The sequence below is a fragment of the Cyrtonyx montezumae genome, unplaced genomic scaffold (assembly GCF_038088225.1).
Source record: "Cyrtonyx montezumae isolate F1298 unplaced genomic scaffold, pur_monq_1.0 scaffold_1, whole genome shotgun sequence".
In the NCBI taxonomy this organism is placed as follows: Eukaryota; Metazoa; Chordata; class Aves; order Galliformes; family Odontophoridae; genus Cyrtonyx; species Cyrtonyx montezumae.
This window is the reverse complement of record NW_027071825.1, coordinates 10,176,240-10,451,090: the sequence shown is the minus strand read 5'-3', so window position 1 is coordinate 10,451,090 and position 274,851 is coordinate 10,176,240. Positions and strand designations below refer to the sequence as shown.

The 274,851-nt window shown below is 38.0% G+C and overlaps 1 protein-coding gene across 1 annotated transcript; it reads right to left on the bottom strand.

Annotated features, from left to right (window-relative positions):
• Positions 1–61,574: 61,574 nt before the first annotated feature.
• On the bottom strand, positions 61,575–259,371 carry ST6GALNAC3 (ST6 N-acetylgalactosaminide alpha-2,6-sialyltransferase 3). Its single transcript, XM_065740547.1, has 5 exons — positions 259,084–259,371; positions 170,220–170,414; positions 128,389–128,798; positions 63,983–64,090; positions 61,575–62,410 (listed from the first exon to the last, which is right to left on the bottom strand). The coding sequence occupies exons 1-5, from the start codon at positions 259,099–259,101 to the stop codon at positions 62,224–62,226; spliced, it is 918 nt and encodes a 305-aa protein (XP_065596619.1). The 5' UTR covers positions 259,102–259,371; the 3' UTR covers positions 61,575–62,223.
• Positions 259,372–274,851: the final 15,480 nt, after the last annotated feature.

Here is a 274,851-nt window from a genome sequence, read left to right as displayed (position 1 = left end):
AAAACAAGCTGTTTTAAGGTTGATTTCTTACGAAGTTATTAAAATGACAGCATAGCATTAAAAAAATAATCTATATCCTAATCATGATGATATTTCTCTGGAAATTACTCATGGAAATAATAGTTCCAATATATGCCTTCACATCTAACCTATAGCTGTATAACATTAAAGATTACATTAAGGAGAAAACGATCAGCAGGCTAACTCAACCATGGGCACAATAGCAGCTTTCTCAAGGCTGAAATTGTCACTGAAATCCATTTTTTATCTTCACTAATTCAGTGGGGGACTAACAGAGAAATAAATGCCATCCCGAGCATCGGCACAGAGCGCAGCATTTACCACCTCTTAAGAAAGTAAAAAGAAACAAGAATGTATGGTGCATCAGTGGATAACGCAGTAAACATGCTTTATCATTTCCAGTAAGGATGTCCTCATGGCACACACCCTTGTTATTTATCCAGTTGGTGGGCTTGGTTTCGATGCACCAGTTGTTAAGACAAACGAAGCAATATATAAGAAGAATCTTACCAGGTCTTGGTAATTCTTTATTATGTGGTTGCACTTGACACTCAAATTAGTGAAACAAAGGGCCAACCTGATGAATCATTGAAAGCAAATTATCTGTGGCTCTCCAAGGCTTCCTGCTATAGACTGCAAGAGGCAGCTCATGCATTTTACAGTGCTGTTTCTCAACCATCAGCAAGCAGGTTGCTAGTGACTGACCTTTCCAATATATTTTGCCATGCCAAACTGAAGCACCGTTTTTATGATTTAGGCTCATGGCTCCATGTTAAACATCTGTTACCCAGTATATATCCAACCAAATTCATTAGACTTGAGGGTTTGGGTAGAAGAGACTGATTCAAAAATCTTCTGATAAAGGAGACAAACTAAATTTTCTAATGTAATGCTGAGCTTGGCTTGAATAATGTCCAGCTTTCTGCTTCTCAAATATTTAATTAGATTGCTGTGATGGTCATAGGCAGCATTCTTGGCAGTCAAATGCACGCTGAAACAAATACAGTAGCGTAATGTAAATCCTACGGAGGCATTTATGTGTAAGCATGGGAACTTTAGAAATCATCTGGAAAACAGCCCAGCCATTTAATTTTGAATTCCTATGAATTAATAGTTTTAGCTATTGGGAGGCTTGCTTTTTAATAGTATCTGAATGCACATACGTGTGTAGGTCAGCATCTGAATACCCAATAGTTAGACCTGAAAAGACTAGGAGAGCACAGGCTGAACACATAAGCGTTTAATCAACTTGGAAACAAGTCAATGAAGAAGGTATCTTAAAGTGCATCTGACTTCCTGCTTCAAGCAATTTATTTTCAACGTGCAACTGACACTGTGCTGGATTTCTGACTGGTCAACATTTTGCTGTAGCCCTGTATACCCAAGGCATTGCAGGTGCTCTGTCTCATCCATCAACAGTTTTGTTTGTCACTTTTGGCTGACATGTTTCTCCATGGTTTGACACTCAGTGAGATACAAAGCACAGGCAAAGACTGTGTTCTTCACACAAAGATACTGCTCTTCACAGCCCTAGCTATGTCACTGTCCATGTAATTCTCTTCCTACCTAAGAGCTAGGGGTAAAGACAGAATAAAACACAACAGCCACTCTTCCTAGCCCAGGAGGAAAAAAAGTGACAGGGTCACTTCGTAGCCAGAACTTCCTATCCATGTGGAAGGGACTGGGTTGTCCCCTCCTCAACTGACCCTGCTTGTTGTCACCTGTCTGGTAGCTGAATGCTGACAGAAGAGTCACATGAAATGAAAATCTGCTTGTGGCAGCTTCAGGAGAACCTAAGATACTAACGACAAAATAAAAATCTATGCAGCATGAGAAATCCATGTAAGAAGTAGTGATGCAGATAGAGACAAACTTCTCAAAATTGACAACTTAGTTGGAACAAGAGAGCGCTTTCACCACTCGCTCAATAATACTGCTCAAACAGTAACTTTCCCTGAGCTGCTGGGATGAATGAAATATCTATCCCTTTATCATACATTGTTTAGCTTGTCTTCCAGAGATTTCCCTGTGCAGATACAGTGTATGTCTAGATACTGGACTACATCTGTATAGATATAGTGTATCTATTTTCTCTGTGTAGATTTTTTGTGGAGGCTCAAAACACTCTTTTAAACAAACGATGGCTGATCTCTCATGAAGTTCATAAAAACAACAAATAATCTACAGCTTAATATCACAAAGAATTCTAAGCAAGTTTTCCACATTATAGGTGGCCTGGAATAAAAACTTGATACTCTTCATCCATGTCACAGCTTCTCATCAACTGGTTGCCAAAACATTGAGTGCAAGTGAGTGCAAGTTAGGGTCGTCTGCCAATGACCCCGATGTTGTCTGCCAGGACATCTCTCCTGAGCACCCTGCCTACCATCTGTGTGACTCCAGCAGTCTCCAGCTCTGGACCTTGCTGTCCCTCTCTCCTTCCCACTGTACCTGAAGGCTGTAGGTGGGTATACAGCATGCCTCCAAACGGGAAGCTGCAGCTACTCTTCAGCCCTGCCACTTACTTGGAATGAAAGCCCAGACAGACTTAAATGTTTGATTGTTTTGTGACTCATTAATGGCAGTGTGTCTACTTTGCCGCAAAGAAAAAAGAATACAAAATAATTTAGCTCTGTGCCCAGCTTTAAAGGGAGTAAGAAAATGGTATTTTTGTTTATCTCCCATCCTTCACAAAAGACTGAGAAAAAGCAGGAGATGATGTGATATAAGTAGTTAAACTCTAGGTGAGTTCAGCACATTACTCTGCAGGAGTGCTGAAAGCACTTTAATACATACCCATCATGCAATGGGTATGAAGATGTTTTTCAGAAAGACATTGGTGCTGGAAGTGCTTAAAATAGAATGGGGGGGGGGGTGTTGATTGGATCAGGACCGCTTTGTGCTTCTGAAATTAAGAATCTGAGTTACTAAGATTCTGTATGTGGCTAAGCGCGAGAAAATGTTAAAAATATAAAATTAATCTAAAAGCAACTGCTAAAGTTGTATCACTTTGTCATTTCCACTATACTCTGTGGTCTGTGAAGCCTTGGATCTGCCTCTTCAAGAGGAAAATCCTGGCCCCACTGAAATTAACTCCTATACATCTTTTATCCCTCTGCTTGCTGGGGCAAAGAGCTCACTAGCAAATACAAAGCTCCCACTTCCAGCTCTGCAGACTCATGAGATATGAGCTTAAGCCCTGATCACTAGCGTAGAACAGAATATTGCTTCTCCTGGGCCTCAAGCCAGTGACATTTGGGAAGATGGCTTCGAGTGCCACATTTCAAGGGGGGAGAAGTGAGCACTGTTTGACTGACTAGCTAGAAAAATGAGATTGAAGGTGCTAAGGAGGTTGCAAGATGATGAAAGTTTGTGTGGATTAATGGGCCAAGGGGCAGTGAAAGGTACACAGGAAACGAAATACATCAGATGGATATCACCTCCACATGTTCTTTTATTATTTATGTATATATGAAATTTTAACTTCTTTTTCCTGAGAGGAAAGGCTGCATTTTTGCATCGCAAACACAACCAATGGAAAATATTCAGCAGCCAGGAAAGTAATGAGCTTACAGTATAGATTTTTCAAACTGCCCAGTGATTCATGAAATGCTTTCCAAAACTAGAAATATGCATTGAGGATTGGTCAAAAAAGGTAGAAACAATAATGCAGCTCAGTCAGTACTGTCTTTCCTTTATGAAAGCAGGCTGTCTTTGAACTTCTGACAGAAGCAAACTGTGATAGATGAATAAAAAAAATGAAATATTGCATGGAAATAGAAGTGCAAATGAAAACAGAAAGAGGAAAATAGCTAGATAAGATCTGCTGAATATGCTGTTTTTTTTCTTTTCTATTTCTTAGTTTTATCCTCCATCTTGGAAACATAAATAAAGATATTGAATACTTCAGAAACAATCTGCCTAGCTCAACTGTGAGAGGACCCATCTATTTTAAGAGCAATGGTGCATTGATCTAATCACTTTTTTAGGGGAAAAGTTAAACAAAGCACATCCTGGAATATGCTACACACCAGTTGCTTACATGTGCTTAAAACAGTTTAAAATTCCACATCTCAAGTCAGAAACTTTGGAAGTAAGAAATTAGCATGAGAGTTCACAGATCGAAGCTACCCAGTATGGCACACAGAGGCCAACAGGCACGAATAGTGAGTGTTCTGCCTGGCCTTTTGTGTTAAATGTTCAGTGTAGAACAAAAGAAGGAAAACACACATGAACTCTACGTATACAAAACAGCTTTAACATAAGGACTGAAGCAACTGAGGACATGACTACTACAACTGAGAGACCAGGTACACTGGATACATTCTGGGGTACCTTTGCCGTAGTATAGGAGATCTTAACAGGATCCTGAATGTCTGAGCTTTGTGTGTGTGTGTGTATGCTGATCAGAAGTTGAAGTGTTAAAAACAGAAGAATTTCTAAACTTTAAAAAAAACTTACCAAGCAAATATCAGACATGAAGCGTTACAGCAAAAAAAAGGAAGCAAGGAAGGATAAGAGCTCATTATGGATTGCTTCGCAGTTCTTTATGTGTTATTAGAGAGTCGATAGAAAACTCTCCTGCTATTACTAACACAAACACAAACATCACTTATGATGACAGGCTGAACAACTATGGCAACAAGGGGATCCATTACCATCAAACTGAAAAGGCACAGTCACAGTGTCAAGTAAAGCCCTTCAGTAGTCAAGCTATAAATACCCTAGTTTGGTAATAGCTATTGTATTCATCTAGAGATTTACAGAAACCATCCTTACTACTTCACACAGTATATAAGATTGTAAGCATATATGCAAATTCACATTAATAAATCAGTATATGTTCATCGGGAGAATAGCTTCCCCTGACTCCTGTCACAGCTCTGCAATTTCATGCTTGTGTCCTGGGTACTTCTATTTCAAAAATAGTATTTCTGATGAACCTGTGCTCTGTAATGGCTTTGTTTCCTTACTCAGCTTTGCAAGATAAAGTAGACAATACATTTAATTCAGAGTGGTTAGGTTGAAATTGCACAGTGACCTTCTAAGTTATGTAAGAATTTCTTCTGTTTACCCAGGATACTCAAGTTATCTAAAGGACAAAAGTCTTGGAAAGTTGAACTTACTGCAAAGGGATGCTGAACACTCCATTTCCCAGGGAAGTTGACAAGCATTGGAAGAGGTTCTCTTCATTCAGTTGCCCGTTCAAGATAGTGTTGGTTCCAGCTGCCTGCAGATTCCACTGGTGATATTCCTACCAGAAGAAGGTAGAGAGCATGAATCCAAAGTGCATTCATTTGAATGAATGGACATAGTGTCCTCGTTTATGTAACTTTGTAATTAATTTTTATTGAACACAGAATGTGTACCTACAAGAGTGTACAGAATGGCTATGAAATGATCTCTTATGTCAAGGCCAAATCATCCCAGATAACTTTTCCAGCCAAGATGAATAAGCACTGCAGGAAGTAGTCTGAAACAGTGGGAGAATTTATTCACTGCCATAGGAATCTAACTGAACGTTTCAAACCAGCTGCCAAAACAAATGATTGTCTTGCTTTGTGACGTGCTGCATCCTTGTTTAAACATTTCTGTCACATTATTGGTATTCGTCACAAATACAGAAAACAAGGCTTCTCTCTATTTCATAGAAGACAGATATCTTGGGTGTCTACTGGCATGCTCACATCATGGCTTAGAGCAATCCATGGCCGCATACACTCATTTTTCTCTCACGCTTCAGGGCAGAGGACCAAGTCCAGCTGTAGAGCTGGATCCAGCACTTCCCGCAGCAGCTGTACCTTCCTTCCTTTGAACAGCTATTAATATTTGTTACCTTGTTCCCTAACCTTTATCATCACCACCTGCCTCATGCTTTTCATTCAAGTAACAGAACTTTACGATTTCATGTACTTTTCCTCATCATAGTAAATATTTCATTCAATACGACAGTCACATAGTATGCTCTCCAATAAACTACAGTGCCAGGAACATACTGGCTTGAGCTTTGCCACAGTACTTTTACTGCCTTCTGATTAATTCCTAGGAGGGAATTTGGCCTTTTGTTTTTCTAAATTTCTTCAGAGACCAAAGCATTCTAATTAACATTCCATTTATCTAATTGCTTTGTTTTTCCTTTTAGTTTAGAATTTATTTCAGTTTAGAAGTGATTATTATGATGCCTTCTTTTTATTTCTCTAGAACAGCTTTTGTTTTTATGGTATCTAATTTTAGTCTTTACCAAAAGCCCTCAGATTCTCTAAGGCTTGTTCAGTGTTCCCTATGATCAGTATCTGAAATGGGAAGCTAAGCTCAGTAGGGCAGGTGTTGTTTCTGTTCTGAGTTCAAATAAATGAGGCCTTAGGCCGTTTATGGTTTAGCCCATAAATTCAGATGTCAAAGGAACAGGTGGTAACGTGACACAAGCTGTTCTTGCTCGTTGTATGAGTTTCCTCTGCTTCGTCTCCTACAGCTTCATCTCTGTCAAAGTCCTGAATCACTCTCCAACATGGCTACTCCATTTTGGCAGGTTCTGCTTCTGTCCATTGATAAATGAGAGCTGCTCTGCTTCTAAGCAATATCAGTCTGGAAAAGCGTGGAGCTTGGAATCTGAGAGCAGCTCTATTCTGGCATAGTAACTCAGGCACAGCACTGCATTACTGTGACTAAAGCCTTCTGGGATAAAGTGGCTCACATCTGCCTGGCTTGGAGCTGGTGCAGAGGAGCTTGGGTCCATCTGCGCATCAGCTCTAACTGACTAGCACCCTGCTAGGCTGAACCACTAGGGGCTGTGGTTCAAAGACCTGCACCTAGAGGAGGAAAATCTTGCCAGATAAGTGAGAACAGTAGGCATGATATATTAATAAAAAATAACAGTTGTTCAGTGCTTGTCCAGTCACTCATTTGGGAGACATTTTTTGTTTGTAATTTGATATGCTGCTAATGAACAAGAGTGGATGGTGTAAGACTTTCTAAATGAGGAAAGAAAGAATTACCTGCCAATCTTTTTTGTATAGCTGACTCAATCATTTTAATCAAATAAACTACTAACTTTGTCAATTTCTTTAGGATCCTAAAAAATTTTATACTAAACATTATTCGTCTTTAAACATTGTCCACAGAAAAACTACCCTCACAAAAACCATGTGCAGTCCACTATTACAGAAGATACTTGCATAGTGAAAATAAGAACTGCTGCTGATTAACTCCAGCTGCCATCTTACAGTTATTACCCTGTTCCTCCAGCACTGATTGTCCCAACTCATTTCACCTGCAACCAGCACCTGACACACAAACCTGTCTCACATTCCCCATCATCGCCTTCAACTAGAATCACCCGCACTTTTTTTTTTTCCCTCCCCTTCCTCCAGCTGACCCTTGTTCACTCATGCAGTGGCTGGACTGCCTCCTCCTTGGCTCACAATCTTTCTTGCCATATCCTCAATCCATGCAGAGCTCCATGATATAATTGGCTAAGGATGGTTTTGCTCAGCAAGTTGCTTTTCATCTGAGCAGTGAGTGATTGGTGGCACAGCTACTTATCTGCAGCTGTATTATTACAGCATGTCTTTTTGATTAATTAGAAACACAGTACTGTAAGTTTTAGTTTCACAGTAAGGGTATTATTAGATAACATGCAAAAGAAAGAGTGCCCTGTTTGCAGCTTTCTGTATCTGAAGTGAGGCAGAAAGCATTAGAGTAGGGTGGTAAGAATATAAGCAACAAAGGTAGTTACAGTACAGGATGAAACCATATTAAGGGGGTCATAAGAGGCATATGGGGGGATAAACATGACCCTATGTGTCATTACAGAGGGTCAAGAAGTCAAAAGAGACATTAATAGAAGTGTTAAGTCTGAGCTGCAATTTCACTTGCACCAACACAAATCTGTGAGAGCTGAAGGCTGTCATGCGCTGCTGAAATTTCAAGCCAAGTAATTAGGATTTAGCAAAGCAAGTGGAAGATGGCATGCAGGGTACGCAATGTCGGCTCTCTGACTGTACCAAATGGAAGGGAAGTATCACTACCAAATCTTAACAAAGAGGTGATTTAAAGGGAAACAGCAGCTCTGCTTCACCTTCCATGAAGCTCAAGATCCATAAAGGCAGAGACTGTGTATTCAAACTTTGGTGATTAAAGTATATTCCTAAATCCAAACACATACAAGTGTGTTACTTCTCAGCACATTGTACAGTGCTGAAAAAAACCCAGCTCTAGATCCAAGCTAGATCTTAGTCTTACCTTTCATCTCACCCAAAGCTGCTTAGCCTTTTTGCATATGTGGGCTAACCTTTCCCTTTTCTGGTCTGCTGCTATTGAATTGTTCACAAATCTTGTGATCATTAGGTACAGTTAGCCCTCATGTTTCAAAAAGAGAACATCCCTTTTGCAAGCTGATGCTGGCTGGTGGGATGTCTTTGTAGCACTACATTATGCCACCCAGGTGCTGACCAGCAGATACTTTGTAGATGGCAGTGTGCTGATTCTGGCAGCACTGAACCAGTCAAAAACACACAGCAATGTAGGTTACGTAGATCCATTTTATTCCTAAATGTGGGTATTAACAAATTGGCAAAGTCATTGGCCAATTGACTCAACATATACGCATTAAAATAATTCACCCTGAACAATGTGTGGTTTTATTTTACATTTAGTACAGTAGGCTTACCTGCATGAATTTGCTGTGCTTATTTAATATCCTCTTTAAGATGAAAAATGATGCCAGTCCTGTGGTAATGGCATCTTTTGACGCTGAGAAAGCATTTTCACTGGATTGAATGGCAGTTTCTCTTTACTATGATGGAAATTTAAAAATGTGCTCTAAATGTATTGCATCAGCTACACTGTTCTGAGCAAGGATACATGCTAATGTCACAATACAATTTTGACTTCTGTGGGAGACTAGTCAAGGGTGCCCACTCTCAGTGCTATTTTTGTTAGCAGAAGCAGACCAATCTCTAAAGGACTAAGGAGATTGGGTGGAGACTCTGAAATAGAATGCATTAGAGCTGAGAAGTTGTATTTGCAGAACTGCCTTAATGATTCCCCATTTTGTTACACAATTGTGATTCTTTAGAGACTCTAAAGCAGATTCTGTAGGGTGTTATAGATCCTACACAACTTCCCAGTACACAGTAAATTAGGATTCAGCCAAAGATTTTGGAGCTGAGTAATGGTTGTGGAAGCTCCCAGTCCCCTGCTGCTCACTAAACTGAAAATTCACAGTGATGCCTTAAATGAAAAGAATGCTTTACTCCAAGCTTGGATATCGATATAAGGAAGAATCATCTCTTCCCCTTGTGATCAAGCACATCACCATGAAGAAAAAAAAGAAGATCCTTACAAAATCTCAAGAGGTATACAATTTCAAAATTACTCTTCCTTGGTGTCTTGATAAAGTTAAACAGAAGTGCATCAGCATTATTAAAATGAATAAGTCTCCAGAGAGCAAATAAGTTATGAACATACATTCAGGCAAACCAAGCATTACGTGAGCAACTGAGACACAAGCTCTTTCTCCATTTCTTGGCTTTCTTCTTTCCCTACCTGAAACACACTAAGCATCAGAACCTTCTTCATTAATATTTTGGAGATTTCTGGTACATTAAGTTCACATTAATAATGCAGCGAGAACATCCTCCCATATTGCTGTACCCCAGTATGCACCAACTCTAAGTCTTTCCCAACCCTTGTTTTTGTTGCTGCTCTCTCTAGCACTAGAGAAGCTTGGATCTTCTTGCAGACAGGTGTTAGCCATGTTCCTCCCTCCCTGTGTCAGCCTACTTACAGTGGAACCTGCAACCTCTATACCAGCCTCACTGCCACAGATTGGGGAAACTGGAATTAGTCCCTATGGCAACAGAGAAATCAGCAAAGTACAGGTGAAACATCGTGAGGTACCCAATGAAACTAAGCAAATAGTTGGTTACAATTTATCACCAGCTTCCGTGGTCAAGTGTAATCAGATCGTCATTTCCACTATAAAGATGACTGGAAATAAAACTGCATGGCCAAGGAAATACATTCCTTGGGTGGAGCACTGTTTGTCACAGGGAGCCACAAAAGATGACGGGACATTTAATTGCTCCTATAATCAATAGTGTCCTACAGCTACCAGTTTTTGGCAAGCCTTGTCTTTCAGTAACATGGTAGACAGAGGGAACAGAAATCTATAGACGGAAAAGAAATCCAAAATAGCTAAAACCTGATTTTCCATTCTCACATCACAAAAGGAACTTCTTGCAAATTCATTACTTTTAATCTCTTGTTATTTGCATTTATGGAATTATAACGGTTTTAAATATGTGGTGATGCAAACTGAATATACATTATTTCAAATGTTTAGGGATAAAGTCCTATAGTTAAAGAAATGGAGATTTCACTGAGCACTCAAAGTTAAATACAAAATTAGTAAATAAAGTTTAACAAAGGTAAATTGAAAGGCAAAATGAACTCACTCTGATGAGTTAATGTAATTCCCTTATGTAATGCTAGTTTCCCTACAATAATTAATTTTAAACACTAAACCAGTATGTCGGTTTCTTGATAATTATAAAAATGCATTCATCCATGGCCTTGCAAATTATTAATATTTATCATAAGGAATATCCTGTAGACATTAAGAATCAAGGGAGACAGACTTCAGAAAACTCCTGCACAGTTTTACTAAAACTATAATGGAGTTTTAAATACCTGGGATTGCAAACCAAAGAGAGGGACGGGGCTAAATCCTCGAGTCCTCTTCCCACCATCTTCCTCACAAATCACTCAAGCAAAACTTGCATTGAAACTCAAAATCAAAGATTTCAGGACTGCAATTGTGCAATACAAGTATCCTATGCACTAGATTCATTTTTGTTCCACTCCAAGAGGGCAAGAGCATCAAGGGTTCTAAAGGGATGAGGCCATAATGACATTGTAAAAAGATAATGACAGCCCCTGTAGTTCTCTTCCATTTCAGGGATAACTTCAGTGATAAGGAAACTGCATCATGACACTTTCGAGTTACTTCTCTAACAATTCAGCAACACTGATTATCAGTAGTTTTTTCATGGATATTCTTAAGCCTCTCAGCACATTTGAACACAAAGATTTCACACTTGCACGAACCCAAACTCATCTCCAGTAGCAAGGAGTTCCCCTTAAGTCAGCATGCCTCGGTGGGAGTTTTGCTTGTACAGAATCTGCTGGACAGATGCACATGATCTAGTTATACTTTGGTTTACTGATTATGATAAATGTGAAAAGCAGAAACTGGAGCCAGATTTGAAGCAAAGTATTTTGCAGCTTCAAAAAAATCACATTCTATCTAACTTTCTTCTCTGTAATAACAAGGCAAAACCAAAATTCACAGAACTCACTACTTTCTGAACAAGAATTTGACTAGAATGTGTTTTCTATCATAATATAATCCAATCCAGAAGCAGGAAGCAGAGCATTTTTGAGGAGTATCTGGTTTTATCACACACAGGATCCTAGAATCACAAAATGGCTGATGTTGGAAGGGACCTCTGAGTACATCTGGTCCAACCCCTGCTCAGGCAGGGCCACCTAGAGCAGACTGTCCAGGACTACGCTCAGATTTGAAGATCTCCAAGGGAGACTCCACAACCTCTCTAGGCAACCTGTTCCTGCGCTCAGTCACATACACACTAAAGAAAACAAGCTGATATTTATACATACATGTAGATTTATGTATGAATTTGTGTGTGTGAGTGCAAGATTAAGAGAGCACATACAAATGTATGATGTTCTTGGTTGAGAGGTTATATCTAAAATATTTGGCAATTTTTTTTAACCACACTAGCAGCAAAGACTACAACAGCAATGGTCACTAAAAATTATTGCATCCTTTCAAAATTATAGCCAAAGATCGGTTTATATTTTCATGAATCAGCAGACAGACAGTGTCATCTGCATATTAGGCAAGGGAACTAAACCTTGGTGACAACATCAAGAAATCTTTGTAACCTTTCGGTGGCTACTTCCCAAACAAACCGTAGGAGATGGGTTTTAAGAAGATATCTGGAGTTTTTCATTTTGCTGAAGTAAAGCAGCTCAGCACTGTTTGTGATGAGGACTGTGAAACCACAAAGGAGCAGATGAGACAGAGCTAGATAAGAAGAGACAGAAGTGCAATTCCTTGTCCTATCTCTACTTGATAAGTAGAGAAAGCAGGAGCCAAAGCAATGCCTGCATTGGCAGATACACATTTTCCCTGCACACAGGGATGATGCAGTAACCTGCGTTCCTACAATGCAAATTAACTTCCTGCATTCTCATATACCAACAGTAAGACTAAACCAAAAAGTTAGCTAACATGCTGAGTATAGAAGTAGGCTGAGAAAACTGTTAGATTTGTTTTGACTCATCGGAGTCATGCAAGACAACCAACAACAATGATGTAAAATGAAGTAGCCAATAATGTTCTAAGGATGAATAGTTGTTGGCTCTGAAAGTGAACCAGTTTGCTCTCTCTTGCTGCGATTCCCAACTTTGCTCACCGTGGTGACCACTGAGAGAAGGGAGTGAAAAAGACTTAGTGTGTGTGACTGTAGGGTGCTATTGTTTATGTCAGTGTTCCTCATTACTGAGTTGGCTGTTTATGCTGCTGATGCATAATGTTGTGAAGCAGATGAGCTGATAAAAGTATGAAGGGTATTCTTTAACCTTTGCTGTACTTACAATTACCTTACAGGAACTTCAAATTCAGAAAGGCCCTTTGAACAAAATCAAAATACAAGAAGATAAACTCCATTAGGAACTGAAGTGCTCTGGCTTTTGTTGAAAATGGTCTAATTAATAGCTATTGCATCAAACTCACGCAGCACTTGCAGTAATGACACTGATATTGATGGCATTGAAGATGGGCTTTAATTCAGAATGTAAATGAGCAGAATATTTGTCTGTCAACTGCATATTGCTGCAGGCAGTGGAAGGCCTATGAGCTTCTTTTGTTTTCTTGTTCAGTTGGTTTGCTTTGGTAGCACAGCTCCAGGTGATTAATATATATTTACACAAGACAGAGCATGCTACCTCATCGAGGCCCTATGCCTGACACTCAGCCATACCTGAATAGTAAGCATTTATTGGTTTTTATTCCTGCTGTTTGGTTTTTCAGTGACAGATACATGTAGGTGAACAGTCATGTAAGTGGGTCTCTCAAATTTTTTGTAACTTTTATAAAATATTTCCCTTTCTTCTTTGGTTTGTGAAAGCTGTTGGCAACAGATAATGCCAACTCCTGCACCCTGAGATAAGGTTTCATTCTCATCAGTATTTGGTTTCCATTCAGACTCCTGCTGATACATTTGCTTTCCTTGGTTTTTACTGATGGATCCGTTTGGCTTATGCTATTGTTCAGAAATAAACATGTTACAAAGCCTTCCTGTAACCAAGCTGACTTCTGTAGGTAGATAAGGTCTTCATCAAACGTGGGGATTGGTAAAGCTCTCATACTAAATCCCACTGTCTCACAAACACCATTTATTAATATGAAATGTCAAATTCCTCAACTGGAACAAAAATCATTGTGCAGTACCAAAAGCTAAGGGAATTTAGAGCTTAGAATATACCCAAGGAAATCAGCACAATAACTGGTGCCTTTAACATTAGCACCTCAATCTTGAATGGGTCACACAACAAATTTGAAGATGCCCCTGTGATAAAAAGCATACGTACTCCAGCTCAAATATTTTTTTCCAATCCCATTGTATTAGATGGTAAAATTATACCTGACTTCAGAAGACAAAAAGATTAGTTTCCTTGCCTCTATGCAGACTGGATTCACCTGTCATGTACGTTTCAAGGCTGCAATCCCAGGTGGGAGAAAAGTGCAGCCTGGAATCCTAGGATGTTACTCAGGTAAGCAACTCTCAAATCTCCAGGTGGACAAAAGTTTATCAGGCCAAATAAAAAAAAGGCATCAGCCCTCAAGACACATGTTAGACCACGCTTTCAGAGTGGCATTTAGTATTTTTTAGCCTTTCTCAAGAGCTCCTTCAGCATAAAACAGCTGTAGCACTTGTTCAGCTAGTTACCTGTAGGTTCTGCTAATTCTCTGGTAAAGGTGTGGTATAATGGTTCTGAACTAACTCCTTCAGAAAAACCTGTTAAGAAAACAGGATCCACTGTAAATCTCTCTCTGACTTTAAGAATGCCCACTTGTGCTTATAGGCCAGCTTCTGGCTGTGTTCCTTTCTTTCCGACTCCCCCAGCATCAATAAAATGCTGGGTCACTCAATGTCAGAACTTCCCTAAGTGAATCTTACTTGTTGCCTTAGGAGCAGACTTTACTTGCTTTTTTTATATTTTAATTTACTTTCCTTAAAGATAACACTTCAAACCAGCAACTAATGTTCTGTAACCTTTTTATTGATCCATCTTAACACCTGTTCATCTATTTACAAAAAGAAACTCTCTGTGAAGGAGAAAGAATGAAATCAGAGGAAGTATTGTAGAGGCTTGTACATATTCCCAGGCTTCATTAATATTTGTGTGTTTAGTATTAAGAAAAAAATGAAGGTTTCAGGCATTAAGTGTGCATTAATGTGATACCTTAAACAAATTATGCAACTAGTTCTCCCTGATGCTGCGTTATCATAAAAATATCATCAACCAGAGCTGCTGATGACATGCAGAGCTAACTGTCCTGTTTGACCAGGTGTACGTGCCACAGAGTTTGAAAATTCACCTTTCTATGGACCATCCTCTGCCAGTCCCTGGCTTTCATCATGAAAACTTTTCTATTTATTTGCCAGGTCTGCCCAACTTTTGGAATGGATGGAAAGCAGACAGAGCAGTAGAAGAAAAGACATGGAAAACACTTATTTCCAAGCAGCCATGATAACCATGGTCTGTTTTGTTTCCAACCTACGGTTCAAAATTACTGAGTACAGGAAAATCTCTACTGCTGAGACTCAACAACTGTCAATCAACTTCAGGCCATCAGACTCAGAACTGCTACCCAAGCTAATTGCAAGAGGATTATGCTCTTTCTTTTCCACAGAACAGAGAAGGCTTGTATATCATTAGCACTTCTGTCAATACCTTGCCTCACAGCCCATAGTCTTAAACTATGTCAGTCTGTGGTTGTTTGTTCACCGTTTGGATTAGGAGTGGCTGGCAGGTGTTCAGTTGAGAATCTCTCATTCCCACTGAGAAAAGGTATCAGTTTCATTGTTCTACTAGATTTGGAGGATTACAGCTGAAATCAGACCTGAAATCAGACCTGGGAACAGTGTTTAAACAAGGAGTCCCATAGCTAGTTTATTGGGGAACAGTTACTAAGGGAACAACTGAACAAGGACTCAAGAGATTTCCTTTCAGCACAACCAAACACTTACTATGTAAGTGGAGACAAATCATCTCACCTGCCTTATATAAACAGGAATTATATTTTACTTGGTATGGGATCTTCAGAATAACCACCTAATAAAGGCCAAGACAAAACTGATAAAAGCCCAAGAGGTATCTAACAGATAACGTTAGACCTTTAAAGATCTATATTCTCCCGTAAGACCTGTGCAGAAGAGGTGCTGAAATTTGGCAGTCTGCCCAGACATGCCATGACTGAAGGAAATTTCAAGTTTCATCTTATGTAGAACTCAACTGAAGGGAAATATTCTTCCCTTTTTAACAGAAATCTTTGTAATACCCATTTTGTTGAATGGTTACTAAATTGCTTACTCTAATCCTTCCTCTGAATTCTACATCTGCTCTCAACACCATTATGTAGTATTTTATACACAGACTTTTTGGGGTTTTTTTTAGCAGTTATCCAACCCACCTGAGGCTATTTGCTGTACACACCTCTGCTTCACTGTTTTCTACCTTTCTATGAACCACAGACTGTTTGTTTGCAGAATGAGTTTCACAGGCAAGTTGCTGCATTCAACAATATTTTCCTCTCTTTTCTGCTATCACAAACAGGATGGCCACTCTGCTTGGCCAAAATAAATGCAGCAAAACCAAGGCTGCCAGCTAGCAATCTGTGCTTTGTTTAGCATTGCTGGAACAAGTTATGATGTGGCAGGCAGTGTGCGTTACCTACGTATTAAGAGTATCCTCTACGGTCAAAACCTGGCCATTAAAAAAATCAAGGATGAGTAAGAATGCATGAAAGTTATCTCAAAGTCAAATGCTTCTGAAACTGCAGCAGCTTTAATAAGAAACAGCAGCTCCAGGCACTGCACACGTCTTCTTATATTGTCAAACATAGATGTATGGGAAGGCATAGTGCATGATTAGCAAGAGGAACCACCAGATCTGCCAAGAAATTAGTGCATCTTGCCAAATAAATGCCAGTCAGGTTAGACAGCACAGACACCAACTCTGGCCTTGGCATCTCTGAGCAGTAAACATTAGCCTCTAATAAACAGTAAAGCACAAAGGCATCACACTTTACCAACATATGGTCAGAAGCAGCAATATCTTAGCTCTTGAAAAGGGGATTCACTTTTCTTTCCACTTCTATCCTTTTCTCTGATATTTTCTATGTCTTTTAGAGAAATAATTTTATGTTCTCCTCCCTATCAAGCCAGTAGCATGCTCCTCTGTTACCAGCCATCAGTGATATTCTGTGCACTGGAGTGCATGACCTGTTCTAATGAGCTTTGGCAGAACATCAGCTTCATTTCCCCTCCCCCAGCTAATTACTGTATGGCATTTGTGCCATTCTGGTTCAGGATCTTTTTGTAGATCTGTTAGAAACACCTATACCCAGGGATTTATGTATAAGCAGTACTTAAAAATGACAGAGAATGACAAGCAGATAAATTATTTTTTGATCCTTTTTTATGGTGTTTACCCAGTTGTTTTAAGATGCTTTTCAGGTTTTAAAGCACTGCGTAAAGAACAAATTTTCCTGCAATTAACTTATGTTGTATATTAATTCATTTTTATACTTGAAGGTATTTCATAAACTCTTGTAAAACAATACTGTGACAAAACAACTTGCAAATCATTACCTATGGTTCAAAGCTCTCATCCACTTGACTTTCAGTAATACAGCAGATATGTTTACATCTAAGGGGTAGCTCTCACGCTTGGAGTCAAGCCTGGTATAAGTCTTCAGCAGACTGAGATCCACAGTAACAGGCTGAAGCTGCCTGCATGCCCCATCATTCCTGTGCAGCAGTCTAAGCATCTGAAAGACTCCATGGAAAGTGGCTCTATATTCCCATACCTTTCCAGTACAAGAGCCAGTGCTCTCTGCAATACCTCCCAATGTCACTGTGCATGAAATTTTTGTCACCTTAAAGGAAGTAGCTCAATTAGCTAGTCTAGTTGTCAATGCAATACAAAAACAAACAAACAAACAACAAAAAAAAAAACAACCCAAAACCAACACAATAACTTATTTCCTGCCACATCAAGAGTATGCAATACAGACAGCAGTCTTTTTTTATTTTTATACATGGAATTACCATTATAGAAAAGTGATAATACGAAAAAAGTAGCATTATAGAGGTTGTAAACACAGAAATTCTTGTTACTCTGAGTCTACCTCACTCCATGCAATTATTTAACACAGTATTTGGCTCCTTTTTTTTTTTTCTATATTTTCCATTTTCAGCTGTTTTCTCTGAATACTGAACATTATGGCTTATGAGCAGACTTTGTCAGCTTTTGCCCACTAGCTCCCCTTTTGTTGCTCATAGTTCTCTGGTTGCATTACCTTAATATATTTCTCAAGAGTTACTCTAAAAATGGATGATGGGATATAAAGTCTTTGTCTCTCACCCAATACACATGATATGGCAGCATCTGTCCTGTTTGCCAGCCTTTCTTCATTTCTTTAAATGATGAACATAGTAGAGTTCACTGTTTCCCCTTTTATACCTATTTAAATTTCTACTGCTCTGTAACTTCCTTAAGTCAAAAGGTTTAAGGGGCATTTTCAATGATGACAAATTCAAAATATGACTACTGTCCCCCAGGTGAAAGTTACGATGGTTGTAAAATCACAATTTCCAGAAGTACTGTTTGTACATTCGTAGACAATGGTATAATCCTAAATAGAAATGTGGTAAAAAGTGCATAAAGAGCTCTGATATTGAATTCTTATAAATAAGTAGAGAAGCTCTATTTACCTGCATCTATCCACGACTGCATCAGTTCTTAACGACATACACTTCTGTATATTCCTTTTTTGCTTTTCTAGCTGCCTATTTCCACGGATCCTTAGGGCAAGTAAAAACTTTACTCTCTAAACTGCTCAGTCATGAATTTCTGTATTTACAGTCCCAACAAATTCCAGATTTTATAAGCTAGCACTGCTGTGTCCTGCTTTTTGCAGAACTGACTGACATTGTTTTATTAAAGGGACTGCGGATGCTACAAAAGCTGTATTTCAAAACGAAGTTAGGGATGACATTCAGGATCTGTTGGTTTTGCCAAGCTTCATTTTTCTGTTTCATTACAATTAAGTGTAAAAGCATCTGCTGCTTGTTGTGGGGACAGAGGTAGGATCCGCAGTGGCCACATTCAATTAAAAACTTTTGTTGTATTTAATTTAATCTTCAGGTATTTTAAGACACGATAATTGGAAACAGCATAAGGCATACTGATGTATCACCACTTTGTGACTGTCAATTAGGGCTCCCATAAACCTGGGATTTGCCACAAGCCTTTATGACTTTAAGCATGACATTTACCTGACACTCAATTTGCCTATTTAGGTAGAAATAACAGTGGCTTCATGGGAACAGTGTGTGGGCAGACGTTCAATGGCTGTGAGATGCTCAAGTACTGTTGAGAAGTGGCCACAGAAGAAATCAGGTTAAGTCTGTAATAGAGTTAGTTATCCAGCGAGGGTAACAATAAGCGCACAGATAAATGTTACAAGCTCTCTCAAAACCTTCTCTTTGCACACATAATATTCCTGAGGGTTGGCTGAATACACACATGTATGTTCCTGAATATACATAGAAGGCTACGTTGGGCCTTTCCATTTACAATGTGGCAAAAATAATGTAAGAACTGGCCTTGTGGACTTCAACTCAGTCGGAAAGTTAAATTACAGAAAGGACAACTTCATGAGTCACAAAAGCAAAGATTCTAGACCAAGAATCTTCATCATGGATTTAACTTTCATTACTATGATTTTTCATCTTACAAATTCATTTTAAATAATAAGGGTGCTGCCGAGCGGTGCACATTAGTCCCTTGGTGTGTGCTAGGGAATGGAATCACACAGAAGTAGATTTTAAAGTTCAAGAACGCTTTCTGACACAAAAACACAAGAAGCCCACAGGCTCCTGAAAGGCCTCAGAACACAAGATAATCCTTCTGGTAAAGGACAGAGAATGCCAAGCAGCCTGTGCAGCCTTCCAGATGTCTACTCAAAGGCTGAGGGACAGCAAAAACAGAGAGAATTGCATGCACAGGAGAAGAGCTCACAAAGATAAGAGCAACTAAATGCGCACAGAGGTAACTTTAATCAAAGAAGAAACAGTGAATAAAAGAACATTCACAAAGCCTTTGAGAAGAAAAGCTACGCTATCAGTTAAGTAGCAAGGAAAGCTGCTAGCTCAGGAACCCAGAGCTTTCAACAGCCTTACCTATGGCACACTCCCCTGGAGGCAGGCGTGTTTTCCCCACATCTCTGTCCATGCTTCAGGGAGAGGTTGTGGAAACCAAAAAAGTTTTGATGAACTGTTGTTATCAATGAGATCTGTCCTCACTGCATTTTTACAAAGCCCCACTAAGATTTGCAAGAGAGATCTTGAGCCTGATTGGGGTAAAAAAGGAGTTTGTATCAAGTCAGACCACTCGGACAGTTCATTTAACTCTGGATGACGGAAACAGCACAGCGCATAGAGAGACATGAAGACAGAGAACCGGGCAAGGCCTTAGGAGGAATTCCTGATCTGAGACAGAATTGGGAAGGACCTTTCCCCACACTGGAAAGTGCAAACAGCCACAAGCATAGCAAATGGAAGCTTAGAGTGGAAGGCTGAGGCAGCCAAAACAGCAGCCAGCTCTGGGTTGCAGAAGTACTGTATCACAGCCCAAGGAGGTAATCATCGTCCTCCTTGCAGCTTTGGTGAGACTACACAGAATTCTGTACATAGCTTTGAGAACTCTAATACTGGAAGGATGTCAGTGAACTAAACATAATTCAGAAAAAAAACACCTGCAGGATGATCTGTAGATTAGAGAGAATGCTTTTGAAGAAGGATTAAAATAAGTAAATTAAGATTTGCTAAGAAATGACTATAGGGAACATTATAACATCTACAAGTTTTTGACAAGGAAGAAGTAGAATATTTCAGAGTTACGCAATGGATCATAATAGCGAGTTGTAAAATGAAGGTAAAAAAGGCAGATATACAGAATACTGGGAGAAGCTTCCTCATTCTGTGGCCAAGGTACATTTCTATGGGAATTAAATGAAACTCGTCTGAGAAGCTCCATGAAAACCAGAAAATGGATGAAATCTTAAGGAACTTTCCAAGCAGATGACACAGTGTTACCTAGCTTTTGTCTAAGTTTCTATCTTATTTAACCATATTGGAAACTGTAGTCTAGATTAAATTTGGAGTACGGATTTTGAAAAATAGCATCTCTTAGCAAACCTTTCCAGAAGGCAGTGAAAGATGAACAAGTCAGGCAAAACTGCTATTAAAGATGCCTCTCAGACTTAATGAATAATAATTTCTTGCTTCTGTCAAGGGGAAAATGAGAAATTTAGTTCTACTTTTGCCTGAGCAGCTGACTAGTGGAGGTAGTTACTGGAAGTAAAAAAAGGAGTGTCCTGGTCACAGGGATGACAAGATGAGATTAGACACGGATAGATTACTGGGAACAACAGAAAGATGAGGGCTTTTCTCTTAGACAACTTGCACAGCTCCATGCAGGACTCAGTTGATACAACACAACAGAGCCCTGCTTCTGCCATAGTGATTTTAAGAAGACAAATAAACTCTCCATGCAAATGTTTGGTATTCCTATCATTCTAGTCTGGGTAAGAGTGCCACCCTCACTAAGATTACAAGATCTGCAAGTATTCTGTGCCCTCAGATGTAGGCCTTTTGTGAAATAAGTATGTATATATAAGAATAAGAATGTATATATACTTTTTTTTTTAATTAAATGCACTTGAATCCTTTCTCCTATGAAAAAAAAATCAGTTCCCAGTATTTCCACTGTTTCTACCAAAACAACTTGTTTCAAAAATACTGCCCAAGTCCATTGTAAAAACCTAAACCGAAGTATCAAAATCCGTATGTTTAAATACCTGGATGAACTACACTCCATATGTGTGTATATATGTATATATATATATAATCCCAGAATCATTAAGCGGGGAAGAGCCTCTGTGACCATCAAGTCCAGCCATCAATATATCTACAGATTAAAAAAATAAAATAAAATCCTGAGGCTTACTTTTTTAAATAACCATCTCCAGTCTCAGCCCTCTGGAAATCCACCCAACCTATTGGTGGACACTTCCTTTATAACCTGCAGATAGAGAAAGATTGTGTGCTTCTGTCTCTGGACTTCAACAGCCACAACTGATACAGAAAACAAAATAAAGAATGAAAACTGCATGTTTTGGTATACAGAGATGCATTACTTTTTACATCACTATTATTATTCATCTAGTGCCCTCTGATACTCACACAATGCATTAAAAAAATTAAGGCATAACTTATCAGAGTCTTTTAATCTTTTTAAGAGATTTTATTGAGTTACACTTAAATTGCCAATGTGAAAATGCAGAGACCATTACCTGTATCTAATAAAGTTATCAAAATCATATGAAAGAAAGCTGTGCTACAGTTGTTGAGCAGGAAGCTTGGCCAGGTTTTCTGCCACACTTGCTGATGAAAAAAAAAAGCTACAGCTTGTGGAGAACAATTGAATATTTCCATGCATTATGCCAGTAATGGCTTTCCCTGTGCAGAAATATCTCTCGCTTCCAGCTAACAGCAATGCTATCTACCTCAAATCTGACAAATGGACAGTGTTCAAAGTTGACTAATTGGTATCCCAGTACTGCGGACATGACTTCTGTCACTTAAAGCTATGACATTTCAACTGCTGCCAATGGTAACTTAAATGGAAAGTAGAGATTGTGGTTTGTTATCCACTGCTATATATTCAGAACCACTCACTGTCACAATTATCAAAATATTCAAAACAGAATTATTTTGAAAATAGTCCTAATGCATTCTTGAACAATTTGAACTGATTCATAAAAGCCTCTGAAACACAAAGATCAAACAGTACTCTAATGGAGATTTTACAGTGCAGTTCTCAAAGCTTAAGAAGAAGATAAAATTAGATTTAATTTTGAAATGTTCAGGATTTGAGATTATCAATCATTTGGATTTATTCTGAACACAAAAACAGTACAAACTGTAAGATGCAGAGAATCCACACTTAATTGCTCCATTTAATGGTATGTTTTCTTCTAAAATATGTGATAAAAGCTGTCAATATCTGATTGTTTACATTGATTTTAGTCTAGGCAAAATGTTCACTCCCCTGACTGCTTTCAGATGGGAATGTTTAAAGTGCAAATTAGCAGACAGCACTGGTTTATGCTGGTTGCACATGACAAGGAATCCTTATTAACATTTGGAAAAGGCATATTCCCAGTTTTTACAGCCCAATAAACACAGGAAAAAAAAAGAACAGTAATCTGGATTCAGTTCTCACTATTATTTTAATTACTCTGTGTATTTGGGTAGTAGGTAGTTAAAACTTGTAAGTAAACCATGTCTTTGAATTAAGGGCTCCATCTGAATGTCTGTAGTTTATTTGCTTACCCAGACTTTAGAGCAAGGAGATGTGGGAACCAGATGTAGGAAGTGCACAACATTTGGTCTTCAAACAGTCTGATCAGTAATAAACCAATAATAGGAGACTGTGGGTATGTATGTCGGGGTAAGTATCTTTTCACTGATTAACTCCACTGAAGTCAACAGAGTTAAAGGAACTGGCATTTTCTTCTCATAGCTTAAAGTGGGTTTATTTAGAAGATCCAATACACTGGAAAATGAAAGCAAGAAAGCAAGCAAGCAAAAAAAAAAAAAAAAGTGCTCCACAAGATTTGATCTGATTTTTACGACAATTTTATGAATTCTCTAAATTAGTTATAGAAGACTCTCAAAGTTTTGGAAAGAAAAGCTGGAATAAACATGGCATGGGACTGCACCATGTATTCAAATGGAGCTCCCACTCAAACCTTTCAAATCTTTTTCATAAGCATCATCCAGAGCTATTGCAAACCACTGCAGAATACATTAAAATTCCAGTAACTGCTCAGATTGGCAAGTTCTTTTTCACATGACTCATCATTCTCAATAATTCTCAACAATTAAAAAAAGAATAAAAAGTTGATTTGTGATACACGTCCATCAGAAATAACTTGTTAAAAAAGTCAGCAGAACATCTGAATTTGCCACAGTCTCAAAAAAAAAAAAAAAAAAAACCCCAACAAACAAACCTTCATCTCCTTCTAAAAAGCATAAATCAAGTCAAAATAAATATAAAATATTTTAAAGGAATTTCATGTTGAGCAGTGACTCGATTAAACAACCCTATTTTATTAAGTCTTCAATATTTCCAGGCAGTAATTTCCACGGCATGTTCATCCACTTCTGACTGCAGGGCTACTCAAAAAAAGAAAACAGCATATCAAGCCAGAGATTTTACAAAAAAGGTGTGGCACTATTTTGTCCAGTCCTCTGAGATGCACCACTCAGAACTACTAACAAGTCTGAAAGTGACTTAATACATTACAAAGCAGATCTCTGTATTTACTTACTGTCCTCGCAGTGAGATGAAAGTAAGACTAAGAGACCTGACTTACTTCCAGAGCATTCCAACCTCCACCAGACAAAAAAACACTGGTGGTAAAAAGGTTACATGGGGCAAAGCACTGCATCTAGGCAGATTGCAAATGTCTTTGAGTCACCTGCTTGTTGAGTATTACAAAACTGAACTGGCAAAGCTACCCAGGATTAGCATAACCCTTGTGCATCTTGTTGTTAAGACTCTGAAGGGCAATCATGGTAGGAGAAGGCTCAGACCTGCATGCATGTATGTACATACGTAGGGATTAATTCAGGCAGAGACAAAACAAATTTATACTGTCCACACTCTTAGAAAATGCATCTGTGTTTCCACGTGCAATGCCAAGATCTAAAATTAAGGTGAGTGAACGTTCTGGGTCTCATTCTAATTTTTGTCAAGGTAATTGGAACAGATGTGACCAAATTATGGGGCTGTAATTGGGTAAAATCTCTAATTTTAAAGATTCCTTTTCATTACTTGACAGGTATCCAAGATTTCATATAAAGAAGGGTCAGAACCCATCAAAAACAGCTCAGAAATTAAAAAAATTAAATACAATTGAAATGCAGTTGATTCACAGAGACAGAATAGCGTTATTTTTCTCATCTGGAAGAAAATATTATTTATATATTTGAAGCGTCTACATAAGCATCTCTTCTGCATAGTTCATGAAAATAACAGAAGGCCACTTACTAAAAGGAACCTGACAGCACATACACATGTAGTCTTAATTGCAAAATAATTCAATTTCTGTGGAACTAAAGATATGAGAGACAGATGAAGTTTTTATGATTAACCTGTTCTTGTATGGTCACTGTTAAATTTGGCCTATGTGTGAGTAGTGCGCTGCACAAGTACAAACAAAGGGCTGATCCTCTTTTATCATAATGGATTGTAGTATGTAAAATAATCTTTCATATTTTATAAAAAACAGGTGTGATATCAATAGACATGATATTTTCATTACATTAAAAATCAAACAGAACTAAAATCCATTTTAAAAAGAAGGAAAGGATCAGTACACAAAGGTTGAATGTCACTGCACTGACTTAGTGAGGTAGTACAAAAAGCAGTACTTCCCTTTATAGATGTTACTATTCTTCAAGGTAATTTTTTCTATTTATTCTCTAGAATTTTGATTAGAAAAGCTTGCATCTTTTGTTTTTTTTTTTTTTACATCAAAGAACATCAGACATATGCGTCTCCTGCAATGGAGATGCATATAGTATAATATAGTATACAGGACTCCTGTTTAGGTTCTCTATTATCACGGAAACATTTTAGCTTTGAATAAAGAATGATATCTCAATGACTTTACAGATGTCGAGAACAGTTAATGTAACAAATTTTTAGCTGCTTGCTCTTATCCTCCTGTGTATAGGTTTCACAACCCCTATTTTCCTTCATTTGATCGTAACACTAGTAATAAAGCTTCACCTTAATAAAATGGAGTCACATCATCTTATTTCCTATATTTCCATTTTATTTTTAAAGAGACACTGATTACTGATCTGAAAACATACCATTCTATACCGCTGAACCTTTCTGCCTCATTTTACCATCTTTCAGTTTATATCCACTGTTGACTGTGATGGAATTATTCTAGAAAAACAATATGATCCCAGCCTGAGAAGATGTTTCTCTGCTAGGTCAAACAATTTGCCATAATGAAAATTGCAAAAAGGAAATAAATGCATTCACCAAACAGTCAAGAACACTGGCCTTTCCTCTCCATGCATCATGGTAACGGATTGGCCTTGCCAGCTCTCATCACAAAAACACTTTCATCTCTGGAAGATCTTATAATTCTTGTTTTGAGTGATTGCTTTTAAATGACATGAAGCAATAAATAAGAACTTTATTTTATTTGCTGACCATTGCAAGCCAACGAGAGCAGCAGAATAGTGAATACATAAAACTGCTATTAAAGAAGGTTAAGGCTGTGCCATAAACCATTTAAAATGTTATGATTTCAAGCACAAATTATCTGTTGGGGCACAGTAGGGAGAAGTAAAAAGGACACAACAGCAGGAATGAAACCACTGTCACAGCCAGAAAAATCACTGTCATGACTTTGGGATGACTTCAGTACAAACAAGCAAATCCAGTGTGGGGTTACACAGCCTACACCAATATCACCGTATCAAAGTCAACCCTGAAGTTACTGGAAATTTTTGTCAAATAACAGTCTAGAAAACACAAAGATTGACCTCATTTTCAATCAGTGCAAAGCAAACAAGAGCTGTAATTTCAGAACTGAAAATCACACTACATTTCTTCTGTCTTTTGGGTCTCCATCACTAATCATTCAACAGATGGAATGTAGTGGATGGTGCTCAAACCACACAAAGTCCACAGATAAATAATTCATTTGTACTGAAAAGTAAAATCTGTCACACAGCTTTAGCGCTTAACAAGCGTAACGCCTGCGTACATATGTGCTGCTCTGAAGTCCAAGCTGAGTGACGGTACTGCACTTGGAGTTGGCAGAGGGACTCTGGTGAGGTAGCTACTATTGCACGAAAACTCTCCAGACAACCAAATAGCTGAACTGCTCGGCTTTTGGACTTGGAACACACTCTTCAAGAGCATTTGTAATTTTCTCAAACTTTCGATCTAGAGACCTCCAAGGGAAGATGCCCACGCGGTGAATGTAACTCAAAGATTTCGTAACATACTTCTGAAATCATTGCCTCTTAAGCAGTGTAAGAAACATTTAGAAAGACGTGCTCAAAAGTAACGTTGTATGCAGTGCACTGTCTTCGTTTTCTCACCACTAGCTAGGATAAAAGCCAGTGAAGAAATGCATGGTCCTTCTGCAGATGTGGAATTTTCGCAGCCTACTCTGCTTAGCAGCTTTCTCTGTTACTGCACCTGAATCAGTTCCAGTCACTGTTTCCTGGATCTCCTTCTTATCTAAGTCTCCAAATTAGTATTCTAATCTGCATTTTTGGCAAATTTCCATTGCTCCAAACTCCAAACACTTCCTTGCAATCCATCTCTTTCAAACAAATTTGTCAGCTACCTCACCTCCAATATCTTTCTATTTCAGTAACCTTCTTTTCAAGAGTTAACTAACATTCATAGTCTACGTTTCAGGCAGCAAGTTGGGGTGCTCATTCCTACAGGCAATAAGAAAGTAACACATTTACCTCTGAAAATAAGAGGTGTTTGAAACTAAGCAGTTCTTCAAGTAGCTAGGGACACAAGTTTCTCAGTTAAAGTTGATAGACACTGGCTGCAACGTTGAAAGACCACTGATGGAATTAATCACACCACTGAACAGATGATTTCTGCATTATAGTGCTGTTGCAGTCATAATGGTTTGTGGGTGTAAGAGAGAAGTAGATGACACTTGTAATTACTGTAATGAAAAATGTAAGTACAAAATATTTCTAGCAAGTCCGAAATTCAAACTATATTAATTAAGTTACAGAACGATGTATGATTTATACATCAGCTGTACCCCTAGCTGAAATACCTGACATCCACGTTCTGATGAGCTGCTGCTGACTGTGCGACACTCTCTGTTTTGGCCTGGACTGTGAATAAAGAATATTTATTGCTTTACTTCCATCCTATGCCTCAGAGAGCTGAAGGCAGGACAAAATTCATTTAATAAGAAATTTCTGCTAGCTGTTCGCTTACACTAATACTAATCATATTGTAAAATGGGGTTTTTTTCCCCCCATTTTCCTAGCTGGCACTTTTTTTTTTTTTTTATTTTCCCCCCCTCTTATATTTCCTTGAGTTTTGCTATTTAGGGATCCTGGAAAGCTCTGTAGCTGTAAAATAGACTCTTACATCTCATCTATTTTGCTCAAAGAGAACTCCTCACAAAAGAACAGCACCCTGGCATACCGAGTGTAGCTGTAACCAGGTGCCATACACAGAAGGGACTAATTACCCAGTACCTTAGCACTGAAAGCATGATTATGAAAAGCAGACAAATGTCATGTACAGAGATATGATGTGCTAACAACTTTCTCCTTTGATAATGATGTAGATTTGAACTGCAGTCTAGAAGTAGAGATTGTGAGAGTTTTTCTTTGCATTCCTCTGTGCAACATCTACCTCTAAGCAGGAAAAAAAGCATGATCTCTTCTGCTTTTATCTTTAGTATGTTCTATGATATGTGAAGGAATTTGGATGAAAAAGATGTTTCTCTTCCAAGTTGCTTAAATAAGGAATTCCATTTTACGTAAAGCAAATATCTTTATCGCTTTGCCATATTATTTCTATTATAATGTATGAGGTGGAAGATATGAAATACTGCATATACCAATATGAAATACTGCAATTTTAGGTTAGTCATAGAAAAAAGTTACAGTTTGATAATGAGGTTAAGAATGAAGATGTGGTATATAGAAAACATTATGTGATACATATTTCAAACGCAATTTTAATCAACCCCTTATGGAGCAGTGTGAAATGTCAGTAATAAAAATGACATACTGACTACGAGAGTTCTAAAATGACACGACATGCTCAAAAAAGATCAATGCCTGGATAACCTCCCAAACAGGGCATGGGTTATCAGGAGTGTTAGTACAGATGTCTCAAAACTATTTTTCACTGTCATTATAAGAAGACTAATTGAGACCAGACAGTACACACAAACTATATACATCTTGAGTGTCTTATGAAAGAAAGAGGATTAATGATGGTTATGGGCAGAGTGATAATTGAAAGAGCTTTTAGTCATTGTCAATAAATCTTACACATCAAGTCCAAATGTAACGTTTTAAATCAACAAGCTCCTCTCACACAAGAATAAGTAAACCCTGGCACACTTAGTAACTTATCTGGAAATGTCAAGTAACAAGGGAAGGGGAATTAGGTAGATCATTTTATTATCACAAGAGTAGCTAGCTCCAGGAGCTAGGCTTCTTTTACAACAAAGAAAAAGCCCAACAAATTTAACATGACAAAAGATAAAGATAAATCATTGCTCTCAAAAAGCTATTAAGCCATAAGTGTTAATTTCCCTTAGTTAAATCTTTGCTCCATCACCTTGTTATATATGAATCATTTCATAGAAGTGAAAAAACGGTGCTTTAGAAATAAAGTCACCGTTTTATGTCTTCCTGAGTAGGTCAGGTTCTCAAACTTTCAGTAAAGGGTACCTAAATGCATCTATCTTTGAAAAAACTGGGGAAAAAATGATGACATACACAGTGCAGTGGAGAGAATCTGTGAAAAATCAAGAATACAGATTTATCTCAAATAGATCTCATTGACTTTTAGAAACACTTTGAAAAACAGCTGTAGCCACTGGGGTGCTGTAATGACATACCCCATTATAAAATGTAACACTAAGTAAATGTAGGAGTGGAAATTTAACAATTGGACGTTTAATGGCTGCAATTATGGCAAAAGAATAATGAACCTATTAGGCAGAAGAACTGGCAATTACTCTAAGGCTTATTGCAATACAGCTGTGAAAAAAGTAATACAGAAGCATGCTTAAAAATGGTTATTAAAGGGGGATAATGCATTCTGTTTACCTTGACAGAAGCAATTTTTCTTCTGAAATGAAATGGAGCTTTTTCCACTATCAGACATGGGAGCTCAGATGTGATGGATCCCGCTATTTAAAGGTAATGTATTTTCAGATATGCTTTTCTAGGTATAAATGATGTCTACACTAAGCCTATAACAGTTAGATTTATCAGCTAACAAACAGAGGAAGATGTTTAAGAACAGACATAAATGAAAAATAAATAGAATGCAAAAATTTAAGAACCCCCATAAGCAGACTAAGAAGCAATTTTTTCTGATGGGAAATATTAAATATTAGTTGTCTCCTATCAACACAGATAAGATGTCAGACTCATTAGGTAAGATTCCCACACTGGGATTCACATATAATTTATTTGGTTTACTTAATTTTCAACTGTACATATCCCAGTGAGGGCAGAAATGAAGAAATAAAACGTGATATAGATGCAAAAGTAAGACTGCAGAAGGAAGCCTCAGTATTGTCATGGGAAAGCATGACAATTTATTAAAATTGTTACTCCTTTACTAGAGGAAAAGGAAAATTTTTGTTTCCTCTTGACAGCCAGAGCATATAAATAAAATAAAAGCATTAGTAAATGACAGAGGACACGCTTTTTGTCCACACAAAGTCAATATTATTAACAGTGTAATGGAAGTTCAGATGACAGCCATGTCAACCCCTCCAAGTCCAGTGATCTAAATGGTGACCATAAGACAAACACTGTGGGACGTTAGATGTTCCACACCAAGTGATGGCAGTATTCCTAAAACATGCAAGTCCTAATCTTGCCTATTAATTGATCTGTATTCATCAGCCTTCCACCCCCTTCAGTGTTTCATAAGGGACTCCTGCAGAAGTATCGTAATTGAGATCAAAACTAAAATATGGTTCTGAATTCGGGTAGCAATGAACTCAAGTGAAGAAAGGGCCTTGAGCCCATATTTCATCATTTGGTGCACAATGTCAGAAGGAAATTAGGACTTGTATTTAAAAAGCAATGAAAACAGCACCAACAAACTGAAAGTCTTAGAAGACACAAAGCACAGTGCCTAATGAGTGGCATCATGAGGCCAGGAACTGAAATAATCAACAAGTTCTGCATTAGCAAAACTATCATCATGAGAATTATCCTAATCTTGCTTTCACCACAGAAATAAACCTGCGCAAAACCAGGTTTACTCCTGGCTTAAACAGGAGCTGGTGAGCTGTGTGTATTTGGTACAGGTTCTGGGCCTAGCTTTGGGCAGCTGTAGCTACTCGAAACAGCAGGAAAACTGCTATAAGGCACAATAAAAATGCTCCAGTTTGCTCTAAATTATTCAATAGGTCATTTAGTCAAAGGCTGTTACATGAACACAGATATGGAAAAGTGGCTTTGAGCTACGCCTCTCAGCTGTTCTCTGCTTCCTGGTACGGGAATTCATTCTCAGAATAAAATGGACAATGCTGAAATTTGACCTACTGAATTTAAAGGATTTCTGTTTAAGAGCAATATTAAATGAAAATCCAACTCTTCATCATGTGCACTTTGCACTACAGTACTTTTCTGTTACACACTCTGTTTACTCTATCTAACTAACTCATTAGTATACTCATTCCCTGTATCCTCTCCAAGCATCAGTTTTTGAAAGTAAGTCCCCAGCTCCCTGGGAGTGCAGGAAGGCTATCAGCCTAGAAGAAACAGATGCTTGAAGCTTAGGAGTGGGAATTGTCTAGGCTACAGACAATCACATTACAGAGGCAGAAGCAGAAAAGACCACTAAGGAATTCTGAGGCAAACCTAACCTTGTATTATCTGCCCACAGTCGTAACGCCACTACTGCTGAAATGCAGGTTGTTTATTCATTCTTAAAAATATATAAATATACATGTATTTACAGATGACTTGTGGGCGCTGTAGTGTGGAAATGCAGTATAATAATTCTCCTGAAAAAGACATTCTTTTTACTTTAAAAGCATACCCTGAAGTTAGTGACACTTCTGCCACCACTCCTTGAACGTGCCTGCCAGACAAAATGTCACGATTCTATAAATGATGTCTCTTTTCCCACGTGTACTTCTTCCTAGTTTCCCTTATCTTTGCCCAAAACGCTGCTGAAGGGACTTTAGACCATTACATACATTAGCAGTGTATCGCATCCGCATGCAAATTTCACCTACATCTTTCAGTGTGCAAGAGGCTGTTTTACCAGTGTCCAAACCGTTAAGACTTCTCTTCAGACTGCAACGAATCACTGGCATCTCTGGCTGGGAAGAAAGCATTTTCACACGTTCAAATCAAGTGTGGTTAAGAATGTAGCTTTAAAAACATAACTTGCTTGGTTAGCATCAATGCATGCACCAGAGAGCAGTCACAAACAACAACAACAACAAAAAAAAAGAATCAATGAAGGTGAATATAAAGAAGAAATAAACTACACTATGAAAAATACCCATTCAAGCTGTGTATTATCCTCAACTGTCGTCTGCTGAGAATACATTTGTTCGCCAAGTAATAAACAAACATCTCCTCAGATTCTCAGCATTGGAAGGATATTAGAGAAAAGCACACTGCTACTGTAATCAAATTTAGGCTACCAGTTGGGTCACAGCAACTAGACAGTATAGCTATCACCCAAATAAAGTGACCCCTTACAGGAGAAGCAGTACTTCATAAACCTCCCTTCAAACTTCTCAGATCTCCAGCAAAAAGCACATTACATGGGAGTGGGGAAGAACAGTTTCTCTGTGAATAAGTATTAACAAGCATTGGCATCTTTTGAATGATCTAATTGCTGGTATTCAGCATTTCTATGAGTAAGACAGTCTGTTTATATCCAATTTCTTCCTTATTAACTTCCTTGTTCTTCAGAAATCGCTGAGAGGATTTCGTGCTTTTTCTTTACAAGCTGAGCACATTCATCTGTGTGCCCCTGTCCTGTCTCTTTCACACAGGAAGCCCTTGCTTTCTTCTGAAAGTTCGAGAATATATCTTTGTGACTATATTAAAAAAATACATATGTACTACATAAAGGATGCTGGACCGGTTAATTCTGAATCTTCTTGAATGTGGTAAAAGAGCCAATAGCTTGAATTGTAAAAATTGCCATTCAGAGGGGCAATACACCAGGGACACACGCGCAGAATAATGATTACCTTATTAAAAAAAAATGAAAGGGAGGGTTTATTTTATTTTATTCTTGCGCAACATCAGACCTTTAAAAATGAGTTCTAGGTCGTCCTGGTTTGTTTAGCTTCATCTGTCTGCTTCAAATATGGTTTTATTATGTGGTAGACTGCCTATAAGTGCCTTCTTTTTACAGTAACCTTTCATATAAATTATGTTAGCAGACTATGAGAACTGGCTAACCCTGTTCTCCCTAGACTTTCTTCTCAAGGAAAAATGGTCTTTCCACAAAAGAAAAGAACCCTAACAGAAACTTAGCTTACCACCTTGGGGGGTGCAATAGCTTGGATGTAAAAGCAGGGTACACTTGCTCATTTGGCCCTGAGACCACGCTAAGAATCCCTGTTGCAATACCAAGACCATCAGATGCCTCAGATCCAAAGCACTTTGCATACATTTACGTTCCTGTGCTGTCTCATCTCTATGCTGTAAGATACTTGGCTAACAACACATCCTAATGAGCATCTGTGAAGGCCACAGTGCATCATGGAAGAAATGCTTTAATGGGCTACATGGAATACTCAAGCATTCTCAGCATCAGCTACTCAATATGATGGGTGGGAAGCATCACCTCAAATGTACTGTGCAACCAGCACTCATGTTTGGCCTGTAAGAGGTCAACTATTCCCTGACACCTGGCATCAAATACCCAATTACAATAACTTGGAATCTGAACTCTGAATAGCAGGGAGGAAATAAATGTGAAAGATTACCTTTCATATTCTAATGATTGTCTGCTTTTTGCAGACGGTAAAAGGCAACTCTTTATTCTTATTTTATTATACTTGAGAGTGCAACTAGGCTATATTATGTAAAAGGCAAGGACATCACTTGCTCAGCTTTTGGAAATCAGTTCTTTAGAACTGGACTGGAATAGTTAGCACAGACATGATGCTTAAATGGCAAAAAACACTCTCCCAAAGACTCAAACTGAAGCTACATCTGCAAACATCAGAAAATGTTTAGAAAGTTTGGGTAAACTCAAATTTCAAGAGAATTATTCATCTCTAATTTGCATGAATGAGTCATATAATTGTCAGTGAGTGATGAAACAAGGAAGCAGGTGGTAATGTCTGCACACAGGATTATGAGCAGAGCATTTCTGAGGAAGGATGTATTTTAGTCTAGAGTTAAGTGGGAAATGTGACAGACCTAGTTCTTTTGGTTGCTGGACAAACAGAATAGATCAGAAAGAGCACTTTAACAGGCCAGGAAGATAAATGCTCCAGCAGTGTTAGAAAGGCTGTTATAAGAAAGATGATTTCTGGGATGACAGATGTGAAAATATTGCGGGCTCACGAATACAAAGCACTCGGAGGGCTCTCATTATAACTAGCTCACACAAAGAAAAGAGAATAAAGAAGATCAGAGAAATGTATTTGCATTGAGGAAAAAGCCCTCACAAAGTCACACCCTTTGTATTCTGCCCAACGGCCTCATTAACAACAAAAACAAACCAACCGACCCTGCTCATTGTCAAATGGAGATCTGCTGTCCATGGCACTCCAGCACAGCCTGCTTTATTTACTGACATTTGCATATTCCCATCAAATTTATGCTGCTTGCATTTCTTTCTAACCAGCGCTGTGCCACAAAAAGTCAGACACTAAGTATACAGTACTGCAATATCCTTTGGAATAAAGACAAAAAGAAAACAGTAATGAAAAACAGGCACATATTCTTCCCAAATACTTTTTGGAAACTGTTACGTTGTAATTCTGGAAGGTTTCTAACCACTTATTTTTATACACTTCACTCTGGCTGCTAAAAGAACAAACAAACAAAAAACAAAGAAAACCTCAGTTCGGAAATCCTCAGCAGCACAATGAGTGGACATGGATATACATACAGTGTTACTGCAAGTCCTGGAAAGCACTGCAGAGTGTTTACAGTGTAAAATTCTCCACCTGCCCTAAACTAAGTAATCGTGCTGGCTTGTTGACAGCTATGCCCCATTTCAGATTACAGTGGACAGCATCAAAGTAGTCCTCATTGCTGGGACATCAGTACAGACTGATGAAGTTTAGTGGAATTGTTACTAACTGCAAAAAAAAAAACAAACAAAAACCCACAAAAACCAACAAAGCAAAACAAACAAAAAACATTCAGGAGTGCTCCAACACTGAGATGAGCGTTTCTCACTTGTCCATTTTGAAAGATGACAGCCCTGTACTGAAAGCTGAAGGCAAATGTTTTGTCATTGGCTTGTTGCATTACAAGCTCCATTTAGGACTAAACCATCCGTACTGTGCCAGGAGATAGAAACCATGTAAACCACTACAAACTTTAGAGTCATTGTGGGATCTCTACTGCATATGTCTCTTCCACACTGAAACAGAATATATTTTCCTAGAAGGAACACTTTTGGATGGATTCCGCAAGGTAACCTGCATGGGAAAGAAGTGAAAAGATGCAGTTTGTCTCCCTGAACTCTTGGCTGGAGGAGCTGACCGAGAAGCAAAAGTCATTTGACTGTAACCAGAAAGCTGAACTGGGTGGAAGAAGAAAAGGTGGGAGGGATCTGTTTTGAGCAAGGGTGCTAAGCAGAATGAGAATCAAAGGTAAAGCAACTTCCGCCAAAGGGAATTTTCTCACTTTCAGATTTTCAGTGCTCTAAGTTTTTTGAGAGGAAATGGCTCTGGGATAAGAAATGCTTTGCCAAACATGTTTTTGTTGTAACACCTGTAGCCTCAGAACCCATAAACATAGAGAAGTCAACAGGTTTTCTGGTCCTGCCATGTCTTCCACCACATTAGCAGATCAGTGCAAAGCAAACTAATTGTTCTATTTCTTACTATACATATTCTTCCTATGTCTCTTAGTGAGTAGGTTAAGAGCAAACTCATATCCAACAAAGAACAGTGTAAAAAACACAAGCATTTGAAATGTCAAGAAAACATGTGTGCTCAAAGAATCCAGAGGGTTCTTCCAGACAATGCAATGCCTCCAGGCCTGGAAGAGATGCAGGATCACAACAGGCAGAGGCTTTAGGAAAACAGACAGAAAACCCACGCTCCCATGATGGTTATAAATTGCTAGTACTATAACTGCCAACCTAAGGAGCGCTCTTCTGCCATCATTTGCTTAATTTATGCACATATTCATCTAGGAAATCCAATCCTGATCTACGGCATAATCTAGACAGAATGTCAACTCCTTTAAACATCACATTACTCATTGATGTTCAATCGTATGCTTTGATTCTTTATTTCTGACTCTGTAGATAGACTTCTGCAACCAATATGCTTCAGTAGAAGCTACTGCAACCACACATCTGCAGGTAGAGCAACACTTGGCAAATAAAGCATTCCTTGAGACAAGGTGGCTGCAAAGTTTCAGGCATTTCTATAGTACTTCTCTGCTGCTTAGAAATAGTTCTCTTTGGCTAGTAATTTCTTAATGACAATCAATTATGACACTTGTTGCTGGCTGATATTACATTTTGTAGATTTCCAGTTTGGTGCCAACGAGATATAAACTTCCTGACCTTCAATACATTAAGCTAATGTACTAGCACATTAATGTAATCAGATGATCACAGCACTTTCCCACATCTGCAATTTACTTTTCCAGTGATTAGTACAGAAGCCATCGTGTTTCAGCTGCCTTATCTGCTATGATAACAATCTTTGTGCTATTTAGTTTTTACTTTGTTATTATGGCTCATCCACACGTTCTACAATGACTAGGGATGATACAAAAACGTAACTTGCTGAATATAAACAAAAGTTCAGCTCAGATGAAAGATGTAGATTTGAGAAATTAGGGAAAGGCCATAACTGTCACATTTCAATAGATAAAGCTCTGGGTGCACAAGGCCTTCTTCAGGTGAGGATGTTTTTTCTCCCATAATTATTGCAGCTGTTGAAACAGAGATGACCTCTTCCTGCAAACCTTGCCTTCTCTGCGTTATTAGACACCACAGAAACAACAATTTTTCTCTATACTTTCCTATGTACACAAAAGTAAAAGCCAAGAGATCTCAAAGCAATTTGCATCTTTTCTGCATATTAGTGTTCATGCACCTTTGATACATAAACATTTCTGGAATGGAGACATACGCATGCAGCACTGGAAATGCATCATAGGTATTTGGTGCAAGAAATTAAGAATTTTCCCTTGCTAGAACTTATAGAGGGAATTAGAATAAAATGCAATGACACAAACCAGAAAATTTCACATTTTTCCAAAACCACGCGTCACGTTGGGCATTTAGGAGATGAAACCCTACAGAGCTGCAGTGAGCAGCTTGTCCAGTAGTAATGTCGACGTGCTAACACCAACACCCTTAAAGCACCCAGGTTTGGTTTGGAGGAGCGTGCTCCCTCCAGTAACGCAGACGGTAGAGCAATACAAACAAGAAATGCGTAATAAATCTGCATACTTTGTAAAACTCATAAGCTTATCTTACAAGCTGGTGACATGATATATTCTCTTTGAAAATGTTACGGATAAACTTATGCCAGCCACAGTCCATCAATTTTATGAAATGATATTTAATGAATGCAGCAGTTTCACATAGCATAGGAATAACTACAGAACCATCATGAATAATGAACTTAATGCAAGAAATATACCTCCAAGCACAGAACAAACTACCGATGACTGCATCATCAGATTAGGAAAAAAAAGAGTGACTTAAGTAGTTATTTGCAAATATCATTCTGTAAACAAATTTGAATATAAAAGCCACACAGAGTTTGTTGTTCTTCAAATTTGTATAAAGGATTTGTCATCTCTGAAATGACAATCCTTCCGAAGTACAAAGGCAAATGTGCCAAAGGTGCCAGTTTGATATACCAGAAATGCCAGGAAATAGGGCAGAATACAGCTGAATATAAATTGCTACCTAAAGTTATCCTTAAGTGAACAATCACCAGAGAGTGTTTGTGTCTCCATTTCACAGAGATATAATGCAACCACAGTCAGTACTATTGCCACTGCATACTAGATTATATTTGGAGAGGTTTATTGCTTCCTTTATTTTACTGTTTCCAAACAGATCCAGATTGGAATCTAAAATGATCCTTACTTTTCCCCAAACAAAAGTAAACATACACCCCCTGCCCCCCTTCCAAAAAAACCCAAACAAAATAAAACTCCACAACACACTTCCAGATCACTCTCCTCCCCATTCAAAGAGCAGTTTGAAAATGAACACAAATGGATTTTCCTTTTACTTCCTAGTGCACTGAATACCTTTTTCAGGCCAGTATCACACTCTGAAAGATGAGATAGCTGATAGCACGATCACCTGGCAGTGCTGGCTTGAAGGCAGCACTGAAGCCTCTTTTTGTAACCAGCTCAATCTGGCCCCACTTAGCAGTGTTCAACCTGAGCCTAAGAAGATGGTTTGTTACTGAACGTGCAAGAGTTATGCCTTCTTTGCAAAATGTAAATTGCTCCTAGCATCTTACTGCAGTTAGCATCTCTCTGCCTGCCTGTATTCCTTATTAAAGGGGAAAGGCACTCACAACAAACATGAGGAAGAAACAAACAGCCCAAGTGGGATGATAGCTTATAAAATACTTTGCAGATAGGGGAGAGATTCCCACAGCAGAATGTGAGAGTAAGACCTAAACTCCACTCCCAAATCTAGCTGTAGTCCTACCCTACTCTCCACATAAATAAACATCGAGAGAAAATGGGTGAAAAGAATCCAGTTTTATCTCCTTGAGCTTCTAATCTAAGCACCAGCTTTGATTCAGTGGGAATTCAGAATTGGGAAGTTCCTCCCTGCAGCATTATATGACCTTAAATAGCAATTTTCATTACATGAAAAATAATAACCCAAAGTGTAAAGACATCCTTAAAAATGTTTGATTTAAAGATACTTTAGGACCTGATAGAATGGCACGAAGCTGTCTGAGGGGACCAGCACGTTGGGTATCAGGGAAAGGTTCTTCACTGAAGCATGGTCAGGCACTGGAAATGGTGCCCAGAGATGGGGGTATGTTTTCTGTTGGTTACAGACATAGAATTTGGAAGGTATTGTCTCCTATGCACAAGAATTAACAAAGGGAAAGTTTGAATTTATGAGTGACACCAAGATAGAATGGAAAAATTGACAAAATAGTTGAAGGGATGTGAAGAGGGAAAGCAGGAGGCAAAGCAGTACTGAATAACTACTGTGGGTGTTAATTTCACTATAGACACGTTCTCCAAATTTTTGGGTGACTAAGATGCATTTTAATGGATCCCAGAGTTAATCAGAGGCTTACTCATGCAAAGCAGCAACATATGTAGGACATAATATCAATAACTTTGCTTCTCCCTGGCTTTTTGAATGTTTCAGGAAACCAATTAAAAAAGCACAACTATAAGCAATCTGGTTATGCCACTGCAGTTCCTGGATGGTGAATCTGTAAAATGATGCTTGGACTTCGTATAACCGTGCCCTCAGATGCCTCCCAGAGGAACTGAAATGTATGTACAAAAAAAAAAATAAGAGTTTTTGTTTGGGTTCATTTGGAACGAAAAGGCAAAGCCCTACTGCAAAACATATTTGAGAAGCTGGGAAAAAAAATAAACGTGGTTGTTGCCATCTGGCTCTTTCAAAATAATCTCTGTGGAGATCTGTCTCTGTCTATTTATACTGTATCCATTGTCATATCTGACCACCCTGTGCGAGGGGATTCTGGGCAAGGAGCATGCAGCACAATACTCTGAAGATTATGGAGATGATTCTCAGTGAGAAATCAGCATAGCAAGACTAATGAATGAATTACATTATTTATGTCAAGCGAGAATCTGCCCTTAGGAATGAACTGCCCATCGTTAAGGAATTTTAGAAATACACTACATGGTGTGCTCATCCTGCCTCTGAGATAGGAGATAAAGTATTTTCTTGCTTTCCTCTTCTCGTGAGCATCATGAGAAACCTGGGTCTGTTCAGCCTTGGAAAAAAAAGAGGACTCGGAGGGGATCTGATCCACATCTATAAATATCTAAGGAGCAGGAGGATGAGGCTGTACTCTTCTCAGCAGTGTGCGGCAACAGGATGAGGGGAAATGGCCACAAACTGAAGCGTAGGAAGTTCCGCACAAATATGCGTGGAAACTTTTTCACAGTGCAGTGACGGAGCACTGGCTCAGGCTGCAGGGAGGTGGTGGAGTCTCCTTCTCTGGAGATGTTCAAGACCCACCTGGACACCTACCTGTGCAACCTGGGCTAGGGAGCTGCTTTGGCAGAGGGGTTGGACTCGATGATCTCTAGAGGTCCCTTCCAACCCCTACAATTCTGTGATTCTGTACAATGTGTGCTTATTCACATTAGTTCATGGACCCTTTGTAATACCTACCTGTGAGAGAATGCACCTAAGTCATTCTCTGTGAGAAGCAGGGCTAAGAGGAAGTTGGTGGAAACAGAAAAGGGAACAATTAAACATCTAAATTAAACACAGCACTGTAGAGTTAGCAATGGCAGTGGATAGACAGAACGTTTCTATTTCATAACTAATGTTCAGAGATACACAAGAACATTGCACCTTCCAAAGGCTCTTTGTAGCTTTTGTCTGTGCATCTCCAGCTGCCCTTTCCCTTTATGCAGTTGTCACTCCCTTTTGGGAGGCAAAGAAAGCCCTAACAAACTAGCAAGCCTCACTTTCTGATTAAAAGGACAGTGGACATTCACTCAAATAACAGGAACAATACCATGCGTTGTAGCCATCCATTCACACCATTCAAATGTTAATTATACACAGTAGAAAGTCAGTGAAGAAACCACAGAAAAATGTGTTAACAATGCATTACCAACAAGTGTGCTTACTAAAGACCTTTACCTGATTTGGGGAAAGGAGAACCACTTTTCCCAATTTCATATCCCAACCAAATTATAAAACTGTTCAAATCCTTGACCAGCCAATGGGGAAAAAAACACCGTAATCAACTCCATCGAGTTTCTCAGTACACCAGAAGAAATGCTGTATAAATGATAGGCTTTTACAAGTATTGCTTTATCACTTTCTGTAAAATACATTATTAAGACTTACAAAAAAGAACCTAAAGACGACAAAATCCAAAGAACAAACCAAATAACTATATAAATAAAACAAACCCTGACATAATCTTTTAAGATAGCATGCAGTAATATTATTCCCACACAGCTCGAAACCTGCAGATCTCGTGCCCCCAAAAAGGACCTCTAAGATTTTAACTGCATAATAACATCTGGAAGTTTTCAGTATGTTTTTTCTGTCTAATATCACAAATCTAGTTACTGCTGCTGCATATAAAGACAGCCTGAAATTTAGATGCTTAGACGTGAAGGATCCTTTACAATGATAAAACAATGAAGGGCTTAATTCTGTTTCTACTAAATTCACCCGAGAAAACACAGCCTGGCCTTCAGTGCTGGCTTAGCTCTGCATGTGCCTTAACCCCTGCTCACCTCTGGCTCTGCACCACTGAGAGCTGCTCTGCTAAAACTGCAATCAAGTCCCTGCAAGGTACAGGGACACAGTTGGGTGACTGATGGATGCTACTGCACACACCTCAATGTCATGTGGTCAGTGCATGCTTCTTGGGGTCCACCTAACAGCTAAAGGCCTGATTCTGATGCACCCAAAGTATAAAATGGGTATAATGTCTAAATCAAGATTAGTTATAAGATTTTCTCCTTGTGGCAAATCCGCTCAACCACACTTGATGTAGGGAGGTACTCCTAATGCATCCACCAGGATTTTCATCCTAAACACAGCTGCTAATTCTGAAAACCCAATTCGGGAAGTAAGGAGTAAGATCCAGTGGCAGCTGATAAAGGTGAATACAAGGATACTGTTGTCACAGAACTTACTCTTGGAAAGGCTGTGAGAATGTGCATCTTTATCTGAGCCTTAATACCAACTACACGGTGAGGCTCTACTATGTTCACTTCACTTCAGCATTCCATTATAAATAACTCAGCTACAGAAGCATGGTAGCTGATTTCCCTACCTTTCAGTCACTTGAAGTGAGAAGAGCTTCTACTTTCCACTCTTCAGGGATCACTTTTACATCTTTTCTTCTAATCGCATCAAGTTTCTTTGCTGGAGGTTGAATTTCCTTTCACATCTTTGTGAAAGAAAAATGTCATTTTCCAGCTACCGCCTTTTGTTCCTTTCTCTTCAAGTCACACAACCATCATCCTGCAGCTCCCTCTTAATGAGCCCTACATTATACACAACCAGTCATAGAGCAAAACAGCAGAGAATGTCTTTCCTATCGTTGTTTTTGAGAGTTTCTGACCACTGAGTAAGGGGCAAGGGCTCTCCGTTATATCTCTCATTTCCTAGTCTGATATGACTTGAATTTTGGTCTTAACATAGCAAGCACTTGTAATCAATTTTCATGAATGACAGCTGTAAAAAGAAGCAACATGTGCAATGCAGGCAGCAACAGAGACTCAGAAAGAAATTACCTAAGATCCCTGTAGGATGTGTTCAGGGAGAGATCCTCTGTTTGGCTTCGATGGAGCAATGCTGATGTACTCCCACACACAATCTGGCCTTGCTCTCTACAGTACTGATGCACCTAATACTTAAAAAATAAAATAAACCAACCCACACCTCCCAAAAAATATAATATTAAATAAAACACCAAAAAACATAGGTTCAGTTTTGCCCAATTCAAAGATTTTCTTTTAAACATTCAAACAGCTCTCCTTAATTAAGAAAAATCAACTCTGTTTTTCAAAGCTTTTAAAAATGCAACCAAGGAATTCTATGTCAAACTCTTAGCATAACTATTTTCTATTCAGTCTCTGTGTGCAAACTCAAAGACCTTCAATTTCTGGTGCATATCCCACGGATGCAAAGCAATCCTTGGAAACTCTTCCAGAGATGAAGAAGCTGGAACTTCAAAGCATAGGAATAAAATCTCATACTATGTGATATTGAAATTAAGTCTCAGAGATTTTCCTCTGGAAATACTGCAGATTCAAAACATTATCTTCCAACTTTTCTATTTCATTACAAAATGAGGAACTCAAGTGCTATCTGGTGCTCTTCAGACAATTCAGACAAGCTAGACTGCATCTATGTAAAAGCAACAGCCCAAACATCAAACAGCACTTGCAGTCCACAGACCTGGGTGAAACACTGTCGCCCGAGTACTTTCCAAACTTTGGAGAAACAGATAGGAACTGGAAGGCAACATGCAGCATTCAGTAAGGTGCTGTCATGCAGGTGCCTACAGGGAGTCTCCATTAACATTAGAGTTGAACTTCTAAGGAGATGGCAACACATTTTGCACAGCACACTTCCTGGCCCATTACTCACAGTATTTTATTAGCGCCGACACCAAAACATGACTTATGTAGTAGAGTTTATGGCAGCACACTGCTGGTACGAGAGGACTGCTCTTCATAAGAACGTATTTTCTGATGTCGTGTATTCTTCATTAACTTTTAAACATTTTACTAATTAGATTTCACTTTGTGAAACGGACACTACGTAGGATGGCTTTTAATCCTGGCTGCTACTCAGTGAAAAATTATGGGACTGTGGCAGCAAACATTACTTGTAAATAACAGCAGTAGCTCAGTTCTGCCACTGCCCTTCTCTTCCTGCTGCCCTTTTCAAGACTGAAGGCTGCCATTACTGTTTCATTCCTTTGACCTCTTATAAGGGCAGCATAGAAAGGTCAAGCTGCCCTTTTCTTTCCTCTCCTCCAGATCCTGTGAGATTCAGGCAGAGCAGCAAGCAGACCAGATCTCTCCAAATCTTCTTCTCATAGATTTCTATTAGAAAACACCTCCTTGGACACTTGTGTTCTTACCTCCAATTTATTTTTCTCCCAATAATACATCCAAAATAAGGCCTCTCTGAACCTCCAGGCACCGAGACTACCTCTTAATATCAAATGACTAGTAACTTCCATATAATAAGACATCTCATGCAAAACATGATATAACCCCACCACAGTTCACCCAAATCCTCCTTGCTGCCTCCTCTCAGTCACTCATTACACAGAGAGGAAGAGAGGAAACAAGCAGTCAGTACTTCAAGTCAACAAAGAGCTCCACAGGAACTGCCTCCACTTTCCCATTTACTGTTGCTTAAGCCTCATAACCCCAATTAATCAAAGCCTGTGTGACCACTGACACTCTGCTTGCTTGCGTGTCTGCCTCTGCCTAGTAACTTTGGATTTCACTGGGTAATTTAAAACCAATTTCATTGAAAAGACTCAGATGGAGGGATACGTCTCATGAAGCTCAGCAGGTAGCTAATAGGAGAGAGCCCCCGCTGGCACTTGGAGTGTAGGAAGGCAGGCATGGATCAAATTATCTCCCTGTTGTTCAGTTTGCCCAGAATCTGAGAGGAAGTAGCAAACATGAGCCAAGACAGATGTGTTAACTGACCAGAAATCTGCATATAACTTTGGTTAAAAGTACGTTCTCCTTTGACCATCTGGCAGGTCAGAGGCTGGTAGAAAATATGGGAAGGAGCTCTGAATCCAGCTTAAGTTCCAGAGTTACTACAAAAAGTACACCCAGGGACACAAGAAAGGGATACAGATAGTGTAGAAAAAAGTGGGAGAGATATCAGAGCAGCAGGATTTTTAAGGCACATGGCAGAACCTGGAGCTAAAGGAATGGAAAAAATGTAGAGTATTATTGACAAATCCACTGCTAGCCAGACTTCATTACACACAACTAGCAATAGGGCTGTGGCTTATGTCCCTTCACTAGGGATAAATACAGAAATCATATCAGAAAGAGCTTTTATACGGATTCACTCAAATTATTTAGCTTTCAATATCAAAGTCAACAGCTTCAAGTCAACCTGGAAGATGACTGCACAAACGGACTTCAGGGGCAACAAGAAGTTCAGCTTTTACTGACATCAAAGAAATGAAATCAATAAATGTATTCACGTCACTTCCAAATATCCAGCCAAATCTAGCGAATTCATAATAAATGAGTGTATCAACACTTGCTCTGTTCAGGTGTCAAAATTTTTAGGTTGAATTCATACACAGAATTTACTACTAAAATTTTTACTGTGTTACCTTTCATATAGTAACTACAGTATTTGTTTTATTTCCTCCACAAGTAGAACTGCTAGAGCACCCTTGGCTGAGCCTACCCTTGCCTAGGCCTAATAAAGACACTTGTGAAAATATCCATAGAAATCTCTGCATACAGAATCAAGCTGGCCCTCTATAGCAACATCCTTATTAATTCAAACATTTTCTTACTAAGAGATTTAGTACTCTCACTAACGTTAACAGCATGAGAGCAGTACCTTCTTAAGAGGAAACCAAAGAGAATCCAAAGAAAGAATGCTCCAGAGAGAAATATCTCCATGGGGCTTAGAGGTCCCTGGGACAGGATTCCAATGAGAGAGACTTCTGTGTCACAGAAGTTGCCTCTCTTTGCCCACAGAAAAACCATGGCTGACCCTGAGTTCAATTAAATACAGCCCTTAAGCTTAATTTGCATCGGCAATGAGTTTTTATGTTATTTATCCCTCATGCATTACAAGTTAGGAATAGAGGAATCTACCATTTTTGTATAACTTGGGTGTGGGTACCAGTGCTTAAGAAAATCCAAGGCAAACATGCTGTCTGGGTTTCTCAAGTATCTGAATACAACTTGCAAATTTGTTAAGCACAACCAAAAAACTTGGATTAAGATTCTGGAAATGTTACAGATAACTTGTTTGCTCATCTCTGTGTTAAGACATTTTCAGGCAGAATAATATGATACTTAATTATGCAAGTAAATCTGGCTCACTACAGTAAGAAGATAATCTAAGCTGAAACATCTTTTTTGTTCCCATATGGAAACCATACATTCAGCAACAAGTATACTGGGGGCTGGTGCCACCTACCCTAGTGTCTGATGTGCCCCTAGTGAAAACACTCCTATGAAACATGATTTTAGGCACAGTAAAATGTGCAGCACTCAAGGAATTACACTGCTTCTTTCATGTCTTCACAGATAATACTTAATATGTAAACTTATCGCTGATTTTAATAGCTGGTGACTTGTCATGCTGGGGCCTTCAACTGTTGGGAACAGTGGATTATTTTCAGACGCTGCTGTTCAGTTATGCATTTTTATTTTGTGATGCATATAACCTGTCACCATATTAACAAATTCAAGATTTCCCAGTGGGAAAAGTCTTAAAGATAGGACTTCCACTGCTTTCATGCCTCACCAAAATGGAGGCAAGCAGCACACGCATTCAGCAACAAATACCTTGGGAAATATACTGAATTTAAGCCTGCAGTGCTCAGAAATTTTAGTATTTGCTGCTATCAGTACAATAATGGTTTAAGGTCGGTTATGTGTTCCAGACAGAAAATATTTTGGGGGTGAGGGGGCATAGAGGGAGGCTACGAAATTCCAGACTAAAAGGGTAACACACATCAGAAAATTTCCTCAAAAGAATAAACGTTAGTTTTTTTGGCTTACACTTTATCAACCACTTTTGTGAAACCAACCAACCAAAGAAGCCAAAAACCAAACCAGCAGCAAAACCGTGTAACCTAACCACTAAAATAAACCATCCACTTTCAAAACAGAAGCTGTTAGTTTTGCAGCTGTCCCTTACAGCATCTGCCTGCGACACAGTCCATCAGCAGTAACCTGCAGGCACACAAAATTACTACATGCCCTTCTGAAACGCTACTGACCTTGGTGCCTGCCATGCCTTCCTTTGCCTCTGACAAGTCTTTCATACATCACACGAAGTAAAAAGGAGACCACATGCAGGCAGCCCACTTAGCATTGCCCCGTTCCAACAGGAGCTTTGATTCTTTTCATATGTTAAAAATAGAAATGCATTAAATTGCTGACAGGCTGAGTCATAGCTCTTGATATGGAGATGTGCAATAACACATCACCACCAAAGCCCAGCCCACTTTAAAAAGTGGACACAAACCATAGTCACTTAGCTTGCTAGATGACACCAAGATTTTATGTCTAAAAAAATCCAAAGGTAAGGAACTCCAAAATCCAGATCCAAGCTCTGTCTTGCACACTTAATTCTATTAGTATTGCATGGGAGGATGGAGAATGAGGCACACATCAAAGACAGGCCAGCTTTGCTTACGCACTGTTATCCAGAGGAAAAAGACATCAACACGGCATTCATATTTCAAAACTTTCTTTGTTTAACAAAGTTACTTCCAGAAACCCCGGTGAGAATTGAGACATCATTACTCTGACTGCTGAGTAGACAGTTGGTATATAGTCTGATTCTGGCCTGAAGATTTCTCCGTTCCCAGACAAGATATAGATAGTCAGCTTTGACAACAACATTTCATGCACTTCTTTTTGATTAAAAATGTGCTCAGAAAACAGTCCATTAAAACTGAATGAAAGGTCAAGTCTCCATTTGGGTAATTATCTTGTTTTCAAGAGCGATCAGAGAGAACCATGGTAACATATTGTGGATTAGTATCTGCCACCATATGGCACTTCAAAATGACAAATAGAAACAATAGATAGACTTTGTTAAAGAAGCAAATTGTAAGCAATTTAAAAGACTGTTTCACAAAACCAGCCTTAGATATTGAATACAGGAAACCTGTGGGATGTTTTGTTGTGCAGATCACTGTTCAGGTACAGAAAGATCCAAGTCATGGGCTTTTTAAAAATAAAAATAAAAACATCTAACTGTTTTAGACATATCCATTTCTACTGAGAAATATGTAAGATCTCTCTAGCCCTAAAGACTTGATTTGCCTAAATACACGATTAGAAGGCAAAACAAAGTCATTCCAATACACAGACTAAGTACTTAAGACGTGTTAAAATCTAAAGAAAATGAAAAACTCTTCACAAATTAAGGGGACAGAAACATCATGTCAGGACCGCAGGCTGCAAAACCAAACCATTCCTCCACTCCATTTCCCCACATCACAAGATGGCCTTAAAAATCATAAAAACAAGGATAGAAAAGGAGTTATATATACATATTTACCTTTTGCTTGCTTTGAAAGCACTGACACGCACAAGGATCACCTCAGGTTCTTCTGAAGGACGTGCAGCATTTTTTTCCTGTCTTAAAGGGACTTGAAATGTGAGCCAGGCCACTAGGGAAACAGTGAGGAGCAGGGCTGGCAGCACACATGGCACACCAGCCCGAGGAACAAATCTCCCACGTGCTGGGAGGGGCAGAAAACTCCCTAGTGCAATAGGAACAGATGGTAAAGTTCTCTCCAGAACAACTCGTGCTGCCCTGCAAGCCATAAATGCACCTGTAACAAGCCTTGGGCAGCACGCAACCCAAGTCAGATGCCAGAATTCTGCCAGAGCAGGGCTGCAGTGAAGGAACTCTCAACCGCTCCAACCTCCATCTTGCCTAGCCATGCTGCCCCAGTAGGAGGTGCACGGGGGCAGCCAATCCACTGCCTTAGTTGCAGAGTGATACTCCTCTTGCCCAATGAAATCCCAGTTCTCAGTCCGCGCCCCGCCCAAAGGGTGATGGCTAGGCCAATAGGGAGTAGGCGTGGCCCTCGGGGTTGAGGCGGCCATTTTGGCGGTGCCTCGTGCTTCAGCTGCGCTGGGAGAGCTCCTGTGTGCATGGAGGTCCTGAGGCGCAGGCACGGGCCTCCCGCAAACACAACAAGCAGAGGCATTTCAATAAGAATCTCTGGAAACGAGCCCTAAGAACGATCACATGGAAACTGTGCAGTACTACCTTATCATTCCAATTACATTCTCCTAATCTACAAAATTGAAAGGTAATGAGCAGTATTTCCTTAAACCGCATTAAATAACACTGTCAAAATGCAAATTTATTCATTAAGTATAAATGAGGATGTTAAATATTCATGAATTGTTGCTTGCGGTATATAATTAATCCCATGTTCTGTGTGTCCAAAAGCATTTAGGAGATAAAGAGTTGAGAAAACGCTGCTGTAGAATGATAACATTTAAAACATGTTTTTAAAAGCAGAGGTCATCAGCCCTTTGGATCCTGAACTATTACCAGTACTTATAATTCAGTGTAGTACCTCCTTAGCATGTATGGACACCTTCATGATTCAAGGCTTGTATCCTCAACCCTTGCTTTCTAGTAATCTGTGTAAGGGAAGAAATACTTGAGAGCGGAAGGTGCTATTAAATTATCCCATTCAATACCAATGCACTGAAATTAATCTTCTGCTTTCTACATTTTAAGATTTTCAAGAATTGCAAGGCTGCCCTTGAAAAGTGATGCAGTTTGACTTCCTGGCTCTCCTTTTTCTGAAAAACTGCATTCTGACACTTAAGACATCACTAAGTGTGGTTGTCATTTCAAGTGTCATGAAAGAGAAACCGTTTCAGTGCCACAAAAAGACTGCCCTCTATTTTCTGTTCTTTATAGCCACAGATCATAGAATATCCTGAGCTGGAACGGACCCTTAAAAACAATCAAATCCAACTCCTGGCTCCACAGAGGACTACCCAAAAATCAGACCACATGTTTGAAAAAGTCGTTCAGACACTTCTTGAACTTCTGCAAGTTTGGTACCATAACCACTGCCCTGGGGAGCCTGTTCCAGTGCCTGTCCATCCTCTCAGTGAAGAACCTTCTCCTGATATCCAGCCAGAACATCTCCTGTTGCAGCTTCATGTTAAACTCTTGCTTCTGTTAAACTTCATGTGGTTGGTGGTTGGCTAGGTCTTTCCGCAAGGGCTTTCCACCCTTGATAGATTCAACAGCATCATCAGCAAGCTTGCTCAAAAATAACATCTAGTCCAATATCCAAGTCATTTATGAAAACATTAAAGAGAAGTGGCTCTAAAATGAAGCCTTGGGGAACCTCTCTAATGACTGGCCACCAGCCTAACGTAACCCCATGAACTATAATCCTTTGGGCCCAATCCATCACCCAATTACACTTATATCTTTATCTAGCTGTATGCTGGACACTTTGTCCAGAAGGACTGTGGCATGTCATCCAGTAGTTTGTCACCAGTGGGCCTGGTTTCATTTCTTTCACCCTTCAAATATCATTTAAAGCCCTATCAATCAGCACAAAGATTCTTTTTTTCCTCTGTGAAGGGGGTATCCCATCAGGCACCAGTAGATCTGATGTGCTGACCTTCCTGTGATCAAGAAACCCAAAATTATTCGAGCTATTGATGAAAAGAACTGACTTTTTAAGGATAGCGTTAAGAAATAACAAAAAATAAAATCATCATAGCAATTACCATCGTAATTACTTGATCTCAGTGCTTACTACATACAGCTTTCAGCTAGTTATGCAAGATAAATCTGTACTCTCCCATTCCTTCTACTACATTTTCAGGAAAAAAAAACAACCAAACAAACATACATGGCAGCAATGTGATCTATGACCTTTTAGTGCATGAAATTTTTACCATGTCAGAGAGGGAGGGAGAGAGAATTAGTACCAAAAGTGATTCGTAATTCCAGGTAACTTAACCTCCCATCTGCAGCACAGGCCGTAGAAATTAGATAGTTAAGAAGAGGTATGAGGCTATGATCTACCAATTTGCTTTGTGTTTTCCCTTGCAAAAATGTAACAAATGCTGTGTCATTTGTGTACCAGTGTGTTTTGTTAATTCAGAGCCAGCAAGAGTATGTAGCGTAGGCTGTAACGTGAAAACATAGCCTGTAAAGTTAGGTATTAGGGGATTTTCTGTTCTACTATCTTCAGGGGACAAGTTTTTATAGCTGTTTTCCTTGCACCAATACATGGGACAAGGCAGCAGTCAGACTTTGTGCTAGGTGACATCACCATACATCAGTGCCTTCATGCCTTTCTTCAGTCATGTCAGTGAGATGATGAAGGAATGCAACTTGCATAGCATCAGATCTGAGCATGTTCTTTGAAGTGCTGAAAAAATGAAAAAAAGGCAATGTGTTGTGGGGTCAAATGGATTTAATAGCTTTCTTTCAAAGCCTGAGTAGGCCTGTTGAACTGCAGACACTGTAAGAACGAACTGTAAGAAGGAAAAGTTGGTCACAGAATGCTTGGTAGTGTTTTATCACTTCTGTTAAGCAGATAAGTCATCCAACCCCACAGCCAAGCATCTGCAGTCCAAGCACCGTTGATACTGAGTTTACAAGACATTTGTGATAAATGCTTTTGTTGTAATTAAAAAGCTGTGTAAGTCTACCCAGAAGTGTTGTAACCAGTACCTTATCTGCTTTGCCAGGATAGGGACAGACCTCACCTGTCAAAGCCAATTAATTTAGATAGCTCTTCCCTAGACAGGAGAAGAGTTAATCAGCAATTCTCTGGTAGAATGTTTTGCTTTTTCCAGTGAAGAATGCTAGTTGGTTGTCATTTAAATCTCCCATAGAAAGGTGCAGAATTTGATCAATCTTCTGACAAAACAAGCCCATTCTTAATGTTTCATTTTTTGACAGGTCCTCTGCTCACTTTATACACTGGCTGAGAGCCTAGACTCTATAGTTCTCAAATTCTGCCAGAGGAGAGGTGGAAGCTGGTAGCCCTGAGACTGGGATGTCTGTGGAACTCTGATTTCTCTGTGCAACAGCAAAAAGAAGCACTGAGGCAGGTGTGTTAAAACAGCCTACATTTTCATTTGAATACAGGACAGCTCTCCCCTATCTCCCATTCCCCACTCTGAATTTCAGAATCACCCAGAGATTGAAGCTGCTTTTCATTAAAGGGTAGTTAATGATAACATGAAGCCAAACCAATTTGGGGAAAGACTGCTTTGTGAAGGAAAGATAGATAAAAATGCAGCGCTCTTGCAGCCTGGATTCAAGGGAACCCTGCATGTTGCTAAGGAAGAAGAATGTCTGCACAATCCTCTAGGATATTATCCTTGGCTGGCAAATAAAGGAAGACAGGATACAATAAAATAATTCTGAACATGGCACATTCGTCTTTTGATGCAGGAGAAAGGATGGCATAGTTTGGGTTGTCTCCTGTTCAATGAAAAGGCAAACAGCCTGATAGAGAAGAGGCTGAAAATGAGTGCTCACAGGAGAATTGAAGCAAAACAAAAAGTCCTCATTCAGCTTTAAACCAAGATGGTGAAACTAAAATTATTCAAGGATGAGTAGATTTTCTATAAAGCAATACTAAAGAGTCTGGGTGAAAAAGGGAAAGGAATCAGAATTACCTAATTTTTAATTAAGTGTAGCTGGTATTATTGAAAACAGATGGGAAGAACTGCATAACTGGAACTTAGAAATCAATGGTTATAACTTACTTTGGAAAGATCAAGTAGAGAAAAGGTTTCACAGTAAAAAAAGATACAGTCTGTTTTCAGGACACTGACAGCTCAGAAGCAAATGATTTTGCATGCAATGGATCAGTATTCTTAACACATAAAAACCAAAATGAGATAGTAGCTGCTGTCTGCAAATCACCAAATCATAGAAGAGAGTAGGATGACTGGGTGCCTTAGCACCTTCTCTAATGTGTAGGAGCAAAAAGCTGTGCCATCATCTAAGATTTCAGTCTGCCTGACATATGCTTAAAGTTTCATGATGTTGGTACTAGTCTGTAGAATTTCTGAACATTGTATGTGAACGTTTCTTAAACCAAAAGTGAAACTGTCCAAAAAGGGGGGCTTACTGTGACATCTTTTTTCACAGATAATGAATAGAGACCGGAGTGCTTGATAAAAGAACTATTAGCATCCCCCATGAGAGCTTCATTGCTCTTTACAAAGAGGCATATAGAGAATGAAATGCAAACAGTAATATAGATGGTGCAATAGTTTTACCTAACTGAAAATGATTATAAAGAAGAGTCAGCTTGGAGAGAGAAAGAACTGATCGATAATTGGAAAATACAAATATTTTATTAAGTATATGTAAAATTAGGAAAGAAAACTGTATGGAATTAAAAAAAAAGTCTATCTCAAAAGGTTAATGAAAGTCTCTACGTAATTGTAAATCAATGCAATGAAGAAAGAAAGCTGTTAACACTGAACATAGAGTAGAAGTAGGGAATTACATAAATAATTCGTCCGATAAGGATAGACAAGTTGTAAGAAGAAATTTATGGTCAGAGGATTAAGGACAATATTTTTCAAATACCTTAGGAATCCTGACAATGGTACCACATCTTTATCAGATTAACTTGGAAGACTTGTTAAGAATAATGAAGACAAGAAAAAAAGGAGTTCAATAAGTATTTGTGTTTGGTATTTAAGGAAAAGACAGACAATTAGTAATGCTCTATGAGGATGATGATGAATTACCATGCAGTAAAATACATGGTAAAGCAAGGATGGAAGCTACTAAAATGAGATTTGCATAGGAAACTTCTGATTACTTGTATCCAAGAGACTTTTAAGAGCTGACTGAAGAATCTGTGCTGTTTTCTTGGTTTTGTTTCTTTTTTTTTCCTAAGTCTTGGAATAATTGGGAAAGTTCCAGAAAGGTGGAAGAAAACTTGTGTTTAAGAAGGATAAACTTACTGACCTAGATAATTACAGTCCTGTCAGTCTGAAATTGATCTGGAGCAAAGTAATAAAATGGCTGACAGGAGACTGAATTACTAACTAATTAAAGAAGAGAAATATGTTAAATGCCACTCTAGATACAATATGGAAAATAGATACTGTCAAACACATTTGTTGTCTTTTTTTCTCAGTTGTGACTACAAGCAAAACACAACACTGTTGAGATACTTTGATTCTATACAACATTTGATGTACTACTCATGACATTTGAGTTAGGAAACCATGATAATACGAAATTGACATGTCACACATTAAGTGAATTGAAAATTAGTTACCTGACATTTCAAAATGTAAATTTAAAGGGGGAATGATCACAGAATAGGCATCCTGTTTGGATAGCTTTCTAGTTAATATTTTTATCAACAATCTGTAAGAAAATTGAAAGGTTTGCAGAAGACTCAGTCATCAAGGGGATTGGTCAGGAATAAAAAGAACAGATCACTGACTCTAGCTGACAAAAGATTACTGGGATATCCGGCATGAACCAGTAAAGGAAGATCCATGTGTAAAGCCACAGGAACAAAAACTTCAGGGTACAGGCTGGCTATTCCATAAAGATTTGAAAATATCTCTTTACCTGAGTATCTCGTTCAGTGACAAGCAATTGGATAAATTACTATTCTCATCTCATGTATGTACTTCAGGAATAACATACAAAACCAACTGTTCTGCGTAGCAAAGGGTTGGAATAGATCCCTCATACATCATGCTATTAGTACACATCCATAGCTCACACTGAAATGGTTCTGAAGGGACCATTACGGTATATTCAGAGAGTATATCTGGAAGATAACACACAAGTTCTTAATAAGCCCCATGGCAGCATATCAAATTTGAAGGACCCTCAAAGCTGTGCATGTGAATGGCATTTCTTCCCTTTATTTGATTTTAATCTTACCGTAGAAATTCTCTTTCCTTCCTCTCATCATGGTGGCTGATGAAGTAGCACGATTTCTAAAAGAAACAAATCTTTATGCCACACTCTTCTGTTTCAGGATTGAAACTGAGTACCAGAATCTAGCCCCAGATTAGATGGTCACAGTTGCTGCAATACATATGTCAATGCTAATAAACATACCTGCAATCTCCAGTTCTTCCACAAATCCTGTTAGTCTATATATGCTTAATTCAGCACATAAAAATCAAGCTAAAGCCATTGAAGCCAGCTGATTTTACTGATAGCCTTAGCTGGGCAATAATACAGGAGAATTAAAGGCTAATGGGACTTACACTTCCTTTCCTTCCTTAGCAAATGGGGTCTGCTGCATGGTGGAAGAGAGGTTATGTAGGTTGTCCTTGAGTTCATGTCAGTGTTGCAGCTGTAAGTCAAACTTTGCACCATTTCATAAGACACCATATCTCCCATAGCCTTTCAGTCTCACAGAAGTATCTTGAGCACATGGTGATCATCCACCAAGGGTTTGAATGACTTGACTTCTCAAAGTGCTTCAGTCTGAGGAAGTACTTGGAGGATGTACTCTCTTGGAATGGGATCTAATGTACTTCTACACACACAAGTGAAAACACAAGTTCTTGTATTTGTAGGTGCTGTGGGTGTTTCCCAGAATTACTAGATTTTTGGGGAGGTAGATGTCAAAGGTATAATTCATGTTCACATACAGCAGCAGATTATATGGGAACTTCTCTAAAAGTAATGTGGATGTCAGCACAGAGCACAGTGAGGCAGTGGGTGTTGCGTTTCAGCAGTGGCAGCAGGTCACCTCCGTGCAGATTTTTACAAGCACAGCATGCAGGCTCTTGTTCATCACAGACAAAAATACGCAGCTAACGGTGTTCACTATGTTGAAGAATAGTGTTTTGTGGCAGAGAATTTACTCTATCAAATAGTGTTGTTACACTCTTTGTAGATGTTGCAGTTTCCAAGGAAATAAATAGGATGCATTACTTTTGGAGCAACCTACATAATACTTTCTAGAAGATCTTGGTTTCTTTGATTGAGTTCAGTGAACTGTCACATATGATTACAATGGCACACAAAGCAATAAAAGTGCTTAGCGCAAAATTGTACATATATTATATCAGATAAGAGATTCAAATATCCACCACGAGGGACTGGAAAATGGTGTACATTTATTCGTATTTTAAAATATCCCAGGCACAATTTTCAAGTACATAGAAGCACATTCTCCAAATGGGAACAAAAAACTAAGTAGCATATAGCAAGAAAACAAATAGCAAAATATTTAAAATAAGTATAAACAGTATGAAATCTTTCTAAGTTTACAGTGCTACCTGCTATGGATGCACTCTCCAGCACTACAAAAGAACAACCAAAACCCACTTGTAATAAGTAGCATGAAACGAGCTTCCTACATCGGTCTGTTAGGAGCTTGTATACAGTAGCAACTGTGTAAGAACAGAATGCCTGTGTACTGTATACACACACATATACACACATATACATATATAACTGTTAGGCCGCAAGAAGAAAAGTGCCTGGGGAAATTTATGAAGGGAATTTCAGGGGGATCAGTATATTTAAAAAAAAAAAAAAAAAGGATGCTTGCTAATGCATGTTCATGGTAAAACCATATCAGCAAGTGGAATCATGACTGACTCTTCATCAAGCTTTCCCTGCTGCACCTATGCTGGGTTACATAGTCCTGTACCACATTTCTGGCTTGAATGCTACCGTGGGAGCAGTCAGGAGCTCTCATCTTACATGATCTGACAGGGCTGATCACATCTCATATTTCAAAGGAAGACACATGAGTAGAGGGAATCCATGGAAAGCCTGGGGGCTGGCAGGGAAGGGCTTTTATTTGCCAAAAAGACAGACTAATAGGAATTTCACTTTCCTGCGGGGCAGTGCATTGTAGTGGCACCACTTTATGAGGTTTGCTTTACGTCATGGAGTGGTCCTCAAAATGTGGATTTGATTTCCATTAAACAAAAAGATGTGCTCCAGTTGCTAGTTGCATTCAGCCCGTAGGAACAAACTGCACGTGGTGTGGGCATCAAGTACTTAGCAGTTGCAGTTTCAGGCTACAGAGCTTATCCAGCTGAGCTCATTTCTCACTAATGTAGACAGAGGCCTCAAAAATATACAAACATGAAACAAGTACTGTAGCTTATATTTGCCATGTAAGAGATTAGTCGTCTTTGTTCTGTCTCACCACTGTCTGGAAAAAAAGGCTTTCCCTGTAGACACTCTTTGTGTTTGCAGATATGTGAGTGTCTGTATGAGGAGGAAATAGATGAACAGTCAAAAGAACAGTGAGCACATTTTTTTCTCTCTAGCCATCTCCAGAACTACTATTTTCAGCAGCAATATGAAAGAACTACAGGCATCTTAGCTTCTCTTGTACATGTACAGTGCCTATTAGAGAGATGCCACAGATGTCCAAAACTTGTGGTTGCTCCCCTGCCAACGCCTCAGTGATAGCCATGTAAATAGATCCATGTGGTCACACTTGGACGTGAGGTTTTCCTTATAGCAGAACACAAAATTGTGACTGTGAGCCGTGTTGTAGGTTCACAAAAGCAAGTTTAACTATTTCTGATGTTTTAATAGTGAATATTTCCTGACTGGTTTCAACAATTTGTATGCTGCCAGCTGCTAATGGCACTCAGAGCTCCAGCAAAGTGCTCTGGATGACACATGATATGAAAAAAAGAAAAAGCACTACTTCTGCTGCTTAAACTAAGTCTACACACAACTTACATTATTTATTACAGTGCTGGAATAAAATACATAACACGCTGTCATGCATAATACATGGTAAGAACATGCATTAGTTCACATTTACAGTCAGTATAGGGCCAGTAAATCAGGACAGCAGTGGCTGGTGCTGACAGCTGCTTATCTTCCTGAATTCCCAGGAAAAGCAGCAAGCAAAGCAAAGAACAATATTACTACTAATAAAAATTTAAATTAAAATCGGCTCTTTAAGACACCCATGAAATGGTGACTCATTGTGAGTTAACCTTGCAAAAAAAATAAAATAGCAAAACCCAGGGAGCTCTTTCCCACCCCATTTAAAGAAACTGAGTTCAGCACCTGAGTTGAGTGTGCCCTAAGCAAGTGACACTACCAACCTGACAGAGCCTGCTGCTCCTCAGTCCTGGGTCAGCACCAGCACTCTGCCATTCCCACAGAAGGGGAGGACAGAGCAAACTTCATGCTGTGCAGATTAGCTGGAGAATGCAGTAGGGCAGGCTGAGCCTATAAAAGCCAGGTGAGTAGGGCCAGGGATGCCACACAGATTATTATGTTTTCCACAGAAGCCTTGTCTTTCACTGGGGAAAAACAGTCTCTTCTCCTTCAGCCTGTTTCTGGAGGGCTTGCCTAGAGGCTCCAGTGCAGAACAGACACAAGAGACTTCTATGGATTATGCAATACAAAGCTTACAAAAAGCTTGTTTTTCTCTGTGTCATTAGCTATACATCAAAACAATACTCAGGGAAATGTATATGAGCCCAGTGGCTGGCTATTCACCATATCATTATTTACTCCCCCATGGTTAAGTCACATTCCTCTGTACCCTCTCAGGAATAAAGGAGCAGAATGAGACACATCTGCTGAAAATGAAACACTTTCTGCTCAAAAGAGCTAACTCTGCATAGTCAGGAAAAACAGTTCTTTTTTAGGGAGTTCATGGTTTTCTAATGTATGCTGTACATAGCAGTGACCACAGAGAGTTCTGTGAAATCCTTTGGCACTGACACCAGAGTTTCACTCTGCAGGGTCCCCTCAGGTTCATTATAAACAAATCTCAGACTTGCTCAAGCCTCACTAAAGACATATACTCTTTCTGAACTACTTAAAAAAAAATTATCAGCAACATTTAAGCATCAATGTATAAAGTGGTAAAGGCACCATCCAGTTATAAATCAGGAGCGATTACTTCATTAATTTTTACCTACCTGGACACGTCCTCTGGCTGAGCATTTGTGATCTGCTGCTGGCTGTCTTTGTGTATGAGCATACTTCTGTCTAGCCCTCCAAGCATTGGATGGGCTCCTCCTTAACATCATTATCTTCTCAGACAAAACACTGCCTGCCATAGTAGGATTGGTGCTGTACTCACAATCTGAACTTGCCAAAGTGATTTCCATTTGTTTTGAGTTCTGAGAGATGCTTAAATCAGTGAGTCTTCAACTGATAACTGAAATTGTACTAGGCTGCCTTCTTCATCCTCGTATAGAAATCGTTGACAACATAGAACTTTCCTCTGCCTTTTCCTGCAAGGGCATTTTCTCCTTGGTGGTAACTACCTTTGGGGAGAGTGGAACAATTTTAGAGCTAAAGGCATTCAGAGAAAAAGGACATTTTAAAAAATATTCGCAGGAGAGATCAAGGGGTACTCCTCTCTCGAAGAATTTTAGGGACATTTTTTAGAAGTTGGAACACCATCTGCTCCTCGGTGGAGCTCTTCCTCAATCCTTCCTGCTTACTGATGTACCTGATACAAGCAGTCTGCAGATGGAGTCTCCCAGCCCTGATGAGAAGGGAATTTGGCTGGATACAGAAACTGCTATTTTCTTTCTGTTAATAGGCCTTGGTTTAAGCAGGGGGAGGCGATCTGGACATCTTCTGGGGATGAGGAGGTTGAGATCATTTCTGTTATATTGTTTTGTAAAGCAAAATCCAGTTTTTTTTTTTTTTTTTTTTTTCATTATTCAGTTAATTAACTGTGAATTGGTGATTAGCTGGACAAAAAGCTGTACAAAAATTTCTGCTCCTATTTAAAACTTCTTTTTTCTGAAAAATAAAATCAGAAGGTAATGCAAAATGACATGTATTAAAACTTAAACTTTTAGGAAGATGAAGGCTATGGCAAGCTGAAAGAAATTATATATATATATATATACTTAAATTATTTTGAACTGTCAACTAAATACTGAAAGAAACATCTGGTGACTGCTTAGTGGACTAATAGTAAAAAAAAGTGTACCAAATTATTTGTAAGTATTCCTCTATTAGCAGCAGCATGAAGATCTATTTTGAAAACCTAAGGTAAACTCCCTGCTTGTTTCATACTCATAACTAGTTGATTAAAACAGGACTGCTTGAATGAATAAGCAATTAGAATCTGATTATGTTCAGGTAAACTGCAGTAGGCTTTACTTTGAAGAATTAACAAATGATTCTCAGCTGATGTCTTAACTGCTTTCAGAAGGTGAATCGTCAAGATCTCTTATCATACAGACAAGCAATGAAATTTTTTCTTCAGTACCACAATGCTGATTGTTAACAAATTTCTGCAAAGTCATTTCTTTGTAGAATCATCTTCAACACAGTGGTCACAGTTCCTTAATCATATAATAAAAATCATGCAAATATGTATTTAGTTTATGCTAAAGGAAGGCTCATTTAAATAATGGAACCAATGTTTATTTACTGTTAATGAAGCCTGATGCAATGTTTCTAAAAGCAGATCTCTTACAAAAAACCCAAGCCCCTCTACAGAGAGCAATACTTCTACTTTTGATCTGTGACACCCGCACTCTAATGATCTCAATTTTGTTGTACATTTCACTGTTCCTAGAGCTTTATTTTTCTTAGCTAGTTGCAGCATGAGATATTATTTCATACTGCATGCAAGCACTCTACAAAGAGCTGCAGCATGAAACTCAGTTTACAATGCACTGAGAAGCTGTAACTGCCTTAAAAATTTTCTCAGGCTTAAAAACTGCCATGCGTGTGAACGTAACTCAGGCAGAATCCTTACGCTGTGTTTCCTGAGGAGAAAGTCTACCCTTCGTGAGAACACTTCTCATCTAAGTCTGTTCAGCCCTACTGCACTTCCCTGTGCAGTTCTTTGTAACATTCTCTTATCCCAAACACCTTCTAAACCCAAGACCAGATCAACTTTCCAGCTCCTCTTCCCCCAAGGGAGCTTTAGATTGTTCCATGTTTCCCTGTGCAAAATATGTGGGACATTGTTCCTAGTCCTGTGTGCCTTGCCTTCTTCAAATCCTGCATTACTGTATTAGGTTTCCACTTATGCAGACATCCATCTGAACTGGAAAGATGAATGTGTATATAATAATAAATAATAAATCTTGCTCGCTGTCTTTTACTACAACAGCCTTTCATGCATCCATGACCCTTTCACCACTGGATTTTATCCCATGCTATATTAGACTACGATTGGTTTTAAACTCCAGGGACAAGAAGCAGCCACTTTAAAAGTATTATTTTTATATTAGAGCATTGCCTGTAACCTTCAGATATGTTGGGCATCTCTTCTGCAAGGCAGTATACAATACACTGCAAATGTGAATATCTGTCTCAGGAGCTTACAAGGAAGTCAGACAAGATAGGGATTGGTAAAACATCATTGTTCTCCTCTTCCAAGCTGGAAGATGAGACACCAAGTCACAGGGCTGGGACAGAGTCTGTATTTCAATATAGATATTTATCTGCAATCGTAACAATGGCCCCAGCCTTTGGCAACCAGCACAAACACTTATGGCACTAAAGTAAACAGGGAAAGATAAGCTATATTAAAAATAAAATCAGAAAGCTGCATTTACAGGAGAAAATACAAAGGGCAAGAGACGTTATACCCTGGCATCACCTATCAACAGGAAGAAGAAAGCAATGGTGAGAAGGTGGAACACTGGTAATGAGATTTTGCTCCCCTCCTCAGAGAGTTGCAGCTGAAAATGATATGAGAATATATATATGCCATGAACGTATAAAATATAGATTTATATGTACAAATATACAATAGGAAATAGTATACAAATACTTACATGTAAAAATATCTTTTTTACTTTCCTCTTTTCGTGATTTACAAAAGCATACAAAGTTTCCTATTGGTTAATGTTAAAGTAGTGTGATTAAACCCTGTGTGTCATGTTCCACACATAATTCTTTCAAGTGTTCACAGTATTGGTTACTACAGTGTTGAATCTGACATTCCAGATGTTAAAATATTCTTAGGACACATTCTAAACTTAAAGCATTCATTTAAATACATTTAAAATAAAACTCACGGTCATGTTGGAAATTAATCTGCTGCAGTTGAAAACTTTCTGTGAGAGTAAGCTTGGAAATGCATATTTCAACTAGAGATGAGTATATTTGAAAATTCTTGAACTGCTTCTTGATGTGTAGATAATACAAGGTGGTGAGTTGTTTCAGCTCCTTCTGAAGCAATGCAAGCTAAGGGAGCTTAGTGTTACAAATTATCCTCAGTAGGACTAAGGACACACAGAGCAATCTGCCATCAGATCCAGACATGCCATCACTTCCTTCAAATACCCAATGGACAAGAATAAATGACAGGTACCACTGCTTTTGTGGTAAGAATAAATGCACCGTAGCATTCTTTATCAGCAACATGCTTTATGGACTCCTATTAATCCTCACAACTCCCTTGTGAGGTAGATAGGCCCATCTCCCAATTTTTAAAGATGGAGAAGCTGGAAAGATAAATTATGATGACTAGAAGGGAAATACTGTCAATACTGCTTTTGGATGTTGAAGCAGCTCAGAGGCATAACTGGAGAAAATGGAGATGCTCATGTGACAGCCTGAGTCTAAGCAGCTTAGATACTGACAGCAGGCTACTTACACCAGCCAGAGGTTCAGCATGGGCTAGACAAGAGAGCCAGGTCACACACTGCTGGAGCAAAACTGTTGGACAGCAGTTTCAAAAAGCATAAAACATATCATCCAAGGTGGTGCAGCCTGACCAGGATGGAATGCAGCTGCATGTTAGAAGGTATGAATTAATCAGGAACCTTGAGCAAGTAATATTTTCTCATGTGAGAGCTTTGTGCAGTTCAGGAACTGTCTTTAACTCATCTCTAATTTTTGCATACACCCAAGCAACAGCATATATCAAAGTATTTAGGTATTTTTTAACATTTGCCCTCTCACAGAAAATACAACTATACCTTGAAAGTCTGTATATTTCTTCATATTTCCTTTGTGGAAACTTTCTGCTAATACCACAGATGTAACTAGTTCTGCAGTACTTTTGGTACTGCAATTGAGACACAGACACTAATTTTAATTAACTATGGCGATGGACAAGTTTTAAAGGACAACCAATTTCCCTGTGTGCATTTGCATATACAGGAAATCTCATCTGTTCTTAACTACTGAAGTAAAATCCAGTTAAAGCATAAAGTGCATTGGATGGAGTAAAATCCTTAGAAATAACAAGCAATGTGTCTGCCTTCCACAGTTTGATTAACTTTGCTTAACAGCTGAACCATCACCCACTGTGTCTTCTGGTTTAATTTACTGTTATCCAGGCTGAAAAAGACCTGCCAGATGTAAGCAAAATTATTGTAAACTGACACAATTTTGTAATATTACGTTATTAAGGGAGAGTTAAGAAAACCAGTATCAAGATACCGTCCAGTTGGGGTGTGTAAATATTATTGCGTGCTTCTTGGCCCATTTAGCAAATACTTTCTTTTCTGTGATGAACCTATGGCCTCCATATGGAGCATTTTCATGCAGAAAGTATTCTTCGCACTCATCTCTTCCTGGCTCATAATAATGGTAGGGAACTTTGCGAAAGCCTTCTGACCTGGGGAAAGAAAAGACAGACTTAAGAATTATTTAGAAGAACTTTAATATATACTGCACCTGAATTCACTGAAATCCTTTCCATGTATTGGCACTTCATCTCCTTTTCTAATTGCACAAGGGCTTTAATTATGGCATAGTTTGCATGAATTGTGTTTCAGGAAAGAAATCTAAGTGTATCTTTCAGCATATGCTAGTTTTATCAGTCAGCGAGAAGCTGAGGGTTCAGCTCTTCTGGGTGCTGTACATTCAGTTTGACCCTGAGGAACTATTAGTTCATAAAGCTCCATTCCAGAGAAAATATACTCACTGAGTAGTCCAAAATCTTGAAACTGGTCCCTGGAGTGGACAAATAAGGTAGTTAGGGTCACCTACATTCCAAGTAGGTGATGCAGGTAGAATTGCAGCTATAGGGAAACCCATTCTTATCTGCTGTCAGCAAACTTAGGTGTTATCCATGCCATTAACTGGTTTTACATCTTGGCTATGCAGTGACAGCTCAGCTGAACTCTGTGAGGACAACTTTAGTTTTGTCATTCCTCATCTCAGGGCACCTAGTGTGTTTTCATAAACAAAGAACAACATATGTTCATTCCATCTGGATGACTCAATCAGTGGGATCTGCAAATTCTAAAAAGTCTCTCTCTACACTTATGATATCCTAATTAAACAGCTGTGACTCAAATGCCTTTTTTGAGGGCTGGTCTGCTGGAATAATTGCCACACTGGAGTGATGCAGAATATGAAGTGAGGGTCTGTATGACCCTGCTGTAGGAGCTGGGGGCTCTGTGCTGGCTACATGCGGGACGTGAACCAGCCTGGGTACAGAAAAAAGGACTTGGATTAACGTCATTTATTATTTATGGCATTTCCTGCTTTTGTGAATGAGGAATTGTTTCATTTTATGTTTGCTGCCTTATACTGTAGATTCAAGCATTTAACGTGGACTTTTAAAAATAGTGTTTATAGTTATGCTTCTGACAATAGAATTAATCCATTGTCACTGTAAGGTCACTAACAGTAGTTGGTTGGAATTTATGTCAGTTTACTGTGATAAAGCCTGAAGGACTTGTTTTATTATCTAATTAGAAACCCCCTACTACTCCAAACAAGCCATATATAAACTAGAAAGTTCAAGTAGGTTGCTCAGTGGTGGTAAAATGTAATTTCAGGTAACTATCCAGGATAATCAGTTTCTTTCACTTCCAGGTGTAGTTGGCATACAGAGAACTAATATATTAGTATTTCTTCTATAGCAGTAAAGTACATTTTGTCAAAACAGCAACAAACTTTGTTTCCAGCTATTTCAGAAACTGCAAAAATCTTTGATTAAAAATGGTTCCTTATGACATCTGATGTTAGGTTTTGTTAATGTTTTAATTTTATCAACAGCAAATGCCATATCAGTACTAAGTATGCTTACAATATTGTGTCACATCAATGCAAAACATTGGGAAATGGCTGCCTGATCCTTCTTTTTTTTTTATTTTATTTATGATATTAAAATCAATTGTGAAATTTTGACAAGACATCAGCATTGTAGATGCATGAAAATAATTTCCTGTGATCTTACTTGCAGTAGGTGTCATTTATCATCCCATAGACATGAATTCCATAGCAGGCATCCATAGCCAAAATTAAGGTAAACCAACCCGTACTGAGATATGAACCTGACTGGACTCTGTAAAAATACAACATACAGAAAATAAATTGCAATGAGAAATTACCAACACTTTATCAAAGAAATGTAATCTATTACTTGGGACAAAAGACATTAAGCAACTTGACAATCTGTCAAAACTATACAATTATTTTGAATTATTTATAGATACACTCTCATCCTTGCTGGCTTGGGGCCTCAAGCTATTGTCCGCAGAAATAAAAACTACAAAGTTAAAATCTGAAGTCAAACATTTCATCTCCCATATGACAGAAAATTATTTATTTGTATATTCGAAAGATAACAATTACTAGAGTGTGTAAAATAAGATTACGTTCACCAGAAAGCAAATTACTGGCAGAGTTAAGCTGCATGTATGTGGGTATTCACCATCCTCTTCCACAATCAAAATCTTATATCCTCTACCTAAAAATTCGCACAGAGATTAAACCTTTAAGGTCATTTTGGTGGAAAACTATCTAACACAATGCTTTGAAAAACAAAATGTTTTGTCCGTCTCTTTGCACAATCCTGTGCTATCATTCTTTAAGACAACCAAGCAAAGAGAAAAGCACAAGAGTGTGGTGGCCAAATTGATAACCTTTGCTAAAATAACCAGTTTTATTAAATCAGTCTAAAAGTATTACCTGCGTGAGTAAGAAAAAATGTCATTCAAGGATTTAACTCATATATTGGCTTTGTAAGCAAATATACGCATTGGTAATTACAGACCAAATCTTGTTCACTTTACTCACACAAGTGTTATCAGTGGTGGACAGGGAGGTAACAAAACCACACATAAGATCTGAGCAAGCACTACATACTGATTTACCTTGTAAGTGATAATAACTCAATTAGCACTCAATGCTTACAAGCTGGTTGAAATCCTACTTTGTGCATGTATGGTTTTCAGTTTGATTGAAATCAGTGGAAATCGTTATCTTGAAATTATAAATAACATGTCTAATTTCCAAGAAGTCATAGCCCTAGCTTTAGTTCATAAGTTTGAGAGAGCTTGCAATGAGTGGGAGAAGGGGATAATTTAGCTTTATGCCATGTCTTCCAGCTTTTATTCTGGGTACAGCAGGGAGCAGTCTGTTCTCCATCATAAGTTAAAGTAACCTAAGGTTTGTGCTTAATTAAGTTTGTCTGCAAAAGAGCTCTCACGTAGGCCTATGTGCAAATCAGCTTTTCTCATCAATGATATCTTCTGAAAACATTTTCATCCTGGTGTAGGAATAAAGCTTTCATTTGAAAAATAATATTTATTTATATATATATATATATATATATAGCAACTTATCCAGCCTATAAAATCCAGTTTTTATGTGAGACAGAGGAACCAACTTCAGGAGCTTCTTCCCAATCCATAGCATGGACATACCACAGTAACTTCCAGTTATATCTATCAATCAGTGGTTTCTGGCTCAGATTCTCTGTTACTTCCTTGCTCTTTCTCATTGCAGTTTGACAAAATACTAAGAGAATGGGTAGAAGTTTACATGTACAACCTTTATAATGAAATTTACCGGACACACATGAGACTGAGATTTATATTCCTGCTCTGATGAATGCTTAACTATTATGGAAATTAGATAGACTCCAAGAGCTTTACATTCCTCAAGAAACTCTAGCTCTTTAAACAAATGTTATTTTTCAGTGAAAAACAACTATCTTAACTCCTGAAGAGTTCTCCTGTACACAGGAACAGTCAAAAGACTCAAGGCTACATCTTCCATTCCTGTCCCATGTCTGGCATCCCTCACAGCATAGACACAGTGAACTTCTATCCTTACTCTTCCCAGAAAGTCTTTTACTCTAGGGGAGCTCCTTTATTGAGCTGCCATTATTGAGTAAAGGAACATTCTAGAAGAAAGAAGTATAGGTTTTGCTTAGTGCTGAAGAACGACCAGTGGGAATAGAAGGCAGGGTGTTAAATATTCATTTTTCCTTAGGTGGAGACTGATTGTAACTGTATTTCTTTACTTGACATTGTATAGCCACAAAACTGTACATTTGTCTGTTCCTTTAGGATCTCCATTTCTTCAAACAGAACGTTTCTCAAAGCGAATTCCCAACCCATTTCATGTTATTTCAGAGTAGCATTCTGCCATGATAAAAAGCTGCATTGCTTCTAACTTCGTTCCTGCTCTCGCACCAGAACATTATCCTTGAACTTTTAAAGCCATTTAAAATCATAATAACCATTTATAAAACACTGTGAATATCAGGATCCTTCCAATAATGGATGTTTATTGGAAAATACTGTGTTGTCAATATTTTAAAAAAGAATTAATGGATATTTCCTGTCTTGTTTTAATATCATTGAACCTTGGTCCTTTCATCTATATACTACAGTGGCAGAATAAATAAAAACAGCAGAGTGAGTTTCTAGATACCTTTCCTGGGAGATGAAGTACATGACAGAATATAGATTATGTGTTTTAAAACTAAGTACTTATATTCCTCTCATTTTTTTCCTCTGAAGATACACTGGAATACACTTAAGCAGTGGGGACTCTGGATGACTTGGTAACACCTTAGATTTCAATCTAATACTGTAAACATACTTTCAAAATTCCAATGAAAGCAATAGTAGAAGTGTGAAAACAATTTTAGCTGCCCTTAAAAAGTCATAAATCTTGGAATACCTTTAAAAATATCACTCCATAAAACTGTAGTGCAAAGCAATGTCTCAGCCCTTGCTATTATGCTAACAACATGCATGCAATTTTTTTCTCTACAGGAGAGTTTAAAGTTGGTTGGGTTTTTTTTTTTTGGTCAAGTCTTTTTGAGTCCTGAGTGAAAGAGTTCCTCTTGTTACTGTAATTGCATTGAAATTTCAGATTTTACTTTTACACTAGAAGTAAAAGAATCCTGCAGTTATACATAGCACCTATGTTACTGCACAGATCTGAAGGTAAAAGAAAATTAATCTCCAAATAGGAAAAATAGGAGTTTGCTAAGCATCATCTGTAGAAGTACAAAAAATAGTATAGGCACATCTTCTGTGATATATGTGCACATAGCAAATCCAAAGTTCTTCCCTATGGCTCAGAGTGACTTTTTCTTATATGATAAAATTAATGGAGCACCAGATCTAGGCAAGAAATTGTCTCAACATCTGAAGAGAAAATAATGCACTATTTTTCAAAAAAATACATTTGAAAATGGATGATTTTGCTTTCAAGATGTGATTTACAGCTGGGTGCAGTAAGAAACACAATGCTCACAAAAAGTTACTTTGTCTACCTTGAAAAGGAAAGTTTATCTTGCATACTTCCTACATTAGAAGGATTCTTAAAGAAATGTTATTGGGATGTAATTTGTTCTGCTAAATATCATCCAGCATATGCTTAACATTAAACAATTAAAAAGACCAATTAAATCAGTTTAATTAAGATGCTTAAAACAAAGTAAATGCTTGTCTGTAATGCTCTTTGTGAAAGTTTAACAATTTAACATGTGATTATTTTATCTCATAATATAAAAATGCCAAGAGTACTAGTTATTTGCAAATTGCAGAACATATAATTTGCACTTTATTTGTAGATTCTCTCAACATGTTAAGAAGACTTTTCTTCTGTATTTTAGAAGAAAATGGTAAGAATGTATCTACAGTTACTAGATTTGTCATATGTGATACAAAAAAAAATAATAATAATTTTAAATACACGCAATTAAACAGAGTTCCTTTGCCTTAGCTTTCCGATATGCTACAAAAAGCATATGAAAATGGAGTACAGAATGCTTCATAAAAATACTCCAGACTGAAATTCATCTCAACACCTATAACCATGCTTTGATGTAGGATAAACGAAGGAAAATTGTTTCCTTCTTTCATCAGAGGAAAATGAAGGTATACTTTTTAATCATCAAGTGCATGCGAGTTCAAATTGGGTAAAAATTTTTGCTGTCACTTGAGTTCTGATTTTTACCATAAGATTCCAAAAAGCTATTTTCTTTATTTGCTTGTTCCAGGCCCTTTATGTGGACAATCAATTGTCTAGCTCAATGCTTCAGTGGATTGTAATTTCCAGTGAGGAGTTTTGTGTTAAAATTTAAAATTGAAAACAAAAAAAAAAAGTTTGTTAAGGTGGAGACAATCAGTAGACAATTTCAAGTCAGCTTGATTCCAGAAAATTAGTTAGGAGCTTATTTTTTATTCTTTCCTTGGAGAAATCAAAGAGCAAAGAAGGTCAGTTAAGAGTGTTAATTAAAGGGAAAATCTAAGAAATATAGGACTTCAAGAAGCTGTTTAGTAGCGGTCAAAAGTATTAACTAGACAAGTTTTTTGCCTCGTTTCAAAATATTGCAGTAAAATGGAACTCAACAATGACAGATTGAAATGACAAGATTCTCCAGGCCAATTAGTTAATGAAAACACATCTTTCCATAAGTGCTGTTTATAGACTCGGATCCTCAGTTGACCCACCTACCAACACTACTGACTCAGCGGCAGTTTTACTTGTAGTAGCTTGTCAGACCCTGGGTTAGTAGATAAGTACAAGTGTTAGTCTAACCAAAGAGTCCCGTAGTGCAATCAGCAGAGGCTGAATAACTGGAGAGGTCCTTCAGCACCCTAAAAGATTTGTAAAAAATGGTTTAAAACAAATAGAAATATTTTCAATAACAGAGTTGATATTTGTTTAAAAGCTGTTCAGGTAGATATGGCCCCAGTACTTCTGGATTTGTTCCTTCAGGACATCAAGATCTGGTTAAATTCCTGGGAGCAGTGCGCATGCTCTGGCTTTGACTGGCACTGCCACTCAGGGTGAGTGACCCTCAGGAGTGAGAGGAGAGAGTGCATCTCCCCTCTCTCCTCCGCTTTTGAAGACTTCCAGTTCTTCTCAGGGTGACAATGGATTTCTGAATAACAGTATATTTTCTTACAACTAAAAACAATACAAAAGAATTACCTACTAACACAAACTGGTGATCCATTACTCAATTCTGTGCTAACCGAATTAATGCTGCCATTGTACTTAATTTGATTGAGATTTCTGTTTTTATTTGTTTGTTTTCTGAAGAGGGAGCTCTGAAAGTAACTGCTGAACAACTCTTTGGCAGATTAAACATTTATGCTCCCCAAATCACAGATTTGGTCTATGTCTTTCTCTTCATTGCAAGAGTGGATTTGTACATAATTGATTGGAGCTAACAGACAAAATTCTCCCCACCTCTGAGAGAACAGCAAGGCTCATTTTCTATGCACCTCTCCTTTGAGAAGCATATATATCTTCTCATGCCAGAAAGCTGTTAGAAAGCTGGTACAGGAGAAGACTAAGACTCTAAATGCTGAAAAGCATTAGCAATTGCCTAGATTTAATTCTATTTTCTGTATGACTCAGTGCTTTGTTGCTAATAATTTCATTATATACATTCTGCAGAAAAAATAGCACAAGAAGAGCAATGAGCCAGATGCCAGCACAGAGAATTGATTTCACTTGGTAAAATGGTTGCTGTTTCTGCATTACAAAGATACCTGTTAGGCAGTTGTTTATCATAATTATTCATTCTTCTGCATGTGTGTGTGTGCACGCATGTGTTTGCTTTGCATTTCTAACGATGCAGGACATCTAATAATAAACACCCATGCCCCTCAAGCAGTGAGCAGTCTGTCTCACACATTCAAAGGCCCACATGGTGCTTCAGGTCATTCTGAAAAGTGAAACGTTTATATGTGGACAGCTGTTTTATTATCCATTGTGTATGGTTTCATGCAAAGCTTAAACAAGTGGAATGCATTATGAACAGCACAGACCACATTCCAGATTCAGACAGTGACTATGCCCAACATGATGTACCTAGGAGTGAAAACCTGATGCCCACCTGCATGCCCAAAGGCTTGTCAGACCATCCTTACATCCTTACAGAGAATCCGGAAAATAAACTGCAGTCAGGTTGCATACTGTCCATTTGATCTGCAGAAAATATAGATCTTCTATCTATATTTGTATTGCACTAATGGAATATAGAGGAAGAGGGCAATAGTCCATCTCAGTTGAATTTGCTACAAGTACATATGAAATGGCAACTCCCGGGTCACAAACCAGCCTAGGAGAATCAAAAAAGAGATGTATAAATTAAATCCAATGTCAAAATGGCCTTAAAAAAGAGACAGAAGGGATGCTGCTGAATTAGAATTAGAGTTAAGGAGGAATGTGTTACTGCAGTGACTGAAATCCAGACAGCATCTGCTTTGGTAAGTGACTTATGCATATAATTCCCATCTTTGTGGTCTGTGTAATATTTTTTTTCTTTCCTCTCTTCCTCTGCTCTACTCAATATACACATGGAAACCAAAAACAAAGGATGAAAAAAAAAGTCAATGTAAAGAAATTGACTTCTGCTGCTCAGGCTTCTGTATTTTCCTTGTTTCTGATTTCTTGACCTGACTTTAATGCACCTTGTCTCAGTTGTGAACTCAAGCAGCAAAAGAAGGAAGTTATTTCATCCAGGCAGAGAGGGCTCCTTCAGACACCTGTGCTGCAGAGCTCAGAGGAGAAAAGGAGAATTCCTGTTTATCAATAGTAACTATGGAGGTCTATCTAGCTTGCTGCGAAGTGCACAGGAAAGAACCTAGACTAATGAACTAGTCTAGAAGCTAGATTAATGTCTTCCTTCCAATGTATCTGTACTATTTTCAAGCTGATTCTCAAACAGGAAAGCATGTGCTGTTCTTTTCATGTTGAGTGGCATTCCCTTCAGAGAACAAGAATTGATAACTAAATTTTTTTACAGCTGTTGAGCTTCGGCAGTTCATACTTACTCTTCGGATAAAAACTTGGTGCAGATCACTTAGAGAACAGTAAGCCACACTCTTAGACCAAACAAGATACTATTTCTTTTTGTACAGACAGAACTCAGTTTCCTTTTCTTCCCCACTCTCATCTTTCATCCTCCCATTTCCAGAAATACACATTACCTTGATTTCTTTTGAACCCTTTTCTTCATTTCCATTTCATAAGTAGAAACTGTGGTCTGAGGCACAACTGATGCCATTGCATGTGCTCAAGCTATTAGTAAAAGATGTATTTTGAAAGTGCCCTGCTTGCAGCTGCCACCTGGGATCAGAAGTCAAGCCACTTATGCGTGATTACCAGTAACCTAGGCCCAGAGGAAGTGTACAGTGCAGAAAGAGAAATTGAAGTCCATGGCTCTGCATATCTTCATTAGCACTTGGATTTAGTTGACAAGCAAATAGATGTTTAAATCAGAAGATATCCGTGATGTAAGATGTCGCTGAAAAACTTGTTCCATTTTTTTTATGGTTTTTTTTATACTAATAACTGTCACAACTACTCAATTATATTTGTTACGACTACACAATTATATTTGTAAAGACAGGAAGCTAAATTCACATCAGCATATTTGAGGGACAAGCTGTTGGCATTTTTATGCAGTCCCTTTTCTCTTTGGAAATCACCTGAGTAAAATTCACTCTGCTCTGAACTCGACAGGAAACACAGACCTTCTGTCGTATACCTGTTTAAGGCTTGCTCTACAATAAAATCAGTTATGCTTGCAGGGATTAAAGCAAATGGGATGTAGTGCCAACTTCCCATGACAATACTCTATCATGCAAGTTAGTTTTGGCACCACAGCATACTCCTATCCTGCTATTCTCCACTTTCCATTGGTTTGGTTAAAGTCTTCCTTCAAAAGAGCTCATCTCTGAATTCTGGTGGCATGAGAATTGATGGCTGCAGCCTTGGCATTGGTTTCATGACTTCTGTAGGGCAGCTTTATTCATTTGTCTCCTCATCAGAAACCCACAGCCAGTTTGGTGAGCACTGTTTTAGCATTTTCTCATCGCGCTAAAGGGAGCAGAGAAGGTTTTAAATTTTCATTCTCTGCAACTAAAAATGAATCAGAACTCAAAAGTGTGTCAAGTGGAAAAAATAAAAAAAAAAAACAACCCACAACACTGACTTTTTCCTGTATCTACATTTAAATCAACACTTGCTGTCTTGAGTCTGCACATTTTTTCTCCAGGGAGGATGTAAACTAAACAGAGCTGCAGTTAATCCAGGATCCCCAAAGAGAATTAATTAGGCAGGCTTTCCCACCCTTTTCATTTGGTACTAAAGGACACTTACTACTCCTGGCTGCATATTTTAGTGAAATCTATTGTAGGTGAACACAGAAGAAATTTCTCGATTAGCTCTTATCTTGTCAAGACAAGGGACTGAAAGGAGTTCCTCTAACCTTGGCTGAAAGCAGCATGAATTTTTCATAAAAACAACTTCTATTAGTTTTTCTATATTGAAGGCAAAAAGTAAGAGAGAACTTTCTAAAGACACACATTATAAGTCTGTGACATTGGGATGAGAACAGAAGCTATTATAACAGTATTTTGTTTTACTGCTGTGGTGAAAATGAAAGAAGAGCTAGTACGAGACCAGTCCCTAACTGTTCATCTAAGTGGGGAATACACTGCACCCTATGGTGAGCTGACTGAAAGCACACTGATTCATATCAACTAATATCCTTCTGAATATTCTATAGTCAGCAGTCACTCTTAATTCAACCACTGCCTCTTTGATGTTAACATGGAGGAAAGGGCAGTGTGGCATTTTCCTCCCTACACTTTGAATTTATCTGAGAACATTGCTTTCCATCAGGATGGATGCTCATCCACAAAAATATCATGGAGGTCTAAGCACTGCACAAATGGGTAGTTTCGCTTCTGGAAGTATTACCTGGAAAAAAAAGATAAAACCTCCAGATGAGACGTCCATCAGCACATATCCCTCTATGAACAACTTGTCTCCTCCCAACTGTGGTGTTCTTAAATGTTTCCTGATATTCTAAAATTAGTTCCTGACTTGTTGCTAAATTACTGATTGAATATTTACGTTACAATAGCATTGTGAATCTTCACAGAGCAAGGGTGTATACTCCCATGTGACAGCCTCTGACTCAAAGAGTTTACCTATCAAATCAACAAGAGAAACAGATTCTTAGGAGAAAATGCACCTCCTAGTTATCACAGATGCATATTGATGTTTCCTTCCTTCCATTTAAGACAGGTACCTGAGAAGTAATTTAATGTTCATGCTGAAATCTTCCCACCAAGTGTAGTGGACAGAATGCAAGATCTCCTACTCCTGTTCCATAGAAACTTCTTACAGTACTGTATTACAAAGCCACATTTTATGAATTCAAATCCAGAACTACAAAGAATGAGCTGTGTTATTTACACTGTCTATTTGTACAAACCAAACGATCATTTTAGGTTATGGAACATTTTTAGCAAAAAATGAAATCTTCAATTCAGACAAATTATTCTGATGTAGAAAAAAGGAGATAAAAATAGAACTTGTGTGGATCTGAATTTTAATTCAAATGCAAGTGGCCATAATTTATCTCATCATTCAAGCTTTGAAGATGAACTGCTAATTAACACAGATGTTACTTTCCCCTTTACTACTGTAACTTCCTCCAGATTAACTTCTTCCTTAACATAGAAAAGGAAAATATTTGTTTTGTCTTTTTTTAATGTAAAATTCAGTAAAACACACACCCATATTTAGAAGTATCACACCACTCTTTAGTTACCAATGTTAGGTTTTAGTTTTATTCTGCTTTCTAACAAACTCACCTCTGTTCAACTGCCTAGAAAGAAACAAATAATCCTGGCCTCTGAGCTACTGAAGCATCCCCTTCCTGCTCCACAGCTCTCTACACAGCAGCTGGCCTTCTGATGGGCACCTCTCCATGATGCTAACTGTGACAGAAGATATAGAGGTCTAATTAAAGGTTCATTTGAAATATAATGTCCCAAATCCTCACAATGTACAAAATTAGCTTTTGTCTCTCCCATTCTGTTCAGCAAAAAAACACTACATTTATGCAAAAGGATTGTCTGGAGGCAAGATGCCTGCAGCCACTGACATGAGTATTTACCTTGAAAGCAGCACCTTGATTACAGACAAGACAGATTAGGTAGAACAGATAAGGAATCATACTTTTCTTTTTTTTTTTTTTTTTTCTCAGACATTTATACAACAAATAGTACGACATAGCAAACTTTAGAGAAACTGGATAATGCCACAGAGAAGCCCACAGGAAAAGGATTTATGGATCAGGCTAGTTTCCCTTCTAGTCCACTTTGTTGTTCCCTCAGCATTGAACAGAATATTTTTCCCCATACTGAATAGACTACAGGAAGGTAACTGGGCAACTGTACAACTGGAAGCTGGGATAAATGCTCTGAAGAAGGATTTTTACAGTTTTCCTGCTATCAACTGAAGTAACAAATTATTTTTCTGAGTCTCACAAAATCTAACTTTTTGATCATGGCAAACTCGAGGAATATAGGACTAATCATCTAGCCAACTCACTCTCAGTAAATGCTAATGCCAGGTTATCAAATATGGTGAAGAGTTTAATTAGCTGCAGTGACTTGATATTTTCAGTTAAACAAAGTGATGAGGACACAGTCACAAAGCCAGATAGTGATTCATTGCTTTAGAAATAAATGCTCCGGTTACTCTTCAATGTAATGTACTGTTCTAAGCGATATCATATCTTCAGTGATTCCTGGTATAAAAAGTTAAGATTTGGATACATTGCCAGTGAAGCTGTGCAGGCAAGCAGCTCTTCACAGTGCTGCACACCTGACAGCATACATTAGTGGAGGCCAATGCTGTTCTCTGGATATCAAAGCTCAGGACATCAAAGTTTATGGAACTGATATCTGGATGATTTTCATTACAAACACTAGAACAAGCTGATTCATTACAACTATAGACTATAGCCCACTTGCAAATGACTCCAGACCATATTTATTCGTTATCAAATTGCAAAATTCAGAACTGCCAAAAATCGATTATATAGTTATATTACAGAGAACCTCAGGTAATACTAATCGCTACACTGCTGGCAGGAATACCAGCTTAAAAATTAACAGTTCAATCACACACAATACCAGAGATAGCATCACAATTAGCTTTACAAAACAGCATCATTCTTTATGAGGCTTTTTCTTTTCCTCTTCATGCTATTTGACTGATAAGCCCTCGCCAACAAAGACATTATACTAATTACAATTAGTTATACAAAGTGTGGGACAACTGAAATGATTTATTGATTTTTCCTCACAAAATAAGCCTTATTATGAATTCCAAGTGTACAGAAAGGAGAAGCCCCAGATGGCATGTTTACTCCAGACACGTATGAACGTGAATATGTATACAGAGGCACTCAATCCATTTAAAACTTTAATCTTAAAATAGTTGACTGGAAAAATCTTTTAAGCAATTAAATTTCTTTTTCCCTAAGCAGTAACATGTGAGGTACTAAGCCAAGAGCGGAGCTGATTTCTAAACAGATCTCAGAACTAAGAAGCTCTTCCAGAAATAGTTAAAAATAAAAATAAAAATAAAAAAAGTAACAGTGCCCAGGCCAACCAGTATATGTATATTTGTTATGCAATATTACATGAAATCTAAAGACATACAAAGAATGTGAAGCGGCGTTAAATATCTTTCTGTGTTTAAATATCTATCAGTCTTAGCAATTGCTTCATATCTAGGCCTCAAGATAATGCAGGAATCTTTCTGCTTTGGTTCTTCAGGAATTCATTCTAGCCATTCCTTCAAGACATTCCTTTGCTTTTACCTTGCAATGTCATGAATGCTCCTCAAATCACATTGAGAATCCACTCATCCTGTGAATAGCCCCCACGTTCAAATGTATTCCCACATCAAGGATGTGTGTGTCCTACAAGTCTGAGCAGAATACAGCATTTGGTCCTTCATGGAGGCCTTCCTCACAACCCTGTATGTTAAATTCCTTTGAAGTTCCAGAGAAAACCACTCCTGGATTTAGTGAAAAATGAATAGTTGATCCAGTTTGATGTTCTCCTAATCTCTTTATTTCCCTTATTTCCCCCATCTCCAGGGCTCCACCTCAAACAAGTCCAAAGACACAAACCTTCTGTAATGCAAACCATGAATATATACAAGTAAATGAGGTCTAGATGCAACAAGCACTCTCACAGGCCGATCAGTTTATTCTCTGTTCTCTGCAGTGTCTTTTGCAACTACTAGATATTTTGTTCTCAGTCTTGACAAGAGAAGGTATGCTACTTAGGCTATATATATAATTTCTTTTTCTGGTCTGCAAGTCAGCATTATCTGATTAGGTCTACTTCCTACGGCTTGTTCAGTCTGGCTTATCAGACACGCTGGAAAATATTTCCAATAATAAGCCACCAGAAATCTGCCTTCATATCTGGTATTGGGCTACATATAACAGAGATCTTTTCATTTTAGTTTTAAAGTATTGCTTCATTCAACAAGCCGACTGCTGGCTGACACACAATCTAACCCAAAGGCTATGGATCAGCAAGTAAATGCAGAAATTCTATTAGTTTTCAGACCTGAGTTTTATGCCTTTCATTTCAAATGAAATCAAAATCCTGCACATGAATAGGTAAAGCACAAAGTAAAGATCCATTCTTAAAACCATCCATTACGTATTACATGAATGTGAGGAAGAAAGCAGTTTCTGCATCTTGTAGATACTGTATTTCTCATGCTCAGTGACTCTGGCAAGGCTGCTAAATAGCAGACATAAAAGAGATCCATTCTGAAGTAAAATTAAAACCATGAAGAACGTTATATTATGCAATATGAAATCTTGCAGAGGCACAAAGACAGGCACATTCAGATATGCTTGCTATTAACGAAACCTCTCTAAGCTTGCACAGATAGGACTTCCCTACCTACACCTGAATGTATAAGTCGTAAGAAAACTCTGTGCTTCAGGGGTTTGGGAAATAAGCATCCTCAATGAGACTAAGGACATAGTCCACAGTGTTTATGAAAAAATATAATTTTTTAAAAAGCTGGAAGAAGAACCAGCAAAGAAAGTTTTTTCTTTGGTTTCTTCAGTAAGTATATGTATTTTTGAGATGCAGTCAGATTACGTACTCAGCTTTAAATATAACTACAAGAGAGAGGTTGATGAGTGATTGACATCTGACTCCATTTTACCATTTGCTCTAAATAGAGAAGTTCATTGCAAGTTCTCAGAGCACAAGCATCAGCACTTTGACACAGAATTCAGTCAAAAATTAACAGCAGAGGGTACAACTCATTTCTGGTATGGTCATGCAAAACTTCATTGAAGCCACTGGAACAACCTCTGCCATCCCAGCTTTGTGGCTCAGAGATTTCTTTATACACTGTTTTCCACCAGAACGGTTCATGATGATTGTCTTAGTGAATCCATGTATTACCTGTTCACAATTATGATCACACTAGCACTTGGGGTTTTTTTTTTGCTGTATGTCTCACTGTCTACATTCCATTAAATAAATTGCTCCATGGTTTTGCTATTTATTCAGGAAAAAATCTTAAGAAAAGCATGTGGGCTTTTTTCTACTTGGGAAAATTAGATGTAATTTTTGTCATTGGAGTATGGCATTAAACAGTAAAGAAATCATCTTGTTGGGCTCCTTTCTCAATATAGAAGCCTTTTCACAATTTTAATTTGTATTTTGCGTTTGTTTTTCATCTGTGTTTGACAATAGGTCTGATGGTCTCTTGTTTCATTTTGCATGATGCTATCTTATGACTTGATGATTACAAGTGAGCTGGTATTCTTTACCATAGCTCATAGCTATTACAATTCTCAGTCCTCATGTATGGATTTTCCGCCACAGCACTCAGCTTTTCCACAAGAGAGGGGGAATTGTAGCTGTTATACAGAAAAGTCTCCACAGCATGAGAAAATTTCACTCTATGTGGCCAGTTGGGTCAAGAAATGTTACCTCAACTGGCTTAGAATAAAAGCAGATGGAAGCCTCAAGATGTCATAGCCAGGTCCGGCTCAGTTAAGTTCAGTATCATTGTGTGACAGCTTACAAAAGAATAATAATAAAAAGCCAAGATTTTCCTTTGTCTTAAAGAGGGTGATAGTGGAAATGCTGGTTTATCTTGCCCTTTTGAGAGCTATATGCCAGTGTATGCAGAAGAATTTTTGACAAGGAAACAAAAGCTCTGTACTCTACAGTCAAAGGCTTCAAAATGGCGCTTCAAAACCATCATTAAGTTGATATATGTTAAAATTGGTGTTAAAGAATGCTAATATAAGTATAGAGTCCCTGAGCTGGCACCATTGCTTACATAGTAATTTTTGCTCCAAAGGTTCTTGGTAGACTAAACACACCTGGACACAGTCAGCCAACTGGGGGGAGTGGAAACTGAATAATGGTGCGACACTGATTAAGGACAAGTTAGGAAAGGGATAAATAACTTTGTACCAGGCAACCTCCCCAACAAAATGGGAGACGCTTGCTCAGTGCTGGCAAGAGAGGAGTACTGATATAGAGCATATCCTAACACATTTGTGAATTACCTTGGAAATCATTCATCCAAGTATTGACCAAATCTGACTACATTTTACTTTAGATCTGATGAGATCAGGTTGTATGGCTGTAAGTTTGTGATAAGAAGCCAGGGTTAGGAAGAAACTGCAGGTCTCAGAAATCCACTACCCTAAAATATTCATATGGAAATTATTCAATATAAACAGCTAATTTCTTCTTGATCTGCTCCTATAATTATCTGTAACCATCTATCATTATAAAAACTACTTGAATACACAAATTATTACCATATGAAACAATGTATCTGACATCTGATAGGTTTACAACATCACTCAGGACTTTGCTATTTTAGAACAATGCCGTTATTCTTTATGCTGTAGTATTGTCATCTGTTCTTCAGTATTCATTATTGCACATTTGTCATGCACTACCTCTACAGATGTATGTATAATACTCACAGATTAAGCTTACTGATTTACTGATACCGTAGACACATATTGCAATGAGATCTGTCACAGGTATTCCTTATACTTACAAGAAGCAGCAAATGAGTTATCTTTTATATACTCGAGGATCACTCTTTGTAAATGTTGAATGATTTTAGTGATGGCATTATGATTTTGTTTTCTTTCAATTTGTTCCTAACAGGATGGAAGAAATAAAAATTTACTGGTAGGAGGAAGGAATATAAATTAAACTATTTTATGAAAGCTGTTACTTAAAATGATTCAGACAATAAATTTCAACAATTGTTCATGTTCAAAAGCTCTTGTAGCCAAGAACAAAAATACAGGTGAAGAAAGGAGAGAGAACATTTTCAGCTGAGAAGATATAAGCTTGCCATTGACTTTTGCAAGCTCCTCTTCAAATGAGGAGATGCTACTTCTATAGGTCCTGAGTGATGCTGTCTTGTTTTACCTTTGTGTTTTTATTTGACTTCTTGGAGTGCATGCAAAGAATTAGAAACCATGCTTATTTTCAAACACATTGAAATAAGTTACCCATTTCTGCCTCACAAACTGTGAGGTAAACTAGACAGGCTCCATAACCTTTAAACTGGGTTTATAGAAGCTGTAAGAAGCACCTGGAGTGGAAGAGTTTCATATAGAACAGTGTTTGAAAAGATGTTTGATGTTATCTCATGCAGTCCTCTACTACCACAGAAAATGAACACATAAGGCAAATCTCATTTTCCCCAGGAAGGGTGCTTTTACTTAGCTTCATAGAGTCTTGTGGTGTTTACCCTTAAGAATCTCTGGAATAAAGGTATAACAAATGCAAAATTATCTCTCTGTAACTTGTATCACTAATGCATAAATTTCATGAAATGCAATTCTGTACTGCATGAGTGCATGAAAATTAACCATGGGGAAAAAATATATGGATTTTACACTGTAGTCTGAAACTTAAACACACATCACTGAAATACTCCTTTCTAAGCAGTTTAATAATGAACATAAATGAGACCTCAGCATTATGCAAGGTATTCAAGGGTAAAATCTACCATTTAAGAAGCCAAAGGGCTGAGACTCAGGTGAACAAAGCTAGGTCTGCATGGCTCAAATAAATCTACGCTGAGCTTACTTAGCATCTTCATTCAAGCTCAGCAGCATGTCAGCCGATGCCTGAATGTCACTATGTGCTAGATAATGTTACCTTCCAACTGTTTATCACCAACAAACAAGTGGAAGTTACTGAACCCCCAGTTCTAGCAGCAAAATACAAACACCCAGTGCAGGTCCTAAACAGCTACAAGCAAAATAACTGAAGTGGGCTAAGTCATATGCAAGCATATGGGTAGCTGAATTTACACCAGCACAGGAGCCTCCAGTGGAAAGGCAGACAGAAGCAGTTAGAAAATGGCTGTGTCTTAAAGTGGTCCAGCCAGGAGTCCATGTCTCAACCATTTGGGAATGTGCAATCTGAGTGTAAATGAGCTGCAATAGAGAAGCTTCCAAGAGTTTTAATAGGAATTTGAGTAGTATGTACCACCTGAGCAAAAATATCTGATATTTTGATTATGGACAAGTAACTGATTTCAAAAATACTTTGTGACTACAGAGACAATTATCAGGACCACATCTTCTTCAAGTCTGCTTTGAAGTAAGCCTAGTATCCACATACAAAAATTATCATTGTAATGGTAATTGCTTTGCTACTCCAAGAATCCACTCCAGGAGCCTGAATAGCAGACTAAATATCACTCAGCTCACCTCTTCGTATCTTTTAGCTGGCACTGCATTGTTATTTACCTGAACAGTGCTTATAACCAACTGCAATTCTAATATTACACAATGTGACAGAAGACTGCCAACTTGGAGAAGACCACTAGGAGACTACTTGTCCTTAAGCAAATAATGGTGAGAGCTTTGCAGTACTGTGTCTCAAGTGCTTAACTTTGTTCAAAAATAATCATGAGGGGAGGCAGAAAACATATTTGACAGAGCAGTTAGGTGAAGGCTAATGTTACTATGAGTGTGCTTTAAGTAGCAGCAGCTAGATGAATGTACGTTCTAGAAAGTCCTTTATCCTTTGCTCTATTTATTTAAAGAAAAAGATTCAACTAAAATCCTTTTTTTTTTCTTGACATAAAAACAAAGATGTGAGATTATTTATGTTCTTTGAGATCTCCCCTTAAATTGCAGTGTGCTCATATATAAATGACTGTGGATTGATGGCCTCAGCTACTGATAGTATGTAGCACTCTGAAATGAGCAGGAGCCTTTAAGATTCTGTTCAAACAGCTTACTGGGGAAATAAACACATGTAAATTCAGTATGCATTTTGAGTTATTAACTGAAGGACACACAAGCTATCAGAGATACCCAAACAGCTTCCTCTTGCTCCCATTGAAATCAACTGCAGTGCTCATTGCCTTCATACTCATATGATCAATCTAGCAGGGCCAGCAGCATATCAGCTAAAGATAAATGTAACTCTCAATCAATTGTATTAAATATGCATAGTAGACTATAGGACAACAGGAAGGCAATGTGTTTGACAAACACAAATTTTACAAAACAACAGCAAAATACAGCACACTCCACAGGGCGTAGGCAGGTATTTACAGTATGACCACCTGTATACAATTCTGCCTTGCTGCTCTTGAATGTCACCCTTAGAGGTTGGAAATATGCCAGTAATCACACAATTGTGATGGAAAAGCCATTGGAGATGCCTGTTTAGAAAGAGAAAATCACTGTCTGCTTCTACCCCTGAACATCAAGCAGACATGATGGACCTGATGACCCCCTAGGAGGGAAGACATATTCCACAGATCATCATAAATAAGCAAGTGGATATATGCTTAGTTTTAGTATGCAAAGAAGACCTTCATCCTGGTCTTGGATGCATACAGAATTTTTTTGAATGAAAGATTAAAGCCTAGTAAATCCTCTTGCACTGTGCCTCATTGTACAGACTATCCTTCCATTGATTGTGTGGTGGAAATATGGAGGAATGGATTCCTCAGAGTGCCGTTCTTCATCAGCTCAAATTCTTACACTTCTTTTTTTCTCAGCCAACTCTGCACATTCCTCTCACTAACGAGTGCACGTCTGCTACAGAACAGACATCAAAATGACTGCCATGGCACAGAATTCAGGTTTTTACAAGCAAGAAATAGAAAAGAGAAGTACATTGTTCAACTCCCATCTCTCAAAATGATGCTGAATTTCCTTCAATGAATTCACCTAATTTTCATAGTGATTTTGCATTTCTTTTCCAAAATGTCCTATTCAGTAAAGTTTGAATAAATCTTCAAAAATGTAAATTACCAGCTCTGGAAAGGGCAAGCAATCAAAGCCAAAGGAAAATGACCTTTTTCATTACAGATTTTATATATCATTTGGAAGCAATATCTTAATTTTAACCTATATGGCATCCACAAATGAGCTTCAGCCTAACCTGCAGTATGCAAATCTTGCTGAAAGAAAAAATATACCTGTAGCCTATCGCCAAGTTCCAACAGAAGACATGAAATATTCAGGAGGAAAATAACACCAATAGTATAGTACTGCAAATTGCATTGAGAAACTGTGAAACCTATTTTTTATTCTTGCAAAGAGAAGGAAAAATTTTTTGAAAGTCTACAACTAATGCATTCTAAAGTATTATGCACAGAGGTAAACTACACAAACAAAACAGTATGAAAATTCTAGTAAAAAAATTTTAATAATGAAACTGTACAGTATAACCCTACTGGTTTCTTCTGTAATAAAAATAAGTATCACAGGGATTCAAAGGAGGAAAAAGAATAAATTAACTAATTCATTTCTAAAGACAGAAGAATAAAATCCTTAAAATCCTAGATATGTTTCCCTGGGGTTTGCTCAGCTATTTCACACTTTCTGAGACATCTGCCAAGAAGAGGTCAGCTGGACTAATCCACACTTACACCTCGGCATCTCCATTGAAATATCATCTCTGCACTGTAGAGAGTGGAGCAGTTATTACTTGCTGCTATGACACTAAGTCTCAGAACAGCCTAGACTTTATCCCGAATTGAGGTGTGACTGATGTGTCTTTTGTAAGCCTAAGAAATCTATACACTGGGTGGCTCAGGAGACCAATAGTTCAACTTTCTTTGGACTATCTTCCTCTTCTCTCTGGCGTTCAGAGCACTCCTTTTCCTGATGCAGTAAGTACAGAAGAGAAAAGGAATCATCAACTGAAATTCAACATCAAACAACTAACTTTGCAGACATAGCTTAGAGAAAAGTCAAATATTTTTGCCTATGTCCATTTGCCTGAAAAACAGGGCTTAAGTATTCTCTACTAGATGTGAATTCATCTTCTCACAGTGCAGAACAACAGCTTACCTTTTTGGCCTTACAGGCTGTTTCCATACCAAATGCAAAGCTGCCCTTTCCATAAATAGGGAACCCTAAAATCTCATAGTGAATGTCTGGCAGCAAGCAAACACATGAATAAATACATCACAGAATAAAAGCATTCACAAAAAGCTCCTCATGTATAAAAATTAGTTGCCAGAAGGCTGACAACTCCATTTTGTCTTTCTACAGCTTGTAATATCTAGGAAACCACCCCTTCACATTTATCACTATTTACCAATACTTCTCAGGTCTCAGAGCTTGGACCAACTACAATTGACACCCACTCCATATTTATGGAATCCATCTCTTTCTCATGACATCTGTTCTTTGTCCCAGACTAATCATGATATATAGGGTGATACGAGTGCTAACTGCTCTGAGCATTGCTCCTGGTGTCTTGCCATGGGTTTCAGCAGAATCACAACCATGAGGGTGCTTATGTAATCTCTAAACCTGTGGCATAAAACCATTTGAGCAGAGGCAAGTTTTAGGTCTAGTACTACTTCTTACACAGTTATTGCTCCTCCTTCAGTGTCAGAAGAGAGAACAAATCTGGTGATAATTACCTCTGTTGGGTAACTAAGGGTCATGTTTCAAAACTGGTCTTTGAAAGGACTCTTAAAGGCCTCTGAAAATTAGGCTTTGACAGGTCTATCTGGGAGAAAGGCTGGTTATCAGTGATAACACATGTATTTATACTCTTAAAGAAACTAGACAGTGCCAGACTTAAGGAATAGTCATCTTCCTCTGTGAGTCTGGCTCCATTACACACATGTTCAGATCTCATTTTTGTTAGCCAAATCTCTGTTTAAAAGATAATTTTACAGGTCTTAAGAAGCCCATAGTCATTTATTCAGAATTTTTCCTTTTTATTTCAGTCAGATATTAATAGAACAGCAAAGAAAAATGTTCCCATGGTTTAAAGATCACATTTTTCTCTGTATGTGCTTCTGCTTATATGAGAGGGTAAAAAGGCTCTGATAATCTACAGTACAAGCATGGAAGGTGTCAAGGGAAAACTTACTTTTTAAAAATGCTTTCCTGCATTATTTCAGGTGAAACAGACAGTTAATATGCCAGAGGCTGTTTTTCTGTGTAGCCCAGAACATTGAAGAGCAGCAGTATGCTAAGTACCATCTATAGAAGCCACATCACAACAGATCGGCTTTGACACTATAGGAAAATCTGTGACAACTTGAGATGGATGACCAGGGATAAAAGTTTAACCAGTTTTGAAATAAGAAGTTAAATACCAGAGGAAATGTTTCTTACTCTCTACTCAGTATTAAGAACACTAAATAATTTGAAAAACTACAGCAAGGGTAATATATGCAGCAAATCACACAAGACTTTATCCTTGCAAACAAAGTTTGAAAGCATTTTTGCTCACAGGAAAAGCATCTTAGTTTGAATTTGTATGATAAGTAAATATTCCCACTTCTCTGCTGGTTTGGAAGAGAGGTTAATAGAGGTGAAACATTCAACGAACATCTCTAACATGCACATTTTTCTGTGCAAGAAATCATTATTATTTCTGCTTCAACATTTTATCAGCTTGGATGTAAGATCTTGCAAAATGAAGGATTTCCAAAAGCAAAGATGACTTTTAGAAAAAAAAAGAATCATGACTCTGGTCAGAAAAAACGTTAGAGCCACTACTTCATTGAATAAACAAAGACCAAGTCATCACCTCTCTCTTGGCTGTGGTCAATTCTAGAACTGCAATTTCCATCCACTGAGACTTGGATCTTCAGACCTATCCAGGCTGGTAGCATTCAATCCAGCCAGTATTAATATTTTGGTGGATTCTATTTTTTGTTCTGTTTGAATTAGCTCTCTGAAAAAATAACCTTACTTACATCATTCAAGGCTCTGAACAAATCTGAATTAGCTTCAGTGGTTCATTTTCATAGGAGAGATTTAGTTTGTACACAATTTCAATTGGAACTTTACCAGCATCTTGGGCACAGAACAAAGAAAACATGAGATTTGAGGTTGTTAGAACGTGATTTTCTTCATTCCCATTAGAAGCAAATGTACAGTGTATTGTAGTTTAAAAATCTTGCTGATTATAGCACTAGTCATAAAATATGGGTCTAATCAAAATGACTCAGAATTGAACATCAAACCCTGCAGTACCGAATTACTCATTTTTGGTTCTGGTAAGGAATGTGAAGGTGTAACCTAACCTGCAGCCATAAATAACACATATATTTAAAAGAGCAGCTTGGTGGAAATGCCTCTAAATGCTGTTCTTTTACTGTATGATATTAGCTTTCAATCCATAAGTAGCAGCAGCAGTAGTAGTACAGTAGTTACACTGTAGTTTTAATTAAATGCAGTCAGGTCCACTGACTCAGCAAAACCATAAAGTGTTCGTGCTTGTCAGAACGTAATATTAATAAATGTGGGTTTGGTATAGGGATGATGTGCCTTTAAAAAAAGGATTTACATGTTTTGCTTTGAACTTGTCATTTTAATTTGCCTAGGACTCTCTTCTTGATTTGCCTTGAAAAACTTTATGAGGGAAGAAGAGGGAACTTTTTGGGATGTCTTGCCACATCTTACTGTCCACCCTGTTTGCTAAACAAGCAGCCTGTCACGCTCGTATTAGTTCACTCAGGCCAAGGCTGAAATTCATTCTGAAGCTCATATTTCACCATTTATCTTCTTGAATTTATCGAGCATGCTGTGTACAAACAAGAAGCTGTCTGTCAGAGAAAAGGAAAACAACTCAAAAAAAAGGAAAAGCTCCTGTCATATGCTTTAGGTTGTTTCCCCTGCTCCATTTCAGTTCAAACAAGTACCTGTTTTGTGCGGCAGAGATTGCTACAACACCTCATCCATTTCAAAAGAGAGACTGCTTTATGAACTCATGGAAAACGGTTATTTTACACAGCAACTTGCGGATATGATCCTCTGACAAGCAGCGCTCATTAAAAGAGCATCAGCTGGCTCAAGCAGTAGTCTTGGCTGTTACTGAAGTAAGTCAGACCCTTGGGGATTTTAACATCATTTGTTCAACAAACAGTCTCATTCTGTCCAGCTATAAAAAATTTTCCAATTTAAAAATAAATCTTTTGTAATGGGCTCAAGGAAATCTATCGTATGGGAGGATTGTGAAGTTATCTATTACAGAGGCGTTCTGTTCAGATGAGGATGATTCTGCCTTGATAAACGAACAGTGACACTATTGGCAAACCTGGGATTTGAAGTAATGGTTCATTAATGCAACTGCACACTAAGTAATGTACTTGGGTGTCAGTGTTCTGCCGGGTTTTCTACCTCATTGTAATGCTCTTTTTCCTGCTGGATATGCTTAAAAATATCCTGGGACTCCTGTCGATATATTAGTTTGAAAAATGTCACCATAGGCCTGGAACTGTTGTGTGTATATGCATCCGTGCATTGACACATGCATAGGCTGCTTGATGCATTCCAATCATGCGAGTTCAGTCTCCTGTAGAGATCCAAATTATGATACGATTGGGCTGAGCTTAGAGACTTTTCTCATGCTGGGATTGAGATGGTGTGAGGAACTGAAATCACAAAACAAAACAACACGGTCATACTGCATGGTTTGAATAGCTCTTCTAGCTGCACACAGTCCTTTCTTTAGAGGAATGAAATAGGATAAGGCTGAGCTGCGGATGTGAGACATTCATTTCTTTCCTTCCACTAAAGAGATATCTCTTCTGATCTGAGCTTCCACCATCCATTCCTTCCCTCTTCTTATTTCTTTTTAAAATCCCATTGAAACAGTTCCTATATCTACTTGTCAGGGACCAAATGTCTAATTCAACAGTTTGCATAGCCCATGGCTGTGTTCCAACAGGGTGAGCGCTTGGATACCCTGGCAATAATATTTCAATGTGTCATTTAGGATTTAGGACTTATTTGAAACAGGCAATTGGAATTGCAACCGCTGGTTACGCAAAGTTTTAAAGTGCAGACGCTATATGGGAGCATCAAATATCAAGGGAATAACATCCAAAAGGGACAGACTTAGCAATTTATTCCATCTGTCACCTATAGATGACAGAAAGTTGATTAAGCCATCTTTGTGCTTTCAGCGGGGAAAAACACATTTTCAACACAATTATGTAGCACCCTGTTTAACTGTTTTCATGTTTGTCAGCAAGAATTGCTAGTTGTAGGATAGCTCATGTAAATTTATTTTGTGAAGAGCTCAGACAAGGTATAATTGTTTCAAATATGTTTCATTAGAATTTAATTTGTATACTGATGTGATTGGCACAGAATAAAGTGACCTCATGCTTCCTGCCCCAGGAAATTCTTGGAAATTAGGTATTTTCACTCTGTGGGATTCGCATTGCAATATATTTTAAATTATGAAGAACCAAGTATTTTGCTCACAGTTGTCCATCTGTGTTATATTCTTTGATTTACTCCAATAAAGAGAATGTATAGATGACTTCTTATTTACATAGCTTAGCACATCGTACTCAGAAAATTTTTCAGAAGGAAATCTCAAAGGCAATTACACTGGAATTAAACAGCTGCAAGGAATTGTCTAATGCATTCTGTCCAGAGCCAGCAGGAGTGTTTGAAACAGTTTGAGTTCCTGTGGAAACTCACCTCACGTGGACTTTATGAAGGAGTATACAAGTCTCTGGTTGGGAGTTTTCGATATTTTAGAAAATTGCAACATTTTCTTCAGCCCTATGAAGACATTACTAGCAGTCAGCAGCTCTCCGTGCTCATGGCTACTGATTGTAATCCCTTTCCCCACCCCCACAGGTAGGGAACCTGAACAAATACCCACTGCAGTTAATGGGATCATCTTAAATCCTTCAGAAGTAACTATCCTATTTGATTAACCCACTGGGGACTGGTCAATTGTAACAGAAGCTAGAGTGTGGTTTAATTCCTAACCTGTCTCAATTGCCACAGTGTTTCTTAGGGCACCATTTTTCCAGTGCATCTTTGCACACAAATGAGGCTGGATGCACTGAAGCAATGAGGATTACCTACTGCTCAAACTGTAAAGCACATCAAGGAGCATGCCTAACTAATTCTACCACTGGGCGAAGATCATGCTGTATTTCTGTCAGTAAGCACACTCTTTCCACTTTGCCCAGGGGAACTTCCACTCTTCTCATTCTGCTTTTGATCTGCAGCACCTATGAAATAAAAATACTTAGCAAGCTGCAAACATTAAGAGTGCATTTGAAAACTTGTTCCAAGCCCAGCTATCTGATATTGAATGTGCCCATTGGCACACAGCAAGCAAGAGCAATTTAAAAATCTAAAACGAACATACTACTATTGATCTGATTTTGTCTGCTGTGCAAGGTGCAGGCTATTCCCCTGAGGTACCTCTGCAGTTCACTCGGTTGGCTGTAGTCTGAAGGCCACTGAACTAGAGAACAGGCGGATTGATTTCCTATTTGTGTCCAGCAGACTTTCTGTGGCATTAAATATTATTTAATGGCTCTGATTACATTTTAATGAAATGGACAAAAGAAACCAAAAAACAAACAAACAAACAGAAAAAACAACCAAAACTAACAGTAAGCACCTCTCCCTGCTCTATTTAGGAAGCAGGCATGCTGTCTGGTTGCACTGGATGGTCACATCTTGATTAAGCTGAGTGTCAAGGGTATTGATAGCATCTTTTCTGTATTCTGGGAAACAGCCATCAATAAAAGCTTAACAGTGTACAATGGCTTCTACTTTCTTTTTATTAATCATGAAAATATATTTACAGTTGGAGCAGAAGTGCATTCTACAGAAGCATCAGTTTTCTCAGCTCACAGCCACATTACAATTCCCTTTCATTTTATAGGAATTGAAGTCTAAAATGGGAGTCAGTTCTCATGAATCTTCCTGTTGCAAGTAATTATTGTTACTAGAAATCTTCAAGGAAAATCAAAACAAAGCTCACAGGCAAATCAAAATGACAAGCTCAAAACAAAAGCATATTAAAGCTTAAAAAAAAAAAGATCCATTTCCTTTACCAGTTCCAACTTAATAAAGATCATGACAAGCATGGTACTGTTATAAATACTGTTGCCTGAATCCCCATTCCCGATCATTTTATATGAAACTGTGTCAAGAAACAACACTTCCAATGGTACTAAATGGGGAACATCTCAAGTACTTTTGACTTTAAAGATCTAATGTAGGGGAGCAGAACACTAGGTTACTTTCTTTTTTTATGGAAAAATTCTCAATTCTGGACCACAGCTGCCATTTGTTTGCAGATGGTTTGACTTGTCCAGAAGGAGAAGGAGAATGTGAGCAGAATCTCAAGATTTCAGGCAGAGCAGAGGGGACAAGCTTTTTCCTACAGTTCTGCAGTATGTGGTGTGGGTCAGACAGACAAGTTTGCCTATTCATGAAAAATCCTTTCCCTCAAACAACAAAGGTGTTTTGTTGTTTTTTTTTTCTTCTGGAAAGAACTTGTTGCACCTGCTCTCTGCAGATCTTCAAGTTATTTGCTTTACCAATCCCAAGAGGTGCAGGGACATGACCAGCTATGCTATGCACCTCCTCGTGGGAAACATTCAGCATCTCATGTGATTTGGCCCTTAATACACAGAAGCAATGAAAAAAAAAAGAATTAAACTAGCTAACATACTTGCATGGTTCCTGTGCATGAAACAATGAAGCCTTCTGAACACACTGCAGAGGGCGAGCAGACAAAGAAATAGAGTTCCTAACTAGAAAGAGAAAAAAGTTCTGTCTCCTATGTCAATCCCACAGCAAATATTTGCAAGGACTAAGCAAGCATACTTAATTGGCTACTCTTTTTATAAGCAGAAGACACAGAAGATGTTCATCTTCAAATCTGATTTCATACCTTAGCTGTCACTGAGGAAATTAAACATTCAGCAAGTCACTATCTCTGTCAAAAATGGAGACAGTTGGCAAATGTAGGCCATAATGGTAGAGATTAATTACCAGCTGCATGAATTGTTGCTATTTTCCTGTCAGTTACATCATGCTTAATCATGGAGAGAACTCCTGAGAGTTTTGTATCTGTCGTCCCTGCATTTTTATAAATAAAAAGTAATAGTAACTAGAGGTCATTCTAAGCTCTCCTTATCTCCAGGCAGGAAAATCTCTGTGAGGCACAGCAGATCTCTCCATCAACACGGATTTAAATGTTTTAATCAGCTTCATAAGATGATGTAAAACTAGCAGACTAAGCTGTGGCATGATTTATTTTATGAAGCTGAGTAACATTTAGGTATACGTTTACCTTTAGTAAAAGAATTTCTGGCCACTATTTTCAGGTATATTTTGCTCTTTGGGGCTCAGAGTGGTTTACATTGAGCTCCGTAAAACTTGTCAGTAATGGTACAGAGTGAAGGGCAATATCAAGAAGAAGAATGAAAGAAATGCATGGATTGTAGATCTGTTTTCTTAAGTCATAATTACTGAGCTAAGCCTTTCTCCCTCTGAGGCCAGGCTGTACTGGATTTGCACCAAAAAAATCAGTTATAGCAGATAAAGGCTGAGTTTCATGAAAAGGTAGAAATATGGTTTGTTATTAAACAAGCACAATGTATCAACCCATGTAGGCAGCCAGCAACACATCAATGTTACAAGCATTCCAGTTTGCTCCATGGTTCTAGAAAAAGCGTTATTACAGACATTATTCATTAAATAAACGTAGATATCAGTGTTAGCCAATATCTACACAGAATTTCCCATGAGCCTGTAGACAGAAAGAATACTGCAAAAATGTTGTTAAGGTACATGATAGCTGAGGGAATTAAATCCTCCCAAATACTGATGTAGGACCTCAGAGGCGCAGATTTAAATTTGGCTTGAATCACAAGAATGGTCCAATCCAACTCTTATATGAGTTAAGGAAGTTTCCTCCTGTGCAATAGGACAAAATCCACCATAAGCAGATAGATAAGGAAATTATTCATGTATGTTAGAATTACCCGTGAGCTCTTTCCTTCCTACAGATAGTTAAAGTCACCTTTTAATTAGCACAATGTCTATCAATACCCCTGAGAAGGCTTTGCAAGAGCAAGCATTATTCTCACTCCTATGTTATTGAGCCATAAATACCTTTACAGGAGTATTTTCTTCTTTTCATCTGACACTAAGGAATAGCAAGTTAAAAAACCTTCTCTGGATCAAATGACAACTCTTGCTGACAGAACTGAAGAAAGACCTCAAGAATTTTAATTTCAAACATGATGAAAGTGCTCTTCACTTAAAAAAATAATTTAAGATTGCAAAAATTAATAAAAAACAAACAGCAATAATTGTATCCAATGACATAATCAAAATGATCTTTAAATTTTGCAGTAATTTATGTTTTCTGCTAAACAATACTCACTGATATAGTATGGATATAAGAGCAGTATTTACTCATTTGTGTCAGAACAAGCCATTTGTATCATATGAATGGACAAAGATAACAGCACCTCAGTCTTACACTGGAAACACTGGCAACGCTAAAGATAAGCAAGACATGCTGCTCAGATTAAAAAATAATAATAATAAACTAGCAATTATTGAGGGTCTTTTGTTTTAATTTGCTAGAGATAAGCATCACCATCTTTCTTCCCTGCATGATGGAAGATGACTGGAAGATCTCTGTTGATTCTTGCCTACTGTTATTGCATTGCTGAACAATTGTGGGAATTTAACAGAAGCTGGAAAATACCTTTGCTTCATCTGGAAAGTGAATGTACTGAAGTATGTTAAACAGGTGAAGCTGTTACAGGGTTTATGGCAGTTTTGTTGTGAGGAAGGATAGGTTACAGGAAAGAGGGGACTTTCTTTGTCTAAAGGATAAAACCTATGTTCTGGTTCAGCTCTTTATCATCTGCCCAGCGAGCTCTACTGCCCTGTGTGGGACTCAACAAGGTTATAGTTTTGGCACTGCTTTTCACTGAAGGCTATCTTGATCTGACATGAACCTTCTTTTCATACCTATTTTCTTTATGTGATTGCAGTGAGATCTAAACCTCCCTGCAGGCGTTATAGAAATTCAAACCTTAGTATATATGTTCAAACCTTGTAAATGCTGTAGACTGCAGCTCCTGTATACATACAGACTGATGGCCTCGATTTATAGATACATACATTCTCAAGAAAATAGCATACTTAGTTCTTCACTCAAATTACTGGTAAGTGAACAAATATTGGGTGGTAGAGAACTTGGAGTAAAGAGGCTGTACTCTGGGCTGCAAGGGCAGTCATGACACCCAGTCACGTCTGTGAATGGCACACCAGTTTGGCATGGCAGGAAGGATGTGGTATTCAGGCTACAATCAAATGAAGACTGGAGTATTCCCGTGTATGTTATCATGACTATAAAAATAATTAATTGGCTTATTAACCAACAATAAGATTCTGCTAGATGGGCATGTACCCTTTGATTACTTCTTCTGCTTACAGGGAATTAGGGACTATTGCTACCCACTGTATCAGCCATTATGAACACCTGCTGATAAATATATGGCACATTTTCCCTTTTCCAAACTATTACGGTTACATATTTTTTCCTTCTCCATTATCCCAGTAATATGAATTACTATAATATTGGTATAAAAAGAATCTCTCTCTCTTTTTTTTTTTTTTTTGCCTTGTTTTAACAATTAGGCAGCTTTCAGACTTGGCCAAGGGATTGTCAAAATTAACTGCAATATGACAATACAGGTCACAGCTGGGATGAAAAGACCTAAAGCACAGCACAGTAATATTAGGTAATAAAGATGAATTGTACAGTGGTAAATTTGTATTGTATACAATCTTGAAGTGAGTCATTTCAGTGCATACCTGACTGGTTACATCCCTGACAGGCATATGCATAATAAATTATGTTCAGTCTCCAGTGGAGAGACGTTCGCTGGTTATTTCTAATTCTTTTTTAGTTTTGAGATAGATCCATGCAATTATCTGAAATGTGCATCTGAAATTAGCTGATTGTTTCAGCTCCTATGTCTTATACAGAAGAAAAAAAAAAAAAAAGTGAGAGGAAGAAAGAGAAAGACACACCACAGAAGTAACAATTTGATTGGATTGCAAACTTACTCAGCCATCACTGAGATGCCTGAAAGGCCAGGCACTTAACTTTCCTTTGTACTGATTAATTAGCCAGCTGTGACTCCTAGATCTCTATTTTTAAATAACGACTTGCATAAATCTCTGAAGACAAGAATCTTCCACTGCTACATTACACACAACTGTGGCTGCAAGTTATTACTACCAGTGGAAATTCAAGTTTGCAGGAAACTGATATAAAATTTTTCCACAAGGATTACATAAATTAACCCTGACACCTGTATAATTCCACTTGGGTTACCCCCATTTCTGATACAAGATTACAATAAAATGCATATCATATAACGGTGGCACTGGAAATATACAAAAATCTGGTGTAGTGCTTGTGTTTTAGCTAGAATTAATACCTGTTGAAAGGCAAAAGACTGGGAAATGTTGCAGTAAGCAATGGCAGGTGAATATGTCCCAAGGCTCATGAAAACTACATTACACACATTCACACGTGGATACTTATAACTTCAGTGAAGGTAAGCAGAACTATTTTGCCATTTTTCAGATTGTTTTTGTACACTTGTGCTTATTACCACTGAGCTCCTGGCTCTCCCCCATTCTGAGCAGGTGCACTGAAGTAGGTTTAACTATCTGCAGGTTTCAGATAAGAGTTGTTCCTTTTTCCACCTCAGGTTTGGATTCCTTCGATTCATGTAAAATTGCTGTTTGCAGTCATGGTAAAGACAAGGTGCAAGATGAAAGGAATAACTGCCTGCTGTGTGAGCCTCGATGACACATACCACAGGATATCGTCACCAGCTGGAACAGCGTTCAGGATTCAGGTGTCATTTGCAAACAGGATTTTTAACAAAATGATAATCAATAGAATTGTCCTATTGTTAAAGGGAGAAGAGGGACAAGATATGAAGTGTTCCAGAGCTGAAGTATTATGCTGCTGTCTTAAGCAAATTACCAACATTTTGCAGTCAGTTTTTCTCAAGGAGCACAAAAATAACCCAGCTTTGAAACATCCCTGGAGTTATTCAGTTGGCACAAAAGATCAACAGATAATTACAGTGTATTTTGGTAATTACAGTGGATATGATTTATGGTATGTTTTAATTACCACAGAGAGCCTAGCGTGAAGGATGAATACTTAAAAGTCAAGATAAATATATGAATACTTCATCTATAAAAATAAATCCATTAAGTAATATGTACTGCACTGATATCTGCAAGAAACGGCAAAACTATGAAAGAATAGCCCTTCTCAATCTGTTAGTACTGACATGTTACAGGATGGTTTCACTGTCTGCCAGATTCTTAGCACAGCCATGTTCTCCATTGTGAGCCTATAGCTTTAAGACATCCAAAGGGAAGAAAACACCTAGTGCTTCACTTTAAATAGGTGACATCAAATGCTATTTTCTTAGCATTATTTCAGCCTTATGCAAATGAATTCCAGCACTGTTGTAGGTGAGTCTCTCCTCAATTATGCAAACTTTGGTCTTCACTATAGAGGTCATTATGTGACACACAAAAAATTGTATAGTAATGAGGTTATTCACATTCTGTTACAGTGCATAAGAACTGAAAGCCGAAAGTGAAATTAACTTTCTTCCTGGTCTTTTTTGTCTTCAGAGTTAGGTAATAGCACAGTGCTATAGTATGCTAGAGATACGAATATTTTAGAACACAGCATCATACCAATATAACAGAAGCAAACATCATAGTGGGGAGCATTGCATTAACACCTCGATTCTAAGCTCTAGGAAATGAATTTCATATATAATGCAGCGTGATGTTTACCAATTCATTACAGTGACCTGCCTTGCTACATCCTTCCAAAACTGCAAAAATGAAAATGTCACTCGTATTTGCATTCAGGGGGTTACAGTGTATCACTGCACACTTCTCATGCTGTCTAAACAAAAGTCTTTCTGCTGTCAGCCTAATGGCTCAGCTGCTAACCCCATCTGAACCGCCTTTGGGAGGCATCAAGATACTGGTAGCTTGAGGCACGAAAAAGATGAGGCACTTTGTTCCCTAAAGAAAGAGAAAAGCTGCTGTCAGGTCAGCGTATATCCCACAGGATCTTTGTCTGGAAGTTATTAGCATTGGCTGGAAGTGTGACTACCAACAAGCAGAGTGGCTGCCATGGGAAGCTGGAACTACCCTGAGCACAGGAAAGGGATTGGCAGATTAGGAATCTGCTTTAGCTAGAGCTGCTTGAGAATGCATCTCCAAGGACAAAAGATCACATTTGCTATGTGCATGGATAAGGACACCCACATGCTGGTATCTCAGCTTAAACTGTTTCAACTCACTGTTTTGTTGAATCTTTCTACACCCAGAACAGCTTTAGAAAAAATCTAGTGTATGATCCTGGTGACCTTAAAATAAATATCTAGCCACCATAAAAAATAAACCATTAAATTATGATTATTTTTTCCTCTAAGTGATCATTACAAATCAGATGAAAACAATAAAGCCAAGTTAAGATTGTAACTTTACTTTGGAGTGACATTCCAATGTGGACAGGACAAACTGCTCTGCACTTCAGTTTTGTGGAATACCAACAGTGATGTGGAACACACGAGGTGTGTCATCAGATATTTTTTATCTTTGGATTTCCATTTGAAAATGAGTTTGGAATTTTCATATTTCATTTTTCCAGTAAAACAGCAGTAATCTTTTATCCACTATCCTGTGCATACAGCAAACATGACCTGAACAAGAAAATGTGCATGACCAATTAATCATCAGTAAAAGGCAATATTATCCTTTGCTTTTTGTGAATGAAGAATACAGCTGTACAGTACTCATTTTGGCAGAGTATAATGCCAAAAAGAGATATCCAACTTTAGCTAAGGAATGAAGCACAAACAAGTTCCATGTCTCCTACCTGCATGGTAATAGTGCAAGAAACATCTGTCCAAGTGGCCTGACCTTCTAAAGTAATGAATACCCAGCAGCTACCACTGAGGGTGCTGTACCTCAGAATTCATTTAAACTAAAGCCATTTGTTAAGGAGAAGACTTTCATAAGAAATCATGCAGTCATGGGAATAGAAATGCTAGGCATACCCTAGAAAATCTGCTCACTATCAAGCCCTGAAATGAACATTTCTCTTCTGGCACCTAAGCACGTATGCTTTTGTTATGTTTTCCCTGTGTTTTATGAAATAAAATTATTTAAAAGAAATTATTAATTTCTGGTGACACTTGGTAAATCTTTGAGGCAATTGAGAAGTCTAAACAAATTCAGCATTTATTTGCTTCCCAGCTCCTCTTTTCCTCTCGCAGGAGATACATGGCCCTGTCAGTATTTTCAAGAAAAAAACATGACATAATGCTGTTGAATAAAACGTTCTTTAAAATATAGTTCTTCCAAAACATTCTCTTTTGCAACTTTCTGGGGAGTCACATGAGGAAGAATCCCATCATACACCTTCCTGAATTTCTTGGCTTTTGGGAAATAATAGATGTTCTCTGACTCCTTTGTGTGAAACACTGACATCGTTGAGTTGAGATCTAGGGTCTGAGTTGAAGCATTATTACAAAAGCAGCAAAGTAGCAAGAAGTTCTAAATGCAATTTTCTGTGAGACAGAAGTACATTCTGTTCCACGTTTACATTCAACAATCTTTTCGTGCTGAATGCAATACCATTATCACATCTATTTGAATTCTTTCTCTGCTAAGGCACAAAAGAAATAATTCTTAATCACACAGCCAACACAGACTTGCAAACCATTAGGAGAGCAAAATTTCCCTCTCTGCTGAAAGAGCTACACCACAAGAGATGCGGAGGTGAAGGAGAGCTATTGTTTAGCTGCAGGACAAATCCTGAGCCCTGCACACTGCATGCTGGCACAGTGCCCGGTGAACTGTTCAGTACAGCTCCAATCTGAAAGAATTATTTTCTATTTGGAGAAAGACAGCACCCATTGTTTAGCATCTTTCCACTGGTGCTCAGTGTTCTGCAACTGACTGAGCTCTGGAGCAACAACATATGGATGAGGGCACAAAATTAGTTAGCTCACTTGACTGCATCTGGTACCTTCACTTGGCCCAGGCAGGTGAGAGAGAGATTCTACCTGTTGTGTTTGCAGGAAAGAATCTGTTTCCATTAAGAAATTGTCTCTGAGATCAGTAAGCCTGTTTACTCAAGAGCAGACCAGAAGAAATCTGAAAATTAGAGAATGTGTTGCAGTTGCATCTGACACTGAGGGAAGGTCTCTCAGGGAAAAATCTGCCCATGCTCCTCCTGCCAGGGTGGGAAGCAGCAGAGATTACAGTCAGAGATTCTCCTTGCTCTCATCCCTGAAGACTTCTGAGCAGCAGTGTGAGAAAGGATAAAGTCTTTGTTTTGTAGAGAAACAACAGTAGCTTCACAAGGACAAAATCCTGGTACAAACATTCTCTGCTGTATAAAGTAACTTGGATCAATGTGGCTTTTTGTACTGTCAAATACCAGGACTACTGCATTGCACCATTTTCTCTGGAAGAAACAGCTTAGAGCAGTCACTATTTCAGTACTACCATAAGCAGAACTAAGGGTAATGTGCTATATTGGTCTGTTGCAGGGCAGTGAAAAAGTCGTGATGGGGATTTCCCATAATGGGTGATTTCAGAGCTTCTGGACTTAAATGAACCTTTCCCTGAATCCATGGGACTGGTGAGATGCCAAATTTATCTATTTAGAAATGAAGAAAACTTTCTTGTCACAGAGCTGATTTACATATTATCCATTCCATGAATTCTTGATGGTCCTCCATCAAAGATAATTCACGCTCCATTCTGTGCTTAGTGCTAAGGCTTCAGGCTTGTGTTTGCCTTAATATCTGCAAATTACAGGTTCTTGGAGGATGGGATTAATAACCTCTGAGCCTAAAAATTTCTTAATTCAAACTATGTACCACACTTTTCTAATCATTCACTCTATCATTCAAATACATAAAAACTTGCAACCTGAAACATTTCTTCTGCAAATGACTGTGATGACATTTCTAGTCTCTTTGTTACAGTTAAAGAACCTTTAATTCATTCTATCACACAAGAAGGGAAGGACAGCACTCCACACATGCATTCTTTTCTTCAAGGTCAACTTCTTGGAAGGCAGTTTCCCTACATGATTACAAAACTGCAGTTGTAAACCTTTGAAATTAACTCTTGCCCACCAGTTCTGAGTTTAACCCACTACTGGCATTAATATGCAAAAAAATCTTCTAGAACACACAGTTTTTATCATGGCTGTTAATAAAATGCAGCATCATAAACAATAAAGTTTAATTAGTAGCTAAAGTGTCTATGGCAATTAAATAAGAAGGAAGTGTTCTGGAACACAGCAGGATGAATTATACTTTGTCTAATTTACATTTCAAATGAATTTTAAAGATGTTATTGATGGCAGTTTGGGGGAAATTGAGATTTTTAGAAAGGAAGATATTGACTCTATGACACTCAAGTACATAACTTGGCTGAACATGAACTTGATACTGGAAGTGCAGGTGGAACTAATGGGAACAGCTAATAATAACAACTGGGCTGAAAAAACATAAAAATATAAAAGCAGTAGAGAACCTAGTGTAATGACAGGACTCATTAATGTTAAGCCAGCCAATTTACAAATTAAAAATACGTCCTCAGGTTTTTTGGGAAAGAAAAAATGTTAATATGTTGCATGCCTGAGTGCTTGAAACTGAATGCAGCTGCTTTCTATAGTCATAACTCCACCTGAAACACAGTAATCATTTAAGATTCAGAGCAAAGGTCCTATTTCAAGACAATCTGGGAATAACTTAAGTGGACAAGGAGTGGAACACTGTCTACTTGTTTCAACTCACAGTTCATTCCACCTGAATTATTCAACCTACAACAGCAAAGCCAGATAATCGAGGAAAAGAACCAGGCAGCTGTGTCCTGAGGCCAAGATTTCTCCTCTATGACACAAAGGTAAAGAAAGCATTAGCGTTCACTCTTTTGTGGAAAAAGTCAGTGAAAGGTATAAGAATTACCTGTGGCTGATTCACTTGGAAAGTGAGATTTCAGCTTTGCACAAGATGCTTTGAACACCACCAGATCCTCTTGGGTTTGCCTGGGGATAGTGTCACCTTCAAACCAGGCTGAGTCTGGGTATTGCAGAGGCTGTACCATCTGGCTTGTGTGTATCCATGAGGATAGTTTTAAGAAGACACAAATTCTTTGTCTCTGGGATACAGCATTGTTCCCACTGACATGAGACATTGGAGATTCATTTTTATCATATTAAGAATTGAAGTATATTGGGTTTGATTCTTGTATTTCACAGGTCTCTGTGAAGTATACTTTTCAGACCAGTCTAATCTTTGAAGTCTGAGGTCTTGAACTGCCCTCATATTCTTGTTTCTGTTGTTTTCTCCTGTCTTCCCTACTGTCCCATGATAAGCATAGTAATTCTAATGAAATTTAAGAAACAAAATTCTGGACTTTGGAGCTATATTAGAATTTCACTTGGTTGACACATCTGAAGACACCCTTGGGACTGTCTACTTTGTCCTTAGAGGAAGAAGTTGAATAAACAGAGCACAAAGGTATTTGCCAATGGCTTCATAAACTAAAACCCTCAACACTGCTCCTACTCACATCCATCTTTGTTTGCATATTTACAAACATCCCAGCATCCAAAGATAGAATTTTCAAAAGTATTCAAGTGTTTGTTTGCTTTGCTACTAAGTATAATGGAAGCTAAAAGTGCATCTTACCTAGTCTTTGCTCATAGCAAATCCTATCCACTAGGTTTTTCTTCCCAAGCACGTTTGCACAATGGACACCACAAGAAGCTTACATCTCAGCTACATGGGGTATGTTCTCCCTGGAATATCTGCTGATGTGACACAGGCAGGGGTTGTTCCTGCTACCCAGGTGATGAACTTCTTTCTCACCGCTCCTCATTATTACAAAGAGACAGTGCCAGTAGCTTTCTTCTGTTCTGAGGTACAGTGGGCTGACTGAATCTCCTCAGATCCTCACTTCTGAGAAGCGCTTTGTACTCTGCCATTCACATCTGTGCAACATGAAGGCGACGCAAAGGCAGAGAAACCGTGAAAGCAGAAATCCAAATGTGTCATACAAAGGCTTGAAGTTTTCTACTTCACACACTTCTAATATTTCTGAAATGAAATAATACTAGATCTTTTTAAGTGCACACAGAAAATCTGATCTTGGAAGCGCTGGCTGCTCCCTTCCTGGTGCTGAGTGCTGCTCCCATTGATTTAGAGCTCTGGCACTCAATGCATTTACTTAGTACCTGCGGGACCAATCTCATCATTTATATTTTTATTACCAGAAAGTGGAAGAAAAAAACTGAACTCTCAGTGTTTGTATTGTTAGTATGTGCAGTGGCCACAGAGCTGACTTCTGGAGCAAAGTTTAGCAACTGGAGGGCGCACGCAAATGTCTGCATACAAAGTGGCTGAGAGCTTGTTTTTCCTTGAACTCAAACTTCAGTCAGATGACATGACATATGGAAATAGCTGCTTCAGGTCTGTTCATTACAGCTCTTAAGATCTCTGATTCACCTGTATTTTGAACGCAAAAGATTTCAGAACTTTTGTCAATATTAAACAAAACAATAGCATCTGCACAAATGTTTTCAGACTGCTTGAAAAAAAGAGTGCTCTGTGTTTGTTGCCACAAAAGAAAAGAAGTTGACCTGTGAAGGTCAACTCATGATAGGTGGTGGTGAATGCTGACACGGACAGACCACTGCGCTCACTTAGCCTTGTGCAGGTGAGGGATGATAGTGCCTTTCAAGATCAAAACCAGTAAAACATCTACATTTTGCAAAGGGTTGTGGGTCTTTAAAATGAGCCAAATCTAAATCTTGTCTCTGAAAAACACTTGCCTTTGAGATGTTTTCCTAACATCTAGGCACAGATCAGGGGTTTGAAGTTTGAAATTTTTGTTCCTTGATACCTGTTTCTTTCCTGTGCATAACAATGCAACAAAATAGGGAAGAAAGGCTGCCTTATAATTAGAGCAAAAGGCACAGCATGAGGAAAGGAGACATTCACACAGCTTAATTGAGACACTTTTCCCCAGGCTTTCTGCAGCCACTGAACAGAGAGAACTTCAGAAGGCAACTTCAGGGCCACTAAGTAGGGCTCTATTTTTAAACACCCCTCTCTGATGACTCTGAAAAGGTCTTCAACAGCTATGAAGAGGCTTTCTCTCCAATGAATACAGTAGGAGCAAGAAAGCCAACTCTCTAATGCAGGTCTCTAATTAGGAGTTCAATCTTTCGTTGTTTCCACTTATTCCAGAAGGCTCTGTGCCTGACAAAAAGCAGGTGCCTCCATCATCTCATCTGCAAAATGAGACAGCTGCTCCCCTGTCCATCTGCAGCTCCAGGGCTGCTAGGGTGGTGGTCAAGTCTGAAGCACTGCAGCTATGCAGTGGGAGCGCACACAGAACACACAGGCTGTAGTACTTGGCATCATGGCATACTGCATGCTGACTGTAGCAGCAGATCTCCACATACCATCAAACTGGAGGAAATGCTGAGTTACCAGTCCTTAGCTGCTATGATCAGAAATTAGAATATGAAGGGCAGCGTTGACATAAATGCTGTGCTTTGTATGGAGAGGCATTTTTCCCTCCTGTAATGCTACCCTGGATGTAAAATAACTATTTTAAAATGTTCTATGATTTTAAGCATCCAAAAGGTCAAAGTTTAATAACTATGGTGTATAATTCCCTCTACCTTCAGCTCTGCCTCTAGTGTTATTAGCTTATCTACAGCCTGGACATAATACGCAGCACACAGTTTGAGCAATGCTCTGCCGAGCTGACAGGATCCTCTTCTCAGGGGATGTAAAGGTAATTCAGCCTCCAACTTCATTGAATCCTCTTTGGACCAAAACCTGCTACTTGAACAGAAGTTGCCACAATGTGTCATACACTAGAGCACAGAGAGATGTGAGATGGCTTGAACGCTTGTAATTGAAAACACACAGCTGAGTGCAAGAGGAAGCTAGCAATATTTCAGAAAATGAATGAGACAGTTCTACAAGGGTAAATAGCAGTTTTCACTAGTGCAGTCCAGAATAAAGAACAAAAGGCTTTCTTTCTCTTGCTTCCATTGGAAGCAGACTCATGCTTTACATTGATTATGGTAGCCACTGCTCTTGGATTACCCTAAGAGTGAATCAAGACCTCAGTCAGTATGTCACTGTGGAGGAATCCACATTCTCTCAGAATCAACACAATCAAATTCAAAATTCAGCTAACCTAACAATTTATGTAGCTACCTTGGTCGTTTTCCATAGAGATGGACCTTCTCAGCTACATCCATGAGGAGATGAATCTAAAACACACACAAGCCAATGGACGACCAGTCTGGGCTTCAGTTGTTCAGCAACTCCTTCAATGAATTTGGACAGCCTTTTTTTCTAAAATTGATCTCAGATACTTACTAATAAGAATTTAAGCTGTGCTGAATTTTCAAGTTTTCCCGTAACAATGGTTGGTGGTTTTTCATGTTGGTCAGAGACTTGTTCCTGGCCAACCACTGGATGAGCATTAGCATGCATATTTGCACATTCACCCCTACCCTACAAAAACTCATACACAAAATGTCGAAATTTACTTTCTGCAAACATTTCTACCAGATGCAATTGCTTGAATGTTTGCAGAGTTAATGTGAGAATCAAAAGTAAATTAATTTTAAAATTAAAGTGAATATTCATAGAAGTTTTTAGCTCATATTGCTCATCCAGCTTTGTTTATTACTGAGGCCAAAGAACAAACATGCACGGAGGCAAGAGCTTAATTCCAGTCTCCTTTTCTGCTCCAATCTCTTATGCTTTCTGGGCATGGCATTGCCTGCGATTCTTCAGTGCTGGCAGTCAGAAAACCTTCATTAGTAATAACATTTATATCAAAAAAGAAAGAAAACAATTTCATTTTTCTCATCTCGAGAAACAAATCTGGAAAGAAATGTGACATTTCTTAGCTGTAAATACACTGTACCAGGGATAATCTCCCTTCCTGTGCTCAAGTTTATCTTCAGAATTAGTATTAATGCCATGACACCATGAAACAGACATATGGAAGTATTATTTGTTTCTCATTTACCAAATAGATAAGAATATGGAAATAGTTTCAGTCCATTTGTTTGATGAGCTTCCTAAGCCAGTAATAAACAAATCAATACAATTAGTTTTAGCTCATCATCATTAGAAACCTTCACTACTGGGATACAATTTAATTATACCTCTTGTTCCACAGCAACAGAAAACCTTTGAAAATGGACTACTTTGCCAACTATCGAACCAGGAGGGAGGAGCAAGAGAATACATCAGTGCTGGTAGAGTTATTTTCTAAGCAGGGTGTACAACATATAAAGCATATTGTGCGATACAATTTCCCTGATTGCAAATCTAAAATATTCCTGCCACTAAGTGCTTATGAGCAACCCAATGTGAAATTCAGCTGTAAAATGACTGTGTATATGACATGCTTCATGAGAATGTTGCAATTAATGCGGCATGCATCAATCACTCTTGGACTTGATTACAAACTGCACTAATCCTAATTGATTAATTAAGCTCCAAAGTTACATACAGTAACCTAGGTCAAAAAATCCTCACCATATGTGCTCTAATGTCCCCAAATTCATTCTCATTGTGAAGATTGATGCTGTTACTTTGCTCTCAGCTGTGCATATAGATTCTGACAAGTAATGTTGGACTAAACGTAGATATCCCCCAAAAAAGAAATTCTTTTGTATAGGAACACAGCTAGCTACACCAATTACAAATAATGGGAATGAGCAACCCTCCAGACAGGGTTCTGGGAGGAGAGAAGGTAAAGGCTGAAATCTTAACCCACCTTTTCTCAAGAACTCATGAAGCACACTTCCACTGTGGCCACAGAGCAGCCCTCACCTTGGGGGGAGAACAGACAATCTCAGGTTTTGTGCACTGCATGTGCTTAAAATGTCAGCTCTCCAATGCTGCTCATCAATGCCTCAAGACTTTAATTGCTATTTGCACACCACCTCTTTGTGCCACAAGTGCAGTCACTCTTCTCTAAACTATGTCCAACATCTCTACAAGTAAAGATTACTCCAGAGAGGAGCAGCTGGAGCAGAACAGTGCACAGGGACCTGTAGGCACAGGGACCCTGATAACACATAGCTGGAGGTGACAGAGCCCTGCAGGAGAGGAGAGAAATCTCCAGAGAGCTTCCCATTGGGGTTCCTTATCAAAGGCTGCGTTTGCCAGATTTTATTTGCAGTGGTTTCAGTCCTCCAGGGAAAATGTGTCAAAGGTGACTTGATACATAAATAACACTATTGACATCACTCAAAAAGCATTACATTCACTGCACATCCAGCACAAAGCTCTCTATTGTATTTGTAACAATGCATCCTTGGTTGTCACATTTTAGATCGACTTGTAGGAACTTTTTAAACAATCAATAAATGTTATCTCCAAATTAATTGCTTAGATCTTTAGAAGTGTATTTCTGCTCAGTACCCAACCCCAGACAGTAGCAATCAATGCATTCTATTGTATAATTATTGCCCTAATTATCATCTTATTTTTGAATGGCACTAAAAAGAAAAATAAGTAATTTTTTAAAATACAGGAAAATGTACAACAAATGTGCTTGGAAAAAATCTAGGTCTATTTTAGGTTTTTGTATACAGATTTAAGATGCTAAACTCAGAGAGACATATACCTTGCTGTAACAAAATAGAAACATTACAGCAGGTTGTCCCAGCAGTGTTTTGTTTCCGTTCCCTCCCGGCTCCTTATGCCCCTCCAGCCCCCTGGCAAGACTGTATGAGAAGCTGGAAAACTGAAATGTCCCTGGCTTTGTGCAGCACTTCTCAGCTTCAACTGAAACAACAGTGTGCTATCAACATTGTTTTTTCCTCCTCAAGCCAAATCATCGCATTATACCAGACAGTGTGGAGAAAATCAACTCTGTCCCAACTGACACCACAAAAGCAGAAACTCAAAATGTCATCAGAATGACAGCATGGGCACTGTAAGGCACTAAAGTACAGTCCATGAAAAGGTTCTGCTTTCAGAGTCCATGAAGTTAGTTTTCACTTTCCACCGGACTCCATCATCATCAGAAAGAGTAAAAAAAATAAAGAAAAACACTGGAAGGTAGGTATGAAAGGAAAATTACTGTAAGCTTCCCCAGTAGTGCCAAAGTGACACTGCCAATTCACTATCTCAGACGTACAGTCCCAGAGTGAGCATCTGAAGATATCCAGAAAATAATAGGATTTTTTTACATGCCTTTTATATGGGTCTTTATATTTCGTTTGGCAAAGTCTATGAAAAATAACGTGGTTTACTTCATGTTTGTTTATGGTTACTTTTGTCATCAGATCTCATTACAGTCAAAGATTTATTTTTGACCACAGATGTGTATGCATTTGCTCTTTGCAAGGTTAGTTTCTCTTCCATCAGGTCTCTGGATTATAATTCAAAAGTAATGGACTAGCATTACTTAAATTGTCATCTTGGTACAGAGCCATTAAATAGAGATGAGCTGATAGAAAGAAAGAAGCTACTACTGGTAAAATGTATTGATGACTGAGCCCTGTAACAAATGTATCAGTCTATCCTGTAACATGTTATCACTAGTAACTGGTGTGGCAGAGTGAAGAGGGCACTGTGTTGGTGGAGCTATTAAACGGACGTGTTTTTCAAGGGAAGTTTGTAGTGTTTAGATTGAAGAGTTCAGCTGTGCTGTACTGTCTTTGCCACGCCTTCCTCAGCCTCCCAGGATACGGCGCTGGCTGCAAGCCAATAAAGCACATCCTACAGGAGGCTGCAGTTAAGATGAAAGGGATGTGAGATTGGAGGAGGAAATGCAAATTTTTTAGCACAGTTTGCCAGAGGAGCACTGGGAGCTGAACCTTTGGTACAGTTGAAGGCTCTCTTGATAGGCCTGTGCCTGCCCCACACATTGCCACTGCTGAGTCCTGGGGAAAAGCTGGCAGTAACCTTAACACAAACATCCCCACAGTGAAAAAAAGAAGGCCACCAAAATATGGGCTGTTAGGTTAAACATGTGGCAAGGCCATTTTCCAGGATGTCCTATCCTCTACCGCACAGTAACCCATCCAATCAAATGCAGGCAATATCTGTCTCATTGAACCCTTACAGATTTTCTTGCCTGACAACTTGAACTAAACATCATCTTCAATGGCAATCCCCTAGGGCTTTCAGGTTTTTGACAGTGTTTAGTATCCTTTGAAGGCCTGGTTTCTGGAATCTGATGACTAGATGGAAGGTGCCATGTTTGCTAAAGCAGAGGACATTTTCTAGCCATTGTGATTCCAGAGAACAGCTAGAAAACAAACTCAGAATATAAATGTATAGAATTCCATGTTTATCCTTCTGAAATCCCATCTCTAGCCTTTCACAACTGGAAATGATGACATTAATAAAACTACTACTCAAAAAGCAAGGAAACCAACACATGTTGGGATGTGAAGGTAAGACACCAGTGCGACAGTCTGATCTTTCATGCCAGTGAAAAATACAGGGCTTGATACTACATGTATGGAAACCCTTTCTGAAGAGAAAATAGTAGTGCTTTTATTTCAGTGGTCATTTACTCAAAAGAATACACATATTCTGTGCTTTTATCTGAACATCTGGATATATATAGGCAAAACTATTTGATTCTGTCATCACCTTTGTAATTCTGTTGTTTTACTGATTCTTTTAGAACAGATGATAGCTGCAAGTACTGCAATATTAGGCTAAAAGCTTTAGATGCACATAAGCTTACGTACACGTTTTTCTGTGGTGCCTCACAGTCTGACAGCTCTTCGCTGATCAGGTCACTCCGATCCAATGCTACAATGTCCATTAGGATCTTGCAGTGGATTCTGCTGTTTGATTGTTCCAACAATTTATCCTGGGAAGGTAAAGCAATATCGCCAAAACCTCCATTTCTATAATGTAGTTATAATAATAGGCCTATAATTCCTATAGCAACCACTTAGCCCTATTCACATGCTGTGAAATACAGTAGCTGTGAAATTTAACGGTCATGAGACCCCTCACAATTGCCTCTGCTCTCCAAGATTAAGTTAAGCTTATCCGAAAAATTTATTCCGATGGGGATCATACAAGATCAGCTGCAGTTGCTAGTTTGAAGGACAATCTCGTGATTTTGGAATGTAGTCTTCTATTTTAATTGAACCCAGGATGCTGAAATCATGCTGCAAAGAACAGCCCTTTACCACTGTCGATTTATCCTCCAAAACAGAGTAGTCTGAGATGATGACTGTCATGGAAATGTATGAAAAATGGCAAAAGATTCTGAACCTCAAGTGTTCTGCTGCTGATATCAGATCAGACTGCATTTTATTATGTAATTAATTACGTATCTGCCCAGTGTACTCCATTATAAAGCCATTGTAAACTGAAATAAACATTTCTTGAAGGTACACACCTAGACAACCAATTTACACGTATGTCCTATAACTTGGATGTCTTCACACGCAGTTAAAACCTTAAGGACTCTCTTCCATCACCCTAGTTTCTAGAATTTCACATTATATGAATTCAGCAAGTCCCCCAAAAAGCATTTTATATGAGATAAAACAAACAGTATGTAAGAATTTCACCTAATCTAAAGATCCATTAACAAGGGACAGCTCCAGTTTTATAATCTCACTTCAGAAGTCTTTCACATAATCACTCAAAAATTTTATTTCTCTGCACAGAATAAAATTCTAAATGGTTTTTGACAGTGGTAACTCCTATGCAAACCTATTTCATTTTAGAGGCTGAACATCAATTCGTACCATAATGAAAAGCAAATCTTCAAAGTTGTCGCTCTCTCTCGCTTCCCTAGCATTTAATATAAATCGATGACGCAACGTGACCGCTATCACAACATCTGTCCTTGCAGATTATTTTCTTAGTTAGCTTCACACATTTAATCAACGATGCTAAGATACTAGAATGACTTTGCTGCCTATTTTTCAATTTATCGAGACTCAGTCTCCCTGCAACTTTCAGTCAGCATGTGAGTTAAATAAAGCTGAACGTGGATTGATTTAGGGGTGATACTTATACGTGAAATGGCATACATTGTATTTAAATCCAGTGATCTAATTTAAACGGAGGAATTTTTGAGTGCATGCATCACAGACAGTGTAGTAGTTTATCTTTCAATAGGTCTTCTGTTATACACTGTAAACTTCAATCAGCAAGTTCAGAAAACATCTGATATATATAAACTGACTCCTAATTTTGTGCTGACATTTGTAATAGCACAACAATCCCACAGATCTTTCTATTTTATTTGGCAAAGTACTCTTTACAATATCATTCCCTCTCTCTCTGGAGATATATAAAGGTTTAACTGAAGCTTTAGGACACACTGCACACGATTAGAGAATTCATCAACAGCCAGCCAACCTCTTTATTACTCCTTCATTCCCAGGTTTATGAAAAGGGCTGTTAATTCAGGATGCAGCACTCTTACCTCTGTCCCAGTGCTCCTGGAGAGATGGCCTGGATTCCTCCCACACTTGTGCTGTTTTGTGCTTGCAATAACTCCAGTGAAACCATCAGTAAAACTGATGCAAAGCCCTTAATCTTTGGAATAGCAAGAGTTCTTTCTTACTGTAAAGTAAGTGCATTTTTTACATACATTGGAGCTATTAAAAATGTCAGAGCTCATCTTGCACGGCCAGAGACATTTTAGTTTTATAGTCAAATTCCAGTTTGAATAATAACAAGAGCCAGTTAAAAATACATTTTTAACAAAAGTAGGGGCAACATTTTAATGAAAACATTCTTTCCACGCTGCTTTTTCCCCTCTGTGCCAAATACACATTTGTTCTTTCCTTTTGTCCTTAAATGGCTATATGCTGTTTAGCAGCCATTGCATTTCATCCCAGAGGTGGCTGCGTTTCGCAGTGGATAAAAGAGACTCTTTTATAAATAGTAAAGTTAATTATTTCATCTTATTTCTTCATTTCCACCAAGATTAGCTGTTATAAATAAGCACGTTTACAGTCATCAAATACTACTGCCTAATTTCCCATTAGATTCACTCTCCACACTTCTTTCCCATAAACTCAGACTCAGCTTTTTTATACAAAGAGGGCATGTGATTTTTAATTCCGCCAGGGTTATGTCTTTGGGTCAAAGCATAATTGCCTACAGTAAACAGAAGCATAACAGAGTGACTTGGAAATGGTAAGACAATATGCTGGACCTGCTCAAAAGACATCTGGTGCCCCAATTCACAGACAGCAATGCTGAGTGGCATTTGTTTTCCCCTATTATGTAGAAATTCAATTTCCTTTTAATGAGGGGAAAATCATATTTTTATTGACTAAAGTAAAAGAGCAGACAGATACCCAGTTTTGTGGGTATCACATCAGAGAGCATCTCCATCTTTGCATATGGTGTACTACTGCTTTATCTAAAGCATTGCTGGTCTTATTTCTGTAGGTAGCTGCCAGGTCTAAGGAGCCAAAGATGTGTCTGTGGGAAGACCAGTGGAGAAACAATTCTGAATCTTTTCATTTAGAGCTAGCCTTGGGCTCTACTATTCATTAGTAGAACACATTATTCTTTGTAAATTAGGAAGGGGTCTCCACTCACCACCCTGCTGCCAGATGGGGCTGGTGAACTACAATTAATGTTTGTTCCATTCACAGATGTACAGGCAAACTACAAACTGTGAAGGACATAGCTCAGTACTGCTCTGGAAAGGAGACAGGAACAGACCCTTTCAACACCTGGTAGCCAGGTGGCAGGTATCCTCAGCATTCCTCCCACCAGGTCAGCATACTCTTGAGTTGCTGTGGTCACCTGCAGGACCCTAAAAGCCACTGAGATCTTCTCAATTTCAGCATCCATGCCATGACTCCAGGACACCTGTCTATTCACTTTGACAGTTTAGACTCTGATCCCTCAAGGTTATTCACACAAGAGGAGTAAGTGGCTTTTGAATCAGCTTTAAAGAAGTTGTGAATAGATGGAGCAAAGAAAGGCAGACTTCTAAATCTGGATCCTCTCCATCCAACCATCCTACCACTACAGAAGGTCCCGAAAGCATAAGAAGATGATGGGCATTCAGCATCCCCAAGTACTGGGGCAGCTGCCATTCACTAGGCTGCTATGAGCCAGTGCTGGCTCTGCTGTGAGGGGTGTGGTGAGGAGGCATGGGAAGCAATGCCAGCATGATTTACTGCACACCTATCCTAAGACCCAGCCTGCCCTATAGACACACTCTTGTAAATTGTCTTAATTCACTCCTGGACAGAAGATGCTGCAAAAGGTTGGTCACAGAGACACAGGACTGAGCAGGCACTGAGCATACAGTTGCGGACCAGGTGAAGGCACCTGACTCCTCTGTAATTAAAGTTCCTTTTTCATCTCACTTCCTCTGCAGTTTTCAGCTCTGAACATGGCCCCACATCCCAAAGGGAAGTAGTAGTGATGTTAAGTGTAGAGCAGATTCCCAATGCAGCCCTCAGACAAGCCTGGCCCAGCTCTGTGTGCTCCATAGTGTGAGGTCACAAGTGCTGGACAGTACGTTACAAGGAAAGCACAGACTACTGATCACTCTCCTTGCTGAATTACAGGAGAAATGAATTTCAGAAGAAAAAGCGGTCAACTAAAATCTCCAACTGCATTCACGTATTTAGGCCCACAGTAGTTAACTTGAACATATCAGCTAAGCACAGTCACTGCATAACTGGAACAAAGCAATTTCTGCCATTTCTAAACTCAATTTTTGCAATGGAGAGATTTCAGATAAAGTTTGGGTAGTAATCTCCCAGCAGTGAGGTATATTAAGGTATTTCTATATTAAAGTGAACTCTTATGCATCTAGTGTGTTTGTGGAACTTCTGTGTAACAGCTAAAATTTCTTAACACTGTTCCCTACAACTAATCTCATGGAAGAGATAGGTATAATTTCCACATTTGGAAAAGGCACTCCAGCTACCTGGCCAAACTTCTACAAATGGATTCTTTCTGTTCCTCTCACTTTTCCATGTCATTTTTTTTTTAATCTCAATTCCAGCATGCAACTCATTTTGAGATCCAGTTTTCTTTAGCCAGAAATAAATAGTTCTTCAGTACAACTGGAAGGCAACCAGAGAGAATAGTATAATATAGCAGACTAACTTTCTGTTATACACCTGTCAGAAGATATAATGCACAGCCAGAAGACACATAACTACAATTCACCTCCCCATTTTTTTTTCTAACAAAGAGTTAAGTGTGTGGGTCAGACACTTAGAGCTAGATAAGTTAGTTCACTTATCTTTAGGCAGCTCTTTCAGAATGATTTTTTTTTTTTTTAAGAAAGAAAAGCTGCCTAAAGGGAGAGGTAAGAGAACTATCCAAACCAAATGCCTTACCCTTACCCTCCACACTGCCAAAGTGACCCACTGCAAATCTACCTCCATTAGTGACTTTATATCTCAACTTTAAGACAATTTCAAGCAAGTTCTCTGTATTTTAGAATTAAAATGATAAGTACAGAAATGCAGTCAGTTAACTAGATTCAATTTAAGTTTTTGGTTTTTGCTGGCTTTGGAGCTCTTGCCTGCAGCAGCTCTCTCCTTTTACATTAACATTCTGTGTCAAGAAGCTGCACCTTATGACATTAAGGATCTAAAACTTTTATAACTGCATTCTGTAGCATTAAAATCAAAGAAACCAACTCAGTGCTATAGATCACAGGCTGCATCATTGGGAGTTCTTCACTATTAAAAAAACATTTCTCATCTGTGTTGTAAATACATAATCAATTTTTAAAACATATATTGCTCTGAGTGCACAGTGATGATAATGAGAATGGCAAGAATGTCACTGAGATGCTCCTGCCCAAATCTCTCCCCTGAGCACAAGAAGTTTTATTGAACTGATCTGTGTAACTATCAAGACAGTCATTACAGACAGAGACACACAGTTTGTTATTTATAGCTGGGCTCTTTTGTAGAACTGAAGAGTGAAGTTATAGCCATTAATAGTGCTAAAAACGGATTCTGTAAAGCCAGTACTTTTATAGTCTCTGATGGGGCAGATCACATGATCAAATACATTTTCTTCCAGCAGATAAGTCAATGATCTAGCAGAGTTCTATTTTGCCCCCAAAATAATTTACCGATGACAAACAGGCTATTGTTTCACTCTTGATATTACATGAGTAATTAGAGATGATTTTTTAGGAATCAGATGAGAGAATTAAAAAAAACAAAGCAACCAACCAATGAAGCCAGTCTATGAATAAAAACAAACCACACTCTTTCAAATTCTGTTCTGCTGCCATACACAGAAACACAAGAAACAAAAGCATCTGTTAATACAAGGTGGGAAATGCTGCAGACCAGGCTACTCAGCATCTACAGAGCATGAAACAATGAAAAGGGACTAAGCTACCTGTGTGCATCTGCAAACCACTTGGTCCCCCTCAGTGCTAGGCTGGTATGACTTTACTCTGAAGCACTGTATGGTACTTTGGAATTCAATTGTACTTTAAATAGTGATGTCTCCCCTAGGAAGCAGAAGAATCAATTACTGCATATTAGACACAGCAGAGATAACTCTTGTGTGAGCCTTTAATTTGAAACCAATAGGTTTGGTCCTTGGTAGAAAAGTATGCACACTGTATCTTTGGCTTTCAATAGAATTTTCTCCAATGTTTTTCACCTGAGACTCTCCATATTCCATTGTCTTCCTTCCCACTCCTTTCAACTCCTTGCTTTTACACAACAGAAACTGAGTTATATTAGGAGTGTTTCACTGTTAAAGCACTGAGTGATCTTTATATGGTGGCACCACAGGTTTGCCCAAAATGTTTAAAAATATTGCTATATAATAAACATCTACCATAGTTTCTGATACCCATTATTTACTCTGCATATTTAAGGCCAAATCTAGATGTGACAAAGCGGTGTACGTTGCTGGTTCCACCAGTCCCTGGCAGGGGTTAATCCACATATGAAAGCCCAGCTTACTTGACTTATACCAGTGATCTTTGCACAGAAAAGAAGCCAAAGCTTTAAACAGCAGAGTTACAGTGAGCTAGGAATGATGCAGACTTGCAGAACTGGAAAAGCTTTAGTAAATTCTAGCATCTGACATTATTCCAATGCTTTTAAGGGCACTCAAATTATTCAAGCTATTTACACATAAGCTAAGATTTTCAAAGTGAAGGGTACAGATCAGTAGACTAACTCCAGTTTACAGAAACAGAAAGTCATTACTACTGGATGGCTGATTGCATGCAAGATGAGTTGCTGTCTGTAGTTTTAGAAGGCAGGGAATGATCACACCACAAAATTATCATTTCTCTCGAAGCATGCTTTGTGACAGCCTGAAAAGAAATGAATGGGCAGAGAGACCAAGACATAAGAAACAATGCTTTCTACTTAAGATATACTATGTTGATACATAAGTGTATCTTTTTTTTTTTTTTTTTTGGCTGCGACATTTGAGCAGATTACTTTTAGACATGGATAAAATATACTGAAAACCTTCAATCTTCAGTATGTTCCCAGGATAAACATGTTTTATCTGCCTCTACTGGCATTTTACACCACTCAGATGCCTGTAACACCAGCAATCATGCAGAGCTCTACAATTATTCTTCAGAAAAATGAGATTTAGACTAATGTTACTACAAAATCCCTTATTATTCAATTAATGAAAAACACCACATTAGCATTACCAATTCCATTTTCAAGACATCTCAGTAGAATTCCAGATGCTTCAGTAGAAAAAATATATATCTATATCAAGATGCTCAAGGAAATGATTTGGAGGTGCTACATTTGTGCCATGTTCACTGTTTATAACCAGCAGATACTGCTGATCAAGAAATGAAAACATGAATAAAATGCAGCAAAATTTACTGCTAACTTTCATGTTTCCTAGAATTAATTGAAATGTCTTCATTGCTTTGAAGAGAGAAACAGCTCCTCCCATGCAGCAGTTCCATTCGGGAACGGAAGCACAACATGAAGCCTGACCTCCTGACTCCAGTGAGGAACGTACATGTTGAAAACAAGAATAAAGATCCACTCTTCAGACCAGATGAGGATCTACAGGGATTTGGTGGCAGTGGGGAGAGGTGAAGAAGGAAGTCATGGCTGGCTGAAAAAGCTGTAACACTGTTCAATTCACAGTGCAGGTAAAAGGATATCTGCAGCACACAGCACACACAGCTTCTCCACATTTCCCAAAATGAAAGTTTGGATCCATTTCTGTTAATGCTATCTAGATGCTACAACCAAAGCATCAAAACTCACACTTCACCACATTGAGTAAAAAGAATAGCAGCATATTGTAGGCTATTTTCATTAGGAGTTCTTCAGCTACCTTAATTCATCTCATGCTATAAGAACACTCATAACAACACAAATGCCTAATGAAAAGAGAAATACTGCATCTGATTCCAGTCATGCTATTCTAAGGGAATTAATTGGAGTCCTCAGTTCCTTAAACAATCCCAATCAGAGTATTATTTTTAAAATCAGCTCTAGAAAAGTTAATGCTGTCTCAAATAGGTATCTCTATATATTAAGTCAAATAAATGTAAGATAAAACACTGGCACTTCTTGGCTGTAATCCTATTACTGCTTAAAGCCATTTCTAATGCAAATGAAGAATGAATGATGTAGCAGAACTATTTAGCCATTTTCTTTGACGGGCAGTACTGACTGCTGGAAATGGTCAGGAATGCAACTGTTCAGACATGGGAGTGCTCCAACATGTCTTAGAAGGCTCCTGCACAAATCTGATGATTACCTCTCACTTCTGCAAAGAGTGATCCTTAAGTATGGCAACACAAGCCCATCTTTGCTCTGAGGCCAAGAGGCAAGAGGTGGGTTGAGTCAAAAAGTATTTTAGGAAATGTGAATTCTAGTGAATTTATTTAGAGATTTCCATTTTTGTTTGTTTTAAAAAATGCTTTTGATACAGATTTGATCATCACTTGCTCAGCCAAGACTCCCTCCCAGTTAAGTGTTACTTATGCAAGCACAAATACACTCTTTTGCTTACTAAATGAGAGGGTAATGCACCAGGGGCCATTTGGGAACCCTGACAGAAGGATGTCTTCATAGCTCTGCCATAAACTTGCAGGATGATAGCTGTGCACAACTTGATGTATGACTCTCCGCATCAGTTTTACAATCAGGAAAATGGGGAAATTAAAGCTGATTTAACTTTCTGTGGTGCTTTGAGGTCTATGGATGACATGTATGTTAAAACACTGAGCATTTACTAATAAATTCTACTGAAAAAAGAACATGGGCATTAATCTTGGGAAAGAAGATGGATTTGGGAACTCATCTCTGTATAATAAAACATTTTACAAGGACAGTGGGAAGTTGTCATTGAGTAAGAACACAGATATGAAATCTGGTAGACTGTATGTGCTCTGAGAATTCAAGCACAGAAAACTTCAGAGGCTGCAATCTACCTGGACAATGTGAACTGTTGCATAAACATCAACTTCATGATGGAGTAGCATAGACTGTCTTCAGGATAAGTATGGGAAAAGAATAAGCCACAGCTAATCCAAATTTCTTGTGCTTCTTTGTTGCTTGTGTCTCATGAATGCTGGACATGGCACTGTCTGGAAACCATGCTACTGTACCATGGGGTGAGCTACCAAGAGGAAATGCTGCTGGGGCAGACCAGAGAATCCTGGGGAAAGGTGAGACAATGCATTCTGAAGTGAATGAAAACGTCAGTGAAAATGAGAGTGGAAGGTCTGGAAAACTGGGCAGACGGTACTGAGAAAAATATACGGGGAAAAAAAACTTCAGAAAGTTACTTTTCAGTCAAACTGAGCAGGTTTGAAGGATGCTAACCAGCATTTTTGCAACGTTTTACTAAATTTTTGCTCGGATGTTTCCACCTGAAGAGTGACTTCAGAAAAGAAGCACTGCGTGCTGAGATCCATATGTTGGAGAAGGGATGTAACTATGAGCTTTTCCACAACAGTGGGCAGGGCAATCTGTCCTTAAAGAGCATATTTACAGGAAATCATCAAAGATAAATTTGTGGTTTCCACTTTCCTGATTGGGGCGGATGATACTGGATGATTGCTATTCCAAGTCCTCAGGTTTCCTGCTGTTTTCAATACTTTGCACTTTAAACTGCCTTACAACTGACTTTGGTCTTTTGGTTCTGTTGTTGGTGGTGGTTTTTTTTTTCTTGTAACCTTGCATTCATTTAACTAATTAATGCATTCACAGCCCTTAGAAGTTTTAAAGCATCACAAATTTAGCAACTGTTGTTAATAATCATTTGGACAAATGGATCTAGAAAATTGCATATTGATGGAAGGAGTTTGCGTTCTTTGCAGTCAAATATTTTCTTGCTAGTTTCATGCAAAATTACTTGGCCAAACAGATTATCCCAAGGCTCTCTCAATAATGAATGTAACATTTCTTTGTTTCTGGCTTTTCTCCGAACCCATCAGGAAAGGGTAAGGCGTAATGACATAGGTCTGTTGTCTCCTGTAGCCTTCTGGGACTGTTTTCTGTAAAATGACTATTTGAAAATCAGCAGTTTTCTGCCAGGAAATAAAACAAGCAGTTTTCCATCCAAATAACATTAAAAAAAATCTGAATGTCACAGAGCCTGCTTACTCATGCAACATTAATTTTTAAAAGAATCAATTTTGTAATCTTTCAATTATATTTTATTATAATGATAATAATCACAGAGAAATCAGTTGTTTTTTTTCAGCTGCTAGTGCTGGCGGCTGTCATCAAATCACGATCAGCAATGCTGAAAACACCTGGGCTAATAAACCAGGCATTATTTATTCATACTTTTGTTTTACTTATTTAGAAGCATATTAAACATCAATTCCCTTAGCAGTTGGTGATGTTACAAAAACTAAAAGCAAATAAATTATATCTGTAGCACATAAAGACCCAGGAGTCACTGCCAGTTGGGCTCCCTTGTATTGTCACAGTTGAAAAGTACTTACAAAATCTAAAACAAACAAAATGGAACTTGCTCAGTGCTAACACTATGGAACATGTGAAGTGAGCTTTTGGATGAATAACTTGTGCTGGAAGCTCATGGAAGGGCTGTGGTCAGGCAGCCACATGCCCAATCCCTCTGCTTTGCAGACTGAAATCATACTGCTGAGTGTTTGGTACACTGGCACAGACATGAAGCATCTCCAATAGTTTATCTGACAGTGCTGTGGATTGGGGGATGCACTTATCTTGCTTTGAATTGCTGCAATTTATAGGTGGCAGGGTCAAGATTATCCACTGGGTCAAACAAATGCTTGTGAATGCATTTATTATAGTTCCTGAGTATTTTTAATCTTTCTCTGGCTGTTCCTCCAGCCTAGAATCTCAGGAAGTAGAATTTCTCCCTACTGCATATCACTTCAAATCTGTACATGTGCATATCTAGTGAATGTGTACCTGTACTTATATATACACATACATACATATAAAGGAATTGCCATAGAATACCAGCAAGCTCCTACCACTGTTCACATATACTGAGCTATGCACTCATGTAACAGGAAACATGTGTGGTTCATATATTGGGTCATACAAGAGCTTAGCATTTAACAGCAGAAGCACAATGGGTTTACATTATGTTATTATTTAAAAAGTATATATCTGGGAAATCACTTGGTTTCTAATCAAAATCTGAGCTCCCTACTGTTTTAATTTATGTAGCCAGCAGTCATCAATAAATAATCATTCACAGCTTCTACAACCCACTGTGATATTTTGCTTTTGTTTTATGCACTGGATGTATTGAGTTGGGTTCTGCAATGCCAGAGCAGTCTGTCAGGAGTTCTGTTCCAGGATTCAGATGAAAGAGTAAGGGCAAGGGCATAAGCACAGGCACATAGGAGAGAGCTGTTCCTCGTCAGATACCTTGCAAGGCTGTGAGTTGCTTTTAAAAGATTGTGCAGAAAACGGGTGTATTTGAGCAATATGTTTCACAATAAAAAGACAAAAGACTGAAAGGAAAAAGCTATATAGATGACAGAGTTACAAACAATGAGGCAGAAAATCAAAGAAGAAAAATGTGGAAAATATCCGTAAAGTAATGAGAAAGAAAGAAAAAGAGAAAAAAAAAGAATATTTGAAAGAAAGCAAGAATTGTGCCAAATAGAAACAAGTATCCTACTGAAGAGAAACAAGAATGAGGAAGAGTTTGTGACTGAAGCGTAGTGGCAGAATGAAAGTCCACAGTTTGCTTTTAGTTCTAACCAATGTTCTTGCCCTTAAGATCGTTCAGAACTATGGCCATGTGTTCCTGAACTAAGCACCTTCAACTCTGAGCTCAGCATCCCACCATACAAAATGAGAAGCTTCTTTAACCATATTAAGGCATGACCTAACAGAGAATTTATTCTGCTGATGGACTCAATGTCAGGCTACCTTCGTTTTTGTAGCACAACAAACCAAAATGAACTAATCTTTTTTTTTTTTCCATGTTGCAAGACAGATCTACCTCAGGTAATTTAATTTCAAAAATGCTCAGAATTTTAGACTTTCTGAAGACTGTGTCTACCTTTTGAGAAAAAATGTAACTTTTTTTTTTTTAAATAGTCATACTTTAAATACATAGCGGTCACAAACTTCAGAAAAGCATTCCAATATACAGACTCAAGAAAATGTCACGTTTACAGGGAATGCAATGGTATTGTAACCGTAATTAGATATAATCTTCCCTGTTTTCATTAGCTATCAACATTATGTAAAAAATAAACTAAAGCATAATTACTCTTTTCATTATCACATAATTGTTATTTTCATAGCCACATTATGAGCAATATGATACCATATATATTCTCACCTTTCACATTCATAGGCAATTATTTTGAAACTTTCTATTACAATCCACCCACAGAGATGAAAGTATTAATGCCACCATTTTAATATAATGAAGATCATGGTTTTTAAATCAAAGAAGCCTCAGGGAAATATGTACAGTAATAATGAAGGAAATGTTTATATTATATGCCAGTCTCACTCCTAGTAGGTCAGGAAAAGTTTAAATGAAATATATAGAGCTGCTCTTGCTAGTGCTACCCTGAAACTGGTCAAATGTGGCTACTATTTGAACAGCAGGGAAAAATTTTTAAGTGATCCAGAATTAAAAGTTTGAAGGGTTGCTAGAATCAGATTGCCTAGGTGATATCATCCAAAAGTAGTACCACTATAAACCACAACTAGAAATATAATCTAAAATATCGTCTTCCCGACTGATAAACAATGAACTGGTCCTCGGTTATTAAGTCGTTTATTACCTTTCTCCTAATCAGGTCAAGTAGCATAGCTTGGCAAAAAGCCACTGATGCTTAGACAGGTCTAAGCAGTACATCAAGCTGAGGAGTCCTATGTAAAGTTAAATGTCTTCTGTATCTGCAGGGCACTTTCAAGAGTGAGACCCAAAATATCTTCAGGAGTGAGAATGCTATGGGATGCCACTGCAGTTGAGATGCCCTGAGGGGATCTGTAATTCAGCTCCCATGGATAGTGTGCTTTCTTAGAAATGTAGGTAAAGGCAATTTAAGACAATCAGATAAGCCTAGAGGAGGTAAGGACCACTGCTTTCTTCTACTAATAATACAAAATGCATTTTGTCAGTGTCATGACTAATACAAAATCATAGAAGCCCATGAAGTGAGCTCTAACAAAGACACAATTCTTCCTTCATGAAAGAAAAACTCAAATAACATGACAAATGGTAGTCACATTTCTAAATGCTCTTGAGGAAGATGTGGAAATGTATCATTTCTCATCATGAGAGGAGTGGACACAGGATAGTACAGTATATAATGCTTGAAATGAATGAACTGAAAGTAAAATGATTCTTCTCTTAGAGAAACACTGCTCTGCAAATACTCTTCAGATTATTTTCTTTCCTTAATATTTTGATTGACTGTAAAATGTCAAGAGATTGCTGCTAATTTCATGTAGAAAGAAGTGCCAGAACGTTACTGTGTTTGGCTGAAAACAGGTTATAGAGCAGCAGAAAGTTGTTCTCTTGAACAGTTCCACCTGTGCAATTCCAGACTATTTCAACTCAGAATTAGAAATATAGAAGATTGAAATACCTTCACAGTAAGGATACAAAATTCAAAAATCCCTATGGGTATGAATTTATATACAACTATAGCTCCTGCTTTCTCCAGTGTCCTTTTCTCAAGGAAATCAAGTTGTAAAAAGCGAATATTCCTTGTCTCACAGAGGCTTTTTGAAGCTTAAGTAATATCCGCAATATTTTAGGAAATGCTGTCATGAAGAACATTTGGGATGCTCTTCAGAGACAAGAGTGCCAGTGTCTCTAAGGAGCGTATTTCAAGGAAAACTCTGAAGCAACATATGGAGAGGCAACTGAACTCAGTGCATGTATTTCTGACACCTAATCTTTGTTAATATAAAAGCATGCTGTTTGCTTCTTAGGATTTCATCTGCTATCATTTCCTTTCTCTGAGTCTTATTCTGCACTAGTGAGATCATCTGCTGCAATTTTCAAAGTTTTGCAGCAAATCCTGCACATTGGAAGTTTTAATGAGTCATGTGAAGTATGTATTACGCAGCTAATTTCTCCTTTCTGTAACCAATACAGACATAGCAGAGAAGGATGCTGGCCTCAGTTTGTGCCAGGGAGGTTCAGGTTGAGCATCAGGAACAATTTCTTCTAAATAGTGGTGATGCTCTGGCACAGGGTGGTGTGGTTACCATCCTTGGAGGTGATCCATAACTGTGTGGATGTGGCACTGAGAGACATGGTCAGTGGGCATGGTGAAGTGGATTGGGCTGGATGATCTTAAGGGATCTTTTCCAACCCTAAAGATTCTACCATCCTATGGTTACAGATGATTTAGTATAAAAATAAAGAAAACGAAGTCTCTGAAGACCAGGATGGTACAGGAACAGAAAACTTGCAAAGAAAAAATATGAGCATTTGGAAACATTTAGTCCTACTGTACATGCATGTATATTGAAGCCTGGGAAGGGCTGCTCAGGATCTGAGAAGTGGGGTATCTTTGGCACTCAACGTCACCTGTATTGAATGCTACTACAAGCAACAGCAGCTAACAAACTGGTGGAAACAGTATGGCTGAATGTTTGAACAACTGGATTGAAAAATATTCCTTTTACATCCTTTTTTGGTTGTAGAAAGACCCAAACTAAGTTACACACCAATTGTAAGTCAGAACTGCAGATAAACTCTTTGAGGACAACAGGTCCCCAAGTTGTAGCTGTGCTTCTCCAAACTGTTGTATCCCAATAGCACAGCAGGCTCTCTGAGAAGCTTGGCTGTGAATCCTGAGTTACTCTCCAAGATGTGCATTATAAATCTGAATGCACACACAACAGCTTCACTGTTCTAAAATTGCAGGCTGAATTCTTTCTAGGGGACAAGATCACTAGCAAATCACCTTAAAAAGACACTGAATTTTACCACTTTCACATCATTTTCTTCCCACCTGTAGGTATGGGTTCTTGCAGAGTTCTTACTCATTAATTTTTCATTGGAGTATTTATTACTTAATCTTTCTATACTTTTCAGGTAAAACATTCCAATAGCACTTTCCACTTTTAACCAGTATTTATTTTATTATGTTGCCTGCCTGTTCCAAACTTTGAGAAGAAAATATTTTCTCTTTCACTGAGGTTCACTGAGAAATTAGTTTTGAGTCACTTTTATTCTCATACAACTTCTTCTTATGAAAGTCTGTTCTTATAAACTTTATTAGCTAGCAGGCAGACAGACGTGCAGAAGGCCTTCCCTATATGAGCCAACAAATTACTGCAGTGTTTTATTGCTTGCCCAAACTTTCAGAGTTTCTATCCTCACACAAGCAGCAACTCTGTAACACAATCTCCCAGTGCATCTCAGTGCATCTCATGTAGTTTGATTGCAGAACCTGGTATTTTGCTAAACACTGTAAATGTGAAGCAGTGCACATTAGGGAGCTTCCATTAGGAAACACTTAGTAATCAGTAAACAATGGGTAACGCACTAAAACCATAGTGATATTGCATTTATTTCCTAATCTATTTAATATATCATAGAAAAGCATTGTTAAGTGAAAACCAGAAATAAGCACAGACTTCAACGGTAATCACTGTTTTCAAAGAAAACTATTTCAACTGGCAGCAAGGTTTAGTTTAAACAATAGATTAAATTCTCAATTTTAATTAGTATTGTTCCTTTAAAAATTAAAACTCCTGTAGAAAAAGCAAGGTCTATTTTAAATGCTTTGATCTGAAAAATAAAAAATGCTGCAATGGAGGGTGAAGCTTCTATGAAGGCCAAAGTCTTCACTGAAATCTGCACCTCTTAACTTTTTCTCCAAATCTTCCCCCTTTACAGCTGCAAAATTCCTTGCACTGCAAATAGCAGAGCAACAATCAGCTGGATCCACAGTGCTACCAGGATTGCCAGCATATGTTTCATTGGATTGCCTCATCCTTCAAAAGGGTTCATGGGGTATGTGAGAAAAGTCCAGGAGAGACCTCATCTATATATGCAATCAGAATGTAGCTCGTGAGAGATAAAACAATGTGATCATGGCCATAAAAGCTACAGAACATTTAAAGGGCGGGATGAAAAACGTGCACCTGTAATTAGGAGAATATAAAACTTTGTATAAAGGTTTAGCATCTAGATGGTCAGAAACAGGAAGCATTCAGTGGCACTCAAAGAAAACTTGATAAAATAAATTAACCTTGGATTAGTTCACACAACATGTGGAAACTCAGAAAGATAAAGTAGATCCTGATCATGTATTTTTCCACTTCCATCATTATGTAAAAAAAATACCTCCATGGCTGAAGTCAGCAATCACCTCAGCATCAATAGGTCTCTAAATTCACACTTATGCAGCCACAGTTTTTAATAAAATAATAGATAATATTGCTAATTTTTTAATAATGCATTATTTTATGAGTCAATTACAGTAATCTAGTGGGAGCTGTGTTTCTTGTCAAAAGTGCTCAAGCTTTGAACAGCATTTACTGCCATGTTAATAAAAAACAGACTTCAATTGAGTTCCATCTGCCTAATAGAGAAAAATGTTCATCTTAATTAGGAAAATCTTCATAAAGAAACATAAATGCAGATACTAATAGGCTGCAGGGAATTAATCTAAGATACTCAGGAACAACTGGTTTTTTTAGCAAGGAAGAGTGAATGAGATATGCATAAACCCCCAAACGGTTGTTAGCACTCTGCTAATTGACCGCAAATAGCAGTAGAGGTTGAGATTTTAAGTGTTTTATAATGAAAAATCTATTTATTTCATTAAGGTTTCATGCTTTAGATCTTTGCTTTTTTTTTTCAGGTAATAAAGCAGTCTTAGTTGACAATGAAACTATTTAAGCCCTCTTTGAATTAAGAGGGACAAATCCATTAATGCTTTCTGAAGGAAAACCTTTTTTAAAAAGGAAGACTGGAAGTACCAAGCAGCAGTTTGAGAAAGATCCACAGTCAAGCACTTAAAAAATGGTGACTAGGTCCAATACAAACCTGGGGGCTTACTCTAATGTTTGCAGACAATGGAGAACTTTTTGCTGACTATTTGCAGAGAACACATGAACATGACGAAGACTACATCAAAACATAAATGAGAATTCTTATCCTTAAAATGTTTAAACACGCAGTATATGTTTCCTCTATCAGTCTGAATCCTTTTTCCACTGTTTTCTTCCAAGAGTTCTATCATTTAAGCATGCTAATGTTCCTTAACTCTGCTTATTTTCCTTTCCAAGCAAAATGAACGTTCACTCATCTCCCAGTTTTTAGAAAATTCACGTTAATATAAAGCACAGATGAGCATACACCCAACTCCCAAAAGCTAACTCTCAGCCAGATTCATTGTCAGCATTCACAACTTCCCAATGAAAATCTTTTTTTCTGCAAATATTATCTAACACTGGATAACATTTTATATTTTCTCTGATAAGGAATCTAGTATGAATATGAAAGTAAATGCAAACAAGATAATAACAACAGTGCTATACTCTATTCAAGCCAGGAAACACAGCATAAAACTCAGGTGATCTGGCCACTGACAGCTTTACCACTTCCATTCAGAGAGAGCGTACTCAAACAGCAGAATTCGCACCCACCTGTATCTCAGAGAATATCATTTCATTTATTCATTTCAAGACATTTTTACTAAAGTTTTGTGTAGATCAGTCAAATGCATCAAAAAACACATATTAGCTGAGGTGAAGCTGACTGCAGTTGCCTAACAGTGTCAATCTGAAATTCAGATGAATATAATTTGTTACCTCTAAATGACAGAGATTTAATACAGATCTCACATATTGCCACATTTAGAAAAAAAGTTAATGTGCAGAAGTGAGTAAAATAGCAGGTTGAGCACAACTCCAAGTTCTGAATCTTCATGCAGAAGTCAGCGATCAGAATGATCCATCTTTCTGCCTCAGATGATAAACCAGCTTTGTCACAACCCAACACATTGCACCATCTGCCACAGAGGAAACTGAGAACTGGAGGAGAAGCAATTTAACTTCTTCAGAATTGTCCAAGATATTAACCAGAAATCCTTCAGAAACAGGAATCTGATTGAAATATAGCTACATCCTGAAGGCATGCTTGTATAGCTAATAATCTCCACAAAATGTTGAATTCGTGGAGTCCTTTGAGATGGAAGCAACCAATTGAACTGGAGTGTCTGAACATGGAGTGGGTGTTAGAATTAAGAGAGCATGTAGTCAAACTTGTACCTGAAGGGATGCATTTCAGAACATCATCTCAGGTCTCTTCAGGGGAATTTTAGGGATCAGAATGTATCACTCCCAGTAAAGTTTATCAGGTTATTTTCAGTGACTGATCACACCAGCAGCCCTGAGGGGGAACTGGAACTGCACCTGCTGAGTGGTCAGCCTGAGATGTATGTACAATAAACACTAATATAGGCTGAAATCTGTATGATAATTGAGTGTCTCAGCAATATTAGCAAAGATTTATTATATTATTGCATTTAAAAGTCACTTTTAATGCAGTCTGTTTTCTAAATGATCCTTAAAAGACACTCCCTTCTTCCTCATCACCTTCACCTAAGGCAATGACATCCAGTAGCACTGATCTATGTGCTGCTAGTTTTCATTAATTTTACCCTCCCTAAGGGTGGTGCAGCTTTGGTGCCAGCTAATTAAAACCTATTTAGGGCTGTTCAGTGCACTTTATCAGACCAGAATTAGCTTTGCTGTTTTAATGAAGACTACAGTTTTCTCTGTTATTACCAATTAAATGTTGTTATATCATATTGCCTTATATCTCTACTGCATAGCAAAGTTATAGATGTCTTTAGAACCACTTACCTGGCTTGAAGTAGATATAAAGATGCCACATTTAGTGATTATCTAATGTTTTTTTACATTGTTTCACTTGACTCAATACATATAATATAATCAAACCTTAGTGAAGAATAGGAAGAAGCTGCCAGGTTTATGCTCTCTCTAGGAAAGCACCAAGTAAAATGCATTAATGAAAAACCATAAGCTCCCAGGAGTTAATACTATTTATGTACAAGAATTATTCAAAGTGGATGAGCATTCACCACCTTGAACTCAAATGCTTCACTAATGAAGACTCTCAGAAAGAATATATGTCCTCCAGATTCATAACACTGCATACAAGGTTAATTCTCCAGTACTGATAACTCATATTTCAAGATATTTTGTACTGCTATAGAAATAATAAAAAGAAATTGCTTCCAACCTATCTGTTAGAAGTTCTTTAGGGACAGTTCTTATCTCCTTCATGAACCAATAATAAACTATGTGTCAGGAGCAAAATTGTGGGGTTTGAACCTGCACCCACCGAATTGAGTGATGAATCTCCCACACCAGTGAGAGTGAAGGACCAGAACACTTTCGCAGTAGTGAAATGACTGCTGAACACATCTGTCTGCCACCTCTCAAAACAACCTTTGAAACTTGAGCACCAGTATGGGATGGGACTGCTTTAAAGTCTCACTGATTACCTGAAAATATAGTATACCAAGAAGTAGAAATAGAAAGCTCACTGAAGGCTTGACAGACTAGCAATCTGTTGTAATTTTACTATGCCTTAGTAGAATACACTGTTCATAAGGACAGTATTCTTGGATTAAACTAAAATAGATGTGATTACAATCCACTTGCCACATTTTAAAATATGAGTTATACTTGGTATCCTTCCAAAATTTTTTTCTGGGAACATGTTGAAGCAGACCTCTGTTCTAACTAATACTGCAAGCAATGGTTGATGTTTCTCTGAGGAATGGAAGGAATATTTGGCTGAAGAACCTGACTCTGTCTCAGCATCGTAACAATCTGGCATAACATGCAAAACCATTTTCATTGCTCTCAAATTTCTGTGCCCTGTCTTTACTGCTTCCAACAAGTGGCATAAACCTCTAAGAGACTCGTCACCCTCCCTAGAAAAAACAGAAGGGTTGTGTGAATTGAAAACCATTTCCAAATGAGTAGTAGAAAACTGGTGGTTTGTTGACTGTTTCCCTTGATTCTGGCTGACAGGTGCACTAAATGATACCACTTGAATTTGATGTGGATAAGCAGGACTGAAAAAGAAAGTTACAGCAGATGCAAGGATATGTTCTGATTGTCACTGTGAGAAGTACTGGCTTACTTCACAGTGTTAAAAGGGAGAGTTATATACACCATATGACGTGGATCGTGAAGTCACTTTACAATTTGCCCCTACTCAGTGTGAAAGTTTTAGTTGTAACAGTTAAAGGAGAAAGACATTGGGCCACTGACATCAGGATTACTAAGAACTTTGTTCATAAGCACTAGAGAACAGAAGTTCACTTTGTCTTTGACATGGAAAGGATAATTTGTATTGTGTTAATAGGATACTAATAAAACTTTGTGATATAATAATCTGTTGAAGAGAAATACATTAGGCTGGAGATTAAGACACTTTGAGACTGAATTATGATATTTTTTGATAGGATATACTAAGGCACCCTGAGCTGCTCTCACAGTAAGGATTTTAATGAGATATTGTAAAGTCACTGTGACCTGATAAGTATTTACATGGAAGAGTCATAAATATAAACAAATTTAAGTTTATCAATGCAATAATGTACACATGATCATAGTTAGCTTGATTAATAGGTAAACTGGGTGGCTTGGACTATTTAAGGACATTTTTGAGAAATGTATCTTGTGTATTTTCTGTGAGTTTCCATCGGCATCTTTTTCAGTTAAACCAAAGAAGCCATGACAACCTTGACACATTTATGAAGTACAGAAGCCCCTTTCAAATCCAGAATCACAGCAGCCATATATGCATATGCTGAACAAGCTGTACATTTCAATTAATTTTCAAAAAGACAAAATTGAGTCCAACCAAGATTTGACACTTCAGGAACAAAGGGTATCAAGAGGGTCTGAGAGAACAAATTCTTCTACAGCAGTAGCCAAGTCAAAAATTTTGGATAAGGTTAAACTATGTGTTAATATTTGTATTTTTAAAATATGGTCAGAATAGCTACTTTCCTTCAAATCATGATGTGCAAACTGAAAAATAAATACTGAGGTGCAACAGTGGTCTGGAAACTCTTTCTTAGTAAGTATGTAGCAGAGGCTGCTTCAATGCCAAAACACAGAGGTCCCCTTCAATGCTAAAACAAATCTATTTTCACCAAGAAACATAAATAGCACGCAACCCCGTGGTTTGTGTTTGAATTAAAACTACAGTGAATATCAACAGAGACAAAAATACAATATCCAGAGTTATCCTGAGGTTGTGCACTTGGAAATGTTGTTTGTGCAGGATTATCTCCTTCAAATAAAATATCAATTTAATCAATAGTAAATTGAGCTGAAAACAACACACAGCTTTCAAAACATTTCAGGAAGACTTCCAGTATTTTTTGGGACTCAAGCCAACAGAAATGGAAAGAACAGAAGGTAGCGTAGGTGGGGTAAATGGGGCCTAGCTGCTGCCTCATCAAGTGCTTATAACAGTCAAAACCACATAACAATCCATTAAAAACATATCTAGGGATTCATTTAGTAGCTGGCATCCAGCATGGCATTCTCTCATGTCTTTTGTCAAACATTATAATTGCTCTTCAAAAGTGTAACTTACCGGTCTTTTCCTGTCTCCTTCTTAAACACTGCATCACAGTAACTCATGCGCTTTTCCGTTGTCACGTAGATTTTGGCAGTTGGGTAGCTGTCAACAGCTTTCTTCAGCATGTTGTATACAATGCCGTTTCCATCCTTCCTCATGTTTCGGAATGGTCCCCAGATCACATAAAGAGTGCTGTTGGTTTCTTTGAAAAAGTACTCAGGATTCTTCAGTAGGAGAGGCACACTTGTGTGAGAGACCACTCTGATGGTTGTCCTCTTCCCAACATCCTCCTCATAGCCCTTTGTGGGAGCATTGTTCATTCTCCATATGCAAGAGGACTTGTCTATCTCAGCTCCCACTTTCTGGCCTACCATCTGTCCTGAATTGGAAACAATGGCACAGAGGTCACAGTCTAGTTGTAGAGGCTGGAAAAGAGAAAACAAGAATATATGGCAGTTTATTCTCTGTAGAGCATGAAGACTAAGAATTCAGTTAATAGAAAGACAAGGACAATCCAAAAAAACTGACAGCAATGCTTCTCTTTATAAAACAAAAAATCAATCCCCTTGTGGTAGAGCTGATGGAAGAACCTACTGCTACACAGTTCTAAAAGCAGTCTTTTCTAGTGCCTGTAATCTTTCCCTTTGTCCACCTACTGAAGTAGGCTAGAAAAATACTCATTTGTTTTTCTCTCTAGATGTTACTCTTTACCCTAGAAAATGATAAAAGAAAGCAGCAACAGAAATTTATTTAGACCAGGGCTTTTTTTTTGAGAAGGTGTCCACAATAGGAAAAAAGTATGAAAAAACGAATTCTGGAAATTTAACTACACACTGACTCTGGTTATGTGCCTGAAGAAATAGTTCCCAAATTTGTGCCACAAGTCAAACATGAAGTGTTCCTCTAACAACCAACCTGATAGCACTAAAGTCCTGCAGTAGGAAAGAGGATGTAGACAGAGGAATGTGGTGTCCTCTCCAGAGAACAGTTACAACCCATGACAAATAAGAGGCAGATGGAGTGGTTGTATGTGACCTAGGAACTTAATCCTGAGCAAAGTGAAGTCAAAGACAGTATTTCCTGAGTGCATTCTGTTCCTCCCATATGAACTGAAAATAGGAATAGTTATCTCCTTAAAGAAATATAGGGACCCAGACAGAATTTCATTTGCCTGAAAATAAATTGTATATAAGTTCTTTGTTTCTTTTGCATCAGAGGATTAAGAAGGGATGCCTTATGTTTAAGTTGCATTTTATTAAATTTTTTTACTAGAAATCTAAAACAAATGAAAACTATATCAATCCAGAAAAAACTATAGAAGAGGGTCCAGGCCACATACAATCTATGATTTTTTGTATGGCCACAGACTTGATCTTCTAACTTGCTATTGACTGGGAGTGACTGACTTCATTTAAATGTTTGTTGGGATTCATTTCTCTTATGTTTTGCTGATATTTAGCTAGATGCTTTTCTGACTAGCCTTGTGGTTATTTCTCTTAAAATCACACCTCTTTTACCTGATGTGAATAGCATCCTGGCTATACTCGGTCACAATAATCTTAGGACCTGGTGACATAGATCAGATTTCTTTGACAATGGCACATAATAAAAGGGCAAGGGATACACATCTCAAGATTATAATAGCTAAATATTAATTGCAAAAAGATCAAATGTTCGGGTGACAATTATTATACTTGTGTGTCCTTCAAAATTTCTGCAATAGATATCACAATTGCAGTGTTTTGACTTCTCTGCTGTGATTGGTTTGATTTCTCTTTGTGATTGGTACCTGAAAACGTTCTTTCATCCTTTCTTCGTGAGTTAAAGATGTATGACTGTATGCAACAGCACTGATGGTGTTTCCTTTACAGAACACCATGTATTTTTTATAGCTGTTGCAGTTTCAGAGAGCTGTCCTGCTTGGCTGTCTGACAGTAGGGATGAAATCCCAGGAGATACAGCTGAACACAACAGTTTCTGTTTACTGCTTAGTTACAAAAATTCTCTCTAAGATACATTATGAGGACATGGCTGGGTGACCTAAACAAATCCATGAGCATAACTCACATCCTAACATGAAGTGAATTGTTCAAGTCCCAGTAGATTAATTTATAGCTTTCAGAGCTTTCAAGCTAACAATTACTGAATATGAAACTGCCAGATAGGAAAAACCAATTTGGTCAAGAATCTGGTCCCATTTAAATTTGTCTCAATGTTGATGGTTGTTTTTGTGTTGTAGGTTTTTTTTTGTTTGTTTGTTTTAGAATGTTCTTCGTTCTCCATTAAAATGGAGCTGCTCTCTTAAATTTGGAATTGTTTGGTTTTCTGACTTTAGTTAGAAATGCATTGCACATTTTCTATTCACTGAGTGAAACTGTTCTGCTTGAATAAACTGAGTATACTCACTCCTGCAATTGTGTCCCCCAGTTTTCAAGCTCTTTTGTTGTGATTCATTTATCTTGTTCCAATTTGTGAAGTGCTTTCATAATATTGAATGCCTGCACTAGGTCAACATATAATCTGCTCTACTTCAGTAGAGGTGGAGGCTTAACCCCTCTCATCCCTACCTCAGAATAGATATTTTTACAATGTAGAGAAATGTCAGATACCCTAATTATACACATTTGCCAACAGATATCCTGTAGAAAATTAGAAGACTGACTGACACCCATGGCAAACATTCCACTGATTCCAGCACTGTCCACTGAACTCAGTATCATTTTGCCTCATATTTTCTCCAGTATGCGCAAAACCACACATCAATATTCATTTGCTGAACCCCTATTTAGAGACAGCCTTGCTGCTTGTGGTCTTAGCTTATAACTGTTACGGACAAAATGGGCAGTGTCCATAATGCACACATGACAACTTTATTTTCCTCATTTAGCTTGGTGTCTTCTTTGCTATGACACCACCACACCTCAGGTATGGCTGTCCCATTACTTTCAGACTCAGAAGATGCTCATAGTGCAGTTCCTCTGCCAGAAGGCTCCTACAAGAGCTGTTCAGGCACAGGGATTTGGATGCCCAAAGAAGCCAGACCAGGGAAGTCCTGGGCAACTGTGGCTGCTCTTATCAAACTGGGATGCTGTTGATGGCTCCCAAATGACCCTGAGGAGCTGGAGTAATCTGCTGTTGTCCCTCATCACCCCGAACACTGAGGTCCCTATACCCTTTACATCCATTTCTCATACACAGATTTTTGGTTGCAAACTTGTTCATATTAGCATAGTTCATATTACCTTCATCTGTATAAGAAACTGCCACTTTTCTATTTAACTTAATGACTTATTTGCACTGAACAAATGCAGAGAGTCATTTCTTACACAAAGAAACCAGAATTCAGAGACATGAAGAACCGGAAAATTAGAGAAAACACACATTGATGGTGATCTATTCTGCAACTGTCACTAACTGTTTATAGGTATTCATATCACAAAATCCAGGATAGCAATTAAATGCTCACTCATCTGCAACCTTATAAAAGAAGGTAAAAATAGGCTGCATGGAGTGCAGGCAGCCCTCCCATCTGCAGAGAGTGGTCAGCAGCAGTAGGGCTGATAGAGATCAGCCAAGGAATACAGAGACCTGAGCTGCTGCTGTTTGTGCTTTTTAGACCATCACCAATTAAAGGCTTACCTCTACCTTTTACAAAGCTTTCATTCACTTGTATTGCAAATATATCAGCCAAAGAAGAACAAATAAACAACAGAGAACTTTTCTTCTCTTTCTGCGCATTTAGAGACAGTTATTTCACCTCCAGACATCATAGGGTCTGACCTATTATCTTTGAAGAGCTGCTTTTTGCTCCTTAAATATTATTCATTTTGTCACTGACCAGGAGGACACTGAGCTCCTCAGCAGAGCAGCTGGGCACGATTCTGACAAATTATTCCATCTTTTCCCTGAGAGATACATTGTAACTGTTGAGAAGCACTTATATTTTAATCAGTAAAGAAAATGAAATGTCTGACCTTTCCATTTCCTGTGCAAGCTTACAGACAATAGAAAAGATAATTAAAACTGTGAGTTAGGACTTGCAAAACAGTGCTGCTTCTCTAGCAAAGAGAAATAGCTGTGCAATAAAGGTCACTTATCAAACAGTTCTAGTTATTAAATCTTTGCATTTAGCTCTGAAGTGGCTTCACAGAATCAAAGGTCAAATCATTAAATAACAAAAACAGACAGAATTAGAAAAGGTCATAAGCAAATCTAACCAGAAGAAAATCAGAAAACACTTCTGTTTTTCCACAGAGATATTTGGAAATTTTGTTACTCTCCAATTTGAAATACCCCCTCCCCCATCATTTCATAAGTCTCCAGCAAGAGAATGGTTGCCGAGACCAAGGCAGTGTGACGCAGGCTGGAACTTCATCATACCTTTGCACTCCAACACAACCCTTCTGATTTCCAGAAGTTGCTGGAGCACAACAAAGCATCTTGATGGGCCACTCCCATGCCCAGCTGCCTTTCTAGCCAAGATTGCCAGATTCGGTTTGCCAAGTTTAGCTCAGGACCTAGGCAGATGTAATTTATGCTAATGAAAAGCTCAATTTCTCCTGAGAGTTCTTTGAGCTGAAGGCTCATGGTACACTGCAGAGCTCACTCCAACACACCAACCCCACTTCACTCCGTGAATCCCACAATTAATCATACAGATAGACGGGAAATTCAGATTAAACTTTCTCAATTGTTACTTTAACAATATGATAGTAATTTTATAAATTGGACGCAATGCCCATTCACTACATAATGAGGCAATTATTAGCAGCTTGCCACATATTAATTTGCTCCTTTAATGTTGAAACAAATGAGATCTTTTCCTGTAATCATCCTATTTGAGTGAATTCTAACAAAGCCGATTGAACAAAGCTCCAGAGAGACTTTCTTTATTTCAATGCCATTTATTCTCCTACTCTTCTTGGATGTCTTTAGAGTTTTAGAGGATACAACATTTATAATGATGCCAGTGGGGAATAGATTTTGCCTTTATTCTTCCTGATGTTCTTCTGAGGTCTTTCAAATGAAAGGTACAAGAAAGGCATTAACCGTCTGGCGTTGTTTTTTATTACTTTTCTCAACTTTACAGTCAAAAATGTATTTTAATTTTTCCTGTGTTTCAGTAACAATTAACCAAGCTGCTTTTAGCAAAACTTACTCCCATTCTTCAGACCTCTGACTGATGGAAGGGCTCACCAGGTTTCTCTAAGTAAAATTTAATACATTTAAAGAAAAAAAGATAATGTAGTTTTTGTAGGCCCACCCAGCAAGAGCTATGAATTGAATACAGCACTTGGAAACACTCTATATAAATCATATTATATGCACAACGTTAAGCAATAAAAATAAAAATTATTAAAGAAAAAAATCCACAGGTCTGATTACCCTGAGTTTGTGGTTATTCCCTTTTCCCTCCTGGTAGAGATTTTTTCCCATCTTCAGCTCTTGGTTCTGGTCTTAGCCCCTGGCATCATATCCCAGCAAACATCTGTCTTCATAAAATTTAATGTGAAGATTTCATAAAGATTTTAACATTTTGACATTATTTTGAAATAAGCCCTATGTCAACACATATTCCATTTCCAAATAAATAGAATATGATTTGCCTCTTCATAAGACTGAGACTGAAGTGCCTGGTCTATTTTATTTAGATGACTGTCACTGATATGTACATAAGTGCTACCAGGAAGTTTTTATTTAAATTGAATGAATTTGAAAGGAACACATAATGAGACTGATCTGGTAGTAAGAGACAGAATAACTAAATGTCACTGAAATTCTTTCTATATGCACTGATCCAGTTGTTTGACTTGCAGCTCATATTGCAGCTCTCTGAAAGGTTTGGTATCAGTCCTTTTCTTGGACAGGCAGCCTGTGCATTCCTGATACTAGTGGTAAAGAGACAGAAAAGGGAAGGATGCTCAGACCTGAGGCAAAGCTTGAAACTTGCAGTCTCCAACACCATCTAAACTTTCCTTCAGCAAGTATATTTTTGAAACATTTCAGCTTCTTTTCTCACAGAATGAAAAAAAAAAACCACCCAAATCTTTCAAACGTGAACCATCGCGCAAAGTGATGCAGTGTCATCTTTCTCACTTTGAAGACAGCTCCAGTGACTCCATGCCAGCTAGTACCTTTTTCAATGCATAGCAGAGCAAATGCTCACCAGAATGTCATTGATTTTGCTGCTGCTATTGGGAAGAATAGGGGCAGCTTTGAAATAAGGCAGGAATCAAGCACAGCTTGTGAATCTGAGAATAGTAAAAATAAACACCTCAAATATATGTGAGAAAAAAAGAGTCCCAGTAGTTCAATTAGCAAGTAAAGACCGAAAAATAGAGACTTGGCAGAGTAATTAAAGAACACTAGGAAGTGCTTTGTCTCTGCACAGAGGGTTAATAGCAGAAGAAATTTTCTAAATTCAGTGTTTCAGGTACAAGGAACAGACCCAGAAAAGGCTGATGACTAGCAGACCTGGGGATGTGGAGCACTGAGAGAGTGGCAGGTGAAGAAAGTTTTGCCCTAAGGCATTGCCTGAAGGATGTGTAAGGACTGGTCCTGCAGGTGCTGGCTGGAAGAACAGAAGCCACAGTCCAGGTGGTTGCTAAACTCCTCTCCACGTGTACAATGGTACAAATGGAAAATGTACTCTCATTAACAGAAATGAATACACTGAAATACACTGATAAGGGGAAGGAAATAAATGGAACCAGGATTCTGAAAGAGAAGAGAGGGAAAAAAATGGATATAGAGAAGTGCAACAGACTATGGAAAGGTAGAATGTAAGCTAGTTTTTGAAAAAGAAATGTGTATGGGCACAGAGGGTTCAGGAAAAGTAAAATGATGTTTCTATTACCAGTGAGACAACCCATGATATTTGGGAATGAAAACTAGCACAAGAGAAGATCCAAAACCACCTAAAGACACTTGTTAACTTTTGCAAAAGAAGCTTTAACAGATATGTCAACTAAACAGCTTGGCATTAGGCAGAGAGAATAGCTTTCTTCCCTTAAACTGCAACTGCCCAGGCAGAAAACAAATGAAAACAGGGAGAATCACTCCAGCACATAGTACTACAGCTTGTAGTTAACTAGAAACCCTGACATCAGTAGACATAGACATGTCAACAGTCCCAGTCCACCTAATTAACATCTCTGAATCAGGGGAGAACAGCAGCAAAATCTTCTTCGGTATATAAAATATCACAACAAAAATATAAATATACTCAAGAACATATGGAAATGTTCACGTCAAACACCTAAAGATTGAATGCCTAATTGTAAAGGGGAGGCAAACTCTTCTCTGCACAGTCTATGCAGCTATTTCATGAGACAGACACTGAAATAACTTTCACTCTCAAAAACATCCAATGGGGAAATGAATGATTGAACGAATGAAATGAATGAATGAATAAATAAATAAAGACCAGTTTCTCAAATATTATCCAGGAAAAAAAAAACAAACTACACCAATTCTAGAGTACCCTTAATTTCATTCCAGTGGTTTAGCTGATGACCATAAATAACCATATTGTTTGTCACACTCCATCTATCACTCATTTGCAAATACACAGCTTTTGAACTGCCATGGCTTTGTAATAGTTCAAAAGCCGGGAATTCTTCCAACCAAGCATTGCTTGCTGAATGCTAAATCCAATAAGTCATTTATCTTAACACCCACCACGTTGCTCATTTGCTCTCGTTAGCACTTCATGACTCTTGAATTTTGTGCATGGAAAACATTACTGGAAATATACAATTTAAACCAAGAACCATCCAATGAACTTCATAAACAACTCCAAATACAACCAGAAAGTTTAGCTATGGCACATTTGTCACTCCATTATAAAGCTGTATTTGCAGTAGTATGTTCAAAGAATACTTGCATCCTGCAAGTTATCAAGACCGTAATTTCTGGGTTTACTTTTATCTTTGTCCATTCTCCATTTATACTGTATATCTTTTGTGGATCTTGTAAGTACCAATAAGAAAGATAAGATTTATTTCTTCTCTATACAGGCATATTTCCTCCAAAAACAAAACAAAACAAGGAGATGAAATGTCATTTACAACTCAGGGAGACATAAAAGTGGGGAACATACTCTTAGCTGAACGAACTGAATAGCAAATGAACTGCAGTACAAAGGACAACAGTTAGTACATCCAGTTCTGTGCATGGCAGTAGGGCACAGTGAACACATAATCCATATGTAATGTAATCCTTCCTTGTAGAGTGGACTATAGAATGATGACCTTGAAAGCAACCAAGGCCAAAAGGACTCTCTCCACAAAGGCTGTTTTTTTCTTTTCATATAATACTAAACATCTGTGCAAAGACCTGAAAATTCTTCACTCTGATTTTGTTCAATGTAAGACTGTGTCTAAGGAATTCTCTCTAACATATGTAAGATATTTGTGAGGAAAGGATACATAATTACTCTATAACTACTAACTTTAATTTGTATTTATTATAATTTCCCACAGATGGCGGTAAAGTATATAATGTATACAGCACATTTGTTCCGAATTTGCTTTCTCTAATAATCTCCTTTTATCAGCACTCACCATTAATTGTAGGCCATTACTGAGGAACTTATTTGGATGAATTACAGATGCAGGACTGACTGTTAGGCCTCCAGTCTCTATACATTTGAAAAATGGATATCCAAATAAACTATGAGGCTTCTAATAAGAAGTGTACATCTTACTTCAGGTCAGTAAGTCAATGTATTTGGGAAAAAGATATCAAAGTAAGCAGAAAAACTGTCAGAAAAACTAGCTTGGATTTCTATTTTTTTTTTTTTTTTGTAAATGAAAATCCATCTAACAGAGCAGAAGCCTAACCTCTGATTTACTTTAGTTCCATGCTGTCTGGACCTATTATTTAATTTTGTCTCTCCTGGTGGTCTATCTACCAAATTATTTGTATGCATGGAAGAAAAGTGATAAGCTAAAATGCTAATTATCCATTTTTTCTGAAAAAAAAAAAATCATGCCAAGAATAACAATAAGATTTATTACAATAGCATTAAAACCAGTAGCATTTTTCATTTGACAAAAAAACCTTACGAAGCTGAGTCCAATGTTTTTAATTGCAGGATGCCTTATCTTAAAGAAAATACATGCTTGCTTCTGTCCGAATTCATTTATTTTCCCCTCATTGGCATACTGGGAGTATTTGCTCCACAGCATTACAACTGTCAGCTTTTGACCCCAAATTAAATTCTTTTAAATAGCTTTTAACTTCAAGATTTTAAAATTACTTTAGTTTCATATAGATATAAACTTAAATTACCATTTTTTCACACATCTGAACTTTCAAACACTATTGCATCTCGCATTAGGACAAAAATTTATACTGTATGGGAGAATTCTCCTTAAATAATTATGAATACTTATTTTAAGGTCTTGTAAGTCATTAATGGAAAGTGGGAGCATAGCTGCAAATTTAAGAACTGTGATGCTAAAGGTCTGTTTTAAACAGAAAATCTGTTGTGCGTACATTCTCTTCTGATTGCTTCTAAACCCAGTGCATATGTCCACTAACCAGATTTTAATCAGTGCAGATTCCATTTCAGGCACTAGTTGGTATCATGTCCTAAAATTATCCACAATAACTTTGTAAGCACCCTCCATTGGAAATTACTGGGTTAAATGACTTGTAAATAATTCAGGAATCATTCTTTAATGGTCCTTCTTCCCATGGAGCTCAACAGCGTAGATTCTGCTATGACCACATTCCATACTAACCCCCACACTTCAGAAGACTTTGCTAAAGAGAGGGCCCTGAACACAATGACATCCATCATATCATGCTGCAGTCACAAGGGCCTTGTGCAGCTTACTGCCTCATCATGGAGCTTGGAGGAGCAAGACCTGAAGTGCTGAATAACATGAACACAAACAAGGTGGTAAGTTATGAAGTAAAATATGCTATAAGCAATTGCAAGATAAAAGCTTATTAACAAATGAAAATAATAACCCAATCCATCCTTTCTTTGCTATATAGTCTGGCTTTGCAATGATATAGCTGCTAGAATTAAACAACATTATCACCAAAATGAGTAGACTAAATTTTATAACTCTCCTAGCTATAACTTCAGGGTTTTTTTTTCTGATTTAAATTTAAATTAATTTCTAGTCCTTCATATGTCTTAAGGACAAAATTACTCATTACTACTGTCTTGCACCTATGTGCTGGCTTTTAGGAAAATCTATGGCTCATTCACAGCCTCTACTGCAGACAAAAGCAAAGACTCCCACTGACACCACTGGAGCCATGATATCACCTAATGTCTGAATTTTGGAATCATAAATTTGGGTTCTCGGTTCCTAGGTATAAAATCTTTCTGTTTATGAACAGAGAAACACCAGGGAAACTTCTTATATCATAAATCTAGCTTGGGGTGGGAATCTATACAAGAGTGGATGGATTAACAACAATTTCTCTATCCTGAAGAATGAATTTATACATGGGACCACAGACCTCAGAAAAGCATATCCTGTGCCATTACAAAGAGCATAGCACAGCTCTTTATCCAGGACAGCAACAGAAGCCTCTCAGATAAGGTTCTGCCTCCACCTGTGAAAAGGATGAATGGTGTTTTCTGATATAACCTATCTGTTCACAAAGCCAGATGACAGCCTTCCTTCTTCACAGGTGGGCATGCATACAGATGTTCTCTACATTATAAGCTTATTTTGCCCCAGTGTCGACTCCTGAGGTGGAGGCCATGTTATCTTCCTGATCTTGGTATCACATGGGTTAAGACAGATCCTATGTTCCAACTTAACTCTGAATGCACAGTTTGGGTGTTGGTTTGTCATATTTTTTAAAAAATCCACTGACCTTCAAGAAGCTTCTGATTCCTAATCCTTGCAAGGACTGTAATGACAGCAGAATATTTGATGTGTGACAACATGAAAAGGCACTTCAAGAGTCAACGTCAACACTCATCATCTGCTCTGTAGCTCCAACTGGCATTGCAAGAACTACTGTAGCCTTGACTATGGAAGGTTCTTGGAGACAATAATGATGAGGAAAAGTTAGTGCCCCCTGACAGCATCCACAGTTTGGTTTGCTGGCACACAAGTATGATGATATATGTGTACAACTCAGATGATGCCTTAGCATTCTAGATAGCAAGAGGAAGACTGACAAACGCTTTCTACATCAAACAGTCATGCCTTCCCTTCTCTCCCTTGAGAACAGTGTTGCTCTGTTACAGGGTCTGCTACACCTCAAGCTACCAGCAACTCACAATGGCACACTGGGAACCAGAGATGCTAAGGTCAACTTAATGGCCTCAAAGAAGGTGTGGGGGACTGTACTATACAGCTAAGTAAAAAAAAATCCATTCCACGGAAGTCATCAAGCAATTGTAAAATAATCCAAAATAAATATCCTTACAAATTACAGCTGGTGTTGAGCAAAAAGCATGGAAATTAACCTTTGCTTGCATATAAATAACAATTACTTACTTCCATGAACATTATATATCAGCAGACCTTTTTCTGAAATTATGTTAGTCTTATGTTCTCTTCTCTCTTTTTTTACTTAAAAAAAATAAAAATAAAAAAGATGTATTTATACATATGTAGATTCACACATACAAACAAAACTAAAAGCAGCAACAGAGGTGCATTTGGAGGGCTTAATGATGTATTAAGTTCACTATTAGAAAATATTTTCAAAGAAAATGTGAAAGGTTTGGCATCTCTTCACTGAGTCATATCATTGTAGAGTTATAGATGCTACATGAAGGAAAAAACGTGTGTTCAACTAGCCCAATATATGTGGTCTCAGACACACAGTGTTCCTTATTGTAAAAAGAACTAAGGGAGATGAGCTGGGGAGGGAATACTGGTGGGCTATGAATTAGAGGTAAGATCCATTTTTAGGGAATACATCTCCATAATACAGAATAAACTTTGGAGAAGGTGCTCAGAAAGACTGAGGAATTTCTATCCCTAGAGATTTTTAAAACCTGCTGAGGCAAAAGTCTGAGCTAACCTTGATGTTAGTTACCGTGTTGGAAATGGTGAAATTTAGAGGCCTTTTCCAACCTTTTTTTTTCCCCCAATAATTCTGTAATTCTACCACTTTAAGAGTCAAGTAGAAGCTGTGTGACTTTCTATGAAAATGAAGATGTCTGTAATAGTGAGAACTATTAATCATTGAGGGGGTAACAATAAAATATAACTAGCAAAAATAATTATCTTGCTTGTTATCTGTCCTTGGTTGCTTTTACTACCTATCACACACAAAATTACACGTACAATGTAGCAGGAGATAGAAATGCTCCTAACGTGAAAATCAGTTGACAAGATTTGATCTGCATATCATATCATGATTCTGCACAGAACTTGAATGTTGTAAATCTTGCTCCTAATAAAACATTATTAGGCATGTTTACAATGTTGGAATTCAGATTGATCAAAGATCATAACAAATACACTCCAGCCAGTGGAGCACAGTGTACATGCAGGCAACACAATGATGTTTCCTTCCTGGCATGAGTGAACAGTCTCCCAGGTCTGCTAACCTGGGTTGTTCAAAGTGCATAGGTAGGTTCGTTACTCTGTGGGATACTTGTAAAGACTACATTTTATTTGAGTCCTTCTCAAAGATCTTCTAAGTCCTGTTAGCAATGAATATAAGGTGCTACAAATCACTTCATGCCTGGAGACAAAATTTACGTGTCTTTGTTACTGCTTCCAGCTTTCCTAGCAGTGATGCAACCCCTGCTAACAGAACAGGGCTGTAATGAAGAAGTGGTAGCTCAACGAACTCTGAGGTTGGGTGAGGGGTAAGAAGGAAAAAGAAAAGAAAAAAAAAAGAAAAAAAAGTGATCCAGATTAGATAAATCTTTGCCGAAACAGAAGCCAAAAGTGCTGTTGTGCCTGTGATCGATGAGCAGTAAGCTGTAGTTTGCAGCTGGAGGACAATACAGGCTGACAGAGGGGAAGGAGGAGAAGAGGTATGTTGCAAGAAATCAAATGCCCATTATGTTCTAGAAATATGGGAAAAACTCTCACACGGTCAGATCAGCAAAGCTGCAACTATAATACACCAGACGTACTGCAGCTATAAAACGTAGGACGATGAAAATCAATTCTAAAGAATTATATCACAAGTAAATACTGTACTTATCCCCTCCCCTTGGAATAACCCCACTGCAGTAGCAAAAACATTGCCTGTTCTATCACACAATCCTTGCAAAAATTCTGCAGATCCTGTTTTTCAAAAGAGTAATAATGAAAAAATAAAGTCCTGTGGTGCTTTTCCTCCATCAGCCCTGTTTATGAATTCATAGCGCAGCATGAAGGTTATTAAAATCCCATATGTGAGCACCACACACAGCACAAGGAGATATGAATTGGCATTCCACAGAGATAACGCTATCTAATGGGCAAAACAAGTAGCATGGTTTCATTCTTATTCAAAGTACATTTGGAAAGGGCAAAGCATCTGGCTGCTGCTCATGGATAGCTGACCAGATACAAGCCATTGCTTCTTCTTACCTGTTGATTAGTAAGTTAAATGTAGAGAGCATAGCTGTTATCTTGCTGGGCCTTGATGTTCCCAGGACACTCTTTTAACCATGAACCATTCGTCGTGAAGTGGATTAAATGCAATTTGGACTATCTGGATACAGTAACTATTAAACACATTGCTGTTTACTTCCACTTAAACACATTTAAATCAAAATGTAATTAACTGTGGAGATAACCAATACACCTCACAAATTAACTCCAGACTCCTGTCCATCCGGTAATTAAATTATTTTCCAGAATTATTCATTTAATTCCTTTTTTATTGTTCAAATAAAATAGCTAGTGTTGTGCTTTATTTTGCTGCCAAAAGTGATTTGGTCTCAAGCAGCACAGAGCTATTTTGAACACCATCAGAACCTGGAAGAAGCTCAGTGTGTGGGGAGGGGAGGATGAAAAACTATTCTGGAACTTTTATGGGGAAAAAAATAAAACCAAAAAACAAGGCATGCACTAAAAGTTTTCCCAGAACGCTCTGAAAGTTTTCAAGCACCAAGAATAACCCCCAGTCCATAATTCTACAATCTTTGACAAGAGACAGATGTAAAGTCTAAAACATATTCTATTTCAGAACAATGGTCAAAGGTTTGTGAAGCTGTCTCTCTGCCTCTCATGTATGATCAGCCAGCCGTCATGGTGAAACCACAGGTGACTCATGGCAGTCATCACTAATGACAGAGATGGAAAGTACTCCAAAATAGGTAAGATAGGAGCTGTCATGAAACAACGTGAGACACAACCATCTTCTAGCACAGTTAAAATCCATGTTGTTGCCTGGTAGTGCTGCTACATCACTCTCTTTATCCACACTGTTGCGATCGCACACTGCTGTTCAGCCTCTCCCACTTGAAATTCAGAAGTCAGATGATGCTGTGAAGTTTGTGTTCTGATCTGATTTTTTTTTTTTTAATTTTAGGAGCATTCAGGCTCAAGATTCTCATTTCTAAAAAAACTATATATCCTTTCAGCTACACCTTTCAACCTTGTCACTGTGTGATAGGCCCCGTCATATTACACCATCTGTTTCAGCTGTTGGATATTACTTACATGCTACAATCAACATCACTGTCAAAAATTATAATCCATATCAATATTTTACAGAGGTAAAGGAGTGAAGACAGTGAAAAGAAATTAAGTTTCAAAACTACATTGAAAATATCCTTTCCTCTAATGACTCCTGCCTTTTATACTGTCTGCTTTCATGCGTGAGATAATTTGACTTAGGATTTCCTACCCCGCTAGGATTAACAACAGGCTTTGGAACAGGAATCACTCAACGAGAAACACAAAAACCATAACAATAACTTTCTGTGCCATGCCATTCCAAACAAAGACAGCTACCCTTCCTATCACCTTTGCAACTAGAGCTACAGTTAGGCATTTAACACTATTCCACAAATAAGCACTCTTTGCTTGCATTCAGGATGCAAACGTGAAACTAGCATATCTGTAAGTATGTCAAGATTGAAATTCAGGTTGCTGCATTTTAAACGTGGACTCCAACACAATCCACATGGGCTGCACAACAGAATACTTCTGCACACCTGTGCCTTCTGACAGCATAGATTTATTTCCTTATTTATACTATTCCCAGCTTAAAACAGACTGATTGTTTTTCTCATCATGAAGAGCTCTGTGTTACTCCAGTGATGACTCATTAGCTATGATACAGAGAGATTCAGAGTCCAAGCACAAGGACTTTGCATTCTTGCAAAATGGTCAGAAACACAGAACTAAGTCTTCAATTGCTTCAAAGGGATAACCAACTTCTTGTAATCCTGGCTGCAGATAAAGAATGCTCCAGCTTCATCTGGAAATTGGAACAGCCCTACAGCAACTTAATTTTTTGAAGATTTGTAGTATGTTAGCCAGGAGTATCAACATAGTGCACTTATTTCGTAGCGTTGCCAAGATTTCATTGCTTGAACTTTGAAGAGAAAGCTGGTAATTATATGTATTTTTTTTTGCCAGACATATGAAGAAATGATTTGTTGTTTTGAAAAGGCATTTCTACAGTGTTACTGTGTTGTGTAATTACAGTCTTTGCACTTTGGAGGAAGTGGAAGGTTAGGTCACCTTCCAGAACAGAGCAAATGACCCTTCTTAAAGAAGCAGATGAAGAAACATGTTCTCTTAGGGCTGTGGAGAGTTTCTGCTTGCAGGTACCTCCAGCTGGGAGCTCAGGTCTCTCTGAGGATACTCTCTGCATCATGATTTTTGGGTGATGCCAACTTTAAGATTCTGAGGCTGCAAAACAGCTGCCAGTTTTTCTTCTTCATACAGTGTTGGATTGTTTTTGCTTCCATCACAAATTTAATGACCTTTGCTCTATGCTAAAGAGTGTGCACCCCTATTTCAATGTTACTAATGTTGCAAAACTTAAGGAAAACAACTCCATACTACTGTTTCCTTAGCTCCCAAAGAAGCCTTTCTTCATATCTGTCAAATCTGAGGGGGGGGGGGGGGGGGTGGGGGGGGGGCGGGCGGATGGGAGGGAGGGAGGGAATAAAAGAGGAGAAAATCTGACTTTTGTTCCCCTGACCTTGGGAAATAAAAATTTGCTAGAGCTTCTCTTCATCTTCCCCCTTCATTTCTGCCAAGTCACAGAACAGAATAAACATCCAAGAAAAAAAAAAAAGAGAAAACTTCTAACAGCCTTTTGAGTACTTTTGGGACAGAAATCACTTAGAAGTGATGTGTCAGGGCACCTTGTCTGTTCCTTCGTCTCACTTTCTCAGTCTAAGAATGGTATTGAAAAAGCAAAAGCACTTACAATTGCTGTTTGGGGCATAAAATCCCCTGCCATTCATCTCTCACTAGGACAAATTCTGAAAAGAAAAGCACTCAGAAGTCTCCTTTTGTCTCTATCTACATTTTTTCATTTTTTCTCAGATGCGTTTTGAAATAAAAATAGAAATGAAATGCTATTTTCACTGTTTTGATGTTCAAATCAGGCATGTCTCCTCTAATTTCCTCCTTTTGCTTTGTAGCAAATATCGCTTTTGGTCTGTTCTTGATTCCATTATATCCTCTTTTTAATCTCACCCCTCCACCACTACCATTGAAATAATAAGATTATGACATTATAATCTTATTCTGCTCGTGACCTTTGGTTTCTATGGATTTCTACTGAAAAAAAATAAAATAAAATCCACTATCTATTCTGCTGTCCAGATGACAGCAATATGAAAATACGAACACTTAGCTAATTTAATTGATGTATTAACTTTTTACAGTGTCAGTCGTAAACGTGTGCTCAGTGGCAACAAAATCATCAGTACAGTTTTAATAATGAAAAATGCAAATGTAGTTCTTAGGCATACGTGAAGGATTATGAAATGATCTTTTATGTCTATTCAGCAGCTATGACAGTTAGTTCAGTCTGGCCGTTTGACTTCAGCACAGATTTAGATCAGCTCCTGAAAGGACAGAAAACGCAAAAAGAAAAATCCCTGGCCTAGAAAACTTGACCAGCAATCGGAAAACTGGGTTAGCACAGAGAAGAATAAAAGATGAGATAAGCATTTCCAAATATGTAAAACTTGCTGCAAAGGACCCTCCCTGCCTGTTCTACACAAGGAGGGTGGTGGCAAGCAAGATTTAGGTTAGACCTTAAGCTGCTTTCTAGCAAGTAATGCATTAAAATACAGTAAGAAACAATCTTGCTGGGGGCACATAGACAAAATAGATAAATTTCTCATCCTATTTGCTATGATTCAATGAGTTTTAGTCAGCTGATATGCTTACAGCACTTCATAACTCAGCCTTCCTGGAAACCACCAAAGGAAGCAGGTGACATTCTGTGCAAAGGAGCAGCGACTGCTACCAGCTCAGCACCACACTCTACAACAAATGGAAAGGTAGATATCCAGGTACCCATCAGTGAAACAGACACTGGGAGCAGCCAGAACAGAAGAATTGTAGTCAACATTGTCTAGTGCTGCTGCTGCTACCTGAAATGTTTCTAACAAACTCCCGCTTTTCTACAACAGATGACAAAGTTGCCTTTGAGCAAAAGCTGTATGTTGTCTTAGGTTATGATAGCTCCAGGCTTGCTATTCTTTTTTCTTCTTCAGTAGAAAGAATGGGAGTAATTGTGGAATAAAGTACCACTCATCACGAGTAAGCAGATCAAATTCTGGTAAGCCCTGTAAAATGATGAGCAATTAGACCCCACTTTCAAGATCGCCTAAATAAATAACATGCTATATGAGTTATTCTTCAAAAACTGCCTAATGTACAGATCACCGTCTGAAATAGCAATGTCTACACTGACTGTGTTAAATGCATTTTCAAGTATTTCTCTCTGTGCAAAAAGAAATGCTCTTAAAACCAGTCTGAGGGTGTGCATTTTTACAATTCTGATCAGCTCTTCACTTCTGCTTTTCCAAAATCTTTGCCATATTGTCAGTGTTATCTTCATATAGAGCTATCACTGGAAAATGGAACAGACACTGTAAATTGCTCAAGGGCAATGAAGTCTGGAAGGGTCTGCAGGAAGCTTCTGAACATGGAGCCTGAGCCCGTGTTACTCTATGTGTCCTTGGTGGGATTCTGCAGTGATGGCAAACATATGCTTGTTTACTGTGAAGGCAGCATGCATGTCCTGTGGTGAAGGAATGTTAGCTCATGACTAACATGTGATAATTTATTCACAGGAAAAATTACGAGTTCTTTAAAAAACCTTGCTATGCAACTGAGCCTACCTGACCCACAAAACATAGTCCGAATCTGCTTTCCACACACTGCTTGGTTCCAAGCTCTTGCAAGCTTGCATGTTAACCAAGCCAGTGTTTGTCTTGAAAAAAAATAACAAACAATGATGTTCCAATGGCAACAACCCTTGATAAAACATGGTCGTGTTGTGTTTAACCTGGGATGGCCCCTGGAACAGAGAGGTATTGTGAATAAGAGACACTCAGTTTGCCAACAAAGAAAACCCATCAGTAGTGGAAATGCACTTCTAGAGACTCTAAAGCAATAGATTTCCACGTTCCCCACTCAGTTGAACTTGCTCAGTGAACTACAGGCTGGCCTGAATACATGCAAATCAGTGTAAGTACTGAACTTTGGCAGAGATAAGTCTGTCTACTCTATTTCCCATATGGAAGCAAATGATGCACAGAGCCCTCTGGAAACAGAACCACTGGCACACAATTACAGAGGAGGGGCTCTGCTGCAAATGGGACAAGAGAGCAGAAGGCAGAAGTACTACACTTGGGAAAAAGTCTGTAAAACTGGTTTGCTTTCAGGGCTGCCACTGGGATGCAAGGACTGGTTTCCGAGGATCTCTTTTATTATGCTTTGACTTTACCCTTGTAAACAATAAACATAATAGCACAACAAGGTAACTCTATTCAGGGCAAAGATGCTGAGATTTCCCTCTAAGATGCAACCTTTTGATGACTATTCTGTTTGTATATTCCTTCAGCAAGATTACTCTGACAGAAAGAGATGGATTTATACATGGGTAATTTAAAGTATATATATATCCCAGCATTATGCAAGTCTGCTAATGCACACAATTTCATTGCAAGGAAAAGAAACCTCATTCTCCTTACACACTAACGTAAACCTGAAATCTTCTATAAGCCATTTATGCCAGTGGCAGAAGTAAGAAAGCTGCCCCGTGAATTGTAAACCCCTACAGAGAAATCTAAACAAAGGAGGGTAAAGATTGCATGAGTTCCTGATGGGAAACCATTGTGCTGAGGGAAGATACTGCTTCTGGTTCATAATTGCTTTTTTTACTTTTTGCCAATGTTGCTAAGCATGGAAAATTCCAATTCTGTTCACCAAATGTTGATACATGAGAGAAAATAATGAATACAGATATCTTTTAGACCAAGACCAATTGTTTTAAAGTCTTCTGTATATGTAGGTAGCATTGCTTGAAGTGTATTTAAGAGTACAGAAGAAGAAAGGTAATTTTTCAAGGAGGGTAATAGCAACAACCCCTGCAAAGAAACAAACATCAGAAATTGAGATGGTCTGTGCATGCATGTTTGGAGTCTGCAGTTAGGCAGCTATATCCACTTCAAATCTTCCAAATAATGGAAGTGGCCAACAGGGCTACTTCTGATATCAAATTATTTCTCAAAGGAATATAAATCCTCCCCATCTTGGAGCAAATGCATGACAAACGGTGTATAACTCACGGTTCCTTAGAGTACAAGTTTGGCAGCATTGCCTTAAACAGCTCTTCCTTCTGAATAGGACTTCATAGCATTATTCCTAGAGTGAGCCATTGCTTATGTGCAGTAGATCTCAGAATAACTGCAATTTGATGCAATATTCATTTTTGCTCTGGTTTTTTGTTTTTGTTTTTTTTTTTTAATGTGATGTGTAACTTTTGCCTGCAACTGTGAGGAAACTTCACAGACAGCTTCAAGGAGGAAGAGATGGGAATAGGCATTTAGTAAGGCAGAAGGCAGGCAAGGACATCAGGGCTCACGTCTAAAAGACAGTTACCAACATACTCCTTGAGGGCTCAGGTACAAGGGAACAAATCTGAATAGATAACTCTGAATGGCGCAATTAAGACTTCGGCCTGTTCAGTGACCTGGCAAAAGTATACGACTGGGGTAGGTGGAAGTTACAAAGGCAGAACCACATTGTATAAGGGATAACCAGTGGTAGCACAAGAAATGACAGACGCAAAAAACAAGAAATTCTGTTTAAACATAGAAGAAAGTTATATATTGTGAGGATGACCATACAGCGACGCTGCCCAGAGAGGCTGTGGAGTCTCCATCAATGGAGATTTTCATACTTAACTGGACTAAGTCCTGAGCAACTGCTCCATCTAAGTGCTCCTTGAAGAGTGAGGTTAGACCAGGCAAACTCCAAAGTTTCCAAAGCCAGAGACAAATAACTGGAACAACAATAACCAAGCTACATTTACAGAAGAGATCTGTCACCATAGGTTTGTAGTTCTCTGTGAAAAAGCTGTTTGCAATCCTCTCGTTATTCAGCAAAAAAAAAGGTGTAAGGGGAGACGTAATTTTTCTGGAACTCAGAAAAATGATTTGATACTGCTTCATCCAACAGATTGATTTCTAAAGCAGGAAAACATGGCATTGAGAAAGACAGAAAACTGAGCAGGTTATAAATCTTTCCAGAGAGAAGAAAACAAGGATGTCTATAAAAGGAACATTTCAAGGTTTTAGAGCAGAGAATGTGTAGTGCCATACGGATTCCTACTAGAACCACTTAGACTTTTTTTATACCAGTTGTAGCCATTAGAAATAAAATGAATCAGAGCATCTAACATGAGTCAAACATAAAAATAGAAAAGCGTAGTAAATTTCTGCAAAAGAGAAGCAAATGAACTGCAACCTGCTGTGCTAGCCAGTGAGCCTTAGACTTAGTGGGGGTAATTTCCAGTCTAACAAGTAGTTGTTGTCAATGATCTGTAATGTATATGTTTGATATGCTAACAGCACATAGATTTAAATATGTATATATAACTTCACTACATATTACAGTCGCTGCTAAATGCAATTTATTCCTTTTTACTCTTTGTGTATATCTAGGAATAAGCTAGTCTTTACTGAAAGCTGAGGAGGAGTAAGTAGGCCCACAGCTTCTCATTCAATTTGGTTGTTTTTAAATGCAAGACTACAGAAAGCGAAAATCAAAGTTTTGGAGCAAAACACCTGCAAACTCGATCACTGTATAACAGTATCAAGATACAAATGCTGTCATCTTCTCTGCATCCACAATGTACATAATTACTCCCAAACAATGAAGAATGAGGGGCATCAATTTATAAAGATTGATTTCTACTATTTTGCAATGTGAGTTTTGTTTTGTTTTTGTTGTTTGGGTTTTTTTTGCTTATTTGTTGAAATTTTACAGTTATGTGTAAGTAACAGTCCATATTTTGGAAAACTATCCCATAAATCAAAATACACTCTCAGGTTCCTTCTTACAGACAAAATCCATGTTTTACAAAGGAGTTAGGGAAGGAAGCTAAAGTTAAGTGTGAATTACTATGACTGAATAGTAGTAAAAGTCATATAGAGTAAATCATGAAGGGAAGAAATGAGTAGCACAACCACTAGAACAAGAAAAGGTTTTCAGAATAATGATAAATTAAACATTATGCCATCTGTGCAGTATATTTTTGATAGATGTTACTTTCTGAAACTGTCAGAGAATAGAACCACATCTGTAAGTAGCTTCAGTCTTGTTACTTGCAACTTGACTGTGGATGAAAAATAGAGCATAAAATCAACCAAAATCATGCATGTCTGTGGTAGAAGGAAGTTGTTAAAGAAAAAAAAGAATCAACCAAAACCCATAGAATTGAGGGAATACTGCTTCAGTGTACGCTCACGGACTATCTCCCTAAAGGGAGAAATTTTATCTATTACAAATTGGAAGCAATTCAGCCAATATAGAATTTAGCATGTGCTTAAATGCTTTGGGACCCATTCCAAAACACATGAAAAATCAATGTCTTTATCTGGTTTTGGATGAGACCACTGTTAAATACATCTGGTGCTAGGCAGGAGCTGAAGTGCTTAGCTAAGCAAGTACCAGAGAGAAAGATCTCACAAAGGTTATTTCTACCCATGTATAAACACTTTGTGCTACTTATCTGCCTGAGATAAACAATGTATGGTAAGAATATTTAGACAGATTTTTGAATAATCCTAAATGAAGCAGCAGAAGACACCAACAGTTTTGGATGAGTATGGAGCTGCGCATGTCCTTCAGTTTGACTTTCCATCTGCCTTTGTTATCATTTGATCATCTTTGTGCAGTTATCCGTGTTTCTAATTCTAATTCACATGAACAGTGTGTTACAGGAATATGCAACTTACAAATCATTAACTGCAAAAGTCATGACATTCAGATATGAAGCTTGAAGACAGTACTATTGCATATCAAGATAACAAAAGGATTGTCAAAGCTTCTGCAGCTTACGTATACTCTAAGGCTGTCAGAACTTGTATCAACTTAAGTCTTAAAAAAAGAAAAAAGATTCCAAAGGATTTCAAAACATAAGACAAAACAATAATTTTAGGCATAATCATTGCCAAATGATTTCCATGTTCTTTCTGAAAAAGGGAGTTTTGTAAGAATAGAAAGCTTTATAGGAGCCTGATAAAACTGACATAAAAATTACAGTAAAGAAGTCAGTATAATTTCAGAGTTAGCCATCTCCTTTCAGTACTTTCACGATCTTAGAGACTTCTTAATGAATCATTCCTGAATGCTAAACAATCAAAAGAAAAAAATGCAAAGACAATTCCAGTGGAAAACTAAAATCCATATGAAGTACTAAGTGCAAATAAAAGGGCTCTCAGTGCTTATTTTCTGTCATTTGAACGTTACACTATGCTTCTTTTCTACTAAAATTAATTTCTTAATAGGATAAAAAACAAATATCCTTTCATTCCTGTCCATCAATGTTTCATTACAGTTGAAAACTCTTTGGTAAGAACCATGAAAGTGTACAAGTACTGGAGCAAAGGATGCATGTTCAGGAATGCACAGTAGCAAAGGTGGCTTTAAACCCAGACATCATACAGTTTAAATATCCTGTTTCAACCTATTGCTCTGCCAGGTTGGTAAGGGGATCTGGCCTCTGATGACAGGCATCTCTCCTCACCAGATAAGCACAGAACAGAAATTTCTTATCAACCAAGGACATTTTTCAGAATGATGGCATACTACTTCTATTTCCTACATAGGTGCACAGTCCCACTGTACATCACGGGCAAAGTGCAGGAGACCACCATCACCAAAGCATTGAAACAATTTCTTTGCACACACAAAAAGTCTAGGTAAACCTTCTTTACTTTCCTGTCCACCCTTTACTTGTCCCAGTCTCTACATTTTTCCAATTTTATGTTTATTGTTATTCACTGATATTCTCAAAAGTTCCAAATCATACAAGCAGATAATGCCAATTAGAAAGCTGCAGAACTGAAATCATCTAGTTCCAGCTAATATTTTTCCTAAAGGAATAATGGATGAGATAAAATTATCTTCTAAAAAGAGGGCCATAGCTAAAGACTGGTCAGACTCGAGGGAGAAGAGTATAAGAAATCTAATTCTCATTAAAAATATGTTTCATCCATACCATCATCAATAAGCCATGAAGAATAAATGTAGAAGCAGAACTAGAAATAATTTAACAGATTAAGAAAGGAGACTGGAATGATTATGTGCCAGAAACATCACTAACTTAAAAATAATTAAGCAAAGAAAACAAATTCATCACCACTGATGTAAGGCCTTCATAGCTCTGACAGCCTGAAGCTTCCTGCTCTGCAGCATGCTGGCCAAGGTTCATTGCAAACCCCTATTTATCCAACTAATGGCACTTCTCAGTGGTTCTACATAATTAACAGCACGGCAATGGAGGAGGCTATGGGGAGCATATATATGTAAATACACCCAAAATATGCTAGAGAACATTTAATGTGTAAAATCAAGCATTGAAAACTTAGGCAAGTGTCAGAATTAAGGTTGCCATGCAGCCCTAATTGGGCAACCTTGTGTGCACACATTATGATACTATCTTTAATTACCCGACCACCCACTATTTTTTTCACCGGACCCCTGCCTGCACTGACTGACATAATGAGTAGCTCCTCAATGCCTTTGTTTTCCTGTTATTATTCAGTGTGTCCCAATGCCTCATTTATTGAGCACAATTCACACAGTGCTCTGAGACTTATTAATTTCTGCCTGGGCTGTCATATGGTACTTATGCTCCACCAGCTCCTCACTTCTCAAAAAGCATTCTAAAGAGAGGGAAGACTGTATTAACCCTCTTGAGTAGAAGGGGTCTTAATAATTAACGTGAATGTTATAAATTAAACTTAGAAGTATACGCTTTATGAAATGCAGAATCTGAAGCAATTAGAACTCTTTGCTATTTTGTATATTCAAGTAATTTTTATTGACTTGATCCATCTCTGCAAAAGATCAGTGCTTCATAAATCAGACCCAAGGGTCTCAAATGAAGCATTCAGAAAGTAAACAACAAGCAATTATTAAAAGCATGCCCTGATTAGATGAGAATGATACAGAAATTCCCCAACAGAGGCGAGAAGAGAATCTGGAAGCGTTAAGCTTAAGTGTCACTGCCTTGTCTTACATTACTGTAATGTCCTGTCCCCTTCATATGTTCATATCTTCAGCAAATGAAGCAGCAGTCCTAGTAACCATCTTTACACGCTTCCAGCTGACATCAGAAATGGGGAAATCAGGACAAGGAATGATACCAAAGTTGTCCCACTGTACACAGCCACAAATACTTCACAAAGTTCTGAATCAAAAGTGAGCAGGTGATTTTGCTTATAACATTTCCCAATTCACAAATCTTGACTTTTAAACTCTGTTAATATTATGTCAGTTTCGAAGGTTCGTATGTGTAGCAATAAAAACCAAAAACCTAAAAACGGAGTGATGTCTCCGTTGCCTGAAACTACAAAAGAAAAACACAAACGATAGCATGGCTTGGATTGGAAGGGACGTTTTAGATCACCCTGTTCCAACCTCCCTGTCATAAGCAAGGACACCTCCCACTAGACCAGGTTGCTCAGAGCCTCATAGAGCCTAGTCTTGATAGCTTCCAGGGTGGGTGCGTCCACAGCCTCCATGGGCAGCCTGTTCCAGTGTCTTTCCACTCTCACAGTAAAGAATTTCTTCTAAATATCTAGTCTCAATTTACCCTCTGCCAGTTTAAAACCATTTCCCTTCACCCTGCCACTACATGCCCTTATAAAAAGTCCCTCCTCAGCTTTCCTATAGGCTCCATTCAGATACTGGAAGGAATAGAAGTTATTTACTGGACATAACTCCCTGCCTCACTGATGTCTAATAAGTGTCTGGAGATCTGAAAAGAGTCCTCGCATTCAAGAAGTCAGAGCAGCAGTCTGATCTTGTACCAATCTGCTGCATGGTCTCAAATGTACAGCAACCTCAAGGTCTCTTTTTCCCAGCCTGCAAAAACAGGGTTGATACTTAATTTCAGAAAGAACTGCACTTGTTATAGCGACATTATTGGAAAAGGGCTTCCCTACCTCAGAGCACTGTACACATAAGACCGCATGTGAAGGCAAAGCATTAACGTAACCCATTTAGATCATTACCATGCATCCCACAAGGGCCATCTTTTCTCCCTGAGCACAGAGATGAGCAGAGTGATGTCATGCATCCATCCCCCTGCAGGAAGCAGAGCACAGAGGGGCATATCAGCCTAGGAGCCACAGCAGGGGAACATGGTACACTGACACAAGCTGCCAGTCAAACTTAAAATGAATACAAGTGTGGTTTGCAGAGTTCTAATTTGATGTGTATTTGTTCACTGGTCAACTCTAGACATAACAAAACAAAACATGGGAATCCTACAATGGAAGGATAGGTGGAGCACATCCAATGTGCTCAGTTCCTGTGCACAGCAGATACAGGAATAGTACAACTAGTAATTTAATATAGGAAAACCTAAATATCTATGTAAATACATTCAAAATTATAAGGAGGTCATCTCACTTCTCATAAAACATAGCAAGCAAAGCAACACAGCTTTTTGTTATTAATATTTCTTTTATACGAACACTACAGGAGCTGCAGCAAAAAACAAAAACAGAAAAAAGCAAAACCCAAGAATCAGCCAAAACCTTTTCTGTAGACAGGTTTTACTCCTATTTGCTCTGCAAAACATATTAATCCTGGAAGACTGATATTGCCTTTTAGTTTTGCATAGCAGCATGTACAAATAAAAACGTTAACTGCCAGGACATAATTTTCAGTCTGCTTGTCTTTCTTCAGATGTGTGTTTTCTGCTTGGAGCACAGCTGTTCATATTTCCCAACATGAGCTTCAGCACTGTAAATATCTCCTCAATTGAGGGCTACATTCCCAAAGTACTGCACAGGGGCCACATGTACAAATTGTGTTTGTGCTAACATGAGCTGCGTGCATGCAAATTCATGCACGTCCTGTTGAAAATGCAGAGCACAGACCCTGACCCCACCACTTTGCCACCGAACCAGAATTGCTTTATTTAACGGCGCGTCTGTGACATAAATCAGGTTTTTCAAAAGGCTTCTGTTTGCCTAAGAGAACTCATTCTGGAGTAAAATTTAAACAGATCATGATGCAGAGCTGCATTAATGAGGCAAATTACTCCCAGCAACCTGGAAAACAAAAATATTTGGAAGCTAAAGGTAAAAATTGTCTGGGGTTTATTGCCACTTTTTCACAATAGTAGAGGTCTGTGTGTGTGTGTTTAGCTCCATTTCTATGCTTCTAGATATCAAAAGTGAGTCCTTTCCCTGTCAGCATATCACAGCTGGCAGCACTATTGCCTCTGTGCTGGAAGGTCAGAGATGCACATCTCTGGCTGAGGCATAGGCTTGCATCCAATGCTGACACTGCAGCAGCGCGTTTGGGGGACAGTGTTGCACAGTGAGAACTGTCTGCCTTCAGATGAGACATTAAATCAAGGTCATTTCTGCCCATCAGTGGGGACCACCTGGGTGAAAGGTAACAATCCCATGGCAATTTTCACCACAGTAGGATGTAAGTATGACAGTCTACACAATATTTGCTCCTAACAAATAGCTTCTGGTATCCAAGGTTCTTTGGAAGCAATTGTTAAAGGAAATAATAGAAATCCATGGGACCACCCAAACCATGGCAACAATATTGCCCTCCTCCCTTTGCAAAGCTTCCTGTGTTCAGGTGGGAGGGTAGCACAATTCTAGGCACAATGAGAAGTAAGCAACATGATAATACATATTGTATAGGTGCAGAATATTCTGTTAGTGTTTAGAGACATGGATTTTGAATTTCCAGCTACCTAATAGCACATTCACAGGAGTATTTATCAAATTACATTAGAATTATTCATTCAGCCTGTTTCTTTAGGAAGAGGCCAAAATGCAAGAAACATAAGAGTATGGGAAATTGAATAAAAGCTATTTCTACACCAATCTCTTCTGAGCCAGGCAGTTGCATTTAGTCTACGGCTGGTGACAAAGGTGGCACAATCTCCCTCTGTGCCTCAGCACTGACTGCAGGAAGAGAAGCTGCTGAACAGACAGGAGCATATTTTTTTAATTTTCATAGGATAGAGATACAATGTAGAATGAAGAGCAGAAAAAGAACAGTGCAGCTAACAGTGGATGTCAGGATGCCTTTCTGAAATTGGTGAGATATCACATTATATCTTTAGTAAGAGCTAGAACAATACAGAGATAGTGTAACAGAAGGGCATGAAAACATGGTGGACAGCATTTGGTGAACACAGGCAGTCACAGGAATCCCCCATTCTGATCAAAGGTTCTATGTCTTATGTTATATTTCTTCTTTTATTCCAACACTATCTGAACTAAAAATGACGGATAATCACAAACCAGGAAACTTTTGGTTACAGAGAAAGATGTGATGAAAATAAATAATAGAAGTCTGAATTGATTTGTTGGCAGAAATTTAAAATGCGTGTTTTTCTTTCCAAGGAAACTCTCAAAAGGAAACTGAGATGATTTGCATCACTTGAGTTATTGCAAAAATAGGGCTTCTCTTTGTGTTAATTTGAGTGACCCTAAGGAAGTCTCAGGGCAAAAAGTTGCTTTACTCATTCATGAGATAAGTAAAATAAGAATGGAAGAATGTCAGATTAAAAGGAAAATGGACTTGAGTCATCTTTCACTGCAACTGAAAATTAGAAGTCGAACATAACATGTATATAGTGGGGAGTGAAATAAAATTAAGCATACAAATAAAAATGCTGCTTCTGTAAAAATGAAAAATATCCATACACTTAATATCCAGCATGGGAGAAATTCCAGTGAAGTTACAATTAGATTTTGAGAGTAATTTCAGTAGCAACCTATTTCACTTCTATAACGCTATAATGATTTCATCAGTAACAAATTCTCTAGGTAGTTTCACACTGAAAGTTGTTAAGGATGGCACCATTAAATAGCATCAGTAACTGTTACAATCAACTGCATATTACAAAAAAAAAAAAAAAAAAAAGTGGAGCATTTGTGGATGACTTGAATTTTTCAGATTAGCATTTTGCTGAAAGTAAATCTTGGAGCCTTCAAGAATCTATTACCTATAGACCAAGGCTCATGCCAAGTTCATTTTCTGCTGCAAATGAGACTGGGCATCTTTTCATAGCAGAAGTTACATTATAGCCACAAACATTGCCGACTACCATAAACAGTGTAGAATTTAGGTGTGATTGGACAAAACTTGCTTTTTTACTATTTTTTAAAGGTATGGAAGATAAGCCTGAGTTCAAAAGCTGTTGATATATGGTGTCTCTTCAACTTATTTCAGCCACCTCTGTGACTGGTGCTTTGCAAAGAGTGACAGAATTTGTATATGAATCTGAAAAAATTCAAAATCTATCTTACAGTAAAAGCATCTCATAGATATACAATGGTTCCACAAAGCAAGGAAATGAACTCAAGTTTTCATTTACAGCAATAGTGGGGATGAAACTAAACAAGCCATTGAGAAACACATTTGCTCTACCAAAGCCTACAGATCATTAAAAGATAGTGCTGACTCTGCAAACAGCATAAACTTTAAAGATTGTCTGGTCTCAAGTTAATAAAAGTAGTAGAAATCCAAGACATTCTCGGGTAGATGAATACTTCACTGCATCCAGAAATAACTACTGGTTCTGTATTGTGATACTCATAACAGCAAGAAATGAAAAGGCTATGTTTTTAAATCTAGAAATTTAAACATTTAAAGAGATTTTAAATATTATTATACAATATCTACTTAGTCACACGTAAAGTAGAAATGCCTGTCAGTTGCTAAAGTTGTATTTATGTTTATAAAAAAGCTGCCAGACAAACTAGATTTTTCAAAGGAAAAAAAGGACATATTTTATGAGTGAAAGGAAAATACCAGATGTTCTTCCAGTTCTGGTCAAGTTTGACAAAAATACTGATTTTCAGGAATTCAGAATGCAACTTCCTAGTTAATTGCACAATCAATCCTTAAGTACAAGAATAAGATTTATGCAGAGATGGGTGTTTTATGAACATAAAATTAACAGCTTATTTTTTGAGAGATCTGGCACACTCCATTGTGAAAACCATTTGTCTAACAAACAGAAACATTTAAACTGCAAGAATGTTCCTGAAGACTGAATGGAAAAAAATGGGGGCCCCAAATCCTCTAAGAACAACTCAGATCATTCACATGGACTCAGACAAACAGAAAAAACAAAGACACTTTGCCTTCTAGCTCTAAACTTCTTTCAATTGACCCACACAACACAAAGCTTTGTTATCTTTTCCTACTCACATTTGACTTATCTTTCCTAATGATCTTCAGGAAAAAATATATGATATTTGCAAAAGAGTGAAAGAACATGAGGAAATACCCAGCTGGGAAACTGTGAAGTAATTCATCTAATGAGAAAGAATTCAAGAATTTTAGGTAACATAAATCCCAGGTAATCTGATATCTAGAAGCACAAGTAACATTATGTTGTCTGCTCCCTCATTACAGATGAATCCCATGCAGAGTTCTGGGAGGCTGAGACAGGCAAAAAGTGAGAAGCCGTCAGACTGGTGCTATTCATGGAATACAGAAAAATAAGGAAGAGATTTGCTTGATAACTTCAATGATAAAGATGGAGCTGGAAGTGTCTATATTTAATATGCTTAAAGATGCAAGAAAGACAGGCATAAAACAGCAGTAATGTATTTCATCAGTATGTGAGGAAAACTTGAAGTGGTGAAGTGTTAGTTCACCACATGATATTCCAAAGGATGCAGACAAAGATCCAAAAATAGTAAGTATGAAAGCAGACAGGTTAAAACACAGAATAGGGGTTAATTCATATCCTAGCAGGGAGGTAAGCAACAAGTTACATTTTTCTTAGCTCTATATTTTATTTTTTCATATATGCAACTACATAGCACTAGCGGAGAAGTACATGCATTATTCATGCTATTCATGGTAGACATGCACTGCAGTTTTAGTGAACAGGAATGGAAGTAATACCAGAGGAAATAGAGGCCTTAAAGGAATACACTAATCTCAGAAACCTCAGTGTCACCATAATTTTATTTTTTATTTTTTTTAAAGGATTCTGTTATGATAATAGTACAGTTTGCAGAAAATGATTTCTGCAGTATTCAGATAAATGACCTCAGAGAAGGCCATTTCTTCCCCAGGAAATGAGCAGTAGTTAACACCCAGCAGAATGGGAGAAAGCCATTTAATGACAAGTGCAAGGAGCTCCACGATGTTCATTCCTATGTGATTACCAACAGCCTGAACATCACAAGTATTTTAGATTTCATGACAGAATTATATCGCATTGTGCTCAGCAGAGGCAACTCCTCATTTTAAACAGGAAACAATATCGCTCTCATCCACTGCTTGAAAATGACTCCTCATCTACAATTATCTGTCAATTCTGCCTTCCCATTTTCAGCTATCACCAGCCTCTGTATTTACAGAAGTCCATTTCTCCTTGATTCTTGTGCTCAGCTCCAAAATAATTTATTAGGAGCTACACATGCTTATCAAAGATGGACAGAATTCATGCAGAAACTAATGGCAGGCTATGAAAGACATTATACAATTTATGTCAAAGCTGCTGTCACAGTTCTGGATTGCCTTGCCCTTTGTTAGTCAAAATAAAGCATTAGGATAGTGGAAAGACTATTTTTGTTGTTATTCTTACAGTGTTATACTGGAAAGAAGTAGTAACATATCAGAAATCTCATATCCACCAGCATTTTGTGAGGAGAGTCTCAGTGTGACTGATCCTACTTTGCCTCTTGAACTTGACAAGAAGTGACTTGATCCAGAAATGCTATCTGCTTCTACAATCATAAAGATGCTAAAGCAGTGAAGAGAGGAAGTACTTTGGTCCAGGTCAGCAGTAGGACAGGAATTGAGACTAGTTCTGAATGACTTAGGCTGAAGGAAGTAATCATCACTTTTGGACAATATGCTGTGAATCCAAAAGTTTAGAGTGAAGAAGAAATAGGATAGATACACTACACATCTTCCAAATGCTAGAAATGAGGTATATTAAGCTAGAAGATGTTAACAAATCAATTTGATCATTTACACAAAAACACTGGAGAACAAAATTTTCAGGCGCTGGTAAATTTTATAATATCCAGTATTTTACAAAATATTGAGCTATTGTTTTAACCTAAAGGCCATAACTTTGGAACTGTCCTTCACCTTTGTGGTTAATTCTGTCATGTGTTATTTGCCAGCACTGAGCTGAGCTTTTCAGTATACGAGCCTGGCAGTGCTTTGGAGAAAGTCTTGTGCACAGTCAGGCTTTTCACAGGAGTCTGAACTGAAAATCCCTGAGAAAAAGCTTAGAAAAATACTTTTTTAATGAGATCACTCCAAAAATTTTTTTTTTTTTTTTTTTTTTTTAGGAGCATGGATCCTAAGCACAAGTAATCAAAAAGGCAGAAGGTTTGGAGGATGGTATCACTGAAGTCGAACCAACCCAAACCAACCTGCACTTTGGTAGGTGTAATGTTAATAAAAAGCTCTTGAGAGTTCTTGCAGACTTTGAGCAGAACAAGCAGATTCTACCCCCCAGAGAAATAATGACCAAAGACCTGTGGCATTCTCATCACTTTCAAATTCAAAACTCTAAGTCCTGACTACAAGAGATATTTAAAGACAAGTTCAAGAACCTGTGTTTCAACAAATGATGCTATTATTTGTGGAGAAGAGTACTGGACTGCTACGAATAAGGCAAAGGCATCAATGTGCACCCCTGGGGTGGGTGAAAAAAATGGAGGATAAATTGTTGTTATTAAGTAGACAGTTCCAAAATCGCCCTAGTAATGTCTGCACAGGTTTGGAGAATTTCATTTAAAACTGTATTTATTCATCTAATGGACAACTCAACAGTTTTCCTGCATGACAGGAAGAAACAGATTACTGTAATCTCTTACTGGCTGAATATGACATATATCAAATGGAAAGGATGAGGATATAGATGGGAGAAAGAAATACTATGAATAAATGCAGAACTTCGTTTCCTCCCCACTCCTTCCCAGATCAAATTCCTTTTTCTTTTAGGGTGCAGCCATATGGACACGATTCCCACAAACTTTTCTGTGTTAGCAGCAATAACCCTTATTGGTATAGAGGTAGTAAAAAATGATTTATGAAGAACAGACAGACAAAATTTACAGCTATAACTATGTTTACAGAATACTTAAGTTGCACTATCTTTAACAAGAGGCTATCAAGTAGAGCTCTGTGCATACACGATCAGCATGTTTATGCCAGTTAGGAACATGAGACTTTTGATAAGATTCATACAGGACCTCCTAGGGACCAAACGATACACAATTGGTAGTATGAATTAATGTATTTAACCAGACAAAGGAGGCAATCCCCAGAGCTGAGATTGTTGCTGGTACAGTCTGCATCAGCTTTAAGATGATCTTCAAGCTCGTTTCTTTCTATGCAAGAGTGCATAGTCCACTTATTCCAGCCCAGACCGAGACAGACAGCACAGATGAGCAACTGAAAATGTACTTATGGTTCAAATTTTTACTTACTAAAAAGCTTAAAAGTTCATATGGTACAAATTTTACACAAGTCAAAGAGCAATAAAAGGGACAAAACTGTGTATTCAATCCACAGAATGCATCAGAACCTGAAGCTGCCAAACACAAGCTATGACAGATGGCCAAGCAAACTAGGAAACCAAAGGCTTAAGAAAGATGGCTGTGGTTTTAAAACTAGCCAGTAAAAGGCATTACTGTCACTGTTAGAAGTTTGTCTCCTGAGCAAGTTCTAGCTGCCATATTTACATGCACACCCATGCATGTATGTGTGACTGTATGCTGGTGGCTGGCACTCAGCTTCCCTGCAGGGTGGTATTAACAGCCTCAGGTCAGCTCAGTGTGGCACAGCTCTGCCAAAATAGCTGTGCTGGGCAAGAGCTCAAAGAGCTCAAATTCCTGACTGCCATAGCCTGCAGAAAGCCCTTGCATAGAAATAATTATGTGAGCAAAACTCCATTTTCACTGGCTCTTTTTACTTCATATTTTAGACACCAGAACAAAGCCATCATCAGTCCATCCAAAACTAGGGACAATTGGCTGCAAAGCTTACCTGGAACGTCTACAAGAAATAGCTTTCAGGTTTAAAAAGAGAAGAAGCTGACACTGGACTGGCTATGATAAAAGCATCTTAATTTTTAAACATCAGCAGTGGAAGGAAATTGTATGAACAGTAGGACACCACTCTTAGCAGAAAAAATGAAAAACTAAGAAAGCTTGAGGGGTTGGACTATATGATCTCTAGAGGTCCCTTCCAACCCCTACAATTCTGTGATTCTTGCTTAATGCAAGCCTGCCCACCTTTTGGCAATTGTTGACAAAAGCTGAAATCATACCATGGCAACAGAAGTCATAAGCACAAGGAAGAGCATGTTCAGGTTATAATGAATTTCTCTTCCTTCTCTTAGATAGTAAGCCTTGTTCTTGTCCATTTATTACACTGGCCAGCCTGTCTTTCCCAACTTTTCCAGTGGTTTAGCCTCCTTAAGAAGCCATTTTTACAAGATCTCCCTGTTGTCTTCCTACCTGTCCATAGACTACTTCATTCCCCTGATCTGGTCCATCTGTTTTTTAAAATATATAAAAAAAATCAAACCACCTGATAGAAATCTGTCTACCAAACTGGCTAGCTGAAAAGCTTCACTTTATCTCTGCTTCCTAACTGCTCTCAATCACTTTTCAGTGTTCCTCTTTTAGAGAGGCCCCCACACTTCCTACTTGACAGAACATGACTGGAAACTCCTTGGATGGAGACTAGCATTATCTAGCATAAACCCTTCCTGTTCACTAGCAGTAAAAACAAACAAAAACAAAACAAAACAAAATCCTCAAGAAGGTGGAAGAAATCTCTAGAAATTAGTGTCAAATCGATAACACCAGGCATCTCTTCTGGTATAACCTGTGAGCCAACAGAGCAATCCAGCCCACAACTCTGTGTCATGTACACATTTACTTCTACCAGCGCTGACTCCTGACTCCTTAGGTACCGACTTTTGATGGCATAGCTCACTAGCTGATAGTAATCTCTTCCGAAGGTCCTTTTTTATTTTTTTAATTTTATTTTTATTATTTTTTTCAGCCACACAGGCAGCACTGCTTGGCTTATCACATTCAGGCCCTGTGTGAAGCAGATTTAATTCCTTTGTATAAAATACTTGATATATTTACCCTGGCACTTGACTTTTTCTTCATGAGACACTATCAGAGATGTAGCAGCTTTAAAAACCTAAGCCAATTCCATATATAGAGAAGGAAAACGGCTGAGCTAGCAGTATTTACTCTACAGGGGACACACATCATCTGTGTTCCCTTCCATCTTGTATGTTCATAACAGCCTGAGTGGTGTCAAGTGGACCTTGCAGATTATTCCAAAGATTCGTTCTTCTCCTAGGCAAATGGTGCTGGAAAAAAATAATAAAATAAAATAAAATAAAACAAAATAAATAAAATAAAACAAAATAAATAAAATAAATAAAATAAAACAAAATAAGTAAAATAAAATAAAATAAAACAAAATAAATAAAATAAAACAAAATAAATAAAATAAAATAAAACAAAATAAACAAAACAAAACAAAACAAAACAGGAAGAAGAAAGCAGGGACTCCAGCAGTATTTTTTGTAGTAAAATCTGTAACTGCAATATATGATGTGCATATATTGATTAAAGTCTTTGGCAGGAATTTTAACTGTGGGCCTATAGTTCTCAAAGCCAGGAATGGGAGGACCAGTATAGTTAGAAAACACAGAAAAAATGTGTTATATGCTCTCCTTATATAGAAGGTATTACATACACACACCTATATCAGAAGCATAATAAGCAGTATGTTGTCATTAAAAAGTTATGTAGCTAATCCATAATATTTGCAGCAAAAATAGTCCCTGAAAATTAGTGTGGTGGAAGCACAAAACTATTGAGAAGAATATGTGGCTTGTTTAGTTTTACTTCCATGATGATGATTACAAGATTACTAAAGCTGAAAAGATGCAGCTAAGTAACTGATATAAAACTGTGCCTCAGAAGGGTTGTCAATGATAAATGACAGTGATACCAATAACCTTTTCTTAACAAAATATCATATGAATTCTTAAACTGTAGCAGTGAATAGAATCCCAAAGGAAAAGAAGAGATGAAAGTCATGAATGTGTCAGAAATTAAAGACTAAAGCAATTTTTTGTCACACTGAGCTCTGATTGATGTAGACTTTTTAGTCTACCAAGGACTTCTCTACAAGGATATAAAACCAACGCCTCTGAAGTTAACTGAACACACTGATGCAAGCTCACAGTTTGTTACTATCTGTTTTGACATGAAGTCCGGTGCTATTCTCCAAGTTTCTTTTTATAGTAAGAGCGATTCTGCATTCACCACAAAAACAAAACATAAACCTTCTTAGGCTGATCACCAGCTTTTCTTATTTTTAGCTTTTCATACTTCAGTTTCAGTCTTTTTTAAATTAATGCTGACTTCCCATGTCTAGAAAGAAACTAATATTAAAATATCCATCATACTCTTCGTGCATTTTTAAATTTAGCAATTAAAGTTTGATAAGAACACGGTATCTCACTATTTCTATGTCTTCTTTCTATGATTATTCCTAACATGCTTGACAGCTATGCTTTTGCTGATGCTGAAGTCATTATTTCAAAAGCTGATAGCACCTCACATAGCCTTTGTTTTCACGTTACATTGGTTCTCCTTTACACTTCAGGCGCTGCTGTTCTTTCAGTTCTGTTGGGCTTTTCTTCCCCCAATAACTTCATTGATAATAATAAAATCAGATTATGCAACTAAATTATAAGGTCTGCAGCCTCCTCCCATATTTTTTCATATCTGGGATATTTCATCTAAATAGAACTTAATGGATAACTCCACCTTGTGTGCATTTGAATTCTACTCTTAGTGAAATTAATTTTAAAAAATTGGATTTAGCTGTACTTTCACATAAGCGTGTGGCTCCATGTGCTACAGCTGGAAAGCAATTACAGCGTGTACACTGGTTTGTCCAGATCATGTGACCAAATCATATGTGCTAAAATAATTCAAATTTATTTATTAAATATCAGAAGTGCAGATGTTTTTTCAGTTACAAAAAGATTTTAAAAATCCTAAAAGTTACAATGCATGTTCATTTTATCTAGTGCTCATCATTATACTATGAGATTCTTTAATGTTCATGATACAAATCCTTTTCTCTCTCAGAACTCATTTTAGATTAAGCCATTTAGAACTCACAGCTGCTGTTTAATGTAGGGATTTTAGGTCACACCACAACTTACCCTTTTCCTAGAACAGTTTTCATCTTCGTATAGTACTTGAATATACTTTCTGTAATTATGTAGAGTGTTATTGCTGCTATATTTCAGATTTTACTTATGTAAGAAAATACTATATTATTTTAATACTGATGGTAGAATAAAAATCTATTCAAAAATCACCTTTCAGGAAGCACAATCAAATATCCAAGAACCCTATTAGACTTGCTCAGCATAAAGTTTCAAACTGTTAATGGGCTTTAAATTGATGCCATAATACTCCAATTTAAATACATGATGTTCATTAATTTTGCTTGAACTCTTTGTAGAGAACAAGCAAAATGAAAGAGGGAGGAAGATTGCATTTTCTATACCTCCTCTTTTTTAGCTGCTTGCCTTGATACACAGGAATTATTACATCACCTTGGGGCAGGTGGATGAAGTTTACTCAAAAGACAATAGGCTTCAATTTGCTAACCACTCTGGAGTTATATCACAAATTAAAAACAAATTAAAAATAAAATTGAAAAAAAAACCCAGGAAGATAAAAGGTACTAACACTATAGATATGGTACTCATTAAAGATGGTGTCTTAGTTTCAGCTAGGACAGAATTGTTCTTTTCAGAGTGTCTAGTACTGTGCTATGCTTTGGTTCTAGGAGTAAAATAATGTTGATAACACACTGATTTTTATAGTTGTTGCTAAGCAGTGTTGTATAGACCCAAAGCCACCCCAGTTTCCCAGCAAAGAGCTGAGTGGAATCCCAACTAGCGGGGAGGGGACAGAATTAGGACAGCTGACTTAAACTGGCCAAAGGGATATTTCATACTATATGGCATCACACAGAAAGAGAGTTTTGAAGGGGGTGGGAGGTAATTTTCCTTCCACTGCTAGGGGATGGCTGAGCATTGATTAGGGAGGGGGTAGTGGGCAATTGCATGTGCAGCATTTCTAATGTACATATATATAATACAGAGAGAGAGAGAGGGTCATAACTATTATCATATTCCTTTATCTTTGTAAATAGTATTTATCTCAACCAATGAGTTCTACTTTGTGGGGGGTTTTTTGGTTTGTTTGTTTTTCTTTTTTCCCCTATTCTCTCCCTTATCCCACTGGGAAGAGGGGGAGTGAGCTAGACTATGTGGTGATGAACCACCTGCAGGGTTAAACCACAACCACAACAGACAGATTTAATCATTTCAGAACCAATCACCAAAATCCATAGAGTTCAGAAGAGAGGAAACAAGGGACAGAAAAGATAGTAAAGGTCATCTTGCCCATACACATCCTTCTAACTGTAAGGTCAAAATTCATGTGCTTGAATGAGAGAGCAACACTGAGTATCAGGCAGCCATCCTCGCTCAAATCTCAAGGAGTTCTCTCAAATGAGGGCATTGGAAAGGAAGAAAAGATCTCATTGTGGAGGGCTAAACTAAAGAATCCTCTGGTCTTAAGGAAAGGGAAGGTACTAGACACAAGTTTTCATTGAGGAATCATCCATTTCAGAAATATCTCGAAAATCAAAATCAAATTTAAATGTGTCTAGACATAATGGGCCAGTATAGTACAACACTACACATCTATTTATACTTCAAATATACTATGTTTGTTGTACATAAACTCCTTTTTTCTAAAGCTGTTGCTATAGATACAAATCAAAGGAACTATAGCAACAACATTGTATTATGCACAGCCTTAATTAGGGATTAAGTTATGTCTCTCTTCACAGTTTATATTAAACATTTCCATATAATCTAGTTATAGTAATCTCAAAATGTTTTCAGAATTTTTTATAACAAAAATTTCATACAATTATACTGTCAAGCCAAATATACAGCATACTTGAAATGCATCCTTACTACATTATTCTGAGCATAACTAATAATATACATGCTGCTTGCTTTCACTTGAGGTGCAAATGTTCATATTACTATGTTCTCTGAACTTGTTTAATACAAGACCACCTTAGACCTAACCACCAAGAAACTGATGAACCATCATCTTGTAATATATCCAATTCTCATCCCCATTCAGCCTTACCCTAAAAGTATACCTCCTAACTTTGACTTCTTTTTCCCACGAATTGAAGGTGATTGTTCTGTGTTCTTTTTCCTCAGGGAATAATTATATGAGGTAGAAATGGGAAAGAACTAATAGACAATTGACTGGGCTGGTGCTCAGTATTTTATTTGCTCTGTTTCGTTGACTCTGTGTGTAAACTGTTTTACAACACAGAGAAGTTATGGTGTTGCATGTAGTTGGGCATGCTGCCACAGAGTAGAGCCTGGAACAGGTAAAGGAGAACAGAGAAATGGCAAAGAAAGAATAAGGATGTTGGAACTGGCTGAGGAACAGCAGGAAGCATTATCAGACAGTAGGAGACATGTAGGACCTGGTGGGGTGTCAGGCTTCAAAAGACACCCTAGAAGATGATAAACACACGCAATGAATGTGCACAGAGTCTCTCAACAAGAGGAAAAAAATGTAATTCATACCTTTAAAATTCTTTTCACTGCTATTTTCCCTTTTACTGTGCAATTTTCTGATGATGCATTATCCTAGAGTTCCTCCAGCTTTCAGTCATTGCCTACCAATGAAATGGCACGAGTCCTTTCTTGTAATATCCTTGGCTATATTTGCTTTGGGCAGTAGCTGCACTCACAGAATGGACCACCTCCTTATCTTACATAATCTTAGCAGCACAAAAAGACCAGAAAAGAATATACGAATCTAATGAAATGAACTGGAATTGAATGTACTTGGCACTTAAAGAAATGAGAAGTCTGTGTCTAATCTGAACAACTGAGAATTTCTGGCCATCTTAATACAAATAATATACGAGTGCATATTTACATCTTTCTATGAAGTAATCTGCATTATAAAAATTGTAGTCTCAGAAAAGGTCTGAGCACAGTTTAGGAACATGAGATGCACAAAATCTTTTCACATGGGCAGCATGATAAAACTTCCCCTACACAGGGAATAATTAAGACAGAAGATAGTGCATCCACTATTAGCAGGGCATGTTCCGCTTCTTCATTATCATTTTAATTAGAAAATATTAATGTAATCTACAAATACAAGGGGGAAAACAACTAAAATTACTAAGTTTAAGGAGTCCTTCAAGACATAAGCTAAATTGAGACTTACTGATCAATACTGGATACCAAATTTCAAGACATTCATTTCCATTTAATGTCAGAACTTCCAAGAGTATTATCAAATTTAAGAATGAATTAAGGCTCCTGCAAGATATAACTAACCTCTGATGGAGGCAATGGTGAATAAAAATGGATTGGATGCTTCTCTCCTCTCCAGTTATCAGTTCAGGCTGATAGTGATCAATTGGCCCTGGCAGCTCTACCTCATTCAGATTCCACACCTGTGGCTTTGACAATCACATAACACAGCAGACTGCTTGCTCATTTCAAGTGGGTACCTGGTCCTTTCATATCTGAGATATGCTGGATGAGGCCTTACTCTCTTTGAACTCAGTAGCAGAGCTCCTGTTCACTTCACTGAGACCAGAATTCTCCCTCACTCAACCAAATTTTCTTTCTGCCACTTGTATTTTTTCTGCTCTGTAGATGAAGTATTTTGCCCTTCAGTACACTCAGTGCTACATCTTAAGCAGACAACAATTAGAAGATAAAGAGGTTTAAAGAAAGCTACCACCTAAAAACAACAGTTCTTCCTCATTCTGATTTTCAATTTTAATACACTAACATCAAAATAATAAATAACTTGTCCAATGTAATTGTAGGATTGAATATCATGAAGTAGCAAATTATTTTCCTTCTCTATAAAATGAAGAATGGCTTAGGTTTGATGGGACCTCAGAGACTACCCAGTCCCAGCCCCCTGCCTTGGGCTGGGTGATCTCTGCCAGCTCAGGCTTCCCAGGGCCCCAGCCTGGCCTTGGGCATCTCCAGGGATGGGTCACCCACAGCACTCTGGGCAGCTGTGCCAGCACCTCACAGTCCTCTGAGTAAAGAATTTTTTCCTAACATCTAATGTAAATCTTCCCTCTTTAAGTTTAAAGTCATTCTCCTTGTCCTATCTCTATTACATCACATAAAAATTAGATTCATTAAAATAATTATTTCAATTTTAAAAAGAATAAGTAATAGTAAATGGAACTCATAGTATTCTTAAGACTTACAGGGCTTTACTAACCAGAAAGAGCTTTCAGAAAAGCAGCAAAAAATTACTTTGCAAGTTTGTGTCTATAATAACTAGTACAAAGAGAGAAGGGGGGAAATTTGCTGAAAAACACCACCACCACAGTAGACTAGCAATGTCATTAGATATCTTGCCAAGTTGGATAGTTCAAAGATGAAGTCCTTGTAAAATATGCTTTTATCAAACCCCAAAGCAAGTATTTTGAAAGGCAGATGCAGGCCCAGGCGCTTTAGAAATATGGACTGGAAATGTAAGTGTTGAAATGTCAAATTAAAAAATAAAAACAAAACAGTACATCTCCATCTCTACCTCTGTCCCTTTTCCATGCTCACAAATATTTGTTTCACAAATCATTCTCATTTCTTCTTCTTCCATACACATAGAAACATGGATAAACTACTTCTTACTTTGGTGTCTTAAGCAAAATTCTCACCCACACCCTTTTTTTTTTCTTAGGATTTACATAAAATAGATGCACAAGAAAACATCTTGCATATGAACTGAAGTCCTGGAAATTCATTTGAAAAATTCTTTTTCTGTTGTAAAAGCCAGTCCTAATCATATCTAAGCACAATTTTGAGGCCAGCTCACTTTTTATCCACTACAGACAATGCAAAAATTCAAATCATTCAGTAGACATTTAAAGTAAGTAGCTCAGTTTTAAGAGACACTTAGCTCAGACACACTGCCAACTGTATTTTTTTCACTAGGCAGAAGAAAGCAGTCCTGTGGGACCATAGAGTGGTCTACTGGTTCATTTTGCTGCTTTTTTAATACAAAGTCTTACCTCTTGCGTTTTCACATTTATGTATCCATAGTGAGTTTTCAGAAGCTGCCTTTGGCCATTAGAAAACGGTATCCACTTGACACTGGTTTGCCCAAAGCAGTTTAAAATCAAAGGGAAAGTTACTTCATTTGTGAGACGAACGATGATCAGACAGAGGAATGCTGCAATGAAACTCACAGCAACAATAGACTTTCTCTGTAATAAAAAGAAAATAAATGATTAAAAATACATATATTTACAAAAATGTATTTATTTACAAAAAAAAAACAAAACCTCCTACAGTTCTGTGATTCTATTGTAGCAACTGTGAAAAATCCTTCATAGATATAGATCATCGTGTGAAATTATGTTATATTATAGTCACCTTGCAGCAGGGTCACAAAGTGACAGGTGTATGGGGTCATTTTGCTTCCATGAATACACAAAGCAGAAATGCCATTTGCACCCACATTACATGAAGCTTATTTAGAAGAGAAAGATCACGGTAGGTTTTGCTTATTGTCTGTTAATTTTAAATCATTCCTGTGCAAAAGAACTTACACTCTTACCTTAAATATTTTAAAACAAAAAAAACAAACCGTTGGTAAAGTTAGAACAATATTCCATCTTATTACAGTTTCACAGATTTACAAAGGAAGGCACATCATGGACAAGATGCTCTCTGTTGCTAATAATAAAGCAAATCTGAAGCCTGTATCTTAATTAACCTTTGCTTTCCACCTTTAACCTATCCAGCTGGTTGGATTGGTTAACATAACTTAAAAAACACAAACTTTTTCCCTGGGTTACTTCTCAAACTGATGAAGAAAAACTTAAAGGTAGAAGGGAAACATTTATTGTTTAAAATATTACTGTCAATTATTCTTCCCAGCATCAGGAAAAACAAAACAAACAAACAAAAAAACCCACAAGGATTACAGCACACAGAAAATTTGAAAACAGTACATTTCAGGGGATGTCAATAGCACTGCTCTGTTTATTCTGAGGTGTTAGGAGGCTGCAATTAGTACAAAAGGAGAAACAAAGGACTGCAACAGGGAACTGGATGAACAGATTGCTGCAAGGAGAAAAGGAAGAGGATGATGAAGGGCAGTGTCCTGGCAATGTAAACCGGTGAGGAATCTCAGTCAACTAATGTCTGTGTAACATGAAATTAAAGCCAGCAAATCTTTGGAGGGCACTGTGACTGCCACAACCCAATCATAGCTCTCAGCATCCATGGAAGCCAATGCACTTTTCATCAGCCACATTACAACAGATTTATATTAAATTGCAATAAACTGGCTAGGGAGCACTTCTGTGTCACTTCTCTTTGTGCCAGATGGAGACAGAAATGTTTAGCTATATATCAGGGCCTTGTTAAGTGTTAAGAGCAGCTGATACATGAAGCACAAGTGATAATCATCAAGCAGTGAAAAAAAGCATAGATTATTCATATTATTTATTGCAAGTATTTAAAGGAGAATCTAGGTTCTTATTCACTACAATGGAATGCTTCAATCAAAATCTCCACAATAGGAAGAAGTGATACTACCCAATATGATACCACTGATTTCCACATAGTCAGCGCTCCTGGTTTGTCAAATGCCATTCTTTACTTATTTTGTGCAGATACGTTTTGAACTTGAAAACACTGCAATCAACTCTATGTGCTTCATGAAAGCAGTTTTTCTTCAATAATCTCTGCCCCAAGAAGAATGCAGGTGGGGTAGCTAAAACTTTTGGCCTTCATTAGGATGCCGTGTGGTTTTTATATTCCTTCTCTTTGACTGCAACATGGGACAGGGAAAGTACACATTACTTTTAAGAAAATGTTTGAAGAAAACTGCAAAGAATGTTCTATATGGTGCTTAGCCACAAAGAACCTTCAGTAACCAGAACAGCATAATGAAAAAAAAAATCTTTTTTTTTTTTTTTTTTCAACAGAAAGGAATCAGGTCATGTGTTTCAATGTTTTCAAAGCAATCTTGTCATATGTGAACAGAATGCCAGCTCAACAACTTGTACCAAGGGCAACTGTGTTCAGGAGTCACTTCCACTGTAATTTTTGTGGAAGGCAAGAGATCTAGCAAGATGCACTGTAAAGAGGAAAGATTATTACAAATCAGAAATTCACTAATATATTTACAGTGAAATTTATAAAGCTAAATGACAAACAAGCATCCACCTACAGATGTGCACAAGAACTTCCTTACATTGAGGGTGACGGAGCACTGGCACAGGCTGCACAGGGGGGTTGTGGAGTCTCCTTCTCTGGAGATATTCAAGACCCGCCTGGATGCCTGTGTGACCTGGTGTGGGGAACCTGCTTTGGCAGGGGGGTTGGACTCAATGATCTCTAGAGATCCCTTCCAACCCCTATGATTCTATTAATTTCAGCCTTCTTAAAGATCAAGTAAGGCAGCCTGCCCTGTGGACAAGTCTGCTAAGGGGTAACTCCATAAAACATTGGTTCCCCCTTCACCTGATGAAAGAAAAATAATTTAAAAAAATAGATAAAAAGGCACTATTTGTCAGCAAGCACTTCTTGTAAAATCTCCTTTCCTACAGATAAATGCACTCTTTTTTCCAGAGGATTGTTAGAGATCCCAGGAATTCTGCTAGACTTTCAGACATGACAGAGATGCATGCGGATGTATACCAGGCTCTAATCTATCTCAAACTTTTTCCTAACAATGAAATATATCGTGGGTAAATCACAACCAGTCTTTGTGATTTTCTCATTTAATACAGATGTTTTGGTGTTGCTAATATTTTAATTAAAATGTATATTTATTTATAATTTTTTGAGACATATTCAGCAATGAATAGACAATAAGAAATTTTAAACAGATGGATGGTGGACGATACACAGTGTGTTAGTTTTTGTAGCATTTTAGTTCATTCGCTATAGCAATATACTGGACCAGCATAAATGACAGTTGCAAGAAGAAAAAAATACCTATGAATAGAGAATTCTTTTAGAAGTGCAATGGGTTTTGTTACTTAATTACGCTGAATCAAAGTAGATGGACATTAAAGTGTGTTCTGATCTAAAGTCTACCCATGTAGTATAACACCTGGGACCCCACTGGGCAGAAAACATGCATTACACCAAGTTATTCCTTCTCAACTCTTTTTATTCAATATCCACAATAATAGAATCCCAGTTTTAGTTTTGGTTATTTCTTAGACACCAAGCTAGCTGTCTAGAGTGTATATCAAAATCAATAAACAGCAGGCATGACTCACTCTTCTAAGGCTTGAGCTTACACATATATATTGTTGAAGTAAGAAAAGAAAAAAATAGGACTGTCATACTGGTTAGGATTTCATGAAAATTTGTTGTGATAAAACCTTATCAATACTGTCCGGTGTGTGTATATATATATATGTATTTTGGTAACACGGTTCTTATCACTAATTTATAACCTTCACATCATCTGCTTTTGGCTATTTACCAGTGCAGGAGTGATTCATTAACTTCAGTTTGGCAAGAAATTTACAGCTGAGCAAGTTTGTCATTTTTCTTTCATAATCTTTTAAGAAGCGCAGAGAAGACAAGACCATATTTTATAGTTCAATAATATCTGATGGAAGAATAAGACAATTTTTTTTTTTTTGTGTTGTATACAATTGTCTAGCAGGGAGGAAGAAGGAAAGTATTTTCAGGATAAGCAGAGAATTTTCTCAATTTGTAAATTTTACAAAGGTATGTAGTACTATCTATATTATGATTTCTAGTCCACTAGCAATACACTGTCATTTCTAGCATGTTATATGGCAAAGACTATCAAAACACTTTGCAAGAAGTAATGAGCTCACCCTTGTGAGATTAATAGTTAAACAACAACAACAAACAAACAAAAAAACCTTCACATTTCATAGATGAGGCTGAAAGCTACTTCCTTAAGATCACAAAGAACTTACAGAATCTACTCCTACACTTTCATTCTAGAAAATGTTACCTCTCTACTTTGTTATTTATGTTATTTCTTCCTCAATTTATTGCATGCCAGAACAGAAAATAGTGTTATGGAAGACTCCAGTAAAGAAACACTGGAACTAGTAAAGTCCTGTTCTACAAACAGTAATAGAATATTTTTTTTTTTCAGAAATTGATTTTTTTAAAGCATTCATTTCTTCAGTTATTTTCATGGATATATAGTGACAGTGCTCACAAGGACACCTGATAGGTAAAGTTTTACACATCTTAAACAACACAACATGCAGTAAAAATTACAGGTATATTGAATAACTCAGTCACTTCTTTAATATCTCTGTGCATCCAACTACCACTATCATAAGCCTGAAACCCTCCATCAGTCCTTTTATTCAAGTGTGATACCAATTGAAAACAATAACGGCTACAATAATGGCTACACTTACTGAATTTGTTTCATTTTGTAGACCACTATATGGAAAAACTAGTTTTATTTAATTTCCTCTTTTACAGTCTTCAGCATCCTCTTCAAAATACTGCTTTCTGTTACAGCAGAGCATAAAATAGAATTCTTTCAACACACCACTTCAGAATACCTTATGATTTCACCAGTGCTAGAAATAAATACACCTTCCAGCTATTCCTTTAGTCCAAACCACCCTTTAACAGGGCTGCTGGAGGGATGCTCAGGCAGGGGTCCTGAAACTTTTCAGAAAGGAGCAAGACTATATAGTAAAGATCCTTTTAGAAACAGACGTGTGTCAAACACCATTTGCATAAAATCAGTAGTTGAGGATTTACTTTTCTCTCCTCCAGAAATGAAAGTTAATGTGAACAGGTTCAAAGGCTCCACGGGAGACAGCTGTTAATGTTTTCTCTCTCAGAAGAGAACAGAGCAGGTAGGAGGGTATGTGAGAAAGATGTGTTTTGAGTTCAAAAAGGAGTAAAATTAAAATTAAAGAATTTATTTCTTTCTGGAAAAGGGGACTTTTGCTAAACCGGAGTGTAAGCAGCCAGTGTAAGAGTAGAAATAAAGATCAGTGCTATAGAAGCAAGAAAACAAATGCAGCTTATATAAAAGAAGATACAAGACATGAGATGGAAGAAACATATGGCTGACATATATGATCTGGAAAGCAGCTCTTCTAAGCACATATCCTGAATCAGAGCTGTGTTCCATGGCTCAGTGTTTGAGCAGGCATGAACCGAAAACCCATTACTTCTTCCCATGTGCCTCCCTATAGAGGCTCTGCCCTTTTATATAGCTACCAAAGCTGAAAAGTTTTCAAGCTCGACATCTATCTCGTGTAGTTGAAAACTCATTACATAATATCATGGTGAAAACTGTATCATCAGTTCAGTCCCATACAAATACATGATGTTGCATATATCAAGGATAGCAAAAGAAACAGTTGATCACATCCTTCATTAAATGCCAAAACTCCCCAAATCCGCACATAGTGCTCAGACTTTCTGTGTCAAGACAATCTGAGCTTCCACATCATTGTAAAGATGTAACATAGCTACTAAATAAAGAGTAACTGGAATCTGCAGACAAATTATTGTCCAAACAATTGATGTCTGCACCAAAAGTATTCATATCCTCATATGGAGGATTATTACTATTGCTGTTCACTTTCAGGTAAATGTGTAACTTTAGTACAGGCAATGTTCCAATCAAAAAACAGCACACATTTGGCTAACATTATGTAAGCACCGAGCTTCAAATTTTGAGTAACCACTGAAGTATTTTTCAGATCTCTCACACGCTATCATGTATAAGTCACTATGTTTGAAAAATCTCAATGATCTGAGGCCTTCAAATTGTAAAGCACTACCAGATCCCAGATATTAATCTGCATCACTATTCTGTTGTCCCCTCAACTGAAAGTTTGACAAAGAAGAGTTTTCTTTACTTGAAATACCTCATATCCCCCCAAATGATTTCAGGCTTTCCAGTATTTGTTCCTTATCCCTTTGACCATTGTTTCTTCCACACTTTCTTGCTGACTTCAAGGTGGGTTTATACCTCCACCAGCAACCTGCCTACTTCTGGCCTCAAATACTTCATTTTACGCCATGACTGGAAGTTGTCCAGTAGTTGAAAAGAACTAACCTGTTAAAATACCTGTAGCAAAGCAGCATATGTAAGAAATAAGATTGATCTTCCGTTCTGTAAGATCTGCTAAGAATATTTAATCTGAAACCACTGTTACTGATGCATCGGTGTCCTTTGTAATTCAGGTGAACTCCTGATAAACCAGTAGATGGGTACTACATAAATACTGACAATCTCTGCATCATAAGGTTGTATTAAATAGGGAGAGGAAAAAGAAGCTACCTGCAACATAGCCATCAAATGGTGCTTTAAAAAACAAAATACAATTCTGGATTGTTGCCTGGCTCTTCTTATCAATAGCTTGGCAAGCTTTCAGGCACACACAGGCTGACATATCCTTCTCTCTAATAGAACTGCTGGCAAAAGAATTTGTGATCTTTCAACCTGACAGTTGGTTGTTACTACTTACTGAAGTACCACCTAATTGTAGCTGCTTTTCATGTGCTAAGAAAAAAACCTTTTTTTGAAGAAAAACCGACCCATGTCTCATTATGAACTCTTACCCTGCCAGAGGTACCTCACCTACATGATCTCTCTACAGGAAAATGTGAAGATTCACCATAGGGAGCACATTAAGAATGAACCCATAACAGGGAGGTTTCATGAGCATTCTGCCAGACACCCATAGCTGCCAACATTTTCATGGATAGTCCCTTGAAAAAGTAAATTCTTTCAACTGGATACAGACTCAAAAAATCATAAGCTTGAAGAAATGCAACAATGAAAAAATCCCAGGAGATGATGCATCAAGAGATTCTCTGAAATGTTAGCATATGCATGTTAGCCACATGTGTATATGCTCAGCACACATTAACATGACATAACCTGCAAAATTAATAACTTTTAGATAAGAAAAAAAATTGAACATAAGACTAAAGTACTGAGGAGGAAGACATTAGACAAAACAAAACATAATCCCACATTCTCAGGCTGCACATCTACAAAGAAAAAGCTTTCTGGTGGAAAACTTCACTTGCCTACAGCTGACTTCTACCTGTGAGAAAAAGTTTGTGCTGCAGGGTAAAAATTACATAACAGAAATTCACACAGGCAAAACGTAATTGTTCAGCACCATCTGGACCAGCCCAAACTTCCTCTATAGCATTACCCTGCGTAAAGATCCCTGTCTGCCATGTTGGACTTACAGCTAACGAAAGTTGGTCTCATGCCACAGCCTCCTCCTAAAGGGCAGCTAACACGAAAAGACAAGAGAGATCTTGGCCAGCCTGCTGCTTGGCAAGATTCTTGCTCAGACCCTTCACAGCAGCTCCATCCTATGCTGAGGTCAACGCTTTTGGAAACTTTCTCTGAATGCTGTCTGTGCCACAGTGCATGCAATGCACCTGCAAGCCAAAAATCACGAGAAGGAAAACAAAAGCAGGTGGTCTTTTCTCATTTTAGTTTTGTGTTAGGCACCAGACAGCACAAATAATTGCAGTGGACTAATGTCTTGTTCCAGTGGAAGGGATTCAAATTTTACATTTCAGTGACATGCTGTGAGGAGGCACATAGTTCCTCTCTCAGGATCTGGCTGAACCTGCTTTGAAATCTAAAGGTACAACTACTGAACATCAGGTTAGAGATTTCCTTCACAGCCAGCAGGCTTAAAGAAGCTCCACATTCAGCCAGTAATTAGCCAAGTTTTTCAAAGTGATGCTCCCAAAAAGAAAGGATTAATTCGAATCAAAAATAAACTGTTCTTGAGCTGAGACAATGTTCTTTATTCTGTCTGCAAAAGGACTTGTGCTCTTTCGTAAGATTTTTTGGTTTTTTTTTTTGGACTCTCTCCAACGCAGCTGAATCCATGTTGTCCTGCCCTTTACATACAGGGAGTAAATCATCTTGTATGTTTCTTTGGCAAGGCCCTTCGTCAGGCACTGGTGTCTATTACTCAGCTTTGGATAAAACATGCACAACCCTACCTCATCCATACCTGGCTGAGATGCATGTTATCAGAAATATAGGAGGCACAGTTCAGTGCCCCCAGGTACCATTTGCTTATGGCACACGGGTTAACATTTCAGCAGACATAATCACTTACAACCAATAAAAAGCAAGACCAGATTACAGACAACTCTAAGGCTGATAGCAGCAACTTTGTAACAGGAATTGAGGAGTTGCTGCCCTGTTCCTGGAAACATGCTGTTTTTACCGAGAACATACTTTCCCCTGATTAACTCGTAATCTTTTCTTTAGGTTATTTATTCTACTGAAAGCTTAGAAAATCTTATTTGGAGGAGAAAAAAAAAGAACCAAATAAAAAGACTGGTAAAAAGTTCAATAACAGGATAGTGGTGTCACATCTGAACTGATCTTCAAAACTGACATTAAGACAAAGAAATATGATCATTTACATGGCATACAACTCTTCAAGGTAGCAAACTTTTGAGAAACTAGAGATATGTAAAGAAGTTTGTATTTGTTGGACAGGTGCATCATGGTTCAACCTACCTGATAAGCTAATTTTCCAGTACACAAGCAATATGTAATCTATTGGATATGCATTGAATTCATTTCTAGGGTATTTTTTCAGGGTTTGTTTTGGATAAAGGTATGAGGAACTCAGCAAGGCACTTTTTACAGTGTGCATTATCACAGCAGTACATGTAGGATGAAGATCAACTGTGTTAAACACCATACACACAAAGACAGGTTCAAGTTTATGATCCAAGTAAAAAATGGTAGTGAGGATCAAATTTTACAGATCTCATTTCTAGGTGGAGTTGCACTGAAGAATGCAGTGGCTATACTAACGTGGACAGGCAAATAGCCCATATATTTTTGGCAGAGATTTTCTTTTTAAATCCTGGCATGGTCTGACCTTATCTCATTTCTACTAACAAAGTTACAGAAATAGCTTTCAAAATTTCTTGCTAGTTAAGTACAATTGCATTCCTTCTGCATGCAGGAGTCTGTTCACTACTCATCCTTGGAAAACAAGAACAGGAGACTATCAGAAGCCATCACAAGAGAGAGACACTCCAAATAGTAATGTATATGCAGCACTAGAGTTAAATACTGCAGTAAGAAGTTGATGACATATTCCTCAGTTGACTAGTGACCTCCTTAAATCATGAAACTGTATAAAAGTACTGATCAAGGTAGTGACCTCAGTTCAGTTATGAGCTTTACCAGACATATCTTCACATTATTTAAAAAGGCACTGAGCTCGCAGCAAGGCCTGGTGGGACACCACAGAGCAGGCTCCTTGGTGGCTCTGACACACAGGGACAAATCCACAACGCACAGTCTTTGCCTTCTGTGCTGGTCTCTCACTCCTAGGTGTTAGGAAAATAATTTGTGTGAACTAGTTTTCATCAGAAGGAAGCAAAACACAATTTCACATTTACAATAAAATCCGTGATCTGAGACATATTTTGTGAATACACACAGTTTAATGGTATAGTAGCAGTGGAATAGCACCCAAAAGCCTCAATCAGGAGCCAATCTCCATTGTGCTAAAAGCTATAAATCCTTTGGATTCATTATTTCTGCAGAGCATCTCAATAGGAGCTGGAGGAAGTAATAAAAATTGATAGTTTTCCAAAAGAAATTCCTCCAAGCTGTAAAGTTTAATCTCTTGTTGATCTGTTATCCGTATATAATAATACAGGGGCAGAAACTTATATATCCTACCCAAACACACATTCTATCACCATATCATACTCTTCTCGTGCTGGGTGAGCTAACTGAATTGAACTTGACCTTCAAAGCCCTTGGAATGCAACAAAATATCTCTATTTTCTGACATTTATGGGTGGCTTTTCTGCATGGCTGCTTTTATTGCCTAGAAAATAATGGTGAAAGCTCTGTGTACAAACCTACTATAAACACTGACAAATCACATGAAAGGAAGGCAGATTTATTTGGCGTGGATTACTCCAGAACTAATCTAATCAAATCCAAGATTTACATTCTTAAAGCATATCAAAAATTTGCTGAGTTAACGGTTTGATACAATAGGTATATATTATTATTACACTAATCTGCAAGTGTAATTGAACTGATCTTAATTTTCAATGCTTTCACTCTGGCTTTAAAAAGGGCCTTATTTATTTCACATGCAAATGCAGCTTTGAACTAGCACATACGCTAGGAAAACCCTATGGAAAATGCATTCAGAAGACTATCAGTTTAATAAAGCTTAGATAAGAAATGCACTTGAACATGAATGTATGTTAGAAACTAGGAGTGCTAGGTGTGAAAAGGCAAACATTTCCTATTCACAGCTTTCATAAAATAAACTACATCTAGGCAGCATAGCAGAGGTGATCCTGAACACTTTCCTGACAGACTGTGTCCATTTTGATGGAAAAAAAGTGACACAATCAGGCACCTAGCAGTTTTTCATCCTCTAGCCCATGGAATATGGAGGGATTATCAAGTGTCAGAAATGATCCAAAACTCTTCTGCCTCCACATACATTTTCTTTATTTGCATGTAAAAAGTAAACTAAAGTAATGAACAATCAAACTAGGCTTCATTTTTGTCTACTTGTAGATGAAATAGACTGCAACACACTGCCCAATACAGTTAGATCTGTTTCCTAGAATCGCAAAGCCTCAGAATTGCAGGGGTTGGGAGGGATTTCAAGAGATCAAGTTCAATCCCCTTGCTAAAAGCAAGTTCCCTATAATAAACCACACAAGCAGGTGTCCAGGTCGGTCTTGTATATTTCCAAAGGAGGCTCCACAATCCCTCTGGGCAGTTTCTTCCAGTATTTCATCACCCTTACCATAAAGTTCTTCAGCATGTTTGTACGGAACTTCCTCTGTTCAAGTTTTAGGCCATTGCCCCTTGCCCTAAAAGATGAGATGGTTCCACAATACAAATGATGCAGCTCTACCATGGGAAGGACACAGACCACTCCTGTTCTGCAGTCTGATCCTGGGCAAGTGCCTTCTATTCTGTTCACTTTGACTGTAAAAGTACCCTAACAGCCACCAGAGTATACTGTTCTAATCTCAGGCAGTAGTTATTTTGAGCCTCTAGTTTACCCTAGCATTGCTCAAACAGTGATTACCAACAAAATAATTAATCTGGACAGAATAGCGTCCCATTGTCCTGCAGCCATGTACGGTCAACCATCATTCATTATGACCACATCCTCTGTCCAAGCGTTTGGGTTTGTAGCACTTCACATAGCCACTACAAGTAATGAAAGTATTTTATGATCTGCTCCAATCACTACAAGTAATGAAAATGGTTCTACAGCACACACACACACACAAAAAAAAAAAAAGCAAAGACTTCCTCAGTGAGACTCCAAGACTTTGTAGCCATAAATCTCAAGAAATAATACTTTTTTTTTTTTTTTTAATTTAAGACTGCTATACAGATTAATGAGACAAGTTGTCCACAAGTCACGGGAAGAGCACAACGATCCATCTTAACTCGTTTCATTTCTAAATTTATTCACTGTAACTGTTATATAATGTGACATTCACACATTACCGGAGAAGTTAAGGAACAAAATGCACATCGCTAATAAGTTGATCATTTTTCATTTGGCTTGAGATGCCAAAATTAATGATGCCCTTCATTTTTCATTAGGATTTTTTTTTTTATTATAAACTCTGTTTCACTAAATCAGAAACAGAATAGGTGAGAAACCAAAATATTTCCAATTTCCCTGTATTTGCATAGGCAACCACCCCCACAGCACTGGAAAATAGAATTAACAAGTTTAGATCCTAGGTCTGTTTGGACTCTGACATTTTTTTGCCAGGAGATACAAATTCAGATATTAATGCTTCAAGACATTAAATCCTGATACTTTCAATTTTGCTTTCTTGGTCACTCAGCACTCACCACAAATGTCACCATGTAAAATAATAGAAGATGTTGTGTTTAGGTTTTTGAAAAACGTTCCCTAGAAGAACCCTGTCACAGATAAGTTACAGAAACATACCTTGAAAACAGCATCTCAATCTATTTTTCAGTCTTCAGACAAGCTGAAAGATAGTTTACAATGGCCCTAACTCACATTACTTGAGAAATATCTCAAGGAAACATGGTGTGAACAGGCAGTACCGTGATAGAAGAGCTACAACAGCCATATTACATCATAAAAGATATATACTTTACTTTCAAACAAAGTGGAATTCTCACACTAGGGGATTTAGCCTCTCAAATTTTGTCCAGGACAGTACCAAAAGGAACATCATGTGTTGTCCACTGAAGGGTAAAAGTGTACAGAGCATTAAGAAATGAAGTATATTAGGGTTAGAGACTTGTTATTTCATCCTTCCTCCTCTCTTTTTTTTTTTTTTCCTGTTTGTTTACTTTTTAAATTGAGCACCAGAGCTATCATCTCCTAAAAGCCTCAAAGAGACAGCAGCTGCCACATCCTCCTGAAAGTGAAAGGAAAAGAGGTTTTTTTTTTACAATAAAACCAGAGGTGACAGTCTGTACTTATTGATATTAAGACTGAAATATGCTTGCAGACCATCCTCCACATTCTTCTGTTAGTTTTATCCAATACTCAAAATAGAAAAGTAACATAGCTTCCTCTCTTACATCAAAGGTACTTCTTTCTAGCAATCCAGTGAGTAATGAAAATGACAGGAAATATCTTCAACAGTTAAAAACCTCAGTTTTTCTGTCTTTCACGGCAATGGAATATAGAATCCCATTAGATATTTATATAGAGATAAATTAAGATGCTGTTTTATTGCACAACAGCCTTGGAGAAAGAAAAATCAGAAAGGCTTTGGTCAATCAAAAATACCCACACAACAACTAAATAGCCCATCCCCGTACACGAGCTCAGTTAGAGAATCTCTTCTGTGCCACAGAAGATCTTCAAAGATACCCTTTGCCACCTGCAGCCAAAGCTGCTGTCTGGAGTGAAATGAGGCTATAATATTATGTAGAGGCAAATGATTTTATCTTTTGTTAAATACATCAAGGACAAGCAAAGCTCTTAGTAGAAATCAACAAGGTCAAAAAGCCAGACTAAAAGCCTATTAAAAACTGTATCAGGTGGACATAAACGTCCACTCTGGTTAACAAAATTTCTGATCAAAATGCAAACAAGTTCAAAATTTGTCTGTTGCTTATTCTACACAAGATTCAAACCAGGTAAGGCAAGTACATCACTAACAGCAAAATTTGATTTTTTAATTATGCTATTGTCTAGTAATGAATAAATTAGGTTTGATTCATGTTATTCTCCCTCCTATGCAGCACAATTACAACGATACTGGAATGAGATTTAAAAATGCCATTTAATTAAAGCTTTTTAATTCCCATATATGATTTAATTTGATCACTAAATTTGATCTATAACAATATTAATAGATAGAAAAATCCATAGTAGAGTCCATTATTGTTGAACTTTATCATCTTTTTAGAAAGTACAATAGTAAAATTATCTATTAATTAGATTAATTTCAAAGAAGTCTAAATCATCCTGACCCATGATACTTGCTTGCAAAGCTATTGTGAGAGAATAATTAATAGGCAATAGTCCAGAATTATTATTCTGAGCAGAAGCAAGTCTTAAACTTCCAGTCACTAGACTTCTTACCAAGAATACATCATACCACAGAACTTCCAACATCCCAGGGCACTGCAGAAAGAAGGAACCTAAGTAGATAGTTATTGTTACGTGTATTCTGTGTTACTGCACAGCATGACCTCAAATTAAAAGTGGATGTAAGTCAAAATCTCTGAATTTTAAAACTTCAAGGTGAAAAGGACTGCGTCACACAAATAACAGCTCCCCATATATAATGAACGTGTCTCACAAGTTGTTTCATTTGTAACCTATTCTGATGGAAAACTGTACGGCCTTGAGCTAGTATTTAACCCTCCACAATATTTGGTGGTAAATACATACAGAAAGGAAGTCAGATGAAGTGCATAAGCATAGGTTCGTGACAGGAAGGTGAGAAAAATAACATGAAATGAATTTGTGCAGGTAATAGATTAGATCTGTCCCAAAAACTTAGCTGATCTCAGGTTCTACATTTAAAAATTTAATTTTAAGATCTTTAAGGCAGCAATAGCATCTGTTAAAAAAAAAAATGAATAGGAAGTAATCAAAACCAGAATCTTGTATTCACATGTAAATTTTCTGTGGAAATTAGTTCCTGTGTTTCCTGATGAGCTGTATGCCACACTGCACTATCTTTCTAATAAATAGCAACATGTCTTCAGTTGTGATGGATGACATACTTATCTATGAAACCTCTTTATAATATACTGAGAGGCTATCAAAATACTCTACTTAGAAGCTGAAGAGAGGATAGGATCGGTTTTGTGCACACAGACTCCCAGAACACAGATCGACAGAAAGCATTACTCCTCTCTCCTATGACATTCCCCACGTGATAATTCCAGTTTCAAGTTTTATAACATCAAAGCTTTTAACAAAGGGTAGCTAAGATGGCTGTGGAGAACAAAAGCAGATCAGTGACCTGAAAACCTCTGACAGAGAAAGAATTCCCAGTTAGTTTTTACCTCTAAGTGGTGCGTTGTACCAGAATAACAGAACGTGATAAATCGAAATGCTTAGCTATAATTCTAAGAAAGTACTAAGCTTGATGGCACTAAGGAAGAATATTTTTGCTTAGGGAAAATGCATCATTTTTCTGACAGACGGTTTAGCAGATGCTAAATGCTCAATTCAGCAGAATTCCAATAAACGCCCTAAGTATAGCCAAACAAAGAAGGTCCTCACTGTGCAACCCTTAATCCCAAGTGAGAAGCACTTGGTTTGGCACTCAGAAATGCCTGAAGTTCTTTTATAACAAAGCTTCAAGACTAAACTCCACCAGAAACATCACCTATACTTCTATTATCCCTCTGGAAAACTGAGGGAAATGAAATTGATTGTTTTTTTATTAGTAAGGCCATTAAACATGAGGCACCAAGAGATGAATGGAGAATAAGCCACATAAAGAAAAAGAAGCGCCTGAAAACACCTTTAGTTTGTTGCACAGGGGCTTTTTCAGGAGAAATCCCTATGTGTGAAAGATCAATCTCTGCCCAGACTGCAGCAGCAGCCCCCACAGCCACCCCAGGAACATATATGCAGGCAGAGCCTTGCACTGCCACCTCCAGAAATCCAAGCCTAAATTTGTCATAAGAATATGTAGCTTTCTCCCAGCTTCTGAGACATCCTAGCACATGAGACTGTTTTGCTAAGAGCCATGTATTGCTGATGGCCCACTTGGCCCATTCAGCATTAAGAAATTCAAATCAGGGATTTGCACATGAAGAAACTCATTATCCTCACCCTTCCCATTCTTTTCTTTTAAACCCATGCCCTAATTTCTTGTGCTTTGATTTTGTTTTGTTTCTTTTTCTCCAGCTTTGATCATCCAGAGCTGACCATGTGGATTTGTTCCTCAAGTCATTTTGCAGTGGATGCAGGAGCTAGAAGCCAGGCTGAGAGGACCAAGACAGCGGTATACCCTGCCAAAAAGCAAGGGGTCTTATTTTAATCTTATTTATCTGAAAGACCTGTGAGGAAATCAGTGCACCAGGAACAGTGTGAGAGAATTACCATACGTACAATTTTTCATTTTCTGATACTAGAACAGATCAACACACAGCGACAAAGAGAACAAAGCAGAACTGTTCCCACCGCCAATGCACACATGGTTTCAAAAGCGCAGATGGTCCTGTGAGAGCAGAATGAATTCCTACATGCAGAATTATTGGATACCTTATTCTTTAACATCTGAAAGTGGCAAATGAAAGAAAAATGAAACTTGAAGTGTCTTACTTCAAACAAAAGGAGTGTATTTAAATAGAAGAATCTCGTGGGAAAGATTTCTTATCACTACAAACAGCACAGTGGTTCAGAATATAACAGCAGTGATAACATTACTAATGGAAGTGAGACATCTTCAATTTCCCTATGGATTGTAAATTAGAGAAACAGGTACCAGAGCCAAGTTATCCATATATGCATGTGCATGCACACATACCCCACTCATCCTTTGCAATCACTCAATTGCCATGTCAGATCAAAGACAGTCAGAGCACAGACAGTTTCTCATCTGCACCTAGCTGCAGACTTTGTTTGCCACTGGACCCTGACTATAGCATGAAGCAATATTATACTCATTAGTCCCTGGAGGTTTCCACAGTTTATGATCAAACAGAGATGAGTTTTCCATCTTCCTCCTACTGCTTGAATATGATTTAGCATTACAAGATGTTCCATGAATAATGAAAATAATGAAACTATGTCCTCCAAGAGGCTCTCCCCAGGCCAGAGACGCACACATTGTAGTTATTAAGGAATTACATATGGTTTGATTAGCTGGCAACTGCTCCGAAGCAATGCATGCATTATAGCTCAGTTTTGCCTGCCTTCCATCAGCTGGGATTTCTCTTCTAAATGGCCATGAACATTCACAAAATGTTTAGGAATGTAAGCAGCTCTGAAGTGATTGGGAAATGTAGAAGTTTTTTGGAGGAGAGGGCTTGATAGACAGGCAGACAGGTGGATACATGGCTGGGTAAGCATGAATTCCAACAAAAAATTGCAATTATTCCATTTAATTCTTTCCTGGTTATTAGACACTGCAACTTGAAAACAAATTACAAGATAAACATAACTCATAAGGTGTGTTTTTTCCTTATTTATATACAACCTTAGTGACAGGAAAGAAAGACCACGTTCTACCTATTATTAACAAGCCTCCACAACCACAGACTTGGCAGAATACAGGTCTTAGGAATAGGACAGGCTCCAACTTACTACTGAATATTTTTTTGTAGTACTTAAGTACACTACAACAGCAAAATCCATTCGGGACTTATTTAGAAAAGTAGGCTACAATACTCTAATTCTGGCTCCATGCTGGCTTTAGAAAATTCTGTAACAAATCCAGGGCCATGGAGGAATTCATGGTTGTAACTCTATTGAGCAGCATAGCCAGAAAAACACTTTAAAGCAACTAAGATGGAATTGAATCTTGCCAAGCCAAAAGGTTGTTTTTTGTGTTTTTTTTTAACTTGAATTGTTACCAAACAGTGTGTATTACACAATTTTAATTCCATTTATTAGAAGAATATAAGCATTGATTAGTTCGCTGTTACATGAAAAGACCTACATGAAGCAAGCATGATTATGATTCCATGATCCACAGAAGAACTCACTGCTGAAAATATGCTAACAACAGATTTGAGGTGTGTATGGTTTGATTGTTTGGTTTTTCCCTTTTTCTTTGCTTTTAAGTTTGATATGCCTCATCTGTCTGCTATCCCCATCCTGTCTACCTCTACTAACATAAGTAGACTTTTGGAAATTCCAATGAGATCAGAAAATCACTAGGCAGGAGTTTTATCTCAGAAGTAACTAAATTCTCAGCAGAGAAAGCAGCAGCTGATTAGATCAACAACCAAAATTGAGGTCAGGTAGGCACAACTCAGCTATTCAGCATTTTGCTTGACATTTTGCTGGCCAACCATTTCATGAACATAGCACCTGACTTGACAGATCATCGGCCATCTTGCATGCCAAGAGAATAGCAAGGTAGAGCAGGTACACGGGAGCATACAAGAAAGATAAAGGACAGATGACCATTCATGGAGAAAAATCTGTTCACTCAAATGTAACTCTTAGAATTTCTTTATAGGATCAGTATTTCAAAAGATGTGACTATCTGAAATTAGAAGAAACCTATGCTATCCTATACATACAAATCTCAAATCTACTTCTGAAGATGCTTTAGTGGAACATGCTGAAAAATAGAAATATTTTTTGGCTCATATGAGACAAATGGCTCCACAATCGCACCACACTGAGTCTGATTTTCCTCCTTATGCACACCAGCTAATGTGGTGTATCACAAGTCAATTATTGAACTCTTGAACTTTTATCAATGTGAAAAGAATTAAGCTCAAGATTAATATAGAATTGAAGTGGTATTTAAAACATCGTGAACTGAGTGAAAGATGCACGTACAAGAACACTGGTAGTCACTAATCTTTATCTGTATTGTTTGTTTTTTTTATATCAGTGGTAAAGTTACAAACTGATACACAAAAACAGCCATACTACTCTAGTATCTCACTGAAGATGAAAGGAAAAAGTACATAAGGTTTGAGTGCATGGCAGGCTTATGAAAAAACAAGGAGAGGATGGAAGAGAACAAAAGAAAAACAACTTCTGAATTTAGGGTATATACGGTGCATATGGCTAGAACTATATTTTCTATTCCCAGGGATGTGCTTAAATACTTCCTCAAGGCTGCAATGTGATTATAGAGAATTGGTGCACTGAAACGTTCTGAGAATGGAAACTGATCCAGTTCAAACAAGTGAGAAATGAGGATGCTACAATGTTGAATATTTAATTAACGAAAGAAAAACAGAGAAGATTCACTGGAGACAACTGCTCTGCATTCCCAGGCTTTTGGTAGCTGAGCTGGCTTGAGATACATTTCCATTGTTGAACTCAGTTTAAAGAAGGGAAAAGAGATAGAGGCATGCAAGATTCTGAAATTGTTCAGTTAACATTTCACTATGAGATTCTACCACTAGCACTAGTGCACTCAAAACAGCCCATTTAATTTGTAGGAAAATGCTTGCTCCAGATTGGTTTGGCATGTTCTGGAAGCGCTGTCTGATTATTCCTCAACCCAGAAGACTGAGAAAGCTGTCTGAAAGGATTACAACCTACAGACTTACATTTCAGAGTTGTACAATTGCTGGAGGGCATTGTTGAGAAAAAGCATTTTAGGAGAGTATTGCACAGAATGTGCTTCTCAAATGTTCTCTACCTGTGAATTCAGCATACCTGCCTTCCTGGACAGCAGCAAATCAAGTACCCAGGCATGTTAGAAAGGAAAAGGAGAGTAAAACATCATATTTTCCTCTATTCCAACCTGTGAACAAATTCTTTTGATAGTGTAGAGGTCCATTTGATAAAGCATTTTGATTGATAACAACTGTGCTGTTCTTCTGAAGAGTCCACATGAGTATCACAGATGGTGAGATAGCTCACTGTAATTTTCTCACCAAAGAACACAGAATCAGGCTTTCAGCCCACATAGCAGTCAATAGTTTCCAATAAAATTAATTATAAGAAGTGGAGTTTGTCGTTGCTTAGTTGAGTTTTTCTGAGGTAGAGAAATTTTTTCCTAGCACTTCCGAAGTTTAGATTTTCCCTACACTCATGGCTCTGATGCAGTGCTGGGATCTATTCTGCACTCAGCATGTTAAATGTTTCTGCCCTTGTGATTCTGAATGCACATGTAAGGCTAATGTCAAATTTTGATAGTAAGAACTGAAAATATGAGAAAGCCAAAGAGGGAAAATGGGCATAAATAATAGTGAACAAGTGACATAACACAGATACCTGGACAGTAATAGGACTTACAGCAGTAGTGGGGTCTGGTAAACACTTAGTAACATCTTTGCATTACTCTCTACCAGCAAGGTAATGGAGATTCACTGTGTCCTGCTAATCGCAACAAAAGTAAAATAATTTAACTTAACATTTAGAGTAGATTCACCGGGCAAGGGATCTAAATCTGAAAATTAGCCAACTGTTTTGCTGTACCAAAAGTTTATATAAATTAGAAAAACAATCAAGTATATAATTGCATAATGTAAGGTTGTAAGTAGGGTCTGTTACTTCGGTGCTTTACTTCAAACAACAAAAATATATTCCTGTGCTTCTACAATCTTCTTAGGACCAAGTTTTTAAAAAACTCAAACAAGCAGCTCTATCCAAATATTTAAAAGTTGACTGACACACAAAAATACTGTCCTTCTGATGTGCAAGCAGAAGAACTTCTATAAGGCTAGATTGTTTTCTTTTACACGATTTGGCTCTTCATGAGGCTCAGGATATGATTTCTTTTTCTATTTTTGAGTAAGCAGCCATTTATTTTAGAACCATTTTTGTGAACAGGCTTTTCAATATGGAAGGTGTTTTGGAAACAGTGGCAAGAAAATATACTGTGGCATCTCTCATTGCAGTAAAAAATACCAACAAAATATCAATGACTGTAGGAGAGATTAAACTCACCTTACTTGCATGCTGTCTCACATGCTTCCCATGTTAAGAGACAATGCCCAACCATTCTGATTTACCAAAACAAAATTTCATTCTCACTTCAGAAGACTTATTCTTTTCAGCTGGTGGGCCACAGCATTTTACTTTGCAGACGTGATGAATAACTGAATTACTACTGTGTGTAACTGTGACAGTTACAAAAATCAGATCATTATGCATAATTTCAAACCTGGGAACTTTCCCTCCTTGAATAAAGGTAGCAATTTCTGACAGTGAAGGGAACATTCTTCACTACAGCTACAGACCCCTGGTTGACCTTCCCTGAACTATGATTATAGTTCATTCTTTCTCAACTGTAAGCATAAAAGCACAAAATAAAAAAACAATAATGCCAGCCTCTGCTGACTTTTAACAGACAACACCAGACAACCAGCTCTAGCATGCTTACAAGATTTTTCTGTCAGAGTGACTGGCTGGGTAATAGCTAACCCCAAAAAGCCAGTTTCGACATTCCTTTTCTTCCTCTTTCCCCTGGTCACTACAGTTCTTTTATTTCAGGCTTTCATATATTTTCAGTAGCATCAGGAGATTTTTTTAAAGCATGTTCACTAGCTTCTCTACAAGACCATAAACAGTTAAGATCTCAGACACATCTGGAGTCTTCAGTAAAGATGAGGAAATAGTGTCTGAAGTCAGTTTAGATTAATCCTTTTTTTCCCTATATCTGTTCTACTGGTCTTGCTTCCTCCACACATTCAATCTACAGCACAGTACTGTGCCAGGATCATATCTAGGAATGAAATGCTCACCAGAGGCATCTTTCAACCTGCTGCTGAATGGTACCACGGGTTTTGTTGAACTTGGTGCTCCAGGCCATTCACACATCAACCCACATAACCCATAATGAAGCCACTGAAGTATAAGCAGTGTCTAACAAGAAATCTTACCTCTTAATGTTTCTGAGCTCCCCTTCAGATGTTCTCTCTTTTTCAAAACCTATTCTTGCTACTTTTGCTTATGAAATTCATGGGGGCCTTTGCTATTGCCATTCCCCTCATGTGTATGTGGAAGCACTATTGCTAATGAGGTGAAGTACTAGCTTCCCACAATAGGATGTTACTGTACTTGTGTACTTGCACAAAGGCAGCACACAGCAGTGTTCATGTTAGAGTGTGAAGTGCTTGGTAGAGGAACAGGCAAGATGATGCCTCTGCTTCACTGCAACTGGACTGAGGCACCTTCCTGGGTAGGGATTTTAGTCAAACCAGCCTTCCATTTCCAGTGACTGTTCACACTCTCTAAAGCACAAACAGGAGAAATTACCATTTAGCACCTGACAGCAGGAACAGTAGATTCTAACATCTTTCTGGATCTGTGCACCTGTTCTGGTGAAAGAATGCTGTACCAACACAGTTAGTCTGGGTTTGTTACTTGAGAAGTAAATGAGAAACATAATTCCTTATAGCTCAAGGGTTGCAGTAACTTAATTCCCATGAATCTTACATTTTCTCCAAATAGCACCAAACTTTGGGGAACCAACTTCCCTGTCAGTGTTTGTCATGCAGGTATCTCCTCTGCAGTCTCACCAGGCTGCCCACACATTCCCTGCCTGCAGAGAAACCCTACCAGCACTTTTGTTGGGAGCTTTCTTGGAATACGCACAGTACTGGCTGTTTGCCTCCAAGCCTCCTTTCTCCAACATTGCTTTCAGAGATCTGTCTGAAGAGTTTGCTTTAATTTCAACCCTCACACCTTTCATTTACTGGCATTTAGTTCTGTGCTCAGCACCTTGCCTCTGGAGAGTTATTCCCCTTGGGAAGAAGTGCCGTAGTTCCATTGATCGGCCCGAGCTCTGTATATAGCAATTTCACAGGAGCAGACGATATTGCTTGAACTCCGTGGCACAATTTCCATTGTTTTGCAACAGCTTTAAGGCTCTCAAAACGGTCTCATCAGCAACGTGATTATCTGTTTAAAAGGCTGCACTGCTCCTCGAGTGCTGTCATTCAGTAACCCCACCTGCACTGAATGGAATAGCATCTGTGCCACAAGTCTTGAGCATATATTGTGTCTTGAAAAACAAACAATGCTTCAACTCAAAAACAGGGCTCCAGCTAAACTGCCAAGGCGCCTTGATTTGCCCTTGCTCCTTTTTACTGCAACTGTTAAAATGGCAATTAAATCTTTTTCCTTGTAATAAAGCCACAGAATTTGCTTCTGTTTTGGAAAGTTCAAAACAGTTTCTTGCTACAACCAATTCCTGTGCTGAGAACATGACAAGCTTTTCTTGTCTATTTCCATGCAAATCTCACTTTCAACTTTATTAACCAAAGTTAAAGAAAACTGTTCTTTGAAAAAAGAATTGATCTATGATTTTAAAATTCTTGAAGACTGTTCCCAGGAGCAGGAATGTAAAATTTTTCATAGAAGCCTGTCTTTTAATTTCCTTTCTGCAGTAGCATTTTACACACTTTTAATTTTTCATAACAGTTTCTGTTTTGTCTGGTTTTCAGTTGCATGAACTGAATCTACTTGTTACATTAGCACTCTTGAGCAGAGGACACATTTTTAACCCCAGCAGTAACTAATCTCAACAACTTCCACAACTGAAAAGAATATATAAATATACATATATATACACACATATACGCATACACGCACACACTGTTGTTTTTTGTTTGTTTTGGTATGCCCAGATTTTTTCCTCAACTTTTCTGATGTTACCACTCTTCAAACAGAACAGAGGACTTCCTCTAACTGCATGAAAGCTGCTAGTCCATTCCTAGCCAAGGCACCTGCAAATCTGAATCTTCCATTGCTGTTGCAGTCAGCTATTGACTACAGGGGAGCTGTTGAAAAGGTCAGGACTTGCATTTCACCTTTCCTTCCTGTTTCTTTTTGCTTTGTGTTATGCTATTACATTCCCATGGCATGAAAGAAACTTATTAAGTGTGGTATCAAAAGCAACAGAACAGCAACAATAATTGCAAAGAATTCCACAGAGGTAAATGACTTTGTATCAGATTTCTACTGAAAAACATCAGCATACCTCAATGAGCAACACTCAATGGACCAATCCCAGCATTTCTATTGTTTCAGTTGCAATACATTTTAACAAAACAAAACAAAACAAACAAAAAAAAAAAACCGATTAACTATGGAAATGCACATTTCCCAAAGGATCTGAGTAATTTCATGTGTCTCATGCTACTGGCATGGGAGGAGAGTCTCTTTCCTATAGAGTATCAATTAAATGCAGTAATATACTTCAACAGCATTACCAGCACAAAAAGAGTGAATTACAGATTTCAGTGAGTACTTTGTTAATTCTGTGGAGCAGGCAGATTCTTGATCAACACCCTGCAATTGCAGACCAAGTGCATTTTAGCCAGATCTCAGGGAACTTTCAGAGACAACAGAATTGACACATATCAATACTCAATAGTTTTTGGTTCCAAAGCATAATTTATATCACATCAGACTGGAAAGGCAAGAGATAACAAAACGAAGTAGCTGGATGGCAAGTAAACCTGTCTTTCATTACAGCTGAGCATTCTCATTTCTAAAACAAAATATCCCTCATAACATTTAGCAACCATGTGTGCAACTGCACTGATCAGGTAGTCAATTGAGGATGTTCAAATATTTCCAACTCCAATAAAGGCACACCTGTGGTATTCCTGTTTAATTCCTATAGACAAGTACAGAGCTTCTCCAGAGGCATGTCCAGATAGCTGGGGGGGAGGAGGGGTTGGGGAAGTGTTTTCCCTCAAGAATAGCGATAACCAGACTTGGATGCTGAGGAAGGGACATCTAACTTCTACATTCCTATGAGTGCCTATCTCCTGATGTTATATAAGCATTAAGACGAATTTTTATAGCATTTTCTAAATCCTAGGCAACAGTTTTACCTCTGTAGAAATAAGCAATATACTTCTAAAAAAAAAAAGTCACAGTATCAATTGAGTTGGGAAGACTTTTTGAAGGACATCTTGTCCAACTCCCTTGCAATGAACAGGGACACTTACAGACAGATAGGTTGCTCAGAGCCTTGTCCAGCAGAAACTGATACCAAAATCTGTGTATTTGTGAGGTGGAAATGCTGCCTGACAAGCAAGCTCAAGTTTTTCCTAAGTTATTCATTAGGAGCACAACATAATTCTACTTCATATTTCTCCATGAGAAGGTTCCATACACTGAGTCCAGTCCTGGTTGCTGGAAGCAATGTTTAACAGGTAGACAGAGGTTATAATAGCTTCATTACAAAGCAGACTCAGAAGGATACAGAGTTAAAGGTTTCACAGTTCACTTCAACCCCGTCACTGCTGGAGGTTTTGGCTTTTGAATTCCTTCCTCTGCATCTCCTTTTCAACATTTTTATATCACTATCAAGTTGGACAACTTACTAAAGCAGCTGTTTTCTTAGAATACAAATTCTAATACAAAACAAACAAATGCAACAGGGCATAGTTCCAGTCTTGCACTATTGATTTCAAATCTAATAGGAGTTTCACTACTGTATTATCATTTACATGACAACTCAGGACAGAATTTGTTCAGTTAAATGCACTGAAGTTCACCTTGGCACTTGACCCCAGTAGGGTTCCAGCCTCCAGCATTTTCATTTTGCCTTCAAGTTGAGTATTAATTTTTAAACTCCATCGAAACGTACCTATGGCTCATGATACAACTCTCAAGAGGAGGGCCACTAGTTTTTAGGAATAACAGTGGAAGAAACACAAACAGCCATATGAAAAGAAATCGCAGTAAGGTTCTGCCTGATTGAAGTCTTTTTTACATTCAACATCTGAATTTTTTACATTATTTATTGCCTAATAAAAATAACTTTTTATTCATCAGAAGTTTAATCCTTAAGGCACCATTCTGCATGCAGTTCTCTTATAAGCACATGAAGATAGCTTAATGCCAATACAGTTACACAAGTTATTCACCTCACCTCCAAATATGATGTGCATTTCATCTAAGGAATTGTCTGAAATTCAAAACTTTAGTGGAAACTAAATTTGTTTTCAAGAACTCTTAAGTGATCTTCCAAATGAAGATTATTTAGGATACAGTTAACAAAATGCATGCGGAACTAAAAAAAAAAAAAAAAAGTACTCAACTCCAAGTAATTTATCTAATGGAAGCATAAATCCAGCCTACATTTCTGACTTTCTCTCTCCAGTTGACCAGACAAATATTTTAAATGCTCTCTTTTTCTTTCTGTCTGAACTCTCCAAGCAGATTAACCTATAAGTATCAAATTATAAAGCATCTTGAGGTAACTTGGTACTTCGAGTGCACTGTACAACTCAGGATGTGACAAATCTCACCAGAGAAAACTCTGCAAGCATCGTTTCTATTATTCATTCTCTACTGTCACCCTGAGTGTTCTCAGAAGAGCTCTCCAAATGTCACCTTCCTACTAAGTCCTGCACTACTACATACATGTGGCTATGAATGCTGTTTCAAGTATATCCCAGTGTAAATGTTCCATTTCCAGGTACACAGAAAATACATTAGTTTCTTCTAAAGTAAAAATGCAGGGAAAAGAAGAAAAAATAAAACAAGTTATATCCATGGAGCCAGCACATTCTTCTGTTATCCTCAAAACTAAAAAAAGGTAAAGTGAATAAAGACATTTTTAACATCACTAGAATTCCAGAGACCAAGGGTCACTGTAGTACATAAAGACCAGTGTTGATTTCCTTCTTTAACAGTTCTGACCACATATTCAGCCCATAACTGTCTGCTCAGTATGCCTGTATTTGCTTCTCAGTTATTAGTTCTGATCATACCATTTCTCAGCTGTGAATTTTAGAGGATAACACTGTGCAACATCTATATCCTTCTACATGAGGAACTATACTTATTCCTTGTTAATTCTAGTTTTTTCCTCTTACTTGTGAAGGTTGAGCCATCTAGCTAAGAAAAAGAAACAAGTTTAAGTAAGCAGTTGTCATGCAGAATGCTTCTCACCAGGCAAAGGACTGTTTGGTTAAACCACTGGTAAATACTGCCAATAATTCAGCACAGAACAGGAGGATCCACTGCTTGCCCAAAATAAAAGGAAATGCTTTGTATTTTGTACAAAGAAATGAAAGCAACTGAGATTTGTAAGCATCTTCTGTAAATAACTACAAATCTCTTATGTGGAAAGACTCTAAGATGCAAGAATAAACATACTATCTCAGTTGAACCCATTTAACATTTGATCCAAAACTCAGTTAGGCAATGACAGACACAGTGGGTTTCTACAGAACATTAAACTTGTTTACATAGGCAAGTATGAACAACATTACTGCTAGCAAGGAGAGGTTGCGAAGCAGGCACACACATTCAGAAACCGCGCTGCCACTACATGCACTTAATTCTTTAGTGTATAATAAATATCATTCAGACATTAAAAAACTTTGAGAATCCTAATATAACAAATATTTCAAGTGGACTCCTGAATTGCCTAGTCTAACCTATTAAAATAGCAATATTTTTCCTCGAATAGTAGCTGCCTTGAAGTCAATGAGTTTATTGTGCATGAGTAAAAGGAACGTGAAACCACAGAAATGCATGCATATTGGTCAAGTAACCCAGATCATGGTAGAAATCTCAGCACACCAGATTCATTGCACAAACCACAAGGTCTATTGCAGACCATTAATTTGCCTGCTCTCAGCACTACCTTAGCTACAGCATTGTCTTGTTAAAGTAATGCAAACACTGCTATTTCCCTTGCACACTTTATCTTTTTTTTTTTTAAGATTTTTTTTTCCTTAGAGTATAAAAGAAATGTGCTTCTTACAGTTTACTTTTCATTAGAAATCAGGAGCAGTATCAACTTTTCTCCAAAATTACCTTTGGAGGCCTCGTCTGGCTTGTTTAATTCTTCAAAGACTGCCTTGCTCCATCTCTTTGGCTCTTTATTCTTTGTCATACATTGGCTCGTTTTATGTCTGACAGTTCCTTTATTACCAGATTTCATTTCAAATCCGATTTCCCCCCTGTCTCATTACTTCTATCTTGCTCTCTGTTTGTTCTCTTTTTCTTTGACAGTTCTCTTATTAGTGAATTTGCTTTTGCTTTTGTTTCATACTTTCTGGTTTTGTTCTCTTGTGTCTTTTTCTTGCTTTTTTTACTTAATTTTCTTCTGTTGAGGTCTCCTTTTCTTCCTGCCTATTCTCTCTGCTTTTGTTTAAAGCTACCAGATTTCAGCACTTTGTGACACTTGTTCATTGTTAGATATTGTTAAACCCATTTTAGAGTCTTAGTTGGTTCAGCTGTTTGGTATAAAAGCAGTCACTAATCTAAGAACCATCAGCTTTATATAGTCATCAGCTCTGCTTCTCAGCTACTAGAACATGCCCTAGATGTAGGCTTACTGGATTACGAATGAGGATGCTGCTTTTAAATTCATTACTTCCTTGCAGCATTGTCCATAACCCATTAGATGCCTTCCACTTAGAAGAAAAAGGTGACACACAGGTTACATTTCCACTCCGCTCCTTGCAGGTTGTCATAACATTATCACTGCAGTAATTGAATGCTGTCCTGGAGCACATTAACAGGCACAATCAACATTAACCACAGTTCCTTGCATTTCAGCTCCACCCCAGGGAAACAAATGTTTGTGTGCGCACATCACACAATTCTTGCTGTAAGACATTTAGAAAGGAAATGAGAGATTTTTGTGAGTTTCATTTGGGAAAAGGTGAAAGGTGTCCTATCAGAAGAAGCATTGGGCAACTGGTCTCCTAATCTTTTAAAAAACCTCATGTAACATAAGGATTACACGTGTCCATTGAAACAGAGTGAACATTTTCAAGCATTCAGGGTACTGAGTAAAGCCAGCAAGATCTCACTTATTTGCCACCTGAATCATGAACCAAAATATGAGCAAGATCAGGCAAGCGCTGCTGGCAGGGAAGCTGATCTGAAAGAAGACACTCGGTCTCTGAGGATACTTAGGAAAACACTTAATGGGGTATTTATTATTACAGGAGTGTAAAACGTGAATTGATGTTTGGACTAAATGGTCTTTTGTAATCTTAATTCTATGATTCTAAATCTGGGTGAGCTTGCTCCCATTGTCTGCAAGGAGGAGGGGCAGAATATTGCCTCATTGACATACTCTCCCTTCATATTGTGCTTGTTGTGCTTTCCAAGTTAGAAAAAAAAAAAGAAGGATGGAGAATTTCTGCTTATGGAAGAAAGGAGCTTTACTAGATTTCTAGGTGGGAGCTCAAACTGATTTATTATTTGTCAAGAGACACATTAAATAAACTTGGCCTTTTTTGCTGTCATCAGCTGTCTGAAAGACAAGTTACAAGCACCAGAATTCCTTTTAATGCCACTGCACTCAGATGAAAGAAAGCACAGCTGAAACATCTTACATTTGGGAGGAAAGTGTGACTTCAGGGATGAGTATTAACCTGCTCTAGCTATTTGCTCCTCAGTTGGCAACTAGATCCATTTGCATGATTTGCATACCTTTAATGGGTGATGAGGGGCAAACAAACTAGTAAGTTTTCTTTGGTGAACTAAAATTCAGTGAACAAAGAGGAGGAGGAAGTGCTGTGTCATTTTTGTAGCCTGTAAAAATGATCTCTTCCTAGTGATTCAGCATTCTTTGAAAGGTCATTACTGCCCATGTGCAAGACCCGTACTTCCATCCAGGTGTTTTTAGAGCACAGACTATTGCCTCTGAAGACAATTTCAAGTCATTTTTTGTGGACGGATCGCAAGTCTCTCCCATTCTCCTGTTTTTCAGACTCAAAAATCAGAAGTGGTACTCTCACAATCAACACTGAAAGTATGAAGACAATGATTTTTTTGCCCATGCTTCCAAAAACTAACAAAAAGCAGATTGTGTGTAACACTGCAAGTTAATCATACACTAGCACCCTATTCTATTTGCTACTGAAAGCAAGTTTTGGGAGCTAGACAGAAATTCCCCCCTTGCAATTCACAGATGCTCTATTCTTGGATCAATATCACATTAATCAAGCTGAGTATATGATGAGAAAGAAAAGAAATTTTTATAAAAGTTCCTTAGTGCTTAAATAGAATCATTTGAATCAATTTCTCAGATATAATAGCATTAATCACTTTTCCACAGTAACTCCCATAGTGAAAACAATTTGTCTGATCTGGGATAAACAAGTCATCTCAGTTCTTACAAATCTTGCCCTTCTCCAAGTCACTGTTTCCTATCTTGTGATTTAGATAATGAGAACTTTGCAATAACAATTCACCGACACACAAAAAAAACTCCTTTTTGGAGTATTTGAGTAGTGCAGAACCTGACATAGGGCTACACTGCAGCAAACAAGCTGAGATTAAAAATTTCAAAACCATTCAGATGCACAGTTGTAATTTGCCTTTGAAAACAATCTGCCCTCACAGCACCTCCTGCCCCTTCCTTCCAAGCAGCTCACCTGGCCCATAGGGCTCTTCAATTCCATCTCAGGTTAATAACATCTGTGTGCTGCTGAGCCTTAGGGCAGAAACCTCTGCCCTGTCAGCCAACAGCAAAGACTTTCCTCCCACTTCAAAGCAGAAATCCAAGGCTGAGACCTGACAAATTTAGCATTAGAACAAAACCAATATAAGCCTAAACAAGTCCTGAAATCAGTTTGTTAATCCACTGCATCATGAAGAGACTCAAAGGCCTGCTTCACTCTCCAGAGAAGTGAGGAATGGAAAGAAAAGCACAGGAGAAAGGTCTCCTTGTGTCACTTTAATAAATAGGTCTGAGTGCTTACATCTGAGTACATATTTATCAGTTTCTGTTACTGTGCATAATTAACTTCAAGGAAAAAAAATAAGCACAAACATGAAGTGCTGTGACAAGTTGAAAAAGTCAGATAGTTCACAAGAGTCAGGATCGGATACAAAGCCACATGACAATGCAATACACATACACACACCTGAAAGAAAACTTCTTGGCAGCTTCCCAGTAGTCACTCAGGCTTCAACCAGACAGACACTCACCTACAGAGCTTCAAGAGATCCATCCTTTAGTATCAGCATTGTTTGACTGCTACCAAGTAACTCAAAGGGAGGATTAAACCAAAAGGACTGCTCTGAGTGCATATCTACAGAAGCGATCTGAAATGATGAACTTGGTCTTAGAACTTTGATCCACATTTGCATAATTTCTGAACAAGTCAAAGACGGTAAATTTCCTGAAAGATAATCTGCACTCCACAGCAATTTGTTGGATTTGCATTCAAATGCAAGAACTAAGCTCTGTAGGCCAGCTCTTCAGTCTGTGCTGTCAGTCCCATTCTCCAAACCAAAGCTGGCAAATAGCATTTACCTCTGTGCTGCAATTATTAGCAGAATCCAAACAATCTTAAATGGAAGATGCATAAGAGATCTCTGGTCCTCACTTTCTCAACCTCTGTGGACTGAAATCAGGCCAAAGCAGTGACTGGTTCCAATCAGAGTGCTCATCTAGAGTCATGGAGTGCTTTTATGTTTCTGTCAGGAGCCCATCTCTACCACATCGAGTAACTACATGCGCCAGAGCCATCGCGGACTCTGCACAGTGCTGCCAAAACTTCGTCTGCTTCACTGGAACTAAATTTGGCTCAGAGAGTGATATTACTTAATTCAAACAGCATCTTGTTAAAAATTTGCTGCGAACTATCCGCTAGTTGTTTATCAGCAGAAAGACAAATTTAAAATACAGTTTCTATCTTTCAAAGCCAAGAATTGCTGGCTTTATAGTAACACTATTGACTTGTAAATAAAGAGTAAAAAGCAGAGTAAAAAAAAAAATCTATCTTGCAAGATAATAACTCCCTCATAAATACTCAAATTACATCTACCTAGTAAATACAGAGCAAGTGAGGCTTTTGAGTCACTTAACCCTTCAACTGTTCAGAAAAATGCTTTGATATTTTTAGTAGATTGAAGATAAATTGTGAAATAAATATTCTTTTATTTGCTTTTCACTTAAAGTTACTTAAGATAAATTACCTCAAATGCAACCTTTATGAAGAAAGAAAACAAACAAAAGAACCAACCATTCATATTTACATTCCTTCCCTAATACTTCTTTCAAAAATGCACATAATACCAATATTTTTCCTCCTGTATCCCATCCTTAGGAAAAGCCAACAGGATACAGAAAGCAAGAGTCAAACAAGCTGAAGGTTTCATTCCAATTCACATATTCTGATGCTTCTTCACCCACTTGATCAGTTCCCCTATAGTTCAGAAGTATTTAGAGAAAAGTGCCAAGTTAAAGTACATCAACACAAGACTTCACAAAAAAGGATCACTTCAGATCATAGTTCAGGAATGCTCTTCCTCCTACAGACCTGACTCGGTTGGTGAATAAGGCATCCAGCAAGCAAGCAAACTGTACTGCTTCAGAATACCAAGCATGGTCTTAGTGCCAATTTCATAGCCTTTTAAGTCCCAGCCAGGAACTTTCATGATCAAAACACTTTGTCAATTGACAGTAAAAAAATCTTTCTACTGAAGAAGCATCTCATCTGACTGCTGAAGGTGTTACCCTTATGTGAGCTGAAACAGGTGGGTGTCCTTTGCAACTTCACTACACTGTTCTTCACCATTACTGTTCTAGAAGCTGCGAGTTTCTCCAGATGCTGCACGAGTGAGCTAAAGATCCTCCACAACATCGAATCTTTCAGAAGTCAGGCCAAAAATAAAACAACTTATTGGAAGTGAAAATACTTCCTAAGTCAGAAATTGTGAAGGAATTGGAAAAGGTTTTACTGCTGCTGTAAGGTAAATTAAATTGGAGACAAAATTCTGCTCCAACTGTTGTTTATATCCTTGTTTTCAAACAAAAAGCTCTCTTTCGTGCAAAATCACTTCTAATCAATTGGTTTTAATCAATTGTTTCAAAAACTATCATTGAATTTTTTACAAACCACCCGGAGATTGCCAATGAAGTCCATGCCTCACTCCCAGTAAGACTGTTTCATGAGCCACAATATTGCACAAATCTCATCTAAAACTGAGCTCTGCCTCTGAACTATTTAACAATTAGGTAAAAACGCTTTACTACACTCTCACTGTAATTCAGCTGAGAAGAGGATCCAAGTGAAACTAAACTTCAAGATGACATTATATTTACACTCATTCTTGTATAGCTTAAAATACCCAAGACCACTTCCAGAAAAAATTTCAATTGCTGCAGAAACCTAATGGCCCTTAAATCTTCATATAGCACAAAGCCAAACGTGGACAGACATAAAACAGGTTGATGTTATTTGGAATACATTAGGACACTGAAAGAACACCCAGGGTGATAAAATAAAATACAGCTCCCTACCTCTAAGGGCCTGTGTTTGAGCTGACAGCACTGATGTACATGTACGACACGAGAACTTCTCTGGGCAAAGAAGCAGTACAAACGAAACAGACTGACTTCAGAATGTACAGGCACAGAGTTGTTGGTAAAATCATATGCAACAAAACCTTCTGCCCACACGCACCCAGTGTGTGCTCATATTCAAAGCAGAAGCTGCTATCACTCTGCCATCTGTTCCATAGAAAAGCCTCTATGCCTCATGGAGTTCACCCAGAGGAATGGCAACTATTGTTCTGCCATTGGAAGCAATAGGTTTAGTCCAATTCAGAACATCTAGTGACAAAATACTAGAGGGCAGAAATACTGCACTACATCCTGGTGTGGGTCTCCCCATTTTAAACCCTTTAAGTGGAACTTTTTTGATGCTAAAGAAATGTGATGGCATGAAAGCATTTATAGTCTATTTAAAGTTTCCTCAGCTTAAAAGCCACAAGGCCACCTCTACTTGACTTGTTTAAACAAATTTCCTCTATCATTTCTTTTTAAGGCATATCTGAAAGCACGATACAGTTGCAGTAATCTGGAAATAAATTTTAAGAAAGTTCCAATTTTGAATTTGCTATCGTACAGTATTAGCTCTATTTCAAACAATTAATTAGGATGGCCCTTTTTCTGAGCAAACAGCACAGTGCAGTGGTGCTGTTTCATGCTCATACAACCTCTTTTCTTTCTTATTCAGACAGATTTCTCAACTTCACCTCTGTGGCTCTCCTCTCTGATTCATGAGCAGATATTATGTATTCCTTGCACTGTGCACTGGGTTCCTAGCTATAGACATTGAATTTATTTTAACTTTTTTTTTTTTAATTTTGTTTGAAAATTTCTGATTTACTGTCCATTTTTAAGGTCAGTCTTACAAAATATGCAATCTTTACCTTTGCTTGATTTAGCTTGTTAAATATTTTATTTTATTTGTATTTTTATTAGCTGGATACAGCCCTCTGGGGCACTCTTATGAAGGATGCTTTTGAAATGTAAATGTGATTGATTTGATATTACAGCTTATATTATTCTACTTGCATAGTGCCTTTGGGAACAAGATGATGGGGTTTCTCTTTTTTTTTTTTTTTTTTACTGATTAAAAGGTCCTACGGTAGGTATTTTCCTCTCTGCAAAAAAAAAAAGCCTACTAATTTCTAAAATAAATAAGCAAAATCTTTAAATGAAAGGTGAATGCATACTCATGTCAACCAACTTTTAGTGCTTCCTCCATTTTCTGGACTATTTGGGATCATAAAAACAGTAATTCCACTTAAGATGCGAAGTTAAAACCCACATATGATGGAGATACTTCCTCTGTGTTTAATAGGCAGAAGAGTGCAAATCATACATTATTGCCAAGGTTGCTAATGAAAACTGAGTTAAGCAAGACAATTAAGCCATCTTAGACAAGAGAAAAGGTGCAAAGAAAAGTTGCAAAGCCCTGTGATGACTCAGTCATGTTTTGAGAATGATTCAATTGTCTTTAAAAGATAATTAAATAAATTGTTGGTTCTTTTATGTGACAACACATCCTTTAAGAAGAGCATAAGCCACGAGAATATTCAAACAACTGGAAATGATGAGCTAGCACACTCCCACTTGAAATATTTTTTTCCACCTCCCCCCTCTGTCTCCATAAGAACCTTGGAGGAAAGAAATAAAGAACGAAAAGAACAGAGCAAATACGTTTCACTGTAATTCTGCAAGGAAATCTGGTGTTTTCAAAGGAAGTGTATTTTAATGACTTCTACAACCATTCAAATCCCAGCAATTCAACTGAAATATTTTTGACTCTAATGAACAGTCAAAATCATTTCAAAATAGTCATGTATCGTCCAGGGAGATACTAAAAGCAAAACAAGTAACTAAGAAGCTATCTGCATTTCACATGCACAATATTAAAATACACCCACAAGAACAAAAGACATTTGTGTAAAATTTAAGCAATATTAAGCATGCAGTTCTTCCAGTGAATTGGTGAAGCTCAGAAGACATAACTAATTAGAACAGAAGGCTGCAACAGTTAGACTATTTCAGAAAGAATAGTTAAGGTACGTTGCCATATGGTTCTGAAACCTCATTTAATGCAATCCAAATAGAAGAACATGTGCACGTACCCCTGTGAGTCGCCCAAGCATTAATACTGCCTTTTAACTCAGCCATTTAGTGCAGGCACAACTGTTACTGAGCCTCATGACTTTAGACAGTGAAAGTAAAATGAAATTTGTGTAAGCATACAGGAGCTGTGAAAACAGCATAAGCCAAAAGACAAATTAAATATTCACTTAAGTGTTATTTGACATAAGATTAGCCATTCTGTTGAGCAAGACAGCAATGTATAGCAAGAAATTTTTAACTTCAAAGCAGTGCCTTATACCTTTACACTCAGACAACTTCATGCAGTGGATTTGGCAGTAATGGGCATAATCTATATAGCATCAAAGTTGCAAAGGTAAATGCCAAAAACATAGAGCCAAAGTTAAAGTCACTTAATAGGAAAGGTCTTCATCTTTGACAATATTAGACATCATCTGCTCCTATCCAAGTGTACTCCTTTAAAAAAAATCAGGAAGCAAATTTGGGTTTTAGAAAGAAACTGATGTAGCATTTATGAATCTAAAGAAATAAAGTTAAAAAAATGTTCAAGGTCTTGACAAACAAAATTTGTCTGTCATCCACTTCTGCAAAAATACAGGCTGGTTTGTTTTTTTTTTTATTGTGAAGAAATAGTGCTGTTTAACATTTGTCTTGCCTTTGGGATATCACACTATTAGTACAACCCAGAATCAACACCAAAACCAGAACTTTGGCTCTTCCTCTGTCAAACTTTGAGAGTTTGACATCAATCAGAGTGCCAAGGCTTAGCTCACCATCTTACAAAATACATCATAGTACCCTGAAAAAAAATTCTACATCTAAAATGGGAACTGTACTTCAGCTCTGGAACCAGCAATTGCTTTCCACTAGTTACGTGCTGACACAAGGATGCTATGCACAGGGATTGATTCCCTGTGCACACAGTTTGTGACAGGTAACAGACCTGTGTTTGTACTTCTTCCATCCAATTCCCAAATCTTAATTTTCTGGGGGTTGGAGACACTCCTTTAATTGTGTATATTTTACAACTAGTCAATGCAAAATAAATTATTAACTCTCCCATTCCTCCAAAAGACATTTAAAAAGATTTTTAGACCTATATGTTTTTAAAAAATGTCCTCCATTGATCTATGTCTCTGTCATAGATTTGTGTGCTGCCTTCTGTGCTCCTCAATCTGAGTCCTGAAAAGAAAGTACCTTTTCTGAATCCCAATGCCTAAATGTATTCATTGACATTTAGTAATGTATTTTACTACTCTAGCCTTTGAACGTGTTGTATTGCAACTGCATGGTCATCCCACAGCTTCCCCACAGGTCAGGGATACTTCTAAGGAGGCAATAAGCAAAATCCCATTTGAGCTGATGATATCACTTCCTTATTGCAGAGCCTTTGAATTAAAGGTTGTGAATAACAGTCACAACAGAAGACAGCTCATTGCTTTTTGTATCAGCTCCCTTTAGAAGCTACATCATTGCTATCAGCGAGGGCCATACTCGTAACAATGAGCTACAGAAGAAAGCTCGCTAGCATGCTTTTAAGATGACAATAGATTTTGCTGAAAGTTAATTCTGAAAATAATGTGGCTGTAGACGAGATTTTCTGAAATATTCAGCACTTATTTTGAAGAATCTAAGCGAGATGGGACATACAGAGAAACTGCAGAACACATTAGCTGAAGCATCATTCTTTTTGTTACTTCTTTGACTGGTTACACTTATCTAGAATGAAAATTATCAATTAAAAAAACACACGTGTAAGACATCATCTGGATATTTTCATATTCCTCAACACTGATCGTACTGGTAGAATTTTGCATAATTGAGCAGTCTTCTATGATGACAACATAAAAATTGTACATTAAATTATGATTTATCTTAATCCCAACTACTTCAGAGTCCACATTCTTACACCATATTGAAAACCAAGCATCTCTGTAACAGGAAAACTATCCGTGCAGCACCAAAAGATAGCATGATTTTGTAGAACGCTGATGGAAAAACTGCCAAAATAAATGTATCCTAGTAGAAAAAATAAAAGCACACTTAAAGAGTATACTGTGACATTACACTACAAGGGCACACAAAGCAAGGGAAAAACTTCCAGGTAAGTATTTCTATAGGTATATAGATTGATCTCTTTCTTGAGATCAGCAGAGCTATCAGTTTCCACTGGGTCTGTATTTTCCTTCACGTGGCTGCATTTCTAGAAGGAAGACTTTAAGTAACAGCTCTTCTCCATCCTTATTCTCCTTTTTATCCCCCTCCACAAGAGAAATCAAGATTTTTTTTGTTTTGTTTGTTTACTCAGAACTGCATTGCCTGATATTACAACTGACCAATTAGCTTTGATTTTTTGGTCAGCAATTTCCTATTAAAACCATATGATTTTTATTAATGACAAGCACTCTAAACAAATGAGCTGAACTTCAGCTGCCTCCTGACATTTTAGAAGCCCTGGTCTCGAGCTGATTCATATATTCCTGTCAATTGAGCACCCTTTCCTCTCCTAATGGCTTTTTGTGTACTCAGCAACACCTATGTTAAAGCAACTGAATCTTACACCTATTTAACAACGGCTTTTGCTAATTCAGCACCTGTTTGAGGAGAAAAGAAGATTCTCAGAACTTTAGCTACTTTCGCATACAGTTAAATTCTAGTGTTATTTTAAAGGACAGATTCCCTTAAGACATTACATTCATAGATTTAAGAGAGGTGTATCCTATAAATTCACTACATACTTATGTTTATATATTAGCTGCTGGTATTTTGTAACGGTATATGTTTATTACTATAGTATTTCATGTTGTTTCACAGTTATGGAAGACAGAATCAGCTAGGAATCCACAGGGGGCAGTGAAACCAAGTAAATGTTTTGCTATTCAAATTCTAGCATGAAAGCTGGATTTTTCATCAAAAGTGCTGGTATAGATTTTTCAAAATCTCTTTTAAAAATTCTCCTGTAAACTCTGTCACAGTACATAATAATGTTCTCATTTTCTTCCCAATCACGAAATTTATCACTGAATTACTAAATGATTTCTCAGAAGAAGTTCAGATACTTAGTACATTTTTTTCTATGGCTGATTTGCATTTCTGTTTTGCAAGTGATTGCAAGGAAAGATTTTAGATATATATACACAGATTAGTTAGGAAAAAAGAAATAAGTATAACCAACAATAACTTTCTGCTGGCTTGAAACCACTCTAAGAAGTTACAAATATTTGAATGTTGGAGCTTGGATGACAATACTCGAAGTACAACACCTGGCAGAAGTAAGATGGATCAAATTGAAAAGAATGGAAAACAAAGCATGTGAAAACAATAGGTCAGAAGGGACTCAATCTACTGCTGAGAAACAAAATCTGCAGCTCTTCAAAATGTTAACGTATATTTATGCTAAATACCAAGCTGCAATTTGTCATGTGTGTTGGAGGACCAAAGTCCTCTAGTAAATTTTTCTAGTGAGAAATGTTTGAAATATTTTTGAAATATGGTTCAACACTCTCTATTCTTTTAGACTAGGAATCAAACCCTGGTTCTTTGTACTACCAGTTTTGGTGCAATTGATTTACTTCCACAGAAATCATTCTTCTATCAGCATGGAAAACATAAATGTCAAGGCAGCTATAATATACGTACACCAACAGTAATCCATTATGCTTCCCCCCCCCAACCCACTTTATCCACTAGAATTAAATGGATTTTTTAAAGCAACATATTACTGGATTACTTTACACAGAGGTCCTACAGAGCAGAGAGTAAAACCAAGCCTAAGCAAATAACCAGTAACCAGAATCTGTCAGTTCCTTTCCAGCCTTGGCAGAATCATTTAAACTTTCTTGCCTCAGTTTCTTCATGTAAAATCATAAATATCAGCACCAATATCAGAGATCTACCAAGTTAAGTAATTCCCATGGCTAACAACATCAGTAAATTTAGCAATAAAGTAGAGAGGAATAGTGCATTTGAAGAACCACACATACATACATATATCTTGGCAGAACAGATGATCCACAAAGAATAAGTCACTCACTGTTTATGTTTTCTAGCTACTACCAAATCACTTTGCAACTTGTTCAATAGCCACTAATATTTCTTCCCATTCAGCAAGCTTGACTAGATTCAAAAATGAAGTAAAATAATCTGAGGAAGTCTCTGCTCAGGGATTTTCTGCCTCTGGAGTAATAAAAATTATAAAAAAAAACCTGTCCTCCAGAAGAGAACATATCTTAAGAATACAACAGGTGTTGCACAAGGGAACTAGGTCATACAAAACAAGTATGCAACACAGGCCGGAATATTTAGTTTTATATACTAGAAAATTAAAAGAAATATATCCATTATTCTGCAACGGACTCAACAACTTCCTCCTATACAATCCTTTTGGCACTCCAACAAGGAGGTTGCCTGCCTAGCCCACAAAGACTCAGGAGAAAATGAAATCCCACTGCAAGCCTAGGGAAGAGGAGCACAGAGGCAGAGATCTGCAGTGTGAATATTAAATGTCAGTAAGTTCTTAGATACTGTGATTTATTCATCTTTACGATACTGTTCTCTTTAACATTCACTTCATTAAGTCACCATGGCACCTTGGTGGTGCTGTAGAATACTAGAAAAGTATTTTTGCCTCTTTTCTGAAGTTTTGTCTGGGATAAGACCTCACTAAGTTCAGGAAAGAAGCCACCCACTGTCTAGGGCACACAGAACTTTTTTTAAGCAGAGGGGCAGGTGGTAAGTTTCAATAAATCTACAAACAAAAGTAAATTTTAGAGTTCTATGAAATAGTCCAAGTTCACTTAGGCCAATCCTGTTCATACCTGAGTATTCAATATCCACTTACTTCAGCAGTCTACAAACTACCATCTTTTGCAATGCTATCATTTCTTTTTGTTATGTAGCTTTAGGAAAGCTGTCTTATGTCCAGTGAGATCATAGCGAAGAGCTGACTTGATGCAGCACATCCACAAAGACGAAGTGTGAGGCACTACGTGAGATATTTGAAATAACTAAATTCTTCTCAAAAGATCTAGTCAGAATATTGCTTTAACGCTGCAATACCAAACTCCAAATAACACACAATTGAAGTTTGGCATTGATAAAAAGACTGGTGAGATTATTTTTCCTTGTCTCAAACTAAACCCAACAGATATGAGCTCCTGCTCTTATCTGTGGTCTTTGTTATGGAACTCACTTTTATGGCAGAAACAGGTCAAAATCACTATAAAGTTTTCTCACAGCACTTTCTCATCTCTAGACAAACTGCATTAAGCACCTGCCAAACAAGAAGTCAAACAGGTAAAGGAAAAACAAACAGGACAGGAAAAAAATATTGTTTACTTTTTTCTCCCTTAAAACATCAAGAAAATGAACTTCAGTTTTGTATCTAATGCCTACACATTGTGGCTTAACAGAAGCATTAAAAATGTATAAACAGAATTTGAAATAGCTTTAAGAACCACAGAACAAAACATCTGTTAACCAAATGGAAAATAACTAAAAAATTTAAGAGGTTGTGGAAATTATTTGTTTTACTCTTTTGCATTGCCCAAAATCATTATGTGCTCTTCTGTTCTAATTGAGTCCTCTAAGCTATAAGAGTTTAAGTAAACATAAGTGTCCAACCATAATGTCTGTTTATATCAGTCTTTGATCAAGCCTAACTGCAACAAATTAGGAAGAGTCTTTAAGTAGTAATTAGCTGCATTATGAAAGACCGACAAAATATTTGCATAACACGTTTCTCACAGACCAAAGCTACCAGCAGTATTGAGGGAGGTAATCTGTAGCTGGTTTTGAAGACCTCATGTTATGTAAGAGCATGAATTGACTTAAGTGCCTAAATAAGAGAGGATACAATAAGCTAAGGCTCATGCTAAAATAAAACATTACTGAAGATTAACATGTGCTTCATGTAACATTTCCTGATCTATTGTGAGGAGAAGTAGAGAGATAAGGGTATAAGGAAAGGAGACTGACTGACTGCAACCAGAGAGGGAGTACAAGAGGAGATGGAAGTCTTCAGCATGAGTGGACAGTTTTTAATTTGCATTAATGACATATTTAGCACCATTCCACTCTCCCTCAAATAATTAAAATCTAAACAGCCACACAGCATTTCACTGTTTGCATAAGCTCTATTTCGAGGTTGTCAATACACTGAAAGAATCCCCAAGAAAATTAATGTGATATGGCAAACCAATAAGAAAGGTGTATTTTTCTTCTAGGTCTTGTTCTACTTCATTAGCCAGCAGTAGTAAAGTCTTGAAGCGTGCAACTGAGCAATTTGTCTGTTGTCTCAGAAACATACCAAACATATTTGATATGCAGGAAAGGAAAAACAGATTACATTTCTCCTTATTAATTTGCATTTGAGAAGTCATGCAGTTTTCATGCATTTGTACACAGAAAGACAACAAGAAAACCAGTGATGGATATATATGTCCCTTCGTGGAGAGAGCAAATCTTTCCATTCCAAAATTCATCTAGAAGCAGGTCCACCAATCAAACAGAAGATATCTTTTCTTTAGCACATTACCCCTTCACCACTAACCAACACTTCATAAAGGAGGAAAAATTAATTTTACCATCATGAGAAATCCTCTTTAATAAACCTATTTTTACATCCTCAATAACATTAAATATGTCTATATCCAATCTCCATTCAGAGCTAAAGGCAGTTTTTAAATTACTGGTTATGATGTTAATTCTTTGCTAACAAGATTTGTGATTTCTACAGCAAGCACTGTGTAATGTAACTGTAGTTTGCCCTCCTGCTGCTAATTGATGACAAAGCACTACATACTTTTTTTTTTTAATTTTAAAGAAAAATTAAATGTTTTTTTTAGTGCAGTGACCTTTATTGGACATAAATCACTTTGAATACTAATGTTATGATGATCTACAATTAAATTCTGCATTACTTTTAACAGAGCTATTAAGGGTGTGGAAGTTACATATCATTACAGAATTAATATACTCTTTTCCTTTGTAGGAAATATTAGTGGCATAAAATTGCAGGGTAGTATAATGTATGACCAGAATGTTGTGGTAGATTTGTGTTCTTTTCAGAAATCACAAAATGCCAAGCCGTACTAAAAAATAAAATAAACCAGTTCTCTTTTAAGTTAGTTTACTATAAATTCCACTTCAGCTCTTTCTTGTGGTTTGCTTTTTCTTCTTCTTCTTCTTTTTTTTTTTTTTTTTAAGTTAGCAGAATTTCTGGTTAAGGTAGCCAGTGTTCATGCTGCGAAGAAAAATAAGGTTTTGCTCATCTCATTCTCAGATCCAACAGTACCTGCGTGAGAAGCAATCACTAGATCTTGCATAATACTGTAGAATATTTCTATAAGTAATCACTGCAATTGTAACACTCAAATTCATAGGGGTGGTTACTTTCAATTCTTCCCTCTGAGAAATCTTTTTCAGCATCACAAAACTACTTCCTACATAGCATCTCCCAAGCACAACCATGTGCTGTGAAGACATCAGCACAAACTAATTTGGGACTCCATTATTTCAATTCTGACACTTTCCCACAGCTGCTACAAATTTAGTCATTTCCAATATCCAGGAAGAGTTGTCACTAAACTTATCTTCTAGTTTTCTGACAGTGTATCTTGCCTTTTTATTTTTATTTTTTTAAATCATTGGATCCCCTTCCAATCAAACTAGGTCACATAGAATCCCCCTCTTCCCTCCAGTGGTTGCCCACAGCTTTTCCTCCAGAATCCCCTGGGATTTAGCCTGATCCCTCATCCCTTACAGTTCATCTAAGTACTGGTCATTTCAACAATCCTTGGCTCCCCTTCAGGACTCCACACAGCCAAGACTCCCTAAATCTCATCTGAAGGAGATGTCCAACATCTTGCTTCTCCATGCTCCCAGCATGCCATTCCTTGCTTTGCCTCTACAGAGAGCTCATACAGTGAAAAGTCCCTGACCCCCTATGTAATTAATTTGGGCCAGAATTTTGGTTTCAATTGTAATAAAAACAGGTTAGCCATGCTTGCCCTTCTGTGGTCCTTCTGCTTTCTGCCAGAATTTCAGAGATGATTTTTATTCACAGATATTTTAAACAAAAGACAACCCAAATTACAATTTTCAAGGTTGCACACGTCATTTACACAAATCAAAGCCTGTCTTTGCATGCGCGCACTAGAAGGCTCAAATTGTTGTAGGGCCAAAACCTGAAAATGATGCACAAAACTATTCTACATAAACTACATATCAAATTTGAAAATAAGATGTTTGTCCTAAATATTTCCATAAAACTAAGTGAATCAGTCCTGAGAACATTCTAATTGGTATGAACTACTGAGTATTTTGTCTGTCAAGGTCTATAATCATCCATTTTTTAAAGGAATATAAAGGTTGCCATTAAACTCCCTGGAACAAGTACTAAACTCCTTGCTCTTTACCCAAAGTGTAGCTAGTGCAAAATTATATCTCTTAATTACACCTAATGAGAGAAAGGCAGAAAATTATGAATAACATTTACATGCTTGAAATTATGCACAAGTTTTGCAGCCACAACCAATTAGGCCATTAACTAAGACATTAGTTAATGCCTCCCAAAGCAAGAGGCACTTATATATAACAAGGCTGGGTTAAGAAATGCCTTCACAGTGAGAGAAGAAAACCATCCCAGCTTATTCATAACATAATATTGAAAATATTAATTACAATGAAAGGAATGACTACCTAGAAGGTCACTAAGTCATAACACCCAGAACACTTAACAAGCCAGAAGAAATTTTAATGAACTTGCTTAGGTCAAGGAAGGCTCCTACAGTAGGCGCTTATTGTAATTCTATCATGAGAATATGTATGAGTCCTAGGGAACCACAGAATTTAGGCAAGCTTGTAAAAATGGTAAGTGCTTTCTTAAGATCAAAAAGAACAACAAAATTAAATTTTCTTGATTAAAACAAATCTGATCTATTTGTAGCAGAAAAAAAGCTCATCTAATCAATTGAGAATTTTCAAGGATATTGTCAGGATGAAAATCACATCATAATTCAACCTGTTCACTTTTAACAAAGACAGAGAGAGAAGTAAAAGGAAGCACATCTCAGAGGTGAGCTCTAAGGTGAACGCTTAATTATAGGGATGAACAATTATCTTTAGTAAGAAATAACTTTAAAATCTGAAGCATGACCAAAGGTTATGAAGTAAACTTTTAGAAAAAGCAGAATCTCTTCCTTTCCCATTTCTGCCTGTGACTACCGGTAGAAGACAACCTACCCAGAATAAGCCCTGCTGCAGAGACAGAGGAGAAATTAACTCAGTGGGGAGCAATAGCAGTCAAGCAGCCAAGTAAGATTTAGTATAGGAAAGCAGAAATATAGCATCATGTCCCCACCTGCTGCAATATGCTCAGGATCTCAGCACAAGGAACACACACTTGGACAATATCTGTCAGGAAAAGCTGTGCATCTTCCAGCACACACTGCAATTGTTACAGATGTCCTACTCTCAATTCAGCAGAGCAAAAAGGGCCCTCAAAGAATGGCTTCTGTTACCCCACAGGGCCACCCCAGCCTTCACTCCAAGGAAGAGCTCAAGCTGCAGTCAGTGAGGGCTCTGGTGCAGCAGAAAAGGCAGAGTGCCAGGGACTACTGAGAGCAGGGGAGGGGACAACCCACTGGCAGGGATCCCCATGGCCCACTAAGGGCATTTGGCATCAGTGCTGGACATCAAATCATGCTCATCAGATGATCTGCTGGGGAACTGAGCCTTTCTACAGGTTAACTTATGCACAACACAATCCAGAAGTTCTGAGGAATTAGCATCAATACTGTCAGGTGGGATATCAGTGTTAGACAGATAACAGGAAGGAGTAGAAGAGCATTTGACTTTTAAAATACTCTGTGGTCATAAATAAGTGAGCACTGCAAGCAGTATCAACTGCAGAAGGCAGCAGATCATTTAAGTGCAGGTGCACAGGCTAACAGATAATAAAGCAGTTCAATACTGATAAGCTTCAGCCAATATATCTTTTAGCAAAAGGAGAAGAAATTCTTGCCAAAATCTGTCCATAAACAGATGATAAAGGAAAGAGGCAGGAAAGTACCTCTAACATCCCTAAATCAGAGACAGTGAGTTCTGGGGACTGCAGGAAAGCACTGCCATAGGAGCAGAGTAATGAGCTAGATAGACCACTGTTCTAACCTAGAAATTTCTTTTTTCTTAAACAAATAAATAAGACAATCCCACACTGCTGAGACCACCATGTGTAGAGCTGAAAGTGCACAAATACAGGCGAGAATGGGAAAGAGCTCAGTGTGCAGCTGCAATAACAAAGACAGACATCATCACCACTAATTTTGTAGTTCAATCAAGTTTTTCATTCACAAGTCTCCAAGGACTAAACAAACGTTCATTAATGAGGTAACCAATTTCTTTCCAACTCAGACAAGTTAACGAAAAAAGAAATAATAAAAGTTAGCTTCCCGAGCTTGCTGTTTTACAACTGAACTGCTACCCAACAGGAGATTTTATGGCATATTCACATCTAAGGCAGCATCTAGAAGGCTCCACGTTTAGAAACTGCTTGAGTAACTGGGATAACACATGAACAGACAGGAATAAAGCTCAAGTGTTAGACTTCTTGGCTCTATCTCCGTCTATTCCTCCTCAACTAATACAACGATAGAAAAAGATTAGCTGCTTCAGGTACCTAATGACAAAAACTAAGAATACTCAATCTCTCTCCATCTGCATACACACAGAGAACAAATAATGATCATGGCAATGTACCAGAGTCCTGTCCCTGAGCAGATGGATGTGAAAAGGATGGAGACAAATTGGAAGCACTTCTGAGCACAATAAGAATTTACAGGGAAGCTAGATAAAAAGAGAACTAGAATAAGAGCAGCAACATTATCAACTGTAATTGGCAGCGGCTGCCACAGGCTACAAACAACATTTCAATTTTTCAGCATAAACCAGGAGGATCTATATAAAATTTTAGAAGCATTTTTCAACCCACAATGTCTGTCACACGCCAACAAAGCATAATATGAATTCGGAGATAGAGGAGCTTGGTAGATCACTAATCTGCATGAAAGTCATGCTATTATGGAATTCTAAAAAGATGAAATAATGTGCAACAGATTAATAAGCAGAATTGAAAATAATGGAGGTAAGAATTAAGAGTACTCAAAGTTTCTGGCAAGACCCATGCAAAGCTAGTGAGCAAAGTCACATCCAGACAGAATGAGATACAGACAGCATCCATTCACCTGGTATCCAGAAGGAATGAAGGAAAATAAAATACTAATAGCAAACAAACATACAGAACACAGATTAGCTTAACACAGGGATCAAGAACTAAAATATCCAAATAGTAAAGCAATATTTTATAACAGCTCACGTGTAACAACTCTGGTAAGGGAAGTAATTATGCCACAGCATCCATTAAAAAGTACCATATTGAAGTGGGGAGAAAGAGATCGCTGTCTTAAAGGTAATATTTTAAATGTATGAAGTTAATACAGTGCCCTGGTCACACTTGGGCTGCACTTGGTATAGAGAATGAAAAACAATACACAGAACTGACAAACGCAACGTGCACATTAAGTCCATGCATTACATCATGCCAATTTCCTCTGAATTATGCAAGAAAATGATGCAAAGCTACTGTCAGACTAACCAAGTAAGATAATCACAGAACTGAAACACAGGTTATAGTTCCACATAAGAACGAGAAAGAGTAAGCACACATTCTGAAATTTCAAGAATGTGCAGAAGACACAATCACTGCCTTCAGTGAAAGCAAGTGAATGAGTGCTCCAGCAATGTTAAAACAAGCAAAATATTCCTATGAGACACACACAAGATGCAAAAAAATAAGATGTAGCCTGAACACGTCTATTTCAACTTGATACAGCCATCAGAGACAGCATAAAGTTTATTACCAATCATCCCACCTTGAAGGACTACGTGAATGAAAAGACAATCACATGTGTTGCCAGCAAGATGGAGCTTGAAGGATCATTCCTATAAAAGGGACAGTCAGTGCCTTGTGTGTGAAGGTCACTATCACCAGTGGAAAAATACATACCTGATTGAAAAGAAATGCCTTGCAACAGCGTTTGCATGTGAAAAGTTCAGTTCAAGGACAGGAAATCATTCTAGTGGAAAGATCATAAATCATGAGGGAGCTTTAAAAAAAAAATAATAATGACAAGAAAAAGACTGAGATGTACATAACTGACTTCCCATCCAGAACAACCTTGCAACATCAAAATATGGCAGCTTAACAGCAGTATTAACTCTTCAGTTTGACAGATTCAGTCGAATCAGTTTTATGCTCATATCAAAGGAGATGATGGACAGAATCAAAGAAATCAGAAAACAAAAGTTTAATCGCTGTTGCACCCAGTATCTTTTCAGAATGATGTTCCTTTCCATTAATACAAGTTTCCAAGCACAGAAAGACCTTTCCATACAAATCAGAGAGACGAGGTAGGTGTACAATACATCAGTGGCAATTCTTTAAAATCCTACCAAGAACTTACTGTTCTCTGAAAGAAGCAAAACAGAATTTGAGTCACTAGCAACAAGAAACAAACAGCAAAAAATTCACACATTCAAAACCAGACAGATTTCCAGCCCTTATAATGCCAGTTTGTTTTGTCTTTAAGTGTAATTAAGACAAAGGGAATGATATTTTAAATGAAAGAGAAGAGTAGGAAACATTCCCGAGAGGATGCTGTAGTAAGACAGTGCAACTGCATTCATGGTAGCATGCGAGGATCCATCTCCAGTGAGGATGTTTTTTCTTTATGCAACTATGCTACATCACACTAATACATAAAATTTACAATAAAATTGACTTCATTGCCTTGGATAAAAACAGTATAATCACAAAGATTTGCTCTGTGCACTTGCAAATGTTGTGAGGAAACTGCGAAGTCTGGCTACGTCCCAAGAATGTGATTATTGCACCAGTTACCTGGTTAAAATCTCATTTTCTAAGTATTGTTATTAGATAAACACTGCAGCCCACAAGTGGGAAAATCTGAAGACTTTTCCAAAGGTATTTTACATTAAGATGTCATTTGCTATTCAAGGAACCAGAGTCTAGAGAAAGTCAAGTGAACAAAACAAAAACTTTGTGCTTCCCAACTGCACCCAAATAAAACAGTTAACAGAAAACTACTGAGGCAGAATAATTAATGAAATCTACTATATTGTGCACACTTCACAATGTATGTTGTGAAAAAAGGACCAGACCTTAGAGTTTGAATACAACTGAAGCTGAAAACATCACGCTTCCTACCACTTTAACATTTCTTACCATGTTAGAGCATCTCCTCTCTTCAGATTTGTTTCTGCAGTGCAGGAAGAAAGAACAGACCATCTTCAGAAGCAATGTAGATGCTTTCATGTGAATAAGGCATGGTTTTATATTTGAAAAAAGTTAAATACCCTTCTCAGCTTCTTTGCTTAGTAATATAAGCTCTCTCTTGGGAGATATCTTTGGTTAAGTTGTTGGAAGAGTTGTTCTGCTTTACAATCAGGTGTAAAACACTAATTCTTCAAAGACATCTTAATCTAGAGAAAAACACTGGCAAAACATTAGGTCTGTCCTTGGAATCGTGATGAAGATTGGACATAGGGGGCTACTTGAGAGAAAATGATGCTCATTTCAGATACCCAGATGCTGAGAGTAAGGCTTAGAGAATGTTAAATTCTTTTTGCATAGGGGGACACACATCTTAACTAGCAAAGGCAAAGCAGATCCTTCTGATCCACCTGACCTCCATGTAGTGCACAACCGTGTTGCACCTAAATAAGCTATATCAAGCTGAAATACTCAGGTTACACATTTTCAATTAGTAGTGAAATACTTCACCTACTATAACAAGAGAAAAAAAGAAGGCAAAGCTCCTACAATACACAACACCTTCACAATGGCCAGGAACTAATGAGCATACAGAACTGCTTATGGTTCCAGAAGCCAAACAATATCTCTGCAGCACAAAGGTGAAATGCTTCCAGAACCCCTGCCAGGCTAAGCCAGAGGTAAAGCCTGAATGATCACAGGTCTGCAAACAAATCTGTATCAAGACACAATGAAAGCTTCTGTACCAGCTTCCTGGTGATCACACTGACCTGGCCAATTTATTACCCAAAAGCCAGGGACATCCTTGCTCTGATGCTCAAAAGGAGCTCTGCCTTCACAGTCCAAATATTTGTGAGAAAAGAGCTGAGTATGGAAGAGGAATTCACTCCTGGCCATTGCAGAAATTCTGATGCAAGAAATATAATAAAATTGTCATATAAATTTGAAGTCCTCTGTAATAAAATCTACCCTTATTTTATTTCAGGGTTCACTGAAGGAAAGAAACAGGCCAAGAAACTTTTAATTCCACACATTCAGTATATATTGAGGAGCATCTCCCAAAATTGGAGCAAAGCACGCATTTTAAGAGAAGTAGACAGTTTATTCTTAAATAAATGCTGATGCAAATCTATCACCTCCCTAAGGCACTGTTCCAACAGTCCTTCCCTTGAGCACAGTGAAAACTAAAAAGAGTCACTAATGGCATATTTGTTACAAAGGATAGGTCTGTTCTCGATGGCATTACGAGATATAATAGCAGTATTCATTACTGTTCAGTAGATCCTGTTGCATTGTTGACCAGCAGCAATCAGTTACTTATGGACTGTTCCATTCAGAATTGGATGCAGTCTTGGTTTTAGTTGGTGAAAGTGATTTTATTCTCTCACTTTGCTGGGTTTATAGCTCAACTCTCCCCATATGATTTTAAGGCCTCAGGGCAGGAAATGTTTCTTTTATGACTTTTAATTGTTCTACATGAATTCATATGCATACTTGTAAAGTGCATCTGAAATGAATATATAAACACATTATCTAGTAAACTACACAAATGCTAGCAAACTACAAGCAAGTGCAATGAAAGACGGCAGCTCTGACAAGTACCAGACACATGACACAAGTTTCCTGAAGTCGTGTCTCATTTAGTTTTCTATCTCTGCTTTCCCACTTTTATTCTGCCACTAAATTGCCTCACTTCAACTCCCACTCTCCAATCCTTCAGCTTTTTCTCCTCCTCTCTCAGACTCAAACAAAAGGCCACCTACCTAGCTCATACTGTGGGCTAGCAGATCACGTTGCATTGCATATTTCTATTCCATCTGCTATCACTCAATCTCCAGAAGGATGAGCAGTGCCAAAAGCACCTACATGAAGGAAATAAAATGAAAAAGTAGTGGGGTGAAAAAAGGAAGAATAGGATGAAAAACAGGGGCTATTTTATATATATAAAACATAAGGCAGCTGAACACAGCTCGGTGATGTAAAGTAGTACTGACATCTGCACTTTCAGAATGTGTGGCCTAATCCCTACTGGAATCTCTAGTGCTTAATCTGTCATTTACCACACACAGATTTTGTATTTACTGCCAGGTATTAATGTGCTACACTTTCAGGCATAAAAATCATCAGAATTGGACAATACAGACAAGGAAAATGTGGGGGTTGGTTTGTTTATTTTTATTACATCTCTTCACAGGGGTATTCTAGTCTACCTTGTTTAAATTAAGGAAAAAAAGCATTCCTAGCAACTGAACATTTATCTCCCCTCATATTTTTCCAATGTGGCCACAGAAATCAATCTGAACCTAAAAAAGAAAAAAAAAAAAAAAAAAAAAAGAGATTATTTGGATCTGAATTTCTCATTGAGAATAAAAATAAAATGAATCTCACATGGTAGAAGACCAGAACTGGCTCTCCTTTACTACACATAGCAGAGATATTGGACAGAGAAGTCTATGGGAAAGCTTTTCCTTTCTGCTTCATCCTGCATTCTCTAGCTCAGAAGGGCCTTGAAGTTTTACCACCTGGGTTATTTCTGTTACTTTTTACATAGACTGAGTTATAACAGGGATGCACTTCTCAGACACATTAAAACAGTGTCATGCCCCAAGCATTAGTGGGGGGAATAAAAAAAAAGCCTGTTTCTCTTCTCTTCCTAATGTTCTTTTCCTTTTAGAAAGCACAGAAGCAAAATAGATTGCTGAGCAAAGGAAAAAGCAGGGAAAAATCACCCAATTTGGGAAGGTCAGGAAATTGTTAATCTGAAATACATGTAGCCAACCACCTCCAGTGTCCAGTTCCAGCAAGTACGATCTAAATTTCAAGCAGTTCCAACTGTTTATTTTATTTACTTTTACTAGTGTCATAGAGACACTGAGACAAAGGCCCACCTGAAGCATCAGTTATACTGGAAACATGATCACCAGATAAACGGGTAAGATGATCACTGGAGTCTGCTTGCAAGATCCCCAAAATGAAAGGAAAACTCTGATGAAAACAATCAGCAGCCCATGCTTATGCAATAAAGAGTAGGAGAAATGAAATTCCAGGTCTGTCACCACGGTTAGATCTCCTGAATTTATGGGATGACTTTCCTTATTATTGTTCTGGGTTATTCATAGTATATTTTGAATATGTTCTGTAGGCTATGCTACATTGGCATTTAAAGAAAAGCATTTTGAACTTTCATAAAAGTAACTCATAAAAGCAGTTTCATTTTATGGCTGCATCCCTCATCAGACAATTTAGTGCTGAATGCCATTGGTCATCAAATTTCTTCCCTTCTCAGTCACACTTTAATGGCAGAAGCTACAAGGAATAATATCCCAGACTACGTCAGTTCCTTCATTGACCAAGGCAGTCTCATATTTTATTCCACTAATGTCAACCTTCTTCTGTACTGTCGCATTTCAAAAGGTACAATCAGACAAATATTTTCCTACTAATTCTTGGCAGAGCTGCTATAAACACTGAAGTCATTCTTCTTGCCAACTCATCTACCAAATACTTGCTTTTGAAATGGAATGACCCTCACTGCAGTAATTTTTTAAATGTAAATATAATCAGACTGCCATAGTTGCCAAACTAAGAGCTGTGTTTATTGATAGTTTTGCTTTCTCTGCTTACTTGAACAAAACTAGATGTTTACTTTTATTGACAATAATGTTTCATGCCAACTGAAGGCTAAAAGCTCAAATGCAAAGCCTCCTTGAAGTGAAGGTCAGTGTAATCTGATACTTAAAAGCCAAGGTTTAGCTCACCATAGGAAGTTAGTACGGGAAATCATCAGAGAAAACCTTGCATGATGCTACCAATGCAGAAAGGTTTGCATACCTCTGCAACAACATATTTTGCTGCAATATTTAGAATGCCAGCACAGCACCAATTAATTGCTCCCCCTCCAGATAACTATGAAGAGCATGTCTGAGCAAGATGGCAGAACCTTGGCACTAAATCCAGGCAAATTGACTTAGATCACTACAGAAACAAACTATATTGAAAAGGTTCCTTCAGATACTCTATAATTTCAAATCCCATGAAAAAGCTGTGTCACATTCTGCTCTGAAAAGATTCTAGGATCATTGTGAAAAATCTGACTTGCACAGTGCGGACAAACTCAGGTCAGCACTACTTGCAGCCAGCGGATTTTCATCTGGAATAGAAAAGATAAATAACAATGTTGTGCTTCTAGATGTCCCAGGACTTAGTTACAAATTAAATAATACATCACCTTCTTCAAGGAGAAATCGCATTGCTAGAACTCCATGAAGTGTTTGATCTAGCTACAGACTAACTGCAGACAGACATCTCCACGGTGTTATTGTTATTGACAAAACTTCCACAACAGGGACACAACCTAATAAACCAGGAGGATCAATTATTTCTGTGTTACATTCTTTACCACTACAGTTCTCCAAGCCCTTTAAGTAATTTCCTCAGGAGTAATTCAAGCAATGGCAAAGAGTCCTTGAAAAAGCAAGCTTAACTTTATCTGACTTCTGGAAACTTGTAAGCTAAGATCCGGTATTTATCAGCATATTCTACAATCAGTGTAGCACTTGCTTATGTTTAATTAACTGGTTCTTTTCTCAGCAATACTGAGGAAACATTCTCTTTTGAAGACATGAGATCATTTCAGTATGCAAGGAAAACACAATCCTCTTGTCCCCCACATCCTTCCTGGCTTACATCTTCAGAAGTGGGCTTCTGCATAGTTCAAGCATCAGGTGAGAGGAGCAGCTGGCCCCAGACAGTCATTGTCTGCTTCTGTATACCAATGCAATATTCCATTGAGAGCTCGTTTAAAATAAAAGCACTGATAGGATACCAGCAGAACGTCACTGATCTGGAAGCTCAAGGTCCTGTTCTGGAATATTTACAGGAAGTGACTTACTGAAATGCCCCCCTCTTGAGAGAAGGCAAACCTCTGGGGCTCAGGTAATCTGTTCCATGAGAGATCCTTAAGCCACATGACCAGTTGCCTTATCTGTCAGCAAACACCAGCAAACAATGTTGAATACAGAGCAAGGTGGAGGCCCCATGATCAAATTCCATGATTATCCTGCAGGGATGTGGACTTGATTATAATATTGGAAGTGATATCTTGTTTTCTTAAGCCAGTCCTGAGCCAGGAGTTTTCTACCTTTATATCTATACAATTTTTATTTTATTTTATTTTTGAGTAATAAACTGCTAGTCAAAGGTTTATTCTGCCTAGAGTCACTCAAGCTCAATCTGAAAGTAAAAAAATTGTATAAAATGGCTTAAAGAGAAGAAATCTGGGGGGCTGGAAGAATACTATAATAGACAAGTGTGGAAGGTACCACTGCAGATAAGCTGGGAACAGTCAGTGAGCTGAGACTCTCCCTCCTTCAATCAGTTATACTGAGTGCTTCCAGAAAACTTAGAAATATTCCATTATTTAACTGGGCTGTAGTCGGCCATATTATTCCTGTTCTAGATTAACCTCTCATGCTTTGCAGACAGTGCATTTATCACTGTCAATCCAAAGGAACCCACTGTAGTTATAACCCACACCATTCACTGATCTAGCTATAAGAGTTTGCATTGGACACAGCCAAATTCCATAGGAGTGGTCATGAGAGCCCAACTAGATTAACTGGATGGTGATCAATTTGTTAATCTGTAATTGTGACAGTTCATATATTGAACTCAGTTGAACCAGTAGCATCAAGCTGAGCATCACTCAAAATTTAAGCTCAGCTGCCTCAGCCCCTCTGACACCTAAGAATAAGTGAGAAAGCAAGGAGGATTATTTTCTGCCCAACTTCTCTGTCTTCTTTGCATGACATCCCTGTACTTGATCAAGCAGCTCAGCAGGACCAGAAGTATCATAACATGCAAGAGGCTTTACGAGAATGTCTTGACTAAATGGCCATCAGGCCTTCCATAAAATAGAGTTATAGGGGGGTGTATACTTTAAGTGGAAATGTTTTAACCCCCCAAAACAGCTGGAACATACTTACGAATGCTCTTGACTTTGTGGAAAAAAAAGTCTCAGGGGAAAAATGAACCAAAAAAATAGTTAGGAAAAGCACTTAAACAATACGTGTCTCAGCAGATAACAGTGCACATGACTAACTCCTAGAATATCTACTCAGTCTCCACATACCACTCTTATGGAAATCAGCTACACACTAAGTATATAGCTAAAGGAAAAAAAAAAAAAACAGTTTACACAGTAAGTCATCATTCAAAAAGAGAAAAGTATTCCACAGCATTCATTATTTCACTTGTACTGTTGAATTAAAGGGATCAAAAGAAAGAATTAGGAATAAGATGCTTTAAAAAACTAGAGGTGATTTAAATATCACTTGAAATTACCATGCATCTGTGAAAAAAATATATGATAAAATCTGAAATGATTTATCTAAGTCACTGACAGACCAAAGTCAGCCCTAGACTAAAAGTCCATTTAAATCAATCCTTGATACAATAAATTAAGTTTTCAGATACAGGATGCAAAAATCCGATAGAAAAATTGATCTCCAGAAAAGATCTGTTATGTGAAATGCTCCCTGATTGCCAAGGCACCTAAATAACTGTCAGCTCTCCTGACAACTCCTTGTTAAAGACATGCACTCAGGACAAAACAAAACCACTGCCATCGAGTTAAATCCATGACACAAGTCTTGATGCAATTAGCAGCTTATTACGCCTCCTTTTTTAAGGCACAGTTACTGAGCAAGAAATGTTTGGTAACCAGATACTGAATAAATACTACTAACAAATTGTCAGTGAGATTTTGTTCACGTTTAAAAGTGAATTTAAATTGTAATGTGTTCTTCTTTACTTTCACCAATTACCAAAATACTGCTTTATGTAATCTCACTATGGTAATGCTGTCAGATTTCACTGTATGTTAGAATCTGAAATTCAAAACCCACCTTCTTATGGAAAGCTCTTGCAAAAGAACATGAATACCTCCTGATTTGAAAATATTCTCATTAGTCCACGCAATTTTGAAGTTTGCCATCAGAAGTTGAAAAAAGCAACTTGATGTAGTCAGATAAGAAATCCTTGATGTAGTCAGATAAATCTGGCTTGCTTAATCCTAAAATCATTGGGATCTTTTAAAGCAGTTTCCCCAGAGTAACTAAAATCAGTAAGAAAGCTAGAAACACAAGGGGTTAAAAAACAAAACACAAGGGGTTACTGTCCAGCTTATTTTATTATTACCACAAGAAGCAGTAGAACAGCACTTGTCCTAGTTACAAAATTCCGTCTTACTACTTGAAAAAAAATGTATAGCAATCACACTTCTCTCACTTTCAGCAGTGATCTAGGACAAGCCTTGCTAGAATATAATTCTTGCAAAACACAGCACTGTTGATGTCAAAATCTAAGACAAAAATGTCATCTGAGACTAAATCACTGGACACTGAGTAAAGAAGAACACTAAACCAACCCTACACTCTTATTAAATATCTGTCATTTAAACAAGTAGATCACAATGAGAAGGATAAAAACACAAGATTATATAAAGGATAGAAGAGAACTACACTGGACACAGGACTCTAACAATCCTGATCCCTTGACATGCTCATTACAAATGGATTTTCCAGACATTTTAAAACTTTAACTTTTATGTGAATGTAGATCTATAATGAAAAGGTCAAACCTATGAAATCACTGTCATATCTAGAAGCTTTGAAAGAAGTTTCCAAACAGTTCCATTTAGCACCTTACCACACCTTTCACCATGTGTCAACCTGTTTTTCTGTCAAGTCAAATTCAGTAATGCTAAAAATTGGGCAAGAAATCTACTAAATTAAAGCCATCCAAAAAAAAAAGTAACTAAATACTTATTCATAGATTCCACACTTGAATACAGAACAACTTGCTACCTGCAAAAAAAGCCAAAACAAAACAACTAATCTATCAGTCACTAGTAATCAATCCAGTCTGCTCTCAAGGGTTTCTGGTACTGTCAAAAGCATTTAGGAGTAAAGCCACTGATGAATCCTTCCAACTTGTCTGTCCAGCGAGCACATCTCAAGTAGCAAAAAGCAAAGACTTATACAAAGTTTATTTGGAGTTCAAAAAGCATGTAAAATAGTGTTCAAACAAAAGGCAGAGAAGCACAAAAGAGAGAAACACAATCACTTTAAAAGATGATTCTCATTAGATCACAAGTAAAATAACATTTTTTTCCTGGCTACTAGGAGGAGGACTAAGAATACGAAGGCTCTAAATGAAGCCTAATAGAGACAGAAATGATTTTGTTGCTTACTTGCAACTTCATTTTTCTTTTAGATACCTTAGCACTTGTTCAAATATTTAAGGGCTTTTGTTCTATAAAATCGGGATAAATTTTCTAAATGAACACATTGTAAAGTGAAAAAGATTGTCATAAAATGTGTCTGAACTAAAAAGTAAACAAGTCTTTAACACAAACTCTTTTCCTCTTCCCTGTTTCTCATCCATTTATGAAAACACACGTGAGTTTGTGAGTTATTTCACTGCCATTACATTTGCAGTTTTTAATGGAAAGTTAGTTTCCTTCAAAAATATTTCCTAAAGAAAATTGCAATTGCGAGGAATTCTGGATATGCACAGAAATCCCCACTGTTTCAACCCTCATCCATATGTGAGGAAGATTCCTTACCCATTCCAGGGAATAAGAACCCCTTATGTGGCCCAGAGTAATATTTGAGGTCGTGCCTCTCCTCATGCCTCTTCCTCTCTTCACTGTTCTTAGTTCAGCAAACCTCCCACTGGAGTCAATTAGAATTTTGCTTGAGTAAGCACTGCAGGATATGTCCTGTTGGCATTAAATAAGTCATCATTTCTAATTGGCATTTTAAGTTCCATCAAACTACTGAATATACCTCTCACTGCCTTAGTAAATGTTTGCACAGGGTAAAAATTTGGATTGCACTAGTATTCAGAAGTGATCCAAGCATACACTGTACAAATACTGAGGTGAGGAGAGTTATTTCAGGACAAGAGATATCTAGATATATTCTTCAATTAGTATGCATTTTGAAAGTCACAAGACAGCTCAAAATTATTTATTCTGGGCCATGAACATATTTATTTTAGCTTGTTTGGTGTATTGCCAGTAAAAACCACATAAACTGAAGAACTTACAAAAGCTTGTTTTATCAGTAAATTCATCCTAAGCCTCTTTATAAGTGTAACATTATTCATCCTGAAAAGGCTGTAACAGCATGCTAACCACTTTCCATGATTATACTAGCTGCAATCAAAACACCCCAAAATCTCTCATTATTGAGATTACTTGTTGGGACTTCCTCCTTGATCTTTCTTCTTCTCCCTCTCCAAAGCTGGCATTAAAACAAGCTTTTGATTCATTATGTTGGCTGTATTATACACTTGGAATGTCTGTCATGTGATGCACTTTGAGATTGGAATTTGTACGAGCCTCAACAGATGCTGTACATAACATCAGATTTTTGTATATTAATTATTTTAAGATCCTAAACCACTTAGCATAATAACATTCTGGACATGCAAAGGACAAACAACATGCTGATGAATGGCCCATCTCTCGGATCCTGTTTACACAGATGGTCCTGTTGGCTTCGTGGAAATACACATAGGACCTTACAATAGTCAAACCTAGCTTTTCCCAAGCTTCTTCAAACGAATAAAGATAGACTTCACTGAGCTTTATGACATACGTTTCAATCTAGAAAGATTTTTTACCTGTCTTATTAACTCTTTTATAAGCCTAAATTATGCATATTTCTTTTTAAAGGAACTCCCCATTTCTTGGATTCATCTATTTCAAAAAATCTCCAAGCATCTGGTACATCTTCAGGCTTAATGACAACGGAAGTACTAAGACGGTAAGCACAATTTCTCATCTTCCATAAGCTCACAGAGAATGAGTAACTGCTAACTCTGAGGAACCCATGAGCTTACGTGCACTCATTTATATACAGGCAGAACAAAATTGAAGAGAAAACACTTTAAGAGCTGAATCAAGTGGATTGTTTCTGTAGCATCAGCATCCTGGAGTTAAAAGGCAAATTACAATCAGTCCCTCAGTAAAATTGAATTTGACACCTCTTTTCTATTGAGATTAGGAATTATCATCTTGCAAACCTACACTTTGGAGCATCAGTGTCAACCTGTCTGGAATGTAATTTAGATTTTTCAGTAACATAAAATGCCTTCTCTTCTGTAGTCATTAGTGGCTGGCATAAACAGTCTGACAGTATTATAAATGAAGTCCCTGACAGTTTGCAACACTAATCCAATATTTTGCCAGTGTCTTGAATGCTGTGTGCAAGGGGGGGAAAAGAATGCACCCCCTTAATCACAGTCCCACACCCTTAACTCTTATTATCTTTGTAAGTTTTATTTGTTCGGTTTTTGGTGGGACACACCACGTTTCTACTGAAAAGCTGGAGAACACAGTGAAATTAAGAATCAGAAACATTTATGCACATGTTTAATTTTCTCACCCTAAAAAGATGAGCTAATACAGATTAGCACTTATTCCGTAAAGATTAATCTAAAATTTATGAGGAAAAAAAAAGTGTTTTTTTCATTGTTGTTTTGGTTGTTGGAGTTTGGGGTTGTTCTGTTGTTTGTTTTTCTTTGGCTGTTGCATTGTTTGTTATTTGGTCAGGTTTTTTTTTTTTTTATTGGGAACAACCTGAGATCACTTGTTATATCTATAGGCCATATTATGACCTACACATCCATATTATTCCCTAGAGTCGTCTAAGGAACATTTCTGCCCAGCAGGGACCAAAATAAAGGTCATTCTCTAGAAAGAGAGAGTACTGGGGTTCCACTGAAAGTAAATTAAAATTACATTAAGATTTTGATCATTTTTCATGTGTTATGCCTCTATCTCAGATGAAATAATAAAAAATAAAAAACCCTAAAAAATGATTAAGAAAGCCTGTAGTAAGAGAGAACTGGTGCCACTCATGGTAAAAAATGGGTAACAAAACAGACAAGATCAACAAGTTCCTCTGTGATCTGACAGATGAACTTTAGCACTCCACTGAAAAGGGAAAAATACAAGCCTAAATGCAGACTAGAATAGCAATATGTGAATATAGCACCTAATAATATAGGATAAGAAAAGAAGCCTATTAGGCACCACAAATAACATGAGTCTTCATCAAAATGCGAAAATTTGGTAAGTGGAAGATATGCAGACAAGAATAATCCAAACTGTAATTATTAACTACCAGGTTAACTGTGTAAAACAGGTGAGAAAAAAAGAGAATCCTAGATTTTATATTCCTGTTCAAGGTGGATTAATGACCAAAAGTAAATAAAATTATCAATACATTATGCAAAGAGTTCTAAATATTGAAAGTTAATTAAGTTGTACTATTAAATTGACAGAAAATGCCTACGAAGTCCATTCTAGTATTCCAGTTTTAGAACAAGCAGAAGAATCATATTCCTGTGGCTGGAACACATCAGAGAAGATTGATAAATTTGAGGAAACTTAAGACTGGATTCAACAGATAAACTGTTTGATGAAAAGAAAATAGAAAAACTGAAATACACTTCCAGTAATGATGTGAAGACTATTCTGGAATTTAAAAAATGCCTCTGTTTGCCTTCCAAAAAAGAAAGTACACATTTTAGAGAATCTGTATTCAGAAGCATGTGCAAAATACTTTTGTTCTACTGGAAGACTGTAAAATACCATTCTAATTTCTGAGCATTGCATATCAAAACGAGAATGAAATGGGGAATCCAATCAATTATCAGTAATGAAAATTTTCAGATCAAAGATTCTTGAGAAATACAAGGAAGGCAAGGGTAAATACTTTCAATTAATGGCAAGTAGAGATGACAAGGTTATACTCTTTAAGTACATAAAAGGCTGCTGTTCTTCATGCCTGGTAGACAGCACAAGCAGTAAAAGGATTAAGTTTCAGCAAGACTGGTAAGCACAACATTTTCAAAGACTAATGAAATGCAGTACTTTATCTTGTAAAATCTGCCTTATTTAAGGTGTTAAAAATTAGTTTGACAATCATCTGTCTGAGACAAAGATTGCCTTAGGACAAGATCACAGAATTGATGACAGAAGTCCTTTCCAGACCTGTACACCTGTGAATAGAAAAGCCACTGAAAGAAAAGATAAGAAACAAAACAAGTGAATTAAAAGCAAATACTCTTTAACACATTAGCTTACAAGGTCACAGAACTCATAACTAGAGAAAAAAATAGAGGTTGAATGTTAAATACTTTTCAAAACACAATAATTCATTTTCATAGTCACTGAAAAATATCCTCAAACTTTCCAGGACCATGCAGCTATAGCACTAGTAATGTGATTATTTATGGCTACTTATGTGGTAGTTCAGCATCTGGAAGAACAGTTCAGTCTGAAGTTAAAGCAGGGATCTTGGAGAGAGATTGCCTCTGTGATCCCCTGTGCTGAAAGACTGGACACCATGCTGCATGTTGAAGCTTAAAGGAAAACACCGCATGCTTCAACACTCACAAGAGGACCAAAATAATGCAGTACTCAAAAATTAATGCATTAACATCTACTTTACTAAGGTTTGTATTTTATATAGGAAGCATTCTCCATTCACAAACAGTACAGGGAAGAGAAACTCAAGGGAAGCTTGCAGTTCCAGGCAGTAAAAGAACACGTTCCCAATAAGCTCCAAAAAGCCAAAACCAGATTTAGCACATCTGTCTTCACAAAAAGCTGACTCTGCTCTCATCAACACAAAGCTCAACTTCTATGGTAAGAAATGTATTAAGGGTGATGCCAACAACCTACACCACATTTCAACTTGGCCCAGCCTGCAATGCACCCAGGCCAGGGAGCATTCAGCTTGTCATCATACTCAAATGACAACAGGGAAGATAATGCTGCAGGAAATGCAGTTTCTGCGTTTTGTAAACACACCACTGTGCTTTATTAGTGCACTGCAAGTTCTTCAGCAACAGGCTGAATCTCATACTCTGTTTTCACTGTTCCCATCACTGATCACAACTGAACACACTGCCATTCAATGTAAAATATCCCTTAGGAGAGTGCCCTCCCAGTGATTATTTGTAGAGATCCTGGGTATATACATATATCCTGGGATAATATGTATGTATATAATTTTCCTCCTTCTACATTACCCTAAAATCAGATGTTCCAGATACTAAAAACATAATAATACTTCATCCATGGAAGGATTTGCTTTGTCAGTAACCTGAAACTGGGTCACACTGTTGACTGACAGCAAACATTACATCTTACACAAGTGATTGCTGCCACTTACATAACTCTTATCAAAATCTTCCTGATGATGTTGTTCAGCTTTGTTGCAATCATCCCCTCTCACCAAGTAAATGTAGCGATTAAAACATAATACAAATTTTATTTCTATTAATCATTGCAGAGATGAATAAAGAAGAGGAAGGACATTTCACTAGCCAGTCTGAATCTTAGGAAATTGGGAGAGATTTGAAAATGTCATATTAAAACATAAATACACGTATTAAATTATATGTGTGCATATAAATACATATATATATTCATTCTAATAGTTCTTTTAAAGCTCCAAGAGCGCCCTCTAGTGTGAGAATGTATAGATACTGCTCCACAAGCTGGTGGAGCAAGGCAGATGTTTTAAAAATCTGCAATAACATAATTACATTCTTATCACCTCTTAACTTTACCTGTTTCTGACATGTAATCTTTTTCTTCCAACCCATTTCACTGAAGTTTTATTTTCATTGACACACAAGCAGGGAAAGTCAAAGTCAAATCAGTGCCGAGCAATCTATTCCCTATCTGCTCTCATAAATGCAGGTTCCTCCGGCATTCCCTCCCTCGGCTCCATGGGAATCAGACTTCCTCCAGGCTGAAACACTCACACATCCCAGGCCAACAGAAGTAATAAGCGTCAACCAATACTTTTAAGCTGATAGGAAAAATCTGCAGAAATGTAACTAGAGCTGAGAGAAGTAAGAAAGCAGAGGCATCGGCTTGCTTTTCACTGTCCATCTTAAAATCTGACAGTTTGAAATGGGAAAATTCCAGAAAATAATGGCTTATTTACACTAGATTGTAAGTAGGAAAGTATCATTTGGTGCAGAGGAAGATGAAACCTGAAAGGCATCACAGATACTCACCTGAGGTAACAAGTTGACTAATGCCACAGATTTCAAATCGACAGGTGCCCATTAAAAGCACACATGCAAGCAGACTGAGCAAGGCCAGATTTGCCAGGGGAAATTGCACATATTGCTTCTTACAGCTGCCAGAGTTACCAGAAGTAGAGCTGCTGAGGAAAAGTGGGTGAATGCAGATAAGAGAGAGAGGCAGATGGAAAGAGCTAAAGCAAAGGTAGAAAGATGAAAGAGGAAAGGGAAGGTGTTTACAAGTTGAATCCACGTAGAACATGAAGCCCTTATCATTCACATTATTCATTCTTTTAATTGTGTGCTTGCCTTCCCCTAGCAATTAAACTGAACATCCTTGACAGTCTGTCTCCTATAGCAGCACAGAACTGAAACTAGACATCAGCTTCAGCTCTTTCTGGTCCCCAAAGTATTTTAATTTTCTAAATTGGAGATTTATGGAAATGCTGACATTCATCTCTTGGTTAAAATGCTAACATGTTGCTTACAAACACAGACTTTCTCTTCTTTTAGCTAAAAGGTTGACAAGAAGGGCTTAGCTGCTTTCTAATCTTTATGCAGCACATGATGGGCTGTGAATTTTGAGCTTTATCATCTGACTACTTACATCTTTAAAAGCGTCTGGTCATAGACATGCTTTTGCTCTCTGTATTCCTTAAATAGCAGCGGTAATAATTAGCAACTGTGAGCAGCCTGATTACCATATGAATGGAAAAACAATTGAAAATAAAGCAAAATTAGGAATCAAACTTCTAAGTCTTAAAAGCTACAGGAAACTCAGCGACAGATGCCAGTCAAGAATTTACCTGCTGCCATGCTGGTTCATTAAATACTGTTAACTACAGGCTGAGAATTGCACCACAAAACCAAGCTATGAGACTTCATGGAACTGATGAAGTCTTTCCCTTTGCAGACACATATGAAGTCTGAAGTCAGGCAAGTATCTTTCCAGGAGACCTATGACGGACAAAATAAGTGATCATGCTTTTTCTTTTCAGAAGTTAGGTTTGTTTCTTTTTTTCCATTTGTCTTCTCAAATAAGAGAAAGTAAGTCTCCTTGTGACTAGTTCTACATGTATTTTGACAAAATGCCAAAAAGGTTTTGAGGTTGGGAAGCTAATGTTTTGAGAATACTTACCATTCCATAAAAATGGAAGAAAGAAGTGACAGTTATTTCTTGCACCTTAAAGAAAATTCTTGAGACAAACTAATCAGAATGCTCACGTTTCCTACTGAATGGCAAGCTGCTTTAGTTTTGCCTATTGCTTAATGTGGCTTCTACAGCAAAAAGTTCTGGAAAATGCAGAACTATATATAATGCTAAATATGAAAGTTTTAACTCTAATTATCCTTGATAGAGGAAAACGTGCTCTCATGCTGTGGAACACTAGTGAAGCTTTAAGAAAAGCTAAAAGGAAACCTTAATTCTGTGACTGTCAGCATTTGCATAATGGTAATAAAGCCAGACCAGGAAACAGCATTACCACACAGACTGGATCTAATGAACGCTAACGCACAACTTCCCTAGAATATGTAAGGATATATCTGATCCATCAGCAGTAGGATTCCCAGGGAGAAAATAACGCACCTTGGTATTTACATGCATTAAGAACCACTGATATAAAAAAGTATTATCTATTTTACAAGTCTCTCCATATGCCAGACCTTCCTGCTGCCTTCCCAAAAGAGTCCTCCCTTCATAACACAGAGATCTAATGAAATGCTATAAGTGCTGGCAATGGTGGCCATAAGCTGAGGCCCAAAAACATTCTCCTTATCCCACAAAAGAATGATTCCTCATGAGCACGTGTGTAACCATTAACCCATCAACAGTCTCCTCCCAAGTGGGCAAAAACGTTAAGACACATTCCTCTCACACATCCTTCCTTCTTTACTACATGATTCTTCTCCAGTATTTATATTTAGTGCTCCTTGCATGAACACTGAGATGAGAGGCAGATAATAGTACATGTAAATTATTTTTGACAAAAAACAGGGAAACTTCACTTTTTATTAGAGAATTTATCATCTTGCCTTTTTCCCCCCACAAGCCAGAAATCCAATCCGTTTATGAAACCCTAAATCACGTCCACAGAACTTTCAATGTTTTATTTGCAGAGGTATTTAGTCATCTGAGGTTTATAGCAGTATTTTAACATGCCTCAAAAAAGAAAATAGGCTTCCTGCTCTTGCTTATGTCTTGAGACGAAAGAAACACCAGAGGACAAAACAAAATCCACCAACATCCACTCCCAGGAGAAAGCAATGCTGTAGTTTCCTGCATGTGGGCACTTGTCACCGTTTCAGCTGCTGAGAGTTTGCATTCCCCTCACAGCTCCAGCGGTAGAAAAAAGGAGAAAAAAAAAGAAAAAAAGTCACTTTCTGAAAGAACTCCAAATGCACAAAAACATTCCTCCAGAACATAGGGGATTGACAGTGCACTGCCACCAGCACCCACTGCATTTTCCTCTAACAGTTCCAATGCCCTGCAGAACTGCTGTCACCCACAAACATTCCGATTGTCTGAAGAGCAGTTTCCCTGGCCTCAGGTCTCCTGGAGCAAAAAAGCACAGAGCTGTCACATCTCTTGTAGCTGTGCTGCCTCAGCAAATTCAAATTTACACTTCTATTTGTTTATTTTCTAAGCAAGATCCAAGCTGGATCGCTCACCAGAAAGAAAGACTGACATCAAAAATCACCTGAATTTGTGTCTCCTAACAACATCCTAAACAAGGAGTTAAAAAGTTTTCACTTCATTTTAATAAGAGAATTTTGGGCTTTAGTAGGTAGCAGCTTAGATCATCTCAGTAATCAATCTCAACCAGCAAAATCTAGGTCACTAAAACTGAAGGAAGTAAGAAGGCTCCAAAGAATGAAACATTCAGTTGTAAAGAATTACAGAAAAGCTTTGGAACCAGTTGGTGGACAAAGGTTGGATCAAAGTGGACAAAGGTTGAATCAAAGCTGCCAAGTGGTAGAACACAAGTTATATGAAAAATAATCCATTCTGAATCCACACGTAACAAACAATTTAGAGAGTTCATTATGAAACAACGAAAGTGAGGCTTTGCAAAAAAAGATATCTGCAGTCATACTGGAGCTGTGCACATTTATTGTGGAGATAACAGGCTTCTCCAAGACCCTCTCTGAAATCATCTCAGGATTAATACAATTAGATCAATTTAAGCCACTATTTTACAGTTTCATGAGATTTCTACTAATAGAACAGAAAAAAGCTACTGTTACAGTCAGTAACATTAGCAGCCTCACAAATAGCTAGCAGCAGTTATAATCAAAATTTAAGATGCATTACAATAAGCGATGGGAATATGCATTACTTCATCTTCCTCTCTCCTACAGCAGGAATGCAAAACCTTCCAATTCTGTTACACACAAAGGACTGCAGACTGCTCTGTGGAACCACTCAGAGCAGACTCAGCTCAACTTCCCTGCACACAGCTCCAGCTGACATACAATTCCATTGGATACTGCACGTTGTACACCAATTGCACGTTAGGAAATCAGAGTCTAACAAGAATGTTGACAGAACATCATCAATTTGAATTCTGTCGATGTTCTGAGTACCTGCAAGAGTTCCCTGCCCTAGAAGGTGAACCAAGTGAGGAAATTGGTTCCTATAGGCCTTTAACAAGTTTTAAGCAGCATATGGAACGTTACACCCACCCACTCTGCCTCTACCAAATAAACTCAGAAGTTAGAGTTCACTGGTTTTGTGTGAATTGTTTTTCATTTGTTTGTTTTTGAGGTGGTGAGAGACACCCATTTCAGCTATCTTTGGTTGTTTTTGTTTTACCTCAGAAAGTACCACCTGCAGCAGCAACAAAGAAAAACTCTGAGCTCCAAGGACAACATGTGCAAATGCTCCTGGACTGTCAGCATACAGTTTGTTCTTCTCAGCACACAAAAAAAGCACAAACTCTTGTTATTATCTTTGTGTTTCTTTAGTTCTGAGGACCATTCCTCACTGTCAGACCTGCAACACCTTCAGAACTCTAGCAAACAGATGAGCATCACACAGGCAGTGAAAGGACAGCTTTTCTCAAACCCTCATTTTAGGTGGTACTGAGAAAACCTTTGTAGCAGGTAAGAAAGCAGAAATTGACGTCACGCTTTGTAACAAAATGTTTAGAGACATAAGTAGTAAAAAAATGTGATCTGTTTCATACTTAAAAAAAAAAAAGACGACACTCCACACAGAACCTATCCCATTACATACAGATCCTGTGAAAAGGATCTCCAGTCTGCTCACAAACAAGATGGAACAAAGTTATTACTTTGAGCTGATCTTGTCCAACTCTTCACAACTCTTATCGCAACTCTTCACAAACACTTTGAGGTACTTTTGTTCATTTTAGTTGTGGTTGTTTTCTTCAGCTCAGCACTGACATTTAACAAGTCCAGAAAATAGAAATCTTGAGATCAAGAAAGATTGAACCACTTAATTCCACCCATAGAGATAGGAATCAAAATCACCTCTCCTTGGTCAACAGCTGTATTTTAACAAACCAAAGTTGCTATGATTTTATAATAAATGCACAGCTATACCATGTTACGAAAGTGGAACTTCCATAAGAATATTCACAGGAATTCCCAAAAATATTAGCTGTGGAGCTTTGAAACATACATAGACTGACCTGGTCAGTCAGGTACAGCCCTTCTGCATTATTTCACCTACATTTGTATCATCTTTGTTTCTGGATTCCATTTCTCATCAAGAAAATCCATTTGCCAGGGACGTGATCCAATGCTAGTGGGTATAATACTAAAGATAGATTTCACAACAGAACATATCCATTTTCCTTATATACCCAATAATGTCTATGTGCTGCCCATAAAGCTTACAGTTTTGGAATGCTTAAAAAGAGGTCAGAAAGACATATTTATATTTTCTCATCCCTTAAGGCATATTTTCTAGACAACAGGAGGCTACAAACCACTGCTAGCAGACAACAGCTATTGATATAACCGATACTGCTATATCCAACACAGAAACACCTAAACAGTTAGACACCACAATTTCATCCACCAGCTCAAAAAGGGTTTGGAAGAGATAGCTTTCAGGTTGCAAGCTCCTCCTTAAGACTTTCAACGGAGAAATACTACCCACCGTACTCAATAGCACTTAGATGTAACACAGAAGCTTTGCAGTATTCTACCATTTACTAAAAACTCCTTAATGCAGGTGTGCATGCACATAACTTAAACATACAGCATTGTTAAAAAGTATTTATTTATTTTAAATGGCAACAGCAAAATTACTTCATGAATGCTTTCCCATGCTTACAAAATGCAGCTTGGTTGATTCTCACAGAAAGATTATTATTCTTTAAACTGTAATTTAGTTTTTTAAAAGCAACAAAAGAATATAAGCACATTGTCTCATATCTAGGAAAACAATCAGCATAGAATTAAAAGCAAGAATTCCTGCCTTCCAGCCTAATATTTGGGTAATCAAAACTTGGGTTACTAGACTGCAACAAACATACTTGTAATGACCACGCTTGTAGCTATAAACAACAATCTTTTTAAGCACAAGAGATCTACACAAAATTTATAGCTGTTATCCTGTTGAATATCAGGTTTACTCATATCAAACACTTAAGTAGGGCTTTCCACAATCAAAAAACAGCTGACAATACGTTTTCAAAGTCATAAGTCTTTTACATAAACAGCTTCAATGCACATAATGATAGACTTCTCTACACCGTGCCAGTCTATGCTGAACACACTCCTTCCCCAAATGGCTGTGGCAATTCAAAGCAGTGCAGAAAGGCTGAGAAAGGATAACTTTTAACTGCCTCTTCCAAGAGAAGAAATAGAGGATATCAAGTGAACCTAGGTGTTTTCTATGCATGTCTTCTTTCTAAGCTGTAGCACTCCTTGCCATGATACACTAAAAAATGATGTGGCTTTATGAAAAGGTTGTACAGGATCATGAATAAGAAGCTTGTTAAGGGTTACATAGTAGATAAAAACCACTGGCTCCTCCCTCAAGCTGTCAGAGATAGAAGACAGCAAGTGAAGCTTTGTCTGATGCTTGTTCTGTCTGATCTTCACTTCTGCCAAGTGGGCCTTTGATATCACCTACCATATCCAATCTTTTATTTGCATTAGTACCATTTACATTCTTATTACAGTGATATTCAGAAGTCCTCATTAGGATCAGAGCATCACGCTGGGTAAGCACAATATGGGAAATGCTACAACATGTTCAGGATCAATACTTTGCTGGTAGCCCTGAAGCACCTGCACAGAGGCAGGAATGGGAGGGCTGGGATCTTCCCAGCTCACTGCAGAAAACACTCAATGCAGCAGCTATAAAACATGTTGTCTTGAGTATCTGTTCAAATTATCTCATTCAAAATAAACATCACTTCAGGTAAGATACATAAAACACAACTCAGAAGCCCTACAATTCTTACAAAATTAAACAGAATTCTATGACCTAAATTCTCACTGATATCAAAGGAACAGAAATCTGACATCAAATATATCTCTTGTGTGCCCAAACATTTAAATCCCTTTTCAAAAATGAGACTTAGCTCTAACAATCCTGCAAGAATTCTTTAAATCCTGAGCCTGACATGCTTTTGAAACATTACCCTTTCGGCTACGTGATGCCATCTCCAATAATTTATGCCTAGTGTTATCAGTGCTGGCAGGGGCCTTGGCTTCACAGTGTGAAAATCTGTGTAGAGACAAACATCTGGCAGCAATCTGGATGTGGCTCCTTTTCAGCTGCCTGATTAACAGCTCATGCTGGGTTTGGATAGCCACTACCTCAGGCACCTCCCCATGCCTCTAACCATGCTCCCTGGGGGAGGATAGTTGCAAACCACAAAACATACATCCATAGAGCAGTCTCTGGAACAGGTTAGTCTTTTTGGTCAATATTCTTCATTTGTAAGATTCAGGGCTTGGACTCCAGTACTTGGACAGTAATGGATGTATGACTGACAGAAGCAGGTTCACAGAAAAGGAAGTAATAAATTTGCTCCCTCTGTTCTCCCTTTTTCTGGTATCAAGACTCTAGCACTCTCTGGCACAAAAATCTGACAGATGACTGAGAGGACAAGGAAAAGAAAAAAAGAGCCATCTATTGCAGTTAGTATGACACATGTCCTACAAGACCCAAAAAAAGACTGATGCCATTACCAACTATCTTTTGGGCTATTCTGTAGGAGAATGGAAGCTGCCGTGACATACATACACATCCAGCAGAAGCTGGACAGATTGAAACAACACAGATTTTACCATTATATTCTATGGGATGGAACAAGTAATCACCAAGCTTGCTAGCTCTTATACTGCAAAAAAGCAAGATTGATAGTTAGAGGGGAGGAACTTTTCTTTTTTAAAGACATGTGGTGAGCTATACACACTAAGTCAATGAAAAGAGCAAGATAGCTGAAGAAATCAAATGGAAAGTGAGAACAGCTGCAAGAAAGATAGGTCTGTACTAAACAGGAATCTTATTGTTGTATACATCGATAGTACACAGGCACAAATGGAGAGAGAGAAAGCACGGCAGGAGTATAAAACAAGGATCAGAAGCTCCTGAGATGGATGAGAAGAAATTAATCCAACCCACAAGACTAAATTTAGACTGAATCATCCCAAATGACATCACTGCATTGGAAAGAACAGTGCACATATAGTACTGTTGACACTGCTGATAACAAATTGACAAATCTCCTGATATATATTGGGCACAAATAGTTTTCCATGCAGTATCAGACAGACATGACTTATCCCACTGATTTCATTCCCTTTGCTGCTAGCAGGAGGATTGAGTTATGACCTAGTCCAGTCAATTAGATTCTTCCCAGTGATCATTGCATGCTCTGATTCAAGCTCGTATTTGTCATAGCCAATGGATGTTTCACAGAATATCATGTCACTGTTCAAAAAGAAAATCATTTCAGTACTTTGCATGTCCACTTAATGAATCAGAGAGAAAGCAGATTTTGCTAACAGGAGTGAAAGATAGCTAGGAGGAGAAGAGGCAGAATTGGTTTTGGACCTTTACAAGCCAATTTACTGAGCTATTCCATCATTAACTGGAATGCTGGAATCTAGTAATGGACCCTAAGGACTGAAAGCACCAACTCATCTATGCTGCCTTCGCATTCCAGTGGGAGGGGCAGAAGGACAGAAGAAACCAGTCCTGCATATGCAAAACCACTCAGTATCAGATTCTCTTTAAACCTGTATGTATTCTTTCCTTGAAACAAGAGTGGAACAGGATACCACTGATTAATTCAAACTATGACTAACACAGGCAACAGCAGATCTAACAATTTCTCGTGTCTTTAAAAAGCTGCAAAGCAAGCAGGCTATGCCGTAGTGCAGCTGAACTAGAATTTAGACATGTGCAAGACAGCATATTTCTCCTCTGCGTTTGATGCAACTTAAAAGAGAAATCAAGAACCAAGCCTTTTACAATGGTTTCTGTTAGACTGTGATACACTGATATCTAATAAATCCTTAGATAGACAAAGGTTGCAGAAAACTCACAACACTGCAGAACAACTGCCGAATCAAGAAATACAAAGCAGAAGGAAAATTACAAGGAGAGTAAAAGCTTCTGAAGAAGCTCCTACACAGTGATTAGCTGATGCAACTATAAGTCTTCAGAAACTACAAGATGGAAGAAATATTCCCAAAACCTCACTATTCTGCTTAAGTTTACAGAATCTAACCAGTTTCTGAGCATCCAATAGAATTCATAAGTGGAATCTTCTTGCCTAACAGGGCATGCAAGCACAGAATATGAGGTAACACCATAAAATTCCACCAAGGGAGATTCAAACAGAACATTAGGAATAATATCTTTACCGTCAGAGTGATCAAACACTGGAACACTCTTCCTCAAGAGGAGTTGGATATCCCCATAATTGTCAGCGTTCAAGAGGTATTTGGATGGCACTCATTAATATGCTTTAGCTCTTGACTAGTCCTCAAGTGGTCAGGCAGTTGGACTAGATTTCTATAGGTCACTTCCTACTGAAGTAGTTTATTACATTCACTTTTATCTGACTAGCCACAGAGGAGCAGCAACCCCTCCATACTCTCAATAATAACTATGTGACATAAAATGCTTCCAAAGTGATCACTGTCTGCTTGTTCCCTCCTCTAACAAGACAGAGTACAAAGAAAAAAAAAGGGAACTGTCCTTCATATTTATTCTTAGCTATCCTGACACACTACATTTGACACTTCTAATTTTATGTGCTCTCTCCAAAAACAGCCTGAGAAAATACTGATATTAGTTTTTGCTTCCATACTGCAAGCATGAATGAATTTTTTATCATGCTTTGATTAAAAACCAGAGAAACAATATGTATGAAATTGTATATTACAGAGATACTTTCAGCTAAACTAAAAATTGTCAATAATTGTTTTACATCCGACCTTTTATCAGCAAAACAGTCAAAATAGGAGATGCCCCACTTCTACTTCACTGACTTCTTAAACATATGTTCTTTAAAAATATGTTCTCAGCTCCACAATCCCGTATTTTTCAGTCAAAGCTGATTTTTTGATGCCCAATAAAATGCTTTTTGCATCCACAGTATGTATAGAAGCTCAATTGGAGATGCCAGCCCCACACACAAAATCCCATTCACAGAGCTTTATCACACCCAGTTAAGTGAGAGAAAGGCATGCCAGCATAGAGAGGAGACTATCTGGTTGAGAAAAAAAATAGTTTGAATGTTAGCCAAAGAAAGTAAATATTTAACACATTAGTTCATGAGAGCACTGGAAAAGGAAACAAAAAAGCTTGAGTGCTAGGAAAGAGTAAGGGCCTCGGCCCAAAACTATCACCTGACAGCTCCTAGTCCAATTTTCCCCTTGAATTCCTGAATATTTATAGGTAGATGCACTGTTCCAGGTTCACATATCCTTCACTACTGCAGCTCCATCAGACAAAATAATTCAGCTATTTACAGCCCAGATACCAGAATCATTAGTAAGAGTCATGAGCACCAGATCTAGCCCAGGAAAAAAAATTCAGGTACATTCCTATCTAAAGATATCAATATACCTTGAAACCATAACAAGTAGAAAAAAATTGTTTTCTCCACTGACAGGCATACCAGACCAAAAAATGGTTAAGGAAATAATCCTTCAGGAATGGTAACAGTCCTCCTTCAAATCCCAGTCAAAAAAGAAAAGAAAGCTAAATCAAGCATCCCATGCAGTGATCCATCTCTTAGGATGGAATGCAAGTCATGGCTTTCTATGCTGGATGGCTCCTAAGAAGTAGGTTTTACAATTGTCTTTTCCACATGCCATGTTATTGCTTAAGAAATAAATTCCACAGCACATGGGACAAATCCCCACATACCACTTCACCAATAAGTATAAGAAGTATTGTAAGTTGCAGATTGAATCTAATGATTTGAAAATCATCTATGATGATTTCTAAGGAGCTATGAATACATAAGCCTTTTCAGACTATGTTTCAGACACTTATAAAACTGTCCAGAATTTACAAAACATTAAAAACGCCGATCTCTTCGAGCAGTGCACTCATTCAAAATGACAAAATATAGCTTGCTAAGATGGTTTACATACATTCAATAAATCATTTGTAGTGAACTGTGAAACTCTGTGTAAAAGATAAATACAATAAATTAAATTCATTTGGTAAATGCTATTGACTGGCTACTTAAAAAAGCATTTATAACAGGCCATATCAAGTGTCTCTCTGTAGGACCATGTACTTACCAACTATTTACCATGGAAATAAGTAACCCTTAATATATAAAAACAACACAACACTGTAAATTTAATTTTAATGTTATTGACCTTCTCTAGCAGTTAAATATATTATTCATAACATTTAATGAAACATTTATTCTGAGCTATGCACCCCTTAGAACAAACAAGTTTTCTCAGCAGCACCAGTCTCCTATGCAGTAACTACTTCATACATCATGAGGAATGTATTAATAATTCATAGCTTAATCAGAGTTAAGACATAAAACATTAGAGGATATGCATTCAGTAACTACCAGAATTGAAGATAGCAGAGAAACAGCATGAGAAACATGCCCTTAGGGATTTGCACGGTAAAATCTTTGGTCCTGAATGGATCCCCTAAAACATGGGGTCTGATTCTTATATATCTTTGAAGTTTTATAACAAGTCTAAGACTTGCTGGAATTGCTTTGAAACAGAAAGTAACTCTTAAAAATCACTATCTTTCATTTGATCCTTATCCATGAGTGTGGAGTTTTGGACTTGCAATGAGAATGGCAGCTAATGCAGTTCCTTTATACAGGACACTTACATTACAGTCAGTAAGTCAAGATCTCAGCTTTTTCAAGCAGCTTAAAATAGTTAAACAAGAAAAGCATTTTTCTCCATCAGATAAGACAGAATTAAACACCTCCATTTTGCAGCAAACTACGACATTTTCTTAAACATTCACAAATTCTACTGCCCATTCCCCAGTTTTGAACAGGGAATATAGCTTTGTTGCGACATCTGATTTCAATTAAGCAAGGTATTTTTCAAACAGTGCGGAGCATTAGCTCATTGCTTTTCAGTTATATTACAGGGCAGGATCTCCATGGGATTTAATTCTGTTCTTTCTTACTCCAGTGAACCTTGCTGACATTAATGAAATTGTACCACTTTATCCAGGAATTTGGCTAATGGTATGCAGATAAAACATTGTTTTATGTATTTTTTCTTCACTGAGAGTTCTGTGTCATAACATTTTTACCATAAAAGTATAGTCTTGCTTATTGAAGCAACAGGCCTGTTTGCCAAACCTCTGCAGGGTGATGTGACTGCTCAAAATACCCCTCCTATTCCTTTCACTTGGTTTTCTTTTTCTCCTTTATGGAAATAACATTTTTCACTCTATCTTCTGGAAAGCCAAGTTTACTTCATAAGCCATTCAACAACAAAATGGCTTCAACCTCCAGTATAGCTAGTAAATAGTTTAGGCAAAACAAATTCCCTGCTGCAGGAGGAGCAGTAGTCTCACTGTTAAAACTAAAGAAATCCTTAAAATAATGGCCCCGGAAAGTCACTGTTAAAGAAAATCCTGATGTCTCAACAATTTTAAGAGTCAGCGCAATTAACAAAATATTTATTAAAAAGTTTAAAAGATAAAGATACCCTTATAATTACTCTGTTAATATACTTTATCAAGAGCATTGTTTACTCTGTAAGGAATGAGATCCTATCTTCTACAATCCTCACAGAAAGCAGGCTAATCCCATTTGAGTGCAGGCAGAGCTGACCTTGTACAAGTTTGACAAAAATACACAAAAGCCTAAAACAAGAAAAGTTCAAATTAATAGGAGATATTAAGTCTGCAAATTCTTTTAGTTGCTCAGAAGTTTGTTGTCGTTGTTGAATAATTTGAAGGGGAAAATAAAAACCTTGTCCCACTGGAAAAAAAATAAAGAAAAGAAAAATAAAATACCTGCAGCCTTGTATTTTTCTAGAGTCTAAATTCAATTAGATGGCTAAAAAACAATCAGTAGATTATTAAGAAATACCCCTCTGAGATACTTCTCTTGATAGCCATGACAGACTTGCACTTAATGCTTGGAAAATTACAATCCACTGTTGTTTGTTTCCTTCTTTTGCTTAAATAAAGTCAAACATGAGATAAACTAGATTTAAGAACATTATTCTGGTTTATGTTCAATTTCTGCTTATTACTTTAGCAGATTTAAAAAAAAAAAAATTAGCAAGTATTCCTTAAAATACTAGAGGGTATTCTATGGTATTGCTCAATCCAGGTGTATGTTACAAAGGCAACGGAGCAGTTCCACTTGTGCTTAGTTTATGTTCTTTTCTAAAAGAGGATATTAAAAGATTTTTGAGAGAGGAAAAACAGCCTAAGCCTCTGGGGCTAAAGCTCCTGAGGAGAGAACCTAAAAGGGAGTTTAGCCTCAAGCCAGATCAAAAAAAAATCTGATTCTCTAAGCCTGGTAACAGCAACTGAAACAACAAACTAATAGACAGGACTACATATTATACAGCTTTTGAAAATTAGATTACAGATACTTCAATTGAAAAAGATGGAATGTTTCATTGCTGTTGAATATGGAGATCTGAACAACTGAAAAAATAAAGTACTCTGGGTCAGGTATGGTAATCCACTAACGGCCTGCAGTCTGCCTTAAACCAACCCAGAGAATACTGAAAATATTGTGTCCATAAAAGAGAACATCTAAGGTAATAAAATGAAGATCTGAGAACGTACTAAAAAGCCTGAAACTACACCCAGAAAGACAGGATGTAAGATACCTAATCAACAGTTATGTTTACCATTACCCTCTGTTTCCCAGAGCACAGATAGATATGCGAACACACACTACAAGCCCCTCCTGCAAACAGCAATTCACTTGAAGCTGTACATGTTTGTCAATGTTAGGGGACCTACAATAATATTTCCAGTTACACAAAATCTCCTCTGGAGCTGTCAAATGGCTTGCAGAGAGATCCAGAACTTACGGATTTTTCTTTCCTATCTTTGAAACAGAGCAAAGTTCTGTAGTTTACCTCAGGAGTAAGAGTACATCAGAACTGTGAGGTGAAGTCAATCCTCCTAGTTACAAAGCATATAACACCCACCATTTACACTCAGCTTGGCAGAGAACCTGGAGTGAGTTGATCTGCCTTGATTCCAAAAGCTGAAACGTGGTGGAGTGTTAAGACTTAGGAAGGTCACTTGAACATTCCCAGGCAACAAACACAGCTAGCAGGAGGACCAGAACTACACTCGAGGTCTGTGAACATAATGTTAGAATGGATTCACTCACCATGCATGCATCAGTGAACTGATTTTTGTTACCTACAATAATCCAGAACAAGTGTTTTTAGCAAACAGCTGATTTTGAGCCACGTCAAGTAACAGATTGAGAAAATTTTGACAACACATTAACATCATAGACCTAAAAGAAACAAACAAACAAAAAAAATACATTGAGAGCAAAGGAAAACATTTCCCCTTAGCTTCTCTGAAATCTTTAAGACTGCATTTCAGCCTATGTAGCAGACACTGCCTACAAACTACATCATATGTTCTAGCATTCCAGTAAAAATAACTGTGTGAAATTCAAATTCAAGCAGTCTTACCATAACATGGTTTATGTGGTTAGAATTTAGTTTTCTGTGCCTACTCCAGAGCCCTTGAGCAACATGAAAGGGTGGGGATTTCAATAGAAACAAGATAGCTGAAATACATCACTCCTGTTCATCTTACTCAGCTGTAACAAAGGTCTACGCACCAAGCATTCCTCCACTTATCCTCAATATTTAATTTAAAAAAATCATTCTATACTAGTTGCAGGGTATAAACTTCATTCCAGATCAGTCTTTCTTGTATAATTATGTAAAGCTTATTCCTTTGGTGACAAAGTTAATAACTCAGAATATAGGTTTTAAATAAGGCCTTTGGGAAAAACAGAGCCAGATGAGTCAGTGAACTGCAAGAGAGAAAACTGAAAAAAGGACTGATTTTGCACTTTCATCCTCAGTAACTACCAAATTACTTCAGAGAGTCATAGAATGGTTTGGGTTAGAAGGGATCCTCAATATCAGCTAGTTCCAAGCCTCCTGTTGGTTTAGCTAGATTCTTCTGTCAAGTTGAAAACATGCAGCAATAGTAGTTATACTCCTCCATTCCTAAAATTCTTTACTGGATACTTTATGCATGGAAAAAAAATTTAATCTACAGGGGAAAAAGAAAAATAAAGCCGTGTTAGAGTTTGCTGCCAAATACAATTCTTCAGGCTTTCTTACAAGCATCGCAAACTATCATTCCTTCCAGTAAAAAGTCAGAACTTAATTGCAGAGGCCTTAATGAAGGATCAAGAAGGATCTGGGACTATCAGACAGTACTCTCAGTCATCCCCTAATGCAGTTGGTAAAGGGATCCTCTACAGCTGAAGGGTCAGCTCTTCAATTCACTACTCTATATAAAAACAAGTTCTCTGTGGGTTTTGCTTGTTTGTTTTTGCACTGTTCTACCTCCAGTACCCCCACTTCTGGGAGATTTAAGAGGACCGAAGATGTTTTGCCTGCACATAGGTTTGGATGCTGCTGTGAACACTGTTCTTTGCAAAGGAGAAAACTCAGAATTCAGGATTTTTCACTTTTAGTTTCTGTGGCAAGAAAGCGTGCATGCGTCAGCTTTCCACACAAGTAGAAAACGTGTCCATGCCTGTATGCAATGAGGGCAGGGGAAAACTTGTAGGCAATTCATCCAGTCACCCTTTTCCATCCAATTTTTGTCACATTTCAAAAATCTACTTTCAGCCTGTAGTTGGAAAAGAACAAGGCGCCTGGTTGCCACCAGGCACCTGCATATCCCAGAGAAAAGAAGCTATTAAAAAAATCCATACAGAGCAATATTATGAAGACAGGCCTCAATCAGGTGAGACTACAGGCTGTCATTACAAGAAATGCCTTCGGGTACCTCACCTGTTCAGACAAACCAGATGCAATCCACAGCTGGCATTCAGACACCACTACCTCCAGGTTCCTGCTCCTCCAGCAAAGCAGCGCTGCAGTGCCTTGCTGGAGGCAGCCATCCAATGGCCCCAGTCAACCTCCTGCAGCTGGCTCCAGGAACAGTGCTTCTCTCAGCAAAACAACAAATGATTGTTTGCTTTTCTTCTTGGTCAGTTAACAAAAACAAAAAACAACAACAACAAAAAACAACCCTAACATAACAACATAGAAACGCCAACTTTGCTTTCCTCTTGCAATGAAACAATGCTGCAGTCTATTGTAATATGTCCATATTTTCCCACTCACACAACATGAATTACCAACAGTCTAAGATACAAACTGAAGCAAAGAAAACACTCACAATGTCTTCTCCCACAGTTTCACAGTAAATATTATTCTACTTACCCACATTTGTTTAGTGCTTCAGCAGCTGCAATAAAATTAACAGAGGAAAGATCTGCCTACCATTTTGCTATTTCTCCCTAAGGGTAGACAGAAAAAAAAAGCCAAAAATAATATGCAGCATCTTCCTATCTGTATACAGCTGATCTTATATTATCACCTGAGAGCAAGAGAAGTCTATCTGCCCACCTAAATGCAGCCAGGGTCAGCATCTGCTTTCTTCTGTGTTCCTAACACAAGACCATCCTACACCCATAGCCCATCAGCACTTCCACCAGCAGCCAAGTTCAGAGAGAGGCAGTGGCCTTTCACAGTTCCTGCTTTTATGTCTTTTTCCCTTTGCATGTCTGGGAAGGAAAAGACGCACTCAACACTCACACTCCAGAGTTTGATAGAATACTTAACTGGTACATTCAAAACCTTTTCTATTTAATAACATTGTGCAGGGGGAAGAAATTAACAACTAATATTGTGAAGCATTAGAGTAATAAAATTTCAGATTTATGTGTAAGGTTCCATTGCATCAGTTCTGCAAAGAAACAAAGCACTTGTGCTGTAAAAACTAGCTTTGTCTTATCTGTTCTTTTATGCAAGCTTCAGTCTTCTATGCAACAGAAACACAAACATAATATTATTTTTGGAAAATAAAATTTAACCTCTTGATGTAAAACCAACTAAACCTTTAAAGTCCAAAAGAATATTAGAGTACAAAGATGCAAGAAATCTTACAGCTCCAAGTCAAATTTGCTAAATACAATGTAATTTGACTTCAGAGTTATTAACATAATTTTTCCCCTAATTTACAACAGAAGATACTTGGTACAACTAATAATGAAGTAGCTCAGCTAACTCCCAGTACTAATAGAAATTGTTTGATATGATGCTGATGTTCAATTACTGTGTCAACTGACAGCATAGTAAATTCAGAAGCTGAAGTAACAACCTTTATCAGAACTTAACCCAAAGTCTATCATTAGCTCTGATCTGCACGCTGAGGTTTCAGGAGTCTGTTTCACGTAAGTTCAAAGAAAAAAAAAGTTATCTATCTGCAAGCTAGCATTTCAATGCACATGTTCCCTAACTCTGCTTTGAGTTATGCATTTGCATCTGCTATTATGCTTCAAAGAAATTATTTCAGTTCAGTTTAATCAATTCCTTCCATAGCTTTGGATACAGCTCTTATTATATTTCATTAGTTTATCTCATGGACTGTATGGCAAAAAAAAAAAAAAAGGGGGCTAATAAAAGGAAAATAAAAACTATTAAGTAAATATATTATATATACATAGCAATAGTGTACATTACACTAAGTTATTATCATATTCTGCAACCACACATGGAATACTAAAAGGGAACTTTCCACACAAGATCAGCAACATCTGGCTCACAGTTTGAAGGGATTTTTTGTGTCTTTCTTACTTAATTTTAAATTCCTAAAAGCAAACAACTTATTAAACACAAAATCAGTTTATACTTTTTGTATATTGAAAAATAGCATCTGGGCAGCAAACAAGCTGCTAACTCCTCCATACCCAGCCTGTCTGATAGTCACGGAAGCATGCAAAAAAGTTGTACTGTCATCTGGAATACCACACATGTGTTCAATATGAATATTCTAGTTTTTGTTTTTTTTAAATCCCTCCAAATGAATTTCAGAGGTACAGATGAACAAAACAAACAGGAAATTAGGCTGTACATCTAAACACCAGATGAGGTAAAGCAACAGTAAATGCTATGCAAGGAAAACAATTCTTCCCATTTCCTTTATTAAAAAAAAAAAGTATACCTCACTTCTGTAGTAGTCTATGACTATTTTGATCAAAGGTTAAAATAAGATTATGTCCACTGGATGGAAATACTAGATTAATGTTATCTTAATGTTTCTGTTTTGTAACAGAACCTGATTCAAAGCAGTAATTATTTTTCTTATTGATAAATAATGAGAAACAAAAGTGTGCAGCTATTTATGGAAATCTTTACTGGGGGGTGGGGGGGAGGTGGAATAAGAAAAAAAGAATCCATCCCACACCAACTAGCTGTCACATACCTAAGTCTGCTAGAGCAGACTTCCAAACTCATTTTCATTTGGTACAATAAAACAAGTGTTATTTCCTACTAAATAATTTTTGTATTAATTGAATGTTCAGGTTTTCACTTTGATTTCTCCAAGTAGACCTCATACAGTTCTCTCTGACTACCGATGAGTTTTTCATTTTTCTTTCTACAAGGATGTTTATTTCCATAAATGGATTATACTTTCCCACAAATTGCTTTAGAGCACTTTCATGCAATACTACACAAGACACTTTATGAATAAAGCAACAGTAGTTTAATGGTGCCATTAGCAAATCATGACTAGCCATGGTATTTGCTTTAAGGCCCAGAAGGAAAGTCACTTCTTAAGACTTTATTCACAAGGTGCTGAGGACTTCTCTTCAAGAGCAAGGTTTGGCAGACAGTCAGAAAAACTAAGAAGCAGCAAGTCTATCTAAAATTCGATTTTCTTCCCACTCTTGCTAAACCTTTTCCTGCAGTTTTTGAAGCTATGAAGTAGCTACAACACATTTCCACATGCCTATGATCTGCATATCTGCCTTTTAGGGGATGCACTTTTCACCATATGAATGCTCTTCATAGCAGTGGCCTTAGGCAGACTTGAAACTGATGATCAGAAGTAAAAGGTAAAACAGAAGCCCATAGCTATAACAGCTCTTGCAATTAGCATTCAGAACAAGCACACCAAAGTCAGTCTTCCCCATGGAATAAATGACTGGTGGTAGCAATAAAGTCTCATGCAAGTTTTCTGTGGGGAAAAAGAAAAAGCACAGTCAATCTTCAGCATCAGTTTCAGCAAATACTTGGAACTGAGTTTTCAGAGACATTCATTTTCTAACTACTAACTGAAAAACCAGATGCACCAAGAGGCAAAGAGAACTACACAAGCAAAGTTTTAACAAAATGCTATCTGAGCTTCATCCAATGCACCCGAAATAAAAGTACTCCAGGAGGGTAGAAGCTGAATTAACACATCACCCTCTAGACACATGCATGCATATACACTTACTTGCTGAATAAGACAACATTGCTGAACCAATAAAGGCCTAAGAGCAAAAACACAGTGTAACACTATCATTAATCTCATTTATTAAACTGTTTACATTTACCATTGAAAACAATATCATAAGTACTTATGAAATACAGTACTACTTTCTAAGTAATTTGGCTATCTTTTTCATCCACAATAAAATGCAGAAGATAAGCAAGGCAGATATTTTGTGTTACCTGGAGTTTGGGCAGAACTACAGGTTAGGGGTGGTGGTATATATAGCCAAGGAGGCACTTGACCCATGGCTATCATTCAAAGGTAGCAAAGCTAAATTAGTATGCAGCCAAAACAGCTAAGCATAGCTGGAAGAGGTCACAGAGATGTCTACAAGCACAGGAAAATGGCCACTGTCACAACAATATGAGGTAGGGGACAGCTCCCTTTTTCCATTCTCAGCGCACTAAGATCGTGTTCTATTGCTCAAAGGTACCTGACCCAGGGAATGATAACAATGCATTTCTGCCACAGAACTTCTCTTATAGCTTTCCTACCCATTTACAAAAGGGAGACAACTGCAGACAACTAACACTACAGGAAGTTTCTGCTAGTAGCATTCTTAGATTTCCTGGCCCCACACAGTCATCCATCTCATGATTGCTGGCCCTCATCTGGTCCCATGAATCATGCATTTAGCTTTTGGATTTAGGTTCATTCTCATGGTTAAGGCAGGAGTCAGAAGCAAGGAGACCAAATCTCTAAAGTTAGTGTTGTTAACAGCAAGGGTGGTTAGCTGGGGGAAGTTACATGACATTTAATTTCTTCAGTTCTCCAGTTTCATCTGTAGTGACCTGGTAAAGCCACTAAGATACCTTAACTTGTGTGGAAAAACAAAAAAAGATATATATAATACATTTATACATACACACACACACTATATAATCGCTCAAATGGCAGTGAATGCAAAAATATGAATTGCAACTCACACAAAGGGCTGCAGAGACAGAGAGCCAGGCCTTGAGATTATAGAACAGAGCAGTTAGTGCTAGCTGAGAGCGCACACACTGCAGCACAAGAATGGCTCTGTGTTCCTAAAAATGTCATTTCTCACACCTTATTTGGAACATTCAATGTCTCTTTCCTATTCTCCATGTTGTTTCCCCATGTTACACAGTCCAGAGCTCCTTGGATCAATCCCACAGGAGTATGAGCTATTCTGTTTTTTAAAGTGTTAAAAAAAAATCATCCTTGTCTTTACATAAGAAACACTAATAGAATGCTCACTTGCGTTAACTATTCATTATCTGATTAGATTGTCACAACAAATGCAAATATAGGACCATTATCATGGGTCAGCTGACACAGTAACTTATAAATAACTACAGCAGTCAGGGCCAGAGGTTGAAATGCTTAGTAAAAATATTATGAATTTCAGGAGTCACATAAGTAGATTGTAGACATTTCAAGTGAGATTTAAGGCCTCAAATCATCTGACAAAACAGAACACACTGTGGTAAAAGCATTTTTTTTTTCCTGATATAGCCACATCCCACAGCAGAACACAACACAGTAATATATCAAAACCTTCTAGTACAGAGAAACTCAAAACAATAGATCCAGTTCCACTAATGAAAAAGGGACAAATCTTAGGAATTCAGAGTAGAGAAACCGTAGACAATATAATCATTTTCTTTTATGTTAAACAGTGAAATTATTCAGAATACACTGGGTGATGTTCTACTGACCTCAATAGGTTTGTAATATTAACATGATACTGAAGAGCTAAAAATGTTTATATTTCTACTTGTTAAATATGGTATCATCCCATCATACTCAAAAGGAAATTGTCAAAATTTAAGTTAACAATAGACTTGAAAGAAAATAAAATTCACGATAAGCAAAAGATACCTGCAGTATTCAATTTCTGGCCTTTCCAGAATTTAAACGCTAAGCATTACATAAAGATGTCTCTGTTACATGCTCTAGAGAGCACTCCCTTTGCCAAAAGCCTGGCAAACTTTTGTTAATAGTGAGGTTATACATATCTTAAGGAAAAAAAAATTACAAAGACATGGATGCCTAATCTAACACCAAACCAATATGTAAGCAATGTCTCACTAGAGGAAACAGGATCTATAAATAATTCATTCTATGTTTCCACTACACAAATTGCTATTCCCATGAAATAAACATGCTTCTCTGCTGACTTCCAACTGCTCCACACCTGGATTTTACCTGCCTATGATAGCATTCCGCTGCCTATTGGCAATTCATATCACTCCAAAATACATCTTTCATAAGAAGCTACACTTCATTTAATTACTATCAAGTGTGGTACTCCCTCATCAATTTTAAAGCATTACACATCCTACACAAGTATACAGAAACTACTCAATTGGATTGTCTTTACACAACTCAATCCATTATTCTTTTACAGCGCTGCTTACAAGATTTCACCTCCTAAGCTATCTCACTCCAGTCCCTACGTCACTTTTGTTCTTCTCACCAGTAAGGATGAAAAAGAATCTCTCATATGGTATTTAGTCCAATTTCAAATACAATCAGATCATCTGGATGACACGTTTTGTTGCTTAAAGAGGAACTACGAAATAAAAACTTCTGCCCTATTATTGCTTTATCACATAACTACTCAAATGCAAAACTGAGGCAGGTCTTAATCTTCTGCCAGTTTTGCAGTTTGTGTTTTCCTGTCTTTACTGAATTAAGACAGAGGAAGCCCAGTTTTAAACCAATTAAAGCACCTTTATGTATTTAGATCATAATAGTGATTTTCAAGGTTCCTTGCTATCACAGTGCATTTTCAGAAGAAAGTGCACATACTCCTAAGGACTTCAGAGTCCAGAGAGAGACATATATTCTAGGATCTAGTCTGATAACACATGACACATTAAAAAATAAAACACAATTTATCATAGATCCAAGATTATTTTCATGTTTAATTTAAAACACAATCCACCAGTGGTTCCATAGCATCCCTCCCAAAAATCTATACACTGGTACTGGTTTGCTTGGATGTTTGTTCTTGGGAACAGAACTCAACATTCCTGCTACTGAAGAAACCAAATGTCTGTTGCCTCCTGAGCTGCTACAGACTTAGGGATCTCAAATCACTCAGCAGCGACTAAATATCAGTCTTACGGAGACACATGTTGACTAATTTTTCCTGTAACACATGCACTGGAGAACATGTATCATCACCTAACTTATCTTCATCTGGCTGCTTCGTAGTGGTTCTGGGTACAAAATATATGCTCTCCAGGGTAGCCCTGGACAGGCAACTTTCTCTAGCTGTACTCACTCTTGCTTCTGGCCCTGTTTCTCAGTGATGACATCACCTGAGCAGGACCTCTGAAAGCTAGGAAACAACCACAGCAAAGGAAAAACCATTACAGCACATGATCCACGTTGCAGCAGCACAAAATTTGACAAAACAGAGCAATCCTGTATGATACAACAAGAGAGCACTTACATTGCATTGGTTTCTCCTCTTGAAAGAGGTTTTTCAATACAACTGTCTCACAGCAAACTATATGCATTTCACCGTTAACTACATTTGGAATTGAACATTTTCTGGACACTTGAAATGGGTACAACTCTTCTTGTATTTTCCACACATCACATTTTAACTCCCTTGAGCATTTTATAACCAAAAACAGAAAATAAATCTTGCAGAAGTCATAAAGTATATATATAAAAAAAAAAACAGCAGAAACTGGAAGCTCAGAGTAAATGATCTCTTGCATCTACATAATACTTTCCATCTCTGAAGATGATATATTCACAGGAATGATTCTCTGTCTTGATAGAAATACTATAGCTCACAAAACTGTTGATCATCAGGTTACAACAAACCACATAGAGAGCTCCCATTACAGAAAGTGCAGAAGATGCTAGGAAGTGACCCCTAGATGGGCATCCTATCACAAACAGAGAAGGCCACCTTTTTGTCTTTTCTTGGGATCTACCTCTCTCTTGACACATGAGAGGAAAGAGGACAAAGCATCAAATATGAGTGAAGTAGAGTTTCCAGTGTAGGAAAATGGACGGGTCCTGTACACAAACCTTGCTGTAGTGGGTTTAATTATTGAGGGGTATGTGAATTATCTTGGACCTCATTGAAGCAGGATGTATACATCACCTCAGTGGAAGATCTTGCATTATAAAAGTCCCTAGAAGTAACTGGATTTATGGTGAGACACATGATCTTTGACAGCATCCTGTCAAACACTGCTACAAGAATGAATGAAGGGTTTGTTCAAAACCCACATGTTGCATTTTACAAAATTGTTCTCTTTGTCTCATAATTAGATACAACAAATATTAATAAGCTATATATTTTAGTTAGCCACCTCCTTACCTGAAAAAGGACCAACTCACAAAAATTTTCAGTAGCAAAAGCATTGCTTTAGAGGTTATACAAACCCTAGAATGGTTTGGATTGGAAGGGATCTTCAAAGACTACCTAGTTCCACTTCCCTCCCACAGCAGACAGGGGCATCTTTCACTAGGACAAAGTCCAAAGCCCACATCCAACCTGGTCTTCAACACTTCTGAAGAAGGAGCACAGTACTATTCACAGTGTACAGTTTCAGTGAAGGTTTCAACTCATTTGTTATCTCTGCTGGTAGAGGGTCAAGCCTAGTTTACACGCAAATTAAATCATTTTTCATTTGCTGTACAGTAAACAAACAGCAAACAACAAAAATGAACTTCTTTCTAGATTTCACACCTAGCTTTCACTCTACTGGCCCATCATCTATGCAGTTTAAGTTGTACCACAACAACATAATTCATCTCTATCATTCCCTTCTAAACCTTCACTTAAAGAGAAAAGTTTGTGAATATAAGGAGGCATAATCAACTACAAAATGTAGTATTTATAAATTAAGTTCACCCATGTGCTTTAAAATATCACAGCCCAACCCCCAGCAGCGGACACCAACATTATACAGTGTCATCATCTGGAGGTGTTCAAGGACAGGATATATGAAAAGCTTTGAAGTACATTGATAATTATGAAATAATGTTTTGAATAGTCAGTGCCTGATGCAGTAGAAGACGGGGAGTCCAACATCTGCAGTGATAACAGTGACTTCATCAGTACTAATCACTCTGTTAATCTAGTAATCAGCAACGCGACGTGGAGCTGCCATAGTAACAAAAGATAAATCATTTTCTTCCAAGAAGTGCCTACACTTCACTCAGCTACTCTGCTATTGTTTTTAAAGACACGTTGGGGTAGGTTGTGTTAGAACTTGCCTCTTTCTCTGCATTTTCTCAACAGAAAAGAGAATGTCTCAGAAGAGGATTTCACTGTTTACAATGACGATATCCCACCAGAGCCTGGGATACAGTATCTAGAGCTGTGACCAGTGAAAAAACAGCAGCACACAGCATAGGAAAACTGCCTTCCCAAGAGCTATGCACAGTGGTTATATTTTGCAGTAGTCTTATTAAAAGGGGAGCTTTTGATATCTAAAGGTTATATGATTTTCTGAATGTTTTTAACCACTGTAAGTGAAACAACAGTTAATGCCCACTTTTTCTTTGTATTTTTACATGCACGTCCATCAAACATCATTTATGTTAAGCTTTCCTACATACAGAACTCCAGTGCCTAATGAGCCTCAATGTATTTGTGAGTAGAATAAGATAGAAAGGAAAAAAAAAATAAAGCAAAAGAGTTTAGGGAACTATAGCAAGGAGAGCCCCAAGGCAAGAGCCACAGAGGTACTTGAAACACAGCTGGCAGGGAGTACTTGCCCTGCCTTCCTGTACACTCTGCTACCACCCATCATAAAAATCTATGAATCTCTTTGAAAGCCTGTTCTATGGGTATAATTCCACACAGGTTACTGATCAAATAAACCAGAGTGTGTGGACAAACCTAAGAGAAAGAAGGGGGATGCAGCTAACAGGTTTGATGTTTCAGGAAGGCATTAGCTCCTTGTCACATCAACAGACACGCGTTATTCCAAATTCCCTTGCTGTCACAAAAACCTGTAGCCCCTTTAGGGCAATCACTACTTTCACTTCTGTCAGATCTAGACAGTACAGAAAACTCCTGACCATGTGCTTAAAGCGTTGATTTAAAACTTCATATATTGATAAGTTCCTTGATCTAGGAATTTAGATTACTCCTACGAGATGTCCATCTAGATAAGCCCATTTTGCCTCACAGCAAAGCTGATCTATCTGTTTCACTTTCTATCCTTGCACCTTCTTGTGTTAACAAGATTAAGAATGAGGCTGACAGAGGGCTGCCTGCCAAAGAGTACCATTGGAACTGCAATTAAACAGGGCTCCAGGGCTGGGCGGAAGGCACTTTTTGCATTGTAACACACACTCTAAGGCAGGCCCTGAAGATGTCATGTCTGTGGCAAGCAGGGAGACATTGTGTCACCAGGATGCCCAGAAAGGGCTGTGAGACACTGTAGCTTTTCCATAACAGGAGACGGTCATCAACTACTAAGGCCAAAGGGGGAATTTAGGGTGTGACCTTTCTACAGGGTCAAGAGCAGGAAAGAAATTTTGTCTTCCATAACACCTGCAGGTTGAGAGTGTCTTAAAAACAAACAAATGCTTGCCTTCATGAAGCCAGGCCCTGTTCACAGAGGTCAGCCTCTTGTCACAACCAAACATCACAACTGTTGCATGTGTACTGCCTGCTGAAGGGAGCTGGTTACCACCCATCCCCAGCAGAGCCTGCTGGTTCAGGGAGTTTCTGCACTTGAGGTAGACTTTGTCATAGTCATTAATAAAAGATGCCACAAGCTTCATGCTTGTGAATGAAGAAAAATAGAAACATCCACGTATCACACATTCACTACCTAGACAAAGAATTGGGAAGTGGGGGGGAGGGGAAAAGCAGTGCAGTGAAATAAGCAGCTGCTTTTAAAGCTGAATGCCAAGTAAAAAATGCTGAGGAAAGTTATAAGAGCTGAGTTTGATGAGACAGAAGAAACTTTATTACTTGGGGACTGTTTTGAAGCTCTGCAATTATCTGTTCTGCTGATATGCTGAAGGCAACTGCGATGCAGCGGTCCCAGAGTTCGGGGTAATCAATCCTCCATTAGAAGATCAGTCTGACAATAACAAAGCATTCACAGACAGATTTTATTTACCAGAAGGAACAGAGCACGATTGTATTCAAAACCCACAGCAAGGAGGAAGGCAGACAGCAAATGAATGGGAAAGAAATTGTTTCCAGCCCAGGGACTGCCTGCAAGTGACAATGCCGTCAGGGACAGACGTGTCTGCTCCCCGCTGGCCGCACTTCCTCCTCCTCCCCGTTCATTGAACGCCTGGTGCGGCAGCCCCTGCCCCACGGCACAGGGCTCTGCACACTGATCCGAGGAAAGCAGCTGGGGAAGGCATGTGACCACAAGGTAAGTTGGTGCTTGTTGGTGTGAAGGGGAAAAAGCTTGAACAGGATCAACAGCAAGCACGATTCATTACTAAATGTAGTCGTGCGGAGCATGTGGATCTCGGGTAAATTCAGCAGGGGAGCGTGTGCTTTACAGAGCAACTGGGGCAGCTGTGTACGCCTGCAGCCTTCGCTTTCAAAGCGGCAAACGCCGCTCAGGCAGAAAACCACTTCCCCCGTTTTGTCCTTAGTAGTGGGAGTCCGCTGCCAAATGCTACAGCTCCTGAAGGAATTCAGCCCCAACAAAGTCAGCTGAGACAAACCAGAGCCCCTCCTCACCCCCCCACGCTCGGCGCTCAGCTCCTTCCCGCTGGCCGGCGGCTCGCACGCTGACAATGCGGGGAGAGGAGAAGCATGGCAGAGGGAAGCAGAGCACAGCTGTGCGGTGCGGGATCTCCGTGCCTGCCTGCAGAGCACGACTAGTATTCCAAATAAATAAATAAACCAACGAAGATGCAATAGGAGCACACGGAATCCATGCCTCCGAGCAGCGAGGGGCTCTCTAACAATGCGTTCAAGCAACAGATAGAGATTTACCTTCAAAATGCAGGCCATGTTCTTTCTCTAGCCTTCCTACCACAGAGCAGCGGGGTTCTACTTTGTGAGCAGCAGTTCCAGTGTCATGCAAAAGGCCGGCGGAGCCGCACCGCTGCCAGAGCCCACATTCTTGTAGATGCAGACACGGGTACCACGCACGCAGGATCCGTTAGTCATATCTCTCTTCGTGCCCCGTTTGTTCCACCCATCGGCCTTACACTGGCTGGGGGCCAGCCCGGTTCCTCCCTCCCTCACGTGACCCCGCTCAATTCACAGCCCCGCTGGGTCTCCGCCAGCTCCGGGATGCTCGCGCAGCGCAGAGCGCGCGCGAATGGCAGTCCGCAGCCCGGCGGCTCGTCATAGCGCGCACAGCTGAGCCGCACGTTTCTAATTAACCCCTGTGCGGCTCTCCAGGGGCAGCGGCCGTCAGCTCGTCAGCGAAGTCCGAACTCTGCACGCTACTCGGGCTCTAAAAAGCCCTTACGCTGCTTGTTACAAGGAGGCATTGTTTTACACTGAGCCCCTTTTCCTGTGCAGATTTCCTTTTGTGAGCTAATCAGCAAGCGACGCAAATATCCCACCGGAGCCGCATGTGCCTTTTACTATGAAGGACAGGCATACATTGCAGAGAATGGAAAGCGTTGTGTGGTTCTGTTTCCTGAAAGCTCTTTGAACTTGCTCCGTTTTCCCCTTCGGTGGAGCAGGACTAGCTGCACGTTGGCTAACCGATTAGCACAGCCACCCAGAGAAGCTGTGGGCTCCCCATACCCAGAGGAGCTGAAGGCCAGGCTGGATGGAGCTTTGGGCACCCTGTTCCAGGGGGAAGCGTCCCTGCCCACAACACGTGGGTCCCTTCTAAACATAAAACCCAAAACACTTGTTGGTTCTGTGATCTTATTGTTAAATGCAAATTCTTTGTTTTCATACTGCACTTAATATTATAAAGGTCGCCCTTCACATTTGTTGCTTCTCCTGCAGCTTCCTTCTCTCCCTTTTATATTTCTAGCACTTCTCAATACCACGTTAGAACCGTTTTCTTTTTCGACACTGGACACCTTCCACATTCCTTGTGTGCCACATTATTTCACTCCTACTATTTTAATACACGCTCTTCCTTAAATTGCAATTACTGTCTCCATCCTCTCTACAGTGACTAAGGGTACCTGTTTCCACACAGCTAATACACTTTTACATTTTTTACATTTAACATTTTGAAACTTTTCTTGCTGCTTCCTGCCTTAGGAGCCCCTCCTGTCTGGGCACAATCCCTTAAGACAACAGATAGGTTGAAAATAAAGGAGTTAACTCTCCTCATTTACATGCAAAGGCAAATCATCCCCAAAAGCAGAACAGAAAGGGATGGGGAGGTGTTCTCCAGATCACACTCATTGTCTGCCTTCCTGTGTACTTCCAAAAGGAAGAAAATGCCACTTGGAATTTGGTCTTTGTACTGTCCCCCCAGATTGCCATCGGTTTGTTGAGGCCTTTTTTTGTTTGTTCTAACATACAGGTGCTGAAAACTCCTCACAGCCCCTCTCGTCAGTGGAATTCACCTCTGCTAAACTCCAACCAGCAGCCAAGGCTCCTGGGATGGAAACTTGCATACTCACAGAGACTGATGGCAAAACCTTACTGATGTTTGTATTTGGTTATATTAGACAATATGGTTACCTACACAACAAACCAGGGGAAGAAACTCACAAGGAAGGAACCTATGATCCTTATGGATTGCCTCTCTAAGAACTGATGAAAAACTTATCCTACAACAGAACTTCAAAAAAAAAAAGTCTTTTTAGTTAAGAAATAGTTGCCTATTTATCTCTCCAGCAGTCAAATATCTTCTCTTTTCCTGGATTGAAACCATTCTATGTGGTATGGTAAAATTTCTATCCAAGACAAATGGAAAATATTCCCTCTTCCCTTCTTTTCCAATACTATAAAGCACAGGAGGAATGAGTCTTTGAGAGAAACTGTCTTGAAAGGGTCAACAATTTCAGATACAGCCAAAGCATTAGGGAATTTCCAATGAATCACATTCCTTAAGGAAAGACAGCTGCAGTAGGTGCCTGTTTTAAGCATTTCTCTGAAGTGCTTTCAAGATCCAAAAATACTATAGCAGACAAAATGCCGTGACCTTTAACTTTCAGAATTCCTGTAAATAGAGCCTAAGACATTTACCTTGAAGGAAATCCACCTCATGAGCATTTCCATGGTTTCTATTTACCTATATTCTCCCAGAACTTAAACTTGGGGAAGAGAATACTGAAAATTATGCCTTTCAGACTGGACGTTCTCTCCTTTAAGGAGGGATATGAGATTCTACTTCATTTGTTTGTGGGGACAAGAACTAAGGATGTGACTCCAGCTGAGATAACAGAAAGCTGCAGTGAAAAGTCCAGCTTTAGGCTGAGCTAATTTCAATAAACCACACAAAGAAGTGCATCAACCAAGTGATAAAAGCAACCAAACACCATAAACACATCTTCTCCCACAAGCATCATGAAGCAGTTCACTCAAGCTTGATATACTCTTGAAGTCAGCTTTAGGTCAAACATAGAATGCTCAAATTTCAGCTGTGCCTATGATTTCCCTTCCAAAATGAATACAGTTGTTGCCCAATAAGGTTGGAAGCTGAAGAGAACAAGGCTTAGTACATCTCAAATTCTACTTCTGCTTTTCAGAAAATCCTTACAGCTTAAACACACCAGGGGTGAGTCAGAGAAAGAGCCCAATGGGAAGTACTGCCCCACACCCCACACATCTCAGTGCAATTCATCTAAACCACACTCAGCCACAAGCCAACCATAGTGCATTTAAAATAAAAGTTGAGTTTAAGAAAATAGTTACAGAATACTTCTGCATACTTTACCAGCAGAAGACCAGTAAAACACAATCCATCAGTGATTGCTTGGCACCATTACAAGTGTAGCTCAGTACTTTGCTGTGTCTCACTGTCACAGTAACAGTTTAACACAGGCACACAGCATTTTCAGACCCTACACGTACTTAAATTCCTCCCTGTTTTTTTTCCTAATGCACATGTACATATAACTCAGTCCCATGACTCCCAACTATCAAGTGAATAATCTACAAACAATATATATAAGGAATTTTATATGTATATATATAAAAATGAAAGATTGGCCAGACATAACAGTTTTAGAATGTTTTTTCCGTTTCCAAGATGAGGCATATCATGAATAAGGCAAAGGTTACATGAGATTATATTCTATAGATATAAATTGTATGAAAGCCATGTACTACATAAAAAACATATAACATTGTCAAGAAATAGCCACAAGGAAATGTATAGGCATCAAATGCACTGAAAATAATGCCTTTTATTTATTTCCTCTAATTAAAACAGAGGAGTGCTGTGGCCACCTACACCACCAGCTATTTTGACTGCGCAAGGACAAACAAATGCAAGACTTCTCATGATATCCAGAAGAAGAGAGTACATAAAACAATTCAGAAGGGCATTCCAAAGCAAAATGGCCTGTTTGAAAATGTACTGTCATTTAAAAGCAATGTTGCTGACTACAGAACACTGCTGGTTAATAGGCATATCTTACAAGTTCTGCAGCTAAGGACACATTTCCTTTTTCCACCATAAATGTTTTACATTCTCTGCTCCTACTATCAAAGCTTTACACTCCCACTATTTTTTATAATTCCAACGTCACAAAAATATTGAAGTTATTTCACACTTCGATACATCCATGTCAATTTGCCCTCTAACAAGATCTTATCCGAGAACACAGCTGTTCACATAAAAGCTTCTGGAAAGGGAACCAGAAACTGCTTCAATCACAGTAGTGAAGACCCCAAATTGGAACAAAGAATTTAAATCCAGCATTTCAGCTGAGGAGAATGCTGCCTCCTGAACTGCAAAAAAAAAAAAAAAAAAAGAGACTGTTCCCTGCTGTGCTCCCCCCAAAGACCCATTCAACTGCTGGTTTTATCTGCTGAGCTGGTGGCATCATTCAAACTGCCCCTCTTTCAGAAGCTGGTAGGGAGAAGAGAGATTAAACAAACAAAAAGAAAAAAGAAAGTCCCCATACTTGTCCCTATGCATTCCAGATGCTTTATCTCTTGTTTCATTGCACTTGAAAGCACAGTGGTAAAAACAGATTTATTTCATGCAGGAGTTAATTAATTTCTCTCTTCAAAAAAAAACTCTTTCTTTTGACCATTCTGAATCCTCATAAACTGAAATACTACCCTATTAAATTCACACTCCTCTTGAAGCACTGGGTTTAACTTGTAGTCTTGTTGCATTGAGTATTATACATTTGTATTATTTCAGCATGCTAAAAGCAGATCTGTAATATGATGACAGTCATCTTAGAAAATAAAAAAGTGTTTCACATGGTGTCTGGTTTAGATGTATTCTAGTAAGTTATGGCTCCAGTGTTCAGCTATAAAGCAAAATATGATCTATATAAAAGACAAATAAGCAACATTTTCTTGCTTAACAGAGATGTTAAGCAAGATATACAGAAAAGGTAAGAAACTCACATATTCCTATTTCTACATTTCATTCCGTTCTTGATTCTCAAGTTATAAAACCAACCAGACTATCATACTGAAATATAATTCCTTACATAAAAATTATCTCAATGAAAATTTACATCTTGTCTTTTTAAAAAACTTCCCTGGCCAAGCTCAAGGAACACAAGCAGTGAAAGCTGCTTACAGATCTTGGATCAGGAGCATCACTGCTCTGAATCCAAAGTCTGGCACTCCACACCCTCTTAAATTCACATTCCTCTTGAAACCGTTAGAAACACTGACCTCACATCACACTGTATCCTGAGGTCAGATTTTCTCCTCCCTGTAGGCCCAGCTGAACTATGACTCTTCAATCCTACTGTTCCCTGTAGGAGTCCATCTCAAACTATAAACACATTCGCACTGGAAAGGTTGCTACATGCATTGTAATATCTAATAGCTCTCATATCAGACTTTGATTTAAGTATCTTTTAAATAAATCTGTTAACAGAAAAAATGTTACAACTTTATAAAAGCTCATTTCTGAAGGTTGAGTTCCCCCTCATTTTTCTTGCCTTTTCTAGATCAAGGGATGGACTTACAAAATATGAGTGAATCAGCACTACATGAATATGCCATTTTCTACAGGATAACTGCTTCAACCATTGGTAAAACAGTTTTGCAGTAGATGAGAAATAGGTAATTAAGGAAAAACTGCATCAGTTCTGAAATGACCTAAACCACAAAAAGCATCTGAAAAGAGGTGGATTCAGTACTTGTCTCTCAAAAAAACCTCTGCAATACTTTCTGAAGTAACAGCTAGGCACTAGTATTCCTCCCACTCCTCCTCTGGGTTCCTAGTTTGAAGCCATGAATCTTAATCACAAATGCACTGGGTACTTGCAACTGCAATTAAAGGTATTGGGAGCTCTAGTTTGAGCATATTAGTTGCTACATAATGCTAATATTCTGAAAAAAAGCTCAGAACCCTATAACAAGGGCACCAACATAAATGGACACATTTTTTTCCTCTATGACTCAATTTCCTTCCCACAAGACAGCTATAATTTTTCGTGTGTGTGTCATGTGACACAGAACAGCATTACTGTCTGTTAGGAAATTAGGCATCCTGTCTTCAGGAAATGCTTTTACCATCATGAAGTAATATGCGGCAAAGGGCCACATTCAGTCAAGGAGGAATATTAAATAGCTGCTTTCCACTTGAGTGTGGGTAAACTCACCATGAGTCTGTTGAGAACACTACACTCAAAAACAGATTTTGATTTAAGACTACATATTATGCTTAGTTCATAATTTGAACAAGTCAAAACTGCAGAGGTGATCACCTTGGTAATCTAAAATTTTTAATGCCTAGATTTGTTATTGAATACTATAAAATCAAACAAAATCCACTTCCTGCTATTACAGTGACATTCAGTTGGAACAGTAATGTTTTATGTCTTACAGAAATGCATGACACCACACCTGAGGTGAAGAGTTCATACATAAGTACTCTTTTCTAGACCTAGAGCACGAGGCACAATCTTTATCTGATAACTGCAGCAAAAAGCAAGATGCTGTACTGTGACAAGCCCACAAGACTAACACAAACGCTAGGCCTACCAGCACTGACATTTACTAGGATGCAACTTCAGACTCAGTATGTTCATTCTTTGAGAAAGAATACATGGCATTTTATGCCAACTTTTATGTCAACCAATGACTGACATTGCAGTGTTTGAGTTCGTGAGTGAAGAAATGACAGATTTCTGTCTAATTAAGTTTCTGAAAACAGAAATGGCAATGTTCTTAGCCAGTAAGATTCATTTTTCTTCAGGATAGCCTCCTGAGAATAAGCCCAAAGTAAGCAAATCCAAGAATTTTTTTTTGTGTAGTATCTTAAACCCACTTGATATTTCAGTGACATTTTCATCTCTGCATTGTGTCTAGTTTATTCCTATTTGGGTCTCAAAAGGTGGCTATTATTTGCATTGCTTGAAGCTGTTCCCGCACAGTCAACACAAACATATTTAGACAAAATAAGTTTACTACAAGGGCAGGATAATTCAGCTTTGAATACATTTCAGAGTCTATCCCTGCTTTCTTTAGAACAAAGCTTTGGAATTTCATCATATTATTTTGTCTGCCATTGAGAACAGCTGTGAAGATATCTATGCAGGATTCCTCCTGTCTTTTCTGCTTTCCCTCCTTGATTTTCTCCTACAGCACAGCTAAATGCAGTAGCAAAGATGACTGAACACAGGCAATAGCTTTGGGAACTGCGAAGTTGTATTAGAATTATAGAATGATTAAGGTTAGAAACGACCTCCCCATCCCCAAGGTCACCAACCCCAACCCACCCCACCATACCCTCTTGTTGCAGCACTGAGGGACATATCTCCACAATTCTGGAACATCTCCAGGGACTGTAACTCCACCACCTCCCTTGGCAGCCTGTGCCAGTGCATCACTGGTCTGAGAAGATATTGTTCCTAATATCCAACGTGACCCTCCCTTGGCACAACTTAAGGCCATTCTCTCTCATCCTGTTGCTGTTACTTGGGAGGTTAACCCTCACCTCACCACCATCTTCTTTCAGGGTGCTGTAGAAATAAGGTCTCCCCTGAACCTTCTCTTCTGTAGACTGAACAATCCCAGTCCCCTTGGCTACTTCTCTTACGACTTGTGCTCCAGATCCTATTGTATTACTGTAGTCAGATAAATAAGTAAGTGAGGAAAAATGGCTATTTTGATATAAAAGTCAAACAGGAGATAGCTTCTCAAAAGGAAATATTTCAGCCAAAAAGCAAGCAATCTACCAAAGCCAACACTTCACTGTTCGCAAGCTACAGTGAACACACACACCAAAAAAAATACCCCACAAAATCTTTTGAGAGACAAAAAGAAGCTAGCTCAGGAGCTTGCAAATCTGAAAGAACCTGAGAGTGGCTAGAACTAGGGAGAAGGCTGTTAACAGCCAGATTTCATCATGACACAGATGGAGATTTAAAGCTTCTCAGCATTTATTTTTCTGTTTCCATAAGGTATTTGAGTGTTTAGCACATATTTGCAATTTTATTCTAAAATCATGCAAGAATTTTAATAATGTGTGAGAATCTCTGGAAAACATTCTCATACAGAATATGAAACTGTTTACAGGAAGAGTCTAAACTCAGCCATTTTGAAATTAGTCAGAAAGTTTAATAACCATGACTGAAATATAATCACATGCTGTCTGATTAATTCCACCAAGTGAGCAAACACCAAGGACTGCCCAGAACAAGTTGCTCAGCACATGCTATAAAGTGATGTGATCTCTCACAGAAGTCAGGATCTGCTCACAGACAGTTTAGGAACAGGTTCAGGAACACACGCAGCACTAGCCAGCAAAACATTTGTCTTAATATTAGGTTTACAGTGGGATCTCAACAACACAGCAAAAGATGGCCATCTGCATCACACATAATGATGAGTTTGAACAGTTCGTATCTTCACCAGAAGACAACAAAATTCACATCAAATACTCCTACATGGACAATGAAACCAAAAACCAGAGCAAGTTGCAGAACAGTAGAGCTGACTACCTGGATTTCCATTGGAAGATGTTAGAAAAGAGACCTTGCTAATAGTGTAACAGACAGAATTTGTAGCCTGTCAGCATTCTAATAACAAAACATCAGAACAGTATTTGAATCTGGCATCAGTGACTTCCAAGGACAACTATTAGTGGCCAGGTTGTGCTCTGCTTTCAGAATTCCCTAACCCAAATTCCTGTAGACTTGGCCTTCTTTTGAATTTAAAGGTAAACCACTGTTATGGAAGAAGTAGTACATTTTAGTCAAAATTTCAGCAAAGGACAATGAAACAAAACACTGGAGAATAAGCTTGTTAGCATCAGACCCTTCAATTCACACCAAAGACTTTCTTAGAAGCATGAATGCATCAGTACTCAGAGAATCTACACTTCTAAAGTTAAAAATTTTAAGAGGCACCCAAGCAAATACACTGCCCTCCCTTCCCCTTCATGGTCTTTGGTTGGGAACAGCATCTCACTATCGTTCTTAAATACCATTCAGAACCACATCCGTGCAATCTATAGCTTGTACTTAACAGAGGCCCTCCAAGAGAGAAGACTGAATTACTTTTCCGAGTCAGAGCTTTCTAACGTGCCCCTTATAACCTTGCTACTCTCCTTTCCTACCTAGTCTTAAGTGTAGCATTCTGATAGCACAGTTGTGAACTCAGGCTGATTCATCCAGACATTATATTTAACACACTTAGAAGTTACACAAATCTAGAGAAGGATAATTAAATCATACACTGCATCAGTATTCCTATATCTTGTATCCCAACCTTTTTTTTTTTTTTTTAAAGTGATTACAGTAGTTTAGAAGTATGGACCAAGCTATGTTATGTGGCTAGATAAGGAAAAACTGAACAATACTGACCTAAGTAGGATCACCTATGTCTTGCTTTGAAGTCAGTCTCAAGAGGAGATGGAATAGAGCAAAGACATCGGGTGTAACGGAGCAATTATCAGTAGCACACCAAACATAGACCAAGAGCCACTCTAAGTCATTTTGGACAAAATGAATGAAACTGGCTTGTCTACCCAAGCACATCACTTATAGTCTTGTCATTGGAAAGTGCTGATGTTGTCTACTAAAGCAGATGCAGATGAAACAGTGGGGGAAAAAAAAAGAATGTACTTGAAGCCTTCAACAGCAAAGAAGGCTCCTGGCTGTATGCTTCAGTTTCTAAGGGATGTCTGCCTTTTTCAGAACTGAGGGGGATATCATAAAAGAGGAAAATACTATTGCTTACAACTAGCTGCACATAGACTTACAGTGTAACTGAGGCTGGAAACGATCCATAAGATCACGAAGTCCAGTCATTACGTAAAACTGACAAGTCCACTCCTAAACCATGTCCCTAAGCACCACATCCACACATCTTAAATATCTCCAGGGACGGTGATTCTAAACCACTTCCCCATGAAGCCCAATCCAAAGCCTAATCACTCTTTCCATGAACAAATTCTGACACCCTACTTCCTCTGCAACTCCCTTCCTCCTAGCTTAAAGAGCGCATTTAGCTTGCTACACAATATTATAAGCCTCATCTTTGAATATCTCATCATACAAACACCTTCTATAGTCACAGAATGTCTCTCCAGCATTTTCAGGTAAACATCTGTTTACCTGGAGGCTGAGCATTGTGGTAGCCTATATGAGTTACTATTCATATAGAACACAATTATATATAGACTACTCATTATTTTAACTTAAAGCTGTCCATCACTTTAGCATTTTATAGAGTAATTTACATCCAGGACTACAAACAAATACACTGAATTCCACAAGAGCATACACTTTTAGCTTAGCTGTGTTCTCTTTTATACTGAAGGCTCTCTATTTCAAGTAAAAGCAAAGCTGACTCCTGGTTGTCACTATCCATCAGTTCCCTTTTCCCTGGACAGCTTAGAAGCTGGGATGATTTATTGTGAAATCCTTTCTCAGCCTTGCCATTAAGCAGCATCTCTTCTGTAACAAAAATTTAAATCCCTAGGGTCTGTACTACACAAGTCTTGATGCATTACTCTTCTGACATGTACCAGAACATAAATAATTGCGTAAGTGAGTCTGCAAACCAATCTGACTAAATATTGGGCTAACTATTTCAGTACGATCTAAACATATTAACAGGAAAACAGAAAGCTCCAGAACTCACATGCCACGATTTAGCAGCAGTGCTGTTTACACAAAGCAGTGCTGGAAAGTAAAGAGCAATCAGTTGCATTAGAATAAGCAAATCACAGAATATCTGAGTTAGAAACAGCCCACAAGGATCACTGAGTCCAACTCCTGGCTCCACATAAGACTACCTGAAAATTAAAGCAGAAATCACATTTACATGACAAGTATGAAAGTCAAGGCCAGATTCTAGGCAGGTGCAAGGGAGCAATTCTGAATTGCACCAGTTAAAACACAATTCACAGACTACATAGGCTAATGTTCTGGGAGAAACTGGCTCAAGTCTCCATTCTTTATAAAACATGCAACTAGACTGAACTGCCAAGGAGTTACTTTGAAATACACAACACAGTAAATCCAGGAGAGCAAATAACTTTGAAAAAGAACCTTTCAAATACTCTTCTGCACATCAGAATGCATGATCATATCACACAACTTTGCTGGCAACTGGAATGACTCTGTATTTTCCTTCCCAACTTTCAACGAGGCTGAGAATATATTCAAACTCACTCTGATGTGTTCTGTCTTAATCCTGACCTTGTTAGCAGAGTATAGATAAATAAGATCCTTCTCTTTCAGATCAGGCAGGATCTCCTCCCCACATGCATGAAAATAAAATCAAAATTCAGGCCCTCTTTGTATATCCTATGGGTTTTCTGTACCATATTAAGGTGGTCAAGCATTCCCTCAGGCTTTTGAATTATCAAGCGAGTTCCAAGTTTCTACTCCAAAAAGAAAAGATAAAATCATGCAATATCACAAGTTGGAAGGGACCCACAAGCCACATTCCTGGTTTCAAGCTACACTACCCAAACCCTACAGCTAAGAGCAGTGCTCCAGTGCTCCCTGAGCTCCAGCAGCTCAGGGCCATGCCCACCACACTCTGGGGCAGAGCTTTTCCCCAACCCTCCTCTGTCCCAGCCCCATGCCATTCCCTCAGGCCCTTTTGTGTCCCCTGAGAGTGTAGCTCAGTGCTGACCCTCTCCTTCTCCCCACATATGTAAATGTCACCCATGCACATCAGCAAAGTTCAGACAGCATTCTCTACCTCCAGGTACTCACAATAGATGTTTTTATTATAGTCTCCAGCTGGCAGAGGAATGCATGTTACATACAGATCACTTAATGTCTGGGAAACACTCAAAGCCTAAGGATATCGATGCCAGGGAGGACCCTGGAAAAAACAATGGCACTGTTTCCCCACAATGGTGCCTTCCTATTTTCGCTTGAGGCTCAGAAGCAGCTCATTTCAGCCAGTTCCTGAAAGAATTTCTTGGCAACACACAGAACTGACTAACACTGACCATCTTTTCCAGATGCCCCTTGCCAAAGCCTCATAAAGGGTGTGCCTTCCTGCCAGACTCAGAGCACAGCAGGCTCAATGATTTATTTCAACTGTGACTTCAATCTGAAACCTAACAGTGAGATTAAGGAGTAGCCAGATCCTCTGAGTTACACGGCAAATAACCATCAAATCATAAAAGAGCAGCCTACAAAGTATATAAAAACATTTTATTTTTCTTATTTTGATATTTGCCTTTGCTGGAAAATATGTTGTTTTCAGCAGTGTTGGCTACCTCTGGATGCTCTCATGCAGCAGTGCTCTTATCTTAGTTAGAAATTCTCCACATCCAGCACACTCAAACAGTACATCTGTTTCCCTGGCTAGTCAGCAACAGCGGGGTCTCATTGCAGGCCCATACATGGTTTAATTAGAAAAATTAAAATTCTCACTCTATTTTACAATTTGAGCCCTTCAGAACAGAAAGTACATCTCATTACTGACAGCTTCTGAGCTGTAATATCAAGCTACCGGGACTCTCTCAGTGTCAGCATCAAATGTATTTATAAAATATCTCAGGAATAGCATAGCGGAAAGGAGACAAATCTTGACCAATTCATTGGCCTTTCATTCCCTTCAGAAGTATTAGTCCCTTTGAAAACACACTGTTCCCTTCTTCTAGAAGATCTTTGCAGCTCCCTCCTTAGAACATGTTATAGGGATTATTCTGTGTCACATGAAGTGATGCAAAACGCTGCTACATGAAGCAAAGCTTCTGCTGTAATAGGCAAAAGCTAGGTTTTCTTCCATCATTAAGTTGAAACAATAAATCACACAAGCAAATTGATATATGCTGCCACTCTGGCAGTTTGGTCTGCCTTCCTGAGGATACAGGAGCAGATGATACAAAGTAAGACCAGAGACACTCAAGGAACTCATTTAGCAATTTGCTTGATCAACACAAATAACCTCATTTCAAATTAATCTGAAATATCCTTAATATTTGGGGATTAAGAAAGCTTACAATAATAAAAAAAATGCTGTATAGAGAGAATAAAGGTAATAAAGGCTATACGGTCACCTCTGATCAGGTTCAGGATAACTCAAGAGAGGCATTAGTCACAAGCTGGTAAATAGAAAAGTAATAGCTTACCCCATCCTGAAGATACAGATGGATTTCAAAACTCTTTGAAGGAAGCAACATCGAAGTAAAGATGCTTCCCTCTCAGCTGCCAGCCCTTAATGAGGCCAGGGAGAAGTGGACCTTGGGTCCAACCCCTCTCATCACACAGATGAATGGCTTACACCTGTGCTCCTCCCAGGGCTGGCCACACCACTTCACCAGGTGCTCAATCACTGGTTCAGGCCATGACCTAACGGTTCCCACACATACACTCAAGCTAGAACAAAGAACTACATTTCAGAAGCTTAACAATTTTATTGAATCTGTATATGAAGCACATAGATAAGAAGTTTTAAATGTTCGCTGTGTATATTGCAAAAAGAGTCACTCTGCCTGTTTCTCAGGCAGAATTTGGATTAGTCACTGTTTAAAGTGAAAAAAAAAGAAACTAGAAACACATCACACTTGATGCACATACACTATTGAGTTTCCATTATAATTGCTCATTAGCAAAAGGAGATTTGCAAGATGGTTAATGACTGCTGCAGAGAACCCAATGCAAACATCTATAGCACATACTCCTTTCAGAAGAAAATTTGAATCATGTTTTCATGTTTTTTCTGGAGCTTTAACTCATTCTTATGTATGGGATACAGTTCTACAGAACAGTATAACACTGACAAAAATTATTATTTCCACCTAAGATGTATCTATTTCTGGTTCCTTGTACTAGGCCACAGTAAACACAGTAAAGGTCCTGGTTTCTTTTTTCTATTGTTTTACATATACTGTTCAAAATTAAAAGCAATAGTAAGGATGAAATATGGCTTATTCCGGGCATCAGCAATGATACAAGAAATAGTCCCAGTGACACACTTTAAATACTGTTCCCATCACAGACCCCTTAAAAAATCCCAAATGTTTTAAGTCTACATCAAGATCTAACAGGTTTTAAGTACTCATAAATCAAATAGAACCATATTATGGTTATAGAGTCATTAATAAGATTCTTCTACTATTCATACTTTGTAGTATGTATGTAGTATGTAGTTAAGTGTTTTAAGTACTGGGTTTAAAAAGGCATTTGGGTATATGATGCCAAGCTGTGCCATGTGGTTGACACACCTGAGATATTCAAGGTCAGGCTGGACAGGGCTGTGAGCACTGATGGAGCTGTAGGGGTCCCTGTTTATTGCAGGGGAGTTGGACTAGATGACCTTCAACAATCTCTTCAAATTCAAACAACTCTATGATTCTGTAACAGTTACTACAACCAGAGTCAGACATCTGTCTAGGAATTAATCATCTATTCTATGGTTCCATGATCTCCCAGTTCCAGTTAATCTGTAGACTTGGCAAAAACAGTACATTTATATCATTTCCTGAAATAAAGAATCTCTTTTTCTTCCCTGGCTCTTGTTCTATGTGTTGGCTTCTCTCCATTGTATCAGACTTGCATAACTCAGGTCCATCCTCATTTACTGCAGTGACCGCTGGGACTCCATTTAGTATCTCATTTCATCTTTAATTTCATTTTTAAGTTGATGTTAGAACAACTGGAATCCAATTTATGTAATCAAACCTGGCTGACAATGCTATCAGTTTGTCACTCTCCTATAGATACAGTGAGGTGCCCTTATTTCATGTCTAAGCCCAGAAACTGCCCAGGATCAGCAAAGACAACTTTGTAATACATAGCAGGGCCAACTCACTTACATACCACCCTGGAAAGGCAATAGGATATTTGAGGAACTTCAGCCACACAGGAGAAATATGTCCTCAATAAATAAGGCACCAAACTAACCCCTAACTTACCTTTTTTGGTCTTTTCAGTAGTGAAATTTTGAGTGAGAAATCAACTGATTTTTCTACTCTCCCTGCCAGCTGTACTTTCTGTACAGGAGAATTTCTCCCAACATCTTTCATACCAACTACTTCACAGATCTGTAAGACTGAAAACTCAAAAGCAAAAGGGAAAGATGTGGGAGACAGAGGACAAATAAGTGGGTTTTTTTCATTGGAAAACTTTACTAATTGCTTTTACAGCATATTGATGACATTCATTGTTTTGGAAGAGTCCAATTTTTTTTTTCATCTTTAACACCACAAGCTGTTGTGGACACCACTACACTTTACAAATTGATTTTAGATTGTAACTTGAGCATTCTGTTGATTTTTCTTTCCATTGATAATCATAGACCACACAATACTACAACAGAATGCCCTTCTAATGCAGATAAAGGAAGTTTTCTGGGGGATTAAAAGAGGATAGAAATAAAGCTTTTTTTTCTAATATGGTTTTAGGAACCTCAACCCACATTTTTATGTATTCTGAGTTGATCCCAAAGGAAAGAGAGTGTCCCGTGACTGCAGACAGTTTTTATCTTTCCCTCTGAGCGTAAACACGTAAGAACGCAAAGCATCGCAAAGTCCTCTGGGGAATGTAGTTCTTCTTTTCTTCTGAGACAGGTATACCTGGAACTATCGATGATCCACGGAGCTGGAGCATTAACTCTTTAACTCTAAATGCACTACATGATGTTAGGATGTGGAATACCAGTACCAAAAATCATAAAACCATGACAACTCAAACCCATGCTGGTTTTATTCAGTTAGAAGGCACTGTTCTCAGGTGAAATAGATAAATACAAAGGAAGACAGTAATTAAAGGTTGCTTTTTCCCAGCTTTGACGAACATTGTTTGTCATTACCAGCACTACTTACAGCTAGAGGACTGCAGTGCCATCTCTCTCCCTGAGCAATGTTTGCATCATTTAACCTGCCTCCATCACAGGACAAAGCTGTTTTGAGATTGAATTATACGCAGGTACACTAAACAGACAATCATTGCAGCTACTGTACTTCAATTCTGTCCTCTCTTTTATATTGCTACCAACAGTTACCCCATTGTCATTTTGCTGCATTCTTCCAGTTTCAGTAACACTCAACAGAACGAATGTCAAACCCCATTATTTTACGCCCCTTATGCTATGTGATTGAAATAGTGCAGCTGTGTAGCATCCTAAAACATGGAATTAGTGTTCCTGCAGGAACAATAGTGCTGGATTGGAATTTCAACTCCAGATTAATACTCTGAATTCAGTTGCAACAAGCCT

What these genes read in the sequence shown, in the direction of transcription:
- ST6GALNAC3 (XM_065740547.1), bottom strand. An exon ending in AAGGAGACAGGAAAAGACCG is followed by an intron (nt 64,091 to 128,388) that starts GTAAGTTACACT and finishes GTATTTTTACAG; the next exon opens with AGTCCAGTCAGGTTCATATC. An exon ending in ATAAATGACACCTACTGCAA is followed by an intron (nt 62,411 to 63,982) that starts GTAAGATCACAG and finishes TTCTTTCCCCAG; the next exon opens with GTCAGAAGGCTTTCGCAAAG.